Source organism: Melopsittacus undulatus, chromosome 12, assembly GCF_012275295.1.
Source record: "Melopsittacus undulatus isolate bMelUnd1 chromosome 12, bMelUnd1.mat.Z, whole genome shotgun sequence".
NCBI lineage: Eukaryota > Metazoa > Chordata > Aves > Psittaciformes > Psittaculidae > Melopsittacus > Melopsittacus undulatus.
In genome coordinates, this window is record NC_047538.1 from 19,712,848 (window position 1) to 19,959,348 (window position 246,501).

At 49.3% G+C, this 246,501-nt stretch overlaps 10 protein-coding genes across 38 annotated transcripts; 5 read left to right on the forward strand and 5 right to left on the reverse strand.

Moving 5' to 3' along the window:
* The first annotated feature begins 8,588 nt into the window (after positions 1–8,588).
* ATXN2 (ataxin 2) lies at positions 8,589–59,118 on the forward strand. Of its 14 annotated transcripts, none has more exons than XM_034068015.1 (25): positions 8,589–8,730; positions 15,604–15,640; positions 17,233–17,292; positions 18,020–18,091; positions 18,290–18,440; positions 26,360–26,484; positions 27,751–27,842; positions 30,469–30,666; positions 31,137–31,315; positions 32,781–32,990; positions 34,665–34,847; positions 36,341–36,529; positions 37,209–37,316; positions 38,190–38,260; positions 38,947–39,254; positions 39,729–39,792; positions 39,904–40,056; positions 40,558–40,624; positions 42,696–42,880; positions 43,463–43,595; positions 47,894–47,947; positions 53,328–53,473; positions 54,299–54,526; positions 57,901–58,069; positions 58,939–59,118. In XM_034068015.1, exons 1-25 carry the CDS (start codon positions 8,615–8,617, stop codon positions 58,965–58,967), a joined length of 3,327 nt encoding a protein of 1,108 aa, XP_033923906.1. In that variant the 5' UTR covers positions 8,589–8,614; the 3' UTR covers positions 58,968–59,118. The 14 variants fall into 14 exon arrangements, with proteins under 14 accessions (XP_033923906.1, XP_033923908.1, XP_033923905.1 ...); XM_034068017.1 differs by having other exon boundaries at positions 40,558–40,618; XM_034068014.1 differs by having other exon boundaries at positions 57,901–59,118.
* Positions 59,119–62,178: 3,060 nt separating this feature from the next.
* Positions 62,179–90,112, reverse strand: SH2B3 (SH2B adaptor protein 3). 7 transcript variants are annotated; one of them, XR_004550187.1, is made up of 10 exons: positions 88,164–88,284; positions 80,932–81,708; positions 68,682–68,783; positions 68,035–68,126; positions 67,852–67,943; positions 67,474–67,691; positions 66,973–67,144; positions 65,408–66,346; positions 64,856–65,364; positions 62,179–64,686 (listed from the first exon to the last, which is right to left on the reverse strand). XR_004550187.1 is itself a non-coding variant. In XM_034068472.1 (8 exons), the coding sequence occupies exons 2-8, from the start codon at positions 81,679–81,681 to the stop codon at positions 66,072–66,074; spliced, it is 1,701 nt and encodes a 566-aa protein (XP_033924363.1). In that variant the 5' UTR covers positions 81,682–81,708; positions 88,164–88,284; the 3' UTR covers positions 65,388–66,071. The 7 variants fall into 7 exon arrangements, 1 of the variants encoding a protein (XP_033924363.1); XR_004550186.1 differs by having other exon boundaries at positions 64,772–65,364; XR_004550185.1 differs by lacking the exon at positions 88,164–88,284 and adding an exon at positions 89,813–90,112 and having other exon boundaries at positions 62,179–65,364.
* Positions 90,113–93,225: 3,113 nt separating this feature from the next.
* PHETA1 (PH domain containing endocytic trafficking adaptor 1) lies at positions 93,226–95,735 on the forward strand. The gene is made up of 2 exons (XM_031045512.2): positions 93,226–93,466; positions 93,946–95,735. Exon 2 carries the CDS (start codon positions 93,957–93,959, stop codon positions 94,728–94,730), a length of 774 nt encoding a protein of 257 aa, XP_030901372.2. The 5' UTR covers positions 93,226–93,466; positions 93,946–93,956; the 3' UTR covers positions 94,731–95,735.
* A 1,479-nt stretch (positions 95,736–97,214) lies between these two features.
* Positions 97,215–160,819, reverse strand: CUX2 (cut like homeobox 2). Of its 8 annotated transcripts, none has more exons than XM_034068464.1 (20): positions 160,477–160,819; positions 114,830–114,908; positions 110,539–110,676; positions 110,252–110,363; positions 109,423–109,499; positions 109,274–109,340; positions 108,969–109,017; positions 108,133–108,237; positions 106,737–106,928; positions 106,570–106,628; positions 106,378–106,426; positions 106,170–106,269; positions 105,363–105,992; positions 104,385–104,486; positions 102,770–103,545; positions 102,185–102,344; positions 101,384–101,653; positions 100,959–101,147; positions 100,593–100,866; positions 97,215–99,741 (listed from the first exon to the last, which is right to left on the reverse strand). In XM_034068464.1, exons 1-20 carry the CDS (start codon positions 160,561–160,563, stop codon positions 99,093–99,095), a joined length of 4,164 nt encoding a protein of 1,387 aa, XP_033924355.1. In that variant the 5' UTR covers positions 160,564–160,819; the 3' UTR covers positions 97,215–99,092. The 8 variants fall into 8 exon arrangements, with proteins under 8 accessions (XP_033924355.1, XP_033924354.1, XP_033924356.1 ...); XM_034068463.1 differs by having other exon boundaries at positions 106,737–106,931; XM_034068465.1 differs by having other exon boundaries at positions 106,737–106,931; positions 114,557–114,908; positions 160,477–160,533.
* Positions 160,820–169,040: 8,221 nt separating this feature from the next.
* Positions 169,041–173,005, forward strand: MYL2 (myosin light chain 2). Its single transcript, XM_005145158.3, has 7 exons — positions 169,041–169,088; positions 170,010–170,099; positions 170,424–170,499; positions 171,353–171,457; positions 172,510–172,585; positions 172,668–172,716; positions 172,803–173,005. Exons 1-7 carry the CDS (start codon positions 169,086–169,088, stop codon positions 172,899–172,901), a joined length of 498 nt encoding a protein of 165 aa, XP_005145215.1. The 5' UTR covers positions 169,041–169,085; the 3' UTR covers positions 172,902–173,005.
* Positions 173,006–173,605: 600 nt separating this feature from the next.
* Positions 173,606–179,889, reverse strand: CCDC63 (coiled-coil domain containing 63). Its single transcript, XM_005145202.3, has 11 exons — positions 179,793–179,889; positions 179,076–179,239; positions 178,732–178,921; positions 177,357–177,476; positions 176,725–176,906; positions 176,341–176,522; positions 175,657–175,877; positions 175,121–175,195; positions 174,594–174,786; positions 173,912–174,094; positions 173,606–173,715 (listed from the first exon to the last, which is right to left on the reverse strand). Exons 1-11 carry the CDS (start codon positions 179,805–179,807, stop codon positions 173,606–173,608), a joined length of 1,635 nt encoding a protein of 544 aa, XP_005145259.3. The 5' UTR covers positions 179,808–179,889.
* Positions 179,890–198,362: 18,473 nt separating this feature from the next.
* PPP1CC (protein phosphatase 1 catalytic subunit gamma) lies at positions 198,363–213,474 on the forward strand. The gene is made up of 7 exons (XM_005145157.4): positions 198,363–198,661; positions 207,943–208,074; positions 208,749–208,979; positions 209,952–210,056; positions 211,025–211,248; positions 211,731–211,865; positions 212,305–213,474. The coding sequence occupies exons 1-7, from the start codon at positions 198,607–198,609 to the stop codon at positions 212,392–212,394; spliced, it is 972 nt and encodes a 323-aa protein (XP_005145214.1). The 5' UTR covers positions 198,363–198,606; the 3' UTR covers positions 212,395–213,474.
* Positions 213,475–214,742: 1,268 nt separating this feature from the next.
* On the forward strand, positions 214,743–221,501 carry HVCN1 (hydrogen voltage gated channel 1). 2 transcript variants are annotated; one of them, XM_031045508.2, is made up of 6 exons: positions 214,743–214,763; positions 217,199–217,431; positions 217,931–218,035; positions 218,485–218,716; positions 220,722–220,834; positions 221,152–221,501. In XM_031045508.2, the coding sequence occupies exons 2-6, from the start codon at positions 217,234–217,236 to the stop codon at positions 221,215–221,217; spliced, it is 714 nt and encodes a 237-aa protein (XP_030901368.2). In that variant the 5' UTR covers positions 214,743–214,763; positions 217,199–217,233; the 3' UTR covers positions 221,218–221,501. The 2 variants fall into 2 exon arrangements, with proteins under 2 accessions (XP_030901368.2, XP_005145213.2); XM_005145156.4 differs by lacking the exon at positions 214,743–214,763 and adding an exon at positions 215,555–215,670.
* TCTN1 (tectonic family member 1) lies at positions 221,500–235,218 on the reverse strand. 2 transcript variants are annotated; one of them, XM_031045505.2, is made up of 15 exons: positions 235,038–235,218; positions 233,405–233,525; positions 231,289–231,419; positions 230,432–230,598; positions 230,124–230,211; positions 229,133–229,242; positions 226,958–226,978; positions 226,574–226,699; positions 225,856–225,981; positions 225,372–225,454; positions 224,883–225,023; positions 224,435–224,591; positions 223,268–223,393; positions 222,782–222,926; positions 221,500–222,215 (listed from the first exon to the last, which is right to left on the reverse strand). In XM_031045505.2, exons 1-14 carry the CDS (start codon positions 235,192–235,194, stop codon positions 222,783–222,785), a joined length of 1,698 nt encoding a protein of 565 aa, XP_030901365.2. In that variant the 5' UTR covers positions 235,195–235,218; the 3' UTR covers positions 221,500–222,215; position 222,782. The 2 variants fall into 2 exon arrangements, with proteins under 2 accessions (XP_030901365.2, XP_030901366.2); XM_031045506.2 differs by having other exon boundaries at positions 221,500–222,232.
* A 2,115-nt stretch (positions 235,219–237,333) lies between these two features.
* Positions 237,334–242,780, reverse strand: LOC101876047 (ubiquitin carboxyl-terminal hydrolase 36). The gene is made up of 13 exons (XM_034068444.1): positions 242,534–242,780; positions 242,256–242,459; positions 241,659–241,769; positions 241,287–241,389; positions 240,955–241,022; positions 240,484–240,554; positions 240,279–240,361; positions 239,853–239,964; positions 239,475–239,615; positions 239,167–239,267; positions 238,795–238,959; positions 237,749–238,080; positions 237,334–237,629 (listed from the first exon to the last, which is right to left on the reverse strand). Exons 1-13 carry the CDS (start codon positions 242,778–242,780, stop codon positions 237,334–237,336), a joined length of 2,034 nt encoding a protein of 677 aa, XP_033924335.1.
* Between the last annotated feature and the right edge of the window lie 3,721 nt (positions 242,781–246,501).

The window sequence follows — 246,501 nt, forward strand, 5'->3', positions numbered from 1 at the left end:
GAGGGGAGAGCTGGTTCCATGGGGTCGGGTGGGCAGGACAAAGGGATCCCCTGCTTGGAAATGCAGCCCCAAACCCTCTATTGATGGGCTCCATGAGCCCTCTCTGGGCCAGCCCAGCAGAACCCTCCCCATGCAGCCTGGTAGCACAGTTTGGGGTGAGACACCTGGTTGCTGTTGCTCTGCTTCACACAGTTCTGGGGCTCAGTAATCTTCTGGTGGGCTAATTTGCCCTTTGGGGAGAACTTGGCCCTTAACTAATCCCCTCTGTGGTTCTGCTCGTTGAGGTGCTGGGTGAGCTGGTGTCTCTCTGCTTGGTGCCCTAGAACAGCCTTGCACAGTGCCTGTAGCAGAGTGGATGGACAGAGTCACCCCCCAGGCAAACATCCATGGGTATCCATGCATCCATCCGAGCAGCTAGAGCACCACATGGCCACAGTGTTCTCTGTGCCATGGCCCCTCCAAGGCCCACGCTGCCATCCCAGCACCCGTTCTCTGCTCCGTTCACCTTTTCACCAGAGCCCCATTCCCTAAGGCCCAGTGGAAAATTCCTGCCTTGCTCCGCACCAACCGACTTGTCTGTTCTCGTTTGAGCTCTGAGAAAATCACATCAGGTTCTCCAAGGCTTCCCCCCCCTTCCTTTTACATAAACGGGCACTTTGATCTAATAATGGCATTTTAAAGGCAGACCCATCCAGCAGGATGCTCTGCACTGATCACAGGGGAGCTCTGCAGCGCAGGGGGGATGTTTGTGCATCCATTCCCAGCCTGGACTCCTGGGTACATCTCCCAAGGCTCCGAGCACTGGTTCACTTCATCCTCCCAGGGGCAGCAGCAAAGTAGCGGCAGGTTTGCTTGGAGCAGGAAGCAATTGGGGCTGTTTGCTTTCATTCCAAGCCCCAGTTAAACCCCACACCTAACGCTTCCTGCTCGGCACCACCCCTGAGCAAACACTATTTATAGCAGCAAGCAGCATTTATAGCTTTGCCCCTTCTTGACCTGGAAGCAATTGGTTAATGGAAAGAGACAACAAACCCCAAGACACTCGCATGGTTTCCTTCCACCTCCTCGCAGGGAGTCCAACTCCTTCCACCCCAAGCTGGTTAAACCCATCAAACACCCCAGAGGGAGCTGCGCTTCCTTCCCCACCAGGAAATTGGTCCCTATTGAAGCTCCTTCAGGGCCAACAGCTCCTATGAGGCTTCTGCACCTGAGGGGTTGCTGCTTTGCTGGGGCTGGAGCAGGCTCTGGGGTAGGTTTGGCCTTTTCCTGAGCTGTGTTCCTGATGCTGGGGAGCAGGGGAAGCTTTGCTGTTCACTGGTGGGGCTCTGCAATGAGCAGAGGCCTTTTGAGCAGGCTTGGTGATGTGATGATGTGGTTGTAGAGGTTGTCTGGGCTTGAGGGCAGGGGGGGGTGAGCTCTTGTTTTGCTTGCATTAAGTGTGTGCCTTGGTCCTCACCTGAGATCCCAGGGGCTATGCAGGACCCTGCGTGCTCCTCCTTGTCTAAGGTGGCTCTTCAGTGGCTGCAGTGGTTGTGCCCCCCAAGGCCCTCAAGTTGAGCTGTGAAGACCCTATGGTTGTGCTGGGGGGTGTGGGGGTTCCCCTTAATGCTGGTGGAGACAACCAAGCACAAACCCCACTGGGCTGGCCCTGTCTGGGTATTCAGGCTGCCTTCACACATGTAAGGAGGGCTTTGCCTAAGGGTAGACTGCAACTTGTCCGGTTTTCTTGCCATTATCAGTGCTCTGTGTGGTGTTGCCAGCCAGGACAATGTCAGGGTAGGATGCACCTTGGTTTTCTGGATGCAAAGATGGTGTTCTCAACATGCTACATGCCTCTGCCTCCCTCCTGGCTCGTGTCTCTGTATGTGATTTTGGGGTATTTGTTAGTTGATGTGTGATGCTCTCCATTGCAGAAGTGCATCCTGTTGCCATACAAAGCCCACCTCGGTGGGCTCCTTCTCTCTGGGTGATGGGAGGCTCCCATTGCAGGTCTGAATGAGGCTGCAAGGAGCTCTACAATACAACCACAGTAAATCTGTTTAGCACATAAAAGGTGCCTGGATCCCCTAGAACAACTCCTCAGTGTTGCTGGTAGTCTCGGTCCAAGCAGAATTAACGTAGGCTGGAGAAACTCCTTGTGCTGTTGGCCTGAATCCATGGTCTGTGCGGAGTCCCAGTTGGAAAACCTCCTGTGAGGGCTGGAGGAGCTGAGTGGGAGATGCAGCCCAGTGTGATGGGTGAGCTGCAGCTCTCCATAGGAGATGGGGATGCTGTGCTGATGGAGCGGGAGCAGCCGGTCTCTTCCAAGCACAGCCATGCCAAGAGCTTCCCTCTGCAAGTGCAGGAGTTCATGAGGAGCAAAGAGGACTTTTTCCAAGCAATTCTCCTTGGCAGCTTTCAAACGTGCTCTGGTTTCAATGGAGTGAAGGAGAAATCCCAACTGGATCCTGCTTGTCCAGTGAAGGAGCACCAAGAAGTGAGCACAGCCCTGAGGAGCTCGTGGCCTTCACCCCTTGCTGACATCCCCCTGCAGCTTCATCACAAGGAGCCAAACACCTTCTCCTCCTTCCAAGAAGTCAATGGGCAGGAATGGACAGCCAAGGTCTATGGGCAGCCGGGTGGGAATGCAGGCAGTGGGAATGCAGGCAGTGGGAATGCAGGCAGCACGCTGAATCCCCGGCTCTTCCTCTGCAGCCATGAGAGCCAAACTGCAGGAGCACTTAAGAGGACTGGATATTTCTGATCATATTTGCAGCTGTGCTACTGGTATCCAAGAGGAGAAATCCAAATGTTTCATCTTGGGAAGCGATTCTGAGCCTGGAAGGGAGCGCTCCCTCGGGATCAGCATCTGGGAATGTGCTCAGACCTGGCTGCTTTGGAGCTATGAGTTGTTCTATGGCTGAAGCGGTGGCACTTGGCTCCTTGGAAGACCCAGGCTCCTATGGAAAACTCGCCTGGATGCAGCGCTCTGAGCTGCACTAACGCCTCCCATGCTCCCATGCAGGAGGTCTATGTCCCTTCCCTCTGATGCTCAACCCTGTGGAGATGCTGGGGATGCACTGTTACAGTAGGAAGCTCCCCTGCTTTTCCCATGGGCCACCTCTGAGGAGCCCTTAGCCTCATCACAGGCAGGATGGATTGAGAGGGAGTTTGGAATCCATTAGGCTCTTGTTCCACACTAAAAACGTGGTCTTGTAACCAAGGAAGAAGACATCACTCCTCTCACACGTGTGTTTGCTGGAAGCACCTGGCCCTGCTCACAGCCTGGGATTCCCTTGTGGCGTGGTGGCAATCCTGCCTCCAGGGATGGAGCCTCCGATGATGCTCCCGGCTGGAGCAGGCAGGTTCTTCCCAAAGCCGAATTCCCAGCCCCAGCTGTACCATGTCAGAGGAGGGGCAGAGATTAGTGTCTCCCTTCCAATTTAACTGCTGATTTCAGCACTGAGCCTTAGTGAACAAGGGGAAGAGAGCCAGAAGTAACAAATCCAACCCTTTCCAAGCGTGGTCAGGGGGTCGTCATCTGCCAAAAGCACAAACCAAGATCATAATCCTAAATGTGTCCTTTGAACGTACCTGTGCCTGTTCTGCAGGGGTTCCCTTCTAAGCCCTAGGGATTAATACGGGAGTGCATTGAAACATCCGAGGTGAAGGGGCACACTGGAAATTCCTTGTGGGCTGGTAATAATAACCGAAAGCTGCTCTGTGCAGCAGACCTGAGGCTGACTTGGTTTTTAATGGACATCTGTCTGTAGGGGGAAAAGATGCCATGGCAACTGGCTTCCTTGTTGGCATGCCTGCCTCGGCGAAGGGAAGGCGAGAGGATGGGTATTGGTGGGTCTGTGTGGCTGCCTGGGAAGCTGGAGGTACCGCTCCGGGAGGCAAAGGTTGTTTATGCGCTGGGAGCACCAGATCTTGAGGGATTTAAGAGCTAAATCTTGGCATAACGACTGCTTTGTGCAGTGCTGCTGCTGCTGAGGGCCGGGCTCCCCCCTCCCTGCTCTGGAAATGTGTGATCTGAAAGCATAAAGTGCTTGGCTGGATCGCCTGGCAGCTTGCTGGGCAGAGGTGGCGTCTCCTGTTCCAGCTCTGTCCCCAAGCAATTGCTGTGGAGCTGCAGCATCCATGTACTGGCCTTGGAGCTTTGCTGTGTGAGGAAGGAAATGCCCTTGTTTAGTGGCTGAGGCCAATGGGGATTGAGAGCAAGGTTCATGGCTATGGTGGTTATAGGTAAAACAAGCCCTGGCACTTCTGCAGCTCTCCTCTGAGCTCTGTGGATGTTGGCGTTTCCCTTCACCTCCTCCTGGATGCAGGAGAAGCAGTTGGCATGCGCGGCTCAGCAGGCACATCCATCATCCATGCCCAGTCTGAACTGAGCTGGAGGGGGATGCTGGTGGGCTGAGAGGAACTGGGATAGAATAGCTCTAAATGTGCAAATTGTGGATCACAGACTGGATCTGATGGGAGCTGGGGCCTGCTTGGAACTGGGCTGTGAATTCAAGGGGCTGCAGGCAATGAGAAGACACCACACAGAGCATAGGGTGGGAAGGGAAGGCAACATGTGTCCCATCTGGTTGGTTTGGAGCTTGGGCTTTGGTTTTGCTTGTGGTGTGTGTACCTGTTCCTGGTTTGGCCAGTAGTGTGTTCATCAGTTAGAATTGAAGGCAGCTTTGCTGATGAGCTAATATCATCCCTCCCTGGGAAGTGTTTCTTGTGTGTTAGAGTACCCCATTTGTCTTCCTAATGTCTCTCCAAGAGTTTGGAGATCCCTGTGCCCATAGCACTGCTCACAGAGCTTTAGTCTATGGGAAGAGGGTTAAGGACAATGGGACTGAACAACAAAAGTCTTCAGGGAAGAGAAAACACATGCTCAGAGCTTCTGTAACAGCTGATTTGGTTGAAATAGATGCTGCGTGCCTGAGTCAGTTGTCTCTCTGTAGGGACATGCGTGTTTTATCTTGTTGAACGCTGTTGAGGATCACCCTGGGTAGCTCCAGGAAGAGAGCAAGCACCTACCAGCAGGTTAGATCAAGGAAATATTGCATCATGCAGCACTTCCTGGTAAGTAATGGTATTATCAGACTCATCCATCTTCCCATGCAAATAGAGCCTGCACACAGAGTCACAGATCTGAATGAAAAGAGATGTCTTGGGAAAAAGAGCAGCTCTAAGCTGGAACATGGACAGAAAGAGCAAACCAGGATGGGATTTGCTGTTAGGAAGTGTTGCTTTCCTTTCTTCACCATGGAGCAGGCCGCTTGGAATCCTGAATAGCTCTGAATGCTACAGCTAGAGCACTGCATTGGCTGTTCTTTGTCACGACCTAATTTGCAACCAAATCAGTAGATATAATGGTAGGGAATGGCAGAAAAAAAAAGTGAGGAATTGAGAAAGCCAAGCCATAAAATAGTAAATATGGAATATTGGGAATGATGGGCTATCAAAGCAGAGTGTATACAGGTAGAAGCAAAAGGAATTACGTGCTCTAACCGCAGTGTAATCCCATTACATTGGACATGTGGGTAGTCCACTGCAGAAGTGTGCTCAGAACACAAAGGTGAGGAGCAGTGTCTGCTGGTGGGCACAGAGGAATCCATCTGGAAGCCAACCTGCAGGTTCCCCATTGGTCACCAGTGCTGGAGCTACTTCAATGTGGTCACTTCTCCATTTACTTTTCATGTGTTTTTGACAAAGATGCTGGACAAACAGAGCAGGGAGGGTGCGATGGGAGCCAAACAGAGCTTAACAAAACAAAGAATACATTGAAGGAGAAAACAAGTCAAACTGCAACTGCGCTTGAGTCATTACTGCAGACGTGAACACCAGTCTTATTCATCCACTGCTTTCCAAGCATGTAATGTCACCCCAAAACGTAGTTTACTGCGTTCATATCCTGCCTGAGAAGCCATCTCTGCCCGTGGCACTTATTCCTGTGGGGTTTGACAACCCTGACTATGGCGGGCTCTGTCTTTGCCAGCAGGACCCTGCAGCGTGGCTGCTGCTTCAAAATGCTGCAGGCTCTTTCATAGTTCTTAACCTTTAGCCACATAAAGAGTGACTAATGGCTGTGCACCCTGAATGTTCTGAGCTGGAAAAGCATTGAAGTAATGGCCTCTTAAGAAAAACAAACCATGAAGTGAGCTGGATACGTTATACTTGGTCTTTTATCAGTCCTCCTTGTGCTTTTTTGTGGTCACTTGGGGTTAAAATCTCAGTTTTAAAGCATGTTTTGGCTCTTCAAGTTCCTTTCCTGCTGTACTTCTGGTGTGGTAGCACTTGGAGGCCCTCTGCTTGAGGGTTAGCAGACCAACAAAGTAATACAGAAACCTCCTGAACAGTACCCTGAGGAGTTTGGTTAAATGCAGGTTGTTTTTTATGCTAGTGGATTTTACATATATATATATGTGTGTGTGTGTGTTTGTGTACTACCTGTGCGTTTGGTGTTTGTCTATATAAAAAGGGTCCTTTTTTGGCTTTCCTTAGGTATATATTGTCTGTGTATGTATATATAGGTATATCAGGGGTTTGTTTTGGCTTTTCTTAGGTATATATTGTCTGTGTGTATATATATATATCTATAAATGGTCTTTTTGGCTCCTCTTAGGTAACATCACTTATCCCATCATCTGCAATGAAGCAGACTTCTGCTTTTACAGTAAATGATGCTAAAATCGGTGCCGGTGACAGCGTGAGTTGTCCTCAGCTCTGCGGGTGGTTGTGTCTCCTTCAGAATCCCTTGGATAGCAGAAATCCTTGATATCCTCTTCTCTCTGCTCCATAGCTGTGGGAAAGCAAAGTGAATTAACTGAAGTGACTGGGAAAAGGCAGTGTCCTTAAAACCTTTGGCTCTGTTTAGGGCAAACTATAGCTGTCATCTGGCTCGGGATGTGTTAACCCCAGCTTGGGCCCGTGAGGTGAAGCAAAACAGTTTGAATCAAAAGGGTAGGTGCAAAACCTGCTCATTTAAGCAAGCTGTTAAATATTTGTTATCTTTTCACCATTGTGTGTTGCCACCCACAGCAATCCCAACCGCACGGAAAGCTGTTGCTTCACAAGCAAGGTGTATAAATAATGCCGCTCCTTTTTATTCCATTTGAATCCTGTGGGATTTCTAGAGCATTTCTATGAATAGATTAAACTCTGAGCATTTGGAGTAACCATGGCTATAAATCAATTTAGCTCTTGGTTTTCAAGTTACATCTGCTTTTACTAATCCTGTATGTACATAAATGTGGGGTGTTCTAATAGAAGAGACCAGGCTTTATTTTTGTGTATTGAATGAGCTGGTGAAACCCACTTCATGAAGCGGGTGCCACGGACGTGGCAGGGCTGGATAGCTGCTGGAGCTTGGAACACAGTGGGATGGGGAACGGCTGAGGGACCTGGGGGGGTTCAGTCAGGGGGACCAAGGACAAGAGGAAACAGCCTCAAGCTGCACCAGGGCAGGTTAGGATGGAGCTGAGGAACAATTCCTGCCCCACAGGGTGCTCAGGCATTGGAGGCAGGGCTGCAGTCACCGTCCCTGCCAGTGTTCACACACTGTGGAGACGAGGCCTCAGCGCCATGGGGAACGGTTGGACTTCATCTGACAGGGCTTTTCCAACCCGTTCTCTGGTGGCTGGGTCCAACACGGAGCGATGGGAGAGCAAGGCTCAAATATTCAATGTTAATTTTATAACTCCTTTGGGTTGCAGCGGTTTACGAGGGGGGAAATACCCGCAAGGTACCCCCGTGCTACCGGCTGTCAGCAGGGGGACGCGCTACCCCTCGGCCCCATCTTGCCTTCCCTCAGCCGGCCCCGAGCGCCATGGCTTCCACGGCTGGGCCCTGTGGCTGCCGGCAGGAGCCGGCCTGCAGCTTGGCTACCGGCCGCGGGGGGGCCCGGGCCGCTCCACGGCGCCTCTCGCAGCCTGCCGGCGGCTCGGCCATTTTTCCCCCCTCAGCTCGGTGCCTCTCCATGCCGGGCTCGCCCTCACACGGGGACAACCGGCAGCGCCAGGCCCGGCGGCCGCAGCACCGCCGGCTGCGAGGGGCAGCTCCGGGGTGTCCACCGGGGGAGGGGGGGGGGTGACACCGGGCTCGGTGCTGCGGGGCCCGGGGGCTGCTCGGCGGAGGCCTCACGGCCCGGCCCTCGGCGGGGCTGCAGCGGGAGCTGCCGCCGTCCCGCGCCGCCGCCTCACGTGTCCCCCTCCGCTGCGCTCCCCTCCCCGCCTCCCGCCTCCGCCCCTTCACCCGCCGCAGCACCGCCGCGGAGCCCTCCGACTTCCCGTAAAGAGTCCGCGGCCGCCGCTGCTCGCTCCGCCGCAGCCGCCTCCGCCCGGCCCCCCCCGGCCCGCTCCGCCGAGATACCCGAGAGGCGGCGGGGGAGGCCGCTGCCACCCTCGGCCTCGCCGCGGCCCTCCCCCTCCGGCCCGCTCCGGCCTCCCCTCCCCAGCCCCCCCCCTTCCCCTCTTTCCGCGGATCCTTCCGCGCCGCGCTCCGCTCCCTCCGCCCCGCTCGCACTGTTTGGGAGCAACCGGCCGAGCCAGCGGCGCCCCGGCCCCGCCAGCGCAGCGAGGCCCCGCGGACCGGCCCTCGCCCAGCCCCGGCGCGCAGCCCGGCTCTCGTCCCTCTCGTCATGTCCCTCAAGCAAGCGGCGGCGCCGCAGGCCGCCGGCAACAACCGCAAGCCCCCCGGCGGCGGCGGCCCCGGCCTCCCGTCAGCCGCGGGCGGCGGGAGGCAGAACATGGGCAGGTGGGTGCGCGGCGACAGCGGCGGCGGGACCGGCCCCGACCCCGGCCTTGGCCTTGGCCCCGGCCCCGCTGCGGAGCGCCCGGCGCGGGCGCTGCTCCCCCCACCCCCGCCGCCCCCCTCACCCCCCCGCTCCCGCACCGGCCTCCATGGGCGGCGGCGGCGGCGGTGGGGGGGGGGCGGGAGCGGGGCCTGGTGCACGGCGGGGGCCGCGGCCCGGCGCGGGGGGCTCCGCCCGGCGGGGCGGGAGCCGGCATGGCGGCGGGCGGGGCGCACGCAGGCCCGCCGAGCGGCCCGCCGGTTCCGCAGTGCCGCCGGGGCGAGGCCGCGAGGCCAGGCCGAGGCCGGTTGCCCTTCAGGCGGCCGGGAGGCCCCGGCGGGACCTCCATTTTCCGTGACGGGTGAAGCCCCCCGCGGCCTGGCGGGGCCTGCGGCGGGGGGCGCCGCTTCCCCCGGGCCAACGTGACCGGCCTGCTGAGGAGGCGGCGGCGGGGGGGGGGGGGGGGGGGGATGGAGCGGGGGGCGGCGGGGCAGGCGCCGGAGCCGGCGGCCGCACGTGTGCGGGGGGCCGGCGGGAAGGGGCCGGCCGCGATGGCGGAGGCCGCGGGGCGGGGGGCGGCGGGGCCGGCCCCGGGATGGAGGGAGGGGTTGGGGGGGGAGCGAGTCCCGGGTGCGCCGAGCCCCATCCCCGCACTGGGGCCCGTTCTTATTGATCCCGATAGATGTATCAATGTGATCGGTTTACATCGCAATAAAACTCTCTTGGGAAGGAGGCCGCGGCAGCGCCCGCTGGCCTCGCCGGTGGATGGCGGCTCCGAGCACGGCCTCGCTTTATTCCCCACATGTGGGGGGGGTGAGGACTGTGGGGGGGGTTCGCAGCCGGCTCTGCCCCCCCCCGTTCCCCCCGCCTCGCCTCTCGCCCTGCCCGCACAGGCTGCGGAGGCCCCGCTGCCTCACAGCGCATTGGGAAGGGAGCTCCCGCTCCTGCTCCGGGCTCTGCGGATTCACACATTTAAGGGGGAAAAGAGAAGGAAAAGAACAAACTTCCCAGCGTTCGGAGTGTTTCCCATGCTGTGGGGGTCAGAGCAGACAATCGGAGCGGGACGGTAGCGGTTCTGAAGGTCACGGGCACTCCGAGCACTTCCATCCCAAGTTTTATTCATCTTGCTCTTTAACTTGGCTTTAATTCTTCCACTCAGTTTTGTGCCTTGGCAATAAAACAGAATTGATGGTGGCCCCGTTGTTGGACATCATTGGGAATAGGGTTTTATGTTGTTGCCCATCTGTGGAACTGGGAGCAGGAAAGCTTTGGTCGGGTTGCAAAGGACAAAATACATTTAAATAATACCAATAACACCCCAGCAACTCACTGCAGGGATTTACTGATCTTTACCTATTGCTGTTTACATTGAACGTGATCTTGACTGTGCTTTGCTGAACGGTTATCCCTGCCAACACACAGTGGCACTGTAGAGGTTAACCTGAAGGGCAACAAAACCTACAGCTTTCTTTTTAGGTACAGTACAATAGTGAGCCCTGGGCCCTGCACAGGAGAGGATGTGGGCTTCGATTTTGAAGTTTTTAAGGTGGAAGCCACTGGATTCCTCCTCCTGGTGTTGCCTTTCTAGTTTTGTTGTATAAATTCCACTCCAGAGCTCCTTAGGGAGTTCCAGTGGGGCTGCTCTGCAGCTGCCGTGTTCCCTCTGAGGTGTTCACACTCCCCTCTGGTTGGTCATCGATCTTCCCACTTGTTTCTGAATGAAGGGTCTATAAAATCCCAGCCCCTGGGCTGCTGGAGCCCCATGGAGCCCCTTCAGAGATCTGCTCCTGTGGCTGGCCGAAAGGGAAGTCTGGTCTGTTGGGGAGAGCAGGTTCAGGGGTGGTTCATGCTGCAAACGTGTCCATGGCAATGAAGAGCCAAGTGGTTTTTCTGCTTGAAACATCCCGTTGGTTTTTAGCTGGCCTGCCTTTTGGTTTCAAATTGAAGCATTATAGTATTGAACATAAACTTCAACATCTCCAGTTCACGCCAGGCTTGCTTTCTAGCAGTTCATTTCCCTGCAGCACCAATATTCTCTTCTTGAGATGCAGAAAATGTTACTTTTCATGGCTAAGTTGCTTTTTAAAGGCTTCGGTTTGGATAGAAAACACCTTGATAGTGAACTGTCCTGGACCTGGTGTTCTGCTCTGTGTTTGGCACTGTAAGACTGAGGTGGGTGAAGCACCTGGGCCTTATAGGGCTGACAGTGGGAGCAGGGTCAGCTGTGCTCACTGCATCTGCATCCATGGTTTTGTAATGATGGATACACATAGTTCCTATTAGAAAAGATGAAATCTTGTGTCAACAACTGAGATACTGCAGTATTTGTTTTCATGATACTCATTTCTTTTACATAAGGGGACAAATGACCAATGAAGGTCTCTTTAAAAAGTGTTCAAGAAAAACAAGAAGGATTAATACCTCATTTTATAAAGAGGCCCTAAGTGAAATACTGTGTTCAATAGCAAGTGCCTGTGCAATATGGCAGATGGGAAATGAGGCTGTTGGAAGATGCCAATGGCACATAGAGCTGCAATTGGAGAAGTAGGCCTCATACACAAACCTGCTCTGCTGTGCTACTCAGAACATTATCCAGTACCTACTTTTTGGGGTTTAGTTCCATTTTGCCCTTCCAGAAGCACAGGGAGTGGAAGTGCATCTGCCCCATTATTCTTTCAAGCATTGCATCCATTTTTGTTCTTGGTTTTTCCCCGGTGTTATTTTGTCTGCAGGCAGAGCACCTCAGAGCCGGGTTTGGATGGTTACGTGTGTAGTTCACATTGTGGCAGAAGGTCTTTTTCCTTTTTTATTGGGTATTTCTCTTGCCTGACTGGACTTGGAAGTCTGTTAAAGGGTAGTCTCAGTTACTGGCCTTTTAGAAATGGCTCTGGCCATTAGAAAGTTAAAACTGAAACGATCCCATGTTGTGTAGCTGCTTTTGAGCCTCAACACTTCTTGCCTACTCTTAGCTTCCTTTTCCCTTGACATCCTTTTTCGCTAGCCTAACTGAAGGCTTAAGGAAAGGGCAGAAAAGAAGTGTCCATTCTGCTCAGATGGAAGTAATTGGGAATATGGAGTGCTGAGGCACTGTGCTCTCATGGAAGAGACTGTTCTGGAGGTTTGATCTGCACAGTTCATTCAGGTTTCTATTTTTTTCTGACATTGTGTGTGTGTTGGTTTTGATGCAGCAGTGCTAAACTGCTGAGCAAAATGAATGGGTAACCTGCAGGTCTCTTTCTTTATTGTTGTTAATGCACTTTAGTATGATATTATAGATGTGCTTTGGAGTAGGTTTTAATTTAACAACTGGTTCGTGGCAATGTATGTGAAGAAGGTTCTTCAATGACTAAGTCCACCAGCAGGTTACAGATGGGCACTGGGTCAGACTTGAGTCAAGTTACTTACATATTCAGACGCTACAGAAGTTGTCATCTTGTAAGAAGACAGGAGTTGACATTATTAATGTCACTATTGGGGAGAAACTACAGAAAACAACACTGCAGGACTCCTTCATTTGACTGCTTCGATTCATTTGACTTGTACAGACAAGTGCTGTGCTTAAACCCTTCCATTTCTGCTTTCTCCCTTAGAAGAAGGCTTTGCCAGCTCTCTGTATTTGTAAAGTCCTTTCAAGTATCCTGTACATTTCTTTCCAAAGCCACAGTAATGTCCCACCAGTGCTCCAGGAACATGGATTCACTGCTGTTAAATTCAAGTCTTTGTAGCTGCACCTCTGCTCTAGACATTGCAGTGTGCTTGCGTTTGTCTCCTAGTCTCAAAGTGAAGATGCTGCTGGAGAGAGATCCTGAGACTTCCTTTCCCATCCTGGGAAGATTGGTGAACCTTGCATTAGTTTTCACTTAACTGGGAAAATAGAAATGTGTGACCTTGTTTTGCTTATACAAATGCTCCACTTGGCATGTAAACATGAGGGATGCTGAGGAGCAGGATAGTAAATGCTCATAACAATAGAAGAAGGATTGCAAGCTGCTCCTGGGGAAGAATGTTGATGGTGCAGGATTTGGGATTAAGTCCTGACAGGGACTTTCACTCTAAAGGTGTAGCTGTTGGCCTGCAGTGAGTTGGCTGCTAAGTTTAATTGCTTGGTTGTTGCTTTGTTTGGTGCAGCATCTTTCTTACTTGGGGCTTTGCTGCCCCAAAGCAGAGGATTAGCACGTTGAATTTGCCAGGCTGCTCTGCCTTCTCCCACCTCCTTTAACCACATTTCTGCAATACAAAACCTTGGGGTTTTGGTTTTATTTACCCTACTTGGTGTATTCAAGATGTGGTTTTAGGTGGCAGCACCAAATTGCCACTGACCCTTCCAGTTTCTCCCACCATTTCTTAGTGTTAAATTGTGGTCAACTTCTGGCAAAGACCATCTACTTCCCAACTTGTAAAGGTCCCACTTCTTCCCCATATGATACATCAGAGATGCTTTGAACTGGTGTCTTCACCTGTGGCAATATAAACCTCAAGTTGATGGCCCTGATTTTAGCAGAAGAGACACGGGTTTGATTGAATATAGCACTGGCAGAATTGGTGAATGTCTTTTTATTTTCATCTTAGTGAATGCCTTTCCTTTTGTTCTTAATGGTTTGTTCTTAACACTTGTAGCTGGAAAACAAGAGGTCAGGTCTGTAAAGAGACCAGAACAGCGTGTAGAATTTCTTCAAGTGGCTTACCTCTTAGTCTGATGTAGAAGTTAAGACCTTTTGCCAGTGTGGATGAGCACAGTCTGATTGTTTCTTAAAGAAACGTGGGTAGGAACAGTGATTTTGGAGATGTAGGAGATGGAAAATTGGGAATGCTTACGTTGATGCTCCAAAGCTTCTGACCAGTCTGGCAACCCAGTTATTTAAGTTCTAAGAATACTGGTCACTAAAAATGGGAGGGCTTTTTATGTCAAAGACACCAAACTCTTTCATTTTTGGCCATTTCTATAGCTGATGTAGGAGTATCTTCCAAAATCTGTGAGAGCAACAGAGGGAACTGGTGAAATGGCTTGACTTAAAGCCCGTTCTTTCAAAGACCGTGTTGTTGGCACTTCTGCTTGTAAGAAAAGGAGGAATCAGACCTGGACTTCACCTCTCTCTTATTTGGGTGTTTCACATCTGGTGAAGTGGCTCTCAGAAAGAAGCTCATTTGTCTGAAAATGATGTTCCAGGCTCGTGCAGGGCTCACTGCAGCACTGTGCCATAGGCAGCCATTTGAGATATGGCAGCTGTAATAAATGGTGGGACTTGCCTATCTCCAGAGCTGAAGTTGGGAAGTTAAGGCTGATAGGTAATGAAATAAAGGCTATTTGCATTAGGGTTTTTTCTCTTTTGTGAGATGAGTGCTCTGCGAGTATCCTGAAATGTCAGCTAGGCACCCGAAATCTGCAGTTAGTGCCAATCAGCAAATGTCACCCGGGTGCCTGGTGCTCTGTGAGACTACAGTGCTGTTTCAGAAGCTCCTTTTCTTAAGCAAGTCAGGTGATGGTTTAGTGGGGTTTCATTTTTACCTCCTTAAGGCCTTACATGATTCTCTGATGGACTTATTTCTCCACAATTTATTGGGATATCTTTGTTCAATGGGAGAAGATCCTTTGATTTCTCGACTAACTCCTGAGCCCTGTTTATAAGGGCATGTTGTTTTGAGAGCAAGGTTGCATTCAGCCGCTGAATTGTGTTTACAAAAGCCATTGAATGCAGTTGACATTCAGTTGGATTTAGGTTTCAGTGTTGTTTGGGTATTATGAAATGTGAACATGGCTCTTTGGTGACTTTCTTTAATTAAATGGTTCTTAATCTGTAAGATGGGTCTGGTTTTTATAGATGGCTTCATTTTGCTTCACATTATGGTGTGCATTTCTGAAGTCATTGTAATAAGAAATCTAAATCACTATGAGAAATGCTTGAAACTAGAACTTCTTGGTATAAGGAGGTAACTTTGAAATAAGGCACACTGGTGAGGCTGAAGAGTTGTAGCTCTTGTGGACTTGCTTGGCTGCAAGGATGCTGTTGGGACTCAGATGTCTGAGGTGGAGGGGACAATTACATCTGTTTGCAAGGAATTAAGGGAAAATAGGTTAATTTAGAAGCTTTTTGAAGTGTCCCGAGTGCTACACATTGATTTGCATTAAAAGCTGTTAGTGTTTTTGAGGGGATGGACAGACTCCATTAGCTTCCCTTGCTGGGTTGTTAATAGCTGGAAGCAGAGCTCTGTAGGTAGGGCCTTACAGTCAGGGCTCCTCTGTAGTGTGCATCAGGGCTCTGTTGTTTGGGTGGCCTTAATCAGATGGATCTTGACAATGTACTGAGCCTCTGGTCTTAAAGGGAGGACCCTGGGCTGTGTAGGGGTTGTGCTTGGAGGTGGATGTTGGTGCCAGTAAGTTTGGGAATTGGCTTTAGTTATAGGATTCAGCCAGCCAGGTTGGATGGGGCTTGGAGCAACTTGCTCTAGTGGAAGGCGTCCCTGCCTGTGGTAGGGGATTGGAACTGGATGAGATTTAAGGTTGCTTCCAGCACAAACCATTCTATAATTCTCTGATTCTGATTAAGATATGGTATTTTTAGATTTTTATAATGACACAAGGTTAGTATTTTCTTCATTTTGTGCTTTAATTCATTGTAGGTAACCCTCTTGCCTACTAACCAGTGTCACTGGCTTGTAGTAATTTGGAGGGTAGATGCAGTGGGCCCTGTAGTTGTCAAGTTCTGCTCAAGGGGAGCTCTGTTTTTCTCTGATCCCATTCTCCACGTTAAATTGAGGTTTTGAATTCTTAATTGTTAAGAAATTTACTGGTTTCAGCAGTTCTTTTAACCATATCCCATGTATGTATTTAATTTCAGAGGTCGCAGCAGTGGCAAAGGACCGCCTCAGCCTACTGTAAGTATATATATTCCTCATTCTACCACTTCTAGAGATCGTAAGGAATATATACATATATAGACACACATAAGGAAACAATTAATATACAGTGAACCGAAGTATGAGTGTAAGAATAGCAGATACATGGTTATCCTCTCCATTTTTTTCCTTTGGATACCATAATGAGTATTTTGGACTGCATTATGATTTTCTAAGGATGTAGCATCTTGCATTCTTGTAAGCCTCCTGGGAGGGTGAAGGGGGAGAGGGCTCACTTCAACTTTTCATTGCACCAGTATAAATCGTCTGCATTTCCTTGCAGTTGTAGTTGTAGATCCGGATAACATTGAACTGAAGGCACTGCTTTTGAATTAGTTCCTATCTGAAGATTGTAACGTCGGCTTTTTCCTTAAATAGGTGACAGTAAGACAACGTTTAGTCAAAAATAACAATTTTGTTTAGCTTTACTATACAATTGGTAATGAGTAGCCTACTGTGTAGCTGTAGTTACTGTTGAAGCATAGGTGTGCCTTGACTTGTGGAACATAGCTTTATCGAAGCTGAAGATGTGGATCCTTGCACTAATCAGATGTTTGCTAATTTGTTATTGGCCTGGTTTTCAAGGATTACTAATTTTGGGGAATGGGGCAGAAGTAGGAAGGTTTGAGAGGACTATAGTTTACTTACATTAATGTTTATTGAATACATCATAACACCTCTGTAAAAAGAAAGCAGCTTTGAGGAAGGGTGGTGAAAAAAGTCATACGGAGACACTGGTCATCACCTCCCTACTGAGTGCTAAGCATAGGAGTGTCCTTAAACATGTATTTTCAGACCAGGAAGGTGCAGGAGGAGTAAGTGGATTAAGCAGCTGACAGTTTAAAAGATATGTTGTAGGTTAAAAGCCTCAAAATATGGTGGAGTCTTTGCATGTTTCAGCATCTCTTGTTCTACAAGCTGGAATTTGACAAGGACTGATACCAGATGTTGCAACAAAATGCAGACATCCTGACCACTTCATGTATGCCTGTGTGAGTGTGTCATCTGGCAACCTGGGTGATAGTTGGTCAGCTCTCCTGCTGTAGGACCACACATCCTGCTTCTGCAGTGAATTACTTGTGACTAATTTTATGATGGATTTTATAGCTCTTGTTCCACAATTTGATGACTTTAGCTGCTGTTAGTGCATGTGCCAGGTCAGTTAGATGGAAAGATGTACTTCAGCCGGCCTTAAAAGCACCTCTTTTTACTTCCACAGCAGTTGAAGTACCTTATCCTGTTGATGGCTCTTAAACCAGTGAGGGATGTTAGGGTTTTCACTTAGGAGCCTGTGCATATGAGCTACTCAACCAGCAGGAGAATTCCCTTATTTAGTGACACTGGGGAAACTCTGTGCTGTTTATCCCATTTGGAGGAGTGTTAGCTCTTTAATTGATCAGAGAAAGGGGTAAGAGTCGTCTCAGAACCTCATTTGACCTAAGTTCTATGTATATTGACTTCAGTAAGATGTGGGATTAGGACACACTGATGAAAACCTGCATTATTTTGCTTTTTGAGTTGTTACAGGTGTTTCTCCTATATTCATGACTATATCTTTGTCTGTTTTTCAGATTTCTTTTGATGGCATCTATGCAAACATGAGAATGGTTCACATACTGACATCAGTTGTTGTAAGTCTTCCTATTTAGAAGGGGGGTAAACAGTTGCCATAGAGACATAGAATTGTTAACTAGTTCACTAATTGTGATATAATGGAGTGAATATTAAAATCTAACAGTGGGTATCGTTTGCCAGATTGATCTTTAAAGAGGCACAGTAATAGCTATTCTGTATTTGTGGCTTGGAAAGGTTCAAATGCAGTTTGCAGAGTTCCAGCAGATTCCTTAGGTGCACTGGTCATATTTTGAGGTTTTGTGCCTTAATAGAGGTTATAGCTAAATAAAATGAGTCTCTGTGCAAGGAATGGGAGCCCCAGATTTGAAGGGAAGTCCCAGCATGCCAAAATTAACTAAGGCAGACTGTCCTGCATCTGCTTGAGCCCAGGAGAAGCTTTCATCCTGGCTTGTATACACACACACAGGCACAGGTTTTGCTTTTGTACAGAGCCCCATGTTTGTGTGCACTAACTGGTCAAGAGTCTGATGAGCACCAAACGTGCTTCTGTGAGTATCTTTAGATCCTTTCAGAACACATGGTGCTGCACACCCAGCTGTTTGCATCTGCAGAACACAGTGGCATGTTTAGAAATGGGCAAGTGTTGAATAGATGGTTTGACTAAAAACTGAGCTGTATTTTTACACATTGTACTTACATAGAAAATACATCTTTGAGAGAACCACTCAAATGCCATTTGTCAAGCTGGTAGAAAGCCGTGTTTCTATTTTTCTTGCATTCTAGGGATCCAAATGTGAAGTACAGGTGAAAAATGGTGGTATATATGAAGGAGTTTTTAAAACGTACAGCCCTAAGGTAAGTTCATCTTGACTCTTGCCTATTTTAAAAGAGCCTAATGTTTGATTAAAATATTAATATTTATTATTATTTTGCCTATTCATGCCTGGGTTTACAGAAAAACTGTTGTTAGGTGTTTGTTTTTTGCCAGTAGATGAAGTTACAGTGGAGCTTACTGTGCATTAAGTTAGCGTATTCTTTGTCTGTCTCTAACAGTGTGATTTAGTGCTTGATGCTGCTCATCGGAAAACAGCAGAGTCCAGTTTGGGGCCAAAACGTGAAGACATACTCGAGAGTATCTTGTTCAAGTCTTCAGATTTTGTGATGGTGCATTTTAAGGATATGGATACCAATTATGCAAGAAGAGGTATATTTGGGTTTAAAGTTGTCTGTATCTTAAAATGATCAGTCAGGATTTCTTAAAGTAGATGCTTTAGAATCCAAAAACTGAAGTTCACATTTAGACTGAGTGTGAAACATGCAAATATCCTATTAAAGTTGATGGATGCTCTGCACCTCCCGGGATTGGAACTTAGTAAGGATATTTCAAGTGGGTTGCAGAACCTTTGGGAGGGCATTTTGAGAGGCTGGTTTTGGTGTCTGGAAAGCAAAACCCTACTGGTGTTAGAAAACATTTTAGAGATTTGGTGGGAGGTTGGGGTTTTTATTGCTAAATGTCTTTCTAAATGAATCTGGTTTATGTTCTATGAGACTCCATGAATACACATATTCTTTATAAAAATACTGCTGTTCAGACTTGATGTATATAAAGTCTATATTTAGTTAAGTAACTTTTTGTCTCTAAACATGCATTCCTATGAATAATCTAAAAATACTACTGCAAATGGAGCTAAATATTCTTAGAAAACCCACTCTTTGTGGTTTTAATTCCTGCTTTACAACGTGCAGATCTGTAGGTAAAGCTCTACAAACTGCAAAAGAACCCAGTGAGGAAGTGGGCACGTGGTCTTGAGATCTTGAAGATCTGTCTTGAAACAGTCAGAATGAAGCAGTTTTACAGGCAGTCCTCACACTTACTCTTCTAATGCTTGACCTCAACACCCTAATGACTTTGCAGGAACCTAAAAGGCTTATAAGCCTAGATCCTTTACAGATTTTGGGAGAGGGGGGAGCAACAAAGCTCAAGGGGTTTTATGCTTATATTCCCAGTTTGCTGGGCTAAAGACTACCAGCAGATGCTTAGTTTGCTGTGCCATGGGGTGAAATTGCCTGTGTGTGCATTTTTGGGTTGATCAGCAACTGTCCCTGGGAGCTGAGTGGTTATTGTAACACACGTGCTTTATTCCCCTCTAGCAGTGACGTAGGGATGCGTAGGGACTGATGGACATTTAAAGAGCTCTTTCTCTTTTCACCTTGTGTTTGTACATGCACGTGTTTTTGCCTGATTTAAAGCTGAAGAATGAGAGGCTTGTTGTTTCAAGGAGTTTGCTTTTCCCAGAAGAAGATGCATAATGTCAGAGCAAATGTAGCATTGAAATGCAGATAAGTCCCAGGTTCTGGATGGGACTTTGAATTTAAACGACACGAGAGCTGTTTTATAATGGGTCTGCTATGAACATCACTTTAATGTAAATGCAAACTGGGCTCTCCATTACCCAATATTTATAGATTTGGAGCAGATGGAATGAAGAATATACTGCTACTTCCAGGAATAATTACTCAATGCAGGTTTTCTAGAAGAAAATGTTTGCTTCAGATGGAACAGTCGCTCAGTTCCCTTTATTAGGTGGAATGTCTTTGAACCTAAATCTCATAAGTAAGTAGCTGAAGAGGAAAGCTGAAATAAAGCTGTAGAGAATTGGAGCAAGATAAACTGGAAGGCTGCAAGACTCGTAACTTGTAGTGAGTAAATGAATCTGCTTTCCATTTTGTCTCAAAAATGTATTGTCTTGAAATGACACTTGAAAGCGCACGTCAGTCCCTGATCACACCTGCAAATTAGAGCAATGAAAGGCTCTCTGCTTCTTGGGAAATGAAATAAGCAAGGGTTCAATAGAATCCAAGTGCATGAATGTGTACACAAGAACTGTTTGCCTTGTGTTCTTATAAATAAACCCGAATCTTCATGGTAAGCCTGTGTGATCCACAGTAAAAACTGAGGCTGAACTCCTAGTGAGGAAGTGATGCTCCTGACACTGGTGTCCAGAGGAGTTTGACAGTCTTTCACTTATGTGGAACCAAATACTTCTAAATTGCCTGGCCCTCAATGGCTTTGGCTTTCACAGAAGAGTTAGGAGACAATTTGGACATAGAGGGTTGGAAAGGCAGCTTGCTCTCACTTCTTCAAGCGTGTAGCCAAACAAAAGGGCACTTCACAAGCATTCTGTTGCCGTAAGAGAGGCTTATCTAGAGTAGGGCTTGTTGGGATCTCTGTAGGTGGTTTCTTCTACCCGTAGCAGACTACTCAACCTTTGAGAAGGTCCTGAAGTAAACTTGGTATCTGCATAAGTTACTGATTTGGAAGTTTTAGTGCATCCTGGTTTCCTGGTTCAGTACAAGCATTGGGAGTTTTATGGAGTTTTATTCCGGCTTTTGCTTCTCTGTGGAGCTGGAGGAGTGTGGACAAAAGGTGCTTCTGACTGGGTCTTGATCTTCTGACTTGCCCTCCGACTTGAATAGCAGAGATGTTAACTCCGTTTTGAGACCACTTCAGACAGAAGAGACTGGAAGAGTACTGGGAAAGAGCAGGCGGTGGGGAGAAAGGGAAGGGATGGATTCTTCTTCCAGAGTAGAAAACACAGTCGTGTCTGAAAGAACCATCTGAAATAGTCTGCCAGGGACCTTTCATTGCTATCATGCTTGTGCAGCTTTGGAGTGCTGAGCTGATAATTCATCCTGCAGCTACACCAGTGGTGTGAGGGCAGGGGAGGTAACGTCAGTATAGGCGCAGGGTGGGTGAAAACACCCTGTTTGGGAGCAGCAGTCTTAGATTTGCTTGTGCCAAGCATGACATTGCACCTTTAGGCACACCAGTGGAGAAAGTGTGGTGCCTGCCCAGATTGTAGAAACTGGAAGGCTTGGGATAAGAAATAGTAGGTCTGTGTAGATAGGGATGTTCCAAGTGTTTTATGTTTAAATCTGTCCCTATTTCCTGGGCCCTTATTTACAACTCTGCCAGTCTGAACAGACCTTCCTGCTCATGTAGAGTCCTGTTAGGCTTTGGAATGAATGGGAATGAGCCACCTGAGGGTCTCTTGCTGTGGAATTAGGCCTTTCTGCAGTATAGGCAAGCTGATGAATGAAACATGCGTTGGGAAACCCAGGTGAAATTGCATTAGATTCTTCACCCCCCCCTTTCAGACTACTCTGTCTGCATTTAAATAGGGACAGGCTCTGTCTTCTGCATGTGGCAGTGGAAATCGACTGCTAAAAACCCTCTCTGATGTGGAAGCTGTACATTGGCATGTCACATCTTCCTGCTTCACCTTCTAAAGCCAAAGTGAAGCGCCTGCATCTCTTGTAGATTACTTGGGCTGGGTGATTGAAGTAGGAGGTTCTGTTTCTCCTGTGTTCAACAGAACAAGCTCACAGCAGTGTTTCCTCTAGCCCTAACCACTGATCAGTCAGCATTGCTGGTCTGCATATGATTTAGATTTGAGTAAGGCTTCAGAGTTGCCTTCCTGGCTTCTCTTTAAAGACAAGACAATTCAACATCATAACTACTGTTAAAGTAAAAGGCTTCTACAATGTTTTTATTGAGTTTTTGTACTCTGAGAAAAATATTACAAATCCAATGAAAAAAGGCAGAAGATAATTGGCTATTTAAGTTTTTCCTTGAATTAGCATCGAAAGTGGCATCTTTCCAGGGAAAGTGTTGCAAGGGGAATAGCAGTAGGCATATTATGAACAAAGGAGGGAAACGTTGGCTCTGCAGAGCTGGTGGTAACTGGTTTTAATGTTTCAAATCAGTACCGAGCAGTTACAAAACAAATGAGAGTTTACAGTTGAAACATTGGAAGATGAAACCTCAGTTTACTTTGGACGCTAAACTTGATCAGAGCTTGCAGTGTGCAGCACGAGCACCTTTGACACGTGAGGCCCATTGGTTTAACAGCATTTGAACTGCAGAGTTGCACTTAATTACATAGTTGTGCTCTTCACCATTAGTAGCTCAGAATATGTTTGTGCAAACATGCATGTTAGACACTGAAATTGATTAAACCCAGACTCTAAATTGCTCTGTTCCAGCCATTTTTTCTTTAACTCATTCAATACTTGAAGACTTTGCCCAAGCAGAGTTTTTATCTCAGTGTTTCTGTTTAATTTACCTTAATGTGAATTCCTCTTGCACAGAATTGGCCTTGGCATTTTTGTGTCCAGGTCAGCAAGCTTTGAAACAAGAAGTGAGGCCTTTGATACCTAATTCCTTTGCTTAGGAGATGTCACATTAGGCAGGTACAGAGGCAGGGAGGGCTGATTGGGTGTAGGGCTTGAGCTCTTTGGCCAGTTTTCATTTGATCTTTAACTTGGGTTTTACCATGTAGAAAAGGACTGGATTAAAACTCTGCCCATGTCAAGGTGTCATGTGAATCGCTCATTCAACAGCTCAGAGATAGGAGGCACCAGATAAAGGAGAGGCTGAGCCTGTGCAGTCAGTATCTTGTCTGTTATTACTCCACCAGTCAGCACTTGTAGCAGCAACTCGTGGTTTTAGCTCCTACTTTGCCACTGCACTTAAGAGCAGTATTTTTATTGTGGAAACCATTATTTGTGGAATTAATTTTTTCCATATGTTCTGAACTTTGTTGCTCCTGAATTTTGGTAAAGCCTCGTTTGACTTTCAGTGTTTTTCATCTTGGTGTCCCATGTCCCTGCCTGGCTGTTTGTTCCAGGAAAATAGTGATGTGTGCCTTGAGGTACCATTCTGCCTCCCTTAAACTTTGGATGCTCCTGAGACCATATTGTCTGACTAGAAGTCTGCCTTTGTAGCTTGTATTTCTCCTACCTCTCGATTTCCTTTGAGTCGTAGAGGTTAAAGTGCTGTTGCAGTCTGTCTTGTGGCTTTCATTCTGAAGTGAGAGAAATGAAGAGTAGTGGAGCTTCTGTGCCCCATGATACACTTGATTCTACTGGGAAACAGCACTGACTCTACAGGTTTTACTCAGATCAGTAGCATTCACTAGATAGTGGAGTTTTTGTTTTGAGTTGGGTTGTTTTTTTCCCCACAGTATCACTATGATTTTTAACAGCACTCTGCTTAATGTTTATGTGGCTTTTAAAATAAGAAAATTAGTGGGTTGAGTAGATGTGTCTTGTTAAGCTGGTATTTTATTCACAGTATCCATAATGGCACAGTTTTGTGTGGAGTTTGAAGTAATTTAACAGAAGCTAAGGAAACACCCTGCTGGAATACAGATTATCCCCATCAGGTAGCTGTTACCAGTCCTTCTAACTCATATTTATGTCATCTCATTGGAGAAGAGCTCCCTGTGCTCTCACTGAAGTAATGTAGAAGCAAATTTCAGTTTCCTGAGTGACATAAACAGCCTTCAACTTGCATTGGATGTGAAGTGTCCAACCCGAGCAGATCAAACATGAAACCCTGGTGCTGGGCACAGCAGCAGCTTGGCCTGTCTGGGTTGTGGCAGTGTTTAGCTATGGGGTATTGATAAGGTAGATGTAGAGTTTCCAAATACACGTGCCTTATGTTCCTGTTAATTATGCTCTTTAATTACTCCTTAACTGTGGAATGAGGTAGCATTGTGTTACTATGTAGTTTCAGAGGACATTTAAACATGATATAGAGTATTTTAAAAGCTAGTTGTGTGAAGGTAACCAAGAGATGTTTCCTTTTGAGTTGGTCTATCTTGGAATTCTCTAGGCTATTTGGAAGGGGGTGGTTTGTGAAGGAAAGTGGGGCTGTTAATAGATGGGAACATTTTACTATGGAAATGATTTTTGCAGGGTGGGAGATGTATAATTGGTTCTAACATGTCTGTGAGAGGGACTGAAATAGCTGAGCATTGCCTGAATTCAGCAATATAATGTGAAAGAAAAAAACCCATCTGTATTTATATCTGATGTCTTCCAATTTTTTCTCTCTCCATATCTGTTGTAGTTCCTTCAGAAACAGGTAACTTTCTTGGCAGCCACTCTGTGTCTCTGCATTTTGCCTTTCATACTGCTTTTCTTACCATAATACATAACAGAAACTTACTATCTTTGCTCGCACATTTATGGCACTGCAAAACATGCATGTGTAACTTCCCAGAATCATTTAGAGTATCTTGCAGTTGGTGACTTCTCACCCTTGACTTTTTACCTGTTCTGAGCAGCTGAAAACGCCGGGATTGGGATTGTGCATCAGCACAAAGGTAGCAGTACGATGATACAGTGACTGTTTCAGAACAGTTAACAAGTAATCCCAGAATGTGCTTGCTAAAGGCATCATGTTTAGTGATGAGCTAAAATACAATCTCAGTTAGCAGTGTTGGTGCTGTCCCAGATCACGACATCACACAAGGTGATGGATGCAGGTTTATGGAGTTCCATGTGAGCTGTAACAGTATTGTGTTTCCTTGGGTGTCCTTCCTCCATTTGCCTTTTTTCTCTTGTTTTACTGATTCTTTTATATTTGAAACGAATGTTCAGCTAATAGACTCCTTATTTCTCATACATCTTCTATAACATTTTGTTCCATCTGAGCTTATTAACAATGCTTAATCCCTTACCCATAGTTGGTCTTTTTGTTGAGCAAGCATTTCATGAGACAGGGCTGAATGTCATTAGAGAGACTGAGCACAGTTCACGTTTATGACAGATCATACCTATGTATGTGCAGAACCTCATTGTGAAATTGGGTAAAAGAGGAATAAAGAGCTATGTCAGCAGCCTCCTGTGCTGGTTTAAAAACTGGAACATCAGTGGCTGGCTTCATATGTTGTGAATTCTTTTCGTGATGGCTTTAAAGTTCATTTTCCCTGGTAAGATCTTTATATCTTGCCAAAAGTTAATTTAAGCCACATTCTTCTGTATCTGGCACTGCCTGATGATTTGATCTCATCTTTGCTAAAGGTCTGAAATGTTTACTCCTTATTGTAGCAGTCAAATGATAATAGGAAATTGTAGATTGCAGGCTTACTTATTTTAGGCTTATTTAGTTATTTATAAGCTTATAACAAGCCTATTTTGTTTCTTAAAGTTCCTTCTCTTGAAGTGTGGCAGCTCTGAGATCTGGTTGCTTACAAATATAAAGCTTGGCTTCCTTGATGAATGGCTCTGTACGTGTTTTACAGCACTTCAGTATTCTAGTGTTATTCCTTCCTAAGTCTGGTTTGAATGAAACATGAACAAGTGAAAATCAAAGCTCATGAACTTTATTTTTTATATACCTTTTATATCTTTTATAAACAGGAGCAGACCCTTTCTGCCTATTTATTTTCATGTTATTCACAACCACTATGAGGGTGCTGAGGCGCTGGCACAGGGTGCCCAGAGAAGCTGTGGTTGCTCCATCCCTGGCAGTGTTCAAGGCCAGGTTGGATGGGGCTTGGAGCAACCTGCTCTAGTGGAAGGTGTGCGTGCCTGTGGGTTGGAATTGGGTAGGCTTTAAGGTTTCTTCCAACCCAAACAAGTCTGGGATTCTATGAACAAGAAGTAGAGAGTTTCTGAATCGTGCTGTGGGATTTGGGTAAGCTGCTGCTTGGGGAAGCTCTTGCAGGCAGGAAGACATCTCTGTTCACCTCACAGTGAATGGTGCACCAAGCTGATGGATAACTGAGTTACGCTGCAAAGGGAATAGAAGTGTGTGCATGCATGCTGGTGTGCTGAGGAGTTGTAGAAATAGAAGAAACCCAGATGTTTGAAGAGAAACTTGTAATTTACCCATTTAAGGGAAAGGGACTGGGTTGCACTCATGCTTTTTTGACATTTGCATAGTATGTTAGTGTGCAGTTGTTTGGGCTGTTCGGAAAAGTGCTTTCTACAAGGCTTGGGTTTTCTAGAGGAATGGGGATCCTCAGGTCATCCTTTTTTTTCCCCAAAAACCATACATGTAGTTTGTGTACTGCATTTTGAAATAACTGAAAGTAATTACTGCTATTTTTTGATCCATTAGAATTGGGTCTGTACTTCCATAGCTATTCTGAGTATTAAGTGCCTTTCTAACGTAGTCCTGTTGAATACCGCAACTACAAGAGAAGGTGAATGATACTTAATGTGCCTGTGATTCAGCTGTATTTGGTTGTTCCTCAGATAAACTAATGTGTATGTTTCCTGTACATAACCACATTAATTTCACCCCCATCCCTCTCCACTCCATTGTAGATGCTTTTACTGATTCAGCCATTAGTGCTAAAGTCAATGGTGAACACAAGGAAAAGGATCTTGAACCATGGGATGGAGGAGAGAACACCGCTACGGAGGAGCTTGAGGCATTAGAGACAGATGTTGTAAGTAATGCTTTTTTTTATCATGTGTAGCAGTCTGTAGATCAGCTAGTTCTCTGGATATGCCTTGCAACAATTCCTTAATCTTAATCTAGTAATGAACTTTGGGCTGAAATTGCTGCCTCCATTGTATGGGTGGATGTTCAGTCTTTGCTGGCAGATGCCACAGTAGGTTTTTGCCATTTGAATAAGAATAGCTGGATTTCAAATGCCAGTTTTGGCAAATATTGACAAATGGCAGCTGCTGTGGTGAGGAACGTGTTTGACTCATGGTCTGGCTGAAAGAGGAGCTTTGATTAAGGACTCCAAATTCAGCAGTACACTGAAGGGATTTATGTTTAATCGGAGCATTCCTGTCTGACTGTCACTGCATTTGGAAGTTATGGTGAAATTGTGCTTAGCTAACTGTCTCTGAGCTAAGATCAAGGAAATGGATGGAAGCATGACCCATGACTTAATAAGCACAGATACAATCTCAGTAGATTATGAATCGCTAGATGAAGAATATGGTCTCAAATGACATTTCCTTATACACCATAGCAGTCAGCTCTTACTCAACCATTCATTCTTAGTAAGGTGTTCAGACTGCAATATGTTAAAGAAAGAGGATGGTATTTCTGGTTAGAGGAGAATCTACTCATATTACTGTGGCACTTATTAACTTTGGGTAGAACAGTTATCCTGTCAATTTTAGTGTACATATTGTACAGCTGAGATTTATTAGAATACCTCAGACTGTCAGTGCTTTTATAAAACATTCACAACGTTTACCATTGTGCTTTGAGTGCTGTAATAGCAATTTTACTAAAGTGGGGAAGTTGTGCAGATCAACAGGGGTGTTCTGCCTGGGGGGTGTGTGGCTCACATAATTGCATTAGTCGTGCCTTTGAAAAGCTGGAGCGTTTGCCACAGCAAAGGACACTTCTAACGTTCAGAAGCATCAGTTTGCACTTGTGGAAAAGGCATTCATCTATGAATTGCCTGCTAGCCAGTAATCTAGTACCAGAGTGAGCATGGTACTTAAAACCCATCATGAACACAAAACCACACAACAAACAAAAAAACCCCTGGCTTTTGAAGGTAAAATCTGTGCATCTGGTGAGCAAATGTCTCTGAAATAAACTGTGGCTTTAGTAACTTTGCTATCTGGACAGTGAATTTATAGGCCCAAGGAAAAGGGCAAAAGGTTTCATTTCTGCCATCAACCCTTAAGTTTGAGGGAATGTATTTCCAGTGTCATTTTGAAAAACAAACATCATTTTCTTCTAGTCTAATGGATGGGATCCCAATGACATGTTTCGTTACAATGAAGAAAATTATGGTGTAGTATCAACTTATGACAGCAGTTTATCTTCTTATACGTAAGTTCCAAAATATTTTGTTACTAGATTTGTATTTCATGTTCTCCCTGCTTCAACAAACTGTGTATTCTGAAGAGAATTTTGCATCCTCTCTAAAGCTGTGGAATCGAGTAACTGAAAATGCAATGAATGAATAACGCTTAAGAAACCTCGCCAGCCTTTTGTGAATAGTTAGATGTAGTAATCATTATATGTTCCCTTAAATGGGCACAATTCCTTCCCATTGCAACATTTTCTGAAGTTAGGCATGCAATAATACTTGTTTCTCCCAAAACCCTTTATGAATAAGGTGGAAAATACCCAATTGTGAAACTGTCTTTGCATGGATGCTGTATCTATAGTTTGTGTTTAACCTAACAGAGCAGTTTCACTCAATTCTGAATGTACTGAGCCAGTTGATCTGGATGATGTCGGAATGTTGCTGATGACTGAGGTGGGGGGGAGGTTGTGTGCTCTGACTTGTTCAGCAGACTTGTCCAGAGCTAAACTAGTTTTACTTACAGTATAACAACTTGAATATAGAAGTAGTATAAAGCCATCTCTGGCTACTTTGGCAGCATGGACCTGTTCTCAATAGTCTGCAGCTATAACGTTAACTGCAAAACAAATCAATTGCAGATGTTCAGCAGCCATTGTGAAATGTCTTTAATGTTTTCCCACTCTTTTAACCCCCAAAGTGTAAACTTATTTTTGAATGGCAAGGAATTGCAGGGAATATTTAGATTTTTATTAGTCTGCAGGTCTCTGGTTCAACAGTTTTATTTCTATTGTTTTGTTCAAATAGACCTGTGACATGGTGATCATCCAAGTGCTTTAATCGGCTTACATTTGAATCCTGGAGAAGCTGGTCTTTCATATACTTCACTGCTCTAAGTACTTTTTGTACTTTTGAACTTTAGGCTTCCATCTTTCTGCTTTATAGATATTAATGGAAAGAGATTAAAACCACAAAGGTGGCTTTAGATTAATGCCATTGTTTCCTGGTCAAGCAACTTGCATCTGCATCTCAGGCTGCTAAACTGGGAAGCTCTTTTCCTGATTCTACCAAGTATGTGATGAGCAGTATATATGCAACTGAAGGATTGTGAAGGATTTATTGTTTGATTGTTTTCCCTTAGAGCTAAGCAGGTATTAGTTTATCAAACTGCATGAAGGTGCAAGTTTGTGTTCTAGCAAGTGTACTGCATTAGTGTGTTCATCACCTGCTGTACATGCTTCTCTCATCGCTGGGGTTCAGAACAACTTTTCCCTATTAGAAAACATAAATCCATATGTCCCATCAGGAGTTCTTTTGCTTGGTTAGGTTGACATCCCTGCTACTGTACATCCTTTCATTTTTTTCAGTCACTTTAAATAAATGAGGATGTATTGAGTGTTCTTAAGTGTAAGCTTAATACAGGGCAAGCGAGGCCTGTGACTTCAGGTTTGTCTGCTTTATGTTCTTCCATAGCTTATTTGAGCCAAAGCTTTACGCTGAAGGGTAAGGGCCATATCCTTGAAGTTCCCATTGATAATGCCAGCAGATGATGGCCAGAAACGTATGAGGAAAAACGTGTGATGCAGCAGCTGAGTGCAGGCTTGGATTTGGCAAAGCCACTTGTTTTCCTAGTTGTGCCACCAACACTTGAGTAATCTTGCATATGTTAGTACATACTTGGCTTGTGTCTCCACCTACTTTCTTTGTTCTTTTTCTGTATTATTCAAAGTATATGCAGTAGTGATTCTGTTATGCCCAGCGCGGTCCAAGCCTCAGCTGTGTTCTTTATGTAGTTTATTCTAAAATAAGGTTGGATAAAATGAATTCTAGAACACAGCATTAGAACTGGGGACAAAGTGCAAAGTTGCTTTGTAAAACCTGATACTTAAATACAAGTTAGAAGAGGTAAAAGCCAAAACCAGGGGTAGACAGAAGGAGCTGCAGGATACGATGTCCATCCCTAGTCATCTTTCAGTATTTCATTGCTTCCGTGTTTAATACTTGGTGGCTTTCCTAAGGGACATACGTATGCTTTTTGCAACATGCTATTACCTAATACAGATACGTGGAATGGATGGGTTTGAGGTCCTAGGACATGGCAAGTGAGTCATGGGTTTTTGGTCCTGTGCTCTGATGTGTTGCATTCATCTTTTCTGCAGTTCCTCGTAACAGGAAGAGCTGCAGTTCTATGGCTGGAATTATCAAAGGATTAGGAATGTAACTGTTTAATTTCAGTAGGACTGGGGACTCTTGTGTCCATTGGGAATGTGTAAATAGCTAAAGAAATTCAAATTTGGTCTTTCAGAACAGCTTCCTATCTAAACAACAGGCTGAGGCTTTTTATTACTAATGTACTCAACCATGTCAAGATTTGGAGCTTTTGCATAGCTTTAGGGACTGGGGATTTTGCAAGTCGTATGGAAGAGCTCTGCACCCTGACCTCAGCTCTCCAGGCAGGTACATAGCACTGAATTTGCACCAAGTATCAAATCAGTCCAGGAATATCAACATCCTAAAGAAGACAGCAAGTCTGCTGGCTTAAAAGCGATTTGTTTTCCTCTTGACTTGGTTAGAATTAACACAGTGTCATTTTTGTAGCTCCTTTGCGCTTTTGAATGCATTTCAGAGGTTCTTTTCATTGTCTTTTAGGGTGCCATTAGAAAGAGATAATTCAGAAGAGTTTTTAAAACGGGAAGCCAGAGCAACTCAATTAGCAGAGGAAATCGAATCAAGTGCCCAATACAAAGCTCGGGTTGCCTTGGAAAACGATGAAAGAACAGAAGAAGAAAAATACACTGCTGTTCAGAGAAATGCTAACGAACGAGAAGGCCACGGTGTGAACACTAGGTACTTGCATACACTGTCAATAGTAGTTTGAGTTAAGTGATGTACGTGTTTTGGTACAATTGACTCATTGAAACTGCTTTTTCAGCAGGGCTGATGAGGTTAGGAACCTTGTGTAAACAATCCTGTGCTGGTTTTGGCACTCAGGCTAACTTGCGCACCTCTGCCTGGCCCTCTATTATCTCTGTGGTGAATTCAGACCAAATTACAGGAAAAGGCAGTGGTTATGGTATGTCATGGGGAATTTCAGGCATTAGTACTGAAGCGTTCAGTGTCTGTGAGCTCATAGAAAGTGGACTCTGTGGTCAGTGTCAAAAGCCAGTTCAGGAGGTGAATGTTAGGTCAACATCTGATAGTATTTAGAATTTTCCTTTGGCTTGATTTGAGAAGGATAGAAAATGCCAACAGAGCACTTGGTCAGGTACTTTTCATTGCTGTGTCTTAACACTGATAGAAATTTGCTGTTTTTACAGAGAAAATAAATACATTCCACCTGGACAGAGGAATAGAGATGTCCTGTCCTGGGGAAGTGGAAGACAAAACTCACCAAGGATGGGCCAGTCTGGATCAGGCCCACCAATTTCAAGGTCTGGATCCCATACTTCAGAATTCAGCCCTAACTCTGGAGCAGATCAAAGAGTAGTTAACGGAGGCAAGTATCTGAAGTCTAATCAAATGTGCTTTATAAAATTGCAGTCAATTACCTAATTATATTGCAACTGCATCTGATGTGGTCTTAGGATGTGTATTTCATAAGCTACATTAGCACTCATCATTTAACACAGAGGTTGTGATTTTGATTTGGGTTTAATTTGTAATGGAACACGCATTTGGCTGCGCTGTACAAAGCTTTTCAGGGCAGAAATGTCGCTTGTTTTCCCTCTCAATCACCTTTGTCTTAGATGATGGTGCAGTATGAGGTTTTAAAGGTTAAAACCTGCTTTGTGTAGTACTGCTGCTGAGCTCAACGTGGAGGAGTAGCAATGCTGACACCTAGTGAAAGGGAGGTGGCAGCCAACAAGGCATCTTTCTTCCTTTCTGGTGCATGGATCAGTTCTCTTTCCCATGAAATAGGATAAATCAAGAGAAGTGTTAGGGGAAGAGAAATCAAAGCCTTCTCTCCAAATAGCTATTTGAGTATTTGCTGCTATACACATGGGTAATATTTATAAACAGACGTGGCTAGGCACTGTATAGCAGGAATTGGTGTTCCATAAACCAGACACCATATACCCGAGATGGATTTCAGCAGTAGCCTATCCTAGAGGCGTTCTTTTTCTAAGTTAAAACTGCTATTACAAGAGATGGCTGTGAATAAATGATAAATGTAGAATACTCAAGTGCCTCTATCTGGAGAGGAAGTCTGAGAACCATCTAAAGGTAAGTGAGACTTCCTTTTTAAATACAGTCAGCTGTATAAAGGATGAACAACTGAGTCTTGCCCAAACAGTGCGAACCTTGACATTTGTCCATAGTAGTTGTGGTTTCTGTCATGCTATTAGTCTGCTGAATGAACATCATATACCTAAAATATTCAGAATGGCTTGTGAATGAAATCTCTTTGATTTGGAAACAATGAGCCCTATATCCTGGATTAAAATATGACATTAATACTTCAGATAACTGCTAAAAGCATTAATGGCAGGATTCAGACACTGAACACCGCTGCTTTTTGTAAAGATACAGTTCCTAGAATTGATACTGCTCACCATTTGGTTTGAAAGTAGCAGTTTGTAGAGTCAATACTATATGTGAACCGCTGTTTGAGAACCTCTAGTAGCTATTTAAGGACCTTGTCAAGAGTGATGCGTACTGTAGAACATATATATAATAGGCTAACAGATCAAACTTTACTGTCTATTCCTTAGTAGTATTTGTAGATCCTAATTAACCCTTTGGGGAGTTTGTGACATTCAGATGTTAAATTTGACCTGAAGTGGAGGAAATAACCTTGCAGAGACCGATTTTCTTGGTTGCTGAGCTAAACTGAGCTATCCCCAAAGGGTTAAACATGAAAAATCATTTTGTCATATTTTACTTTTTTTTTTCTGTTGACCTTTTTCCCCATAATTTTTCTTTAGTTTTTATACTTTCCTTCATATCATTTGTTCTGTCAGGTGTTCCCTGGCCATCGCCTTGCCCATCTCCTTCCTCTCGCCCACCTTCTCGCTACCAGTCAGGTCCCAACTCTCTTCCACCTCGGGCAGCCACCCCTACACGGCCGCCCTCCAGGCCCCCCTCGCGGCCCTCCAGGCCCCCGTCTCACCCCTCTGCTCATGGTTCTCCAGCTCCTGTCTCTACTATGCCTAAACGCATGTCTTCAGAAGGTACAATACCACGATTTGTTCATGTTTTTGTTTGTCTTTGTTTAACTCCTTTGTGAGTTTAATTACAAAATTGTTTTTCCTCTTCATTACTTAACCTATAATTTGTGTTTAACTTTAGTTTTATCAGACTATTTCTATTAACCTTTTTATTTGAAGAGCTTTACAAAAACAAAATAAAGCTGTGACATTTCCCAAGTTGGTATGAAATCAACTCAGCTTTGTAAACGCTGCTCAGTGTCTTAACTTAACCAACAGCAACATGCAGGACCTGATAACTTGAAGGGCCTTCTTAGGAATATAAATTTATATAACATATCAAATATTTTAATACAGTTGCTCCACAAAAAGCAGTTCCAAATTGAACTAAATCATTAAATTTCCTTTTGTTAAAAACGAGTGTTTGGAGAAGTGCACTGTGGAATGGGATAGGATAAGCTGCTTTATAGGTGAATCTGTAGAAGGCTTTAGATCTGTTTGCATTAGCAGCCAGGAATATGCAGAGAAAGGCTAACCCATGAGTCTCCATAGCTGTATGCAAGAAATATCTGAGCTAAATTTGTCCTCTGAGGGTACAGGAAGGGAGCATATTCTAAAATGTTTATTTAATCTTCTTTAAGTGCACTTAAGAAGTAGCCTGCACAACACGGGCTAGGGCATTGCTGGACAAAGTGTGTCTTCTTTAACAGACTTGCCTGTAGATAAATTGGATTGAAGTGTGCTTTAGAGTCATGGTTAAAATAGAGGCTGTCGTTTAAAGATTTATGTAACCAGAAGAGGTACTTGATATTTTAGAACTTTCACCTAAAACCAGAAAGCCATTATCTGAACTTTTCACTGTTACTGACCTCCATTAAAAGTGAACTGTAATCGGCCACGTTGTCTTCTGTTCATACACCGTTTTTCCTTTTGAAGTATCAACATTTCAGCCTCATCTTGTAAAGAGAAATGGATTTTAGGCTGTAGGAACTGTATTGCTGCTTAGACTTGAGCATAACTGTTCTGTGGCAGTGGTATAAGCTGTTCAGAATTACTGTATTCACTTATGACTTTAGCTTCTGGCATTACAACGTGCATGACTTGAACCTTGGGATAACAATAACTTGTTTGGTTGCAATTGTGCTGACTTGTAAATGAATGCGACGTGCTGCAGGCAGTTCAGCCTCAATGCAGAATGCTGTCCTGAAATTCCCCAAGAGCATTGGTCAGCCAGTGATGACTGCACTGTAAATACGTGGTTGGTATCACTGACCACCTGACAAAAGCAATGGATATTTGTTCTTTTCTGGAAAACCTTTGATAGCCTGGAGCTGTGCTTATCCAGAGAGAACTGGGCCACTCACCTTTTTGGCTTGTCTGCAGTAAGCAATATTGGATGCTTGGATTCAAATCTTTTACATCCAGGACTTGCATACCTGTTCTAATTCTGATGAAGCTTGTAAATGTCAATGAACTTAAGCTGTCAGAGCAAGGCGAGTGTGTTGGTAGTCTGGCTGGACCAATGACTTGGCCTCTTTATTCTCATGGATCCCTGGTTCTAGTTGATGTCAGTGTAAATTGCTTGACTATAATATTGAGAGTTATTAGATTAAATCCAGTTTTAAAAGCAGTATGTTTGGGTACTTGTAGTGATGGGCATTAAGTACTTATTGTGTGGGGTTGTCTTCTTTTCCTCAGGGCCTCCACGGATGTCTCCTAAGGCACAACGGCACCCTCGAGGTCACAGAGTCTCTACTGGTAGGGGTACAATTTCAAGTGGCTTAGAATTTGTATCTCATAATGCACCAGGGGAAGCATCTACTACTGCAGTGGCACGAGGCAGCCCTTCAGGTGGGACGTGGTCATCAGTTGTCAGTGGGGGTAGGTAAAGCTTGGCTTATTGCAGATGGCTTGCCAGGGGCACTCAGAGTGTGAATGCTAAGCAGAATACTGCGTTTCTAGACAATTCAGGCTCTGAATAAACACTGGTCTGTTAACTTAGCTTGTTTAGATGATGTGGGACAAGGATGTTCCCAGGTAGCTTAGTAAACTAGTTGGTGAGTTGGTCCTTCAGGTGCAGTATTGACCTAATGGCAGAGAGGTTAAGTCAGCTGCTGTATGAAAGGAAGGAAAAATGTGGGAATTAGTTGTTGGAAAAAGCAATTTTCAACAGGCAAGTTATTGAAGGAGACAGGAAGAGTTCTATGTGTTCCATTGCATCACTGAATTTGGTTAATGGCAGTGCAACCGAGTTGTGGTTTACAAATGGAGGAGGCTTTTATATAGAGGAAGGCTGGTGTTGGAAGGATGATGAAATGATATTCAAGTTAAGTTGGATATATTTTTCCTTTAGAAACTGGTCGGGTTTTAAGTGGCTATTTTGTGTTTGTCTCAGGGCTGTTGCAGCAGATAATAGTCAGTGTCTCTTCTTTTTTTGTTCCATTAACATGTTTCTTAAATACTTCATGACACAGGCCCTAGTCTCGAGCTTTTGTAGTTGAGGTCGTGTTCTAGTGAATTGTCAGCAACTGGGCACTCTCTTTGCATTGAAGGGCAAGTGAGCAGCAGTTTGAAGTCTGGTACGTGTTAGCAGTGCTAGAGTTCTAGAGGAGGGCAGTGGGAATGCATGTTTCAGCAAGAAGGGAGGAATTAGAACCCCTCAGACCTGTTGCCTTGTGGAAAAGATTTAACCTCTTCTGTTATGGCATTATGTCTGATTCATCTTCCCTCCCCATTTTATATGTTATTAACGTGCAAGTAGGATTGTTAGAACAACTTAACCTCTCTTTCTCCTTGCTCACTTGAAGTTAATATGTGATGTAAAGCACGTAACTAGCCACGGCGGGATGAGCAGGAGGTATAACTTACCATTCAAAGAATATACAGCTTCCCTCGCTGCTTTAACACGGGGGTAAAACCATACATCAAACCATCTTCTTTCAATAGGATATTGTTTTCCTTCCAGCTGGCAAACCTCCAAAAGAGGACGCTGTAAAATGGATGTGGGTTTCTTCAGCCCTTGTAAAAACGTTTTACAGCTGTTTGTGTGGAGACCTGACCACCTTTTCTGTGTTAATGTGAGCTGGTGTAGTTGTACTACGTGGGGGCTGGGGAGAATATTGCAGTTTCAGGGTGGCACTACAGGGCAGTGATATGTATTAGGGGACAGTCTGCAGAATAATTGCACCACTTATCTGCAATGCTGCATTGTAAGGAACTAGGAGATGTACCTGAAAGGTAAACAGGTTTTCAGTTACTATATAATGCTCCACTAAGTATTTTAAAGCATGTCGTTAGTGATTTATAAATAAGCAAACTGCTGAGCAGATGAGGAAACTTAATCCTATAACTGTTTTTTCCCTGTTTGTTTCTAGTTCCAAGATTATCCCCTAAAACACACAGGCCTAGGTCTCCAAGGCAGAGCAGCACTCCCATGGGACCAGCTCTGCCTTCTCCTCAGCCTGGAACTATTCCCACTGAATCTGTTGCCATGCCTGTTCCAGCTGCCTCTCCTACACCTGCCAGCCCTGCATCCAACAGAGCAGTTACCCCTTCCAGTGAAGGTAAGTTACCCTTGCTGCTTGCAAATGCTCCTGTTCCTTAATCCCTGACAAAAAATGGTGCCTCTGCAAGAGCAGAGCTGCTTCCTAAATGATAGGAAAACTTCTGATGCATTTGATTTCACTGTGTAGCGAGTTCTCCTTTTGTCATGATGCTAGCTTTAAACTAAGGTTGGAGAAAAGCTTTTTGGTAAGTGTATGTGCTTGATTTCTTCTGCTCTTTAAGGGGAGTGGGCTTATAGGTGTTTGACTTGAATTGAGGATTATATTTTTTCTTCAGATGAGTTCCTGGCTGTTCAAAGTAACATGGGATGCTGGTTTCAAGGAATATGCTGAGCATAGCAAAAGGAAAGGGAATAATCCAAACACCCAAGAGGCACAGTCAGATGTCTGAGAGCTCTAATCATTGTAGCACTGTCTAATGGACTAGTGAATATAGTCTGCTTTCAGTTTATAGTTCATTTCTCAGCCTAGTTAAGGCTCTGTGTATGATGCGAAGGATGTGTTTGTCAGGGACTTCTTTGGCTTAAAGGCAGTAGAGTGAGAAGGAGGGAGGATAACCCTCCAGACCCTAACATTTTCTTGGATAAGCTAAAATGGTTAAATCTCAGTTCTGTTTCTGTCTTGCTCTCTCTCTTTGGTTAGTTTGAGTTGTGTGAATAACTGGTAATTTCTTTCCTAGCTAAAGATACTAGGCTTCAAGACCAGAGGCAAAATTCAGCAACTGGAAACAAGGAGAATATAAAGCCAAGTGAGACTTCTCCTAGTTTTCCTAAACCTGAAAACAAAGGTTTGTATCAAGCTTTCAACTATACTTGTGTAATATAGGAATTCCACGCACTAAACCTGCTGTACTGACTGCTTTAGTTAGCATTTTGAGGAAGACTTGGAGGCAGTCTGACTGGGGTGTTCTACAGCGAAAACTTGGTCATGCAGGTGTGAAGTGGCAGGCCTGCAATTTTACATGTTGTTCTTCACTCATTTTATCAACACAGAGCATGAGGATGCTCATGTGGATGGTGGGCTTTCTTTTCCCGTGATTGTTCTTTTTCCTGCTTACAAAGCTGGTTTTTAGCTGTCTGGACTAAATGAGTGTTCTGCTTAGAGCTGTACTCTGGAGCATCATGGTCAGCATAGGTTTTGTAGCTGTGCTTCTTCCTATTATGCCTTAAATTTGGCCCTCTCTGCAGCATCGTTTGTTCATTCAGTTCTCCAAAACATCTCTTCATGCTGAAATTAGAATCATAAAATCATTTAGGTTGAAAAAGACTTTTAAGATCAAGTCCAGCTGTAAACCTGACCTTGATCAGCGTTTCACCTTTACTTGCTATGCTCTGAAACACTGGTCTGTTATGTTCTGTGGGTTTTGCTGCATGCTGCTTTGTGTTCAGCTGAGTTCTGCAGTCCCTGCACCTCAGGGCTTCTCTCTTGGTGCGACGCATTAGAACTACAGATATGCCAGTTACGTAATGCTGTGGTTTCAGCAGTGTATTTTTGTGTGCTCATACACGTAGTTCATGGAATTACAGCAAATTACAGATGAATTGATGACCCTATTTCATTTTTAGATGTGAAACATTTTTGCAAACTCAATAATGTGTACGTGTTGTGTATCAGTCTTGTATTAGAAATGCTTGGACAATGTTGATCTTATATTTGGCAGGTGTATCTCCAATTGTTTCAGAACATAGAAAACAGATTGATGATTTAAAGAAATTTAAGAATGACTTTAGGGTAAGTTTCTCTGTATTAACTTAATGGTGTTAACTCATGTGCATCCAGACTATTTTAATGAACTGAATAAACTGCCTGTGTTCACAGGAGAACAGGTCCTCATCACTTGGGCTTCATTTATGAAAATAGAAGAATACATGCTAGATATTATAAAATCAGTGCTGACTCTTGCTAGTAGAATTGCCTAATACACGTGAATGTGCATATTGACTGTACACTGAAAGTAGTACTTGAGGCCTGTTTGATTCTTAGGTACAAATAATTATCACATTTAAACTCCATATGGAAGAGCTGTTTGAAAATTAAGTAAAGGGATTTGCTGAGGCAAATTGAAGGTGGTTATATTGGTTTATTAAATCGGGTTGGCTTTTCAAGTGTTACTGTTAAATCACATGGGGATGAGTCCAGAGGGTTGTCTTAAGCTTTCCTGTCACTTCTTAATCAACATATAGGTCATTTGAGTAGCTGAATAGCTTCTTTCACAGTGTAGGCTTAACACGTCATCCTGGTTCATAGATTTCTTTTCTAGCAGAGATGGAAATGTATGCTTTAAAAGGTCATTTCCAGATGATTGAGGCCTGTGGGACTGTGGTTTACTCTGTGTATGTGATAGCATTAGGTTTGTCTCTCCCTAGTTCTGCATATCAATTTACTGAATATATTCCTTGGGGTTCTTTCTTTTTCAGTTACAGTCGAGTTCCTCTTCAGATGCAGTGGATCAGCTGCTAAACAAAACCCGAGAAGGTGAAAAATCAAGAGATGTAGTTAAAGAAAAGACAGAATCAGCCCCTAAAGAATCTGTCATAGAAACTGGCAGTAATACTAACTCTAATGGTGGCAGTAGCAAACCTAATAGTCCAAGTATTTCTCCTTCAATAAGTAATAGTTCTGAGCAAAAGCGAGGGCCTGAGGTAACTTCACAAGGTGTACAGACATCTGGGCCTGGAAGTAAACAAGATAAAGAGGATAAAGAGGAGAAGAAAGATACTTCTGAGTGAGTAATTATGCCTTTTAGAATAAGCACATCTGTTATTAGCATTTAGCCATTTGTGGATAAAACTGTGATGAATGTGTAATATCTTACTGTTTATGTATGGATACCAGTACTCTCTGTTACACAGAGAGGAGAACAGGTGAAGTGACTACTAAAAGTCATTTGATGAGTCAGTGGCAGAGCTGCATGTAGAACTCTTTTGATGCCTCATTGATATCTCAATGCTTATTTAAATGTTTCCTGGCTCATGTGAGCTGCAGTATCAACAGCAGGAAAGCTTTCCTATGGATAAGTGTAGTAAGAGTACTGTCACCAAGGGTGGCTTTTTGCATGCCATGTGTTGCTTGAGTTCTCAGAAATCTGACTCTCAGATAGAAATGAGGTTTTTAATATGTAAATTTTTAACCACTAGGGAGTTTTACAGATCTGTTTATAAAAGAATAATGCTGAATGTCCTTTTTTTGTTATGTTTAGGCAAGTTAGAAAATCAACACTTAATCCTAATGCAAAAGAGTTCAATCCTCGATCTTTTGCTCAAGTAAGTTACTTGATACTGTTTAACATTGCTTTTGAGTAGATCTAAGTAAAACTTGTCCTTGGAGGATAATCACACTAATCTTGCATATGCCTTGTTGAACTCTGTTTGTAGCCGAAACCTTCTACTACACCAACCTCCCCTCGTCCACAAGCTCAGCCTAGCCCCTCCATGGTGGGTCATCAGCAGCCAACCCCAGTGTACACTCAGCCCGTTTGTTTTGCACCAAATATGATGTACCCGGTTCCAGTGAGTCCAGGCGTGCAGGTAAAATGCAAACTTACACTTCTCAGATGGGTGGCAGCGAGTTGAGGACACTTAGGAGATCTAAGTTAAAACAGGGAGATAGTACAGCTTACAGTACTCTTGTAAATATGGGCACAGTTGCATTGTTGTTAAGTTTGAGCTAGACTTCCTCCCCATCCTCTTAAATTTTAAGCAACTGTTTCTTCCAGCTGCGTCCCACCAGTTTCTGGTCATTGTAGGGATTACTAAAATAACAAATCTAATTGTTATAAAGCTGACTGATTTAGTACCTTGAAGCAGCAGTAGTAGCATGACTTTACTGGTCATTGCAAACCATATAACCTTAGTTGTTTCTACATGCAGATTAATCATGGTGAGCCCAGAAAATACCTTACGTTAGACAGAATTCACTAAACCATGTAACATAACAGAGTAAACCACATCAAAGCTGAGTGCGGCCCCCACCCTGACACACATTCACTTTTTAAAGGAATATCACAGCTTCACCTCCTTCTGTTTCAGCCTTTGTATCCAATTCCCATGACGCCCATGCCAGTGAACCAAGCCAAGACATATAGAGCAGGTAAAGGTGAGAATAATACTGCCTGTTTGGTTCTTAGTCTGCATGCAGCATGAATACATTACAGATGTTTGTGTGTTTTCTAATCTGTGTTAATTTGGTTTCAATTGCTATTCTAAATGCTATTTTTAATAAAGGGAAGTAAGTGGAAATCTAGATAAACTAATTCAGCCAAAACATGCTAAGTTGGAGTAATGGGGAGTTGCTTGGTTTGGAATCTGATCTGTCAAACAGGAAAATGTCTCTCTTACTTGGAATATTAGGGTAAGCGGATCATTTCCTATATTTCATAAACATTATGAGTTTGCTTAAAGGGAACCTTTCTGCACCAGTTTCCTCCACTGGTTTGCAGCAGAGCCCTGAGTAGTGCTTTGGTAGAGGGGGTTGTTGTGGTCACTGTTTCTGCAGAAAGAGTTCATACTTCAGAATATAGAGAGAAAGAGTATAGAGAGAAATTCAGAGTAAGAGAGAAATACTTCAGAAAGAGTATGTGATGCTCCTCTTCTGGAAGGAGCTTACTGCTGGTTCCAGTTTGTTCCTTTGCATTCCTTCTGCAACACTAACTGAACAGCTGGACTAACAATACCATGGTTTTAAGAAGTGCCACCTGTGGCTGTGGAGGGGAGAACATGTGTGGTGAGATGCACTCTCTTCTGAGCAGTGCAGTGAAGGAGCAGAAAAATGCTGGTCTTGTTTTGATAGTCGTGTTTCACATAATGCTCTGATTCTACACAGTGCATGCTTTCTTGCAGTTTTATACAGTGGGTTGTGATGATAGGTTCCAGAGCTGCAGCTCCAGTCACTGGAGGAGGAAATTGTTTAAAAGAGCAGTTCTGCTGTGTAGAAACAAACAAGTAGCCTTTATGAATGGAGGGAAGACAAAAGCCCACAATGTAATTCTGTTTTAAAGCACACTAACTTCACTGTGGTCTGACCCAGGAAATCTTCTGGTTGGTGACACTGATTATTTTAATCAGAGATATGTTGCTGGGTACCCACTTGCTGCATGAGGCTGCTCTCCTGTTCTGAATTCCTTTTTCAAGTTCCATTAGTTTTGGATATCCATTCTGTGTGCAGCACAGTCCTGATGGAGCTGCATGGGTTGAAGGTCAGGGCCTTTATGCTGTTCCAGTTGCATCCTGTGTTTACTCTTCTCTGTTGTTGATTTTCAGTGTAAATACAATCATCACTGAGTGAATTTACTGACATCTTCAGCATTTCCCTCTTTGCCTCTCTCTAAGGGCTCTGTCTACATTGCACACTGCAGTGGAGTTCACAGGTGCTTGGGTTAGCATAGTTATTAGTTGCAGTCTCACTGCAGCAAGCTGGAGCTCACCTTGAACTCTCATGCCCTGTTGCTTAGTAGGCTGAATTAGTTTGTTCTCAGTGCCTGGCTGCTGTGGTTTGATTGATTGTCTTACCAGGATAGCTCAGGTGGTCCCACACTACAGCACTCTGCTTTCTTAATCTTCCTTTCTTCTTATTATTCCTACTCCTTTTCTTCTTATAGGTTGATTTGTCCCCTTCAGTGTTGATTGTGCCTTAAAAGTTGCTTTCTGCTCTCCTGAGGGGTAGCACAGAGCTTGAAAGATGTGAATAGCTCAGATTGTGGCTGTGTGGAGACCTTTATTCTGCTCTTCTCAGCCATCAGCACAAGTAATTTTAACAGACTCAGATTTGCAGTTGATGGAACAGTGGCTGGGTAGTTCCCATAGAGGGTGAATTAAGCCTTTTGAAGGGGTCAGGATCAAATCTGAATAACGTAGGTATGCTGATACAACCTTTCTCTACTTACTCTTGACCGTCTTTCTCTCCCTCAGCCTTTGTTCCTTCCTTCACAAAAAGAGCAGGCCTGGGTTTGTGGCTGTATACACAGCTCAAAGGCAGTGATGAAAATCAAATGTTTGTTGGAGGAATTCCTTTTCATGCTGTTCCTTTTGCATAGAGCTCTAATATATGGGTAAAGCTGATGGGTGAGGATGTTCCACTTGGTCACAGTGACATTGTAATGTGAAGCCTTTCAGGAAGGTGGTCATTCTTTGTCCTGTGTTTCTAATGTGAGGCACTGTTTGCTTTGTAGTACCAAATATGCCACAGCAACGGCAAGACCAACATCATCAGAGCACCATGATGCATCCTGCCTCAGCAGCAGGCCCTCCAATTGTAGCTACGCCACCTGCTTATTCAACACAATATGTTGCATATAGTCCCCAACAGTTTCCTAATCAGCCTCTTGTGCAGCATGTGCCACACTACCAATCTCAGGTAAGAGTCCTTTCACTCTACGTAATAAACCAGAAGTAATTAAATGGCTCGGTCCTAAGTTGTCTTCAGTCATAAGACTGAACAGTTTCTGTGTTCTGATGGTGTCATGGTGTGCTTCAAAGCCTGTAACAGACTATAAGGTCAGTTTAGAAGTTGGCATTTATTATTGATCCTGCCTTTTTAGCTCTTTGAAGAATTCTTTCCAGGTCAAGGCCAGGACAGCTCCTAGTTAGGTGTTCTAAAACCAAACTATTTGGTGTACTGCTCTTACTTCAAAAGCTTTGAAATAGACATGATTGGATAAATACAGAATTACATGCATAAGGTTAATACATAACTCGAGTAGCAAAAATCAGATATGCCAGTGGGTTTTGGTATTTTCTAGCCCACTGCAGAAAATACCCTTTAATTTTTAGGAACAACTGGGATAATGGTGCTAGTATGAAATTCGCAGTTTGCTCTGTATTTTAGTAAGGCTAAGTTATTGCTGTTACTGTTTCTAAGTACATAATTGTTTAGATGACAGTAGTTTCTTTGTAATAGCCTTCCAATTAACTGTTTTCTTCTTTCTCTTGACTGCAGCATCCTCATGTTTATAGCCCTGTAATACAGGGCAACGCTAGAATGATGGCACCACCAACACACGCACAGCCTGGTTTAGTATCTTCTTCTGCAACACAGTATGGTGCGCATGAACAGACGCATGCTATGTATGGTAGGAAACGTTTTGTGTTATATGTAACTTTTTAAGTTCTTAACGTTGTGCAGGGATGTATTTAATCTCAAGCTTCAAACATGGGTATCATTCAGATTACACCAGTAGATGTGGTTTATATTTCATAAGATGATGAGCAGAGAGCATTGAAAACTGAGCCACCGGGTTAAAATGAAAACTCAAGTATGCTGATTTCAGTAGGATGCCAGTGACCAAGATGAAATTTCAACCTGGGAGCTGCTAAAGAATATCTGCCGAAAGAAGTTTGTTCAAGTCCCCTTGATGCTCTTGCCACAACATCCCTTGATTGTTTCTTGATTATAATTAGGACTTGTTTTATTGCAAGGCTATGACCTCAGTTTCAAAACTTGACTTTAGTTCTGACAACTAGTGAAATGCTGTCCTTATACTACTAGCATTATTAACAGTATGAACACTGCTGTTTAAGCAAAATAAAACATGTGTTGCTTACCTTTCTTTTTTTGGTAAGTCAAGAATATATGAAACAGCTCATGTATTGCTCTGACTTTGACAGTTACTCTCCAGCGTTATCAGATGGGCGTATTTCACATACAGTGAAGTGCTGAAAATGTGGGTTACCTTGTTACAGAGTAAAATGTGAAAGAACTTCTAAAGCATTATAAATGTATGATAAATCAATGCCCAATTTGGAGGAAAAAAAAACCTCACTGCAAAACATGCTATTGAAAGAGGTAGAATCAAGGTTGCTAGAAGGCTTGGAAATTGTCATAAAATGTCAAAACAGCAGATGGTCTCTTGAAAACATGGCATTTCAATACTTGTTATAGCATCTGAAGAAGCCTTTTATTGGGTCACGTATATTATTGACTTAGATTCTAATAAAAGATTTTCTGTACCTTTAGACATCTTTGTATGTGTTCCAGTGCTTAGTTTTACACTGCTACCTAATGGAAGTCCATGATGTGTCATGAAAACCTACAAAGGCTGAGAATCTGAAGTTTAGTGTGGAATTAATTCTGATTTTAAAAAGTCTGTGTCTTGCCCATCTGAAAACATCCTGTCAGATCTCGGCAGTGGGATGGTAATAGAGCTGAGAAGCAAAACTAAGAGAGAGAAACCTTTTCTGACACTTGGAGGAAGAACATTTCAGCTCATTTGCGCTGAAGCTGAAATGGAAGTTACTTGGTAGAGATTTAAGTCTTTCACAGGTCCTTGCTAATTGTGTAACTTTGATCTTTTCTACTCTTGTGCTTGAGGTGTCCGTGTAAACAGATCTTCTTTTTCATTAGATTAAATAGAGTGAATGATCAAAGGCTTTCAGACCTTTATTGGTGAAAACTCTCCTCTCAAATCCTAATGAAAATAAAAACCAAACATGAGATAATCTGAGATATGATTCAGAATGGTTGCATGTGACTTCCTAGCAATTTCTCATTGTGCACCATCCTTTTCTTCTGTAACCAGTGGGTTCTACAGCATTGAAGTACAAGCCCATTCCCTTGGTTGGCTTTGATCTGTAGATGTCTGTATAGTTTTATCACTGATACTCCAATTTACAACTGTTAGATCTCATTGCTGTGTTGGTTTTGCAGCTTGTTTGTTGTAGGTATGTGATTACCTACCAGTGCAAACAACTAACTTGGGTCAAACTTGAATTCGTTGGTATTTTCTGCCATGTAATTAAATACTACGTTTCCAAGAGCACCTAATTTAACAGAAGTTGCATGTCCTCCTGTGTTCTTTCAAGTAGCTACTTGGTGACTCTTCTAAATGTTCTCCAACCTTCCCAGTAAATGATAAGTGCTTGAAATTCTTGTTATTGAAACCATTCAACGCAGCTGGATCATGAACTCCATATGAGACACTTTTAAGAGTATGTTCTTGCCATGTGCAGATGTGTTTATTGCCTAGTGAACATGAATTGGCTCAAATGTGCCCTTAACCTACAGGGTTTACAGTTAGCTACACACGAGCTGATTTCTGATGTAGTGCAGCACTGTCTCAGTTCAGCTTTTTGCAAGTCTTCCATGTGCTGAGTACTCAAAGACCTTGCCTAGATGGATTGTGTTTCCTCCAAATGTGTCCATCTGTAACAGATGCACTTCAGCTTCCATTTATCGATATGTGAACTCCTGGGGAAAGCATAGAAATGCCTGAGGTGATAAATATAAGCTGCTTGTGGAGTACACTGCTAAAGAACAACGTGCTGGAATCATTCACATCTGATTGAGTGGCTGTAAGAACGTATCCATAACTTATGTTCTGTATTTTGGGAATCTTAAGTTTACCCACAGTATGTTTGACCTCAGAATACCAATGCACTTTGATTCTGGTCCTCTTCTAAACCTAATCTGAAAGGTCAGAATAACAACTTCCTGCGAAGCAACAACCACTGCTTTTGAGTTCTGGAGCACTTGCTCCAACAAGGTCTCAGATTTCCTTTTGGCTCTTTAAAATTGCTGTTTGATTTTAAAAATATGTGTCTTATTATTTACTTTGAAATTCATTTTTGCCCCCATCGATACCAGGATTCTGTGGGCTATAACTGCCCCTATATCCTTCAAGGTACTAGTGCTTTCTTTGAGAGATGACTCTTGGAATGTTCCCTTTTTTCCTGCATATGTGGTAGAAGAGGTCTGCAAGGACAACATTACTGAGACCTGGGGGTTGGGGGGCACTGCTTATGGAACATTCGTAAAGGTGTGAAATGTTTTCTGGTGAGACCTGAAACTCCATCTCCACTCATGGTTTGGGACAAGTTGCAAGTCTGTGGCAAGCAGTTGCAGCCTGCCAGCGAAGAGAAGTGCTTGTTGATCCATTGAGTGAACTGCCCTCACTGCCAGAGTTTGGGTTTTGTTTTCCTTCGTGTCCTGGCGAGAGATAGCTGAATCCAAAACACATGCTGTGACCTACGCTCAGTGATAAGCGCTCTTCCATTTTAAAGAAAAAGTACTTTTTTTTGTCTAATGCTGTTTAATGGGATATTTCTGCACTTCTGGGATTTCCTTGCCAGTCATTACAGTGTCCTGCTTCTGTTTGACAACCCGCTGTTGACAAGAGCTCAAGAGAAGCAGAGGAGCGTGGTTACCAGTAGACCCACCTAAACCTATGATGGAGGAGTGTATAAACCATGGGGTTTTTCCCCTCAAAACACAATTGGGAAGGACAATATTCAAGCAACTATCTTCCCATCTACCAGCCAGGTGCTAAACACGTCTAATTACACACTTCAGCTTGTAACTTCTGGAGACGTGAGCCACTTAGATGTCCTTACCAAGGAGAGCTTGAAATGCAGGCACTGCTGAAGCAGAGCAGTACACACACATACTCACATACCTGGCCATGGAGTTGTTGTTCTCACCCTACCTAACTGCACGTTGGTTTCAGAATGTATTGTCTGTCTCAGAAGTGTTGGCTCTGTGTGATCTCCCTGATACCAATGTCCTTGGGCTGGAGTCTGCTGGCCATGGTTTGCAGTTTGACTCCTTGGTCTGTGTTGCACAAACACCCAAACTTGTCTTGTGCTGTTTAGGAGAAAATGTGGGTATCTCAGCAGAGGGTGGATATATTCATTCCTGTGACAATGACCTTGTGTTAGTTTTACCGTGTAGCTGAATTGCCTGTGTTTTCAGATAACGAGTCCTCTGAAAAGCTTAACTTTTGTGTTTAAAACCAAACTTGGGTAAAACCAGACCTTGGTTTTATACAGATGCATTTCCTGTTTTTTTGTGCTCTCATTCCTGTCCCCATTCTCCCTTCCCCTTTCCCCTTCTGCATATGTTTTACTGGTCTGGTGTTGTCTCTAACTTTTATCTGGTTTCTGTCTCAGCAGTAGAGTAAATTCTATTACCCTGATAGTACAATGGTGGATATAATATAAACCTCAGAGGATTCTCCAGGGACTAAGAGTGAACCAGTCACCAAAGGTGTCTTGGAACTGTTAAGAATGCCAGTGATCTAGCTGAAAAAGCAGGGGGCCAATTTCTGTTCTAGCGTGATGACATTTTAACCTTCTTATTACAGTGGACTGTAATAGACCATTAATTGACATAAAGTTGATTTTTGTGTGAAATAAGAACTGAAGACCTCAGTGTCCCAGTTAAGGAAGGCTTGCTTGAGACTTGTGTTGTTTCATCTCCACTCCTTTGTAAAACTAAATATCCACCTCTAATAGCACCTAAGTAAATAAAAATATCTGCATGGTTCTACAAGCTTAAAAAAAAGAAAACCTTAAAGCATTGACACTGACCTTTCCAGAAGACGGGAAGTATGCACGTGGCAAGAGGCTAATTTACCTTTCTATTTCCCAAATTCAGCATGTCCCAAAATACCATACAGCAAGGAGACAGGCCCTTCTTTCTACTTTGCCAGTGAGTTGGGTTTTTTGTACTAATTTTGATTGTACAGAAAAAGCACTTTCTAAAGAACAGATGTTAAAGGAATGGGACGTGTTGAGGGAACAAGTTTCCTTGCACCAAACCAGTGTGTGGAAAACTCAGGAAGGTTCCTTTTAATGGACAGGGGTGTGAAGCAGATTGATATAAGCACAGGAGGCTGATTTGTTGGCTTTTAAAATTGGGTTTGCATGTTGAATAATCTCTGACTTTAATACCCACTCTTTTCATCCGCAGCCAGAAGTGAGCACTGCATGTGGATGGCCTTTCCTTAAAACGTGACTGAACTGCCTCACTGCCTTGCTTTCATGGCTCAAATGGGGTTTTAAAACCTTCACAAGTTATTCATCTTCCTAAAAGGAGAAGTATCTTGTGCCTCATCTCTTTAAAATGCTGTGGCTCAAGTTCAGAGCCCCGGGGAGGAAATAACTTGAGTTGCAGCTGAGGTGAAGGAAGCTTTCTGTAGAGTTACTTTGGAACTACTGAAGGAGAGCTGTGAGCAACGTACTTTGTCTTTATTATAACAAGAGTGAGTAGATGAGGGCTCCTTGCATCAGCTGCTTCCTCCTTGGCCGATGAACAGTATCTGTTACCTGGCTCCAGCACTCCTGTGGGGTGTTTCCTACACCAGTGTGAGCACTGGGAGAAGTGCTGATGTTCTCCACACTCATGGTACACAACAGCTAACACGGCCTTCAGTTACATATGTATACTGGGAAGGGCAGATTAACTAAAACCCACTGCCTTGTATGTTGGTGTTCATCATGGCACTTTGAGGAAGCTGGGGTTTGGGGGTGTAGTTGCAGGATGAGCTGTTGCTGTCACCCAAAACATGGGAAAGGAGGACTTGCAGTTTCAGGGTGTTTTCATACTTGCTCCTGTCTTGCAGTGAGACTTGTTGCTGTGTGTGTCTGCAAGTCCATGCAGCCCATGCCAGGCACTCTTCTGGGGTTTTTGAGTTAGCTCATGCAAGAGGGATGTGAGAAATACCACTTGTTCTCCAAAAGTCTCTTCTGGAACAGGCTTCCTGTGGTTCTTGTACAGCCCTGGTTCTGCATGAACTGGTGTTGGAGGATGCTGACCTGTCCTGTTTTCATGCCTCTTGGTTTGGTGCACTGAAATAACTTTACTAAGCTCGTTCCTTTCATGAGTAATCTTTTAAGTGAAGTCCACTCTACCTGTGTAAAATGACTTCTTGAAATGTTTGTGTTATGAAAGAAATATTTGCTATTTCTTTGCTTCCTACCATTCAGGTCTTTTAAATGTAGTTATCCTCACCATCTTACTGGGTCTGGCAATAGTTTTGAAGTTTGTTCACTGGTCAGTTCTTGAAAATAGGCTCTTCAGTGCATCTTTGGACGATGACCAACGATGACCACCATTGGCACCATTGAAATGCCTACCAGGGCAAGCACAAAATTACAGGATACGGGTTTTTTTTGCATCTACCCTCATAGCTGGGAGTTGTGCTTGATTTCTGCTGCTCTGACCTCTTTTGATTTCAGCTCCTTCTGTGGGTTTGATGGTTGACTGCTCCTTGTTTGCCTCTCAGAGAAATGGGTTGCACTTTTGTAGAGTTGAATTCAGTAATTCAATCCATCTGATATTTCTGCTCACTTCATTACCCAATCACTTTTCTTCACTGTCTGTCCCTGCCAGGTTGGTGCAGTTGAATATTGCATGGTAGGAAACAGCTTGATCAAAAAGATGCTGAAGTGAAGCAGATTATTAGCCCAGGGAGTATTTCAGGGGGAGAGGGAGCTTAAGGCAGAAAGGGTGAGAAAAACAGTGTATTTGTGCTGGAGTGAGCTGAGGCTACTTGCAGCAAGGAGATACACAGAGCTGTTTTGTCCTTCTGAGAGCTTTCTCAGCACTTTCTTGGATACTAGATGGCCATTTGGAAAATGTCCAGAGCGCTAAGAATTGGGAGAAAATGTTGGATAATTGGTGATTTATTGTGTTTTTCTTCACCTCCTGTCTTACCTTGTTTGCTCTCTGATCTGTGTAGTGAGCTGTTGTGATGAACAGGCAGAAATCCTTGGCATGAGTCACAGTGAAAGTGCTTTAGTTACAGCTAAGCAGGTGAATTTCTCATGGCTGTTTTGCAGGGCTTCTTTCACAGGCTTGCTGGCCTCATAGAGTTCATTGGCTTGTCACGAGCTATTAATTGCCCTAGCTCAACGTGGAAACCCTTTTACATCCCTGCAGTTGGAAGTTTGAACCCTGCTTCTGAGCTAACAAAGATCCGTGCATGTATTTCAGACTTGCTGCCACTTGCCCTGAACCGTTCTTCATTTGTATGCAGTCTCAGTACAGGATTTAGATAAGTGTCCAAATAACGTTTTTTGAAAGGCACTTTTAATATTACTATTAAAACATGATTTGCAGCAGCATCTGAAGTAGTTTTAACCAAACTTGTAGAGTTTATTGGAATAATTTGTTAAGGAGGAGAAAATGGGGGAGAGGAGAAGCGAAGCAAATAAAAATCCCTTAGTATAAAATATCTGGTATTTCCAGTGCGAAGTTATAGATAAAAGATGTTAAAAGGTTATGGAAGAGCTGCTTTCTGACAAAGCCTTCATTCTCCCCCTGCTTCAGTACCTATTCTTTAGGGTACTATTCCTAGGTTTAAGTGGTTTCTTAAGAGAGAAATTCTTCTTTGTGAAGTTTTATTGTATAATGTCTCTGTTTCAGAGTAACTCAGTTTATTATTCTCTCGGCTATGAAGAGATGAAAGATGAATTGCACGAATGGTTGAAGAGAGCACCACATTAGTTCAGTGGCTCTTAACAAGGAATGTGGCAGGATGTGGGAAGCCTTGAATATCTTACAACTTGGAATTAATTTTCATATACATTTTAAAGCCTCCTGAATGGAGTCGAAGTTAATTCGTAGTTAGATGTGCCAGCGCTGTGGCCAAGGCAGTGGGATGAGAGCTGAGGGAGACTGTTGGTAGCAATGCCCTTTGGCAAGCAAGTCAATCCCTCTCTGCATTTATTTCTATTACTTTGGCAGAGGTAATACTTCTGGCCTTCTGCAGAGTGTGGATAATAACGAGGGTGAGAAATTTGCCTGCTCTGGGAAACTAAAAACTTCATGCTGTAAAAATGATCAGTGTGTCTATAGACGATCTTCACACAGTTGTTGTAAGGAGCAGTGTTTGAAAGTCAGAATGAAGTGTGGTGGGGATGCTGCTGCAAAGTAAGTTTTAGTAGTGATATATATATATATATATAAAGCCTTTTCTTGCATTTGAAAGCTTAACAAAGTGCTGTGGAAGAAAATATTGGTAGTTTTGACAATATGCATAGAAAACACTAAGATGTTTTCAAAACACTTCTCAGAGGTGCTCACGGTGTATGAGTATGTACACTCGTGCTTAAGTACACTTACATGCTCATGCATAAGTAGGTTACCATCACCTCCAGACTGTGGGAGTTTAGGGATGCAAATACCTACGAAGTTCATCTGCATTAATAGCCTGAAACTGCAGTGCACATCACTGTTGGACCATTTGCTCAGTGAAGACTTAATGGAGCTTTCAAGACAGCAGGGCGGGATTAAGAGATATGTGGTAGGCAGTTATTTCCTAAAGGAGAGACTTCCATAATGGCCTGGGAGAGAAATCTCAGTTAGGCAAAAAGATGCTGTCCTGATGTATTCTAGCAAGTCTGATTGTTAGAAGTAGCATTTGTATGCTTAATAGCAAGCCAAACTGGAGGAAAACAAGTATGTGCACAGGGTACTATTGTGTCAGGGCTGGTTAATGGAGCACAGTAGGGTTGCTGTCTTTTTGAGACTTGCTTTTGCTGAACAGTATTGTGCTTTCAGATGCAGCTACATTTTTGTCCATTTTCTCCACCCATTTTGCCTTTCATCCTTTCTGTGCACTCAGGCAGTTGTGTGTATTCATGAACTTGGAGGCCAGCACAGTGACACTCTTGAGGAGCTGCAGCAAACAGTTCCTTGTGAAAGGGAGATAAAGCACACCTCACTAGCTGTGAATGCACCAGGCAGATGGCTGCAGCATAACTCAAGGTTTCTCCCTGTGCCCTGCTTTTCAGGTTGATTTACTAGGGGAAGGAAACACCACTAGAAAACCCATTGCTGCTAAGGGTATGCAACAGACAGGCACTTCATTGGCTATTAAGATCTTATCTAATACACACCCCATTAAATAAGCTGTAACTCAACAGTAAGTAACTAAATTCAGTCACAACTACAAAAAGAAATGAGTAGCAGGAGCAAGGTTGACAGTTTGCTTGGACTGTTTAGTCAGTAAAAACAGCCTCTGTCTTGGCAAGCTGTAACATAGGAGAGGATAGCGTGCATTGTCACATGTAGAAGTGTAGTTACAAACTGGACTGGTTGTTGCAGAAGATCTAAAAGCAGTGAGGGGAATAGGCAAAGCATCTTCATTTCCTTAGGGCCTTGCTTTCTGGTTGCATGTTTTGTGTGTAAAGGAAGGCTTGCTATCAGTATGGCTTTTCATACTTAGATTCCCTCAAGGAAGAAAACCTAAACTACCTAATGTGGCCCCTTTTGAAGCAGAACAGAGCAGGGCTCTTCAAGGAACTTGTTGCTGTTAGTTTGTTATTGGAGACTGGTATGGCTGTAGCAAGAGATGTGGGTTTACTGGTGTGAAAGTTCTGTGGTGTTATCCCTGGTTTAGATTTTTGTGCTTTATTTGCTACTGTTTCAAGGAATTAAGGATTTCATGGAATGTGGAGATCCAGACCAGGCTCTGTAATCGGCCTTGAGGGGAAAGGCAAGATATGTTATGTAGTACAAGATCCTGGCTTCAGCAGAACTTCGATGCTCAAGCAGCCTCAGTTTTCTCAGCTCTTCTTGTATATACTGTGTGTCCCTATAGCTCTTTTACATGCAGTGCATATACTTTACACTGACTGTACTGTGAGCAAGTTCCAGAAGAGTAGCATGGTGAGGTTAGCCAGGTATAAGGCCAAAGAATTTTTTGGATGGTGGAAATAAAAATGGCTTGTAAGACCTTTGAAAAGTCACTTCAGGAAAAACTATAAATTGTATGAAAACGATGAATTTGATATTTTAAACAAAACCAAAATGCTGCTTTGTTCTGTGTAGTATCTGTTACATTGTCAAACTAGGGAAGATGCACTGTCTAATTATGGTTATTTATAGACTTTCCTGCAAAACCAAACTACACAAAAGGTAAGAACTCAGCTATTTGCAAGATAAATACTTTTTATAGAAGGGGGAGGGAATATATTTACAGTATTTATAGTCTGAGCTGTAGTGCAGCCTTCAAGTGCAGATGGTAGCTTGATGAGATGCATGTTGTGTATCTGTTGCTAAATGTTGTTCTCTTTCATCCTAGTTTCCACTGGCTCACTTGCTCAGCAGTATGCCCACCCTAATGCTACCCTGCATCCGCATCCTCCGCATCCTCAGCCTTCTGCCACACCAACTGGCCAGCAGCAAAGCCAACATGCTGGAAGCCACCCTGCTCCTAGCCCCGTGCAGGTAATTGAGGGAGTGAATGTTTTTGCATTGTGTTTAACGTGCTCTGCTGGAAGGTATTGCATCTGATGCTTGCCATTGATATATTGATTTGAGAGGAAAAATGGTAGGAGACAAGCTGCATGTGACAGATCTCATAGGGGACTTGTCTGGATTCCCCTGTTATTTTCTGAAGGGTGGAAGTAGAGCTGTATAATGTAATCTTTCTCTGCTTGCAGTGGCAAGGTGATAGGCTTATAATGTAATTTCTTAGATAAGCTAGCAGGGAAACTCGTGGAAGTCCTTTTTCCTTAGTAAGGACTAATATTGTAGTCCAAGCATCCATTTCTCCCTGTTCACAGGGGCTGAGGTATAGCTTGTTTCTGTGTTAACAATTAAGGAGGGACCAGAGTTCTGTCAGAGCTTTAATATGAGTGGAGTTACAATCAAACAATTCTTAGCACTGATCTGCTGTTTCCAGTTGTATTTTGTCAAAGACAAGCAGCTGAAAACAAAACAGTCCTTGTGATAGTGCTGCATGTCTGAGTTACCTGCTGGTAGTAACTTTGGGCTGCTGAGTGCAAATCTCAAGTACACCCAGCTCCACGGTTTCAGGTTTTCCTTACCTGGCAGTGTAGGTTCTGTTTTCCAGATTTGTGCTTACATGATTCCCTAGTGGAAGGAGAAAGTGAGCCTGGTGGATTTGAGATGAGTTTCCTCATGCCCATGGATGTGACCCTTTTGTCACTTTTGAGAGCAGTTTTGCAGACCTTTCTTACTGTAGTTTACAGAACCGATGTGTCTCACTTCTAGACCAGCAGCTAAACCATCTTCTGTCTTTCTTTGCAGCATCATCAGCACCAGGCTGCTCAGGCACTCCACCTGGCAAACCCACAGCAGCAGTCGGCAATTTACCACGCAGGTCTAGCTCCAACCCCACCTTCCATGACGCCAGGCTCCAATACGCAGTCTCCACAAAATAGTTTTCCTACAGCACAACAAACAGTCTTCACCATTCATCCCTCCCATGTTCAACCTGCATATACCAATCCGCCACACATGGCCCATGTCCCCCAGGTAAACACAGTTTAACAACCTTCAAGACTAAATGTCTTAATGCCACAAAAGTTAGGACAGTCGGGCCTGCTGAAGTGATTTCCATTCTGTCACCTCTCAGCACAGACTACCTGTTGTGTTATTTAGGTTTTCTGTCTGTACATTGCCTTTTATTTAGAATTTTACAAGAGATTTGGACCTCAGCTTCCAACACCCAGTGCATCTACAACTGTAGTTTAATGAAGACATCTTAAGCTGGCACTGCTACTGAAAGGAATTGAGCTCTCTTCCCAGTTCTCGGCTCCCATCCCTGCCCTGCCCCACCATTCTGCTCACAGAACTGTTTGGCCATGCAGCAAACCAGACTGGGGACATGATTCACCTGAAGTGTGCCTCCCCTGCCCCCCTTTTAGGCTATTCCTCAGTCAGATCAGTTCACTGCTCAGGTTCACTGCATGAGCACAGGAAGAGCTGGCATACAGAAAGGTTGGAGGTGAGAGCTTGAGTGGAGGAAGGCTGAATTGCTGCTTTTGGTGGCAGTTTTAGGCTCTGCATTGTAGTCAAAACATATACAAGTACATCCAGTAAAGGATGTAACAAAGGATTTCTAGGGAATAGCAAGGCACTGCAGTGGGAGATAGGTGAGATTCAGTTCAGATGACTGCAAGACAATCCTTGCTGAAAGAGAAAACAGTGTGTGCCTCTGTGTGTGTGTGTGTGTGTATGTCTGTGTGTGGTTCTAAACGACCTGCTTAGGCAGAAGATCCCTGATGTTTGTTGGGCAACCTAGCAACAGTCCTTGCTTCAGGATCAGAAACCCACTTCTCTTAACTGCTCTCTTGTGGTCAACTCACTGAAAAAAACCTGGATTTTGGGAAGGGAAGCACATGATTGATGAATAAAGAGCTCTGCGTAAAGCAGCCTCACAAAGATTTTTCTTTGTATCTAAATCTCATGGATTTAGTGTGCTTTGTCAAGGAATGACAGTTACTTGGGAATTTGCCTGCGCAATTTCTTCTTCACACCAAGCACTTGGTGTGTGGCTTATGCCTTCTCATACAGGTTAAGAATAGTTAGGACTATCGTGACTAACTGTAATTAGGGAGGTTAGTCTAATAGGTGTCCTGTCCCTTGCAGAATTCTGATTCTTTGCTTTGGTCCCTTCATTAAGCCAATGAACTACTAGTTATTTAGGAATTGTTTTACTGATGTTGAGTTGTTAGCTTTTTTATTCTGTTGGGCTTTTAATTTCTCTGCTTCTCTTCTCTGGGAGGATAAGGAGAGGATGTCCACACTTGACTGCTCTTGCCAGGTCCTCCCAGGCTCTGGTTTCTGCCAGGAACAAGATTCTTGCTCTGCTCTGGTGTGATGACACTGGTGTGAATGCCTAGATTGTAGGAGCTTCTCAGGGTGCCCTGCATGCAACCATTGGGAAGGGTCTTTGCAGCAAGCTCCTGGGTTAGTGGCATGTTCAGTGCTGTGCCTTGCAACATGAAACATGTTGGTTTCAAGGTCAGCCTAGAGGTACACATCACGGCCAGGCCCGTGCCTGCGCTACGGATGCGACCATTGCCTTCCTTTCTGTGTGCCAAGCACTTAATAAGCAAACCTTGATGAAGCAAACCAGATGCAACTTTTAGTCTGTTCAGTCAGGTTTTTTAGCAATGCCTGCTAAAAGGAATGCCTGCTTTCCCCTGGATTTTTGACTTACGCAGTCTCTTCTGCTCTAGTTTTTGTAGGATGAAAACTACAATCTTCCATGAGATTGACCCCAAACTAACTGACTTTATCAAACAAAGTGGCTTCCTCAAACATCTCTAGTGAAGGAACAACTACAGTTGTGTTAAGAAATTTTAGATGCATGTAATTATTCCATGGTGGGGAAACTAGTCACTGGATTTAATAGTTCCTTAGCAGCCTCGTTTCCAACTTCTGAACACCATTCTGAACTACCATGTAGTAGGAATTTCAGTTAGGCTAACACAGGGGATCAGTTGAATGTCCCTTTAAGTGAACAGATGAATCTGGAGCTGTTAGATATCTCACTTGAGAAACAGTACTTTAAAATTCATTAGAGTCCTGTCAGCTGCCAATTTACAAAGCGTTTTGAGCCACAGCAGAACATTTTCATCCAATGTGTGTATTGAATGCAGCTGCTATATGAATAGCTGCTTTATAACGATGGCTGCTATAATAGCATGTTTGTCAAAGTAAAAATGGTGCTGATCCTGAAAGGTATTTCTGTTTCACAGCCTTATCTTCTAAGCCTTTTTTAGAGCAAGAGTGAGATTTGAATTGCAGTTCCTGCCTTTAAAGGCTTCTTGAGTGCTACTAGTCCAGTGCAAGTCTGATAAAGAGTTTGAGGAATGTCTGTGATGAGTCAAGTAACCCTTTTTGTCTTGAAGAAATAAAATTGTAGCCACTACCCTGCTATCTGTCTTTACTGGCATGTGAAACTTGGGAGACTGCGATTCCTGCCCCGTGGTGCTCTGTTGATGGGATATGGTAGAAGGACAAAGCAAACCTTAGATAATAAATGCTTCCCTGCCCACCCCCAAGAGAAACCCACTAAGAGCTCTTAGAGTTCCTTAATGTTTTGTGCTTTTAAGAAACTAGTGTTTACTAGCTTTTTAAACCAAAAAATTGATGACCTCTAGAGTCCTAGTCTGAGCTAAAGAAACCAGCTGACAAGTTACTGAGCTTGTTTGCCAGGAGGTGATCAGCCATCCTAAAGAGTAATCTCCTTTTTCCTCTGAGACTTAACTCTGATTGCTTTAGATAACACAAGGACTTAAACTGTGATGAGCTTAACTGGAAACAGAACAAAGCTGCCCTAACAGTATAAAGGGATTAAATCATCTTAGAAGGACTGCTTCGATGAACGATAACGTGGGCACAGGTCACTGGAGAGAGTGGTTTCCAGGGCAGGGAGCCACCAAAGAATGTGGAGTTGTGCAATGAGGAAGGGATGCCAGACTCCCCGCGCGTGTGAAGTTCGTGTCTGTACCCGTCGCATTCTCTGCGTAGGAAGTGCTTTGATCCAGGTCACTAACAGAAATGTTTGGAAGATTTGTTGCTGAGGTTTTGTTTGTTTGGGTGTGTTTTGGTTTTGACCCCACTGTTTAATGCTGGCACTTTTCTCCCAGCGCTCACTGTCCAAATGGCTAAAATTAAGAATGTGACTCGGAGCCAGCAGTAAAGATTTAAGCCCTTTTTTGTTGTTGTTTTGTTATTATTTTTTGTGTTAAGATCTCTGACTTAATCCCTGTCGCTAATCTAGTTAAAATGGAATAAATCTCCAGATTTACTGCTACAGCTGGAGAAAAACTTGACAGTCATGTGGCCAGGAGTGATGCCTCCTTGTGACCATTATACTAAAGAGCTCTTTGTTTCAGGCTCATGTACAGTCAGGAATGGTTCCTTCTCACCCAACTGCCCATGCTCCAATGATGCTAATGACGACACAGCCACCTGGTGGTCCCCAAGCCGCCATCGCTCAAAGTGCACTACAGCCCATTCCAGTCTCGACAACAACACATTTCCCCTATATGACGCACCCTTCAGGTGAGGAGTGTGTGCCCGGGAGACCTGCACCGTAACTGAGCCAGGTCGTAGTAGTGAAAAGAACTGTTAGAAACCAGATGTGGGGAAAAAGGAACAACAAAAAACCAACCTAAAGATGTCCTTGTAGAGTGCTGAAGGCAGACTGCTGCTGCGTTTGCATTTGTACATTGCCAACCCAAATGTGAGCCTAGATAAGCGGTACGAGATGCAGCTAATTGAGCAAAGACTTCTCTACTCCAGCTAGAGAGAAGCTAACTCTGCAGACGCTGTGGGATGAGTTCTTCCAGGTTTTGCCATGGTTTGGCCGTGGGGGATGGACTGTCTGTGTAGCCTGTTTATAATGCTCTGAGCTTTTATTAAATGAAAAGGGATCGGCCGTGAGGATACGAGTGAAAACGTTGCTTGGGGGTAGAGCTGTTAGACTGAATAAAGTGACAGCTTGAAGTCTAACCTTTAATTCAGAGTAACGTTCTGCAGCTTTACTTTTTGGGGGAAGAGGAGGTGCTGAATGACTTCTTTCTGCTTTAAATTTAACCTTACCTTTGGGTTTCTTTCTTAATTCATTTCCAAACAGCCTCTAAACTATTGTAGCAAAGTCGTTACCTTGCTCTTGTTTCTTGGGGGATGTGTGAGCAGAACAAAGCTGCTGTCTGTGGGGTTAGGTAGGGAAACGAAACCATCCAAAGGACATCTTGCTATGCAGGGTTTTGTTTGGTTCTCTAATGTAAGACAAAAAGGAGAGCAAAACCAGAAAGGAAGCGAAGGAAAAGAGACAAAGTTGAGCTCAGTCGTTGTCCTGTGACCACTTAATAGCAAACTGTTGTGTGGCTTGCCAATTTATTATTTACATTTGAACTTTTTTTTTACAGTACAAGCCCACCACCAACAGCAGTTGTAAGGCTCATCTGGAATAACTGAAAGGCTGGATACCTTTTGTAGGCCAAATACCCTCCTTCTACTGCTTCTGCCAACTGGAAGCACAGAAAACCTAGAATTTCATTTTTATTTTGTTTAAAAAACACAAAACAAACCAAACCACCACAAAAAAAACACAAAAAGGAAATTGATTTCTTGTAACATCCACTAGGAATGCTAACAGTTCATCTTGCAGTGGGAGAGATTCGGACTGAGTAGAGGCATTTAGGAACTTGTGGGCTATTCCATAATTCCATGCACTGTATCTTGAGTCCTGCAAGTGCCCCAACTCTGCTTGCTGAAAACTGGAAGTTATTTATTTTTTAATGACCCTTCAAAGTTACGAACTCATCAGCTAGCGAAAGAAGTAACAAGAGTGATTCTTGCTGCTATTCTCACTAAAAATCAAGACTCGGAGATCCCTTTTACTTCTCACTAAACTTGAAAAAAAACAGGTTCAGTAAAAAAAAAAACAACAAAAAAAAGGAAAAAGAGACAAAAAAACAAAACCAACCCACCACCACCAAACCCCAGAATTCTAATCGTCAAACTGATGAGTTATTATTTATAAATCACGTTTGATGAGAGGATCACTATCGTGAGACAGTGATGTAACTTTTAAGTTAAGAAAACTTTTACTTTGTAGATAATATAAAATAAAAACTTAAAAAAAATTAAAAAATAAAAAAAAAAGTTTTAAAAACTGACCTCAGTGTTTGTGTCGTGTGTTAGCACTGCTTTGACTTGATGTCTCCTGCAGCTTTCCAGCCCAAAGGGAGAGAGTGGTTTATGTAGAATCATAGAACAGTTAGGGTTGGAAAGGACCTCAAGATCATCCACTTCCAATCCCCCTGCCATGGGCAGGGACACCTCTCACTAAACCATATCACCCAAGGCTTCATCCAACCTGGTCTTGAACACTGGCAGGGATGGATCATTCACCACCTCCCTGGGCAACCCATTCCAGTGCCTCAGCACCCTCACAGTAAAGAATTTCTTATATCCAATCTAAACTTCTGCTGTTTAAGTTTTAACCCATTACCCCTTGTCCTATCCCTGCAGTCCCTAATGAACAATCCCTCCCCAGCATCCCTGTAGGCCCCCTTCAGATACTGGAAGCTGCTCTGAGGTCTCCATGCAGCCTTCTCCAGGCTGAACAGCCCCAACTTTCTCAGCCTGTCCTCATACAGCAGGTGCTCCAGTCCCTCATGGCTCTCCCCTGGACTTGGGTAGCATCAGGTAAGCTTGGCTGGGTGTTTCTGTTGTGTGTGTCCCCCACCATGGCACCGTATCCCTTGTATCTGACCTGCAGGGTGATGGCAGGGACAAGGGGAGGGTTTTGAGGTTCTGTGCAGGTTTCTTGTACTGGGATGGAGTCCCTAAAGCCTCAGTCCGACACTGAAGATGTTGGAGCTGGGCCTTGAGGCTTAAAATGATAAAAGATACACAGGTCAGTGTTGCTGCTGGAGAAGGGAAGGAAGAAACTGGGGTAAGCATTCCATAGCAAAATGGCTGATAAAGAGAGGGGGGAAAGGGTCGGAGGAAGGAGCTGGTTAGCACCTGCTTCAGTAATGCAGAGTAATTACAGTTGCCTGTAACGCACTGTGATCTTTCTCACTGTTGTGTGCAGTTCCATCCTATGTTGACGAGCCCAAAGATTATGGGATCCCAGCCTTGGTTATGTTGGAAGGGACCTTAAATCCCATCCAGCTCCAACCCCTGCCACAGGCAGGGACCCCTTCCACTGGAGCAGCTGCTCCAAGCCCCTGTGTCCAACCTGGCCTTGAACACTGCCAGGGATGGGGCAGCCACAGCTTCTCTGGGCACCCTGTGCCAGCGCCTCAGCACCCTCACAGGGAACAGCTTCTGCCTCAGAGCTCAGCTCAGTCTCCCCTCGGGCAGGTTCAAGCCATTCCCCTTGGCCTGTCCCTACAGGCCCTTGTCCCAAGCCCCTCTCCAGGTTTCCTGCAGCCCCTTTAGGCACTGGGAGGTGATGCCGGTTAAACGGGATGATGATAGAGCTGTGCTTCGGAGGCAGGAAAAATGAACTGCACAAACTGCCATGCACAGCAGTTAACAGCATGTTGTGGCTTGGTGAAAAACATGCAGGGGAACACTAGACACTGCTGCATCCTTCCTCCTTCCATGTCAGCAGTGCTGTGAGATGGAATGAATCAATGCTCAGGTGGGCAGCAGGGGGCATGAGACCTTCACAGACTTGAATGAGGCTCCAGGGCAGGCTGCCTCTTGCCTTTCATATCTTGTCCTTCAGCATCCAGTAGCTGTTAAAATACAGCACCCAGGCACCTCGAGAGACTCAGGCTAAAAAGTGAGAAACAAAGTTCTAAAAACAGTTTATTAAGAGCAGATTTCTTTATATTACGGTAAAATCGCATTACCCAAGAATAAGTTACTTGTACAGTACATACAGAGACAATAGATAGAAAACCCTGCTATACAAGAAGAACTTTCAAATCAATGCACTTGTCACCCAACCAACTGTTAGCTTCAATCATCCTGCTAAAGGCTGTGATGGAGAACGTGCAGTGGCCTCCCCACCTCTGGTAGCTGCTGATGGAGGTTGGGTCAGATTGAACAAGCTCCAAGATTTGGAGTAGTTAGTCAAGATCTTAAGGTTTTTCTATGCTTGTTAGAGTAAAACTGCATCGGTTGGATGGCAGCAGTGATGTGGGGTCCGGAGGGTGAGAAATGAGAAGCTTTGGCCTCACCCTGGACCTCTTCTTAGAGGCTTTGCCCCAGAATGGTTTGAATGTAAAGGTGATTGGCGAGGCAATGGTGGTGCCAGTGCTGGGGAACCTGCTCCTGTGCTGCTCCTTGGGGATGGGATGAGGGAGGGATGGAGAGATCAAATAATGCTTTATCTCATGACCTTCTTTAGAACCTGTCACTCATGAGGACTCACAAAAGCCACTGGTTGGGATGTGGCTAGTACACCGATCTGTTGGCAAAGTGCTTCTGGAGTTCAGATGGAGAGGAAGGGGTGCTCTGGCTGCACCCAAGTCTTGTGCTATGTGCTAAGCCAGGTCCCTGCTGTCACAGAGCGAAGGCACTGCCTGGTTCACATCTTTATCACCAAACACAACTGTCCTGAGTGCTGGCTGCAGCAGGGGGATCCCATCCTCACACCCTTGGGGATGCTGCCTGAGTGGCCATGGGGTGAGGGCTCTAAAGGCACCTGGGGGTCGCTGCCGGCTGGGTCATGGCTTTGTTATGCTGGATCCACACTTGTGTTGTATGTGCCCATTGCAGGGCCAAGGCACAGGCTGGTGGTCACATCCAGCTTTAATCCAGCTCTAGGAAATGTTCCTTGTCCTCCATGGGAGATCAGGAAGCGGCCGTACCTGCAGCACACTCGTGCAGGGGCTTCCCCTCTTAAATTCAATGCTGATACTTCCTAAGTGCCAATAAAGCCCCTGTGGGCCAGGGAACTAAACCTGCCAAGCCCATGGCTTTTCCCAAGTTCCTAAAAAGACATAAAAATTCCTTCAAGTTGCTTACATTCCATAGAACACAATGGGTTAATGCTTAGCCCACTGCTCATGAAGAGGATGCTGGCAGGAGCAGAAGTGGGGCTGCACAGCAGGCTCCAACCTGGCTCACAGGCCAGATGCTTTCTAGGAGAAATGGGATTTCAAACTCCTCCAGGAGCTGGGGAACCAGCCCCCAAATCCCCTTGGATCCCGGTGCCGCTGGGATCTGACTGCAGGAGGTCTGAACTGTGCCAGAGCAGAGGTCTATGGTGGCTGGAGGGCCAATAGCTACCTCATTGGGGAGGTTTGGGATGGAAACAACTCTATTAAATCACCAGAGCACCTTTCCCATTGCTTGCTGGTGTGGAGAACAGGCACACACATCCACTGGAGTTGGTCCGCACTGGGGATGTGGCTGATGGGGTGATAACGAACCCAATGTGTATTCTGCTCATTAAGAACAGCAGTTTCCATTGGAACTACAGAGAACCCCCTTGCAATTACACTGCAGGTTACAAATACCTCATGCAAGTGCATGTTTCGTTGTTGGCACCGGAACAATAAGCCCCAGCATGCCAAAACAACCCATCCCAGCAGCAGCAGCATCTGATTTCTCTTGGCAAGGGCTGTGCCGGCTGTGAATAGCATTCCCTTTTCCCAGCCCGTTCTTCCTTGCAGATGCTCTGAGCAGAGGGGGATCGGGGTGAGAGCACCTCATCTCTTGGGGAAAGACCCCCTTTGACTGCAGCTGCCTGAAGGGCAGCTCTTGGGCTGCAGCAATCTGCGAGTGTTATCCCAGTGTGCGCTCCGGGAGCCATGCACCGAGCATGGGAAGGAGCTGACATCTTCCTCTCCATCCCTGGAAATGCAGGACCACTGCGGGTTCTTTATGTGCATTGCAGGGCGCTGACTTCCCTGGCACAAACCAGCCCTGGCTCTGTGCTCCTGCAGCCTTTGTGCCGGTGCGGGGAGGGGAACGGGATGCGGATGCGGCTGAGGAGCTCCAGCTGAGGACAGGGCCGGCTTTGTTCCTCGGGCAGCAATCCGGGTTTGGCAGTGCTGGAGGTGCCATTGGCTCTTCACGCTCCGGTTTCAGCTGACAGCACCAGAACGCAGCAGCCTTCATTGCCTTGCCCCCATTTTCGAGTTGTTTTGAACACAGAAAAGGCTTCACCTGCTCCAAATGCATGAAGACAACTGGGAAAGCGCAGGGGCAGGGGATGGGGAAGCACAAAGTTGAGGGTATCCTGTTCCTCCCAGCCCTCAGCCTCTGATTACTGCTGATAGACCCGGATTTACTCTGCCCCATCCCTCCTCCTGCCTGCACCAGCTCTGCCCTTCCCAGCCCAGAACTTGCCTTCAGCTCCCAGCCTTGGGCAGAGCTCGGCTCCTTGGGCTTTGCTTCCCAACCAGGCTTCCTAGAGGCTGGGTCTCTGCAGAGCTCCCTAAACTCAGCCCCAAGAAGCTTTTCCTTCTTGTTTCCTTGCTCTCCAATGAATCCCAATCTGGGAATGCTCCTGTGGGATCCTGCGTCCGTGGCGAAGTCAAGGAAGGTAAAAATAAAGAGGCTTTCCTGTGAGGCAATTTGAAGGCGATTTTTGCATCCGAAATCCCAGGGAGCCCTGAGAAATCTGGAAGTGGAAGCATCCCCTCCCGCATGTCGCAACAGCTCCAGCCCTTCCTCATTCTTAATATAACAGCAGCTTCCAAGCAGAGGTTCCTCTCCCGGCACGGCACCGGCAGGTAGAGCCTGGAAGAGCCATGGAGGCTGGGATGTGGCCGTGCTCCCAGCTCTGGTGATGCTCTCCTGTGCTGGTGCCTTCATCTGGGATAGGGCACATGGAGCCTTGGGGATTAACTCATGGTCATTCCAATTGGAGTCACGGCAGCGCCTATGCCTTGCTTGGTGTGCAACCTGTGCAAGCAAACAGAGCTCTTCTGCTATCAGGGGCTGCCTGGGAGATGCTCTTCCTCCAGGCAGGGAAGAGGGAACCATAGGGACCCCTCCTCACCTGCAGGAGGCCATTCCATAGCTTTAAATACCACCAAATCTCGGTTGTGCAGTGATTTGAGGGGGAAATAAAAGGCAAATGAGAGCAGGGTGAGTGATGGAGAGGTACAGAATGTTTCTGGGGAAAAACTCACTTTAGATTTGTGCCTAAAATGGTTCCATCATGGGGATAAAATGCCTCCAACACTGGGATAAAACACCTCCATCACCGGGATAGAGACCTCTATCACAGGATAAAACACCTCCATCACTGGGATAGAGACCTCTATCACCAGGATAAAACACCTCCATCACTGGGATAGAGACCTCTATCACAGGATAAAACACCTCCATCACCAGGATAGAGACCTCTATCACAGGATAAAACACCTCCATCACCGGGATAGAGACCTCTATCACAGGATAAAACACCTCCATCACCGGGATAGAGACCTCTACCACCAGGATAAAACACCTCCATCACTGGGATAGAGACCTCTATCACCAGGATAAAACACCTCCATCACCAGGATAGAGACCTCTATCACCAGGATAAAACACCTCCATCACCGGGATAGAGACCTCTATCACCAGGATAAAACACCTCCATCACCAGGATAGAGACCTCTATCACAGGATAAAACACCTCCATCACCAGGATAGAGACCTCTATCACAGGATAAAACACCTCCATCACCGGGATAGAGACCTCTATCACCAGGATAAAACACCTCCATCACCAGGATAGAGACCTCTATCACAGGATAAAACACCTCCATCACCGGGATAGAGACCTCTATCACAGGATAAAACACCTCCATCACCAGGATAGAGACCTCTATCACAGGATAAAACACCTCCATCACTGGGATAGAGACCTCTATCACAGGATAAAACACCTCCATCACCAGGATATAGACCTCTATCACTAGGATAAAACACCTCCATCACCGGCAGGAGGGGTTTGCCTTCAGTCTCTGCGTTAGTTCCCCCTAGGGGTAATATTAACGATGGAGCAGTTAGTGTTCACGTCTCAATTAGCAAGGCCATGGTGTAAGAGTTCCTGTGGCTGGTGCAGGGAGTCACTGCAGCTGCTCTGGGTTAGAAGGGTGAGAAAAGCCAGGGATTTGCCTTATCTAAACCCAAAGCCCTAACTCTGATGGTGACCAGCATCTTCACCCGGTGCAGGAGCTCAGCTCCGAGGCTGGGCATGTGCTGGGGCAGCAGGATGGGGCTCGTCTTCGCCGGAGCAGCAGCTGGTGATGAATTACAAACCCCTCCTCTTATTTCCCTCTTTGCCTTAAACCAATTCAATGGGTGCAACTCAAGGCCCCGGGCGGGATGCTGAGCCCGACGGTGCGATGCCCGGCGCGCAGGCACGAGAGGCGTGTGTAAACAGTGACAAGGAAAGCTTTGATTATAACAACCAGAAAATAGAACTAAGGGGCCCTTTAACAGGCCGAAGAGAGGGAGCACACCCGGACTGGAGTGAAAATAACCCCCTTTCCTTGCAGAAATACAATACTCATCCCTATCCAGAAGGAAGAAACGGAGCACGTCCTGTCCCTGCATGGGATACCCGGGAGGTCTCTGGGATTCTCCTCCGTCAGAGCGGTGTGTACTGGTTGTCAATGGCACGGACGTGGCCCCGACCCGGTGCCTCCACCTCGTAGTCCGAATCGCGGTGCCGGGGGCCGGGGGCTGCCCTGTTGGGGCGCAGGCTCTGTGCCAGCTCCGACGGCGGTGGCACCACGTGGAAGATCTGCTCCGATGGGGGGGGCTCGTCGGGGCCGTGAGGACAGGAGGTGGGGGTGAGGCTGAAGTCAGGGCTCCAGCTGGGAATGGGCAGCGGGAGAGGGATCGTGGTGCTGGAGCCAGGAGCTGTGGGTGAAGGGCAGAGATGTGCGGTCAATGGGATGCTCCTGCCCTGGTGCTCCCGGGTATGGGGTGTGGTGCTGGATGCATCCTGTGCCTCCCCCCCCCCCCAACATCTGCAGTGGTTTGGGGCAGCTTCTCCTTTCTCAAAAGAGGAAGGTGGGAGCTCGGGAGTCACCTTTTGTGCTGCTTCCAAGATGCTTCCGCTTCCCCTCATCCCATGTGCGGCTGCCCAGCCCCAGGGCACCAGCATCCACCCCAAGGACCCTCCTGCTGGGCCTTTCCTGCACTCCATAGAACCATAGAATGGTCTGGGGGGAAAGGACCTTAAAGCTCACCCAGTTCCAACCCCTGCCATGGGCAGGGACACCTTCCACTGGAGCAGCTGCTCCAAGCCCCTGTGTCCAACCTGGCCTTGAGCACTGCCAGGGATGGGACATTTACCACCTCTTTGGATAACGTGTTCCTGCACCTCAGCACCCTCACAGTAAAGAACTTATTCCTTACATCCAGCCTGAACTTCTCTTGTTTCAGTTTGAACCCATCACCCTTTGTCCTATTGCTACAGTCCCTGATGAAGAGCCCCTCTCCAGCACCCCATGGAACATCCCTATCCCTCCATCCCCATGTACCTTGTGGCTGGGGCAGGACGACGACGTAGCTGGACAGCCGGACATCGCAGGCTGTGCCGCACTCCAGTGGGATGGGGTAGCGATGGAAGTGCTGCAGCATCTCCACGATGGAGGAGAAGCGAAGGTGCTGGACGCGGCACTGGCCCCGCTCTGTCAGTGCCAGCCGCAGGTGCTGTGGGGAGAAACATGGACCTGTTACCCTTCCACCAGCTCCATTGCAGGAGGAGATGATGGGGGACACGGGGGTATTTTTGGTGGAGGGGGACAAACAGCCTTAACATGATGTGCTGTATCCCCAGTGCCTGTATCACTGCATGGATTTTCCCCCCAGGGATGGGTATGGGCTCACCAGCCTGCTGCAAGCACCAGTGCAGGAACCACACAGGAAGAGCATCTCCATGGGGTGGGATGATGGGACATGGACCATGCTGCAGGGGGGATGCTCCCCACAGGGCTCCTGCGACATTCCCACCCCCATCCCATCCCCTCTCCCGCCCGTACCTTTGCTCTGCCCTGGAAGTTGAAGGTGAGCACGTACTCGCCGCGGCGCGTCTCGCTCTGCCGCACCAGGAAGACGCCGTGTCCCTCCAGCCCCCCCACCTGCACCAGGTGAGCTGCCTTCACGCGGGAGATGGGCCCATGGAACCAGGGGCAGGAGGAGAGGAACTGCTCCATCTTCGGCCCCGCTGCCTCCCCCGGGGCCCCTGGCATCGCCCCTGCTAGGGCATAGGGATGAGTGCCCCTGGGAAGCGGGGACCCCCTGCCCATCACCCCCATCCACCTCCCCTCTGCACATGGGGATGCTCCATCAGCCCAGTGGGATGCAGAGACCCCTCCCGGCAAGGGATGCCCCATCCCCAGGGTGTCCCCGTTGCTCACCTTGGCCCTGGGTGTCCGTGCTGGTGGTGGGGCTGGCGGCTGCAGGATTGGGGTGCCAGCACGCCAGCAGCTCGGGGTCACCCGTGTCAGACCTGCCAGGATGGGAGAAGCCAGGCTGAGTGCTGGGGGGCGTGGAAGGGTCATCCCTATGCCCAGGCTTGGGGGCATCCATCAGGACCTTACCCCCTGTGTGCACATTCCCGGATCTCGGCCGTCCAGGAGCTGAGCTGCTGCTCATCCCCTGCCTCAAACAGGATGTCGGTGGCATTGGTGACCTGGGGGACATCAGAGAGGAACATGAGAGGGGGCTTCAGAAAGGGAGATACATGAGAGGATGCTGGAGAGGGGCTCACATCAGGGACTGCAGCGAGAGGACAATGGTGAGGGGGTTAAAGTTAGACAGGGGAGGTTCTGGTTGGATCTAAGTAGGAAGCTCTTCCCTGTGAGGGTGCTGAGGTGCTGGCACAGGGTGCCCAGAGAAGCTGTGGCTGCCCCATCCCTGGCAGTGCTCAAGGCCAGGTTGGACACAGGGGCTTGGAGCAGCTGCTCCAGTGGAAGGGGTCCCTGCCCATGGCAGAGGTTGGAGCTGGAGGAGCTTTAAGGTCCCTTCAACCCAAACCATTCCATGATCCTATATTCAAATCCCTCCCACCCATGCAGGGCACCAGCCCTGACCCCAGTGGGTGCAGAGCAACCCCCACACACTCTGCCCCAGTCCAAGGCTGGGAAGAGGAACTGAAATCTGGCACAGGAGCTTCCGGCAGCCACACGAGCTCCGGAGGGTGGGAAAAGCCTTGGGATCAAGTCCGCACCCCTCACCTGGTCCTTACCTTGAGGACGAAGGTGTGCAGGTTATCGGGCATCTCGAGGCGTGTGCACCTCCTCACCTCCTGCACGGCGGAGCAGGCAGCGTGCAGCTTCGGCTTGGAGCCCTGCAGAGGGAAACACGATGGATGAGCTGAGCCTCAGCACCCTGAACCACCCCAGACATCACACTGCAATGGTGGGACAGGGCTGAACCTGCCAGGAGCCACCCAAGGCACAGCAGACAGCAAGGAAATACCCGGCTCTGCTGGGAAATACCCCACCAGCAAGGAAATCTCCCTTGAGGCATGGAAATACCCTACATGGCACTGCTGGGGCACCCTGCACAGAGTGGGATCCATCCTGGTGCCAGCAGCAAAGGGATGGGTGGAGGAGAGGAGGGAGAAGAGGGTTCCAGCATGGCTGGAACTGGAACTGAAGGGTTCCAGTGTGGTTCAGGGAGACTGAACGCACCCACGATGGGGACACAGGGATGCAGGCAGGGAGCCCCTACAGATGGGTGCAGGGATCAGCGGCTGCTGACACAAGCACATGACAAAGTGCTGAGCAAAGACTTCCACAGAGGTTAATAATACCCATCCCGGCAGCTTTCGGTTCCCCTCCTGCCCAGCACACTCCATGTGCCAGCAAGTGAGGCTGTGGCACGTGGCACCAACCGGCCACCACTGGGATCAGCGTGTATCCAGAGTGCCAGGGACCATCCGGAGTGCCAAAGGCCCTGGGGGTCCCCTGCATCCCAGCCCCTCCATGCTCATCCCTGGGGCCAGACCCAAGCCACATTCAAAGGGTCTGGGAATGGACAAAAGGATGGGGTACCATGCTTATCCAGCCCGGAGAAGGATCCTGAAGGGGAGACCAGAGAGCAGCTTAAGTGCCTAAAGGGGCTGCAGGAAACCTGGAGAAGGGCTTGGGACAAGGGCCTGTAGGGACAGGCCAAGGGGAATGGCTTTAACCTGCCCAAGGGGGGACTGAGATGAGCTCTTAGGCAGAAGCTGTTCCCTGGGAGGGTGCTGAGGCACTGGCACAGGGTGCCCAGAGAAGCTGTGGCTGCCCCATCCCTGGCAGTGTTCAAGGCCAGGTTGGACACAGGGGCTTGGAGCAGCTGCTCCAGTGGAAGGGGTTCCTGGATGACCTGGATGTGCTTTAAGGTCCCTTCCAACCCACACCAGTCAGGGATGCTATGAGGATTCCAGGCTGCCCGGCAACATTTACCAACTGCAGTGCCCGAATCCTGCTCCAAGCTTGTGATGCTCACAGCAAACCCAGCCCATCCCATCCACAACCAAGGGGGTCCCCAGCAGGGACTCAGCACTCCAACTCCCAACCAAACCCTATTGAGTTGCTGTCTTTTCCTCCATCCCCCATCCCTGCCTCCCTCCATGCTCTCAGCTGAGGACTCAGTGTACTTTGGGGCCGGAAACGCAGCACGAGAAGGATCAGCCCTTATCAGCACTGAAAAGAAAGTTCTTAGAAGTCGCTCATGCACCGGGGTTGGTGCTACCGCGGCAGCTCACGGCATCCTCAGCCCCATTGGTGACAGTGATTGCAGCGGAGCTGCAATCACTGTCACCAATGGGGCTGAGGATGCCGTGAGCTGCCGCGGTAGCACCAATACTTAACCCCAAAGGACTTCCATTTTCCTGCATCCTTGGATAATAACCATGCCCTCTGCAAACTCCAAAGGGTTTAATACCCATACCCATCCTGCCTGCTTTCCCCACCCTGGGGCTTGTGACACCCAGCACGTCCCCAGGCTCTCAGTGTTTCATTGGCACGTATCCCAACCACGGCACTGGGATCGGCTTCCTGCTTTCCTCGGAAGCAGGGAATTTCCAGGAACAGGGAGTTCGGCGAAGCCCCCACGTCCCTCCCAGGGTATGGTGCAGATGGGGAGAAGGAAATGATGCAGCAGAGAGATACGACAGCAGAAAAAGCAGTCTGGCTTCGGAGAAGTGCCTACCACAGGCATGGTGTGCCCACCCCCCCCCCCCTGCACCACAAGATGCCCAGCTCTGGTACCCAGAAAGGGATTTCTTGGTAAGCAAAACTGCACACTCAACACACCGTGTGCTCACCCAGCACCCACAGGCTGCTGCTCAGCAAGAAAGGTGCCACAGCAGCACATGGGGCTGGGTGACCCTTGCTGCCAGCTTGGGATGCTCAGGAAAGGATGCTCATGATGTTGCCCCAGCTCAGGCCCCATCCCTATGAGCATCATAGAATGGGTTGGATTGGGTTAAGATCACCCATTCCCAAATCGCTGCCATGGGCAGGGGCACCTTACACTAAACAGGGTTGCTCTGAGCCCCATCCAGCCTGGCCTTCAACACTGCATTTGAGACTTCCTTGAGCAGCCTGTTCCAGCCCCTCACCACCCTCACGTTAAGGAATTCCTCCTTTGTATCTAACCTAAATCTCCCCTGGTTAAATTTAAACCCATTCCTCCCTATCCCTACAAAAAACCCCAGCACAAGTTTGAGCACCCCTAAAATCACCCAGGGCCGGGATACCCCATGAAGCAGCATCCCAGAACACAGCCACACTGTACCAACACTGCACAGTCCTGGTCCTGACTCCTGCGCTATCCTGGGAAGTGACACCGGTGATCCCCAGCTCACAGGGCATCAGATCCTGCTGCCCCCTCTTCCCCAGGAGCCAGGCACTGCTGGGGACACTGAGGCACTGATGGGGACAATGATCACATCAGCTGGGGATGGAGGAGCTCCTGGCACCTCCTTACCCACAGTGTTGAGAGCGGGTCTGCTGCCCCCAGCATCTGCATCTTTGGTCTTAGCAGGGAACACTAACAGAGTTTAAAACCAGGAAGCCCCATCCAGGCCAGCGCCATTCCCAGTGCCGGGGGACATGGGGAAAACTGGAAGATGGCTGAAAACACCCCCAGGATGAACCCCCCTCCTGCTCCCTACCCGAGCATCCTACTGGGGAAGGGCACCCCCTGGACACCAGCACAGCATGGGGGGAGCGGCGCAGGCCAGGGAATGCCAGCACAGCCCATGCACCGGGCATGGTGCCCGGGTTGAAGAGGGACTGCCGGTACCGATGACTGTAGGAAGGATCCTGTGCCGGGAGCGTGTGCTGAAGGTCAGGCCAAGGTCACAGCTGCACTGGGGCGTTGCAGGCGCAGAGGAGCTGCTGCTTCCGCTCGAGCAGCTCTCACCGCAGCTCCTGCCCCACTGCTCCCTGGTACCTGCACTGGCACCAGAGCCATGGGCACCGAGCTCCTTCCGTCATCCTCCCTCTGCAGCCTTTCCTGCTCCCCCGTGTGGGATCCCTGCTGAGCATCACTGGTCCCTCGCACCTCTCCAAGGATACGTTGGATTGATGCTTTTTCAGGGAAGCAAAACTCCTTCCAGCCCATTCACATGTGCTGGGAAAGCTCCTGCTGTGATGCTCTGAGGAGCATGGGCTGGATGCTGCCCCGGAGACACGGCAGATGCAGGACAGTGTTCTTCCCTCGGTGCAGAGGAAGGCAGGCAGCTTTCCAAGAATGAGAGTGAAATCACACTGACACAGTGCCCACATCCGGCAGGGCCACAGCCCAGGTCTGACCGGCACAGCAAGGTGCTGGCACCACCACTCACCAACCACTGCCGGGTCCCCAAAACGCTGCCACCACCCATAATGCACAGGAGGGAGCTGGAGCCATCTGCCCCTTCCAGGGGATTTGGGGAGTGCCCAGTCCCCTGCTGGCAAAGGCAGTGGTGGCACAGGGATGAGAGTGGTGGCACAGCAATGACAGCGGTGGCAGGGGTTGATGGTGGTGGTGCAGCGGTGATGGTGCTGGCATGATGATGGATGATGGGAACAACACATGGCAATGACTGTGGTGGCACAGTGATGATGACAGTGGTGGTAATGGGAATGGTGTGGTGGTGATGGTGGCAGCACTGCAATGATGGTAGTGGCATGGTGATGAATGACAACAGCAGTGGCACAGCAATGACGGCAGTGGCATGGCAATGACAGCAGCAACACGGCCCTGTGCAGAGCAGAGAGCAAATCCTTCGACAGCGGTGGGTGCTGGCACTGGCCCCTCCACATGTGGGGGTTTCCCTGTGCTGCTCTTTCACTTCCACTCTGAGTCACACCATGGGATGTGCCACAAGCCCTTGGGCAAGGACCCTGATGGATACAGACGAGCTCCATCGCTCCTTGCAAATCCCAGAGCCCACCAAGCACCCTGTACATAAGGGATAAACCTCATCCATGGATGGATGGATGGATGGATGGATGGATGTATGGATGGATGGATGGATGGCCACTGAGATCCACAGCACTGGGAGCACTGGATTGTGCTGGTGTCAGATCACATCCTGCACCCACAGGCCCCAGGGAATTTTGTGAAGCTTCCCAGGACACAGCCTTGTCCCAGGGGAATGCCAGGTGAACAGGAGGGGAAACACATCCATTGCTCCAGTGCAGGGCAGCAGCAGGGTCCTGCTGGGGGCACCAGGGGCTGTACTGGAGGGTACAAGGTGTTTGCTGCATCGGTGCTCATCCTTGTGGGGTTCCACTGTGGTCATCCCAGTGCTCATCCTCAGGAATTTTACAGGGTACATAATCCTGGTGTTTGGGCCTGGGGGTTTCTCCATGGTTAAACCCAACTCTTATCCTTGAGGACTTTGCACCACAGATAATCCCAGCATGTGTCCTTTGATGCGGTGTTTGCACCATGGCTAATCCCAGTGTTCATCCTCAACGATTTCCACCACTGCTCATCTCCGTGTTCAGCCTCGCAGCATTTATCCTCCAGTAATCCCAGTACTCCATGGGGTCCTCCATTCTAGTGCTGGGGACTGGGCTTGGGATCCCATTGATTCAGGCCATTTCCCTGCACAGCCCCAGCCTCTCATGTGCCTCCTGCACCCCAAATCCACCACAGGCCCCCCCCAGAGCTCAGCTCAGCCCCTTAAAGCTCCTGGGGAGGAGCCCAGGTTGGCACATTCCCACCCCACCGCCTGCATGAACCTGTTCACTCTGAAGCCTCCTGACAGCAGCAGTGAGCACCATCAGTGGCTGTGTTCTGGGCTGTGGAACTGCAGGTGGGAGGTTTTCTGCCTCTGTCAAGCAGAGAAACACAAGAGGTGATCCCAGACCTCAGCCATTACCCCCCAAACCCTCCCCTCTGTACACCCAAAACCCCAGCGCATCCCAACCCACCAGCACCAGAGGCACAAAACAGTTTCCAAGACACCGCATCCCAGAGCATCCCCACAGCAGGGACAGAGCCATCCCCGAGGGGACCAGGCTCGGTGGTGACAAGAGGCACTGTTGTGCCAGCCTGAAGCGCTGGCTCGGGGGTCGCTGGGGCACAAAGCGCCTTCTGTTCCCATCCTGAGCGGCTGCCGAGCAGGAAAACACAGCCCAGATCCCATCAATCCTGATGGAAATAAACCTGGGACACTTCAAACCACACCCCAAGAGCCACTGGGTTAAATCCATATCCATGGGGAGGGATTCAGGGGTTCCATATGGAAACCCCCACCCCATCCTGGGGGCTGACGGCCCTGCTTTGTGCACTGATAAACATCCACTGAGAGACACAGACACCCATGTGAATGAGTCAACATTCCCTCTCCAAAACTTACAAACCACCCCAAAACCAGAGAGCCCAGGGGCTCACATTCACAGCAGGGTTTGGGAAGGCGAGGGCTATAAACAGGATCTGTAAACAGGCAGCATTTGCCAGCCCCTTTCATTTGTGTCTTATTTTAAGCCAAACTCGCTTCCAGCGTGGGCTGCTTTAATAATTTCCTGGAATAAACAACAAGCATGGAAAATCAACAAGGTGCCTGCATACGAGCAGAGCCGGCTGCAGCCGGGGACTGAGTCACCCCAAACCCCAGCCCCAGAGGGCTGTGGAATGGGGGCATCCAGCATGGACCCCACAGCATCCCCAGGATGTGCCAGGACTTTGCATCACCCCAAGGTTTTACATTAGTATCACCCAGAGGGACACTTCCCTGCACACCCTCAGCATCTCATGGGGCTCCTGCATCCCAAATCCACTGCAAGCTCAGCTCAGCCTCTTGAAGCTCATTGGGGAGGACCCCAGGGTGGCACATCCCCACCTTAATGCCTGCATGAACCTGTTCACTCTGAAACCTACTGAGAGCAGCAGCGAGCACCATCCCGGGACGACCCCTTGCTCTGCCCAAATGAAGGAAGATCTTGCCCAAAATGCTTCATTTTTAACATCATCTCAAGGCAAGATTGAACACCACGATATCCATCAGGCATCGGCTGGAGCCGGGACCAGCGGGGAGGAGTGGGGAACCCATCCAGACCCTGCGCAGCCTCTCACTGGTATTTACCTTTGACAGAAGCAGCGCTCAGCCTCCAAACACCCAGCAACAACCACATCCTGGGCCGTGAAAAGAACGAGAAAAAAGGTAAAAAGAGACAACCACCCAAAAAAACACCGCCGGGCACCTCACACTGGGTGCCAGGGCTGAGCGGGACCCAGCACCCACCAGCACCCTGCATCCCCAACTGCGGGAGGCTTGGATACAGACCCTGAGCACCTTCTCTTACTATCCCCCATGTTTTGATCCCGTAGGACAAGGGATAATGGGTTCAAAGGAAAAGAAGGTAGATTTAGACTAGATACAAGGCAGGAATGTTTTACAATGAGGGTGATGAGGCACTGCAATAGGTTGCCCAGAGGGGTGGTGGATGTCCCATCCCCTGTAAACACTCAAGGTCAGGTTATACAGGGCCTGATCTAATTGAAGGTGTCCCTGCTCATGGTAGGGGTTGGAGCTGGATGAGCTTTAAGGTCCCAAACCGTTCTATGATTCAATGCTCCTCAGCTTGCCCATGGTGCTCTCCTACCTGAGCAGCTCTGCAGCATCCCTGTGAGACAGCCCTGACCATGAGCATCCACGTGCTGGCAGGCAGCAATGCATCACTGCCATAAGCATGGAGGTCACAGCAGTGGGATGAGCACCCCATCAGAAACAGAAGGGTGGACTTTAAGGGATGGGGTTAAAGTGAAAGGAAACCCCCTGGGCCCCTCTCCTGCAAGCCCCAACACCCCCAGCACTGGGGGATGCAGCAGGTTGGGGCTGCTCCATCCTGCACCCATCCCCTCACAAGCCACCCAAGCCCCATCCCAGCAACATGGTTTCCAAAATAAGAAACTCTGCTCTTCAGCAATTAGCACCAGGGCTGTGGTTAAGCTGCTAGAAGTGTTTTTTCCGTGCATGACCAAGGATGGAAAAAGTTGTGGTTAATAAATGACAAATAACCTTTTGTCTCATCGGCTCCCACCCTGTGATACCCAAAATGACAAAAATAGGGGGGGAATATAGAGAAAGTCACGACCAAAATCTCACCAAAGCAGCTGAAAGGATGCCCCAGCCCTTAGCCTTCGAAGAACAGTGAGCAGCACCGCACCGAAAGCGAAGCAGGGGATGTGCTGCTCACCCTGCTCTGCAGTGAAAGTCTGCGGTGGGTTTCGGTGTTGCTCTAGGCACCTTTGGGTGATGTTTTGCCTTTCCCAAGGGAATCACAGTATAACCAAATCCCTCCAGCTCTTACCCCATGGCAGGTTTCCTGGTTTCAGCCCTGGGGATGCCAGGAGAAGGATTCAGTTCCTTGGGGATGCAACCCAAGGGAATGCCATGAGAGGGATGCAGCTCTCTGGCCACCCAGTATCCAGCCATCAAGGGATGATGCAACAGGGCTGCTCTTGGAGAGAGGAACAAGGCAGCAAATCCCAGCCTTGGATCAACATTTTCATGACAACAAAGAGAGAAAATAAGATGCATGCAGCCGGCTTGGCCCTGGGCAAACCATGGGGACAAGGACAGGAGCACATATGGCTCAGTCTGCTCCGGCTCACGGGATGGAGGACACCAAATGGGATCCAGATTGACACAAACATGCTCTTCCTTGGGCCAGGGTAAGGATGGGATGCTGAGATGCTTCCCATCACTACAAACCCTTTCTCATGGGGCACCCATCGCCTGCGGGCAGTGAGTGCCCTGCTCATGGTGGCCTTGGGAAGAAAAGGCCATTTTGCATTGGTTGTTTTTACAGGAATAGAGGAATGAAGGAGCTGACGGTGCTGCAGCAGCAACCAGGGCATTTGTGCACCAAACTGGGCACATCCAGTTTTTAAGCACAGTTGTAGGTCACTAGTAAGAGGAAACATGTTTTGGATTTGAAGCAAAGAGTTGTGCTGCAAAAGACAGGGATTGCTCAAAGCCCTGCCTGGGATAGGGATGCAAACACAGCTGCTGCTGGGGTCCAGGCTTCCCATAATGTGGCCTTTCCATCCCTGAAGGCATCTCCACTTCCACCATTGCCTCTCCATACATCCTCACTGACTCACTGTGAATCAACTCCAATTGTTCCTGGAGGTACAAAGCAGCTTGGGGAGGAGCTGGAATGGTGATGGGGACCTCAGCACCAGGATGTCCCTCACCCTATGCCTGGTCCCAGGCACCGCGACTGGGAGCCGAGCGGTGCAGGACCTGCTTGCTCAGGAGGTGTCAGTTCTCAGAAACCAGCTTCAGGTGAAAGGAAGAGGAAAAAGAGAGAAATGAAGAGACAGAAAAGGAAGTCAGAGCAGTCTCACGCTGAGCAGAGATAAAAATACAGCTCCTGCGGCCGCGGCTGCAGACGAGCCATGACACAGGCTCCGTGGGTTCTCTCCGGAAGGAGTCTTCCCGGCCTGTCTCAGCGTGCCATCGATTTACGGGATGGGCTGGATTGCATTAAAATGCTATAAAGAAACCAGCACAAATGCAAATCCCATTTCCCTTCCCCTTTCCTGTAAAAACATCTGGTCAACAGAAACGGCTTGGGATGCTTCTGCTGTAAACCACGGTTTTCGTGGAGCTCAGGGCTTGGCCATGTAAAAGGCACTTGGGGCTGGGGCTCAGCTGATGAACAGGGCAGCCCTGAAACCCTGCAGAGGCTGTTTTGCCAGTTTTGGCTTAAATTTGTGGTGGTGGAGATGTCTCAGAGCTACCCAAACCTACAAGTGATAAAGGAATAAATAGTATGGTTGAGGAGAAAGTCCTTAATGCTTCCAAGGAAAGCAGGGGAGCGTTGCCCTCCTACAGACATCAGAGAATCCACCTGGGCTGCACACACAGGACCATACCCAGGGTTTCACTGGTTTTCCTGTGCACATCTATATGTACACCCATATGTACAAGCACTACAGATACCCGGTGTCCAGGTGCCCTGAGCCCAGTGGTGCCCTGCAGCCAGGCTGAGATGTGCTCCCAGGAGAGCTCCACATCCCAGCATCTCCAAACCCCTTCTTTGCAGCATCATTTTTCCAGCGCTCGAGGGAGGAAGGAACAATGCCAAAACCAACCCAGGAGCGGCTGCAAGCACGGGAATGTGAGCGGCTCCCTCTGCCCAAAACCCCATCTCATCCAGCTGAAGCTCCAGTGACATGACAGGGAATGGGATGCCTGCATGGGTGACACCGGCACAGCTCACTGACACTCACCCCTTCACCCAGCACAGCGCTGACCACCCAAGCAGTAAATGGGATTAGGGCGCTTCAAAGCACCCTGCTCCCTTTGATGCTGAGCACGTTGCAGGATTAGGGCTCAGAGGCCCCATTGAAGTGCACCAGGGAGAAAGTAGAGGAGGGGAATAAGATAAAAGCTGCCAAAAGCAGAATGAGGGAGCAGAGGCCAAGCCATGGCCACTTCCCGCAGGCACCCTGCCCTTCCCAGGTCATTGCAAGGTGCTAAGTATATGGGGGCTTGGCTTGAAGCTGTAAAGCCATGAGGTTGAGCTGAATCTCCATTTACATTGTATTATTTAGAGGGTCTGGAGATCTGTGGATGGACAGTGGAAGGTGTCCAGGGGGGTGGAACTGGATGAGCTTTAAGGTCCCTTCCAACCCAAACCAGTCTGATTCTATGATCAGCAGCATCATCAGCTCAGGAACAGATCCACAACATGAGCAGTGGCAAAGCCCTGTGAGCATCGTGGGGCAGAGCATGGAGGTTTCCTGCATCTTTCCCTAGTATTTATTTGCAAGGAAAAAGAAAGCAAAAGTAAATCACCACCGAGCTGCTCTGCTCCTGCCCCTCTCTTTGCCTCTTGCTGGGTTTGGGAAGTGGGGACCCGCTGGCACTGTGGGGGCTTTCCAGCACCCCCAGGGTTCAACTACACTTAGTGGGAAAGGGGCTGGATTGAGTGTGCTGTAAAGGAGAGAGGATCTGGCCCTGGCCCAATTAATTAGAGAGGAAGGACCCACCCTGAGAGTATTTGCACAGGAAGCAATTTACTGCAGAGACTCGTGAAATCCAGCGAGGAACATCCCCCCTTCCGCAGCCCTGGCTGGGAAACAGGGTCCCTGGGCTCACGGGGATGGGATATCACCAGGAAATCTCTGTGGGATGGAGGTTTGGAGCACACTGCAAGGAATAACAGAGCGCTGGGTGAACTTGCAAATGGCTTGTTTCTAAATGCCTCCTGCCCGTGGGTCAAAGCAGCCAGGAGGAAGAATGTGCTGTGTGCTGGGCTTGCTTCCCAAGGGAAGTGGATGGGGGGAAGTAGAGAAAAAAGGGGGGGGGGGAAGGGGAAAAGAAAGGTAAAAAGCAGTGTTTGTAAGCACCAGGTTCTGTGGGCAGGCAGTACACAGTGGGATGCTTGTCCTCTGGGTGGTGGGGGGCATAAGTGGGTGCCCAGGAAGGCCCTGACTGCTGAGCACCCTGTGCAGGGGAACATGCCCTTGCTTGGCTTTAGTTTTGGCTCTTGCAAAGACCCAAGGGCGGGTCTGGGCAAAGCCACTGAGGATGTGGAGGAGCAAAGCTGGCAGCAGTGCATGAAATAACATCAGGTACCTCCTCCCCACTGGCCAGGCTGTTCCCTGTGGCATGGTCCAACATGCCCAGTGCCATCCTGGTGAGCCAGGGTATTGGACCACGCCAGCATCCAGTGATGCTGCCCAGGAACACCTTCAAAGCACCCCAAAGTGATGCTGTTCAGAGCCAGACCTCCCCATGTCCGGGGATGGGGACACACACTCCTATGGGAACAAACAACTGCAACCTAACAACACGACGGAGCAAAACCAGCTCTTACTTTCAGACTGTGCATTTTTGGTGTTTTTATCTTATTTTGTTCTTTGTAATATTTAATAGTGGAGTCATTTGACAGAAACAGCAGGAATTCAACCGGCTGTTCCCTGGCCCCACTGCCACAGTGAGCAGCAACCACAGCCCAGAGGCAGGGACAAGACTCCAGCCGTAGCAGAGGTTTCCTCCTTCCGAAGCACAAGTTTAGTCATCAAAGTTAAACAAGCACACAAAAAAAAAGGGGGAAAGAGGGAAAACGCAGCCCATGACACTGTGTGGGACCTGCCATGGTGGGGAGGAACTGCCTTTTTAAACTCCCCAGCTCCCCCCGCATCGCTCCCTGTTTGCTCACATCCTGCATCATCTCCGCTCCAGCCAGCCTCTAAGCACCACGGGAGCTCCCTGGCGTAGCCAAGAGCTGAGTTTTGAGCTACAGAAGTACTTACAAACCTAAAATTAACTTCCCTTACAGGTCCCATGGGGAGCAGAGGAAGACTTTTCCCCTTCCTTTCCCAGCTTGCCCAGGCGAGCCAATGCCCTGGCTGCTGAAGCCACAGCAATCCAGAGGCAGGGTGAATTTGGGGTGTGCCAAGCCCTTGTTGGGATGGGTCCATAGGGCTGGGGATGAGTGGAATGGAGGCCATCAGCCTCTATCCTCATCTCACAAGGCAGATGCTCTGCTTCTAGCTGGAAAACGCAGGTTTGGGGTCCCGGCAGGGAGAAACACGATTGCATCTTAACTGACTGTGATAATCAGTGCACAAATTGCCCTCAGCACATGGTCACAGCAACGTCCATCCCCCAAACACAGGTTCTCCTTCTCAGAGGTCTTAAATAAAGTGAGTCCAGCCTCGTGTGGCTGCAGCAGAGGAACAGCAACAGCAGCAGAGCAAACCCATCTGTGTCCCGGGCTTGTGCCCAGACAGTGCTCATGGTGACAAACCCTTGTGATCAGGGATGCAGCATGGCCCTGCTCCTCTCACAGGACATGCTGGTATCCTGGCATCATCCCCAGCCTGCAGCATCATCCCCAACCCACAGCATCATCCCCAGCCCTCAGCATCATCCCCAACCTGCAGCATCATCCCCAGCCCTCAGCATCATCCCCAACCCTCAGCATCATCCCCAACCCGCAGCATCACTCAGCTGATAGGGGCAGGAACCAGCAGGTCCTTACCTTGGGTGGGTCGAAGAGCTCCAGCACATACTCCTCGCCATCAGAGGTCCCCGCTCGCCGCAGCACCAGGCGGCAGCGCTGCCAGCGCGTCCCACTGTCCAAGGAGCTCTCATCCAGCAGCCCGTACTTGAGGATCCCCTCCTTGCGCACCTCGGGGGGCTGCTCCCGCGACAGCCCCCACGGCAGGATGCGCTTCCCCAATCCCGGCTTCAGCGCTGCCTCCGCCGCCTCCCCATCCCCATCCGCAGGGAGAGCATCCGAGGACCGGCGTCGGAAGAGGCTGCGCCAGCTCCTGCGCAGCTGGCTGAGCGAGAACGGCCTCCGTGCCGGCCCCAGCAGCTCCTCCGAACTCCAGGACTTGCGGAGCCCTGACGGGGCGGCTTCGGGAGCTCGGCCGGGCTGCTCAGAGCCTGGATCCGCCTCGGCTTTGGTGGCCACCGTGCCCAAGGAGGCATCCGTGTGGCGCCGGTGCGTCTCCCGGTAATCCCGCGCGGGGCCGGCGGGGAGGATGCGGAGCTGGTTCATGGCGAATCCCTCCTTCACCTCATGGCAGAAGTACTGCTGGAAGAGGTCGGTGAACTGCACCGAGAAGTTCTCTGCGGCCAGGAGGTCATGGTGCGGGTGCTCGGTGGCGAAGCGCAGGTAGTGCCGCGCCAGCTCCTTGGCCGTGCTGATGGCATGCAGCTCGCAGAACTCATGCCAGCCCCGGGGATGCGCTGGCGTGCCGGCCGGCAGAGCGTGCCCATTCATTGCCGTGGCTCCAGCGAGGCGGATGCACTGCAAGACAGAGCACATCAGGGGGGTCAGGGGAGCCCCGATGCCCTGGTGCCTCCCTCCTGTCCCAGCAACCCCTGGCCAGTGTGGCCATACACCAGTCCAAACACGTACCACAGGGCAAACAGTGTGGGGAGCACCATGGTTGGCTTGGTCCCCATCAAAGCCACTTCATTCACCAGGGTAGAGGATGGGATATGCTGCAGCCAGTCTGGGGACAACCAGCTTCCCAGTGAGTGGCACAGTGGAACCACTATGGCTCAGCACCCAGCCATGCCAGACAGGACTTGGAGCACCCAGCCCTGTCACAGCACCTTGCATAGAATCATAAATCATAGGTTTGGGTTGGAAAGGACCTTATGATTATCTAGTCCTAACCCCCTGCCATGAGCAGGGACACCTTCCACTAGACCGTGTTCCTCTGTCCAGCCTGGCCTTGAACACTGCCAGGGATGGAGCTTTCACCACTTCTCTGGGCACCCTGTGCCAGCGCCTCAGCACCCTCACAGTAAAGAACTTCTTCCTTATATCCAGCCTGAACCTCCCCTGTTTCAGTTTGAACCCATCACCCCTTGTCCTATTGCTACAGTCCCTGTTGAAGAGCCCCTCTCCAGCATCCCCATCCCCACCTGGCAGGGCTGTGCCTCAGTTTGCCCACCTGCGAGGTGGGGTGCAGGCAGGTCCCGGAGCAGGGTGTCTATGGGGCTTCCTGCCAGCACAGCTGCCTGCAGCGGGGACGCCCGCCCGGGCCACATCCGCTCTGCTCCTGCCAAGGCTTCGCAGCGCTGATGGGTTTCCCTCCAGGGACCTATTTCAACGCAGCTGATAAAACCGGAGTGGGGGCGGGAGGGGAGGAAACGGCAGGAAAAGCTGCAGGAATCCAGGGACAGAGCTGCCAGATCCCTGCGCTGGGGGGGGAGATGGATACAGCCATGATATCAGTGCTGCCAGCCATAAGCATGTATCCCTGGGGGGATGCTCTGCTGCCCGTGGGACCATCAGGCTCCGGCAAACCACGTCATATCTGTGCCCGGAGCAGATTTTGGTGTGAGGCCAATCTGAAGGCACCCATGGTCACCCTGGTGTGCGTGGCTGAGCCCGGCAGCGGTGCTCCCCATGGGTTGCTTGCCGCTGAACCTCGTGCTCGCCGCCGCACTTATCGGGGCCATGCACTCCGCTCAGGCAGGAAACATCGGCCAACCCGGCCGGATCCTGCTACGGCAGCACGGGCACCACCACCACCTCCCTGAAGCTGCAGCCACCCGGCAGCACCGGGCTGCTGGGAGGGGGGGAAAACTGATTGCATTGGTCATGGGGAGGGAGAACGGAGCAGGAAACCCAAGGGCTGGGTGGAAGCGAGCGTGGTGATGGGGAGCGTGCGGCAGTGGTGGAGCTTGTTTGCAGGCAGGGAGGTGATAATGCCGGGAAGCCAACCTCTATCTCTGCCCACCCGCCGCCCTTCCTAGTACCTACCGTGAGGTTTCGCAGCGAGGGGAGATGTTATCTGCCCCCCCCCCCCCCCCCCCCACCAGCCCTGGCTTCCCAGAAGAGCCGCCCGAGGCTCCGGGCCGGCGCTGGGCATGCGCCCGGTCGTGGCCTGGCCGAACACCCCAGCAGGGCCCCATCTATCAGCACCACCAGCCTGCCCTGACTCAGCACCCTCCTGCTTCCTCCCGGCACCCGGGATCGCCGGCACGCTCCCTGGGATGCTCCTCAAAGCGCTGAAGGAAGCAGGGCACCCGCATGGATGGCTCCTCAGACATGGGGGGAGATTCCCAAAGCAGGGAATTCGCATTTCCAAGGCTTGGGGCTTGCACCACACCGGTTTTGGGAATGGTTTCCAGCATGGGAATAGCTGAGCTTCGCCTGAGCCACGAGGTGGAAGCAGCCAAAGGCCATCTCCGGTAGCAACGTGCTTTTCCAATTGGATCGACAATGGGAAATACATCCCCAGCGCTTCCTCCTGCCAGCACAGACTGCAACGCTGTCCTCCCTGCTCCTACCCGGTGCACTTCCCACGTGGAAACAGCTCTCCTGGATGAATCCATGCTTGAGCTACTGCAGCAGCATCCCACTCCTCCACCTGGCTCCATGAGACATGCCACAGGGAAGTGAGTGCCTGTTGATGGGTGGGTTTCTCCCTGCTCCAGCCCACAATGCCTGAATTCTGCATCCAGTGGCTTTAAAGCAGAATACCCACATCCCTTATACCTGATATACTCATACAAGAAGCTCCCAGCCATCCTGCAGGCCAGCTCCGAGCCAAGGGACTTGTCACAACACCGATGGCTTTAATTTGCCCTGAATGGGGAATCCAGCCCATCCTCGATGCATTAGGGGATGGTTGGATGGAAGCCTGACATCCTTCCCAAGCACTGTAGGAGCCGTTCATCACCCAGCCCACCCCATCTCGGGGCTGTTTTGGGGTGCTGGGCCCGGAGCTCCAGGAAGAGCGGGACAGGACAGACCGGCCATGGGCTGACTTTGATGCGGGTTGGGATGGCGAGCCCCAGCTTGTGCAGGATCCAGCCCGGCAGCACAGCCGCCCCTGGAGATTCCATTAAACTCTTGCTCAACCCTGTGAGTGTTGCTGCAGCAGGGTCGGATCTGGCAATGGGTTATTTGTGCCTTTGAGATGCTGGGAGCCAGCACCTGCTGCTGGAAGGCCGAGCGGTTCAGAGCCAGCAATGCCATGGAGGAGCTGCAGGATCTATCCCACCGCCTTCCCAGCACAGCACAGCCATGCAGGGGCCGTGGGTGAATGGGAAGAGCATCCTGCAGCACCCAGCAGTGCAAACCCAGCCTCAAAGGGAGATGTTATGGAGCAGAGTCCACGTCTCTGAGCAAACTCAGCTCCTGCTTGTGCACAGGCAGCCCCGGAGCATGTGCAGCCACGATCCGAAAATGAAAGCAGCTCCAGCCCTAGAGCTGTGGGTCTCCACACCAGCAGCACCAGTAGGAGATGTGACAGATGTGCCGGCTCTCCCAGAAACCACTGTTCCCAATCCGGAGCAGAAGTGGCCGGTGGTGTTTTCAGACCCTTTTTAGAAGCATGAGGCTATTCAGGACTCACCCCCAGGACTATTTTGGGGAGGGAGCAAAGCGAGGGGCTGGGAGACGCCCTCGCCAGCCCCATAGCTCCCTGCTGCCGAGTGGCAGAAATACAGAGTTCCCACAATCCCAAGAGCAGGAACATTGTTCCTTCCCAGGATGTCCTCCATGAAAAGAGCTATTCTGAGCCGGCAGCAGCCTTTCTTGGCACAGCCCTCACCCTGCTCGCGAGGCAGCTATAAAAGGCTGAGTTACAATGAACAGCACTTTTCAATGGGAGAGCATCCGGTGCGGGGGACTCAGGGGGATGCAGGTCCCTGGGGGGGGGGGTTCAGAGGGATGCAGGACCCAGGGGATCCAGCCTGACAGGGATGGGCTCACAAGGGCTGGGTGGTGCAGAGCATCCCCCCAGGAGGGTGCTGGTGGAGCCCTTCCCTGCATCCCAATCCCCTGCGGACCAGGGTGGCAGATGCTGGAGTATTGGCTGGATGTAACACTGGGATGAGGGTGCACAAAGGGTCCATTTGGGGGTGGAGATGCGGCCCCTCAGCAAGGCAGGAGGGGCTGGTGCAGGGGGAGAGGTGGGAAAGGGTCTGGCTGGAGCCTCCTGATGTGGGATAAGGGTGGGGACAGAGGGGATCATCCCAATTTCACCCTCCTCCAAGCTGGATCCCAACATGACGCAGAGCAGCACGGCCATGGAAAGCCCCATGAAGTTTTATTGCTGCCCTTTAGTCAAGCTTCTTCTTCCTTCCAGCAGCCCATGCACCCAGGGCATGGGGACCCCAAAGGAGGCAAGGAGGGTGACAGGGCCCTCCAAAACAGCACCTCCATATTTACAGCATCCCTATAAAGCAGCCAAGGCCATCTGTGCATCAGGACAGCAGAATCCACAGCAGGAACTGCCCAGCACTCTCCTGCTCTACTCCCTAAGAGCAGCTCCCCATGGTGGTGTGGATTCTCTGGGGTCTTATAGAGGGTGATGGTGCAGCACCATCACTCTCTGCAACACAGTGGCTGTTCCCACACAAGCTGGAGGACCCCAGAGTGTCTCAGGACCCTTCCTCCCTTCTCTTCTATGGCTGAAGCAAACCTACAAGTTACAGAGCAGCAGAGGAGCAGGTTAGAGAGGATCCCCCATCACATACCCACAGAGGCTGTGTTTTCTGAGGAGATCAGGTTAAAAGCCAGGAGGAGGTTGGGGGGCCTTGATTTGCTCTCCTACCCCCCCCCCCCCCTTTCTTGCAGGACATGTACACCCCTCTCATTTGACACAACTTGCTCTGTTGAAGGCCAAGGCTGGCCTTAATTTACACCTCGGTGGGCTGAGCAGCACCACAGACCTCTGGGGACACAGATGGTTTAGATCCAGAGGAATTCGACCCATTTGGCTTCCCCTGATCACTCCACTGGACACAGTCCATCCCAAACCCATCCTGGGTCAAATGCAAGCTCCATGCTTGCTTGACCTACAGGAGCTCACCAGGATGAGCCACTGTGGTCAGCCCTGATCCTTAGAAAGCCTCTGCCTGCCCCTGCCCACCTGAGCACCCATCACTGTGACATCTGGCACCTGGCAGCCTGGTTTATACCATCACCCTCCCCTACACCTGCTGCCTGCGAGGTAAAGTCCAGCCATGGGGTGACCTCTTTGTACAGGGTTTGTTTTGCTGCATTAAATGAATCTCTACAGAGCAGGTGTGGGAGCACCCGGGTGCAGGGAGTGCTCCCATAGGAGCGGCTGAAGGGGGGAGCAGCTCAGCCCCCCACCAACCCGGCTCTCCCTCCCCACTGCAGCAGCATCCCCATGGCTGGATTGAGCCCTTCCTCCCTGCCAAGCCGCCACAGGACCACAAACCCCACCAGTGCTGAGCTCTTGCACTTTCGCTTTGTCTCACCCACTGGGATTTATCCTCATGCCTTTGTGGTGCCCATCAGCCCCCAGCAACCCCAGGAGTGTGCGGCTGGGGGGGGTTGCTCTGGGTGAATAGAATGCACAACCCCTCAAAAGCCACCAGCACTTGCACCCCAATCTCTCCAGTGCAATACATGGTGCTGGCAGACCCGCTGCCCTGCGGGCTCTGGCAAAACCAAACCAGATCTTTCCAGAGGCAATAAATACATAAAGGCAAAGGAGAAAATAAAAGCAGTGTTGGCGGTGGGCAGAACGCTCCAGGACAAGGCTCTCCTGCACCAAAAGCAAGTTAAAAAGAAATCCAAGGCATTGATCTAGTCCCAAACAAGTCAAAGTGAAACCTGCCAGCAATGTCACTGGTCTTTAAACTCCAATCCCTGCCAGCAAACAAGGACACGCAAGAGGCAGCAGTGCCAGGTTCCTGGCTGGCCAGCTCTTCCTCCAGCTGCTTTTCCTACCTAAGCACAACCCGAAGAGTCCCTGGGCCACCAGCCCACAACTCCAGCACATCTGGAATCAATTTGCAACAACAATATCGAACTCATCCTGGTTTCCTTGACAGTAAATCCCAGCTCAGGCAGCAATGACCCTGTTGTTGCTGCTGCGGGAGCCGGAGGGTCCAGGCTCTCTGCGGGTGACCCAGCCAGGGCTTGGCATGAACAGGACCGGGCACGCTGGCAAGTGCAAGGGAGGCCGTGGGGATGTTGTCCTCCAGTGCATCGGCCTCATGCTCCGAGCCCCCATGCCTGCCAAGCCAGGCAGTGCCTGTGAGCCAACAAAGTCTGCAGGGAGCAGAAAGCCAGAGGAGCCACTTGGCAGGCTCCGGTTGGCACCTCCGCTTGGTGCTGGCAGCAGGCACGGGGGCAAAGGAGAAAGGGGCAGTGGGGTGAGCAGGCAGGGCATGGCCCTCACGGGCAGGGCAGCTGCCTGCATGGGTGGCTGGGGCTGGTCGGCATCGCCCCCCAGGGTTCTGTGTCCTGCAAGAGGGACCAGCTCCATGGTGGGGGCTGATGGAGGAGAGGGACAAGGCTGGATCAGGGGTCCCCAGAATAAAGGTGCTGAAAATGAGGGACCTGGGGAGGAGAGTGATCCCAGAAGATGGGGTATTGTGGGGTAAAGGGGTGCTAAGAAGATGGGGATCCCCAGAACTGGGAGCACTCTCAGGGGAGCAGGGCCCCTGGGATCGGAAGTGCCTATGAGGGAAAAGGGTACGCGGAGGACAGGGGTACCCAAGGGTAGAAGGAGGGGACCGGAGGAAGGGGACCCCAAAGGAACGGGGAGCGGCGGGGCTGAAAGGGGCAGACCCGAGGGGTCGGGGCTGGCAGAGAACAGGGAGATCCGCACCGGGCGCAGCTCCCCCCTCCCGGCCGGTCCCCGCCGCCACCACTTTCACTTTGCAGCGGCCGCTGCCCGGGGCCGCCCGTCCCGTCCCGTCCCGTCCCGTCCCGGTACAGCCCAGCCCGGCCCGGCCCCGCTGCGCGCCCGCGGTTACCTGCAGGAGAAGGCGTCCGGCTGCCGCTCGCCCATGGTGGAGCGCGGCGGGGCCGGGCCGGGACCGGGCGGACGGGACGGGACGGACGGGACGGCTCAGGCAGGAAACCGGCGCAGGCGGCTCCACATTTCCGCCGAGCGGAGCCGCGGGGAGCGGACCCCGGCCCCGGACGCGTTATGTAAAGCGGAGCGGCGCGGCCGAGGGCGGGGGCTGTGCGGGGCGGAGCGGAGGGGCCGCGCTGTCCGTCCGGGTCCCGGCGGCAGCTCCGCGGGTGCGCACCGCTCCGCTCCGCCCCTCCAAGCCGGTGCCTTTAACTTATCGCATCCGCGCCCGCGGAGGCAGTGGTATAAACAGCTCGGCTGCGCTCGTGGAGGTTGCTTTGGGTTTAGTTAGTTGGATTTTGGGGCTTTTCTAAGTTTTTATTACTTTTTTTGTCCCTGCGGATCTGGGGGTGGCCGGTTATCACAGTCCCGTCCGCCCGGCCCCAGCCTGATCCCGGGGGTCGTTTGGGAGCCTGGGAGGGATGTGCAGGAAAACACCCCCTTTCCTGTTCCTGCCCGGCAGTGTTCTCCCACGGCTCCACAGGCTGGGTCCTAGGGGACCTCTGCGGTGGCAGCAGTGGGCGAGACGCTGCCTCAAACCCCATTTCTCATCGTTTTCCTCTGCCTTTCAGCTGAGGAAATCGTCTTGCTGTGAAAGGCACCGCGGGGCTCTGCCCACAGCCCGTGGGAGCGGGTCGGGCCACAGCGCCTGTGGCTGTCCTGCACTGTGGGTGAGGGACAGAGCAGTCTCAGTGTCCTCCCGGCCCCAAGTAGGGCTGGGGACTTGGGGGGGCACATTGTGTGTACACAAACCAGGCCTGGCCATCCTGCTGCTGTCATCCCATCCCACGGGAGCAGAGCTGCAGCCACTCATCCTGTGAGCCATGGGAAATGAGAGGATAATAAACTTGCACTGCACCTTTCCCCAGGACAGGGCTGGTTTCTGCTCTCTGCCATTATATCTGGGCCACTGACATCTCCCACCCGTGTTACCGGTTGTCCTGAGAGCTCCTCCGGGTCCCCATCCCCACCAGCACAGGGGATGGAGTTCTCTCCTTGCCTTTAGACCCCATGGAAAGTACCCTGAGCAGCCCTGCCCAGGGCTGGCACTCACCCAGCACACACCAAACTGGAAAAACCCAGGGAAGTGGCAGCTGGGATTTTACAGCCACCACAGATTGTGGGTGTTGGGAGGGTGGAAGCTGCAGGATTTTGCCCTTGGAGAGCGGGCTGAGGCACGCTGAGCTGTGTGTGAATGGGTACCTGTGTGCCACCAACAGTGGGCTTTGATGCTTTAAAATACACTCCAGTCGCTCATCCTATCCATTCCCAGTCCATCTCCTTCCAATGAGGAGAAGACTGAAAGAGGACCTGGTGCTGTTCCCTGGGATTGGACATGCCCAGACCATGGCCCTGGGCTGCTGCTGGGGTGGACACAACCCCACTGCCCTCCTCCAGCTACACAAACCCCTTAGACCAGATTTGAGTACCCCTGCAGGGCTATAACCTCACACTCTCCTTGGGCATCCAGGCTACTCTGCATCCAACCAGCCCTCCCCAAAGCACACAGGGAAGTAGCTGAGAGTGGCTGACATGATAAAATCTTACCTTAAAAACTGGTTTTGAATTCCTCCTGCTGTCCCTTTATGCATAATTGCACCTTCTGGCTCTTTTCCTGAGCACGGAGGAGCGGTCGGCGGAGCCCGGTGCCTGCCCTCCTTCCCATGGGCGGCCGTCCCAGCCCGCAGCTATTGCACACTCGATGAGCTTCATCTATTTCAAAAGCGCCCTCTCAGCGTCCTCAGTCCCCGTGGCCTGAGATTTCTCTTCTGTTTTGCTTCCTGTATGGATTTTCTACAGTCCCCAACTGCTAATTCACTGCCACCGACTTCTGCTTTTGCTGTTTGTTTATGCAGAGCTGCACAGATGCCTTTGTACACACACACACACACACGCTGCTGCTTCCCTTCCGCTCGGCACCGGGCTCAGCTTTTAACCACTGCTGTTTGCTTCTCCTCTAAAAGCTTCAACCAGCTTCCAAATGTCCTTCCCACTTCCTCCTTCAGCTCCAGCCCTCAGGCCTGCTTCGGTCTCAGGGTGTATGGAGTGGTTTGGAAGAGGCACATCTGCATTTCTCAGGGTGGGATGTGCTTGGATGCAGGTGACATCTGCCATCCCGCAGTGAGATGTCCCCCCACCATGTCTGGGAGTCACATTTGGAGGTGCTTGGCTATGGGAATCTGTGCTGAGCTGTTTGTGAATGGGCATCTGTGTGACACCGCCAATGGGCTCTATCTTCCCTGCTGATTTAAAATACATCCCATTCATTTCTCCCATCCATTCCCAATCCATCACTTTCCGACGAGGAAAAGACTGAAACAGGACCCACCACACACACACTGGTCCTGTACTCCTGGATTGGCCATGCCCAGAACAATGCCCCCGAAATCTCAGCCTGGTTTTCCTGCACCCATTCAGAGCGCTGGGTGTTTGTAGGTTGGGTGCTGATGTGTCGGGTGGTGCTAGCTGGGTCCTGATGAGCAGGGTGCTGATGGACGGCGTGCTCCCTGGGCTGGCTGCCCCCCGCAGCCCCGTCGAGCCCTGAGCTGCGGCCGCCGCTGGGCTCCATCTGCCCTCTGCCGGGCACCGGCCGCACTGCAGCCGCCCCGGTGGTGTTGAGGGGGGTCCCCGGCCCCCGGGCTGCCAGGCTGGAGATCACCGTGGGTGACTCCCTTTGGGCTCCCTGAGGACCATTCATTGGTGGTCATGACGGAGACCGCATCTCTTCTCCATCCCCGGCTGGGGACCGGGCATGGAGCAGCCCCTGGGTACCCCACAGCACCCCCAGATTCCCAGGAAGCCACTGCTGAGCCAGCACCCGCTGTGACTCAGAGCTCCCACTCACCTCATCCAGCACCCACTGCTGCATAACCGCACCAAGTCACAGTCATGGGACAATAGGAACCAGAGGCCAAGGGCAGCCCACATCCAAAGTGACAGCCCCTCACCTCCTTTCAGACCCTTTTCTTCTTTTATCCCCATTGTTGGTCAAGCTCAGCCTTGGAATTCATTTCCCCATCTTTCCCATCAAGACTTGGAGTGGGAAACTGAGGCACAGGCTTTGGGCTCCTTGTTGGGGGGGACACTGGAGGAACAAAAAAGGGAAAATACAGAGCCGCTCAGAAAGGGAAGTGCTGGAGCCTGTGCAGTGGCACGAGACCATCCAAAAAGGAGACCCAAAGGGAAGCAAAAACTCACAGAGGAATTTTGCTGGTGGTTCTAAGGAATGGGGGTGACTTTTCAAAGGGCTTCCTGGGAAGTGGCTGCAGTGGAGGAGCAACCTCTGCTAACATGGCCAATGGGGCTGCAGGAAGCAGCCGGGGTTTCAGAGTCCCAGAACTGGGAGTGTGGATCCCTTTAACCAGTTACCCCAGCAGGTCTAATAGAGATACTGCTTCTCCCATGGTCCTTCCACCTCCTAATCTTGCCATGTAAAAAGGCCCCTCTCCACAGGGCAGGGGGATAAGTGCTACAGAGAGACATGAGACTTCCCACCAGTGGCCTTGAACAGAGCTGCTCCACTCAGGAAGGAAGATAAAGCCCAGATGCTTTAAATCTTCTTTATAGTATGAAACAGAAAAGTGGGGAAAGACCTCAGTGATCTGAAAACCACTGCCATGAGCAGAAGATTGCAAAGCCCTGAGCAGCTGTGTAGGGCAATGGGGGCATCTATGAGGAGGTAAGGCGAGGACCACAGTGGCACTGCTGAGGTGGTCCTCAGGCTGGTGATGCTTTCAGCAAGAAAGGACAATCAAGAGCAGAAGTCAGCCTGAAGGCTACTCTCAGCCACAAGTTTTATGATTGCCCTGGGATGTGGGTACCAGTCTCCATGGTCAGCATCATCCAGTCATTGTCAGAGAGGCCAAGCGCTGGCCACCGGGCCAAAAGCCCATCAGCATCTCTAGTGCCATGTTGCACCATCCATGGTCAGGAAGGAGCAAGCGGGATGTGATCTCTGCTCATGTGGCTGCACAATGCTTGACAGCTCCAGCGCCAGCTAATGGCTTGTCACTGGGTGCTTCCTAGCTCCCTGGGCCAGTTGTCACCTTCCCCCGATGCCCATCCAGCTCCTTTCCCTTTGCACTAAGGCAGGGATCCCCTCCCTGTCTGCTTTGGCCCAGCCTCTCCCAAGGACATGGCTGAAAGCTCAGGTGAGCAGCCGGTCGCTTGCAGCATCTCCCACCTGTGCAGAACCAGCCTCTGCCCTGTTGCCTTCATCTCCAGCCCTCTTATCCATCAGGCTCTTCCGTTTCCCTGCCAGATGCTTCAGGGCACCACTTCTGGGACTCTGCCCTAAAAACCTGACCCAAAAATTCAGTGTTTTGCAGACACTTTCAGCGCTAAGCTTCCAGGTTTCCCACCCATGAGTACATCCACGTGTACATCCATGCGTACTCTAAGCCTACATCCATGTGTGCACTCACGTGTACATCCATGCCTACATCCATTCATAGAGCCATATCTGTATTCATGTCTACATCCACACATACACCCATGGACGTGCATACCCCCTGCATCCCCACATCCGTGCTCCCATCTCCCCCCGGCTCTGCCCAGAGCTGCGGCACGGGGCCAGAACCCCCCAGCACCGGGGCCGAGCTCCGAAGCGGTTTCTCCTCCGGGAGAAGAGCCCCCCCTCCCTGGCTCCCGCGGGGCCGCCCCGAGCCGCGGTGAGGGGCGGGGGCGGGAGGAAGCAGCGCTCCGCCCGCGGGGCCGGGCCGAGCCGAGCCGAGCCGGCGGGGAACCGAGGACAAAGGTGGCCGTGCGGGACCGGGAGCGGGGCCGGGAGCAGGGCCGGGAGCCGGGGGAGCACCGCAGAGGAGCGGGGCTGAGCGGGCGGCAGCCGGGGGGGGGGGGGGGGTCTGGTCCTCCGCTCCCAAACATCCTCAAGACTTTGGGGCCCCCAAAAGATCCCCAAGATACCGGGGAGAAAGGGTCCCCACTCCCCGAGAGCTCCCCTCTCATCTCCTTGATCCCTGCTACGTGGCTTAATAGGAAACCGATCATCCTGGTGCCCATCTGCCTTGTGCAGGCTCTGGGACGGTAAAACCCGCCGGAGCCATCAGCCGGAGCGAGAGCACCAGGGTACTGGACCCCACAGTCTCCTTACACCATCCGATCCCGGATCCAGCGCTCCCACGGCCGCCCTCACATCAGCGATGCTGGCGGATGCCGGAGACCGGAGCTAGAGGCTGAGTCCAGGTAGGCAAACAGCCTGGCACAGCGAGGCCGTGGCTGAGGAGGGGACGAGGGGAGGGTGGCCTTGCACGGGTGACCGGGTTCATGGCCACGGCTCTCTGGAGCCGCAGCCGGATCTCCGGCTCAGGCCATAATTCCTCCCTGTGTGCTGTGGGGAGGAGCGAAGCAGCACGGGGCAAACACGGAGCCGGCGGTCAGGTCACCTGCACCGGGTGACGTGGGGCACTGAGGTGAGCCCTGCCTGCGGCTCCTCCATGGGAAACACTCAGCTGGGGATAAATCCGCTCACCATGGAGCCCTGAGCCACCCACCGGACACAGCACCTCAGCTGGAAGCAGAGTTATCCCAGCTATCACGGGGCTGTTTATTCACCAGCTCCATTTCCTGGGCACGGAGGCTGCTGCTGCCAAGAACAAGCGGATGGGTTATTACAGTGCAATTAAAGCACACTCATCTTCAGCATCCATCCTCTATCCCTGCAGGACATAGAGCCATGAAGCTGAACGAGCGGAGCTTGGCTTTTTATGCCACCTGTGACTCCCCGGCTGACAACGCCGGCTTCCTCTACAAGCGTGGTGAGCGGCACACCGCGTACCACCGCCGCTGGTTCGTGCTGAAGGGCAATATGCTCTTCTACTTTGAGGAGCGGGAGAGCCGGGAGCCGGTGGGTGTCATTGTGCTGGAGGGCTGCACCGTGGAGCTCTGTGATTCGGCTGAGGAATTCACCTTCGCCATCCGCTTTGGTGGCACCAAGTCCCGCACCTACGTGCTGGCGGCCGAGAGCCAGGCTGCCATGGAGTCGTGGGTGAAGTCCCTCTCACGAGCCAGCTTTGACTACATGCGCCTGGTAGTGCGGGAGCTGGAGAAGCAGCTGGAGGAGATGCGCTATGGGATGGCCCATGGGTGTGCTGGGGGATGCCGGGGGTCTCCCAGCTCCTGGAAGACGAAGCCTTCGGAGCTGGAGCGGTCAATGGAGCGGCTGCCGGCTCTGCCCGCTGTCTTGCCGAAGGAGAATGGCTGTGCTGTGTGGAACAACGCATCGGGAGTGAACCGGCCACCCGAAGTTTCAGGCTGTGGTGAGGATGCTGGTGATGGGAACCCGCGGCCACCACCGCTGCCACCACGCAGGAGGGCATCAAGCACCGAGGTGGGCAGTGCAGTGGTGGAGAGCCCGTCCTCCTTCTGCCGGCTCCATGAGTGGTACGGCCGGGAGGTGGCCCAGCTGCGGCAGGATTGGTTGGAGAGGCAGCGTGGTCCCCGGCCCTGAGTGATGGCCAAGGCCTGGGGACCCACCAGGACCTGTAACAAGGAGATGATCATTGTCAGTGCTGCATTGGTCCCATCGTCACCCTGGGATGTGCAGCCCTGTCTATGGTGGTGATGGACACTGCTGATGGTGCCACCAAGGGCTCAGCACTGAGGGACACTGGTGCTGCTCTGTGATGGTGAAACACCAGCCCAGCGCTGATGGCAACTGGGCTCAGTGTGCTGCCAGTCAGGCATGAAGCCCCTGGGCTTTGGGGGCTGCCAGGCTTTTAGGCATCTTGTGCCAAGGCAGCAGATGCTCCCTGCATGGATGCACCCCTCCAGCCTTGCCCAGCAAGCAAACAAGCTACAAACCACTTCCTGGCTGATGCTTGCTGGGATTCCAGCACCACACTGAATTTGGTGGGACCTCCTGGTGCTGTCGCAGTGGTATCATGCACTGACAATGCTTTTGGAGAAGGATTTGGATGGGATCTCGCTGGCCTGAGCCCCTTTGTGGGTATTCCACAGCCGGAGACCCTGCTACCACCTTCCCCTCCCTGCGCTGAGCTCTGCCGGATCCCTCTGCTCCAGCAGGATGTGGTCTCAAACCAAAAATATCAGTGAGCACAGCTCTTCCTTAATGGCAGCAGCTTCCCAGGGAGCTGGTGACACCCAGCCCGGGGTGCTCCACATGGGGCAATCGCTGCTTGCAGCCTTGGGTGAACCCCTGATGGGGGCAGACCCAAGGGAACGCTGCAGCTGCAGGCACTCCCGTGCTGGATGGGTATTTCAGAGCAGGGCATCACCCCTGCGCTGGCTTCCTAAGGGGAAACATCACTCATGGTGGTAATGGGAACATGTGTGTCAGCACAGAGCGTGTCGAATGATTCATGTGCCAACCCGGAGTGAAGCTAGTGTCTTGTGCTAGTGTTGCTCTTTTCTGCTCCCAGTGGTTTGGACTGACACTAAGGCTGCTGGCCTGGAGGTGACCTGGGTTTGAGCTGGGTGGCTCTGGCTCCCTTTGCCCCACTGGGATAAGCACAAGATTTTGCTACAATAAAAGTTGTTTCAATAATCCCTGCCTGTCCCACATTCTTGTTTGTGCCTTTAATCCCCTTCCTTCCATGGCGCCGGGCAGGCGCAGTGTCACCCAAGTGGGACACAGCCAATGCCAGGGTCTTGCAGTGCCCTGGAGCCTGACATGCCTGCAGGGGTGGAATGGATGGGATGAGATGGATGGGCTAGGATGGTGCCACCCTGGGGATATCAGGATACCCAGTGCCAGGGTGGTCCCATGGCAGGGACAGCATGGTTCTGCTTCTCTGTGATGGCTTGAACAGCCAGGCACAGGTGACCAGCATGGGGGTTTGGGCATTGGGAAATGACTGGGAGCACAATGCTCCTATAGTTTCACCCATGGAAGTGGTATTGGGTGCCCCAGTATGAGTTACTGATGTATTACAGGTTCAATGGGGTGTTACAACCATCCCATCAAACCCAAGGTTACATGCAACACTGATGCCACTCAGGTTTGAGTGCTCCTGTTCAGGCTGCCCTGTGCACTTGGTGGGACATCCCAAGCCATCTGCCAAGGGGTCTTGGCCAGGGACAAAATACCTGTCCCCTTGCTGATGAGAGTGTTGGGGCCAAGTGGAAGTGGCCAACACAACCCCATGTCCCTGCCCACAGCACCCACCTGCATGAACATCTCCAGCTTCTTGCCAACATCATTGAGGTCCATGTCTCTTGGAGAAACTGAGGCACGAAGCCAGGCAGATCACTCTTTTGCTGAGAGCACTGAAGAACACTGAGCCCTGCTCCTGGCCACCCCACTTGGTGTTTTGGCATTTGGAGTGGTGCTGCTGAGGGCAGTGGGGCACAGCCGTACCCGCAGCATCCAGATGGTTAATGTGGCCCCATCCGTTGGCTGTGGAGGAAGGAACTGGTTTCCATGGCAGCCGGCCCAGCTTCTCCAGACGTTCAGATATTCATTACAAATAAATCCGTCCCAACACGTTAGCTGACAAACAAGCTTGAACAGATATGCAACATATGGATTTATTAATCCATCAAACGCAAACACCCCTGCCTCGTGTCGGGAGCTGCAACTGTGCCTGGTGATGGGCGGTTGTGAAGAAGAGCTGTGCCAGGGTGCCATAGCATTGTGCCAAACCTCATGCCAAAGGATGCTAAGGTACCCAAGGGGCAGGAGCAAACCTGCACTAGGGATGAACGCAGGACTTTCACAGGGCAGGATCCCTGCTCATTGCAGGGGGTTGAACTAGGTGACCTTTGAATATTCAACCCATACTATTCCATGACCTCACCTTGAGCTGGACTAGCTCCATTTCACACCCTCTTTTCTTCCCTCAATCACCAGGAGATGTTTATGGTAGTGAGAGCTCTTGCCACAAACCCAAAGCAAGGCTGTGATTTCCAAAACCAATCCAGGCACCAAGCTCCCAATCCATCTGCCTCCAGACAAAACACTCCAAGGCCAGGGTCGTATCCAACTTCTGTATTTAGTGGCTCTTTACAGAACTTGTTCCTTCCAAAATTGTTAAACAAAGTTCATCGATCTCATAGAAACTTTTGAAGTACAGTACATAAGCCTAACAAAAACGTGACCGGTATGTCCCGCCAGCTTTAATACAACAGGATTGCCGTGTCCGAGACCATCCTAAGTGCTTCCTTGAATCCCATTCCACTAAAGCTCCTGCTAGCACACGACGGAGAAGAGCAATGATCGTACCTTGACCTTCTGCAGAGTGGTGGCAGGGAAAAGAGTGGCCATGGGCAAGCAGGGGCTCGCTGGGGCAGGGTAGGTGGGCAAGGAGAGCTGTGCCTCCATGGAGCCACTTTTAGCATCGTTCACCGACCACCACCGTGTATAAAAATACCTTCTCTTCTGATAAAAACATATAAATCAGTCAATGTGTAGCCTCAGAGCCCGCAGGGAGCCCTCCCGATGGTGGTGGCCACGCTGGGTGATGGCTGATGCCATGTGGGCAGGGGACAGCATGGGCCACCCCATGGTGTTTAAAGGCATTCTGATAGCAGAGCCCAGCTGGTGGTGGTAGGGTTGGGAGGTGGCACCGGATCAGCCCTGGAAAGCCAAAGCTCAGTGGTGCTTTGCCTAATTCAGGTCTGAGCTTGCCCAATTCAGGCAGGAGCCTGGTGTGACAATCCGGGCCTCATCCTGGCTTCATGGCAGCCACTGCCTGGGAATGCCACTGCATTGAGGGGATGCTCCTCCTGCTCGGGTGCTCTCCCAAAGTAAAAGTGCTTCAGCCACCAAAGCGGGCTGTGATGCTGGGAGCAGCCCCGAGCAGGATTCAACCCCCTGTGAGCAGGCAGCTCATTTTTGGGTGCTCATCCCCAGCACTGGTGCCCCAAGGGCAAAGCTCAAAGGCTCCATCTCTTCTTTCCCACATGGATGATGGCAGAGCATGGGGAAGTGGGAACCAATGGATGCCCATTCCCAGGGAGCTGGAGCCATCCCTGAGCATCACACCCAGGTACCTCTTCCCATCTCGCTCCCAAAATCACAAGCACAGGTTGCTCTCATTGCTTTTGGATTGGGTTTCCTCTTCCTTTGGGAGCCAGCAGAGCTGCACCGTGCTGTATCGGGGATGCCACTGGTTACAGGCTGGAGGAAGCACGAGGGACAGCATTGGGACCATGCTACATCTTGTTCCAGAAGGCTAGTGCAGACATCTCTACAACATATACAACCGCACGGGACATTCTGTGTTACAAAGGTTTCCAAGAACATAAACCACCAGAACTAAATACATACTCGATGGCATCAGGGGGGTCGCTTTAGAGTCTTCAGGGACTATGTCGCAGTCTCTGGCTGGGGCAGAAGCGATGCGGTGTCTTACAGACAGAGGTGGAAACTGCTCAGCAAACGTTTAGTCCATTTGGTCAGTCTCATAGTGCTTCTTGATGGCTTTGCTCAGTCTTTTCCTGTGGGATTTTCCTTTGTTTATAATCTCATCCAGTGGCAAACTACAAGACTTCAGTGTACATTTAATGACACAACTGCTACATCATCTTCATTTTATAGCTATCTTTAATATCAAAGCAGCTTAAGCTGTTAATAAATTCCAAAGTATCCTTTTATTAAAATATCTAAAAGAGGTCTATAAATATTTTTTGTTTTCCTTTTTTTTTTCTTTTTGCTTTTCTAAAATCGTTCCCAGTTTTTCACATTTAAAACAAAGCTGGGGGAGAGGTGGCTTCATCATGGGGGCCACCCCCTCTTCCATGGCTGCTCCATGGCGCCGGCTGCCTGTTGCCTCTTGGTGCGTGCTGCATTTAACAAAATATATGTATATATATGTGGGTGTCTCTATATATATCCAGGGTGTTGGAGGGCTCAGAACTCCCACTCGAGGGCCTCCTCGCGGTTGGCAGCCCGCTCCAGGCGGTGGATGATGTTGTTGAGGTTGGCCATCTTCTCATGGCGCCGCTGGACGCTGGTGCTGAGCCGGGGGCCGGGTGCTGGCGGTAGTGCCGGTGACACCGGTCCAGCGGAGGATGGCCCCGGTGAGGCTGAGCCGGCGAGGCCGGGCGAGGATGCTGCCGAGGGCGATGTTGGGGAGACCTCCAAGCTGCAACGGGATGATCCCGATGAGGACTGGGAGCTGTCGGGATGCGGCGGGGGGGGGCCCACGGTGGCGGCACCGGCACGGCCCCCCCGCCGCGGGAGGCTGCCGGCACTGGGGGCAGTGGCGTGGGGGGCTGCCCCCCGATCCTCCTGCGGGGGTCCGGTGCCCTCGGCTGCCCCGGCCGGGCTGTGTGAGTCCCGCCGGCGGCCCCAGCCGCCTGCCTCCCCCTGCTCCTCCTTCACCTTCACAGTGGCACAGGGGGGCTCGCCCCCCACAAGCACAGGTTTACGGTCCTCCGTGTCCGAATCGGGGCTGTGGGGGGCCCGGCGCACGGGGATGGGTGTCCCACTGCTCTGCTCCGCATCCGTGTCGTTGTCCGGTGTGCCCTCCACCAGCATCTCCCGCCGCATTCGTGACCTGCGGGATACAGCCATGGAGGGTCGGTGAGCACCATCCATCATCCCATGTCACAGACACCACGTGTCTTGGAAAAGCATCTCCAGCCATAAAAATGCAGTGACACCCCTTGGGATGGAAAACCCGACCTTGCTGGCCTTCAAAACACTTATTTTGGGGGAAAAACACTCTGCTTGAACACAGGGAATGGGTTTTGCAACACTTTGGGGCCGTTTCCAGACAAACTGAGACAGTTTTTCTTGTTCAATACTTATCATTTTTTAAAGGTTTCTTTAGAGCAGTTGTGTTCCAGGCATTTCTGGAATCATGTGAGTGGAAAGGCCGTAGGCTTGCAAACACCATTAGTCAATGTATATTTTTTATACTGGTTTCTATAGGGGAAGGAGCACAACCCATCATCTGGGCTGTTGACTCAGAGCTGGCAGCACTTGGAGTGTGCCTGGAGAGGACCCAAAAGCAGTGTATGCACCTATAACACTGCCTAAGGATGAACCCTGTGCTATTCCCACACTGTGGGGATGAATCCTGTGCTCCAGGAGCCTCCATAAGGCTTTTCTCCACCCACCTTAGAGCTCCTGCTCAGTGGCAAGTGGTGTCCCACACCAATGAGAAAGTGGATGTGAGCATGGTAATTGCTTTAGATGCTCAACTTGACTTGGTCAAGCTGGTCAACACCTCTTGCCTACCCATCAACCAGGGTGCATGCAGCATTTCAGCTGCAATCCAGCACCACGCATGGGTCTGCACTTTCCCATCGGCACAAGAGGGACTGGGAGGACTGGAAGAGCAACAACAACATCCCCTTTGTGGCTCAGCACCATCAGATAACCACAGCCCAGTAGCGCCCATACCTGTAGTTGTGGAACCAGTTGATGACGGTGTTGGTCTTGAGGTTGAGCTGGAAGGAGAGCAGCTCGATGGTCTGCTGCGAGGGGTAGGGCTCCAGCTGATAGGCTTTCTTCAAGGCTTCCTTCTCCTCCGGGGCCAGCACCACTCGTGGCTTCTTGATCTGGAGGAGGCTGAGGTCCTGCGGCTGCAGGCTGGGGCTGGCACACTCGGAGCGGGCGCTGGGGGACTCGCTGTCTGAGCCGGCGCTCATCAGCCCATACCGACGCTTCAGGTAGGCTGCAGGAGAGGAGACCCAGCTGCGTGCCTGGGGAACCCCCTGCTTGCCCAGCACCCCAGTCCCATTGGGGCTGCAGCACCCTGACCCTCACCTTTCTTCTCCAGCTTCTTCATGTCGCGCAGCTTCTCCACGTTGAGGGGGTCGTTGAGCCAGAGCTGCATGCGGACGAAGGGCTCCCTCCCCTTCAGGCTCAGCTTGTGCCATGGCTTGGGCCTGGAGAGGAGATCGGACACCGAGCCCTGCGTCAGGCCCAGGATGCTCTCCCCAAACAGCCGCTGGCCTGGCAGAGGAGAAGCAGAGGTGGTTAGAGCAGGGCAGAGCAGTGTGGTGGGTGCTACAGTCCCCGATGGAGCGGGAGCACCCCGCTTCCCGGCCAGCATCCTCCCCAGCATGCCAGGATCCCACTGAGCACCCACAGAGGACAAGGAAGGGTCTGTGGCTACGGGAATTGGGGTGATGCATCCATGCAGCCTCACCAGCAGCTCCCGAAAACCCGGGCGGAGAGAGGATCCGCACCTAAATTGTTGTCCGTCAAGACCTCCTTGACCTTCTTGGTGATGGAGTAGGTGTCCAGCTCCGGGGACATGGCGACGATCTCCTGGATGCCCACAGGTCCCTGGCTGTTGGGGTACGTCTTCCCACCCAGCGCAGGCGTGGACCGGCTCTCGGGCTGCTGGTTTTCTTTGCTGCTCTCCAAGGCCAGGGTGAGGGGCTCCTGACAGCCCTTTTCGTGCTCAGCAGGGCTGGGGGGCGGCGAGGGGGACGGCTGGGGCTCCACCGGGCTGGCTGTGTGACACCGGGGCAGAGGGGTCAGCGGGGATGGTGGGATGGGAGAGGGCAGGGACCCTGCGGGAGCAGGAAGGATGCTCTGGGGATGCTGGCAGTCTCACCAGCAGCTACGGCAAAGCACAAGGTGCCAGTGGAATAATTAAGGAGAGAAAACACCACTGATGTATAAAATAAAACCCCGGTTTTATTTCATATATATATATATATCTGTGCCAGGCACAAAGCCAAAGATTTCAGTTGTGATTTTCCTTTTTTATTATTAACCTAGATTATTTCAACCCCCCCTTCTGACCAAATAACTTTTGAGGATCTGTATAACAGCCCATAATTGTCTAAGTATTCAGGGTATTTAAAATGAGAGGAGAGGGGGATGAAAGGGGATTGCCAGGACTGGGGTGTAGGTGCTGAGGAAGCTCTTCCCAGTGCTGGGATGGGAGCAGGATAAACTAGCCCTGCGCTGGGATGCAGGGGATGGATGCAGAAGCATTGGAAGCACTGATGGCACTTGGGGACCGCAGTGGCACTTACCCTGGGAAGGTGTTGGCTGCTGGCTGATGCCTTGGCCCAGCTGGTCCGTCAGCCAGAGCTGCATGCGGATGAAGGGCTCCCGACCCTTCTGCGTCAGCTTGCTCCATGGCTTGGGCCGTGACAGCATGTCGCTCACGCTGCCCTGGGACAGCCCCAGCACCTAGGCACCATGCATGTGTCACCCACCAGCACTGGGCTGCTGCCTGCCCTCGGTCCCCATGCTGAGGGAGGCTGCCACCCACTGCTGTGCTCATGGCCCCATGGCACGTCCAAACCCCTTGGCCTCAGCCATAGGTCCTGGGACCACGGTGGGCCCTCCTAGGATACCCCGTGGGAAGGGGGGAAGGTCCCTGCAGGGCTCTGAACAGGGGACAAGGTGTTTCTGGTAGGAAGCACCATCAACCAGTTGGTGGTGACCACTGGGAGACCATTTGGGTCAGACTGTGAGGACTTGGCATCCTCCAAGAGGAAACCCACTGGGGAGAGTGGGAACCCTCAGAGGAGCTGGCAGAGGCCACTAATGAGCCCAGGGCTTCTGGTCATGGAGCAAGGGGGACAGCAGAGCCCCTTTCTCCAGGCTGGTACCTTCTCTCCGAAGATCCTTTGGCAGATGCCGTTCTTGGCCAACTTCTCCTTGACCTGCCGGGTCAGCTCCAGCGTGTCCACCTCCCTGTACATGTACATCTCGTACTGCTCCGGCGTCAGTGGTGGCACCGTGGGCTTCAGGGTCCGTGGTACATAGGTGGGGTAGTAAGAGAGGCGACCACCAGCAGCCGGCTCCGTGCTGGCTCCCTCTGCCTTCACCTCTGTGAGCCGATGTGGCTCATCATCTGCCGGTGGCAGCTCGTCCTCATTGGTGCCTCCTTCACCAGGCTCACCCCGCTGCCAACCCCGGCCATTGGCCATGCTGGAGTAGCTTGAGGAGGAGGAGGACAGCGAAGGCGAGACGGAGGTGTAGGGTCGGCTGAGCAGGCTCCGCTCCGATGCCCAGTGCTGGTCAAAGTAGGAGCCGGCATCTCCAATCTCCGACTTCACCTTCCGGATGATGCTCTGGACAAAGGCAGCAGGGGAGAGGACAGCCAGGGGTGTCTGCGGGGGGCCAGGGCTGGCCCCATTCCCCTCCTCTTGCTTGACATAGGTGGGGACAATGTTCTGGCTGACAGTGGCCAGCGTGGAGCGCTCGGTGGGTGCTGTGTCCCCGGGGCGCCCGCTGCCCCCCGATTCCATCTCCAGCAGTGCCTGCTGCTGTGCCTGCATCTCCCGGCGCGCCTGCTCCAGGATGCTCTTGATGGCATCTTCCGAGCTGCTGCCGCCTGCCCCGTTGGCCACTGCTTGTGATGCCGATGGTGTTTTGGGCTCCCCTGGAAAGAAAAGGGGTGAGCGGAGCCCTGAGGAGCAGCAAACATTGTTTTACCATGTGGCCATAATACAACGCAGGAGAAAAGGGATTTGGGGTGGTCTCTATGGCATGGGTGCAGATCAGAAGGACCAGCAGCACCCACAAAGCAGAAGCTGTGACACAAAACTCAAAGCTTCCTTTTTGACGACTGCAAAATAAATCCCATTACCAAAGATTGCAATAGACAAACATGTTTGTTTTCCCTGTCTGTTTTTCCACCATTCCTGTCTAATTCAATTCTCTGGGATTCTGCTTTCTCAGCAGACTACCTGTTCTAATGTATTTCGTTTCTTGTAATTGACTGTGAGTGCAGCTGCTTTAATGATTCCTTGTGCCAGATGGATCTTGCATCCTCATTTAATCATCTGGTTTGGGGCACAGGGGAGGAAAAGGGTAGATCCAAAGTTTCCAAAAGCCCAGATGCAAGCGCTGCTGCATGGGGAGTAAACTTCCACCCTTGTTCCACCAGCATTTCTTCCCACCATACCCCAGATTTCCTCTATGAATGTCAGTGGGAAAGATGCCCCCCAAAAGCCCATTTTGGCCATGCCAATGCTGCTCCATGCTGGGTGCCCAGAGCCACCCTGGTCAGGAATACCATGAGTGCCAGGCTTGGCATGATCTGGCTAAAGTTTCCTGGGGATGCAGAGACTCCTGTGCTGAACACTATTGGTTTTGTGGGTGTTTGATGGGTTCCCCCATGGGATCTGCAGCCACAAGTACCCCTCTGGGTGCTGCTCCTATGGGTGCAAAGTGGGGGCTTGGCCACCCCAAGGGCCACCCAACACACTGGCTACCTACCTCCCTTCTGCGACTCGATCTCCTTCTTTGCCTGCTCCAGGATGCTTTTGATGGCATCGTCAGAGCCGGTCTCCGGCGTCCTGATCCGCGGCGTGATGCTACCTGATCAAAGAGGCAGGATAACAGCTTTGTCACCAGCGCTGGTTTACAAGCTCCACTTGTATGTCAAGAAGTATTTACTGCTCCTCATGTTCAGTTATTTTTAGGGATGCTGGTTTCAAGACAAATGTCATTCCCAATTAGTCACTTGCTGGAGTACAGAAGATCTGGTAGCCCCAGCTCCCAGCCACCTTGATCTCTCCATCCAAGGGCACACAGGGTGCTGAGCAGAGATATGGGCACAGGGATCTTTCCCACATCCCTGGCACTGCTTGTGCTGGTGAAGGGTTAATGCTTGATTGGATCCAGGGATAAATCAGAACCCTCTGGATTGAAACACCAGCATGGACATGGACCTGCAGTGCTCAGTGCCACTGAGGAGACACGAGTGACCAGCAGCCACTGCTGCCACTGTCCCTGGAGCCAGATGTCACCATTTCATGGCAGTGCAGGCACTGCACCAAGGTCCCTCAGCATTAACACTTCATTATTCTAACAAAATATTCCCAAACACATTGATTCATGCCCATGGAACAGCCCAATGAATAATTTAATGGCACTTGTCAGAATAAATGAGTAAAGCCTGCTTCCATAAGGATGGGTTGTTGTTAATTGCTACTGTTTGCCAGGGCTCCATCCCTCTGGCAGCTGCTTCCATCCCACCCAAAGCAAATGGGAGACCACTGGGACAATCCCCGAGTGCCATTGGTGACCCTCAGTGTGTCATATGACCCTGTCTTGTCATGCCAGGCTGCTGGGCATCCCTGCATGGCATGGTGCTGCTGGGGTGAACCGGGATGCATCAGGATGGGATCCCATGGTACCACATGCAGCATCCCAGTGCAGGACCCGCTGGCCAGGGCCACCCCAACCACTCACCTCTCTGGCGCACCTGGATAGTCCTCAGGGCCAGCACGTTCTGCTCGTCGGAGAGGAACTGCTTCATCTTGATGAATGGCTCCTTGCCCTTCACTGTCAGCTTGTGCCAGGGCTTGGGCCGGGCCAGGATCTCACTGACGGAGCCCTGGGATAACCCCAGCACGTAATGCCCGAACACCCGCTGCCCAATGTTGTGCTTCAGCAGCTGCTCCTTCACCTGGAAGGCGATTTCGGCCGTGTCCAACTGCTCCTCCTCAGCATTGCTGCTGGTGCTGCTCTCGGTTGGCTCTCCAGGTGGGCTGGTGGCCGGTGCGGTGCCACCGGGGTGTGCGGTGCTGCTTTTGGCACTGAAGATGCCAGAGGGGAAAGGCGGCCCCACGCCAGTGCTCTCGCTCTTATAGGAAGGTGGTGGGAGCTGGGGAGCCTTGGGGTCCCCTGGAAGCCGCTCTCCCCCTGGGAAGGGGGACAAGGAGAATGTCCGTGGTCCATCAGGGGCCAAGCCAGGGCCGGGCAGAGGTGGGATGGGAGTGGGGGATGCGGCTTCTTCCACCGGGGCGTGCTGCGGGGATGGGTACGGCTGCTCCATGCCCAGCGAGTCCTTCCCCGACTCATCCTCGGAGTGATCCTCTTCTAGAGATGAATGAGAGAGAGGGAAGCAACCCTGCAGGGGAGCATCTCCTGCCTCAGTTTCCCCAGGTGGCATCCAAACCCTCCCCTGCTGTTGGCTCCACAGCCAGAGCAGGATCCTGCCTTTCCACCCTCATTCCCAAAGATGCTCCCGGCTGCTGCAGGATGCAGGGACCCTACCAGTGCTGGCCATCAGACTGGGCTTCTCTAGCAGGTACTTCTGGGAGGGGTAGAACGCCTCCTTCCCCAGCAGCAGGGCCTCCTCTGCCTTCGATATGCTCTGCAAGGAGCCAAGCCGAGATGGGAAAGGGCGGCGGAGGCACCGGCGGCAGGGCTGGCACGGGCGCCATAGCCCGGTGAGCGTGCCGGCGCGCGCCGCGGCACTTGCCTGGGGAAGGCTGCAGCTGGCGGAGGCCACCTTCATCGCCTTAAGGATGCTGGGAGGGAGACAAGGGGGTGACTCAGCAGGAATGGCTTCTTGCTGCTGTCAAGCTGCTAGGGATGCTTGAAGGGCACCATGGATGCCCACAGCACCCGGCCAGGCAGGGGACAAGCAGGCAGGGAGCTGGTCAAGCCATACCTCAGCTCTGTTTTGATCTCCTCGTAGTCCGCCTGTGCCTGCAGCTTCTCCTCCAGCTTCTGCAGAGCAGAGGGGGGGGATTCCTCGCACCGGCTCCCCGCACACACCCGGCATGGCCAGACCCACGTTCCCCCTCCTTGTGAAGCCCCAAGGCCCCGAGGACGCACCTCAATGGCTTCATTCTTGGCAGCCAGCTGCCCCTCCAGCTCCGCAATCTGGTTGGCAGAGGACTCCTCCAGCTCCTGCAGTGAGCTCTGGAGGTGCTGCACATCCTTCAGGAGCCGCAGGATCTCCCGGTCCTTGGCAGCCAGCGCTGCCTCCAGCCTCGACCCTGAGCACATGGAATAGTTCGCTTTGTCCTGCTGGGAGAGGGGACACTGTCAGCTCCCGGTCACCCAGCATAGGGACAAGGGCTGCCCTCCCCATTAGACACATCCCCAAGGGCAGTGGGTGAGCACAGCACTCAGTGCTGTGGGTGATGCAGCCCTGGGGAGGGACAGACCCTTCCTAATCCATTAAAGGTCTCCCAGGTGCATCTGCTCAGTGCCATGGGGTGCTTGTCCCCCCTTTCCCACAGGAGGCTGGGACTGCAGATAGGACATGGCCAATGCTACACCCCACAGTGGAGAAATGCCTTGGTCACAGGCACTTTGGGCTTCCCCCAGAATACAGTGGGTGCTCCTGAACACGAAAGGGTGCTCCTGAGTGCAATAGGGTGCTCCTCAGCGCAGTGGGATGCTCCTGAATGTACTAGGGTGCTCCTAGCGATGACAGGGTGCTCCCAGGTGTGATGGGATGCTACTGGCTATGCCAGATGCTCCCAGACATGATGGGTGCTGCCAGCTGTGGTGCTGAGGTGCTGCTGGCCCCGAGGGATGCTGACAGCTCTGCTGGGTGCTGCTGTGCCCGAGGGGTGCTCCCGGCCGGTCTGGGGGTGCTGCTGTGCCCGAGGGGTGCTCCCGGCCTGTTTGGGGGTGCTGCTGTGCCCGAGGGGAGCTCCCGGCCGGTCTGGGGGTGCTGCTGTGCCCGAGGGGTGCTCCCGGCCAGTTTGGGGGTGCTGCTGTGCCCGAGGGGTGCTCCTGGACGGTTTGGGGGTGCTGCTGTGCCCAAGGGGTGCTCCCAGCCGGTCTGGGGGTGCTGCTGTGCCCGAGGGGTGCTCCCGGCTGGTTTGGGGGTGCTGCTGTGCCCGAGGGGTGCTCCCGGCCGGTTTTGGGGTGCTGCTGTGCCCGAGGGGTGCTCCCAGCTGGTTTGGGGGTGCTGCTGTGCCCGAGGGGTGCTCCCGGCCGGTTTGGGGGTGCTGCTGTGCCCGAGGGGTGCTCCCGGCCGGTCTGGGGGTGCTGCTGTGCCCGAGGGGTGCTCCCGGCCGGTTTTGGGGTGCTGCTGTGCCCGAGGGGTGCTCCCGGCCGGTTTGGGGGTGCTGCTGTGCCCGAGGGGTGCTCCCAGCTGGTTTGGGGGTGCTGCTGTGCCCGGGGGGTGCTCCCAGCCGGTTTGGGGGTGCTGCTGTGCCCGAGGGGAGCTCCCGGCCGGTTTGGGGGTGCTGCTGTGCCCCAGGGGTGCCCTCACCCCAGCAGTGCCCGGTGGGGAGCAGCAGGCCAGGCGCAGGGAGCTGTTCACAGCCGCCAGCTGCTCCCGCAAGCTCTCCACTTCCCTCTGCGCTGCCTCCGCTCGCTGCAAGAGAGCAGAAGGAGCCTCAGGACAAGCACCCCCAGCTCATCCCATCCCACCCAGGGCACAGGGGGGCTCCAGGACACACATCCCTCCCCAGCATCCTGCTCCCACCACCGGCACCATAAGATCCCCAAGTATTTCCTCTCCCCGCATCCCGATCCCAATCCCTGGACACTGGCCACAGACCATGTCCAGGACACTTTTTCCACCCCAGAAGGCCTTATTTACATGCAAATTGCTCTTTAAGCCTCTTCTATTACCCATGCCCATTTATTTGGACCTACAGTTTCAGAATGAAGTAAAACTAATGAATAGGAATGGGTAGGACTGGAGGTAATTGTACCAGACACCAGCACCAGGGTGGTGTGGGTGTGCTCTAAACAGCCCAGGAGAGGCTGGAGGTGACAAATATCAGCCCCAGCAGCCAAACTGGGGCCTGGCAGAAGCCCAGACACACCAGTGACCCTCAGCATGGGGCAGGGGGTCCCACTGGGCTGGGCTGGAGGAGCCACCAGGCAAAGGAAACCAGAGCCACCATCCTTTGTAGGGCTTCCCAGTCCCAGAGACTGGGAATCCCTTCTGTTTCCCAGGACAGACAGCAAGGCCACATGGATGCCTGGGGTGCTATGGTGGGTGCATGCTCTGCGGCGCAAAGCCCATCAGCCCCAATGTGATGGAAAGGGAGCAGGGTACGTGCTCTGTGTTGCCTGGAAAGTCAGCTCCTGGCTCACCTGGTTGGCTTTCTCCAGGTTTGTCATGATCATGGCTACTTCATCTGCCCTGTGATGAGAAAGCAAGAGGAGTCAGCCAGCAGGGAGGCACAATCATAGCCCCCCATGGCCAGCGAGGGCTCCTGCAGGTGCCACAGCATCTTAGATACAGGGAGACCCCGTGACTTGGGATGCTTAAAGTATCTCAGCTCCTCAAGTCACTTGGCAGCACAATGGGGCTGTCCTGGTGCTGCTGCAGGCAGCTCGGATCAGCCTTTGGCACACCAACAGCCTTCCCACACAACCAGATACTGCCAGTGACTCACTTGGATGCAGCTTCCTCATCGTATTTACACCGCAGCTCCAGCAGTTCCGTCTGGGTGGCCTTCAGCGCTGGGAAGAGGAAGAGGAGGGTGAGCCATGGGGTTGGGGCTTGGCCCCCCATGGCCAGCAGCCCCTGCCCCGGCCCCCCTACCTGCATGGAGCACTTTGATCTTCTCCTCTGCCTCCCCGAGCCGAGCGGCCAAAGTGACCTGTGCTTCCTGCAGCCCCCTATGAGACACGGGCATCTGCACCCCCAGGGCACAGAGACCCCCTCGCTGCATCCCCATCTCTACCCCATGACACCAAGGAAATACCCACCAGAGGATGCCAGGACGTGTTCAAGCCATGTTACCCCCTGATGTTAAGAGTTGCATTGCCCCGGATGTAAAGGAATTCACTTTGGGCTGAAAATGGTCCCTGCTCCCCATGGCTGAACCCCTTCCGATGGCAGCCCACCCCGCCTGGAATTAATTGGAGGAGGGGGAAGCAATCAGGGAAAAGTTGTTCTGCATTATTTATAGCCCACACTTGCCAGGAACTTATTCGCAGAGCTCTGCAATTTAGGGTTTAAAGATTCCTCATTTGTTTCCCGGTGCAGCGTGTTAAGGAATAACAATGAAGGCCCTGAGAAAACCGGGAGCCTCCAAATTAAAAGGCCATTTAATGAGGTTCATCCGACGACCTGGACTTAACCCATTTGTCCGAGCAAAGCCACGTGCCAGGGAGATGGTGTAAAGGGCTGGCTGCAGGGATCTGCCCTGGCTCTGCCCATGCCTGCCACTGCCCCGAAACCACATGGGATGGACGGACAGATGGATGTTCAGAGTGCTCAAGAACATGTACCAGGTTTGTGGACAGGATGTGTCCGCAAAGGAGGTGCAAAGGGAAGGAGCAGAAGGAAGGACAGACGGACATCCCCATGCAGGACCCATGTATCCCCGCAGCACCCCAAGATGACCCCATCCCCGGTACTCACGTACTTTTGCTGTTCTGCCTCATTGCTCTGCAGCAGGGTCTCTGTGCACGGCGCTTTGCCGTCAATGCCAGGCTGTAGGGGCTCAGCCACTGCCGGTGACGTCCCCTCCCTGTGCTCTGCGGGGGGACACGTTTCATACAGCTGCATAGGGGACAGCAGCAGTGGCCACCAGGGACCGTGGGACAGGTCCTGGCCCCGAGAGCCAACCCAAGGATGCTCAGAGGCACATGGGGGAACCCATTTGGGACTGCTACCATCCTCATCTGAAGGAACAGCCACGAAAGGGGGTACCTTTGGTGCTGATGAGCTCCGGGTGCTTCTTCCAAGGGCGGTTGAGATCCTTCAGGTGAGAAGGTTCAGGCTCGAGGCGCTGAAGCTGCTGCAGCCGGTCCTCCAGGCTCCGTGCGGCCTCCAGCACAGGAGCAGGATCTGCGGGACATGGGATGCAGTGGTGAGCAGAAGGGATGCCCACCACAAGCCCTCTCCCACCTCCCTGTGGACCCAATGCCCACCCTCCTCACCACCCACATTACACTCATAACCAAAGCGGGTGCCCTCCTTGCCCTGATGAACCCCTCGGGGTACCGAGTGCCACGGGATCACCCCTCAGCCCTGCGCTTTCCATCGCCATCCCCAATGGATGGGCAAGGCTACGAGGGAGCATCACCTCCATGAGCGAGCCGGTGGTACCCACAGCACCAGTGGCCCCAGTGCCACCAGTGCCGGCCCGTTTGGGTGCAGACAATGGCGGTTTGTGCCGAGGTAAGCAGGTGCATTCAGAGCCGTCCGTCTTCCCTCTGTCAGCATTACACCATCATTAGCTAGTGTCTGCTCAGCAGGGTGTGCCATTATGTCTCCCAGGGCTGATGTAATTATACATTGACATAATTAACCCAGCAAGCCCATTAAGCAGGCCAGCTAAAAATTCATCTATAATTATTTGTTGTGTGCATGCTAATGAGTCCATCTGCACTGCCATTGTACAACATGAACAAATTAATTTACAAGTCTGGATTTCTTAATAAGTTCAAGAAAATGCCTCCTATTGAGCCAGGTTCATATAGGTTTGGGGGGGTGGGTTTTCTCCTTCTTAGAAGAGGAAAGACAATAGATGTGAATTCTCCAGGGTCAACAAGTTAGACAAACAGGGAAGTGGGATGGAGCTGGGTGAGCTACTGTACATCAGGGATGCGTGGCAGGCATCCAAGGGTGAAAAATAATAATGGTGATGGAAAAGAAATCAAACCACTGCTCGGAATGGGACACAGAACAGCTCTTCTACTGCCCTCCCATCCCACAGCATCATGACCACGGGGTGCAGGGTCCTACTGCAGGACCAGTGAGTACCAGACTCCATGTGTTAATGCTAAAAGCCCCTGGAGCATTCTTCTCCACAGGGAATGTTCTCCATTCTTTCTGCTGCATGTCACAGAGACTGCTCCATGGATGGGCTGGGATAAAAGGTTTGCGCCCAGATCCTGGCCACAGGGGTGCATCCAGAGTGTGTACTGAGGCAGGACACCCCTGGCTTTGGTACTGAAACAAGGACTCAGGTCCAGCTGGGACCTTCCAGGCTGCTCCTGGCATCCTTTGGCTCAGTATCCTGGAGGTTGGTTCCCTCTCCTAGGATGCAGGAGTGAACCATCAGAGGGTCGTGGTGATGCAGCACAGCCCTGAACCAGACCAGATGCTCTCACAGCCATTAATAACCTCCAAAGTACATGAGATGAGATAACGACATGGTCAATCAAACCCAGCATTCCAGGGCCCCAGCTCACAGGCTGCAGGGGTCGGGGGGGTCCCTGCACTCCCCCAGCCCTGGGGCATTGACAGGATGCTCCGTGCCAGCCTCTGAGCCATCTCCAGAGGGATAAACACCAGCGCAGGCCCTGTCCCATCCACACACTGGCAGCTCCTCTCACCTTCATGATGAGAAAGGAGATGGGAGAAACTGGCCAAAGTGATAAAGCCTCCAGGGATTTTCCTTGGGTCAGCATTTTCCCTCCCATGAGCCACAGCCCCACTGCTGAAATACAACCAGGGCAATTCCCTAGTGCACTGCTTCCCTTTTGGAGCCAAAATCCCAGGATGAAGTGGTAGGAAGTGGAACTTTTAGAAGGGAAAATAGCAAGCAGCACTTCAGCTCCACTTCCTATATCAGCTGGGGCAGTGCTGATGCAAAACACCCATCTGGATTAATTCCATCATGCTAATACCACGCTGTCCATCCCTTGGGAAAGTCCTATCCTCGTCTATGGAGCCACCACTAAGGAGCTACTGGAACCAGGCACCAAGTTCATGCCATGCCTGCACCCTGCTCATGCTGCTGGTGAACAAACCAGCCCTCCAACCTTCCTATTGCAGGGCTGGAGAGAGAATATACCCCAAAGCAAGCACATCATCTACACCGAGGTACATGGATGCTGTCACTCTCTGAGCCACCAGGAGGGCTCAGGACACTGCCCATGACACAGGGAACGGTCCCTTCCTCCATGAGTCATGGCCCCGAGTTGTGATGGGTGATATGAGAGAGGCTTATGCCAAAACAGGACCTTGGAGCTCCTCAGGCTCCAGCTTCGCATCCACCCGCAGCAGCTCCCACACATTCAGGAGCAGCATCATTGCTCACCCAACAGCACAGCCAGCAAAGCAGGATCTGCTTATCTATCACTCGCCCACTGTATATATACATATCTATGTATTTATACACATGTAACTATATATATAGTGTTTCTATAGATGTTATAAGTGCTGCCACTAGCTGGCGTTATTGGCTGTCCTTTAGTGGCACCACTACTGCTGCAGCAAGGACAGGGCGGTGGGCAGGGGCCCTTCCTGGTATCTCCAGCCCTGGCACCAGGGCCAGGGTCTTTGCCCATGCTGGAGGGGGTCTGAGCCACCAGCAGACCCCCCCTGGACATCCCCACCGCAGCACCTGCAGCCACTGGAGCTGCTCAAGGCACTGGGTGATGGTGGGATGGGGCAGGGGGTGCCCTGGGTGCTCATCACCTCCTGAGCACGCACAGCTCCAGGGAGCACCCGTGTTCCTGGGGTCCAGCAGCTCATCCCTGTGCCAGGGCCTGGCTGCTTGATCCAGCTTTCAGTGGAGGTCTCTGTGCTGTGGGGCTGAGGGGTGACATTTGGTCCATGCTGCTGCCCAGCTCCAAGAGGAGCACAGTGCACCCCCGGTACAGCACATCCATGGTACCTCCACAGCACAACCCCAGTGCCATCACCTCTCCCCCTGGGGCAACACCTCCTCCACCGCCCCATCCCAACCTGCTCCAACACATCCACCGGTGCCTTACGCATCCCTCCACGAGGCAAAGCCAGCCTTAAATCAAATCATCCCCAACAACAATGACATTAATTATGCTTTTAACACATTTTACTGCTTCCCCCCTTCCCTTCACACCACATCTGTGTGAACAATATCCAAAAGATTTACGGTTTTCTCCCGTAATTACAGACACACAGCCAGCTCACTTATCAAAATACTTGCTGAGCAATCAGGCTCCGTTACAGTCTCTGCCAGAGATTTGTGTTGACAGCAGCCATTCAAAGCAAAAAATGTTGAATCAGGACTTATGTGGCGCTTGTAAAGTATTCCACAAAGAGTTCGCCTGTCGAGAGACACACGGACATGTAACAGACGGGGACAGAACGACAGGCGAGAGGGTTTGGGGAGCAGAAGATGGATGGAGAGAAGGGAGGGAAAGGGAGGCAGAGACCAGAAGGGAGCAGTTCTGAGGTGTGAATGTGCGTGAATGTGTGTGCATCCATGTGCGTGAGTGTGCAAGCAGGAGGAGCATGGCGGGTGAGCGCGGGGAGGTGGGGAGAGAAGATAACTGGGTTCTGGAAACCGAGCTGACATTTGGTTCTTGTAGCACAGGAGAAAATTTAATGAGGACAAAAATATGTCTCCCTAATTCCCCAAAGAAATCATTAAAACATTTTGTTATTCCTAAATGTCTGGAAAATGAATTAGTGGCCCTGCAGGAGCCCTTTTGAGCATCTTCAGCCATTCGCAGCTCTCCATCCTCACCATGCTGAGGGATGCTCCATACCCTGAGCAGCCAAACTCTGGCTCAGAGCACAGCAGAGCCCACAGCAAGGAGTGGGGAGCAATGGGAAGGGGGTCCCATCCCCTCACATTATGCCAACACAAGCCTCAGGGCTGCCCTGTGCCTCAGTTTCCCCCTCCCAAGGCTTTGAGCACGGTGGTGATATGGGGGAAGCCATCCCCAAGGCACAGCCGGTGCCGGGAGCTGTGCTGCGAGCCGGCGCTCGGCCGTTTCGGTTAACTTACCATCAAAAAGACAACTGGGGATAGCCGCAGTGTTATTACAAGGGCTGAGCAAATGTATTCCTTTCCTAATGTCAAGATGCATTTGGCTCAGGGGCTGAAACACAGCGATGGCAAAAGCTGTTTCCACTCCTCTCTTCGGCTGGTATGTCCAGAGCACCATGCGCGAGCCGAGGTCGGTGACACCAGCCGCAGCGGGACGGGGACGGCCGGTCCTCGCTGGCTCCTCTCGGCACGCAATGCGTTAGGCAGCCAGGTCACCACTGTGTTGCTTACCTGGAGCTCCGATTAACTGCTTGTAAACACTCAGGAAAGCCGTCTCAGCCTCCTTGCTTCTCTTACTAAGTGCAATCACCTGCAGGGAGATGGGAAACGGGGGTCAGAGATGGGCTCGGAGGAGGGAACTGGCTCTGATGCACTGGTGCTACCCATGATGGGTGCATGGGTCCGGCCAAGCATCCACCCCATGCCCTGCATGGCCGCTCACTGCCTTTGGCTGAACTCCTTGCACCGCGGCCACGTCACATTGCCCTAAATCATTGATGTGCTCTGAGTAAATGACAATTATAATTTAATGTCAGTGTTTAAATAAGAAATAAAGACGCTCGCCTGCTGTTGGGTTCACCACACACCCTCCCCAGCCACACCTCCAATACAATGCTGGGCCAGAAGTGATGCTCGCACCAGGACTGGGACATCTCCTCTATCTCATGTCCCTGTTCCCTTTGGCTGCGGGTGATGCTTGCGCCAGGTGGGTGGTGGGGAGCCGGTGTTCTGCATCACTAATAACTGAACAACATCCCAATCTGCCGCACGCTCCATCCAACATTTATGAGCATGAATCATTTACACACCTTAATTTTTCAAGGCATGACAACACCTCGGGGTGGGAGCTGCTGCCCACTGGGCTCCGGCACACTCTGCTGTGGAATGGGGCAGCGGTGGGACACACAGACCTCTATGTCCCTGCTGCCTGCGGTGCAGGAGCTGGGGATGGAGGTGATCCATTCCCAGCTGGAAATGCAGGATAAGACAATGGCAGGTTGAGGAAACTGAGGATATTCAGCCTGGAGAAAGAGGGCTGTGTGGAGACCTCAGAGCAGCTCCCAGGGTCTGAAGGACAGCTACAGGGATGTTGTAGAGGGACTCTTCATCAGGGATTGTAGTGATAGGACAAGGGGTGATGGGTTAAACTAAAACAGGGGAGATTTAGGATAGATACGAGGAAGAAATTATTTACTGTGAGGGTGCTGAGGCGCTGGCACAGGCTGCCCAAGGAAGCTGTGAATGCTCCATCCCTGGCAGTGTTCAAGGCCAGGTTGGATGGGGCTTGGAGCAAGCTGCTCCAGTGGAAGTATGACATGGCAGCCCCATGACAGGGGCTGTAACTGGGTGAGCTTTAAGGTCCCTTCCAACACAAACCAGTCTATGACTCCATGCCCAGTTTGATCCAAACTGGGCACCCACACCATCCAGTGATGGAGGGCAAGATTCCCACCAGCATTCGGTCCTGGCAGATGCACTATGGATGAGTCAACCAAAATACATTTAAGCCACCAATGGGCTAATCATCAAACAAAGCCCAAACTTCACACCTCCCACACTGGAGCATCTTTCCCCTCCAGCCCCAGCTCACCATTGCTTGTCATTCAAACCCAAAGTAAACCACTCATTTGTAATCCAGCAGCCACCTGAGCAAACCGCCTTCTCCTTCCAAGCTCGCAGGCACTGGAGCACAAAGATCATTTTTCTATTGTTAAAATTGTATAAGCTGGGCTTTTTATAGCATCTTGTACACAAACCTACTTTCTCAGCACCACATTTCCAGCACAGGAGGAATTTGGGGGCTTTTTTTTAGTCTTCTGGAAAAAAAACCCTTGGCTTCAGGGTGCTTTAAAATGATAATAATGAAGTGGGGAATAAAGGGGTGCAGAAAGCAGCCGGTGAGCAGCACTGCCTGTGCATGGCAAACGCACCGGCAGCACATGGTGTTGGGGTGGCACAGGGAGATTTGCCAGGATGCAGAGACACAGCGGTGCTATGGTGCTCCATGGCGTCAGCACTGTGTGATCATCCTCACTTCCCGCATCCTCTGGATGTTGAATGGGAGAGGAGGGAGACCACAGGGGATGGATCTAGGTTTAATCCTGGTACTTGAGAGGGGTTGACCAGCCACTCAACCCATCTTTCCCCCCATTGACTATACCATCGACATCCTAACCGGAGCCAAAGGACCCATAGTTTGCTGGTGGGGAGGCTTTTGGGGCCGTTGCATCAGGCAAGGCATCTGGGGCCCAATAAACTTCAAGGTAATGTTTTAAATATAGATATAAATAAATAGATATTTAGATTTTTCAGCAACCTTTTCCAGATGGGGATAATTCACCAAAATGCCAGGAAGATTCCAAGTCTTGCACAGGGACACCTCACCCTGAACCCACTGTTGTTTCTCACACAGAGCTGAACAACCAACCAGAAAAAGCCCACATCAGCCCTAAAATCAAGGTTTTGTAATAAACCCCCTCAAATCCTTCCTTCCTTGGGGACCAAACCCCATCCAAGAGGGCAACATCACCAGCATCCTGCTGAAAAGAGCAGAAAATGGCTAAAACCAGGACAGCTGAACATCGCCACAAGCACGGTGGGGTCAGGACGGCATCATCCCTACTCCCATCATCACCACGATGCCCATCAGCGATGGCAAACCCACTGCAACCACTCTCCCTCTGCCTGCAGAGCCCCCAGCGAGCTCTGCCTCTGCATTATGTATCCATGTGCTATTAATTCCTATTTCCCCCCCCTTCCACCTCCCTCAGCAGCATTCCAAGGCTCAAGGTGAGGCACGGCAGCGGCGCGGGATCGCCGCCGTGTGATAAATTACATTTACGCACTGGGTCCTTTTCATGGCTGGTGACTTTCCAGCAAAGCAATTATCACTGTGGAATGCGTAATAGCCTAATTAATTACTATTGTCAGCCTGGCCTCTGTGCCATGATTATACCTTCCGAAGCCAACTTCTTAAACATTTGGAAGCAGCAATATTCCTATAATTGAGTGACAAAGTGGTAAAACTCCCCCGGCGCAGGCGGTTCTCCTCCCGGCACGGTGGTGAGCACCCACCGTCTGAGCAGCTCCTCTCCAAAGGCGCGGGATTTGCATTGCACCGGCGGTGAGTTTATTCTTATATCCATGAGATCAAGTGCAGGATAAGTAGTGGGTTATTTCCATCTAAATACTGGTGGCAGTAAACCACAAATGAGCTCTTCTTTCAGTGGAGAGGAACAGCTGTCGGGGGAGAAAGCGGCAGCAGAGACCCCAAATGCTGAAGAAAACTGATGAAAAAATTCATTCAAGGCTTTTTTTGCTATTTTTCTTTGCTTTTTCTTTTTTTTTTTGCTGATGTGTAAAGAAGTTGGGGAGAGCGGGAGGGATGTGGAGGGGAGAGGGGGGGGAGCCGAGAGGGAAAGAGCTGTCCCAGAGGAAAGATCTGGATTCTCTGCTTCCCACCTCATCCTTTGCTGCTCTCCTGGTATCCTGCATCTGACTGACCCTTAAACCCATCACATGTGCACATCACCCATAGAGACCCATTGCATGTGGACAAGCCAGTTTCAGCCATGCACAGATCCATTGCACACCCACAAACCCCTTGCAGGTACCCACAAACCCATCGTGCACATGTGAACCTACCACGCAAACCCATCACACACACATCATACACCCTCACATGCCCATTGCACACGTGTACACACCCACTGCACATGAACACGGACTGATCACACACACAAGGACCCATCACGCGCCCACAAACCCATTACATGCCCATCACGCACCCATATTGACCCATCACATATCCACACATACCTGCATCGCACACCCAGAGACCTCTTGCACACCCACCCAAACCCATTGCACACCCACCAAATCATTGTGCCCCCAAGAACTCATTGCACTCCCATAAAACCTATCACACATCCAAGCCCATCACACACACACAGACTCATCACATGTATACATAGACACGTTGCACACCCATAGACCCATTGCACACCTACACAGACCTGTTGCATGCCCATAGAACCTTTGCACATCTCCATAGACCCATTGCATATCCATAGACCCACTGCACACACATAGACCCACTGCACACACATAGACCCATTGCACACAGCAGACCTATCACACCTCCCTCTCACACCTCCCCTGCCTCCTGCTGCACCCCCATGCCCATCCCTCTAAAGGCAGAAGCAGCTCACAATGTTCTCACAAGGCCAAAAAGCAATTCGTGTCAAAAAAGATCAATAATATAAAAATAAAGCCTGAGAATTCCAGTTAAAGGGAACATCACAGAAATATGTTGTTCACGTTCATGATTCGCAGATTGAAAAAAAAGGGGGAAAAAGAATCAATAGAAGTTCTTCAGATGATGTTATTTCTAATGAGAAATATACTGAGACTGCTGCAAATAACTGCTTAACGGAGGAAAAAAATGCATTAATAATTTACTTTATAAAGCAAAGGATCCCAAATGCAAGAAAATCACTGCTGGTTCTTAATTTTGTTGTAATACTCCCTGACAAGTCCAATGATGCTTTGGCAAAGTTCTTGAGGCAGATGATGCTCAGCTCATTAGGTTAGTTTTCCCCACCTTTTCCTGCAGCATCCCTGTCCAGCCAGCTCCAGGAGGAGGAACTGGAGCTCTCCCATTCCCATGCACTGCAGGATTCCTTGGGCTGAGCCCCCAGCTCAGAGCTGGTCCTGCGAGTCTGCTGTCAGGAACCCAACACCATCCCCAGGTGAGCTGCAGCCTCCCTCCAGTCACACAGCAAGAAAGGAAAACGTTTCAAGCTTATTTTACCATTCCCATCATCATCATTTAATACCTTTTGTCATTGCTTTAGTTGAGGGGTTTTCTTCTTCTTTTTCCCCTTTATTTTTCCTTAATTTATTTTTTTCCATGCATTTGCTGACAGTTGACAACTCCAAACCATCTGCTACCGACGCACACACCGAAACGAAAGGCTTCAGCATCGAACCCATCGCGGCTCAAAGGAACAGGCTCATTTCGGACCATCAGCATGAGAAGGTGCCACCCAAATGGGCTAATTCCCAGATTTCCTGCAAGCCTTTTCCTGCAAGAATGTGCATTATCCCCTATGTGGCTGGTGGCAGCAATCCAGGAGATGGGCAGGGATGAGCGGGGCTCAGCATCGCTGGCACAGACGAAGCAGGGTGATGATGGGACCCCAACTGGTCCCTGGGCTCAGGATGGAGCCGGGATGCGGGCGCACCCGGAGCATGGCAAAGTTTCACCTCCCATTTAGCAGAACAAAACTTTTAATTTAGATGTTTTCATCTATCTATCAGAGTAAAAGGAAAAAAAAAGTTTAAAATAATGACTGTAATAAATGAAGGTAATTAATTGTAGTTTGTTCCTTTACTGTCTAGTCAGCTTAATTTTACCTTTTCATCTAATAATGAGAAAATAATTTTTGTGCTCTGAGGGTTAATGATATGTAACTGCAAGAGCTGCTAATTGCATGTTGCAAACTATTCATCAAAATCCCCATCTGCGCTACTTGATTATGTTTGCTAAATTATTGCTTTGAATTATCTTTCATAAAGCAACTTTTGTAATTAGCAGGGCTTTCGCTTTGCTCTTTTCTCCGTCGCAAGGAGATTCAAACTTTGTCCGTCTCAAGCTGTTGCCATTAAACTGCCGTCACTTTCGGGGAGAGAAAGGAACTGCCCTTTAGCTAATCAGAGTGGGGAATAAAAGCTGGGTTTATTCTCTGCAGTCACAATTTATCCTCCTGGCCCTGCTTCTCCTTCCTTGAGGAGAAATATATATATGGGAAGGATGCAGGAGCCTTAATGTATATGAGATACATTTGGGAATGGCAGAGAGAAACGGCCTGAACAACCCATATGCCCCCACCTGGGTTAATATTTCAAGATGGTATTTTTCCCCTTCCCATTTACAAGCAGGAGCGGAGGGGGAGCGCTCGCCATCCGTCACCACGCTTCCATGGGCTCCTTCCCGTGATGCGGGTGATGTAGAGCTCTGCTCTCCCTGTTAATATTCATGGGGAGCGGTGGGAAGTGAGGTTTGTGGGGAAAAATGTACTGGAGTGTGTTAAAAATGTGAGAAAGGGGGAGGAAGAGGGGAAAGAGGGAAAAAATGGGGTAAAAAGGGGGGAAGAGAGGGAAAAGAGAGGGAAAGGGAGGGAAGGAGGGAGAGGAAGGGAAAGAGGGGGAAAAAGAGGGAAAAGAGAGGGAAAAAGAAGGGAAAAGGAGGGGGGGAAGAGGAGGAAAAGGGGAGAAAAGGAAGGGGAAAGGAGGGAAAGGAAGGGAAAAATATTTTCAAAGAGAAAAAGAGAAGGGAAAAAAGAAGGAAAAAATAAACAAAATAAAAAAGAGACAAAAAAAGGGTAAAAATAGAGAAGGGGAAAAATGGGGAAAGAAAGGTGGAAAAAAAGGCCCAGGCCCCAGCAAGCCTCATCCCAGGAGAAGCAGCATCACTCTGGTGTCCATTCCACACTGAAGCAGCCCAGAAACCCAACCTCAGGGGTGCAGAATCCGCCTTTTGGGATAAAATCCCCTCAAACCTCCCATGGAAAAGATACCCCAGGGCAGGGGGAAGGTGGCAGAGCCCAGGAAGCGGCTGCTGTCAGATGGGAATTGCATCCTGCTCTCCTTTACACCCCCATAAATCCAGAGCCACTTGGGTGGAGGGGCTGGGGCTTCCCAAAGGACATAGCTCAATCCTCGCAGCGGATCTAATGAGGACTATTGGAAAAAATGCAGTATTTAAAAGACTGGAAATGTATTCCTATTGTTATCACTCTCTTTTATGTGTTTATGCATGGTGCATCGGAATGAATCAATACTGGATTGCCCTATAAATAAATGAGCATATCAGTAAACCCAGTAATAAAATGAAGTGATGAAAAATATGGAAATCAGTCGCATTTGTGTAAATCCACTTATTGTTTACTTTAATATTTTCTTATGCAGTTCCGTGGCTCCAAAGAGACAGATTTAAACCCAGGTAATGTTCAGCAGATGACAGATCCTAATGTGTCGCTGCTGGCAAGCTCCGAGTACCGGCAGCTCTCCAGGGGTTTCCATTGAAGCACATTAGAGGAGCAAAGAAAGCAGCCCCCAAAGAGAGAGCATTAAAAAGACAGGGAGAAGAAGAGGTATCCTGAAGTGCAATGCATCTCACCAGCATCGGGGACCGAAGAAAGCCAAGGTACCTGCAGAGCTGCTGTGGATGTGATAGGGGTACAGGGCTGATCAGGATGGAGGATGGAGGAATAGGTGCCTCCTGCAGCAAGGTGGTTGTCTCACCAATGTTGTCTCACCCCAATTCTCGGCTGCTCCTCAGATCACCCATTGCAACCTCATGTGGTGCATCCTGACCATGCTGTGGTACCTCCTGGTCACATCATGGCATTTCCTGGCCACACTGCAGCACCTCCCACTCACACCACAGCACCTTCAGGTCACGTTGTAGCATCTCCTGGACACACCATGGCACCTCCTGATCCCATCACAGCATCTCCCAGCCACACCACAGTGTCTCCTGGCCACATCATGGCACTTCCCAGTCACCTCCTGGCAGTGATGTCTCCATCCCCTGCCTGGAACCTCTCAAGGCAGCACCTCCATCCCTTCAAGGGGGATCAAGGAGATCAGCAGCAGCAGGACCCTGCCAATAACCATGCCAATAACCATGCCCATGCATGGCACAAGGACCACCCGTTACCAGCCAGGGACACAAAGCAGACAGATTTTATGGGCTGCAGAAACCCCTCAAGGGTTGGGGACAGTGACCCTGTGCCCTGGCCGCATCAATCCAAGTCCAGTCTGGCCCTCCCAGCACTCTCTCCTTCCCATTTCAACCCCCCAAGAACCAACAGGGTAGGAATAGGCTGGGATCATGGGTGGGATGATGGGGACAGAGGGCAGGTCCTGCCTACCGCTCCTTTGAGCATCCCCTCTAAGGCTGCCAGTTTTCCTCCCACCCAGGCAGGCAGAAACCACCCCTCCCCACACAGCCTCCGAGGAGCTATTTTAGAGTTGCTCTTTTTATTTTTCTCATCTTTTTTTTCCCTATTTCTTCAAAAACAACACATCTCCCCCCATCTGGGCTGCGAGCTGGGTGCCAGCATCGCGGCGCCGAGTGCTCAACACTTGCTTTTTATAAACGCCTTCAAAGCCAACGTTTCCCCCTGCATTGCCCCGATGCATTCAGGAGGATGCTGCATGCAGGTGCATGCTGCATCCCCCCATCCCATTCAAAGGAGCTACAAGACAAATCTCCCTACCCCAAATGTAGGGGCTGAGATTTGTCTTTGTGGCTGATCAGCTTCCATTCTTGTTAGTCTCTTACATCTACGGCTCCCAAAAACCTAGTTGCCAGGGAGGGAAATCACCACCCTGCTGAGTTAATTCACCAACAGCAAACCTCCTGTACCTCAGGTACATTCCTCTTAAATTCCTGGCTGACTTCAATTAAACGTTTATGAGACTGTGTGCTTTCCCCCACCACGCTGCCAGCACCAAAGCAATAGAATCAAGCTCCTTCTGGAACAAAACCAAACCAAAAGAATGGGGGAAAAAAGAGGAGAAATGGTAAAACAAAGATGGTTTGGGTTTAAGACTGAAGAGTCTAATTCCCCAGGTCTGATTTTGCTCTGTGTTGTGCAGCCACAGCGCGTTGGCCCTATCGACGAGGGGGTTTATATGAATAATGGAAGGAATTCTGTATTCCCTGCAAAAGAAAAGGCAAGCCGAGAGGGTTGTTGAGATTATCAGGAGCCTGCTAATCAATATTCCCAGCCCCAGCCTCCTCCTCGCTCCTCCAAAAGGAGCAGTGCCATAAGCTCATCAGTAACTGTAAAAAAAACATCGCACTCCGAGTGTCAAAATAGTCAAGCACAGCATATTGTATTGCCAGATTTCCCTCCCGGTCCACCCCGGTGCCAGATTACATCCATCAGCGGCGAGGGAAGCCGTCCAACGCTGACTTACTTACACTTAAGTGTTCATAAATAAGGATTTTAAGATAGAGATGGCTTTTTAATTCTGGTGGAATGTGATAGGAAAAATAAAGAATTGATAAAAATGATGGTGTTGATGTGATGGGACATGACCTCTCCAGTGCTTCCCGGGAAATCCTGCAGCCTGGATGCGCTGGGGGATGCCCCAGTTCCTATCTGGCTTGTATCACGGTGAAAACAGCCGGAAAGAATTGATGCTGGCACCATAAACCATGGCAAAGCCTTTGTCTGATGGGGAGATACAGCACAAGAACATGTCCCCGCCAGGAAAACCTCATTAGACAGACTCTAATTACTGCCTGGGAAGTGGGAAGAGACAGAAACCATCAGACCTGAGCTGGGGGGAGGCTATTAATTGCTTTTGGATAAATTGGGAATGAGGTGCTGGCAGCAGAGGTCAGGAAGTGTCTGTGTGGGGCTCAAGATACAGCCACTGGCGATGCACATCCCACCACCCCCAACTTGCTGCCCCACTCATCCCTGCCCAGTTCCCAAAGTGGGCAGCTTTGGGGCAAACTGGGTTTGCAATGGAGGAAGCCACCACCAACAGGAGCAGCAGCGGATGCGGGACTTGGAGTTTGCTCCATGTTCATGTCCCACCAAAACCTCAAGACCATGACCCCTCTCTCAGTATGGAGCCAGCCTTGCACCCCCGATTTAAGCCAAGACTGCCTGAATCACAGAGGACCAGCTCCTTCTTCCCTGGCATCACCACCACCCCCCTCCCGTAGGACATGGGGCACTGTGTAGGGCAGCCACTGTGATGCTAGATGGACTGTGGGGCCCCAGTGCCTTATGCAGATCCATAATGCTAAGGATGTATGGAGCCAATTACCAGGGGTCAGGGCTGGTGTAAAATTCCAAGGAGGAAGCTCCTGGTCTCAGATGAATTTGCCTGAGATTGCAAGTTTACTGCCTTTTATTGGACAATATAAATATTTCACTGTTATATAAAAAACTATTGGCGAGAAAGCAGCTAAACCCTGGTCCTGTGTGTATACAGAGAAGCAGGGAGTGAAAAACGACCATCAGCATCTTTTTAATGGCCTCTGGTGCAGTACAGGAGCACGGGTGAAAGGGGTTTGATGTCTGCGGTGGCACAGTGAGACTGGGGGACCACAGAAACCCATATCCCGGCCACAATGGGGCTATGCTGGGAATGGGAGTGATGCCAGTGGTGCAGTCAGTGGTCGGGTCCAAGGGGTTGTGTCCTGATCCCCTCACGATGGAGAGCAACATGTGGGACACAGAAGTAACCTTGGAGGCTAAGCACCATTCCCAAGAAGCCCCAAGCCCAGCACTGAACCTGTGCCCACCACAGAAGATGCCCAGGAATGGCCTCACCATACAGATCATTCCCAAATGCATTTTCCTAGCAGTTTCCCCCAATTTGTCCTTCTGGGATCATATCTCTCCTCATCTGCAGACCCCTGTGCCAGCACAGGACATCCTTATTTCACACTCACCAATACATCAACCCTTTCCCTGTGACAATAAAGCAGGAGAAAAGCAAAAATAAAAGCCTATAGGAATCGATTCCTCTTTCTCGCTCTCTCTACCTATATTTTATTAAAAACTTTAGCATCAATATTAATGTTTAAATCCTCACCAAGCTGAGTTTAATTACCTATAAACTGCATCCACAGCTACATGGACTTTACTCCTCACTGCAGTAAATACAGCTGAGGAGGAGCAGTGCCAACAGCCCCAAGCATCACCTTCCCATCCCTGCAAGAGCAACTGTATCCAGCCCCCCCATCCCTCAGCAGCATTGCCAGCCACATGGGGAGAGGATGCTGGGTGATGGAGCTACAGCCACAACCCAGTGTGGGATAGAGCTGAAGGAGGTGAGAGAAGGGAAAAATCGGGATCTTGGGAAGAAAATGATGCGTAAATATAAAGTATTGGGGCTTTTGAGGCCAAAAGGAATCTGCTTTCAACCACTATGTGAATCATAACATTTGGGATGGGGGAAGGATGGACAAGTATTTGAATGGAGTCTATTAGAGGCTGAGGACCATGAATAACTCGTGGGCAGCAGGAACTGCTCCTGAGGAGCCAACAGAGAAACCAAACAGGGCTGGGACCAGATCCCGTTTAAACCCACCCAGCAGCAGCCTCCTCCCTTTGCCAGAAAGGGAGAAATACAAGTCTGTTGTGTTTACCTGCTTGCACAAGTGTGGCCTCATCCTCCAACCAGCAGCACAGGTAGATACACAGCAAGCAAAAGGAAGCAGGGATCAGCCTCACTGCTGCCACCCCAGGGCCCATCCCTGGTCCACAGGCCTGCAGCACAGATGCTGAGCCACCAGGTCTCAGCATCTAAAATGGAATCAGGGTTTACAGCCCGTTATCAACAGAGCCGTAATGGGATCTCGCAGAGGGCAGAGATTTGAGACATGCATCAGATTTCCATTCCCTGGGAGACAGGAAAATGCTGGTTCTCAGAAATCCCATATATCAAGGGATGCTATCTCATGTGCCGGATTGGTGGCTGCTCCACCACCCTGCTGTCTTGCCATCCTGCTCCTTACTAGAACTCAAAGAGGGGCTGATGAAGGGGACCAGCCTGTTCCTGCCCTCCTGGACCGTGTATCCCTGCATCCCACAGCCTCTGCTCCTCCCAGCTGGCTTCTTTAAGGTCCCTTCCTCAGTACAGCGGCTTCCCAAGGCCAGGGCTGGGACGGCGACGGGAGCGTTCGAGGGCTCCACTTCCAGAATAATATTCATTACCATATCCATTCAGTGTTTATCTCACAGATGTACAGATCCGTTACAATGGAGGAAAAAGAGAACTCGGAATTCGCTCTCAAAAGATATTCAAATTAGTTAATCAAGAGCCCTTTTATCACGTGCCTCGTGTACCAGCAGCGACTATCCATCGAGATAAATGATCAGCTGCTAATAACTGATTACATTGCAGCAAGTGTTTTCTTATCCCTATTACCACCATGTTTAAAGACATTTTATAAATTTCTAATTATTGCAAATTGTTTCTCCTTTTGAAAACATCTTCCCATAGTCATCAGCTGTCAATTTCCCCCCAAAATCTCTCTCTCACACGAGCTCATAGCACAATGCTTGGGAAGAAGAGAAGAAAACCCTTCCAGGCTCCTAGCCCGTGGGATGCAGCCTGGCCACCTCCATGCTGGGGCAGTGGGGGACCAGGATGCTCCTCCAGCCCTTTACAAGCAGAGCAGACTTGAAAGGAAAAGAAAAGCAACCATAAATTGGATCAATCCTGGATGATGCTGCCTCTACCTGCTGCAGGATGCCAATGTACCACATGGTGGAAAGGGCCATTGCTCCGGGTGGATTCACTCTCCAGCGAACCACAAAGAAATAAATAAGCCAGCAGTATATAACACAGCTCCTGACAAGTGCAAGGCACCGGCTCCTACAGGCACTGGCATCCGAGGGCAGATCTAGGCTTGGGAGAGCCCTAAATAAGATCCCGCTTGCTTCCTGTGTATTTTACAGATGAAAGCTGGAATGGTTGAGAGGGACTGAAGGCAGCCAGGCCTTTAAATCCAGCAGCCAGCCTCGAGCCACCGCTCCAGCTGATTTCTGGACTCCATTCATTATGGCAATCAATCAGCTCAAAAAAACCCAACCGCAAAAACAACAATAAACCACCCCCTAAACTCCCTCAGACACTTTAATGGAAAGCGTATCTCCTTCCATCTTCCACGGGGCTGGAGCCACAGTCCATGTGCCCCGGGCCAGGCTGCAGCCAGGACAGTCTGTACCATGCTGGGGACCACAATGGCATGGGCAGAGCATCCATGTGTTCCTGGAAGGGATCCAGAACGCAATAAGCCCTCCGGCATGATGCCAGTTTGGCATCACTGGTGCCAGCACTTGGGTGATGGTGGCTCTGCTGGTGCCCAGGGATGGGGATGACTGGGACAGGAGCACATCACAGCTGTGTCCCATGGCACAGCCAGACCCTGGAGATATGTACCAGGGTTTGGCCAAGTACTTCTATGAAGCCAATGAAGCCAAAGCTGCCAATGGCAGCACAAGATGGGAGGAGGAGGAGGAGGGAGGAGGAAGGCTGCCTGGGATAATGGCCATGCAGAGGACCAGGGTGTCCGGCCAAGCACGTTCACAGGGCAGAGCAGAGCCCGTGGCTGCCAGGAAAGGGAGGAGAAGCCGGCAGGACGTGGAGCTTGGCACGGAGCAGCCAAGGTCCTTCCCGGCTCCAGGGGGGCTCAGACCAGGGAAGGAGACGCCGCAGGCACCAGCCATGCCATTATACGCTTTATTGATGCTGTTCTGAAGAAAGCTAATCAATATATTAGATTTCCCAAAGAAAGAAAACACCAGCTGCCAGCAGCACATAACTCCTCCAACGCCGTGCATTTTTCCATCAAGCCCCCGAGCCACACGTGTCTGCGCAAGATGAGGTCTCGTTCAAGACAAGACCTCCTTCTCCCCCGGCAGCCAGGTCAGGGCCAGGGCCATGGCCACTGATTTGCCACACGGCAAAGCCCACGTCCCCCTCCATGGGGTGAAATACAGATGGGAAATTCCCCTAATGTGGGGGGCTTGTACCAGCATCACTATGGGGTGTGGGGAGACAGCCCCCAGCAGGGCAAACCCAGCAAGGTCCAATGGGCAGCCCTAGAGATGGCCCTAATCCCAGTGTCTCTGCATTGCCGCATGGACCCACAGTCCTAGGTGCTCATTTGGGCTTCGCAGAGGGTACCTAAAAAGCTTTTATCATCAGGAATATCCATCTCAGAAACTGCCTTTTTCCAGCCGCATTTCCCTGGCAGAGCTATTCCCACAGTACCAACCAGCCCAAACACATCTGCTCAGCCATGCACCAGCGAGAAACTGGAAAGCATCAAACCAATGGATGCACTTGGCAACAACAGCATCCCAGCATGCAGAATCCCAGCACACCAAGCCATGGTGCACCGTGCATCATGCTTTCCACTGCCCACACCACATCACCTTTCCATAGTATCCATTCCTTAAACCATTAAAGCTGATGCTGTGGCAGCTCCAAAAGCCATTTAAAAAGGACAGAATAAATCCACACTGGACCCAACACTCAGCACCAGCAGGAAAGCGGGCTGACGTCACGGGGAATTGATTAGTGTTTTAATAGAATTAGATCACTGGGAGGGTTGCAGACCTGTTTCAGAAACCCAAATGTTAGGCAGATTTGTATTCGAAACCCTAAACCAGGGCGCATTTAACCAAGGCAGAGTAAATGTCCCACATTTCCTCTGGATTATCTAAACCATATCAGATATAATCCAATGATCTGTAAAGTGATTATACCCAACTGAATATAAGAGGTCTCTTCTGGTAACGCAATATTTCATCCAGCTGCAGACATTAGGAGCCGGCAAACAAAGGAGGAGATTTAATAAGTGGAAATAAAACTATAGGCAGAGATAGTTTTAATTTCTCTTTTTTTTTGTATCGCATCTAATTGCAATCAACAACAGACATCTGACACAGTGACAGCATCAGCAAAATTGCTGCTGAGAGCACAGAATCTTTGTCTAAAAATAATCAGACATTCAGCGCACCACTGTTTGTTATAATGGTAATCGATGCTGGAGGCTTTGAATTCCATCAATTTATAGATCTGCTCTGTTCTGCCTGGTGATTGTGTTCTGCACACATCCACTCCCGCTCGGCACAGGCAGCGCCGGGGCACTGTGTGATTAAGATAAGCTCAGATTCCTTTCATACATTCCTTATCAGCTCTAATTCTCCACCAGGCAGAGATGTTCACAGCAGTTAAAGATTAGTTCAGCTTCTCAGACGCCAAATTTGAGGGTATTGATCAATAAATCAAATCACGGCAATCAATCGCCCGATCCGAAGAGTCTAGCCGATGCATTATTGCTGGCGCCTTCCAAGCTGAGGCTTTTTCATGGGTTTCATCAAAACGCAGCTTCCCTGGCTCCCCGCCAGCTCCCGGGCTGCCTAATAGACTCCGCAGCAGAGGAGCACCAGCCCAGCAGAAGAGCAATAAATCTCTCATCAAACAGCCGATAGAGAAACAAGATGAACATCTGTTTTGCTGCAATGAAACTCCTGTGTTCTTCAGAAGCTGCAAACCAGGTCTGACAGACCACCCCAAAGGCAGCTTTGCCTTCAACAAAGCAGCAAAGCAGAATATTTGCCCGTTATTTCAATCAGGTAATTTAAGAAGACTTTGCATTCTCCTCTCTGCAGCTGCCGGAGCTTTACAGACAGAATTCCTGCTCAGTCGATAATAAAAGCCATCCTGGGACCCTGTACTATGAAGGCAATTTTATGATACCCATTATGTGGCAATGTAACTTCATTAAAAGCTGTTTATTCCCTCTAAGCATTTTAAGCACTTTCCCTCACCCATAAAGAAGAGCCTCTCGGTGCACTGGAAAGGTTATTTGTGCCTAGAGTTGCTTTTGGGCATTTCTTGCCGGGAATGAGGGTCGTGTCGACAGCGGGATCCCTGGCAAAGGGGCTTCTCCATTCGGCTGGCAGTGAAACAGGAGCTGCTGAGAGGCAGCTGTATGTTACTTTTATTATCCACTCAAGATGAGCTCTGTTTAGGTGACATTTATTATGCCAGCTCCTTTTAGAAATGAATATGGACAAGTGCCCCCAAAATCCTCCTCCACTGTGAAGATGAGCTGACTGCCCTGCATGCCCATTTGCTCTTCCATTTGGGACAATTTTGGGTGTCTCAGCCCTGTGAGCTTAATGTTCCAACCCAACAATATAATTCAGCACCCAGAGACAGAGCCACAATCACAGCAAAGCGGGAGGCAGACCCCATCCGGCAGCCAACTGCATCCCTGTGCCATGGAAGTGTCGCCTTGCTCCAAAAGAGATACAAACTGAAATCCTTCAAATCAACCAAGCAACCCCTAAATCTCAAATGTAGTGCTCCTTATTCCTTCTGGTAACATTAGCAACAAAAACCCACCCCAAAACCCAATAGTTTGATCCCATCCTGGTGCCCAATCAAGCATTAACAAGTTCATAAGTATGGCCATTGGACAAGGATGGGCTGGGACATTTCTCCCAAATGCTGCCAAAACAAATCCCACACGGTGGCTAAAGAGTTAACCCATGGCTGGGATGGTGTTTGTCTCCAGATGGGATTAGTAGCCCCTTCATCTCTCCAGGCTGATAGATCAGGAAGGTCTTTGAGACATCAAGCTGGCCCTCAGTAAATGGCTGTTTGTGCTCTGCTGATACTGAGGAATCCATGAAACCACCCAGCAGCCACCTCCCTATCTAATGATGCATCCTCAAATAGCCACTGGCCTGGGAGAAATTAGCCATAAAGCAGGGCAAGCCGGCCCACATTTGTAAATTCTACCCAAAATAAAGTGAATTAAATAAGAGAAAACATAGGGAATGAGAGTGAGAAGCAGAGTCTCATGGAAAGCATGCGAATCCCAAGGTTTTTGCTCTTGGCAGATTTTCTCCTCCAGCCAGCAAGGTTTTTCTCATTGCACAGAGGCCGTGATGTCTTCGGGGAATGGACTGAAAGGTCCATTTACCTCTGGACCACCACACATTGCTCTCACATCCTCCTGAGTTAATATTCCCCAAACATCTCCCAAAACATGCTAAAAGGATGCAGATTCTTTAGGAATTAATAACCAGGACAATTATTGGCATCAAGGAAAAGCATTTCCCCTCTTACTACCTTCCAAATAACTGCTCCTTTCTCCAAATAAACGGGCAGAGACCAGTGTGGCTTGCAGGAAGAGACTGGGGCAGGGCATGCTCCTGTGCTCCTCGCCAGGCACCAAACTCCACAGCAACAGCTCAATACTCTCCCATCAAACATACACAGAATGCTGCTAATGGTATTTCTTTAAACAGAGTCGCCAAGGAAAAATGGAATTACTAGAATACATTTTAATTGATTTACAACAGCACTTAGTAACAGTGATAAAAGAAAAACTTGTTTTATTGGACCTCCTGCTAATTAGCTTGACTGACTCTAGGTTAGAAAAGAGCATCCCTTGCAACCTGGCACAACCCCGACCAGCACCTGACACCAAACAGCTTTTATGCACAGAAAAGCCTCTCTAATAATCAGAGAAAACCCACTACCATGTGGTTATTGGCAAGAGGCACTGGGGGAAAGAGGACTGCTCTGAGGATGGAGCCACCAAATGGGATAAACCAGCCCCTCCGGCGGATTTGAGCATCCCCTTCCCATCCATAAACATGCCTTTATTGCAACTTTGATATATCCTTCCCTTAACGACCTTTAAGGGCAGCTGATAAAGTCAAAAGAAGCTCACAAGCAACCAGCAAATGTTTAATATTCAATAAATGTGTCAATTTTACATACGGAGGTAAATGGGGCTTTATTGAAGAATTGGTAAACTTCCTTGGAGGAAAGTAAGTGCGTTTTAGCCTTCAAGGGGTCCCTGATGAATAGAAATGGAATGTGATTTGTGATAAAACTCAGCTGCTCTATAAAAGACGTTAAATAAATGTTGCTGTTTCACTAGGGATATACAGAATTGATTGCATTATAGACTGATTTGGAGATGCACGCTCCCCGCGAGCTATCCGCTTGTTCCTGCGTGCCATGCAGCCTGTTCCCATTGCCTCTGTGTGGCCCTCTTAATACCTGTGTGGAATTTTCTGGAAACAACTTAAAATCACCCTTCCCCATGGGTTTGCCCACTATGGCATCCCAAGCATTATCTGCAGCAGCGCAGGGCTGGATCCATCCCATCCTCAAGGAAACAGTGGACCCTCCAGTACAGGGCAAGTGCCACCATGGATCCGATCGGGGCATCTTGATTCTTCCCAAAACTCAATATTCCCTTATTAGCTGCATTACTGTCTCTGTATCTGGAGACATTCAAAACCTGCCTGGACACGTTCCTATGTAACCTGCTCTAGGTGGCCCTTGCCTTGGCAGGGGGTTTGGACTAGGTGATCTCCAAAGGTCCCTTCCAGCACCAATCATTCTGTGATAGGCACAATTTGGAATTACCATTTAATGGCAAAATAACAGGCGAAAAGCACCAATTAAACTCATTTTCAACACCACAACACCAAGCCAAGCCCCCACCTGCCCCGGAGCATCCTCCACTGGTGCCATGGGATCCGACCCATCGGAGCAACGCGTGACACCCGGGAATGGCAATGCAAACAATCCAATCTCCGCCAGACAAATGAGAGGCCAACGGTACCACCGCGGCGAGCGCAAACTGTGATATAATTGTGCTGCTGCTACATCATCTTTAATCAATAACATGATTGCGTGCACAGCCCAAGCCCCAGCCTCCGCCAAGAAACAGCATGTTGTTAAAAAGCCCAATAGCTTTTTCCCCGCTAATAGGTGGCTCATTCCCTCAACCCTGCTGAGTTTTTAAATAAACCTAAATTCCAATAATTGTTTAATGCTTATTTTTGTTTAGCTCTGGTTCACCTACCCTGCCTCTCCATGTCAGACATTGATATTCTGCTCCGGTGGCTGGGGAAAATCAACCTAAAATTAGGGAACCATTGGTTACGTCTTCTCATCGAGTGTGCCATAACCACAGCTTCGGGCGGATTCTAGTCCTTCTAAACTCGTATTTGCTCCCGTTTTCCAGGGATCACCTTGCCCCAGGACCTTCTGAAAGGGCTTCCAGCACTTTCCCATAAGCATGGGATTTATGTTTTTTTCCCCTGTCCACCGAAAGCCTGGATTTAAGCCCAAAAGAGATGCTCTTGCTTTCTGGGTAGGTTCATCTCTCTAAAACCCATCAGTGCTGCTGCCTTCCCATCTCCCCCCCCGAGCAGGGTTGAAGGTGGTTCTGGAAAAGTACAGGAAAGCTACAACCAATTCCTTTAGGAGATCCATCACGTCAGATTAGCAACTTAGTTTCTTATTAGCTATTTTCCATCCTATCATATTAATATTTGTTTTCACTATACAATGCAGGAGTCTTATCATATTAGCAACTTTCACATCACATTAGTGAAAACAAATACTAATACAATACAATACTAATATGACATGATCTGATGGGAAATTGCTAATACAATAAGACTCTTCTACCATATTAGTACAGAAACATTGTGTGTCCCAGTTACAGCTCTCTTTGAACTGGGTAAATACCCAGCCTTTCCAAACCCAACCAGGTTCTTTGAGTCCCAAGGTGCACACGTGGGATAGGGGGACCCCTTTTTGGTCCCATAGAGCAGATGCATTAAATTAGAATGAAAATTCCTTATTCCAAAGTACATCAGTGAAATTTAGGACCTCTCTACCACACAACCAGATCACTGGGGCCATATCCCTAGTCATGGTGATGGATGAAGAGCAAAGCCAGACACCACAACCCAGGGATGGTCACCATGGTAGCTGCCTCTCACCAAGCCCCTGATGTTCAAGTCCCCAGCACAAACCTGAGGCTCTGGGAACTATCCCAAGGAGCAGGAGATTCCACAGCCTGTTTGCGGCAGCATCATCTGAGATGCTAATGGGGGACATCCCCACATACAAATGCCATGAGGAGGAAATCCAGAGTTTATGCTAGGAAGAAAAGCTGGACCATGGGAATCATTCACCAGTCAGTATCACAGGCCCCAAGACAGGGATGTTGCCCTGGATCTCAGAGAGTTGAAGCTTAGCACCAGCCCAGGGATGAGATATGATGCTTTGAAAAAGCAAGCATCTTAATATATTGGCTCCATCAGGCAGCCTCCTCTGGCTGGGGCAGACAGCTCACCCTCTATGCCAGCTTTACTTCCTCTCACCTCCAGCACCTGGACCCATTTTCCAGCTCTTCTGATTCAGCTCTCCCACAAGTCCCTCTTAACATCTCCCGATCCCCAGCCACAAACTGTGTCTCAATAGCAAAGAGGGGTTTTCCCTCCCCAGCTCCTTGGCAAAGCCATCTCCAAGAGCCACTTCCCAGCTTGGCATCAGCAGGCACACAGGGATGCTCCGTGCTGTCCCAGCTCACTGTGGCACCAACCAGCAGAGCACAGCTCCAGCATGGGGAAAGGCAGGCAGCGTATCTCCTGCGAGCAATGCCCAGCTTCGGCACGCTCAGCACTTTTCTATTCTCTCAGCAATTTTCTGTTCTACTGAATTAGTAGTTTGTATTGAATTAGTATTCATTTTCCCTAATATGATATATAAGCAAAATCATGTTAGTGACTTTGATATCGCATTAGGCTCTACCGCCGGCATGCATCCCGGCCCCAGCAATGCTGGGTGGGGAGCACCAGGGCCAAGGAGGAGCCTGCAGTGGGAATACTGCTGGATCCTGCTCTCACCAAGCTTCTCCAGAGCTCCCCCAGCCCCACAGTGCTGAGGTCCCCAACGAGGACAGGACTTCCCATCTGAGGATGGTGAAATGCAAACCAAACTAAAGGGTGCTGCATCCTGAACAAGCAACTCATTCATCTAATAATAATGATTCCCAAAGGCAGCCACCCAATGAGGAAGCCTCCCTGGCAGCACTGGGTGCTCCTCTCCTTGCAAAACTGTGGCAATCTGGGAATTAAGAGCCAAGGAAACAACAGGATGCAGCTGGGTAAATCAGGGTTACAGCGGAGATGGGGGATGCTCACTCTGCTGCAGCTGAGAGCTGGCACAATCCCATAGGAAAACCCCAGCCAGCACTGAGCCTGCCTCAGTTTCTCCATCAGGATGAGAAAGGGCTCTGCAAGGCCTGGTTTTTAACTGGCTGATGAAGGTGAAACACGCACAAGCAGGGAGAGGAAAATGGGAAGGAACAAGGAAAGTCCCTGTGCCACAGAGCACAGAGGGATCAGGGAGAGAGGGGGGGGCACAGGGCCAGCACAGGGCCACTGGCAGGCACAAACTGATGGCTCCAGAGCCAATTCCACTGCAGGGGGACAGGAATGGGCTTATGTGAGGATGAGCAGCTCTGGAGCTGCATCACCAGCACACATCTCCCCACCACTGGTACAGAGCAACCGGGTTTGCAATCTGCCGCATCCCTAATTAGCTCTTTTATGGACTCAAATAAATCGTCCTCACGTTAACATGGAACTGTGTTTCTTTTAATCCACTGCCCGTGAGGCTCTGACAGCAGCATGCCTGTGCCTCCAACTGAGATTCCATCGGCCACTGGGGCCGGGAAGGACCAAACCATCACCAGTGCCAGAGCAGAGCTGCCCATCGAGCACCAGTCAAGAGCAGAGTAGTCAGTGTGTGAGATCAGGACATCTTATATAGATATTTTAATGCTTATTTAAATAGATATAGTTAATATATATTTAATACATTTTATATGGTTTATATATGTATTTCTCATACATATGTCTGATAAAAAATCCCCTACATGCCCATGTGGACATCCCAAGGATGCAACACCCAGCACTGAGCTCCCAACCCGGAGCCCAAAGGTTACCCAAGAAGAGATCTCCTGGCCATGCACGGATGCATACGCACACGTGCAAACACAGACACACATCCTAAAACCCCAAGAAAATCCTGAGTCCTCCCTGTCAGCGCTGTATATCACTTTGAGATATATACCATATTAGCAAAAAGAACTGAATTATATTGCATTCATGATGCAATTAAACACTTCACTAGGAATCAATGTAAAACTGATGAGGCCTGAAAGTAGTGCATATGGCTTAGAACATTATAAAACATTACCTTCACTCAAATCCTTTTCAGTAGCAATTTAAATCTTCTTACAGTTACTGCTGCCAATGGTAAACCATCCACTGATTCATAACAGGGCATGGGGAGGAATGGGTTTTTGTAAAAATTTATTCAACTACTAAATTACCCATGAAACCGGAATAGCTGACAGAAGTCATCTGAATTATTATTAGCTCTGCAAGTATTCTGCATTAGCCAATTTAAAACCACGGCTCACAGGAAGAAACCCGTTAGTACAGGCAGGGTGTTAAATGACTGCCATAGTTCTTCATTTTACTGCTGCTTACGTTTAAAGGTCAAGAGATAAAAATTACACATGACTGCAAACACAGAAAGGGTGTTTATCTTTTTTTTGCTAGCCCTACGAATTGGGTCCACCAGAAACTTTAGGAACAGTTGGAGATGGGGTTGTGCAAACCATGATGCCTCTGAAGTACCCCAGGACTGAGGAAGGGGGTGCGGAAGCTGCATTGGTGGGGGCTGTTCTTATCATCATCATCCCGGTAGCTATTTGCACCAGAAAAATGGGAGAAGGAAGGATGAAGTGGTCCTCTCCTCCAAAACATGGGCATGGTGGCATGATCTGACGCCCAGCTGATCCATGGCTGCAGGGATGATGCACAGGGATCACCACAGAGTCACGGAAGGTCCCATCACTGGGGACCGGTGGCAGCTCTCCAACCCTTCTCCATCACTTCCACCCCAGAGCCAGCACTGGGACCTGCTTGCAGCAGGATGAGCGATTCAGCCCTGCTGAAATCAGCACTGGGCTCCTCATCCATGGGCTGATTCCTCAGAAAGCAAAACTACCTGGAATCTGGGCACCAACTGCTCTGGCAGCATCAGTCAACAGGGCAGAGGGACCCTGGTGTTCCCAAAACAAGGGCAGGGAGCACCCACGGACAGTACCTGCCCCCATTTATAAAGCAGCATCAAGGTGAGAGCAGCCCCCTGAAATGCCAAACGTGCTGCATCCCTTGTTTACCTCCTGTATGGCAATTAAAGCCTGTGCAAAGCAGGGGGAGGAATGGGCTCATTCCCTGGCATGGGCACCCCTGGGGTCCCTGGCTCCCCATTTAGAGGGCAAAGAAGATGTCTGTCCCCCCCAGACAAAGCCAGTGATTTGCAAAGCGATGCTGAGAGTCGCCCTGGCTATACCTGTATCCCACAAGGATTTAGCTGGCTGCTTTGCCCATTTTCCATGGATGAAGAGGGCAGGACAGGGCAGGTTTCCAGGCAGAAGCCCCCAGTGCTGGCAGGGAGTGGAGGCAGTGTCTCTTTAACTGACCATAACACTGCATCATCCTTTCTCTTCCTATTTTCAGTTTTATTAGCAAAGCAGCACAATGTTTATACTAGTGGGTATTACATTTGCCAGAACAATTACGGTATGACAAATGGCACATCAATGTAATCCATCAAGTCGGCCCAGACAGGAATCCTTTATCCTGGGCTGCCATTAATTCCCAGCCAGGTCTCTGGGGTCCCATGCGTCAGTAACCATGACAACCTGGGGGACGCCGGGCGGCGATGGCATCTCATGGGGAAGAGATGGGCACCCTGCTGGGGATCTGGGATTTCACCTTTGGTGCCGGAATGTCAGCCTTGGGATTGAACATGGGGTGTGAGACCCCCCTGTGCAGCATATGGATCATGCAGGAGCCCAAAGTCAGCATGGGGACACTGGGAGAAGCCGTAGAGCATGGTGGCACAGCCTAGACTATGGCAGACAGTATTCTCCAGTGTCTAATATGATGACTGTGCTTGTGCCCCTTTTTTCCATACAAGACAATTGTTTAAGGTGGATTTCCCTGGCCCATTTTCATGACAGGTTTTGGAGTATCTCTTAAAGAGCTTACATTGGGTCGACTGAAGGAATACAACATTACTGAGAGGAATGGATACCCAAGGCCAAGCCTCAGCCCTGCAGGAAGCCAGGCACCGCGGGACAGGGCTCCCTGCCCAATGGCACATTAAATGTGCCAGTGGGATGAATACAATGGAGCTCTGTTGATACCAGAAGAGATACAGCTGTACCAACCCTTAGCCAAACCCACCAGCCCCCTCAGTGATGCCTGGGTAGGCAGAGCCCGATGCCAGGCTCCCCAAACCCCACAATGGAGCACCCAGATGCTCCCTTCCCACACATGGACTCACAGCTTTGCTGCTTCCTTACCAAAAAAACAAGGACAAATTCCACCAGGCAGGAATTCCCAGGCACATCACCCAGATAATGAAAGGAGCCAACTGCTGCTACTCAGAAGCCAAAACCAAGAGGGAAAAACCAAACCCTTCCCATGGCCACACTCTCCAAAAGCACTGAGGGGTTTCTCCTCCTCTGCCAAATCAATCTGGCCTCGACCCAAAGATCATGCAGACAGCCTCAACTACCTCCCCTGTTTTATTAAGCCATTACCAGAATCATCTTATCCCCATTTATAATGTTCGATACATGGTCTGAAGATTTCTCTAATCCAGTAATTAGATGCGATGCTCAGATGGATGAAATCGAGACGGTATCTTACACAATTACACTGTATTTTCCAAGGATCTGCCTGTATTTCACACACACATCCCCTCTCCCCCCCTCAAGTGGTTGTCTGTTGCCTGCATCCCACACCTAGCAAGGGCTTGGCTTGCTTTTTGGAAAGCAGATGGGTTTGTGGGGTGATGCCACCATCCCAAACCCACTTCACCTCCATTGAGGTCCCCCATATCCCAGCACAGACATAAGCACAGTACAAATACCCAGGAGCATCCACATTCAGCACAGACCCATCTCTCTTCCCATCCATCCCCTGCCAGCACTGATCCAGGAGGAAAATTAAGGTTTTCCCAATCTTTCTGTGGGTAACAGCACCAACCATCGCAGCTGTCACAATAAAACCCTTTTCCCTCCAGCCTCTCCCACGTGCGAGGCCGAAGGGATGTCTTCATCCCCTTGGATCCTGTAAATCATCTCAAAGCCATCCTCACGATTTATAGGTAGGGCATTAAATATTATAGCCACTGACGGCATCAAATTACACTTGAAAAATTGAGTTCTGCTGGAAAATGAATTTAAAAACCAAATTAAATTAAAACCTAACTAAATTAAAATTAGGTTTCTAAACTAAAACGACTTTTTAATATTTTCAGGAGGAAGGGGGAAAAAATCCCCTTCTGTCAACTAATAACATTTGCCAGTGTCTTACAGCTGACAAGTCCTGTCTGAGAGCAATGCTGGTTATGCTGCTTAATAAATAACTGGAATAGAAAAGGTGGTGGAGGATGGGACCATCAGCTGCACAATCTCAGCTCCTTCAAAGGGAGGTGGGAAAGGACAGAAGGACCCCCAAAGCAATTAAAAACTCATCATAATTAACACAACCTTTAGCAAACAGCTGGATGTGGCAAATCCAGCTGCAAGCTCTCTGCTGTAGTGATGCTGATGCAACCCCAGTGTGCCGGTGGGGTGGTTGTGGACCATCATAGCCTATAGATCATGCATCATCCCACAGGGATGCTCAGCCAGGGGTGCTGTAGGAAGGTTTGCTGATGCAGAATCCAAGGAACTAGGGAAAAGCTACATCTCAATGCCCTCATTCCTAGCATTTCTAGACCTTTACCCCAGGTTTGCTCCCTGCCAGATCCACAGGGACTCAATCACACCCTACAAATGTTGCTTGATCTCCTGCAGATGGGGACCATGGACCACAGCCTCCCAGATGTGAGCCATAACATCAGCACTGAAGCATCACAAGATACCACCTGCTCGGTTTGCCTCATGCTCAAGGCTCCAAGCCACCAGCTGAAGCTTCCTCAAGTCTCTCCCCAGTCATTAATGGTGGTAATTAATTCATCCCACTTTTTAAATGGCGCTCGATGTATGAGCCTGCCTGATCGCATCTTGATCTCGTGTTGTCAGGGCCGTGATAGAAGAGATACATAAACAGCCTGGGTGACCATACGTCTATTGATTATTAGCGCAGGGAGATTTAACACAAGCACCGTAATAGGACATATCCAAACGAGCTTTAGGAGAGGAGAGAGATCAAGCAGGCAGGTCTGCACAGCCTCGTCTGATAATTCCCAGTATCCAGAAGTCTGGAGGTATTTGGCCCTGCAAAAGCATCTGGAGGAGTTACGCTGTGTGGATGCTCTATCCTAGTGTTTAAGGCCAGACTGGATGGAGCTTGGAGCAACCTGGTCTAACGGAAGGTGTCCATGCCTGTGGTAGGGGGCTGGAACTAAACAACTTCCAACACAAACCATTCTGATTCTGTGCTGCCAGATCCCAAACCAGCACTGTCCTCACAGCTTGAGCCAGGGAGCAGCGGCTCAACCAGCAACAGCAGCACCACAGCCCTTTTCAAACGCTCTTTTTTATCTCTCAATGATATTTATTGCTCTGTTACATTGGCAGTTCCCTCTTTGGGGAATACTTCTCCTCCTCCCTATGACTTCAGGTGACACGGACTCCTCTGGTGAGCTGAAGAGAAGACCCTTTATTGAGATACAGCCCGAGCTTTATAGCCCCTGCCCCAGCCCTGCAAAGTGCCACACTGCAATTTTCAGTTCCCTTATTTCTGTATAGAGTATTAATCACAAGATTATGACATTATTCCTATTTCTTCGCACAGGCTTATCTCATGTTAGTCTTATGATCACATTATTGCAAACACAGCACCTTATAATCATAGTATTGCTAACACAGTGTCTACACGTTCCATTTGTGCTCAGAGCCAGTTCCTTGTCCTTACTCCTGGTTCCTTTTCTCTCCTTTATTTTTATCTCCCGCAAGGCCCGCATCCAGCCATCTGTATGAAGCCCCAGCCGCTGCTCCTGCTGGAGACTAAAGCTGCATCCATCCTCCACACCCCCCCCTTCCCACTTCCCGACTCACTGCTGCTTCACAAGATGCCAGACTCGGGGGCTAGCCTGCTAGACGCCAACCCAACGGCCCTCTTTCAACAACATTAATTATCTCGAGCTTTCCATAACAGAAAATAAGCTTGATCCCACCGGCTGCCAATAGTGGAGAAGCTAGCGGAGGAAAAGGCTTTTATCTTCCCATCTCCGAGAAGAGCCTCGTGTTTGATCAGCTGGGTGTTTTTCCCCCCCCCCTTCCCTCTTTGTACATTGTGAACTTTATAGACTGATTAATTCCTCCGATCGCGGTAAACTGCTGCGTACGCTCGAGTGTTGGCTTGATTTTCTTCCCATTAAGAAAACAGCTCTCTCCATATGAAATTAAAAGAGCTTTGCACATCTTTGCTCCGTGAGCAAGCTGGGAAGAGCCTCAAATGTGGAAGAGTGGGGACGGAGGAGGGGAAAGAGGCGAGTTGAAAAGATGTCTTTATTTTAAATTAAAGTTCAGGATTAAAGGCATCAGGCTTGCAGGAGTTATTGTGAAAGCCTTTCTCAAAGTCCCAAGTGCATAGTCCATAATCTTCTTTTAAATGGCTAAATTTAGACCAAGAAACCCTGCAGCCCTCCCAGCTCCAGCCCTCCACGTCTGGCACTCAGCACCAGGAGATGGGGGGGTTTAATACCATCGCTCTTTCACAAATACCAAACGAGATTTACACTGGTTTTGTAAGCCCTGGGTCCACAAAGCCTGGCTTTCCTGGGCTCACTATCAATAGGATAACAAACAAGTGCCTGTCCCTGCTGCCCATCAACACGAAGGATGAAAGTCAGGAGAAACAGATTGGAGCCATTGGGTTCAGAAGTTAATTTCTCTGGCTAGGGAGAGGAGGCAGAGGCAGGCACCATCCCCAGTATCGACAGGGCCAGATCAAAGATCCCATTCATTGTAATTTATTCCCCACTTTTTCATTCCATCAAATCATCTTAACCCTTACCTCTTATCACAGATCAATGCTCTGCCTGGCAGAAACTCTGAGCCAGCCACACAAAATACACTTTGTGTTTTACTCTCTACCTCACAGCTTAAACTCCATAATTGTGCCTAACAAATAAAGGATTTGACTGAGTTCGCAGCTATTTCAGATAATAAAGACTTCCAGATTTATGGTAGTTATTCATGCAAGGGCTACACTACATGTAAATCAATACCATAAAGAACAATTTGCTAAAAATATAAATACCATGTTTAGGCTTTAAGGACATTAGCAAAGAGGGATGCTTGGTGGCTGTGTATAAAATAACTGCACCTGTTTGGGTGCCCAGGCTGGGATCAGAATAGCTGCTCCATGCTGGTCTGCCCTAAAATAAGAAATACCAGCAATGCCTGCTCTTCCAAACCAGCTCCTGAAGGCCCAAGGATCTGGGGGGACTCTGCTTTGCATCCACATGGATGCTTGGCCACAGGAATCACAAATCATTGCTAATAAATACAAGCAATTTGCATTAAATACAAAATCATTTGCAAATAAGTGTAAAAGCTGCTGCAAAAACACCTGCAAGGAGACACCAGCCTTCTGGAGAGACCTGGCCATCCATCTCCCATTGGACACACCATTGCCATAAGGTGGGCGCTGGTGGCTTTTCCACATTGAGACATACACCCACAACCATGTAATATGGCCACCATTGGTGGTTGCTTCATTGGCTGATTACAGGGGAAGGAGCAGACACCTGGGGTTTATTTTTGTGGTGGTTTTAGGTATTCCCACTCCAGGCAGTTCTGGGCATCCCCATCCCATGGCCGGCAGCAATGGGGGATGTGCCACACACAGCCAGGATGGGCATAGGGAGAAGGACCCGTTCCCATTGGACTGAGGGCTGCTGAAGAGAGACGTCTATTCCCTGTAACTACATAACTCAGAATAAAAAGCCAAGAGCTCGAACACAGCACAATTAATGCAGGAAGCATCGATTTCTGCACGGCACCAAGCTGGCTCATTAATTCCAGGTGCTCCTACAACCAATTCCAGCACCGGCCTCCCTGCAACAGGAGACAGACGGGAGAATATCAAAGGCTGAAATTCCTTCACGCGCTGACCTTTTACCACCACAGAGCTTCCAAACCCAAGCACCCTCAGCTGCTCCCCCTCTCCAAACCCCACGTTTTGGTTACCAGTGTTGCAAAGCCACACGAGCCACCATCCTGGGCCCTGATTTCAAGGGCAAAGCTGCCTGCAGCCTCCTGCCTGTCTCTGCCAGGACTGGGGTGATGCTCAGATGCAAGGGATGACTTTTTGGATGTGAAGGACAAGTCATCTCCATGCGCCTCAGCTCACCCCCTGCCACCGCATCGTCACAAAACCCCCTTAACCCTTCAGCCCATCCAGTATCACCCTCTTGCATGGTTGCAGGCAGTGGGATATGGGAGATGCCTTGAGCTTTTTGGGAAGTCACTTAACCTCCTGCAAGCCATCAGAGACCAACATCGCTGCCCCAGTGCTACCGATCCAGGAGAGCATCTCCCCACACTGGGAAGCTCAAATAGCAGAGATGCTTGTGGATGCAGGAACATGGGTCAGGCAGCCAAAAAGCAACCCTGAGGGTTATATACAGCCCCAGGATCCATGCAATTGGAGGAGCAGATGAGGTTGGAACCCATCTGGGAGTTGCACATATAGTGACAGGGGACCAGCCAGCCTGGACCCTGCAGCACCCAAAGCATCCTCCTCTTGCAATGTACAGGACCACATCCCTACGCACGGGTCGGATGCAGCAGACAGCAGGGAAAGCAGCAGATCCTCCCTGCTGTAACAAATGCCAAATCTGGTTTGCACTTGATAGAGCCTGACAAGAGCAACAATCACAGATTAGTAAGAAAACTTCTTGCTTTTCAACAAAGGTTAATAAATAGTGACAGCATTAAGTCTCTTCTGATTAACTATGCTGAAAGATATTATTGCCATTTGTAACATGGAATCATTATTGGATTAAGCACAGTGTATAAAAATGAAATGTGAGGTTTAATCTCAAATGCAGGCTCTCTGTGCTCCGATGCAGAGCAGGAAACTCACAGAAGCCTCCTTCTATTAAATTCCATAACTCCAGCTGCAGAGAGATAGCATCTGAACCACGCTGCCTTTCTAGGGTTTTTGGGATTCTTTTCTTTCCTAGACTGTAACAAACCCACCATGACTCGACTTGAGAAGCATCTAAAAATGAGCCACATGTTCTGGCTAAAATTAAGCCCCAAATCCCCTGTCATTTCCCAATACAGCATCTCCCAGGGTGGATTTTGCTGCGCTCCAAGACTCTGGCATGAAGCAGGCAGGGGTGAGGGCAAGGAGCAGGAATTGTTGCTCTAACTAAGGAGGCACTAAATTAAGTGCTTCTGCCCATGTGTGACCACCTTCTTGCTTGCTCACCCCATGGCTCTGGGCAGAGGCACCTTTGGGGACAATGCTCAAGGGCAGAACAGGGGACAAAGCTAGTGCTGGGTCACCAGCAGTGGGCATCACAGCCCATGGAGGGACCCCCACAGTGACACTGAATGGTGACAGGATGCATCCTAGCTGGTGATGGGGTGGGACAGGCAGGGAGGGGACTGTTCCCAGTGCCAGAACCCCAGGATGAGCTGCCTGGGATGTACAGTCACTCTTTGGGAGAGGGAACACAGATCCATGGTGTTGTACTTCCAAAGGGACATCCTGCTGCCAGTTCCAGGCTGTGATTGCTGAACCAGTGCTCAGAAGGGAAAGATGGAATGTGGCATGAGATATGGCACAGGACCTGTGATGGATCAGTTGAGGGACCTACAATGATTATCTAATCCATGATCTACAATGATTATCTAATCTATGATATTCAAAGGGAAAAGACTAAGAAAACAGTTAAAAGCAAGCAGACTGAACCCAGTGCCCAGGCCGGCACCGCTCATCTCCATAGAGCAGAGAGGGAAGAGGAAACCTTCATGTAAACCCCAGGATCTGCTGTAACCGAATGATTTCCATACGTCATTTAGATTCTCTTCAGCTGCTCCTGGAGTATGTGTGCTCAGCTCACTGCTCCAAATAGAAGGAAGGTGCTGCTGTGTTTAATTAGCCACACTTGAGCCAAAGCCAGACATAGTGCAGCCTAATGCCAACAGAATTATGCCAGGGAGGAATTTTACCTATTACTCCTCAAAATTGTCTTGGAAAGGCTCATGACTGAGCAGAATTTTGTCCTCCTGGGGTTATCTTTGGGATCCCTCCCACCAGGACCCAAAATACCTCCAGGCTTGGCAGGGAGAAAAATGGGGGCAGAGAAGGCAAAGCTGCATCCCTTCCCCATGCAAAGGATGGGATGGAGAAGTGAGGGCCACTGCCATTGTCCTGCAGATTCCACCACTGCCCCAGCATCTCCTGGAGCTATCCTAGATGCAGCTACAGGGCAGAACCTGGGGTGCAGATGACAGCACCAAACCAGAGTGCCCAAAAGACCTGCCTGCCCTCCCTCTCCATTAAGAAAGGGCAACAGTAGGAGTGTTTTCACAGAAAACATCACCTTTATGAAAAACAAGACTCATTTTTCTCCAGAAAAGGCATTTCTGAAGAAGTTCTTGCTTGAAATATTGGGAGAAACAAATCCAAACATCTCCCAGAAGGGAAGATTCCTGGTTTGTTTTAGGAGGATTCTGTCATGTTTATCATTCATCCTGCTGGCTTTCCCATATTCTGCTGCCCAGCACTGGGGCCTGTTTCTAACATGACATAACAGCTTAACTATTCTAGTCTTCTAGTTTTCCTTACTTTTAGTTTTAAACCCATTAAGAGCAGCTACTACTTAGCACCAATTGAAACCCCTTATCTCCTTCTCTGGATGAAAGGGGGGGGGATCTGCTTGTTGTAATGAAACCAGTTTGCACCTAGATCAAAGCCTCCGCTGTCTGCATCATCGGGGAAGTGTTTGACACTCGTGTCAAAGTGTCAAACTATTTCATTACCACGCGAAGCGAAGACACTTTGACTAGAGGAGATAAGATGTTTCCATCAATCAGCATCCAGAAACAGCCTCCCCACCATGATTAGAAAAAATCAAATCATAAGGTGGTTTCAGCCGCAGCATTCGAACCGTGGCTGTGTAATGAAGCAGTGTACTAATAAATGATGGCACAAGGCAAAGCCCAACAGCAACGCAGGAGCGCCCCATGATGCTCCTTCTGGGCTCACTGGCCAAAGGGGAACTCCACCTGATGAATGGGAAACAAAGAGGGGAGAGGGGGTACTGCTGCTGGCTCATCCCACCACCAGCCTCTGTGCCCTGAGGCTGCAATATGGGCCTTGTAGGTGGGAAAAGATGAGTCAAGACTGACAAACACCAGAGAGCCCCAGAACAATCTTGATGCTCATGGAAAAGCAAATACATAGGTGGGAAAGCTCACACGTTTGCTGCCTTGCAGCCCATGTGTAATGCAGAAGGGACAGATGAGCCAGAGGAACGTTACAACACCCTCAAATAAATCACCAGCCCAATGAACTGGGTGCCTAAGGGGCACTTGGGCTTGGAGCCAGGAAGCAGCACAATGTCTCGGCACAGCATCATCCCACCATTGCCACCACAGCATCAGCACCACCAAGCTATGCTGAAACCAGTAAACATCCCACAAACGGGCTATGGGATCTTCTTGACAGTGCAACGAATATGTTTGTTAGAGGGAAAATAGAGCTGGAAGCAGCAGCCAGCAGTGGTAGAGATTAGAGGAAAGCCTGCTTAGACCTGGCTGCGCCGGAGGAGCCGTACGGGAACACTTCATCCCTATGTAAATACTGTCACTGGAATGCCGACAGAGCCGGAGCTCCGAGAGCAGCAGGAAGGTATCAGCTGAGCAAATTCTGCTTGTTTCATTCTACGTTGCCTTCAGGCACGTTCACCTCTCTGATTGTCCCCAAACACTCTCTCTGGAGGAAGAAGAGCCATTCCTCGGGCTCATCCTCCCACAGGATCCACATGGATTTACAGAAGCAGGAGAAGAGCAGCCGTAGGCTGCACTGAGGATGCTTCCCAGGTTAATTCAGGTCGGAGTTGAGCTCCTGGCTGGAGCGAGCTCTGTGGGGCACGGCTGCAGACCCTCTCCACTAACCCCTTTGCAAACTCCTCTTGCAAAATTGGTTTTTAGCAAAGCCACTTATCACCTTAACCATCTATCGATTCCCTGACTCCTGGCCAGAGCTCCCAGGATCCAACACAGCACAGGCAGGGAAAGCAGAAAAACACGACTGCAAATGAGGGCACTGAAGCACGCAGCTGAGATCACCCCGGAGAAAGCAAAGACCCCTGTCTGCAAGCAAAGGTGATGGTTGGATGCTCACCAGGGACTTCAGTGCTCTCACCTTGGGGCAAATGCTACCAGCCAGAAAACTGCTGTATTTTTGCCACCTCCAGCATTGGGAAGATGCAGGTGAGCCAGCTCCATCCCACCAGACCCAAACCCCACTCTCTGATGTAGCTCCATCACCACACTGGGACTTGCGCATCCCTCCAGTGCGATGCTGGGACTCCCATCTCCCGCATGGCAATTGCAAAAAGACTGCATAAATCACCACCCTCCCCATGTATCTCCTGCCAGGGAAACCTCCATGTTATGGATGAGCCACCTAAATCCAAGCTCCACAGTCAGGACATGGGCTGTGAGCAGGAGCTTGCCGGTTGCAAGCAGGAGCTCACAGCCCCGTGTGCTTCCCAGCAGTATCGATCTCACAGCAGTAACAGCCAGTATAATTTTGCTTAGCTTCAAGTAGCTGGTGATCATGAATTCTTTGGCCACAAGGTTATAAAGCATTCTCTAAAACATGAGGAAAAGATTAGGCCTGCTTATAGTTAATATACTGTACACTGTCTATCAAGCTGGCTGTTTGCTATTGAGAGCCTACTATTAGACACTTATTTAAAAGGCCTTTCAAAGCTTCCCAAGAAAGTGCAGTTATGCATTTCTTTTTCTGGCAAGAACTACTATAGATAAACATCAATTCACTCCTGCAGATCACAGTCGCAGTAAATAAATTTTTCAGGAAGCTAAGTTCCATACAAAGCCTCCTCAAAGCTCCCATTTCACACAACATCAATGTTTGGCCTCTGAGAAATAAAAAGCTCTGAGGTTGCTTTATCCAGAGCTAAATTATCAATTGGAGCTGCTTGAGACAAAAACAAAAATAGGGCATTTCAACAAGAAGCCAGTGTGGGAGGTAAACAGCACAGTTGCTAGATGGTGATGCTGGTTAGAACAGAATGGGAAAGACAAGAATTCGGCTGATGATTGATTTGATGGCATCTGCAGCCCCAACGCATCACGATGGTGAGGAGGGAGCGACCAGCTTTGGGCAAGCTCAGCAGCAAGTGCCTGTGCTTGTTTGTTTTATAGCTGTTTCAAGCAGCAGCCTGGGCTTATCCATTACAATGTGTGCCACCAAAACCATCTCACGTTGGTTATAACCATCAAAGCTGCAGCTCCTCCGGTCGCTGCTCACAGAGGCAGGATGCAGGGAGAGATGCCCAGCACTGGGTTGAGCCCATGGCACCCAGAATGTGCTGGATTTTGCCGACTCAGACAGCAGGAAGGAATGAGGACCCATCGGGCCCAGAAGTGCTTTTCAAGCAGCTTACTAGGATTCAGCCATGGCATAGGAAGGAAAGGCAGAGAAATCATCTCGGCTCACCTCTACCTGATGATGTCCTTCTAATTCTGAGCAGCATCCATGGGGGTGCTGCCTGCTGCCTGCCCAATAACACAGTCCTCAGGGGGCACATCCAAACCCTGAGCTCCAGGACTCATTGGCGCTGTCAGAGCCAGGACCATGCTAATATACAGGATGCTCCATCTGCTCTTTAAATAAAGAGATGCTGGGCTCTGTTATTGTTTAATTATTAGCCTCAAAAAAGACAGAAACACAGAAACCCTTCCAGGCTCAGGTTATGCATGGTAGGAAGGAGGGGTTCTTCAGTAAGAGCAAGGGATGGGTAAGGAGAAAAGGACTGCTGCCAAAAGGTAACCTGCAAGTCCCGCATAGGTAGACCTGATGGACACAAATACCCTGTGGTGTCCAAAATTGCTGGAGCTTCATATCCAGCTGAATGGCTTAAACATCAAGGAGGAAAAAGGACAGGATTATGTGCCAGTCTCACTAACTCCAAATCAGCTCAGCTTTCAAGCTACACACAGGGTTGTACCCACCAGCCTTTGGACTGTCACAAGGACAAACCTCATGGACCCAAACAGAACTCTGAGCTGCAAAGGAGCAACTGCCATGCAGACCTTTAAATCACAAATGAAGTGGCAAAGCAGCATTTCCAACACCACCACTGCAGTTTGCTCACTCTGCACCCATCTCCCACTGCAGTTTTGGGTCAATCCTGTCTGGAGCAATGACACTAAAACCCAGGGGCCCATCAGTAACTCATTTACTCAGATGCTAAACACAAGGGCAGTTTGGAGAGGTAATGAGTTACCAGAGGAGCTGGTGCCTCTCTCAAACACAAGAACTGGGCAGCGCCCTAATACCCAATGGACACTATAGACCCATAGACCATTGATGCTTCCTTATTATTAAACAAAACACAGGTCAGCTGCCTCTCTCCTCTGCAAAAGTGTTTTTCTTTCACCTCTCCTCAGAACATAACCAGCAGATGCTTAACAGAGAAGCACATTTTCCATCACCAAAATAAACTTCATTTTGAAGTCACGAACTTGTGACACCCATTGCTCTCCTGAAATAAACCTGCCAGGGATGATATAATATTCATATTTAACCTTCTGATGTTGCTAATGTTTTTAGCAGAAACTGATATATCGCCCATGCCCACTGACAGGCATGGGAGCCCATAAGCTATTGCTGTGGCTATTAGCAAACACTCATTACCTGCAGTGTTATTTCCAGGCTATAGAAAATGAGCCCTTGGGCTTATGGCACTGTAATAACACCAGGCACTACAAAGCCCCAAAGGAGACCTTGGAGCATGGCTGGTTGTGGCCAGAGGTCAGCAAACACAGGGGATGTGAGTGCCCACATGGGGCTGGAATAGGCTACAGCACCCAGCAGGACCGGGGAGCACATCCCCATGTTCACATCCCATCACCAGCATTCCCAAAGGATTCAGCCCGCTTTTCCTGCTGCTCAGATGACTCCCTCACCAAATCAACACGAAGCTATATATATAAATTCATAAATACATCCAGTTTTAAATAAAAGCCAACTCTTCCAAGGAACAGAAACGGAGAAGGAAACCTGCCTGGAGCAAGCCCCCGCTCAGCCACGAGCTTAACTGATCTGTGGCAAGGGGGAAAATGTTTATTTAGGTTAAGGAGACTGCCAGAAGGCACAAGTTTGAGAAGTAAAATCCCAAAGCACCCAGGGCAAAACCATGCAAATTACCAGCACCACAGAGTCCTTATTTATATCTATATCTGCCAGCAACAGACCGTCCCCAGCCACCGACCGCAGAGCCATGCATGCTCCAGTGGTACTCTCCCCAAAGTTACATTCACAAGACTTTTACCTTTCCTGCTGTTAAAAACTAGAGCTTCATTTTCAGGGAGTCCTCCCATAGTGGTTGTTAATATTTGCTTCAAGACAGTGGATTCCATTTAGGGAAAAATAAATGGGCTTTATGCATGTCTTTACAAAGCAGAAACGCGCGTGGTTATCAAGGTGCAATGCAATGTGTCAAGTTTGGGATGCTTGTTGTAATCGTATAATGTATAGAAAAATAATAATATAATAAATAAATAAGCATCTGCCCAGGTCCCCACACAGTATTTAACTTTAAATGGGAATCCAGCTCTGTTAGTATTACTAAAGTACTACATTAATATTCTATGAAATCAAAGTTATTCCCTCTGAAACCTTACTCACACATAGGAATTCGGCCAGGAACTCTCTGCCTCCCATTGGGGTTTGCCCCCACCTCTCCCAGCACCCACAAGCTTATCCTAAAGGGACTTTTGGTAGCCCCTGGGGAGGCAAACTCCCAAAGAGATGCTTGGGAAGGGGTGAGCCAAACACCCCCAAGATGCTTCTATACCTAAGATTCAGTGATCGATGAGTAAACGTTTTTCCATCGATAACAGCAAATCGCTAAATCAAAGCTTCCGTGTGCCCTCAGAGCTCTCCAGCAGCATCATGGATTTCCTACTGCATCCCTGGATGAATCCAATACATGGTGACAATGCCAGCGATTTAGTTTGGGGGAACCAGGGCAAAGGGAGGCTGGGGCCGGACTCCAGCCCCGGTGAGGATTTGCGTATTAGTAAAAACAAACAACGCTGTAAATAACGAGCCCCTCGTCCTGTCTCCACCAACGCTGCTCTTATTGAGTGAGTCAGATGTTCTGCTGATTAAAAATTGATCCATTTCAAAATCTAATCAACAGAATAGGATTCTTTCATATGTTATCAAGGCAGCTGCTGACAACAAAAACCAAACCTGTTATTAACCCATGAACCCCGATGACCTGAACCTGGCTGGGCTCCGCAACTGTAAATTATTCAGTAGTCCAAGAGCAATACCCGTAAGCCTGATGAATTTACACCCCGACCGGAGCCGGTGGGGGTTAAAGCCAATATCACAGACCCAGGGTCCCTGAGGACACGGTTCACGACACGCTGCCACTCTGTGTCATGCCTGGGAATACATTACCAGCATCTGCTCGCCTTCGCCTTGCAAATGTCTAGGCTTTTTTAGGTGTTTTTTGTGTTTTAAATGACTTTATGGATTCAGCACAGCACAGCAGGGAGCAGCCCCATGCCAGTGGTGCAGCAGAGCCCAGGCAGCCCCGTGTCACTGCCATTGAGCAATACACATAGAGCAAATGGCTTGCAACCCTGCTTTAACCATAGCCGTAGCCCAGCATTGACCATTCCTGCCTACCACTGTTGAACAGTTTCCATCTGAGCTGCCTGGTCACTGGCAGCACCAGCCTGGTTGAGCCACTGCTGCTTGATCCATCCAGCTTAAGAGGCTGGAACCAGAATGGGGGGAAATTGGCATCACAGAAACCAAGCTGGAAGGCAACGACGGCTCTTCTCTTACATTGTAATGTATTTATGGGTTTAATGACTCTCTGACCTCTCCTTAAAGCCCAAATAACCCCTGGGGAGGCCCCTCAGACTGGCTGCAATCGATCCTGGCTGGACTGCCGTCTCCCAGCTACCAGCACCTGCCAGGGATGCTCCATGCATTGGGGGGGAAGTAAAACCTCTCCTGCTTCCCTCAAACCCACTGGGTATCAGCACCATGCAGGGGCTCTTCAGTTGTTTGATAGCAAGCCCATCACCATCCTTCACCCACAGTGATACCTCAAATGGCACCACACGGCTAAAAACAGCTGATATTGGGGGAGTTTCCCTACATTAAGTCAAAAAGCACTTCAAAAGCAACCCAGTCACAGCAGGTTGATCACCCACTTAACTCCTGGACTGGGGCTCTATAAGCACCCCTCCTATGGGGTACCTGGATTAAACCCCCAGCAGGCTGCAGCCCTGCATCCTTCCTCATGCATGGTTCCACCCACCCAGCTCAAGATACCATGGGTTCCCCACATCAAGACCTCCCACACACTTCAGCATCCTTACGGGATGCTGCACAGTGGGTTACCAGAATGATTCAGACCTGGAGAACCCAGAAGAGTTTTGTCTCTTGGTAAATCAGATCTGTTGTGTAATTTCATTATATTACAAGGTAGATATTAGGAAACAAGTCTTAGAAGTAAAATTGAGCACAGGATCCAGCCCCATCCTGATCCAGCCCTGTGACCTACAGGGATGCACACAAGGACCACTGGTTTGTCTCACCATCACCATTGCTCTAGGGGCAAGAGCAGCTCCCTCAGCACTACCAAGACAGGCCAGGCTCACCCATCACCAACCATCGACCCCTCCACTCCCTCCTCACTATCTAATAATCACACTTGTGCAAAGCTGTTGCCGTACAGAAGGAAAAGAGAAAACATCCTTGGAGAGCCTAACAATCAGACAATTTTTAAGATCATGGAGCATTAAACCATTCCCAATAGGGTTTACTAATCAAACAGCCAAATCCTTCATAACCAACCAATCCCTACAGAGCAATTAAATCCTTCCCCTTTAAAACACTTGGCACGGCGTCTGGGGAGAAAAAGGAAAATTTGCAAAATTCATTTGATAAATTAACCAGGGAACAGGAAGAAGTGAATCAAGCTTTGTTCTTTTCATTTTTTTTAATTATGGAATTCACAATGCCTGAATAATGTTTAATAAGAACGATGGAAATTCCTAACAGTATTACAACACAACACAAAAGAATTAACCTGGTTACCGTGAAAAATTGCATATTTAATTAAGAACAGAGAGTTCAAAACTATCCAGAGATTTCAAAAGTACTGTTGCCTAAGGGGCTGAATTACACGCTCGCAGTGCTGCTAACAGGGCTGGAGCGCGCAATCATTACCCAAGTGTCCCCATTAAGTGACAATGGGCAGATGACATCAAATTCATTTCAAAAGCAACAGGAATTGAAGCATTCGCTTGGGTAGTGGAAGGGAAAGCGACTATCCTGCTGGTATAAACCAGACCCCTTGTTGATAAAGGCAATAATTAAAGAATAATGTTAATTAGCTGCTTTTATTTGAAGGAAAAGTGCAGTAGCAGGAGACCTCTGCAGCGTGCGCCAAGCGGAGGATGGAGCAGGCAAAGCTGATGGCACTGGATGGCTGCCATCCTGGATGCTGGCTCCCACCAGCTCCGGGTACCTGCCCAAACTCTGCCAGGGCTGGGGTTGGGGAAGTTAGAGGTGCTGGAAGAGTGGGAACTGGCACAGCATCATCAGGGCATCCTGCTCTGGCTCCAGTACAATGAATGTGGCATCAGCAAATGCTCACGGCATGAGACACACCACAGAGGAACCTTCACCAGCAACTTGGGCACTGAATTCAGGCCCCAAGGGTGCTGCTCAGGGGATCCAGCACAATGCTCTCACCAGGGAGAGTGGTGAGCCTGTCTCCAGGGTTCAGAGCCTTCCTCTTGGAAAGCACCATCCTCCCCATCACTCCATCCCAGCCACCATGCACTGCATGCGGACATCACAGCAGGCTTTTAGCCACACCGCTCCCCAAACTGTGCCCCTTCAGAGCAGAGCCCACTGCTCCCTCAGCCAAGGGGCCAGGGGCACAGGAGGGGTAATGATTACCCAGGGATGAAGCAATGTTTGCAGAGCGCTCTGAGCACCGCAGCCAAAGGCAGCTCTCCCCATGCCCTTTATTAATCAGCGTGATTAATAAAGAATAAATATCCTCTGCAGCCAGGCTAAGCAATAACACACCAGCCCTGGCGCCAATGAGCTGCTGTGCTTACACCACACATTACAAGACCCGCTGCACCAGGTAATACTTTATTATGTTATCCCGACGGAAGAAAACAAAGGATGCCTGAGGTCCTGACTCCGGTGTAAAACCACGGGAGCGTTACCAAAGGCAACGGCAGTGGCTCCGAGCGGCTGACGCACGGCACAGCTCCCACCAGAGGCATATTTACCTGGGGTTCAAATTGGTTATTTACTTCTTTAGAAGCCCATGTTGCAGAAGAAACCAACCAGCACGCACCCACCAAGCAATTAATATCAGAGCGGCCCCACGATCGCAGAGAGTGGCTTAAACTGCGGCTAAATCAACCCTCTGGGGTCCTGTTGCAGGCTTTGGGGAAATCATTAAGTGCTACTTCTAAGTAGTCAAAAACATAATTACACAGCAAGGCCTTACTAAGAGAATGGGGGGGAAGCAGCACTGAAACCATTTTGGAAGGAGGTGTTCAGCTGCGTGAAATTGGGAAGCTTCAACTTAAAAGGGAAGCCGTCAGTTGTGGGAATACAGCAAAGCTCGTCAGCAGGCACGGCCACAATAAATCATGTTAAATACACAGACGGAGTTGAAGGAGCCCATCATCCAATGGGGTTCCTGCCTGCAAGCCCAGGGTGAGCAGTTATTGCCCACCTCAAACCTGGATCTGAGCTGGGAAGAGGTGGATGCTGCTGTGCCCATGTTCATTAACAAGCACTGCGGTAAATAAGGAGCACTTGAGCTTTCCAGGCTATCTAAAGCCTTCTGGTTGGATCCTGCTGATGACCCCCTGCGGCTCCTGGCTTGCTGGCTTCAAGAGCTATTCTTCATTGTGCTGATACAGCCTGGACCTCTTTGCAGAGGTGCCCCCTGAGATCCTCTGCATGGGCAGCCAAAATGGCACATGCAACTCTTCCAAGGGCCCTTTGCTGCAGGAGATGATGGACAACACTCAGCCATGCACCCAGGCAACAGGCACGAACACCATGAGCTGCCAGACCCCTTTTTGGAGGTGATTTGCCCCAAGACGCTCCCTCCTTTGTACCCCAGCAGCAGGGAAACTGAGGCACAAAGCCATTGCCCAAGGCAGCAAGCAGGTGCTGGGACAGAGCCCAGACCAACAGAGCATCATGGTTGTTTCACTGCATCCTGAATCCCAGAGGCTTCTCAGCCTGCAGTGGGGAAGGGGACACAATCCCATTACTCTACAGTGGGTTGGGAATACGGATCCTAAGATTTAACCCTCTCACAGCAACTGTGCTCAGTCCCATCCTCCCTGAGATGATGGGATGAGGCACCCACACACCCCACTCCCCCTGATTAGGGGGATCCCCATCAGATGGCAACCCCCCTATCAGAGACCCCATCACCAAAGCCAAGCCAAGGCAGTGATCACAAGCAAGCCAGACCCAGCACCGGGCTGAATCCTGCTTCCCAAGTCTTGCTGCCTTGGCAAGGGACACCAAAAGCTGCATGAAAAGGTAATTAAAGAGAACTCGGTCTCATAGATGCTAACACAACACACACGAGGAAGTGTTACGAAAGGGGAAAACTTTTTAATAAAGTCTGCAAGTACATATTCCTCCTTTATCAACCTCAAGATTTATTGACCCAAGAAACCATATTGACTGAATAAATCTTGATAATGACCCCAGCAGAAGTCAATACCTGCTTATTATCTCCCAAGTTGGGGAATTACATCTTTCGGTAATAGGAGCAGGATGGTATGAAATGTTCTGAGAAACTTCACACTGGCTCTTTTTTTTGGAGGGATGGATGCCTCTAATGTGCCTTTTCCAATCCGAGAGGGAATGTGCTAGCCGTTAATACAGCAAGTGAGATGCTGTGTGGTTTCTATCTCAAGGTCTGGCAAGGGGGGGCACACACCATCACTGCTGTACCCTAACTTCAGCTCAAGGCAGGCTGTTGAGGATGTTGCAGCTCAACAGCAGCCTCCCACCCTGCAAACAAGGGTCCTGCATTTGCCATTTGACACGTTGAGTCAGCAGCTCTTGGGATAATTCCCTGGAATTTAAGACGTAGGAATTCCCATGGCCAGGATATACAGCACCATGATGATACCAGCACCCAAGGGAGGAGGGGAGCAGCACCACTGCATCCCATGGGAGCCACAGCCACCTCTGGGAGCCCAAACACTGCTTTTCTCCAACCAGCAAAAACAAGAGGGGACAACTGAGGAGCAGGAGGGTCACTCCAGCCCCCAAATCCATATCCTGCATCTAAAGTTAGTGCTGCCCTTGCCAACAGCTAACTTGCCATTCAGCAGAGAAGACAGCAGCCATGGGACCAGCGCACACAACATTCTTGCCTGCATTTTGAGTTGAAGTCTCTGCAGACAGCAAGAAAAATTAACTGAAAGGAGCAGCTCCTGTGCCAACATATGGAGGGAGATGAATAGCGCGTTCTGCACGCTCCGCTGAGGTTATCTAGTTAAGCAAGTGCCTCCTAAAGGACTGGGGCTGGGAGTGTGCTGCTTGCTTAATCTGGTCATAAATAATAATTCAGATCACCAAGTGTTTTAGCATTCAGCTCCACCTGCAGCACAAAGGCTCTGCTGAGCCTGGCCAAACTCATGGCCACAAGCAGCAGGAAGTGATGGGGAACCCAGGGACCGCAGTGAAACAGCTCCCTCATTGCCACCAAGCCATGCAGGGCATTGATGCAAGAGGCTGCGTTGGGCTGGCCTGAGTTAGGGGCAGCACGCAGCTGCCTTCACCCCATGAACCCCATTCCCACTCCCCTATTTCATGGGGCACAGCAACCGCAAGCACTCTGCTCACTGTCCCTTTTCCACCGCCAAGCTGATACCCACCAGGGCTGATACCCTTCCCTCCAGTCCCATAACATCAAATCACATCCCCATCCCTGTCCCCTATTTGCCTCTTGATCCCAATCCCTTTTTCTTCCCTCCCTCTCCTCCAAGGCCACAGAGACAACCCACTAAACTGGATCAGGAGGCCAGCATGTACATCTCTAATGGGCTGCAGCACGCACACAATTAATTAATGGATTTATTAATTAGGGAAGAAGTCACTCTTCGGGCTGGAATTGGGGTCACCGGTTTCTAAAGCGAGAGCTGCAGAGCTAAAGATAAACTCTCATTTTCTGCAGCTCTCGTCTTGTCTGGCAGCGTCTCAATTATTCCGACACAGGAAAAAATAATAGGGGGAAAACTGTACATTTGACCTCAGAAACTTCATGGAATGACTTCTGGAGGGTGCACAACCCGAAGCCAGTGGCAGGCGGGAGCAGGAACAGGGCCCATCCGTTCACTCTTGATATTAGACATATCAAGGAACTGCTTCCAATGAAGGGTTTGGGGAAGAACAGTGGGATGTGGGATGGATGCTGCACCACAAGCAGGCTCAAGTAGGGAGCTGCAGTGGAAGTGTGGAGGAAGGGGACACCACAATGTAGTCAATGATGGTGACATCCAGAGACACGAGTTCCCCAGTGGCCAAGGTTTTAACAAGCCATGCTGGAGCATCAACTGCGCTTTGGTGGTCAGCTCAGGTGAAGCTCCTTGGTGGTATATGGAAAGGAGAAGCGTCTGTAGCTGCCATAGCCCTAGATCTGTAAAGAAACGGGGCTCCTGAGTGAAGAAATGTCACCAGTGTCCCTGCCAAGAGACAGGCTACATAGCACAGCCGCAATAGAAGACAGCAGAGAATCCACATAAACAGCATCATCAGGTCATTGGTACCTCTCAAGAGGAGCACAAAACCATCAGACAACAGACATCTGCAGAGAACAGGGTGTCATGAGTGCCACTGCTCCTAAATCCATGTTGTGTAAGCGGGACAATTCCACAGCTCCTGCCCAATGCACAAGGAGTGGCCAGAGCCTCTGGGAAGCACAAACTGTTCATAACCCCACAACACTCCTCAGCCAGCCCTGGGCATGGGCTGTAATGGCACAAACCCTGAGCTTTCCTCTTGGAAAGATGAAATTCCCAAGATGGGGGCACTGAGAGCCCCCTCTGGTACCCCTCTCCTCCTTCTGGGCACAGTGACCATGAGCATCACCTCTCCCTCTGCTTCCCAGAGGTGGGAATGAACAGTCTTGGGTGCTGGAGGAAACTGGAAGGTGCCACCAGTCTCTCCATACGATCCCTAAAAACCACAGAACCCAGGAGGAATTTGCAGAGGTGAAGCTCCCCCCATGTATAGCCCCCAAAGCACCCTTGCCTCCCCCTGAGGTTATCCTGCCCACCACAAGCAAGCAGTTCAGCCTGTTAGTCCAAGCTCTAGGAATTAAGCTTCAGCCAAGAGGACTGATAGCTTATTTACTGCTGTCATCTATATAAAGAAGAATTTTGACACATTGTTAAATGATGCACATTTAGATAAGTCAAGCTGTCATATCATTTAATGGATGTCTAAACTCCCTCTGTAGCTGATATGTAAAATTTATGCACTTCAGAATATCATAAGGTTATAATATTTTAATCACATCCACAGTTGTGGGGTTGCTTGGGTGGGTTTCAACCCCCACCCCATTCCCTAAACTCTGAACAGCAAAAACCACTCCATCAACCACACCGTGTTCCAAGGCTCCTGACCAAGTTTCTGCCCAACTCCGCTCCAGAATACCGAGAGCATTTGCATTACAGGAAATCAAACCGAGAGCGTTTTATTTGACGAACCAAACACTGGAGCCATATAGCCAGAGCTCATCTGCATAATGAGATGTGAAGACATTGATAAAAGATGGCTATAATCAGTCCCTCTCCCCTCGCTCGCTCTTGTATTTATTATCCCAAATCAGCAGCTCGCAACTCTTCCCATTTTTTGCCGGTTTGGGTTAGATTAAAGCGGCATCCGGAGCGTGTAATCCATACAGTGCCAACCGGAACGTAATAAACCAAGAGCAAATTAAAACACAAAAAACCCATAAAGGACCGAATCCTGCTATGACTATTATACACAAGAAAGCTGTAAAAAATACTGCATTAGTAATGTACACAATAAAACAATCTCATAACCCAATGAAATATGTCTGGCATTATCTTTGATGGAATTTTATCTCTTCTCATTTCCAAGACTATTTGCTGTAAAAAGCCTTGACGCCGTTTCGATCAAAGTGCTGCCGAGTAGCACATTATCTACATGTTTTACATATGCCCACCATTCATCAGGGTTGCTCAAAACTCTGCCATTCCCAAGCAGCCCCAGGCCAGCAGAGCTGCTCAGGCACATGCATTAAGGAGGAAAAGGGAGGATAAAAAACCACGGGAAAAGCTCTTGGAAAGATAAAGAATGGATTGCTTCCCTTCCTTTTATTCTTGTTTTCCTTTCTAATAGAGGGCATTAGGCCAAGCTGGCACAAGGTCACCTTTCCCACCATGATCCTGGCTGGACAGAAGTCGATCCCTATGGCTCCATCTCCAGCACCCAACTATGGCCATCCAGGCAAGCAGAGCACCCACCGCCCTGCCCACCTCTCCCTCCAGCAAAGTTCCCCCCACAGTGGACCCACGGAAAAGTAGCTGCCAATATTTGCCTTTAAATAAAGGTCTGCACACCCAGGAAAAGTCACCAGCGTGATTTAGCTGGGAATGCTTTTGTATCCGAAGCACTTAGACCCGTCATCCCTTCCCGACCACAATGAGCACTCGTGGCAAGCCAACCGGCCGTGGTACCTGCAGTACTTTTAGGGTTGCGTATCACAGACATAGCACAAAATCTGCTTAACAGCCAAAATGCATTAAATGCTGGAACTGTTGATATAGTACCAGAGCCCCATAAATCGCATTTCAATCTGTTTACTGCCCTACGAAGCACACTACATCTTAAACTCTGTAATATCCGACAGGGAGAAACCCATTTAATATCCATGTAAAAGAGCGTTTCGGCTTTTGTAGTGGATCCAGGTTGGGTTTCATCCCATTATGTTGGGAGAGCTATTGTGTTAATTATCCGCCTCCCCGCTACATCGGTGCCTATTTCAGATCACAAACTGGCAGCATCCCCCGGCAAACCTTCCCTCGCACACCTTAACAAAGGACTTACCGGCAATTTCACACACCGAGGGCACCACGGCGGGATACGGCAGCCGTCACCTGCCCGGAGCCACAAAGGATCCCTCTCCCACCACATCCATCGCCAGTCCCGGCCACCGCAGGACCGGACAACAGCCGCCTCGTCCCGATCGCCTTGCGCTGACGTTCAGGGCTGCCCGAGCCCCGGCACAGCGGACCCGGGGCCCTGAACAATGGGAGCGCGGCGGGGCTCCGGGCAGCCCCGCTCCGCCATCCCCCGGCTACCGCGCATCCATCCTCTCAGCGGGGAGCCCCTGCCCCGCCGCGCCCGCTGCACACCCGCTCCCGGGGGGAGGCCGGACAGCCCCGGGGACACTCGGCAGCCCGCGGGCACCTGCGGCTCCGCTCCGCGGGCACCGCAACAAAGTTGGCGGAGCGGCGCGGGGGGCCGCGCTCCCCGCAACTTCATCCCGCGCAACTTCCTCCTCTCCCTCCCTCCCTCCCTCCCGCCGGGGCGGAGCGGCGGCCGCGCTGTCACCTCGGGGGCGGCGGGGCGGGGGCCGGGGCGGCGCGGCTCCATCGCCGCTAGCGCTGCTCCATGCTCCCGGGCGGCGCCGAACAAAGAGCGGCGGCGGCGGGGATCAATTTCTGATACCTATCGATGGGGAAGGGCGGGCGGAGGGAGGGCGGGAGCGATGGGGGGGGGGGGGAATGAGGGGAGGGATGGGGGCGGCCGCCCGGATCCCCCCCTCCCGCCCCGCTCCATCCATCCTCCGCCCGCCGCCACCAACCTGGAGCCGGCGGACATCAAACCGCGTCCGGTATCGAAACATCGATCCCACGTCGGCGGCCATCTTGGGGGAGACCGGCGGCGCGGACGGGCGCGGAGAGGAGCGGAGCGCACCGCACCGGACCGCACCGCACCGCGCCGCCCGCCTCCACCGCCGGGGGCGGCCCCGCCGCCGCCTCGCCCCGCCCGCGGCCCCCCTCGGGTCCGTGGGACCCCCCCCCATGGCTGGGAAGGGCGCGATAGATGGCTTGGGTTTTGCCGGTGTTGGAGGAGCATCCCGCACCGCGGGGAGGTGGGAAGCAGCATCCAGAAGCCGCCCGTTAAAGTTTGGTTGGGTTTCGTTTCTAACCTGACACATCCACAGCACCTTCGGCCCTGGTGGGAACTGCAGCAGCAAACACGAACGCAGCCGAGGCCGGCTGTGAAATTCCAAAACTCAAAGTGGTTTAGAAGTATATATTTAAATCACTGAATGCAGTTGAGCTCTGAAGAGCTCAGACAACTTCAACAGAGCAATGGTGTTCAGACACCAGCATTTGGGCACTAACAAAACCTGTCCAAGAAACACCCCCTTTCCTTGCCTACCAAAAAGCCCCCAAGCTTGATGGTTTCTGCCCCAAGTTTCCCCATATCCTGTTGTGCCAACCACACCAACACCCAACGAAAGGGCTTTGAGCATTAAACCCAGGCAGAGCCGTGCTGTGATTGCCAGGAGTCCCTGTTGGGTGCAGGAGGGCTGAGCTGCCCCTTTGGGTACGTTTTGCAGGTGGGTGTTTTGCAGGCCAAGCAAACGCAGCAGTTCAATGCTCCTGCTAAGGAGCAGGGCACACCTCAAGCTGTTGTACAGATACGTGCAAGTCCCTGTGCCTGGAAGGGCCTGGGGCTGCTGCCAGGCTGTGACACAAACCTACATCCCAGCTCCCCTACCCGAGATGCAGTGTGGAGGAGCTGAGCTCCCAACCACCCCACAGTGGGGGATGAAGCATTGCCCTGGGCTCATAAACCTGGGTGCTGCTTTGCCTCTGAAACTGCAGAGAGGAGGAGGGCATCCTGCAGCACCCCATCCTGCACCATCACACTGCTCCCCCTTGTCTTACCTGTCACCATTTGATGCTTGGAGATCCTGGTGCTCAGAGGGAGGTGGTCAGGACCCCAACAGCCTCTACTCCTTGCGTGCATGGACACCAGCAAACCCAGGGGAAGTGCTCCTGCAGCTCTCACTCAGTCCTTCACCACCCCAGCCACAAAGCTTTGCTCTCAGCTTTGCTCCTTGCAGTAGATCTTGCACTGGAGATGCAGGGATGAAGCAGCCCCTGTGCCTTGGCCTCACTTCCAGCCCAGGCATCATCCTGCTGCCGTTATCTGCATAGTGCAGAACTCCTCCGATTCCACCAAACAGCACAATTTGTGTCCAGAAGGTGCCAAAGGAACATCCTCCAAACTGCACCCTGCTCTGCAGGTGCATCCGGCCACCGCAGGGACTGCTCTGCTCCTTCCCTTCTTGCTGCCTGAAGTTCTCCTGGGCCAGGACAACAGTCCAAAAGGATAAGGCAGGCACTCAAAGTGACCTTGGCACCACGCTATAGCATGAACAGCCAGGGAATGATCTCCTCCTTCTCATCTCTTCCATTCAGGGAACTTGGAGCTGTTTGGGATCCCACAATTGCAAATTGCCTCAGGCAGGAGAACAAGTGAACAGAAAATCAAAGTTCAAAGGAAAGCTTTGCAAGAGCCAAGGCAGTTTGTGTTAGAGCTGGGGTGCTCCTGCGAGCCCTGGGCCAGCTCCTTCCACACTTCCAGAGCTGGCTGGAAAAGGGGGCTCCCATAGAAGATCCCCCTCATGGTGCTGCAATGAAAGCATCCACCTGGAACTGGTGCAGATTGCAAATGCCAAGCTGAAACCTCAACCTTGTTACCATCAGCAGCGAGCCCCATGGATGCTCACAGACCTCCAACCATCACATGCCTCTGCACTACCCCTACTTGGATGCACCCATGTCCAGGGCTCAACTTTGCTCTGGGAGCCCGAGCCCTATAAATAGATTCTCTCTTAACCCAAAGAATCAAAGAGCCCAAAGCAGTGGGAGGTGCTGAGGTTTGTAATGAGATTGGGGCTTCAGGTGGTGCCAGGAAAGTGCTTCCCATTTGGCTTACTGAGGCTGTAATTAGGCAGAGGTGAGAGCTGGTCTTGTAAAGGGAGGATTCCTCCATGGGAATTGGCTTCCATCCCTCTAAGGGCCATGCACAGGGGGAGGTTTGATTGTAGATGGGCCAATAAACTCAGGTGGTATGGATGGTGTTTGCTGGGGTGAGAGCTGCTGTTTGCTGTTGGGGGCCAGTGTTCTCTCTAAGCCAGTGACAGGGATTGAGATGTTCATGACAAGATGCTCCAGGCATCTGCTGTTGGACACCATCAGAGACAGGTCCCAGGCCATACCCCTGGACCCACAAAGCTGATCTCACCCCCATAAATCACTGTCCCTCTGTGGAACAGAAGAGCCTGCTCATAAATCAGAAATGAAACTAACTGGGCATGTTGGTGAGCAAATGAAATTGTGGCTTTGGAGGAATGTTTCTGTTTGGCCAAGTCATTAACAAATCAATGGGAGCCATAGGGAAGAGGAGAGGAGCTGCACCCTGTGCCGTGCAGAGGGATGCAGAGCTGCAGGGTGGCATGCTCCATCCCTGCTCCCCCTGTGTGCCCCTGTTCCTGTACCCCTTTAGGCACCACCCCACTGTGTGTGCCCCCCCTCCCGGCTTCCCTGCCTCAGGGAATGCTGCGAGGTGCAGGTTAATAAATCAGTTTGTCTCCAGAAGGGTTTGCTTTGTGTGCCTGACAATAGCCCGTTGTAAACGGCAGCCCCTTGCCTCCCCTTCTGAAAGGCTTTTAATTAAAATATGGAAGGGGCTCTTCTGTGTGCTTAAAAAAGGAAATATTAGTTAGATTTCAGCACGTTCCCATTCAATTTATTCGCATCTTCCCGATGGTTTTGATCCACAGAAGCCCTTTGTGCAGTGATCCGACACCATTATGCAGTCGAGGGGTGATGCTGGCAGCAAGAACCATAAGCCAATGGTGATGGTGGGCTTGCTTGGCCTTGTCCCCAGGACAGGCACGAGGACAGCAGAAGCCCCACCAAGGGATGAGTGGGGACAAGTCAGGCCCTGGGGCTCATCCCAGAGCAGGAAGACCCTCCTGAAGACCCAAACAACTGCTTCAGAGCTCTGTCCCCATCCCATGCAGGGGAACACAGCACAGCCCCTGTCAGTTGTCACAAGGGGCTGCCTGCCCAATGCCCTCTGCAGGGTCTCTGCCTCTTCCAGTGGGAGAGATCAGGGCTATCCCAGCGCTCTGCCAGCCTGGGGAAGCAGGAGCCAGCCCCGCAGGTGGATATGGGGCCGCTCAGTCCCTTTCCCATCTTCTTACCCATGGTTTAAGGTGTTTGATGGCGCAGAAGCCGGTTACCGCAGGCGATGCAGCTTCGTGGCATCTCCCCCGTCCCGGTACCCAGCCCCGCTCCCTCCGGCCCCTCTCCCCTCCTGCTCCTCTCCCCCTGCCGACCAGCTCCGGGCAGCGCCCTCACAGCGCCCGCTACAATGGCGCCACCTGGTGGCCTTCGCGGCAGCTGCAGCGCGTCCCACCGGGCCGGGGAGGGGGCACCCGAAGGGCTGGGGACACACACACACAGCCGCCCTACGGGGCACACTGAGGGACATGGAGGGCATCATGGGGTTAGCAGTGCAGGCTGAGACACCACGGGGGACTCTCCCGTCTCCCCTTGGTGCCCATCGCTCCCGCGGGATATGAGCCCAGCCTCAGCCCTCGGGTATCCCCCACGTACCCCAGGCTGTGCTGAAAGGATGCTCGGGCCCCTCCACCAGCCGCCTTTCTGCCACGGCCACTTCTATCCAGGCATATTCCCTTTACAATTAGCACATCCTCTTTAATTAATTTTCCTCTTTTATTGCTTTGCCCAAATTATCTCAACTATGGCACCATTCGGTGCTCACAGTGGATAATGCTGCTATTTATGGCTTTTCCCTTGTCAGTGCCTCAGCTCCAGAGGCCAGGGTGGCCACCTCCTCCTGGGGCCACATCCTGTGCACAGCACAAGGCACATCCCAGACAGACCGGTTTGGGGATGGGATATTGTTCATTCTCATCCCCATCCTCAGGCCAGCCGGTCCCCAGCTCTCTTTAGAGGGTGGCAGCTCTTTCCCAGGCTCCTGAGCTGAGCAGACCCTCCTGCCCATTACTGCAGTGATAAATCCTTCCAAGGGAAAATGGAGCTGAATCAGGAAAAGCTGCTAAATTAAGTCTGTCTGGAATAAGCTGTTAAACATGGAAACCTTCTGAACTCCAATGAAGGTGGATAAAACCCTCCTGAAGACACTGCCAGCAGAAAGGGGCTATGGGGGGAGTGTGATGAGCCCAAGGAAAGGATCCCCCCCATGCCCCAATGTGCTGGGAGATGAGATGCGGGGATGTGGCCAAGGACACGGAGGCCATCAGTGGCAGAGGACAGGCCTCAGCACTGCGACACCATGGCTACCCCAATGGCCACCTTCAGTGTGAGCACCAGGGATAGGGTAACCACCACCAGCTTCAAACTGCAGCTGCACAGGAATCCATCCTTTAACCTTTAATAATCTTTCTCCCTTTAAAAATAATCATTACCAATAAACAAATGCAGCAGGCAGTGTATAGAAGCATCAAATTAAGTAGCTACATGCATTTGTTATATTTGATATTGCCTTGTTAATGGGAAATTCCTAGGTTGGGAATATGTATTGATTTCAGCAAACATATATTATTTCACGGTAAGTACCAACAGCCGCTGTAGTTAATATACAACAGTTTAATTTAAAATGCATTAGTTTAATAAAAATGCATAAAATAGAAGAGAATTGCATTAGCCTCAATAAAAAATTCAATTTCATAAATATTATCCCGTGTTAAAATGCATCGATTTCCCGGGAAAATGTATTGGTCAAAGGTAATTTACATTGGTTTGAACAGGAATGTACTGGTGTGTATACATATGTATTAGTTTAGTCAAATGTGTCTGATCACAGGGAAGAATGTCAGTTGGAGCAGAAGATATTCATAAGGAAAATGCAATGGCACGGATTGAGGTGCGGCTCTGGAGCATCCTGACCCACTGATGTGGCCCTGGGGGCCTTGACCCCCCCATATCAGCTCCATCAATGGGGCTACCCCTTGGCATGGGGCTCCGTGGGATGATGGAGCCGGTTATCGGGCATGGGCAGGCCTTGGCTGGGCGCAGGCAGGCTCCTGGCTCGGGCAGAGCATGTGCTGTGAGCAGAGCAGGGGTTAATCAAATCCTTTTGACTCCATTTTTCTCGCCTCAAGAGGGGCTGTCCTGTTAATTAGAAAGGCTTTTCCATGTAAAACACAGGCCTTTTTTTCCCGTTGCAGATAAGAAGGACAAGGCTTCATTTTGCCAGGGCGCAGATACGTGTGCTATTCCCTGACATCCATTCACAAGCCGCAGCCACTTCCCAATGGCTCTTTTGTTCACTCCGGAGCTCTATAGGCATATATACATACGTATTTAAAGCACTCGCTTTTTCCTGGGTGCCAGTAAATCCCCCTATATCCACAGCGGGAGAAGGAAAGGATGTGACTGAAGCCACCTCCATCCCCAGGCTGGACCAGGATCCTCACTGTGGGGTCAGGATCTGGCCTGTGCAGCACAGAGGATTAGGTCTGACAGTGAGAAGTGAGCAGTGGAGCAGATGCACCGTCTTACAGATCACAGCAGAAGCACAGGCAGCCATCTGCACCCCATTCCCAGCCAGCATTCCTCTGCCACACACGGCACATCCAGCCCCTCGAAGCCCCCAGGCACCATTGTATCCCCAACCACAACATGGGCAACACAAGGGAGAGACCAAAGTCTGACCTGTTCCAATCTGGGCAAGCAGAAATGGGGCTTCTGCCCAAAGAAACCCCAATCTGGGATGTCTCCATGGCTCCAGGGCTGCCTCCTGCACCACCAGCCATGTCCGGCCATGGCCATGGAGCCATGGATGGTGATGGGCAGCATTCAGGCAGTGCCAGCAGCTCCACAGCCAACCAGTCCCATTAAACTGCTACACATCACTTCCCTGATGCTTATGGATTTTTCCTTAATGCCACAAATTAAGGTAATTGGGCTCGGCTGGGCGATGAATCCAGCTGAACTTGGCAGGAGGAGGGAGCATCCGCATCCAAATTGATCCCCCTCATCCCTGGCTATGCCCAAAGCTGGTCCTCTCTCCATCCCTGCCCCTTGGCTCTCTTGTCTGCCCTTTTGTTCAGAGAGAGCCCAAACCCCATCCTGAAGTCCCTTCCCTCAGCTGCAGCTCCATCCAGATGAGGCAGTCATTCCCGAATCAGGACTTTTCCCCTCTCTGGGCACTTTTCCCCACTCATTTCCCTGCTGGCTTCTTAAACCCTCCCTTTAATACCATCCTTGCTGGCTCGGTCGTGTCAGCCCAGTTTTGAAGTGCATCTGAATGGTGAGTGCCAGGGATTAAGCAGGATATTTGTGTCCTCTGGGGGAACAAGGGCAGTGTCTGGGCAGAGCCTGAAGCTCCAGGGATCTGATTTCATGGTCCCTTTTGTTCCCAGCCCTGTTCCAGCCCTCCAGCCTCCTTGGCATGTGGAGGGGATGATTTCAGGCAGCGAGTCCAGCAGCACCCATGCCTCAGCCATCAGGTCAAGGCCATAGAGTCATAGAGTCCTAGGATCCCAGACTGGCTTGGGTTGGAAGGGACCTTAAAGCCCATCCAGTTCCAACCCCTGCCACGGGCAGGGACCCCTTCCACTGGAGCAGCTGCTCCAAGCCCCTGTGTCCAACCTGGCCTTGAGCACTGCCAGGGATGGGGCAGCCACAGCTTCTCTGGGCACCCTGTGCCTCAGCACCCTCACAGGGAAGAGCTTCTGCCTGAGATCTAATCCTAACTCCCCCTGTTTCAGTTTAAACCCATCACCCTTTGTCCTGCCGTGATGGCTGCTCCCGGGTGCTGCAGGATGCAGTTCTACTCCCAGGATGGGGAGAGTTAATCCCATGCATGTCGCTGGGACCAGGACGAGCAAGTGGTTGGCTTAAGTGTGTGACAGGTGCCTCGGTGGGGGGTGACACATGAGAGGAGCCCTGTGTGCCTGTCCTGCTTTGTGGCACTCAGCATCACATCCAGCCTTGTCCCAGTGATCTCAAATGGGGTGCTGCATGCAGCAGGATGGTCACCGTTCCACCAGAGATGGGCTGGTCAGGCCCTTGGAGAGACACCGTGATGGGACCCAGATGCAGGGAGAACAGGGGGGCTTCACCCACAGCACCTTGCTCTGCCACACTGTGATAGGGATAAAGGCTCCCAAAGCTGCCTGGTAGGACAGAGACAAAACATCCTTATCCTTGGGTGACTGTAACTGGGGGTCCCCAACAGCCCAAACCCTCCCTGCGTGTCCCAGCAGAGGGAAAATCCTGGCCCCATCCCGAGTGACAAACGCAGGTGGGATGGCTCCTATGCAGTCCCCACCATGGGTCAGCATCTGCAGTGTGGGAGCTGCGGGGCCACTTGGTTAACCTTGAAACCCTCTCTGGCTCTCACATGTCACGTCAGCCGCTGACAAGAAGCTGCTATTCCAGATTAGAGAGAGGGGAACAGAGAGAGATGGAGACACGAGGGCTGGGGGTGGCTGATTTACCTACCACAGCCAAAAGTGGGCATGAGGCTATTTTTAACATGGGGTGGGATGTATTTATTGTTTCAGCCGAAGGGGAAGGAGGGATTTGCCTCCGAGACAACTCTCACAGCAGCATCAGTGCCTGCGTGAAGCCATGGTGAGTACTGAGAGCCCCGAATTTCAACGGGAAGAGGCAAAATCTGTCAGCTTTTTCACCAGGGTAACTTTAACACACAGGGAATGATGGAGGCAACAGGGATCTGGTGGCCAAAGATGCTGGGAAGGGGGTGAGCAATCTGGCTGCATCGGCAGCATCCCGTGGGGAACAGAGAGGTGTATCCCACACTAGCAGAGCTTTCTAACAGGGGCAGAGGGTTTGGGGATCCAAATACCATCCTGCTGCTTTCCCTTGCTCCATACAGCAAGACGAAGGGCTATTGTATTCCCTAAAATCCCTTCTCTGGCTGACCCCCCTGGACAGAAGGAAAGGCTGGGAAGAGGGATGATGGGCAGGGTGGGATGGCGAGCGGCTCTGTCCTCTGCTCCTTATAAAAGACACGTTGGGCTGTTTCTGGTTGTTTCAAGCCTCACTGCAGGAAGAGGCAGATTCTTTTATTGAGCAGTTTAATAAGAGCTGAGCTCTCAGTGAGGCACAGCAGGGTAAGGAAGCACCCAATGACTACAGCCCTTGGGTGCAACCTCAGCAGCCCACTCCCAAACCTGAATATCCACCCAGGGAGATCTCAATCTCACCCCAGTGCCGACCTTTATACCTGACATAGCCTTTTGTGGAGAATTGATTTCCCAGCTCATCTTTCCTGGCATCTATTTGGCTAAATTCATCAAGGAAGCAAAGGTAGAGCTGTAATTTAAGCAGGAATCTTAACACCCATCGACATTGGAGGGTTGCATGTGTCCAGAGCTGAGCAATGCACCAAGCACCCAGGCAAGACAGCAGAGCAGCAGCACCAACCCAGAGCTACCATGAAGGACTCACCTAAAAAGAGGGTAGTTTCATGCTTTTGTTCCACACCATCAAAAGCCAGTGAATTAGTGATCCATACCTGAACCCCTGCAGGCACCCAAGAAGGCCAAGAAGAGGATTGAAGGTGCTAATTCCAACGTCTTCTCCATGTTTGAGCAGGCCCAGATCCAGGAATTCAAAGAGGTAGGTGTGTTTGGATGACCGAGCGTCCATGATGCGTTGTGACCTTCAGCTCTTCATGATGTTCCCCCTGCATGGCTGGCACATGGTGCTGCTCTACAGCATTAGGGTTTGCCATAGGAAGCCATCGCCCCACAAACACCCAAGGCTGCAGGGTTTAGGATTGCTGCTGGATTTGGGTGATGGTTGTTGCTCCATCCTGTGAGGGCTCAAGGTGCCCTTGTCCCATCCAAGTCCAAGAGAGGAGGAGGAGGAAGCTCAAGCCTTTGCAAAGGCCAACAACTCTCCCTCTCCCTGTGCTCCCTTGTCCTCCTCTTGTGCTTCCAGGCATTCACCATCATGGATCAGAACCGGGATGGCTTCATTGACAAGGCAGATCTCAGAGACACCTTCGCTGCACTTGGTGAGCCCCCCTTTAGGATCCTCCCTAACAGCTTAGGCAATATCAGACCTAGTATGTGAGAAACCAGCTGTGAGCCCCTGGTTTAACCAAGCCCCAGCAGGAACTGGATCTGCTGCTTCACTGAAAACCTCCTGATCCAAACCCACTTCTGGTAGCTCTGTGTGGGAGCAGATCCCACAGCAGCAGGTGTTTTATCCCAGAGATCCATTGGCCGGATTATACATGGCCAAGTTTTCCCTGCCTTCTCCTAGCTAAGGAGGACCTTGTTAGGCCCATCCCACAGCATCCATCCCACAGCATCCATCCCACAGCATCCCTGGGTGTGTGGGCATTAGGGGCATTTATGGGCTTTGAGGGAAGCTGTGAAGTTGTGAGCTTGACTCTCTGAGCACAGAGGCCAGCATGAACCAGTGATGGGGAGTCCCAAAGACACCCAACCTCATGTAAAAGGATGTGGGCATTCAGTCCTGTTCACTTCTGACATAGGGAAGAGCAGCACTGTTGGTTTCAAGCCAAAACATCTCCCAGGGAGGGCTGAAGCAGGCTGCTCCATGGGGCAGTGAGGGAAGGAAGCAGCACAGCTCAGCCCTTTGAAGCCTTCTTGTATGATCTTGAGGCTGGAGAAACCAGAGGTGGAGATGATGGAAATCAGCACAAGATTCTCCCATCCTCACTTCTTCATTGCCCTTCCCTGTCAGAGGTGCTTCCCTAGGGCTGTGCTGCTTCAGATGGGGGAAAAGCCTCTGGGAGAGGCTCCCATGGTGTGTCTTTTAGCCTCCAGCAATAGAGCAGAGCCTGGAGGGCTGCACATACCTGCAGCTGGACATGGACACCCATTGCTACTCTCCCCTAGGGCGCATGAATGTGAAGAATGAGGAGATCGATGAGATGATAAAGGAGGCGCCCGGTCCCATCAACTTCACCGTGTTCCTCACCATGTTTGGGGAGAAACTCAAGGGTGAGAGGGCAGCTGGGGGGGTCGGTGGGCACCGATACCATCACCACTATCCTGCCCCACCTGGGGAGGCCACGCAGCTCCCAGGCTCTCCATCACCCTTCCAGGGAGATCCCTCAAATGGTCCTTGGAGCCTTCAGATGGGAGCTGCTAAAGGAAAGCAAGTGGCACTGGCTGCTGTACTGTGGCATGCAGAGCATGGCAAGTGGGATGCTGCCATATCATAGCCAAGAGGTCAAACCTAGGGACAACCATGGGATATTTGTGAAATGATCTCCCTCTCCCATTCCTCACATCCCCTAGGGACACCTTCTCCCAATGGCAGCACCATTTGGGACCCCCCAAAGATAGAGGCTATGGTGGGATCTTCACCAGCAACAACCCCTCTTCCCAAGAATTACAGTTCTCATCCTGGACTTGTGTGCTCTCCCTGCTTCCCTGTCCTGAGACACCACAGACAGGACAGGACCAAGAGCATCATGTACCCTCAGCAAGTGTCCCCAGCCAACATTTACACTGATTTGCAATACAGTTCAAACAGGGCTGGTGCTGCCCATCTGGAGACCTGGATCTCATTCCATGCCCCTCCAACCTGTTGTGGGGTGTGAGCAGGTCTCCGTGCCTCAGTTTCCCCAACCTTTGAAAACCACAACAGGCTGGGATGCTGCTGCCCCCATAAGAGGGGACAAAGAGATCCCACTGAGCCTCTGAGCCTGCTGACACACAGCCCAAGGCATGCAGCCTCGCTGCAGCTCTCCAGGAGGAACTGCAGCCCCAAAAGCCTGGAGCTCTATAAATACACCCAAAGATAAGATGAGAGATGCTGGCTGCCGGGTGGTGGTGACAGCCTCCTCTGCGGCCACACCACAGCCCTGCCTCTGCTCCTCAGCAGCCACCACCTCCACTTGCAGGAGGCCCCAGCTGCAGGGTCCACATTCCTGTGGGAATGACGCTTCCCAACCTTCCCTTTCTACCCCAAAGGCTGCGGGAAGCAGGAGGCTGGAGTTGGTTTCCTCCTCCCCTGCCTCCAATGGCTGTGCCCATGTCACCCGCAGGAGCAGACCCGGAGGAGACCATCCTCAATGCATTCAAGGTGTTCGATCCAGAGGGAAAAGGACTGAAATCTGCTTAGTGAGTGCAGGGCTTGCCCAAGGGGAGGGTGGGTGTCCTCACTGAGGCCTCCCTGGTGCTCACCACACTCTCTTGATTGCAGCATCAAGGAAATGCTGATGACACAGGGCGAGAGGTTTTCCCAGGAAGAGGTACGAGCTCCTTCCCTCCATCCCGACAGAGCCCCAGACACAAACCCCTTCTCTGCCACTTTTCCAACCTGTCTCCTCCCCAACAGGTCGAGCAGATGTTCGCAGCCTTCCCTCCGGATATGTCTGGCAACCTGGATTACAAAAACCTCGTCCATGTCATTACACACGGCGAAGAGAAGGACTAACTGGGCACCACGAGATCGCCTCTTGCTGCCTCCCACATGTTCCATGGGGAACACGGGAATGGCATCCACATTACATTGCCTTTTGGAAACAAGAAATTCAGCCACTGGTGTGAACACTGCTTGGGCTTGTGTGCTGTGCCTGTGTGCTGTGCCTGTGTGGTGTGTCTGTGCCTTTGGATCCCTCCCAGACCCGCACCCCCCTGTTGCAGCCCCACTGCACATCACCCCCATGTACCCTCAGTCCCTCTGCCCCAACATGCCCAGCCTGGCCCAGCTCCCAGCCACAAACAGCCTCTTTGGGCTGTGGCAAGCAGCCATCTGGTCCCACCAGCCCAGGACCAGCACTGAGCTCAGCTTTACTTTAGGCAGCAGAGAGCTGCCTGCTCCTTCCAGCTTATCAAGGAACACCCAGCAAGCACACTGCTTGGGCAGGCATAGGGCAGGACTGGGACTGTGGTCCCCATCTCCTCCCTGCTAGCTACAGAATGCCTGGCTGCAGGAAGGGTGCTAGGCTGTGCCATGGGGACAGCATCCCACTGGACAGCAGTGGGCCCTTTACACAGCAGCTCTCAGCAGTGGCTGAAGCCATGCCAAAGTAGCACCTTTGGAAGCCTGCAGAAGGCATTGAGCTCCTTCCAGAGGAGAAGGGAGATGCAATGACGTCCAAGATGCAGAAGCAGAGGGGAACTCAAGAGTAAAACTATTTATTCCACGCCGGGTGCATTCTCATCCATGCCAGCAGTGTTGTCCAAGTCCTTCTCGCGGCTCTGGAGAACCATCTGACGGAGCTGGCCGTGGTCCAGAGGCACCTCCACTGCACAAGAAAACATTCACCCCATCACACACACCTTATATACCTGTGTGCAGCTATATATTCCCACTTACATACCTGCTAGGGTGGGACAGGCTGGGTGGGATTAGCTGGGGAGGACGGGTGACAGTGGGACATAGGAATCATGGATTGTCTGGCTGCATGAACACAGCCCTTCCCTCCTGCCTCCAGCACTTACAGGCATTGACGGCATCCTTGTTGTTGCCATCCAGAGTGGGAGGTGGTGGGCACATCTGGGACCAGTTGATCTGCTGGAGCTCAGGGCTGGTGAAGGGCAGGTCCGGAGAAGTGCCTTCAGTCAATCTGTAGCGCAGCATGGACTCCAGCAGCAGGAGCTCGTTGGTCTTCTCCTCCACGAGACCTGGGGGGGAGAAAACACCATCCTACAGGGCTTCTGTGGGCCCAAACCCACCCCCAGATGGTTGCTGAGATGGGGATGCATGGATTTCCCCACGCAAGTGCTGTCAGGCAGCTTGTCTGCCCAGGGACAAGAGTCCAAAGCTGGGTCCCACACCCAGAGCCAAGATGAGGGCTTGGGGCTCCACTGGGATTATAGAATCATAGAATCAACTAGGTTGGAAAAGACCTTTAGGATCAAGTCCAACCTTTACCCCAGCACTGACATGTCCACCACTAAACCATATCACTAAGGGCCTCATCTACATGGTTTGTGAGCACTTCCAGGGATGGCCAGGTTAGCTCCGGAATTTGCTGGGAATTTGGCATCACAAAATCACATTAGGGGCACCCATCCATGATGGGGCAGGGGAAACCAGCTCAATTAAAACACAGTGCAAGCAGGTAGTGGACATACAAGATCCAGACCACATGGCATGAGAAGATGGGCAGCCCTGACTCACCAAAATACTGCATCAGGTTCAGATCCGTGATCTCCCCTTTTTCTCCAAGCTGCTTCATTATGGCTGTAGTGTCACAGTTCATTTCTTCGAGCAGGATTCCCATGGTGGATTTCACCTGGCCCAGGAGTTTGCTTCTCTCTTTGCACAGCTCTTCGTAGAGGTTGGCTTCCTCAGTGGTTTGCCTTAGATTTTTCTATCAGCAAAGGGTTTGCAAGGTGTCACATCAGTTCCCTGCTCTCCCCACAACCCCAGTCCCATCCACTGCCAGTCTGGACACCAGAGGCATCCCTGCAGGTCAAAGGCTCTGTGAAGGGGATCCTAAGCTCCCCGTGCCAAGGACAAGGCTCAAGGAGGAGCAGGCTTGCCAGGAGCCCTCCAATCACCCTCTCACCAGGCACTGGCAGACAGGGCTGCCAAAGCCTATGCAGGGCCCTTTTCTGACATGAGCAGGACCAGATTCCCACAGGGACATGCCAAGACAGACAGGGATCTGCTGCCCTTGCAGAGGGAAATCCTGGCCGCCATACCTCCAGTTCCTTCACAAGATGAAACTTCTTGGTCTCTACTTGCTTCTGACCCTCCATCAGGGATGCAGTTTCAATCTGTGTCAACACAAGCACACAGAGGGGATGCTGCCTGAATGCCCTCCAGATGTGCCTAACAGAGGCTGGGGACCATCCCTCCACCCTGGCAGCAGGGACATCCCACTTGACCCCTCTGGGGATCACTATTCCCAGGCCAGGAGCACAAGTCATGTCCTCTCCTCTCACTCCAGCTATGCAGTGAGGAGGCAAAGGCAGCTCTTGGCTTTCCTGGATGCTGCAGGATTTTTGCTGGGTACACGGTGGCAGCATTGAGACACTTTTAGCTCCACAGAGCTCCGTTTCCTGGGGTTGTATTTTGGAGCTCTCTCTCTTTGCATTCCCCTCATCCCACCCGTGTGGCAGGCTGAAAGCAGGGCTCTGGTGCGGGCACTGATGCTGGACACATGGCAGAAGGAAACACCAACTCCAGCCCAAACCCCACCAGCTGAGAGGGGAGACATGAAGAGCCTGGCACAGACCTCGAGTTCCTTGATCTTCCTCTCCATCTTCTGAATCTCATCATTGAGCTCAGAGGCATAGAGGAAGCAGGCGAAGTTCTTGTGCTCCTTCTCAATGAAGCTGCTCAGCAGCTGATCGACATCCCCATCCTCTGCCAGCTCCAGCAGGCGTCTGTAAGCCACTTCCCGGGTCTCAGAGCACTCCCCTCGGATCTTCTTGGCCCTCTGGGCTGCTTTCAAGGCTGAGGGAGAGACAGAGAGCCCAGGCTGTGGGTGTCCCTGCCAGGTGCCCTTTACAGAGCCTTCTCTTGCAGGTGCTGAGGGGTTCAGTGTGGTGCTCAGGCCAGGCTGGAGCAGTGCCCCAGGGGCAGGTGTCCTGATTTCACACTGAAACTAAGCAGGGAAGTCACTGTCCTCATGGCAATGGGCCAAACACAGTGGGATCCCTCCCCAGGAGGATCAAAGGAGACATGGTTGCACATAGGGGCAGCCTCCTCATCCCTCCCTCTGCCCCAAGGGCACACACAGTGTTGGGTGGTTATCACTCTTCATCATTTTCGCTTGTAGGGTAAAGGAGCCTTTGGAAAGGGGAGAGGTCCTGCCTTTGGGGTTCAGGGATAGAAATCACTATGAACAGTCCCCTTGCCAGCTCTGCAGGCCCCTGCTTGGCAGTCCCAGCTGCACATATTCTCTCTCCTCTCATACCTCTTTTCTTTTTGGCCTGCTCCTCCAGTTCAGAGCGATCAGCAAATTTGGCAAGCACAAAGGCTTTCAGTTTGGCCTCGTGTGCAAGGATACGCTCCTGCTCCTGCATCTCGATGTGGTAATGCTCAGTGTCTGTCCTGTGCCTTTCGACCATGGCTGCAATCCTTGTCTGGGCCTTGGACCTGCACACAGAGAGCAGCAGCAGGTTACATTGTGTGTACTAGGCTCCCTGCACTGACCAGACACCTAATCTTAGCACCCAGCTCTAGGCAGGAGTGCTGAATCCTCTCCCTGAAGTTGGAATCTCTTTTTTACATCAGCACTCATCATTGGCATTGCCTCCTGGTGCTGAGTTTGCTACACAGGGTTCTCGAGGCCACGTACAGCTGCTCGTAGGCTTGTGTGGTTTCTTCAAAAGCAGCGTTCATCCTTTTCTTCTGCTCATCCAGCTTTGTATGGAGCTTGAAGTAGAACTTGTCCAAAACAGCTCTCTGGATTTGCAGGCTTTCAATCTCTTCTCGAAGCTTCTTATTTTTGGCCAGGATGGTATTGAAATGGACACTGGTCTGGGAAGAGAGATGCAAAAAAGCTTGAAGCTGGTATAGGACTCAGGTCTCTGTTGAAAGACCTTGACCACACTTAGGACAAGCAGTCTAAGAGATCTTAAGTGGGCCCTGCACTCTCCTCCCCAAGGCAGGGGAGGCAACAGTAAGTCAGGCCAATCACAACAGAGATCTGGAGCTGGCCTTGTCCAAAGCAGGGTGGCTTCAGGCAGCTTGGTTTTATCGCTACACAGGTGCAGACCTTCAGGCTTCTTGGCATGGCACAAGCGCTGCATTTGGGTCACAAAGTTTGAAGGAGCCTTTGAGATATTCTGGGAGCAATCAGGCCAGGGGAACAGCCACGTCCTTGATGCAGCTCAGGCCGACCAAATGCATTTGCACCGTTACCCTTTGTCCTAACTAAAAAGTGGGTTTCACACGTGGTCTCCAAAGGTCTGCAACAGCTTTGCTTACATTGCACAGACGCCTCTCCAGTGTGTCAATCTGCTTTGGCAGATGTTTGCTACTGTTCACTTGCTTCACCTTCCTTTGTCTCAGGGTTTGCTTCACAAGCTCTTTTTCCAGCTCTTCTACCTACAACACAGATTAAAAATAATCATGATCATAAGAAAAGGAAAGCTTAATCTCCACCCCTGTGTTCTGGACTCTTGTCAGGACACTTAGCCAAAGAAAATACCCTCTGTTGACTTGAACTACAGCAACCATGTCATTAATGAGCTCACAGTTATAGAAACAGCTTTCATCCCAGAGGATCCCATCCTGCACATGCAGAAACATAAACTGTAACTAGGAATGGGTTTACTTTGATGTCATGAAGGAAATGGAGCTGCCTCTGGAGGGAAATTCAGCAGGTGTTGGGCAAGGCACAGCAGCACTCTGTGTCAAGTGGAAGAGGCAATGAGGATGGGCTTTTGGTGGTCGCACTGTGCTGGCCAGACAGGGATCTGTGCAGTCCTCCCTGGGACTGAGAGAGAGGAGAAAAACATCTTCCAGAAGTGGGAGCTGCCAGAGGAAACAAATCCAGGAGAAGAATAAAGCAGCTGGAGAACAACGAAGCAGGGAGCAGGTGGGAGAGGTGTGACTCAGCCAAGAGATCCCTGATTGAAAGCTAACCCTGGTGCGGACAGCTCTGCAGCACCTCTAGCGACTAGAAACCATCTGAGCATGTTCCCTGATTTCTGTCGTGGGCAACTTGTTCAGAGCGGAAAGCAGCAAGGACCTGTCACTTCTGTAGCACTAGGTTTGCCTTGGCCTCAGATCAAATCCAACCAAGCTGTCCAGAGGAGAAGTAATGGTACATCCCACAGACGCTGCTGCTCCTCTATTTGCCATATCTCAGGCAACACAACTCGTGTTCCATTTTTGCCTCCTTTTCAGGAGGAAAAGTCAAGGGGAAAGCAAAGGAACGTTGCTTGACCGCAGACAGGTGTGTGCCATCAAAGAGGAGCTGGACAGACTAGGACAGCAAGGATGAGGGTCAGACCTTACTTTTCCAGCCAGCACGGCTGACTTGGCAACGCCTCTATCCATTTGTCATTGCCAGGTGTCTTTTGCCAGCAGGCAGCATTATATTCCAAGACCTGAATTAAATGCATTTTACGTCGAGGCATTTCAGCTCCAGGGCTCACTCTGTGACTCTGCTCTGCTGTACCATGCTCAGCAGAAAACGGTCCAGATCATACAATCATACAATCATAGAATCACAGAGCAGTTAGGGTTGGAAAGGACCTTAAGATCATCTAGTTCCATGGGCAGGGACACCTCACACTAAACCGTATCACCCAAGGCTTCATCCAACCTGGCCTTGAACACTGCCAGATGTTCTTACCTCCTTGTCCAGGACAGATAACACTGCTTTTCTTTCTCTGATCATACAATCACACTGATATCTGAGCTGCAAAAGGTATTTGGCCTCTTTGCGGTTTCTGTCATCCAGCATCCTGTTTTTCGGGGACAGGATCTGGCCTATTGTTGCTGACACCTCTCTGCGTTCTCGAGTCAGAGATTCTATTTCTTTGCTGTAAAAACAGAACCACAAATTACATTTAGCACATCCCATCTACAACACCACAGCAGGTCCTACACCTGCCCTCCATCTCAGCACCAGGGTCACTACATCTCAGCACAGAGGAGCTTTCCAAGCACAATGAAGCTGAGTGAAGCTGAACTTACTCCTGGGCCAGTATTTTCAGTTTCAGGTTGGTACAGTCAGACTTCTTCTTCTCCACTGCTATGCGAAACTGCTTCTGCAGTCTGTTGATCTCACACACAGCCATCCTTTCTGACACCTTCACAGGCTCATCTGAAAGGTCCTGCCTCGAGGGCTGTCCTTGCCTCTGTCAAAGAGAGGGACTTTGGTCACTCGAGCAAATGCAACCAGCATTTGCTGCTAGACAGTGGAGCTGGACACAGGGGAGTGGGTTAATGGCATCACCTCCAGCTCTGTGTCAACACCAAAACCAGAGCCACATAAACCAACCCCATAAGTGGGTCTGACCCACTTCAGAGCAAACCTCCCTGTGCTGGGGATGTGAAAACCCAGCTTTGCCCAGGAGTGGAGCAGGAGTGCTCACATCCCCAGCTCTGGGAAGATGACTTCTAGCTGAGAAACTGCCCAACAGGTAAGCACTGAAGCTGTGGCATCTAGATCCACCGCTGCCTGTGTCCTCAGGTATTATCTCCCAACCCTGCCTTCCCCAACACCCACCTATCAGCCCATGCACTCAGCAGAATCAGACCCAGCACAACCCAACACCTTGCCAGCAAAAGAAAGCCTGTCCCCCTCCCCACTGGCCATCCAGCTCAGTGCACCACAGCATTTCTTGCTCCAGGGAAGGAAGATCCCCAAGGCAGATCCAATTTAGCTTTGGTTTGTGCTTCAGTCTTTACCTTTGACTTCCTCATTTCTTCCAGCTAATTCTGCAGTAGTCACTCTGCAGGCGCCTTGGGAAGGGGAAGATAGAGCCTCCGCGGGGACAGCCCTGCTTTCCAAGGGGAGAAACAAAACCTGGGTAAGGGCTTGCTTGTAGGATTGTGTCCTTCAGGTGCTTTTGCACATGAGGAAACCAGCACAGATGGCTGCACAATGAATAAAAGGAGAACACGTGTAGGGATGTCATCGCGAAGCACACTCCTCTTATCCAGTTTATAAGTAGGGGAAGAGCAGATGGTTTGAGCTATTCCATCCCATTCGGTACCTGGGTTTCCATAGAAATCCCAGTGAGGCCAGACCCCCTGTGCCAGCAGGCAGAGTCCTCTGGGAGCATGAGCAGGAGCCTCAATGCAGTCCCCATCCCTCTGCAGCACTGGGGCCAACCCCTCCGCGCTCACCCCCAAAGCTGCTCCCCCCCCAGCCCCACTGCAGCCATCCAGGCTCCCCTGTCTTGCCTTCCAGAGGCCTGACGACCCTGGGTCAGGAACAGCGCCACAGCCCCCCCTTTGGGCCGCTCGCTCCAAACGCTCGCAGGCACCAATGTGCTGGACGGCAAATGGCGTTTAGGGAGTGAGAACACGGCCTGATAGAACCTAGGGCGTCTATGATGTCATTTCCCTCTCATCACCTGAACTCTATTGGCTACCTGGAGAGGGGTCTTATCTTCCCGTACAGCACGATATCTTCCGGCCGCCAGGCCCTATCTGCCTACAGCCCTGTACCCTGCAATGCTGCTCACCCTGCTGCACGATGCTGCAGTTCCTCTCCAGTCAGGGCACAGGAACACAACCACACTCAGTTATTCCCCAAGAACAGCCCCTCTTTCCAGTGGGAAGCACAGGAGCAGGACGGACCTGTCAGAGGGTGGGCACCAGTCCCACCCCGGTTGCCATGACAGCAACATCACACCAGAATGTGGACGCATTCTTCATGGGGACCATCACCAAAGAGGGTGCCTGGGGGAGTGCTGGGTTAGAGCCCCCATGACATGGACCAAAGGGGTTTCTATGCCCCAAAACCAGCCCTGAAACATGTGCTCTGATGTCTCCCTGGCTGCGTGTCCCCAGCAAGCACAAACCCTCATTTTACTGGGTTTTGTTCCCCTTTGAATGTTTGAATCATCCCATAACCTGGGACTTTGAAGCCTTTTGCTCTAACTGGAAAGCAGAACCCAGGGTTTCACTGTCAAGAGCCACAGAGCTGCCATTCCCTTCCCTTCCCTTCCTTGCAACCAGCTCCCTGGACTTCATCTCTAGTTTCTATCTCTTTTGCTCATGGAGAAGCAGCAATCAGCACATCACTGCCACTGCCTCAGCACCCGGACACCCTGGACATGCCTGCCATTGGGAGAACAGGCACTGCAAACCTGGGGACAGAGCCAGAGCCAACAGAGTGAACAAACTAAAGATTCATACCCACTTCTCTCCTTTCCATGCACACGGGAGCTGTGGGCTGAAGCACAAGAGCTATGATAATCCCTTCCTCATAAGCTGGAGCGCGTGTCCAGCTTCTTCCCAGGGACTCAGCAAACCCTGCAATCCCTGGAGGGCAGAAGCATGAGATAGAGCTGGAGGCTGCAGCAGGGCTGTGCTTTGTAGTCCTGGTGCTGCTTACTCAGCTGCGGGATGAAGGAGAATAGACAAGTGCTGAAGGTGAGCAAAGGGCATCCGTGTCCCACTTTGCAGGGCTGCAGGGAGTTCAAGGCAATGAGCAAAATCCCCAGCCAGCACATCACTCCTGAGGCTGCCCATCCCTGTTAGCCTGGAGACTCTGATGAGCTAACAAGCCAGCCATCAAGTTCCAGGCTAATTCACAGCCAGAGAGGCTCTGAGGATGCATTTAACTGGAAATGGTTTTCATGGCAAAAAGCAGAATGTGACGTTAGATAAGAAAGATCTCAACCAAGGGCAGAGCAAGGCTGGGAAGGCACCAGAGCCTGAGGGTCCCACAGGGAGCCAGGGAAGCTGTTCCTGCAAGACTGACAGCTCCGTGGGACAATAACAGCAACCTTCATCCATAGGGATGAAGTTGTCTCGGTGGCCCTGGCTGTGTCATCCTGCACATCCCTTCTCTCCGGTTTGCTTCTCTTCACCCTCAGCAGAAATAAGGCCAAACCTCCAGTCCAGAATAAAGGTAGAGCTGCAGGGGTGGTCATTATTGTCCTAGAAACAATGCTGCTGAATGCAGGCTCAAAAGCTGTTTTCCCTTGGCTTGGACTAGTCCAACCTCAAAATACAGCCTGTATTCTCTGTCCTTTTTGTGTTCCTTCTCCATGGGCCAATTCTCAATTGTTTAGCAATGAACAAGTCAGTAAATTAAACTATTGAGGAGCCTTCTGATTTGGTTGAGTCTGTGTCTGTCACACTCATTTGTTTTACTACAGGAGATTGTTTTCACCCAAACAATGCTCAGCTCTCAGACTTGCTCTGAGTGAGGGTGACTTCATTGTCTGGATGGACCTTTAAGCTGTGGCTGAGCAGAACAGTAGTCAGAGCAGGATGAGATAGTCTGTAACATCTGAATCCAGCAAATCTTTGTCATCTGGGAAAAAAACAGAAGAAAAGTGACTTTCTATGCAATTCTCAACCCATCTTCCCTGATTTAATAGGTACATTTAGCACTGATTGACATGGAGAAATTACTCCTTCAGCTGAAGATCTGGGGTCCAATTAAAACTATTTGTACTATTTGAAGGGCAAAATTCTGATCTCTGCAAGCAGCACAAATCCTCCCTGTTTTCAGCAATGATTTCCCCATTTCACTGGGTCCAGTTAAATGGCAGCGGCAGGGGACAGTCAGAACTGGGCTGACTCCGATGTAGGCTCATCTTTGGAGCATCCCATTGACGTCCAAGAAGATCTCTGGGGTAAGCGAGAGAATAAGGCCCATATTTTCATGCAAATTTAATACATTCATGTTACCTAATGCCTATTTATAACAAATCCAGAACTTAATTCTACTTAACCCGTCTTTGGTGTTTGACACATGAAATCTGTGAGTCAGAGAACTATATATGGAACTGTCAAAACTTTCTTTTTTTCCTCCTCTAAAAGCCTGGATTAAATCTTAATCAAACTCCCAGCAGCTCCAGCAGTAGTGCTGGGAGGTGCAGTAAGATGCTCACAACTGCTAAGGATGGGGAAAGGTCTTCTCAGACAGCAATCCAACAGCAAAACCTTATAGAAGAGGTCCCAAATTCAGACACACACCTTTGCTGAAATGTTATCTCATGGACCTGGAGTGATCCCTTGGCGTCACGGTGTCACCTTATCAAGACTTGGCTTGCGAATGGCCTCCCATGAGCACATCTTCTACCCAGGTTTTAGTTCTTTCCTCTGAAGAATGGCTATTTCATATGTGCATGAACCATACAGACTTTCATGCAGTTTTGGTCCTAAAAGCATTGCAAATGCATTGAGAGTTGTACACCTGCAGCCTTTTGCAACTGGCCTGAGTTTTGCTCTGTTTGTTACAGAAAAGGTTTATTAAAATACACACCAGTTAATCCTCAACTGCTGAGCCATTCTCGCCCTGCATGATATCACTTCTCTTTGCCTGCCTGTCCTCAGCACACACCCTTCGGGGAGAAAAGGCTCTCATGCCCAGCATCTGCAACAACACTGCAAACATCTGATGCAATTTTCCTGATTTAACACTTAAAATCTCAACAAAAACCAAAGCCAAATGCGCCAGAGACTCTACAAGCACGCAGCAGGACACCATTCTCACACTGGAAGTCTACAGTGTAAAAATAACAAGTGCATATCCACCGTATCTATCGTTAGAGATGACAAAATAGCACAAAAGTCGCTGGTTTTCACCTCTAGATATGTTTTTCCTGACAGACTGTGAGTGCAGCAGCAATGGCCTTTAGGTAGCAGGATGGGGTAGAGAAGTTTCTACATATGGCTTTAAGTTTTAAGAGGAATTTGTACTAAGCAAGGAGAGGGGAGGCTGTTCACTGCCTCCTCGATTACAGCTCTAATTCCTCTTCACTCAAAGAGGAAATTGTCATCATAATTTCCTGCAGATGGGTCTCTTCTGAATTGCTGACACCAAGCAAAATGTGATTTCCAGCAGGGAACTGACTCCATGGCGTTAACTTGGCAGTTTTTAACAGGTCATTTTAGGAGCAAGCTCCCCAGGGCTTGACTTTGGGAAAGTAAAACTCTTTTCCACTGCAGGCTCAGCCCCTCCAGCAGAGCCTAATGGCATGGATTTCCTTCATCTCTCTATGCTAACTTTGCCTGCAGCAGGTACATTGTGCTAAATTACTGCTCAAAGGCTGCAGCCGCAGGGGGGGAAACAAAGAAGTGAAATAGCTGAGGACATGCTGCCATCTGAAAGCAAGAAAAGACCTCTGAATATTTCACTGGCCTGAGGTCAAACCTGGTATGTAGCAAACACTCATCTGCTGCAGGAGGGACTACTTTACCTAGAGTAAGAGAACAGAGGACTCAAGGACAGAGCCATTGCAGAAGCTGCTGTCACACAGGGTCTTGCCTCACTGGGACGGGGTTCTCTGTGTAGATAATATGGGGTTTTGCTTGTGATTTAGGCAAAGCCTCACAATGTAACACTCTGAGCAGGGCTGCTCATCCCTCAGCAGGTTTGGAGGGACGTGGCCATTTTACAGCATAAAACCCAAGTAGGAGGCTGGGGTTTTGCTTAGGGGTGGGATGTGCAATGCAATAGCTCTGGAAGTGTAGCAGGGCACTTCACTATGCCAAGTATAAGCTGAGCTAATAAAGTCCCACTGTGACCTCCCAGATCCCATTCTTTCCCAGGAATGTCTGTTGGCAAATCTAGATGCTGTGCTGGAAATGGTCTGTGCCAGATGTAAATTGAGAGCACTGGGAGGAGAGGTGAGAGGGTGGTTTGTGGCTAGGAAAGCAGGACATCATGGGGGGAATCGGGAAGGAAAGCCCCTTCCCCACAAAACCTAAACAGCTCTGTGTCAGCTCTGGGCAGAGCTGGGCTGCACAGGAGAGCACAGAAGGTACAGCCTGGTTTAGAAGAGCTATTTCTAATTAATCAGTCCTGATTACCATCCTGTGCAATGCTCTTGATCAGGACTAAGAATACCTTACTAGTTGAGGGCACTCTGCAAGTGGCTTAAGGCAACTGAGGATTTGCCTATATGAGATCACTCAGGGAAACTATTTTGAATTAACATTTACAGCAATTAATTAAACTGCTGCACGGGTGTTCTGCACCATCTGCATCCAGGTTATCTTTACTTTTCCAAACCAAATGAAGGCCACTTGATCGCTGGGCTGGGCACAGAAGGAAAGATTCCTGGGGAAGCCCACAAGCCCCAAGGAAAGCAAGAAAACTGAAACAAATATGCCTGGAGGAATTGCAACCAAGGTGCAGCCCAGTGTGCTGTTGATATGGGCAGCCCCAGGCCTTTCTGTCTCCAGTTTTGGCTTTAAGGGAGAAGCTTGGGCACACTGAGGTGTCCTCTTCCTACAGCAATAGTAGCAGTGGGCAAGAAACTGGGTGCACCAACTGCTCTCCTTCTGGGTTAGTGATGTTAATGCCTGATTAAGAAGGTGATGGTATGAGACAGTAAAGGGCATGGCCAAACACAGCCAAACAAGGTGGATAAGCAGGGTTTCCCTGCCCAAGCATCAGCCAGAGCAGAAAGCCATAGACACAGCAGCGAGCAGGGCCATGGGACAAGGCAGAGCAAGGCTCCTTCAGCACAAGCCTCCCTGGAGAAGAGTCAGCTCATCAAAGCCACTTGCAGACTGCTTTGATTTAGGACGTGTCTCCTTGTAATGAGCCTGTCTTGGCCCTGCCATTTTTCTGAAGCAGAGTTTCAGACCAGCTCACACCGAGAATAGCCCCGTTCCCAGCCTGCTGCCAGCACCGCAGCCCTTCTCTGGAGAAGGAACAGATTGTTCTGAACAGCCTGGTCCATTTGCCATTTCGAGGAGCTGGCTGGATTTGCTGTTTATTGCCACTCACTCAGCAACTATCTTTTGCAAGATTGCAGCTATCAGTTGCCTCCCTCCCATCAAGCGTTGCCTCATGCCCCTTGCTGTGGGTCCAAGGCTTTATGAGGGACATCAGCTAATTTTTGTTGTTACTCAAGAGTTGAATTAAATTAAAGCTTTAGAAAAGAAAATCCCAAGGGTTTGGGCTGCATATTTCTCTTAGTGTAAATCTGAAGCAATTCCCAAGGAAATGCAGAGGTGACACTAATGAAACTCGGGTTATAATGAGTCCTCCTGGGTGTTTTGTTCCATGTGTTAACACACATTTCTAGGACTAGTTCAAAAGGAAGCTGCTCAGCTCAGAAATGGGTTAGAAGAGAAAGCCTCTCTAACTCTGCTGCTGACAGTGATTTGCCATGGGTTGGGTGTGCAGGAATGGTCATGCCCACTGGCTAGAAGCATCCTTCTCCCACTAGCCATGCACAGTCCCTGCCTTTCCCAGTCCCTGCTTTTCCCAGTCCCTGTTGGTACCTCTCCTGGGGTATCAGGGCTGGGCTGGCCAGGCAGAGGGTTGCAGGGATGCAGCCATCCCCTGCCTGCTCATTGCTCAGAGGGAGGAAAGGAGCTGCGCCAGTTGCTTGGCAACTCCCCTGAATATCTCCATCCTGTCAGAAAACATTTTTTCCAGCCATTCAATGCGTTTCTCAGGAGCAGGATCAGGCCTGGCTGATCAGGTGGTGTTAAGAGACCACACATCATACCTGGAGGGGCTGCACACCCTCTTTGGTCAGGTCCTGTCCAAAAGCATGGGCTGTAAAACAGCTCCAAGTGGGCACTGCACAGCAGGGAGGGCTGTAAGGAGGATGACAAGTCTTCCTGGGGCTCCTACATCCCCATTTTAGCCTCTGCTCAGGGACCATGATGCTCTGTATCATCCTTGTGCTAGCAAGAGAGGGGATGGAGCAGTCTCCCCTTCTCCCATCTGCAGGCAACCCATGGACAGGATATGGAGTTTGGACAGGGAATGAGTGGCTGATGTGAGCCCAGGCAAGCTGCTCCCTGCACCCTTCATTAGCTGCCCCTTGTTCTCTCTAGACTGAGAGAAGCTGAACTAGGCTGATCCTACCTTAGTCTTTGTGTCTCTCCATCATTATGGAGCAAGACTGGCAGCACAATTCTCTGTTCATCCCAGCCAGGCTTTCCTCTGACATCTCATACTTCAGTTGTCCTTGAGTCTGTACCTGGCTTTTTTAAGCCCCAAATTGAGTAGTCAAACCTGACCTCAAAACCCATCTAGCTCTTCTATGACTGCAGCCTTCAATATGTGTGCAGAGAGAAAGGAGAAGGAAGACAAGCCAGGTTGAATCCTTTGAGCAAAGCTGGGGCCATGCTGAGCTTGGTGGTGAAAATACAGCTGAAGAGGAAAAGGGCAGGAGTTAAGGAAACACAAAACAGCCCCAGATCACTGCCAAGCAGGCTGGTTCCCAACACATACAGCATCCCTCTGCATTTCTACTTTGCTCTGCTCCTGTTTGCATTTCACACGGGAGATGCTCCTGGCTTTATCACCTGCCCAGTTTGTGTAGGAGCTGGTCCTTCTGCTCAGAGCTAATGAAGGGAGGAATTTCCTCAAGGAAAACAGAATAGCCTCAGTCTGAAAAGGCTATTTTCCTATGGATTTTTTGGTTAGGAACAGAGGCTGGAATTTTCCTCTCGGCTATGCTGACACAACCCCTTCTCCTCCGGCGTGGGAGGAGAATTTGGCCTGCTGGTATCTTATGCCAAGTTTAGATCGGGATAATGATATACTGTTCAGATTTCTATAGATTCTCAGGTCACTTTGCAAACACGAATTAATCTTGACAATGCAGCTGCAAGGAAATGGAGGTTTTATTGTTTCTCATTTGAAGCAAGGGAAGCTGAGACATGGGCAGTACATGCTTTTTGCAAGGTTGGAGAGAAAACAAGTGCTGGGAGCAAACCCAGGGTCCCAAAATCCCTTCCGCTTCTTGCGGCGCTGCAGAGCACTCCTTCCCACACAAACCTGTTCTGGAGCATGGTTTTACACCAGCCCAAAACGTAACTCTCATTTATATTTAGCTCCCAGGTTCTGTAAAGGCACATTATATAACAGACCTCAAGCATGGCATTTTATAATTCACCATCTCAACTTGTGCTGCTTCTGTAATCCCACCGGTGCAGTGTATTCCCTGGCCCAGCGCAGAGCCCGCTCCCATCTTCCTTCTGAGCTGGCAAAATATCCCACTGGGCACTCATTTGCAGGTTTAAAACCCTGTCATATGCTATCCCCCTGTCCCCAGGCTTCCATGCCATCTCTCTCAAGCAATTAGTGCTGTTGTCAGCTTCCATTTTCATTGTCAAGTTTGTTGCTCCTCCAAGAGGAGGACAGGAGGTAGCTGGATGTGCTGCTCTCAGAGGGCCAGTGGGAAATCCTCTTTTGGGTTGCAAAATGATCCCACAGGCTCTGAAGTCCCCGGGGAGAGGTGGGGGCACACAGAGCTCTGCAGAGATTCCCACTCATCCCTCCGGCAAAAATTGGTGTTCCCAAAGCTGGGGTGAGTGATGGAACAGGCAGTCAGCACCATGTGGGGATAGCTCTGCTGCCATGTGGTCCCTGTATCCCTGCTACTCCCATCCTCAGGCAGTGGACTCATGGGTCAGAAATGGGAGCTTTATGCCCTGGGATGCATCCCCAGGGGGAAGAAACCCAACCCTGAAGCTCCAGTAGCCACTCAGTGTCTTTGATGCTCAGTGCTCCCAACAGCCTGTCTGGTTCTCCCCAACACAAGAGCCTGACACTTTGGGAAGGTCCTGCATTACCACACACACTTGTCCCCGCACGTGTCCTCTTCCTCTCACTGAATGCTGAGTTAAGCACAGACCCACTGGAGCGGGAAGAACACATTGCCTAATGGTGAGAGCTCAGCTTGCTCCTGCCTGCAGCAAACTGGTGCTGCTGAGCTTGGGACAGAGATTTCCCAGCAGCTCCTCTGCTCCAACAGTGAGCATTCTTCCACACAGTGGGTCCTGTCAGGGGACACAGGTCTGCTCCAGCACAAAGCAGAGCAGGGAAACACCAAACCACAGCCACATTTCTCCCTTCTAGCACTGCAGCACAAGCCAAGTGTGCCAATAGCCTGCTGGGGAAGCTGTGGAGATGCACTACAGGTTAAACACCCTTGCAGGGTTGACACCTCCAAGGTGAGCTGAAGCTGGCAGGACGAACACAATTGACAACATTTCTGGCTTAAATCCTTGCCTGCAGGCAGAAGCAAGAAGCCACATGAGGAATATTTGCTGAAGAGCAGTAAAGGAGGGCACTCTGGCTCACCATGAGTGCTGTAGCCCCTGGCCCCTCTGGTGCCAATAGCCAACAGAGCCTTCAGAGACAGACAGATAGACAGCCCTGCTCTGCTCATCTTCAGACCAGGAAAACAGGGCTGATCTTTCACCTCTTTCAGATGAGCCAAGCAATAATATGGAATGGCCTTAAATCCTGCTATGTGCCTTTTCAATACATTATTTCTATCATAATATACATAAACTGGAGCTACCTGGAAGTTTTGCCATAAGCTTATGTGCCTGGTGCCAATGAGATACCTCATCCTGCTGCTCTCTTCCTTTTGCCTCCAAAAGCCGAGCACTCAACTTCCAGATTATTGTAACCCTCAACATCTGCAATTAAACAGAAAAAACTTGGTGTGTAACTGAGAAAGGGACAAGGAAATGACCAGAAACTTCAAATCCTGAGCTGAAAATACTGTTTTACTAAAAATACATGTCCAGCCCATTTCAGTGCATGAGACTGTCTCTGCCCTGGGAGGTGAGTTTCAGTCACATCACTGAACATTGTCATCAAACAAGTGAAACAGAAGAGCATTAATTAATCAAGCAGGTGATGTTCCAGCATTTAAAGGCTGTGCTTGGGAGAACCTGGGAGCAGTGAGCAGAGGATTTAAAGCATATTTTAGCACTCCCAGTGGGAGCCAGGGACATCCCAGATCCAGAGCAGGGTCAGTAAAAGCACAAGGATGTGTTGTCATCCTGCCTGGGCTTATATGACAATTTCCATATTAATTGCAGCACAATAAAAAACACCAAACAAAAATGAGCTTGTCCACATGGCCAAGCTCTCAGCATATGAGGACTGGTCACCTATCCTGATCACCTGCACTCCTGGAATTCCCAATCCCTCCTTGCTCCCTGATGTTCAGGCCTGTGGAATTCAGCAGCAATACCACAGTTTCATCAAGTGACTTACATCTCTTTGGACTTTATTTCCACCCCATCTCTCACTTTCTCATGCAAATGCTACACTGGGTCAAGATGCTGCAGCTCCTGGAGCATTTCTGGCATCGCCTGCTGGAAGGAGCAAGTCTGGATGAGATGGGACAGGTTGCTTCACTAACTGGGGCTGGGAAGAGACTGCAGGCTTGATAATAAGTAAATGCACTGTAAAAATAAGTGCAATCTTGATAAAAATAATTAAAGTAATTAATTAAAATATGCCTGCAGTCAAGCAATGTAACACTGCAGCAAAGAACTGATGCCTTGTACCACCTCCTCCTCCACAGATGGCTGCAGGGACTGAAGCACAGCATCATGGTATAAGGGGCACCAGGAAGCATGGCTCATGAGGGAGAACACCCAGGTCTGGAAAACATCATCTGAGCAATCAAAATTTAAGAGGATGCAGGAAAAAAGAAAACAGAGGCAATGGTGGCTGCTTGCCTTGTTTTAACCTGTTGCTCATGCTTACACTGTTGTTACAATAGAGAGAAAGCTGCTGTTAACCTGGGTTGAAAGAGCAGTGAAGACCAAGCATGACCCAAGGTCATGGTTGTGAAGGCATCTCATCGGCTGGGTAGGCTCTGCAGCAGTCTTTTGGGGGTCTCTGAGCCACCCCAGTGCTCCTACACAGACCCAAACATCAGGCAGGTCTCAGGGGTCAGCCCACAGCTGGTGTTCCCCCTGGGCATGTCCTCAGCAGCTGCCCCAGCACCTGCAGTGGCTTTATTTCCTCATCTGGGGAAGGGCAGTGACCTTGCACCGTTTATGTCTCATGTGTGCCAAATCACAGCTATAAAAGGAAAAAAAGTTCAGCTGAAAAATACAGCTCACCTTTTTATAGAAGAATATGGGATCTGTTACATTCCAGCTGAAACCCTTCCAAAAGGCCAGGTGGGACTTTTTCTATATATATCTAAATAAAACCATTTATTTCAACAAAAAAGAGCTCTGGCAACTATCCCATGCCAAGACATTTAATTGAAGCCACACAAAAGGCAGTTGGTCTCACCAGCAACTGCACTTCTATCGCCTCCAGAAAGCCTGACGCACAGATTCACAACCAAGGGTGGATGTCAGCTGTCAGGTCCCTAAGGCTCTGCAGTGACCTACATGCTACCAAGAGGGAAAGATACCCAGTGCTTGTTTGAGGTTGAACTGGGAGAAGTAGCAAAGGTAGCACAGCTCAGCAGAGGGGGGTCACTGAGCCAGGAGATAGGGTGAAGCATCTCCCATACACTGCCCAGAGAGAACCTCCTCTCCTGGGGAGCTTGTGGTGTAAACCCATTGGTGCATGGAATTACCCAGGAGCAGTCATCTCTTCCTCATCCCATGTTAGAAAAGTTAGATGAGAGTGTTGGGAGGTGGCAGGAGAAGGTTTGGTCTGATCCACACCACCAGAGCCTTGTGTGGGGTGTCCACTCCAACTTCAATGTGACTCCTGTCACTGAGTGCATCTTTGCTGGTGCCAGCTTGGTGGTAATGGGATGAGGTGGGATTTCTCACAGTGGCTGGCCATGAGTCCTGCCTGATGGGAGTCTGGATGGCAACATGAGGCCAATCCCTCTGCTGCAGCTGGATCTGACATGACAATGCTCAGTGCTTGAGCTGAAAGGACCAGCACAGTCCTCTCTGCTTCATAACACGTGTTCCCTTTTCATATGTGCCATGTTGTCCAAGGCAACACACACTCAAGCTTCACTCTCTGCCCATAGTTTGTTTGCACTCCTCTCCCTTTACCACAAAGCACACTAATTTCTGCAACCCCCTCTATAATAAACCCAAACCCACCAAACTCAGTGGCGTACATCACCTGGAAGGGAATGGAAGGGCAGGATGGGAATTCAGCAACATGATGCAATGATACATTTGAACCCTAAATGCAGCCTTGAATAATTAAAGCTGTTCTGGCTGTGGGGTGAATGCTTCTTCTAATAGTTTCTTTTCTTTTTACATGTAAGAAACAGACTGCCCATGCCCACATTCTCTTTGAGGCAGAAGTTTAACATCAGCCCCCCTATCCAGCTGGCTGACCCAGAGCTAATGCAATGCTGAAGTCTCACCCAATCCCAGTCTTGCACTTGGCTGAATCTCACCTGCTGTTCAAACATGTGCAGGGTGTTTGTCCTTACTGCAAACACAGCTTCTGTTTTTAAAGGGCAGAAAAAATCATGTGAAGTAAAACACAGAGGGAAAGAAGGAGAAAACCAAGTTCCCAAAGAAAGCAGAGGCTGGAACAAAAGCGGCAGGTTTCCAAGGCTCCCTGTTCTCCATAGATTAATGTTTCCAACTCTCCTGCCTCACCTGCCTCCTGACAGCGTACGTGCATATGGTAGCATTTACGTAAAAGCCCAATTTATTGCCTAAAAACTGCTATGATCTATGTTATCATCCGCAGCTCTCAGATTTATCACCACACTGAAACCAAAACACTTGTGATTTATCCCCAAAGACACCTGGCTGGAGACCAGCGTGGGAGAGTGCCTTGCTTCACCACTTTGGCTCCATGTGCTGTGACCCAGAGATGGGATTGCAGATACCAAGGTCACATTTGCTTTAAAGCAGCTCACAGCAGCACCCAAGGCACTGTGGGTCTGTGGTGAGCCTTGTCCACACCATCTCTCCAAGGGTGTCAGAGGCTTTGCACAGACGAAACTGCCCATGACATGGAGGAGAAACTATCCCAGAAGAAGGATATTTCAAGGAAAGCATTCCCTGGATGCAGGTGCAGGTCTGTTGAGCTGAGAGCTCAGCTCAGTGCGACTCAGGCTGAAGATTTCAGATGAGTTAAATCCACTTCATACCCACTCCCTCAACTGGATAATTACCATTAATTATACAGGGTTGAACTCTGGCCATACTCTCTCAGGGACCTGGGAGATGCTGCTCTTGTAAGAAGCTGCTTGCCCAGGGGAGCCAGCACAGGACCACACCTGCTGCGACCAGACTTCATCCTCCACATTGAACCTGGCCCCAAGGGATGCTGATGGCAGAGGATGTCCCAGAGCATCACAATGTCATACCCAAACTGTGCAGACAAATCAGAAGGGAATCCAGGGATCAAAGGTGATTCCAGCCACAGATTCCTCCAAATCCTTTTCTATGGATTTTGACGCAACGTTATGTAAGAGCAGCCCAGCTCCTGAAAATGTGCCAGGCTCATGAGCAGCAAGGAGGAGGTGAGAATAGAAACAGATAAATAAGCACATGTGGCAGCTACCTCCACAGTGGACCATGCTTTCAAATGCTGCCTGTGAGCAGAAACTCCCAGTGTCCAAGAACCAGCAATGGGATTGTTCTCAGTTTTTAGGAGTGTAAATGAAAAACAAAACCTGAACCAGCAAAGCTACTGCCCTCTGAACACTTGTTGCATGTCCCAGACTTTGGGAAGCCCGCAGGCACTTGCAGTTGGGATTTCTCATGTATTTAATCTGCATTTCAAAATCCCCACCAGAATTACAGATCCCCAGGCTGTGTGGAAGATCTCTTTCTTGCTCCTGCATCTTGTGTTAAGTGATGTGTCTCCCACTGGGTCCTGCAAAACACAGCAGCCGTTTGACCAACAGTGAATCAACAGACTTTCATCTTATTTCCACATTCCCACTCCCCTAACAGCTCTCCTGGTTCTCCTTCTTCATTTGTTTTAATTAGAGAAACAGCTCATCCTGAAGCAGAGTTATGCTAGGGCAAAATCAGAGGAAGCAAGTGCAGCTGTGTTCCAGGATGCTAATGTGCATTTCTGTCCAATGCAATGAGGAACATCCACACAGTGCTTTCTCCAAGCCATGTGAAGCTGAAGCTACACTAAAAGTCCCAGTTAATCTTTCTGAGAAACAGTTGTCTCTTCTTGACAGGTGTGCTCCACACCATGGAACAATCCACATCCCTCTGTAACCACATCCAGGCAGACAAAGGTGAGAGCCACCCTGCTCCCCAGCGCCTCTCCCCTCGCACAGCCTCACCCCACCATAAACCAGCTGAGGAAGGGCTCAAAATGCAGTTTTTCCCTTTCCCTACCCACGAACGGCTCAGATGAACTTTGGTGGAGTGGATTGATTCTTGACCAAAGATGGGAAGACAGGAACTCTGCTCCTTCCTGAAGCAGCATCAACTGCTTTGATGATTCACCATGGCTGTTCTCCACCTAAAGTAGGACAAAGCTTCCTTTAGCATTGTTTCTCCTCTCTTTCTAAGTGACAAGGGATGCTCCTGTGTAGACAGGACACATCAAAATGTTTCATGTACCTGGTTTAGCTTTAAAAGTTGGATTAGTATAAGAAATCCACCAAGGGGGTGGAATGTGCTCTGTTTTCTTAATCCAAATAACTATAGCAGGAAAAATCCTACTGTGGCCACTTCCATATTTGAAAAAAAATGTGACTTATGACTTTTATTGGTAGCATTTTTGCTGGTATGAACCTTCCAAAACTCACCAATAGACCATGTTTTCATTCAAAACCACCTTTCATCAGAAACCCATGAGGTACATCTTTAGCAAAAAACCCAATGGAAGTAGTAGAAAGGGAGGAATAGCAAATCACATTTCTCACAAAGCACATCAAAATAGCCTGTCTAGAAATTTTCTGAGCAAAATCTTTTCACATCTTTTATCAAAAATGTGATTTGAACAAACTTGAGATTGACTCGTCAGCACTGTTGACAGCTCCTGTTGGTGAGAGATGGCAGACACAAGCTGCTGAGACTGCAAAATGGTTTGGGTGGAAATCAAGGTGTGCAGATACACCAGTGAGAAGAGAGAGCGTCTCCAACAGCAATCCTGCTGCTGGCTATCTGGGAGGAGGATTCATTTGGCTTCTGTACATGGTTTGAGGTGAAGCCAGAGGCTTGGGAGCAGCAGCCAGCCCCAAGCTCCTCACCACATCCCACACGGAGCAGCCGCCTGCCTGCAATTTGCAGGGTTTGATGCTGGAGGGAGATCACTGCTCTGCATGTTTTGTAAATAAAATATGACACTAAGAAAACACCTGCCTGTGCGTCATCAGCTCCCTTCCAAGCAGGACATGGACCCCTCCATCTCCACATCAGCCTCATGGCACGTTCCAGCTGCTCTTCTTTTGTCTGACAAATCAGCACCGTCTACCCCAAATCTGTGGGTACCTTTGATCAGCACCTGTGATTTGAGGGTCAGCAAAACATTTTAGACATCAGATGCAAGAAGGATGGAAAAAAACCCTTATCTTGATTGTAACACAAGGAAAATCTGGATGCAAACAGTAGGAGTTATGAAAACACTGAAATCGTGGCTGTGTATTGAGCTAGGAAAAATAACATTTGACCCACAAGTCACCCGCTCTTGTTTTCGCTGTGTTTGAACAGGCTGTGTAGATCTTTGTTTGAAATGTACACAAACACATTGAATTATGGAATCATGGACTTAGCAAATATGTAATCTAAGAGAAAGAGAAGTGTGGGTGACTTGCATTTCTTAGGATCCACCTACACACAGGGATAAAATAAGGGGGTTTATTATTATCTGCATATATACAAATATGTGTATATAGTGTACATACTTATTATTTTATACACATGGTTTATGTATGTGTGAGTATATATTACATATATATATGTACAAAAATGCATGTAGGTGGGTATTATATATATGATATATGTATCTCTAAACATAGATTATGAACAGCCATACAATAAACCAAGTGGCTTGTGCGTGACATAGGGAGGACAAATCAGTGGGGAAAGATATTTTACATGGAGGTTTCCAAGGAACGTTACCAAAGCAGTGATTTATTTGTGGAATCTCAGGGAGGGGAAGGAGGAAAAGACACAAAGGCCTCAGAGCTGCAAGTGAGATAAACCATACATCACCCTGTATGTAACAAAGTGGAATGCAAATTGTAGACAAATAGAAAGAAGGGGGGGAATACACAAACCACAGCTTCAAAATTAGAGAATGCTTTAAGCTGTGTGCGGGGTTTAAGGACAAAGGGATCTCCCTGATTGTTCCCCCTCTAGAAATAACTCATTATTGTGAGCAACACCGGAGAACAAAATAGTCTTGCACATTGGCCTGGGAACTCACATTAAAACATAATGGATTCAATCCATATTGTTATGTTTTACCAAATCAGCCTAAGATTGTGGTTTCAGTTACTTGTTTGGGGCTTTTATTATAAATTACATGAGGAATAAAATTATCCACAGTGAAAACAATCAGCCATTGGAATAATCACACCAGGGAAGTGATGGAGTCCCCAATGTTGAACACTTTAAATAGTCAGCTGTACAGGGTACTGGAACATTGTGTCAAATGGGCTTTTGCCAAGAAAGGTTGGACCAGATGAATCTTGAGGTCCTTTCCAACCCGGTATTATGAGTCTATATTTATAACACCTTGGCTGGGTCCCCTTTCTAATCAGAGAAGCTGGTGTGAGGCGAGGTTTGTTATTTCCAGCAGAGAAAATACATGTTATTAAAAGATAATTTTGTGGTGGCATTTTCATATTTCTGGCTCATCACAGAGGTTGCTGCTGTCGAGTCCTTATTTTCTATATCCACACAGCAAAAACCCACATGTGACAGACTGTGCATAAAACCACAGCCCCCTCCAAGCAGGACACCAAGTACTGGCTGTCACTGTGGAGACACGGTGGTGATGGAGGTGATGATGGGGCCTTGACAGATTTGCCTTTATCTGTCACTTCTCCCCTTCCCTCGTGGCTGTGCCTCCCTTAACAAGAATTGACGGTGCTTTGGACCTTGATACGGTGCAGCGAGTGAGATAGATTCTTTGCCCTCAATGGTGGTGTTGGAAGAGCCAGACCCTTCTCTTTCTAGAAGTAGGGATGTACTTCCCAAGTCCAAGAGGTACTTGGGAATTCACTGGAAACTGAATTCCCATTTTGCACCCTGGAAGATGCTAAGCCCTCCCTTCCACCCTGTTTCCCAGAGCATTAACGAGAGTGAAAGGGACTCAGCACCCTACTAAAACATGTCCCTGGAGAAGGGATAACAGCTGAAGGATAAGATGGAGCTCTTTCCAGAAAGGCCAGGGTGGCTCTTTTGGAAACACAGGACACATTTCCCTTTCTAAATAATGCAGCTAAGCCCAAGAGAACAACTTGCCCTGCAGAATTAGAAAGGATTTGAAGGAGAAAGCAAGCATTTGGTGCAGAAGAGCCCGGGAGGGGCGGAGGGCACTCCCCAGGAAGGTGCAGCACAGAAACAGACGTAGATCTGCAAAGGCTGTCACGCTGAAGTAAATCTGAAGTAACTCTATTGTCTTCAACGGGGTTACTTTAGGCTTACACCAGCATGACTGAGATTAGCAGGCTGGCTTGGGCCTGCTCATAATGATAAGTGTGAGGGAAGGCAAGTGTTGAAGTTGGGTTTCAGGTAAAATCAGGGTCCTCTTATGGCCTTCCTCCCATGCTGAGACCGCGAGGCCTTCGCTTTATCCCCCTCCTGAACTCAATCTCTGCTCCGGCCCCACCATGGCAATAACTGCTATGGATATTGCATACCTGTCGGCAGCTGGAATCCACACAGGGAAGGGAGGAGGCTGACCCAGCCAACCCTTAGCAAATTAAAGGAGGAGGAAAGCAAGCAATGAAACAATATTCAACCAGAGGCAAACAGAACAGTGGGGAAGGCCCACACAGCCCATCTCCCTTGGAAATGCAAGCCCATTTATGAGCAGAACCTTGTTGCAATTGCTTGTCCCTAAGCTGTAGCGACACATGGAATAAAAGAGCAAATTGGGAAGTAAAATTGCAAGATGCTCTTGAAAGAGCGGGCTACTTTCTCCATCCATAGGGATTCCAGTGCCCTGTATATTTGTTACTTCACATACTTAGAGAGGAAAAGTCACATATCTGAACTTGCTCTAGCCATGGAAACTCCCAGGAGGGGCATAGCAGTTGCAAGCATGATTTCGGTGCTGTTTATCCCGGTTTAGGGCTAAGGAAGTGGTTGCTCCTCTGAAGGGAGTGCATCCCTCACACCAACCCACTGCCTCATGAGTTGAGGCAACATTACCTTGGAGCAGACACCATGGGGAGACAGCGCTGACAGAAGCTCAGCCGCCACTGGCTGGCACCAAAGGGCCTCCCCACTCACTTCATAGCCGGGTTTCAAGGCACCAAACCCCACAGCAGCCCCAACACCTGCCGACGGCAGCGCTGCACTATTTCACCTCCCGTGAGCGGATGGATCCCGCGAGGGAGGGACGCGTCACGGTTCGTGACTCCGCCCCGCTCTTCCGGCCCGGCCTATAAAGGGTTTCCGGGCAGCCGCGTCGCGCGCGTAGTATCCGTGCGCCGGCCGAGCTCACTGAGGAGGCGGCCGCCATTTTGTTTAGAACTGGGTTTCTGCTGAGACCGGCGGTCGTGGGGGGGGGCGGGGGGGAAACGAGATTGAGAGGGAATAAGGAGAGCGGGGAGGAGAAGGGGAGAAACGAGACAGAACGAAGAGAGAAGTCGGGCCGGCCAAGCAGCGAGTGGAGGGAGGGCGAGCCGCGGGGAGGGGTCCGCCCGGCCACTGAGAGGCGATGGCGGATATAGACAAGCTTAACATCGACAGCATCATCCAACGGCTGCTGGAGGGTGAGGGTCCGGGAAGGCATGGGGCGGGTGGCAATGGGGTGGGTGGCCGCAGGGCCGGTCTCCAGGACCCCGCCCGTGAGGTGCCTCCGTGGTCCCTCCTCAGCCGCCGCTGATGCATCGTGTCCTGCCCGCCCGGTGGGGTTGGGGGACCAAAATGGAGGGGCTTGACGAGTCGCTTTGTCTTACCGGGGCTCGTCTCCGCCTCCCCCCCCGGGCGGCTCTGCCCTTCAGCCCCAAGTTTTCCCTCAGCCCGCGTGTTTCCGAGCTGTTCCCTGCTCTCCGATCCCTTCTGCGCTCTGTGGTGCAGTGTTGGGACCAGCCGGCTGCCGCTCCTTCTCCTCCCCTGCAGCTCTTAAGGAGATGCTTAATTTGGTATAATTTTCGTAGGAAAGTGTTTAAAAACCCTTGGCTTTTTCCCTTGCCTTCCACGCATGCACATGGGGTCTGTGCTTCGGCTGGGTAGCTGTGGGACTCTGGAAATAAGACATAAAAGAGTCTGTAGAGGCAGCTTTTGAAAGAGTCTTGAGATTTGCATGGGTTTCAGGCTGTCGTGGGTTTAGCTTTGATGAGCTGCTTGCGTTAATGCTACCACTGGGCTTTGGCTCTTAATTTATAACATATGGTGGCTTTTTAGGTGTGCAGAGAGGGTTGGGTTTTTGGTGTTTCAGACAGTCTGTGGAAGGGCTTATTGTCTTGTATTGTTAGGGCTTTGGTTTGGCAATACTTGCTTGGGAGTTTCTTAAAGGAAAAACTCAAGTTGCAGGGGATGTCTTCAGCAACATTCCTTTGGTTGCGGGGGTCAGCACCGAGCTAGAACTGTCGGCTGATTGTAAGGCAAAAGGCTGAGAAGTAGCCGGTGGCAAATTTTCTTCTAGACATCAAGGAAATTCATCATCATTCAGGGAAGGAAGCTAGCTTGAGACAGCCTCGTTTCACATATGGCAGGGCAAAGCATCTCATCTGGACTCAGGCTTGAAGAGCTGGGTCAGGGATTTAACTTCTTTCATTTGGCATGAACTCATAGGATCAACTGGGTTGGAATCTGAGATGCTGCTGAGACAAATGGTGAAGAAATGTCTTTTGGCTGTATTACACCCTTTCCTTGTAAGATGTTGCTTGTGTAATGGCTTCGATAGCAAAAGGGCAGGCAGAGGAGCAATAGTGCTACTCTAGAAATTACTTGGAATTAAAAATCCTATAGATGCATTATGGGATTATTGAGCTTGAATAAGTAAAAGTAAATAGGGGTTTTCCTCTCATCTGTGGAGGTTTTTGCCTGTTACCAGTTTAAGCTTCCCTGGTTTAAATTATTTACAGGCTTCCTTTCATAAATTTAGACCAGGATTTTCCTAAAACTCTACTAATGTGATTTGTAGATCCCAGGTCCTGTATGTCATATGCTTGATGACATATTAATACATGCTCAGCTGCAGGTATTAATTACAATTATTACTTCATATCTGCTAGTGTAACTAGTGCAATTTTCTGAAAAATGTAAGTTATTAATATCAAAAACATGGAACAAGATAAGCCTGGGAAAAGATTGAATTGTTTTGCATTATTTCTCTAGTTTAAAGTTTCAAAAGTAGTGTGATGTACAATGCCAGTGTTTTCTGTTCTTACTCAGCTTGTTTCAGTGTTACACGTTTGGAGATGAGTGTTCATAAATCAGGCTTCCAAATGTTTCCTGACAAGATCTTCTGAGAGATGGTTCACGAAAGGTGTTACCTGAGGTTGCATCAGCTGCCAGAACTCTGAAAGTCATGTTTTTCCTCTATTGACATTTCAGCTGGGATTTTTGATTCCTTGAGGCAATGATTGTCTTTTGATATTTAAAATAATTACCAATGTTAGTAACCTGTGCTAGTGCTTTTTTGTTGCTTAATAAATGTCTGTTACAGACATCTTTGCCAGACAGAGTAATGGTTGACCTTTGTGGCAGTCTGTCATTTTTATACTTCCTTTTCCAAAAAGGGCAAAATGATAATGCGTTTTAGCAACCACTGCAATTTTGAGTGCTAAATTGTGTAAGTTACTGTGCAAACATGATTCTCCTCGGTTGTTCAAAATGTACTTGACATATTCTTTCCCTGAAATCACTAAGGTCTGGCTGGGGTAAGTGACCTGAACCTCCAAAGTGGGGATTTGCATTGTACTAAATAGAGGGGTGGGGGAAAGTAATCTAAAGTATGTGTAAGGTTTCTCACCCTATATACATTTGGAGCAAACAAGAAAGACTTTTTCAGTGCAGTTCTGGTAGAACAACTGCATAATGTTAGTTACACAAACTGTTGTGCCTATACCACAACTCTGTTAAAGAGTTTTGACCTTCTTTTGCATGTAAATTAAAACCATACTCAAGCATGAAAACACTGCAAAATCTGCTTTAATAATCAGCTTACTCACAAAGTTGTCCAAATCCTTATGCAAGCCTTAATTTTTAGAGCAGTATAGTCTTTCATTGGACCTGTCGTTAAACTGTCTGGTTATTTCTTATAACAGTTAACTTTAGGTGATTTTGCTAATAAAATAACAAACTCAAGTGTTAGGAGGTACTTAATGAAATACTTCAAATCAGTGAGAAACTACAGTCAAATAGGTATTTGTGGTTTATAATATGCCTTAGCATTTTGCTGTTGGAAGAGATCAAGAGAGCTTCGCTGGTAGTGGGTCTGGTCTGATGGTCAAAATGAAGTGAGGAGCGATTAATGAATTACTCTCACTTTTGTTCTTAATATAGAGTATTAATTAATAATGTATTTGTGAGGGAGGTTTACTTGTTTTGTGTCATGACTTCTCTGATGAAGTGATACTATCCTTACTTTTCCCCTAGATAGTTGATACTCTCCCACCCACATTAGGCTAGTTAGCTGAAATTATTAGTTTGTTCTTTAAAAGCCCTGGAAGTACATTTTTAGCTTCTCACTCAAAGGTAAATATTTTAAGAGCCTTTCTTGCTCTAAATGTTAAGAGTACAGAGTCATTTGGCTTTGAAATGTCACAAGAAAACATTGCTCTCAACCTTGGAAAGCCATTCAGTGAAAACATTGAACATTCTGATCTTTTTTGCTGTAATTGAATTTATATAGGATGTTTTACCTTCTTTACTAATGAGGGTTGTGTTCTGCTAGGAACATTCTGGAGTACAGGTTGTATAATCATGTCTCTTTTGGTAACCATACTAACAAGAATTTTCACAAGAATAAGGCTTTTAAAGTATAGTAAATGACAGTATCTTTTACTGAATATTGAAATGTTTCTGAACATTGAGTGAATATCCACTCAATAGTGGATAAAGGCTCGAATACTTACAGAGCTAACTCACTTCACTGAAATAAGAAGAGACAAACAAGAGCAAATTACTCTCCTAGGATGAGTATTGTAGGACAGCAGCTTGATGGTTCTGAGTTTGCAGCTGTGCATGGCTGCCAAGTCGGAACTGCCCCTAGACAAGAAAATGTTGGAAAAGCCCCCTGTAAGATGAAAAATCAGTGGCATCTTGTATGGTCATAGAAAGGGTTCCAGGAAATGGCAGAATTCCTGCTCAGCTCCAGGTAAAGAATGAGTGACAAATCCTGAGATTCCGAGTATAAGCATGGCTTCCTTTCCGCGTCATGTCAGATGGTGTTCCTGACTTGAGCCCCTTATCAGTTTCCTTCATCGGGCGTGTTGGCAGCTTTTCACAGATAAGTAGGGTCTGGTTTGGAAAAGGAGCTGATAGTAGTGTAGCTAGAAAACAAGATTGAAATGCATTAGTCTTACCATGGTAACGATAAATGACAGGGTAAAATAACACCATTTCAATGTACCTAACTGGAACCAGAGTTGAAATATGCTTCTGAAAATATTTTCTGTGCTTCAGCCCCTGCTAATGCTATTAAGGGAAAACTAAATGATGAATGGAGGCTACTTTGGATAAAGCCATGTGAGGCTGAAGTCGTGGTAGCCATTCTGAAAGCTGAAATCCTGGTTAGTGCACTAAAATCAGCAAAAAGACTCTAAATCCTCAAACTTTTCTGTTTATACACCCACAGATTTCTATTCCCGGTAAAGCCTGTTATATAGCTGTCAAGGAGATACTCTCTCTAATTTGCTTTTAATGGGGAAAGAGGATCATCCAGTTATTAAAAATAGTTGAACCAAAGAGTTTGGGTAAACTTTTGCTGACAACAGAGAGGGCTGTTTTTTAGAAATGCAGTTTTTCTCTGATTTTTTTTATTATGTTTCCACTAAATATGGCATTGACTGGGCTAAAGGGTCGCTTACTATTCAGCTTCGTATACTGCAGTAAGTGTCAGTGATTCTCACGGATGTTAATATGAAATGTGGTCGAATTTTACTTGAGATGGGTAGGGATGTTCTGATAAAATTTCTAATAGACAATTAGCACTTCTTGACCTCAAACCATATAATTTTCTGTAGTTTGTAGAGCTTCGTGTTAACCATTTCCTGCTGTGTTGCAGCAGTTTATAATAATGGGAAATAGGAGCCCTACATTTGGAAGACAAGGACTAGGTTCCTATCGGTGCCATGGATTCAGTCATGTTCTGCATTTGTAGCCCAGTCATTAAAGTGGAAGAATTTGTTATCTTTGAGTATTTGTGATGGGTGTGAGTATGTGTTTGCTGCATAGCTCTCTCCAGTGTGGAAGTAGACTACAAGATGAAAACTTGGCAGTGATGCAGAATCTTCTGTTTGATAATGCTGCTGTGAACTTTCATCATATTAAAAAGTAGACTACAAATACATCTTTTTAGAGGCTTGGGCACTGAGGAGTTGCTTTTCAGTTTCACTTTTCAGTCTGAAATAATCTGATCAAAGTTGGTAGTGCCTGCAAGAAAGGAAAAACTTTTCTACATCCACCACTTTCAAGTTACTTTCTTCTGTGCCAGTGGGGCAAAACTGTCATAAGGAACTGCTAAAAGGAAGGTGAAAAACAACCTGCAGTATTTTTGAGATGTCTCTAGGATTGCAAACATCTTCATGTAAAATGTGGTAAAATTGAGATACCTGCTTAGTAGCCAGAAATGAACTGACCTCCTGATAGACTATTTTCTTTAAAACATTTTCTGTACAAGTATTTAATTTTGTATTTCAGTTGACAACATTTCAGCTGCTGCTTTTAATGCAATACAGGAAAATGAGATATATCAGTGAAATTTCCACTATTTTTGAATACATTCCTAAGCATACGTTCCTTTCATGTTAACCTTGAATGAGGTGATATACTCAGTTTTATAATATCATTTGCCTTTGCTAAAGGGTTGTGTGGCACCAAGCAGAATATTGGGAAATGCTTGTGATGGGATGTGGTGTAGAAGTCCGTTGTATTCTATGTGTGTGTGGTCTTCCTACTGTTGTACTCTCTAGATCCTATAGTTCTTGACCTATTTATCTTTCACAAACAAATGTAAAAGTTATCCTGGGTGTCAGGCAGTGTTCTAACTCCTGGCAGCTGCAGCTGTGTTTTGTACTAGCTCCATTTGCTTGCACCAAGATGTCAGGAGTGCTGTTAAATTCTTGCTGCTCTTTTATTTTTCCCAGTCTGCTGGGGTGGCTGTAGCACTGCGCTCACCATTGTGTAATACACTCATTTTAGAGCTGGTGTTGGTTGTTGCTTTCCTGCAGTTTTCCTCCTTATCTTGGAAAGCAATGTTAATTTTAACAGTTGGAACCCATGTTCAAGTCAGTACCTCTGCAGAGATCATACAGGTTCCAGGAGTGATCTTTTCTGGAGTATTTTCTATCCTGAGGAGAGCTTGTTCTTCCAAAACTTCTCATACTTGTACAGTGGAAAAGGTTTGTTAGAAGACTGCCCAGACTGGACACTGAAATTAAAGCTCTCGAAAAATCATTGTTAAGAGCAGGAGCGTCTCTGAAAGAGGATGGGAATAAATTACTCTTTGGAAATAGTGCATCAGTATGTGGAGACCAGGCACAAATAATATATTACTTGAAATGGGCTGACTTTTTTTCTCAGCTGATTAATCATTAACTTGTTCCACTTCAGTTCCAGTCGGTTGTTTGAGAGAGGTTATTGTTAATGCATTGAAAGAACAAATGTGCAAGTACAGCCTTGTTGACCTGCTCTTTTGAATTTATGACCAAGCTGCCAATGGGTATTGTACTTGTCTGATGTCTGTGAGCTGCTTTGGTTTGGTCCAAAGCAGAGAGGAAAAACTGTAAACACAACATATTTTTCAGAGTGTATTATTTTTGCCTTTCTTAGTGGGATTAAGTAATGTGAAGGCTCAGAGAAATGTTTCCAAGTCCTAGAGACTCAACTGCATTTCTTTGCCAGCTCTTTCATTGCAGATGAGAAAATCCTTGCACTAAAAATTAGATTTCTCAAACCAACATGCGCTTCTGCATATTTGATGCTTCTGAAGCCAAAAACATTTTTTTTCTGAGCTTCTCAGGATATATAGGTCAATGTGAGAAGAAATTGAACATGCTTATTTCTTCTGTGCTGATTCCATGTTGGGCAAAAGTGGTCTAAATGTCATTGGCAGGCAGTGTGCTACAGAGCTGAATCAGATTGTCCTGTTCTTCTTTCATCTTCCTGGTATCTCTGCTAGTGAGCTTGTGGACTGCAGCATTTCATCTTGTCAAGGTTTTCTGCGAGTAGATGACTAAAACTGCAGGAATATTATACTGGTTCAGTGAAAATATATTAGAGAAGCATGGAAACTTGTATGTGAAAGAGTTTTCAGATTTTCATTTAGTCTTCAGCAGAAATTAATGCATATGCTTTATTCATGAGCTTCAGTGACTCAGTGCATGACATAGTCCATATATTATTTTATACTTTATGGATGTGCAATACAGAGTTTGGTTTTAGCAGTTTCTAACAAGACCAAGAAGTAGAAAGTTAGTTTCTTGGCTTTTTTTTGTTCTTTAGAAAGCTAAATACAAGTGTGTTGTATTATCTCAAAACCAAAGGTGAATTGTAAAATTGAAAAGCGGGGGAAATGTTAACATAATTCAGGCAGCTGCCCACTTGATTCTATTAATTTTGTTCCTTATTGCTTCTGGATAGTTGGCATTTTGAATAACTTGCTCATTGCTTGGGAGTGTTTGGAAAATTACTGTATGAATGAAAAAATGACCGTGTGGATGAAAAGCCTCATGTGTGATAAGCTGCTGTGACAAAGATTTAACTTCATGTCTTCTATTAAAACATCCAAAGTAATGGAGCACATAAATGAAAGTTCAGTGGTAATTCCAGTATTGTCATGTAGTGTCAGAGCTGAGTGATAATACACAGGCAGTGAGTAGTGAAGGAGCATGTATTGCTTGAAAAATAACATTAGGCATTTGACCTACAATTAAGTTAATGTGACTTTTGGGATACATTGTAATTTGGACTAAAGTTTAATTTGAAGCTTGTTTGAGGAAAAGTCTTGTGGTTTAGGGCGTTGTCCATGACTCTGTAGGGCAGCCTGTGCCACCATGACCGGTACTCCTGGGAGTCAGTATGCAGGCTGGAATTGTGGTAGGAATGCTGTTAGTGCTGGTAGAGATTGCATCCAATGACACTTGATTTTATGGATGGATATTACGCAAACATTATTTTATTCTTGGTCTAGATAAGATGTATGCTGAGTCAGCAATGTTTCTACTTTTAATCAGAGGCTTGCATAAAAGTAGAAAGCTTCTGTGCTAATGTGAAATTGTAATGCCTTTGGAACACAGCAGCTTTTGTTCTTCCTAAAACATGCCCCTTGCTTCCCCACTTTTCCTCCTGCAGTTCTCTCTTCTTCATTCCATATAGTGCAAGGCCCAAAGTGACAGTACAGAGATTTGAGTCTGTAGCTTTCAGATTTCTCACTCTGAGGCTAAACAGTATCAAGGGAATTAGACTCTAATGGTATCTGGAAGGTTATTTAGGAATTCAGGAAGGTAATATTGCATAGGTTCTTGTATTTGAAAGGGGTCAGGGGTTGTTGCTTGCTTTTTTTGCAACTGAAAACCAAACTTTTTTGTATAAGAGAATAAAATCGTCCGTTTCAATGCTGTATGAGCTGTGCACAGTAAGACCCTTAACTAGGCAACATTTCCAGCAATGCTTCTGTTTCTGGAGATGGTGTCAGAGTGTTTCAGGCATCTGAGGCTGAAGTTCCGAGGTCATTTGGCTTTGATGCAGCTCAACCAATGAGTTACGTGGTAGAAGATGACTTTGCTTATTCCATAATCTTACTGGAGTTTGCAGCAGGTTTTTATTGCTTCAGCCTTATCGGTACTCCATGTTGTTACTGATTTGACACCAAATAAAAATATGATAAACTGCAACAGTAATGGCATAATCACCATTTTTATTTAGTCTTACTCTAACCCTGATAAATGCTGCTGCATGGAACTTGGCCATAGGTGGAGTATTGCTGCCATAGAAATGTCCTTTGTATTTCTGGGCAACAGAAACGGGGCACAGGATGATAGGTAAATGAAGGATAAGCGGTGCTGGTGGCTGTAGAAACATGTCCACGTCAGGTCAAGCTGGTGTCCTTGTTGTCCAGACTAGGACAGAAAGCTTTGATAGATACTAAAGAGAACCAACTATTTTGAATTGTTTTAGTGGGGGAGATTGGAACATTAATGGAGGAGGTGAAGGATTGGGGGAAAAAGTGGTCTGAGGCTGAGAGTTATATGTCCTGCTGTCTTCTCTTTTACTGTGCTCAAAGGCAATGATAAGGGGAGCTGTTTTGTTGTTGTCATAAAAGAATATTTCCTTATGTATAGTTCTGACCTTCCAGTCATACCCTTGTTGTTCTTTCATGGCGGCTAACTGCATTCTAGAATGGGGCAGTACAGTATTTATTGGTAGTGTGGCCTTGTTTAGATACTGTCTTGGGCAATTGTACAAGCTTCCCTAAACTGTCATGTATTTCAGCTACCAGGTTGATGATTAAATGGGAGATTTCCTTTTCCCATCTTCAGATAGCTTTCCAGAGAACAAGTGTATAACTGCTTCAGTAAAAAAAAATGTCTATATAGTCACATTATCCAAGATATGTTTTATAACTACAAGGACTAAACTGATGCTGTTTAAAATGTGGCATTTAACGGGGGAAGTGTCAAGCCTTGAGTTCTGTTAAAGTAACATACAACTGAAACAGAAAATGCTGCCCTTTCTCTGGTGACAAGACAGTGCAGTTTCACCTCAGCAGACTGATATTACCCTGTTATCTCATTCTGCATTACAGTGGCATTTAGTCAGGCTCTTAAAATAACAGCAGGGTTGTTGTTGATTTTGATAACTGAGTTCTGACTCCTTCCAACAGTGCGAGGATCAAAACCAGGCAAAAACGTCCAGCTTCAAGAGAATGAAATCAGAGGATTGTGCTTGAAATCCAGAGAAATATTTCTGAGTCAGCCTATTCTACTAGAACTTGAAGCTCCACTGAAAATATGTGGTGAGTGCTGTGATCGTGATTTGATACCTGGGTGGGGGGTGTCAGGTAAACACAGCTCTTAAGCAGAGAACAAATGCCAAATGTTACTTTCACTTATTAACAGTGAAACTGATAAAGGATTGTAGCAAAAGGAAAAATAAAACCCTGCTGGATGCTTAGTGGTTTGGTTTCACTGCACTTGTACACAGTGGTGCTTGTTTTGCACCACTTTCATGTCCAGTTATGCCAAAAGAATGAAGAACGTCAAAATGAAAACCTCAATAAATGCACTTTTAAAAGCTTCCAGTGTTTTATCTTACTCCAACACTGAGGGATTTACTTCAAATTGAAGTAGATTGTTCAGTATTAGACATTGGTCGTCTAAAATTGAGCTTTAGTTTCAGTTAGATGCAACTGAACATGCAGTTGGTTTCTCAGAATGTTGATTTTTGTTTTACAAGTAAATTTCTAAGTAGCTACATACATCTTAGTACAGTTAAGTGTTGCATTGCACAGATGCCAGACTTCAGAATGTGGTCATTTTATATCCAGTAAGATAAACTGATTTTTAAGTATGCTGTATGTCACTGCAAGCTTTTTCTTTTCTGAAGCATCATTTCTTTGTTCTTTCTCTAGATCAGACAAAAAATGTAGCAATGGGTCCCTTACATGTAATTTCCAAATAATCTTTGCAGGTGATATCCATGGACAGTACTATGACTTGCTTCGACTCTTTGAATATGGAGGTTTTCCACCAGAAAGCAACTACCTGTTCCTTGGTGATTATGTTGACAGAGGAAAACAATCTTTAGAAACCATTTGTCTTCTATTGGCCTACAAAATTAAATATCCAGAGAATTTTTTCCTCCTCAGAGGAAACCATGAATGTGCCAGCATCAATAGAATTTATGGATTTTACGATGAATGTAAGTAATAGATGTGTGCATCATCATCTGGGGATGATGATGCTGTATACTTGGATTAAATTAACCTGGAGAATGGGCTGATGTTTACAGTGGTTATGTTACAGTGATTGTAGGTACTTCATATTAAGACCTGTAATGTTGAAAACAAGCATGGCATTGCTACACAGTTAATGCACCAGCACTGTCACTGCAGGGTACATTGGTAGATCTTACCCTAATGTAAGAAGCAGTTTTATAGTGAAGTTGAAGTGTATGATCCATGTTTCAAAGGATGTAACTTAATCCAGATAATGTAGAGGAGATAAAACTGATAAATGTGCGGTGAAGCATTCTCACAACTTGCATTATGGGACAGACTTGGCTTGTAGGCTACAGGATGTACTCTCCATGTCTCATTCTCCTTCAGTGAGGAAACAAAGATGTGTGGTATTTCAGAGTTGACTCCTTGGAGATTAATCACGGGCTTAGTCATAGATCACAAATACGTTCAGGGTTCATGTCTGTTGGGAGAGTTGCCTTGAAAGTAAAACTGTAGTAGTTTCAATTTTCAGTCCTGTTTCTTTGCCTGGGGAGATTATGTGGTACAGTGGAAGAAAATCTGCTTTCCAGGAATTGCTGGTTTCCCCTAAAGAAAACAGCAAATGGCAGGATTTTCCAAAATGGATCAAATTCTCCAAGGGTAATTTTCCAAAGCAGAGCTGGGACTGGAGAGTCTGGCTGCCACCAATGGGATGCTATTCTGTGGTCAGACCAGTGCTGTCCTCAGAGCTGCTTCAGGGCACTGTGCCACACTGAAAGAACCTCTGCAGCTTTCTTCTGAGCAGTGAAGTGTGTCAGTGGGTATCAGGAGATAAATTGTGTATAGGCTTTAATGCTAACTTTTGCAAGCCTTAATAAACATAAGGCTGTTAGGTTAATTGTAGTTGTGATGGAAAAGCATATTGACTGTTTTTATTCCAAAATGTCTTCCAGGTAAGAGAAGATACAATATTAAGCTGTGGAAAACCTTCACAGATTGTTTTAACTGTTTACCAATTGCAGCTATTGTGGATGAGAAAATATTCTGCTGTCATGGGGGTGAGTTGCTTAGTCAATACATAAGAAACTAACACTATAGTGTCAGTCATGGCAGTTTTCTTTTTATGTTGGTGAAGCTTCAGAATCCGAGGAATTTTTTCTCTGCCTTAGTGCATGCTTGAGGAAGGGTTGAGCTGGATTAATGTCAGTTTGGTGAATCATTGAGCTGGTAATTTTGTCACTTCAGACACAATTATCTGCTTCTCCTTTTGTACCAAAAGGCACGCTGAATAGCCTCTCCTTTTGAGTAAAGAATCCTTGTCGGGTTTTTTTAGACTGGGAGTTTTATTTACATTGTGAAAACGTGTTTTTTTGTAGAATCATAGAATGGTTTGAGTTGGAAGGCACCTTTAAAGATTGCTTAGTAGAATTGCCCCCTGCCAAGGCAGGGACATTTTTCACTAGACCAGGTTGCTCAAAGCCCTGTTTAACCTGAGGGGTTTGGAAGCCCATTTGTAGAAATGGGCTCTGTTATGCCATGTGATATCTGATTCATGCTGCTTTTCAAAGTAATGAAATACATATTGCACTTAAATGTTTTATCACTTGGATGTACCAAGAGATCTGTATCAGCGAGAAATGGTATGAGGTCTGATTGACACTGTATTTCATCTTGCCAGGCCTGGTGGTTAAAATGAACATACCAACTGATTTCTAGTATTAATGCCTCTTATTTCACAGCTCTTTTATCAGACACTTGCAAAATGCTACAGTGAGATTATTGTAATCCTGTAAGGTGTGGAAATGACTTTGCTTATCTTGATTCCAGTAAATAATCTAATAAATGAACATACCCACAAAGCGACTTGTCTTCTGTTACAAAAGCTTTAAAATAAATGAAAAGCAGTTAATGTTGGAAGTGAGCTATGTAAAATCAGTTTGAATACAGATCAGGTTTGTTTTAAAATATTAGCTCAGTCTTGAGAGCAAAGTTGTATTAAGCCCTGAGCTCTGTGTGTGTCTTACAGGCCTGTCACCAGACCTTCAGTCAATGGAACAGATCAGACGAATCATGCGCCCCACTGATGTACCAGATCAAGGTCTACTGTGTGATCTCCTGTGGTCTGACCCTGACAAGGATGTCTTGGGATGGGGTGAAAATGACAGAGGAGTGTCTTTCACATTTGGTGCTGAAGTGGTTGCTAAATTTCTCCATAAACATGACTTGGATCTCATATGTAGAGCTCATCAGGTATTGTAGTTTTGTACATTAAACTGCAGAGTAATTTGGGTCCAGAGGGACCTGAGGTGCTTACCTGGTCCAAACCTACCCTCACATACTAAGTGCCAAACAAACCAGTGTGAGCCTGAGTTGCTGAGGATCTTATATCTGCAAGAATATCTTACATCTTCAAGCATCAAGATTCCACTGTCTCCGAGCAATTTGTCCCAATGTTTAACAGTCCTTGTAATGATTATTTTTTTTCTTAATACATATAAACTGTTGCTGGATTCTTAAAACAGGCTGTCTTGAGCCCAGCAGAATCCTGGTTTTCTCATTCTTAACAAACTCTGAACCAGGTCTTGTTGTGGGTTTCCTGTTCCAGTGTGAAAGTCTGAAACTCATGCTCCTTAGATGTAGCCAGTCTGTCAGCAACTGGCTCAATTGAGCCCACTTTGCACCTCAGCAGGAAGAAGTTGTTCAGTCTTAATACTTCTGCTTTCTCTCTAAAGGTTGTTGAAGATGGATATGAGTTTTTTGCAAAAAGACAATTGGTAACTCTCTTCTCTGCCCCAAATTACTGTGGAGAATTTGATAATGCGGGTGCCATGATGAGTGTGGACGAAACTCTAATGTGCTCTTTTCAGGTATGGTATCTGAAGGTTTCACCTACTGGTTAGTGCAGTTACACTTCAAATTTGTTCTGGTTAGAATCACTGCTTCACTGTTACAAACCTGTGCTGCTTGCTTCAAATGGATCTTTACCAACGCATAGACAGGACTGTGCTTGCACTTATGTCTTCAACAATGTGATAAGCCCATGCTGATGTGAGTAGGTGAGCTGCTTTACACTGGGATTAAATCGTCCAAGCAGAGCTCTCAGCTGTCTGCCTGCTTCCATTGGCACCAGCTCTTGGATCAGCTGCTCTCAAGCCCTTGTCCGAGCTCTGAGCAGGAAACACATTTAATTCCTGGTGTGCTGATGAGTTGCTCAGATGAGCTGTACAGTGCCTTTACTTGTGAGTTAATTGCTTGCTGGTAAGAGAGTTAAAGCTTTGTGCTAAACACCTGAACTATCTTTTTCAGATTTTGAAACCTGCAGAGAAAAAGAAGCCCAATTCCAACCGACCTGTAACGCCTCCAAGGGGCATGATCACAAAACAGGCAAAGAAATAGGCACTTTGGCTCTGCCCTGCTGGGACTTGTATCATAATCTATAACCTCCATTTTTAACACTGTCATGTGTACTGTTCAGCTTGCTCAAAATAGATAATGTGTTTGTGGTTTTCCTTTTGATTTGATGAATTGCATTTGCTGGTCCTACCAGCGAATGAAAGACTTTCTTTTTCTCCCTCCCAGGAAGAGAGTTTTAAACTGTCCTTTTGCTGGTGTTACAGCTGTGCTTCACAGTGTCCCACTTTTGGGGTAATCCTACAGCCGACTTCCTGACCTGTACAATGAGTAGTGTAAATGCTTGTTTTCTTCTTTAGGATCTAAAGAGGGCACTGGTGTGCTGTGAGATTAGAGCTTTGTTACTGTCAGAAATTACATACTGTTTATACAGACCACTGTGAACTTTTTTTTTTTACATTAAGTTTTGTTTTAAAGGGATTTTCTTTCAATGTTGTGTCACGTACACATTTGTTTTATCGCTGTCAACATTAGAAATAACCTTCAGCCTCACCAGCCTTGCTGGGATGATGTATATTTAATTCAGACACTCACCCCTCTCCGTACACTTCCAATGAGAATTAAAGCCATCATTTTAAGTGTTTGTGTCTCTTTCCTGAAGCCAAAGTTCGCTTTGCCTGTGACCCACCTCGCCGAGCTGGCAGGGCTCTCCTTTCATCCCGCCTTCCTCTTGGAGACAGAAGGAAGTGCCGACTCAAAATAGCAAGTAGAAATGCTGTGCTGTTGGTCCTGCTGTGCTCACAGTGAACACGTTTTTGTACAGTTCCCGTGTGGTCGATCGAGTGGAGCATTTTCCAGCGGTGGCCGTGTCGGACGGATGGGAGCTACAGAGGTGGCTCTGGATCTGCTGGAATGGGGTTTGTGCATTTTAGCCTAAAGACTTTGTTCTACAAACGTAGACAATGGCTTGGGAAGCCAACCAGGGGCGTCGATCTTGATCTCCAGTTTCTATGAATCTCTCACAGAATCTTGTTTTTTAAATACTGTTAATCTTTTTTGGACGGATAACAGTGTACAATACCATGTAGTGGAAATCACTTATTAAATGAAGAAGTTGTTAAATCTTCTCAGTGTCAGTTTATCACAACATAAACACTCCTGCTCCCAGAGGATGTGACTTAGAGAAATAAATTGTTCTGGAAACCCCCACATTCTTGGTTTGGATTTGTGTGAGCTACCAGCACTAGGGATGTGCGCCGGGCACGCTTGGCTGTGTTCAGCTTTTTGTGGTTTGAGTGGGGTTGTTCGCTCAAGTACTGCTTTGAGAAGGTTGTAGCTGAGGATGAGACCCATTTCCTCTGGCTCTTAAACAGTGAAGGAGGAAACACTGCCAGCTGTTTGTGGCCAGGCTTGGTGTGTCCCAGACAGTGTGGGTCATGTTGGGGTGAAGGGTGAGGTGTGATGTGGACTCTGGGCATCTCCTCCATTTGCCACTTTGTGTGCCTGTGGAAGGCACTTTGCAAGTCCAGTGAGGTAGCGTGCCTGTTGCTGCAGGGGGAGACTGGGATGTGCCACCAGTGCTGTTCTAGTGGCCAGTTTCCCCTTGCTTCTGGGAAGAGCTGAGCTTTCCTGACAAGAAAAGCAGCCCCCAGCCATTGTTTTTACTTCTTTAATGTAGTTCTCTACCAAATCCAAGAACATTTTTCTTCCTCCAAGCACCTTTTCCCCTCTACAGCCAATAACCCAGTTCTTGGTAACTTCTGATGAGCTTGCTATATCAGGTTTTGGTGATTGCCTGTCAGAGGCTTCCTTACCGACTTTCACCCTAAAGGGATTTAAAAGTCACTTCTGTGGTTTTCTTTACAGCTCTGATTTTAATCCCTCCTAGTACAATAGTCACCTGCATCTCTTTATAGATCTAGTGATAATGGAGCACAAGTGGAAATGGTTTTAGGTGATTTGTGCCAAGGCATGTGTTAACCTGTCTGCAGCTGTCCCCCCACTGACTGCTGTGCCTGTTGCTGTGTCACATCTTCCTCTGCGACTTGTTTCCTTCTTCTCTCCTCAGATGCGGTTTCAGTGACACGCGCCTGGTCTGGGCCGCGTTCCCTGGCGCTGCTGCCGGATCAGAGCTGCTCAGGGTGAAGGAAGTCCCATGGCAGTGGAAGGTTCCTGTCCCACCCCAGAGGAGGAAGGGAAGGTGACTTGCTGCAGGCGCTGTGGGTTGCGATCAGAAGCTCAGAGGCAGGTTTTGTTCCCATTTCTTGGGGATTTTTGATCAGTGGAGGGAGAGAGGGAGCAGCAGGCACAGATTTCCTATTGTTTTTCCATTATGATACTTGCAGGAACATCCAGTTCAGGAACAGCAGGTGCTGTGTGTTGCTGCAAATCTCCACCATAGCAGGACAGTTGTGGTAAGCCCAAGTTATCTTCAGCCCTGGCCTTGTGCTGTACACTCAAGTCTACCCTGAATGTGCTGCTCTGGCAAAGAGTGATGAAATCTGAGGTGGAGCTCTGCATTCCCTGTGCCTGTTCTCCCCCTGGGAGGAGCACAAGGATGGGCCTGTGCACTTTGGGATGAGGTGCTAGAAAACACTGAGGTTCCAGAAGATTTAGGCACTCCCTAGGAGAAACTTTCCAAGAAACGAGTCTCTTTAGGTGTTAGAAGTGCAAAAGGGGGAAATGCTTCTTCATTTCTTCAGAAATACCTCAGGTTTGGCCCAGCAGAGATGGGTCCTGATCCTTTTTGCAGTTGAGTTTGCTTAAGGCACTTCCCAAATGAGCTCATGTTCGTAGATTGAAGGGAACCCTAAATAAGAAGAAGCCTTCAGATACAACATGAGCCTGTAAGTCGAGGCAGGTTAATCCCAGCCTCATTTCTAAGTCTTAAACTTTTGTAACCGTTGAGATCCCTGGACCTCCACCTACTCCGTGGGACTGATCTGTGTCCTTACTCGGCAGCCGAGCGCTGATCCCAGCAGAGACTCGATTTGATTTGAGCTATGCTGGATCTCGGGCTGGTTAAAACTTAAAGAGAACAAAAGTGTGAACCTCGGCCCGGCGGCTCCTGTTCCGGCAGCTCCGGGACGCACCGGGAGGAGAGGGGGAATGTCGGATCGGGGACCGGGAATGTCGGATCGGGAACCGGGACTCGGGACCCGTACGGAGTCTTCCGGGCGGGGCCGGTCCTGGCTGGGGGGCGGAGCCGGGCCAGGCGAGGCCGCGCAGCAGTGGGGAGCGCGGGGCGGCGGGCGCAGCTGGGCACGCACGGTACCGGGAACCGGGGGCAGAGCGGCCGGGACGCTCGCGGGGCTTGGCTCGGTGAGTGCCGGCCTGGGGATGGGATGGGATGGGGTGGGATGGGATGCGAGTTGCAGCGGGGCCCCACCCCGGACCGCCACGTCCTTCGTGGCTGGGGTCCCGCCGCGGCTCGGGGTTCTGCCCAGTCCCAGGAGCTGACCGGTTGCTCCGGTCTCGGAGAGATCGGGGAGCCCCGTCGGCAGCCCCGGTCCTGCTTGCTCCATCCGCCGGTGACGGCTCCAGGCCCCGCGGGCCGAGCGAGCCCAGAAGCCGTCCCGCAAACGACTGGGGTGGAGGGGGTCGATGGTGGCGGGGCAGCTTCCTGCGGGGCTCCGGTGGGCTCCACTCAGCTCCTGGTGGTCTGGAATGCAGGTGCTGCCTCTGCGAGGCACCCCTACAGCGGGTGAGGAGGTGCCTTCTAAGGCCACCCCTGCTGTGAGTGGAGCCCAGGGTGGCCCTCCAGCACCTCCAGCTGCAGGGAGTAAGGAGAAGCAGAGCAACCCGGGGCCCCGGTGGGCACAAGTGGCTTGTGCTGAGCTCCCCAGATGGTTTTGGCAGTGACGGATGCATGGAGAGCCCCACTGAGGATAGGGCTATGGTTTTTGGCAGGATTTGTGGGCCAGGCAGCCCAAAGAGGAAGGATGAGCTGTGACCAGGGAACAGGACAGTGGGCGCAGAGGGAACGTTTTCTGTGGTTGTTCCCAGTGGCGAGCTGCAGCTGGGATCATCTGTGGATTTGAGGTTGGTCCTGGCCCCAATTGGGTGTCCACAGCTCAGGCTGAAGTCAGGATGCCTGAGGGTGATGGACGGTGCATCTGGAAGATGCAGGGAGAAGAGATGGGTTTGTACAGCATCGCCCATCATCCAGGCTGAAATGTGGGTATCACCTGCTTATTTTGTCCGTAAAGGGTAAAACAATTTGGGACCCTGATGTTAAAGAAGGGAAGTTATAGCTGTTTTTCAGGTCAGTGGTGTGGCTGGTGGGTAAGGATGGAGGGTTAGCCCCGGGCAGCTGGGCTGCAACTGCAGCCACTGGAAGGGCAGTCTCAGACCCGATGCTACAAGCAGCCTGTCCTGGTGTGTAAGGGATGAGAAAGTGAATGAAGGGGAGGAAATCACTTGTTTCCAGCTTCTGACCAAAACCAGGGACTACTAGAAACAATTGCTCTTTCCAGTGGGAAGCTGGCAGCTGCCTCTTCTGGCATCACGAGATGTGAGATAAGAGTGGGTGTTTTTTCCTCCTGTAATCAAAGCTTTGTTTGGAGATGTTTGGAAATACCTCACAAGCAAGTTCCTCGTTGTAGAGCAGCAGACGGGTGCGCACAGCACCGGGGAGGGCAGCAAGGGCTCCATGTCCTGCTGTGGGAGGTGATGCAAAATGTGTGGCTCCACCATTGAGCAACTTCCTGTCAGCATGGCACGTCCACACCACCCGCCTGGCTGTGCCTGAGCACTGTCACACTCCTGTCACTTGCTGTGGTAAAAGGAAGGGGATTTGGCATCCTTGGTCAGCCCCTTGCAGGGAGGTGACGCTCTGTTCTTGTCTCAGGCGTTGGCAGGGTGATGCCAGCTTGATCCAGAGCCATGTCCAGGTACCTGAAGCACTTCACGGTGGTGGGTGATGACCCAGTGCAGTGGAGTAATGACTATCAGAAATGGGAGGAAGAGGAGGATGATCCTGGGGAGAAGCAGCCAGATTCAGAGATCAAACTGGAGCCCACCAGGAGACATGTCTCCTTCCAGGACATGATGAAAAAGCTCTTCAGCTCCCGCAGGTTTCAGGTGAGGCAAAACAAACCTGGGCTTGAGGGAGATGAGGGTGAGATCTGGCTAAAGGCACCTGTGACAAAACTGATGTGGGATGGAGCTCGTGAGCAGTCACATTGCTGCAAGAGTGGCTGCTGCCTCTGAGCTGAGCTGTCCCATGAGAGCACAGTGCTCTGCAGCCGGCGCAGGTGTTTCCTGAGCAGTGACAAGCCTCAGTTCATGCTCCTCACAGCCTGAGCTCCCCAAGACACCCCCTGTATCAAGCACTGGGCAATGGCTGGGTTTGATTATGCAGAAATAAACCCACTGACCTGGGGCTGCAGGAGTAGAAGTGCTGGGTGGGAGCAGTTGAAAGCTCCATCAGGTACAACCAGCTGAACTGGGGACCCAGGGCATTGAGGCATGTTTAGCTGAATATATAGCTCTGTGTGCCTTCTAGTCAAGCTGTATTGGCTCCTCTTGCTGATGTGTCTGTGCTGGGTGGGGGCTTATATTGGTTCTTCTCCTCCAACAGATCTTGATTGTCTGTTTGGTCATCCTGGATGCCTTGTTGGTTCTTGGGGAATTGCTTATGGACTTGCAAATCATCCATCCGGACAAATATAATATAACCCCAAAGGTAAAATACAGGGTGATTTCACTCTTTTTAGTGGTTCAAAGCCCACTAGATCAGATGACTGGGCAAAGCAGGACCTAGACCTTCAGCTCTGCTGAGGCACCACTTGCAGGCACACAGATGGAGGCCTCACCAAAACTTGTGTGACAGACCTGCAGTATGTGGGACCAATCTGGCTCAGTGCATGCCATCCATGCAGCAGCCTGTGTTTCCTTGGTCTGCAGCAGGGCTGAACCATTCTCACCACCCTTCTCCCAGTCATCTTCACACCTTCTGGTCCAGTCCACTGACTGCCACATGCTCTGGTTGTCCTTTAGAGCAGGAGGTCCCAGCCTTTCCCCTTGTACAGCCAAACCAAACATGCCCTCACATGTAAGAGGTTTTCCAGCCTGCCCTGCTCATGAGCCCACGGGAGGATTTCCTGGCCCTAAACTTGCACTGTCTTTTCCCAGGTTTTCCACTACCTCTCCCTTTCCATTTTAACTATCTTCCTGGTTGAGGTGGGGTTTAAAGTGTTTGTGTACCGCCAAGAGTTCTTTCACCACAAGTTTGAAGTGCTGGACGGGATCGTGGTCATCGTGTCCTTCATCCTCGATGTCATCCTCATCTTCCGGGAGCATGAGTTCGAAGCTGTTGGGCTCCTGATCCTGCTGCGGCTGTGGCGGGTGGCCAGGATTATCAATGGTAGGTGTGAGCTTCCCCTGCTGTATAGGCTGCATTTGCTGACCTTTCCTGCATTACCTGGGCTCCGGTCTTTGTTTCCTTTTCAAAGTTATCTCCCAGAGCCCAGGATCTTGCTCTCCCAGTGGCATTTCTTTGGAGCAACAATAATCTGCTGCTTGTGTTGGTGTGATGCTTCAGTGAGGGCCAGCTCTAGCATGTCAGCATTAGGCACATTCCCCTTAAAACAGCCTATAATCTGCTCTTGCATCCTGGAGGAGATGGCTCATGTCTTAGGTTTGCAAGGTAGGATCCTTTTGGTGATGTTTCAACAAGGGAACAGAGTAAAACCCTGCCTTCCTGAGGTGACTTCTATGGCAGAGTAGGTCTTGCTGCTCTGCTGTTCTGCTGTGACTCTGTCATCCCCTGCAGGGATGCTGCAGGGAACATCCTGATCCATCTCTGGATCTTTCTTACTTGGATTCAAAAGGCTTATCATAAAAAGAGGAATATAAATATCTCCAAATCAGACTTTACTGAGTCTGCTGTTGAAACTGTAACTTGCAAATAGATGTGAATTCAGACACTTCTGAAGCAAGTGTAGCTGGAAACATCTCTCTTCCTGGGGAAGGAATTTTGGGAGTGAAAAAAACCATGGTGATGAGAATATCCCTAAATCCTGCATGAAACCTCAGCCTAAGTGCTGTCCTGTGCTTGTGAGTCCATTCTTGGTGAGTACTCTACACTTGATGCAGCTCCAGGTCTTGTTAGTTTGAATGAAAGGCAGGGATGGCTGGGGTTGTGTCCTTTGCCTGCAGCCCCCAGCTTCTGTTTTGATGGGGAGAACATACCTGATCAGCAGAAGTGTCCATGAAGGGGGTAGATGTGAAAGCAGCTTTTGTGGTTCTTTTTAAGTTCTAGTGAAAGTCAGAGAGAAACTGAATTTGTGTGCAGCTGCCTGAGCCCCAGGAACCTTGGCTTCTCTTAACATGCCATTTTAGGGCAGAAAACCAGTACTGCATGTACAAGTAAATCCCTTCATCCTAGGGTGCTCCTGGTTTCCTCCCAAAGCTTTTCACCATGCCCACTTGGATCAGAGGGGACAAAGAAAATCTGCCCCAAGCTTTGATGTTGTGTGTCTGAGCCCAGCACAGTTCATGGTTCGCTGCCCATAGGGACTGGGTTACTGGCAGGTGGGGACTGTTTGATGTTATCAATGCAAATAAGTAGCATCACTGCTTTGTCTTGAGGAAGGAACCTCGAAGCCCAGCCTGTACCACTGGAAACACAGGCACGCTTCAGTGCCTGCCTCTGCGCAGTTGTTCTGTCAGCAGCCGGAGGACAGCTCTGCTCAGTAGGAAGAACGTGATGTTCTTGATGCACTTACCAGGCTATTTTGTTTTTTTCCCCTCAGAAAAGGGTGGGAAGAAAATGTCTTTACTGTGGGGGCTGAGTTCACATGTAAGAACATCACAGTATTTCAGTAGAGAAGTGACACCTCCACTGGAATGAGCATACCCTTAGTGCAGCTGTGCAAGGTGAAGCCAAAACACCTTGAGGATGATGTGCTGTGTCCATGTCCTGTTCCACAGGGCCAGAGTGGTCAGCCCCAAAGGTGGACAAGCCTTGTGCTCAGGCTCTGCTTGAGGACAAGGCTCCCTACTACATGAAACCAGCTAGAACACAGCCCCTTTTGCTTGTTGTCAGTAAAGCTGCCCCCAGTTACATCCCCCCAGGCTCTGCCAAGGGAGCGAATTCAAATTGAGGATGTGAATGGCAGTCTGATTAATTCAGCTCAGTGGCCAGACTGCCTCTTTCCAGCAGAGTATTGGTATCTGAATCCCTGGGGTGGCTAATTTCAAACCCTTCTCATTAAGAAAAGCAGTTGGGAAGGGTGGTTTGGAGATGATAGAACCTGAGCTCGAGAGGAACATGTTTAACTCCTTGTGTACAGACCCAGTGTACTGTTAACCTCCTGCTCTGGGCTGTTTTACATTGTAAAACAAATCCACTGTGAACTGTTTCACAGGAATCATTTTATCCGTGAAAACCCGCTCAGAACAACAGCTGTCCAAGCTCAAGCAAATAAACCTGAAACTTGCCACAAAGGTTGAACAACTGGAACACAGCTGTGTCGAGAAGGTAAGAAAACACTTAATTTAAATGAGGTTTACCTGCCGGCTGCTCCCCAGGCTGAGCTGCTGGGAACCTTTTGGAAGGTTGCTGCTCTCAGCTTAGTTTCCTCATCAGAAAGTTGTGGGGCTGAAAAGCCACAGCCCTCCCTGTACTTCCCATAGCAGCTCCTCTTGCAAAGGGATGACGGCTTCCTCTGCCCTATTCTAGCGAGGTCATCCTGTTTTACAGCAGCTCAAGATACCTTACAGCAGTGGGAAGATCTGTGGGATCCTGGGAAACTATTTTAAGGTAAGAGCTCTATGAATGATTTTTGTCTCCTACAGGAACAAGAAATTGAAAGGCTTAACAAGATACTAAAACAGCATGGACTCATCAGCGACGAAAAGTAGGCGGCTGGTTTTCTGAGATGGGAAATCTGCCCTGAAAAGTGCAGTGTTGAAACCTACCAGACTGACCTGCAAGGTTTTTGTGTGTCTTTGCTTTCTCTTGTTAAGTGTTTTCTATAAACATTTTCTATTTGACCAGGCTTTGATTAGACCTTGGGATTGCAAAAACAGCTTTGTGGAAATTAATCCCGTGTCCTCCCACAACAGTGATTTCGTAAGACCTTCCCTGCACCGTTGTACAGCCCAGGCTGCAAAATAATTTAATAAAGACACATCTTTACAAGCTACAAACCCATGAAAGTACCACTTATTTGAAATAAGTTCATTTTTTCCAGTGATAATGTTCTTTGTTTGTAACATCTTGTACACACTGGCAGTACCACTGATAAGAACCCAGGCTGAAAGGTCATTGCTTCCCGACAAGCTGACCATTCACCACTGGTACATCTCTCCTGTGCCAACCATTCTTTTTGTGGTGTTGGTAGTTTCCTCATTTCTGTTGCTGCTTGTGCCACTTTGATATTTATATAAGGCTTGTTTCAAAAATACCAACACACCACTCCCTTAGTTGATCAAATCAGCACCAAAATAGAGGCCGGCGTGTGCCATCTTACGTCAAACAGTGCCTTGTTCTCAGCAGCAGATCTGAGTTCTGATACTGCATTCTCTCATCCCTGCTTCCATTTTAAGTGTCAGTTTGCAGCCCGCTGGGCTATGAAGTTCTTTGTTTCCACAGCTCATAAATCAATGCATTAAAAGAACTGGAATACGTGAGAACAGATGCAGGTGAGTGCACTGCTGGAACTGTGAAGACTCCAGAAAAGCTGTTTAGAAAGTGTGTTCTGAAGGACCAGGCTGGTGTTTGAACACTTTTCAGGTACTAGGAGCTCTCTATGGGAGACTGTTTTACAGTTGAAGATTCAGCAAGTGGGAATTCTGAAAGGTGTTGACTGTAGCAGGCATCTCCAGTTGATTTCAGCTTGAATGGCCATTGAACTTTCCTGAAAGCATCATTTAACTGGTCAGATTTGTAAAGAAAGGTATAATTAATCAGTGGTTGGGGGAAAATAGCTAGAAATATGTGGCTTATTCATCTACAAAAATAGTTAGAGCCTTATCTAATAGCACATGATTACTTTAATTAACAATTTAGTTTTGCTATTCACAGAATAATGAAGCCTACTTTCCTTTGGAGCTGTCCTCTTCCCCTCTGTTTCCACACTGCTCAGCAGAGCAGCCAATGTGCTGGGAGGCTGGTGGCTCTGCATGTGCTGACTGAGCAGCTAGAGCCACCAGCAAGTTCAGACTCAAGTTTTTTTCCTCCTGGCACAGGTATAATTGGGAACTTTGCACTTAATGTGGGTTTTTTCTGCCCTAAAGCTTCTGAGAGCCCTCACAAGGATTCACCCTTTCTCTCCTGGGCCATTTTAACTCACTATGTTGACAATTCAGAAGCATCTGATGGCTCATCACAGTGACTGGATAAACCTCACTTCTTTAGGAAATGAACTGCAACTCAGAAAAAGTAGAAATGTGGTTTGTTTGGGGGGGTTTTATGCATACTTACCTTAGACAAATGGGAAGAAAAAATCAAAGGGTAACTTGGCATTAATGGTGGGCCAGGCTTTATAACCTGGCTCTGCAGGTAAAGAAACATCGGTGAAAACAACAGAACTTGTTATAGGAATAGTCCTTTCCCTTCCTGAGGGAAGCTGCAATGAAAATACAAGTGGTCATTAGCTTCAACCTTCTCTTTGTACGACTGCTTTGTTTGTGCTGGGTTATATTCTCAGCTGTTACTTGTAAAAAGTTTGTTTTTTTATATACAGCTCCATGTGTTTTCATGAATGACGTATAGTTTCTTACTGAAGTGTGTTTTGGCCAGTAGCCCACAGTTGTGTTTGAGTTGGAATAGAAACTGTTGGGTATAATAGAGTCTAATATGAAGTGCTACTTTTAGATAAAGAGATTAACTGGGTCACTGTTGCAGAGCTGATACCTAAGCAAAACAAGCCATTGTTTTTCTCTTAGGTCTTGTAATTGAATTACATACCTGCTTCAGTGTGGTGGTAGTGATCGTTGCTGTAACATTCACTATTCTGGCTTGTGGATTGACTAGGGATCCATATTTAGTCCACTTCACTTCTATTTCAAGTGATACTGGTATTTGGCATGAGCTCTGAAAAGTGTTATAAATCCTCTCATTGCCTGACTCATACAGAAACAGACACATTAATTCATGTTATTAAACTGGCAGAATGCCCCCACTAAGCTGGCTCCAGAAGCTTCCCAGTACTCCTATACACCATGCCTGTGCCCTGGATGGCTGCCTCTGCAGGCAGCACAGGCATTGCAGCCTTGGCTCAGGGGTGTCCCAGCAGTTTCTCCATAGGTGACAAATTGACCCTGTAACTGCACTTCAAGCACAGCTGTTCTACCTGAGGCAGGATTGACTCTCAGTGATAGTGCTGAGCTGGCTCTTTTTAGTAGGAAGACTTATTTCAGCAGAAAATCCTTAGCTCTGTCAGGGCAGAATTTTGAAGCCTACAATCTTAGGTATTTTTAGGTATTTCTTTGTGAACTCTCAAGTTTCTGGTTACAGAAATGATTCACTGTTTAGTTGCAAAAGCCTGTTAGAAATCTATATGCAAGCTGTTGCTGCGGGCGTGCTGCCATTCAGCACGTGCCAAGCAGCACTGGCTTACACCAACAGCAGGATCTGTGCTGTTGAGAGCAGAAAGACTAGTACAGAGGAGGTTAGGAATTAATGTAGTGTCTGGGTCACTCAAATATACTGTTTCTGTGCTTTAAAGGATTCTTGCTCTTACTCTAACCTGATATAAGCACCAAGGACAAGCACTGATTCTGTTACTTTGCTCTTTCAACCATACCTATTGTGCTTCATCCCCATCTGAAGAGCAAGACTCTAAACTGGATAGAACTCATTCTGTACCTAACACCTTGTCCTGATTCATAACTGAGAAGCCTGGATAGCAGGTTGATTAAAGGTAAACCCTGTCTTCTAGAGCAAAAGCTAAACTCATCACTTATGACTATCTCAGGAAGTCTTTCCTCCAGTTTGTCTCTGCATTTGTTTCCCTGTAGGTCCATATTTTTCCCTGAGAAGCCCAGGCTGGTGCTGCAGTACATGTACAGGTAGAGGTCTCAGGAGGGAGGACAGCAAGAGTAAAGGGGACAGTGGTAGTGGTGTAACTTTCACCTGTCCTGAAATGTAGAGGTGAGTTATCGGCACCCAGTCAAGCACATCCTGGGCTTGAGAATTCCCAAATGAGGCCACGTATTCAGGAAAGCTTTGTCCCTTCAGTAGATCCAGGAGGGCCTGAGTCAAAGGCTGGCATTTCATAGCTGCTGTAATTCTTCCAGGGAGAAAAAAAGAGACACATTAAAGCAAAATCCATCAGTTTGGCACACTAATAATTTCTCCTTGCTCTCATGTGCTGTTCAAGCCTTCTGGCTACAGCTGCTAATGTACACAATCTTTTCAAGAGAAAGACCCTTGTTAATTAAATGACATTTTTTATAATTAAATACTCCATTCCCAATACTCCTCCAGCTGTATAAATGTCCCAGGACCTGAAACAGATCCTAATGGAAAGGGTTGTCAGCAAGTTTAAAAGCGCTAAATAAGAAAAGAAATGGCCTCTTACCGTAACTTACAGCCTGATATCATGTTATAACCAAATAACACTGGGGCTCTGGCTCCCTGTGCCACCAGACAGTCCTGGACGGATGTACTTTGCAGGATGGTAAGTTGACTATATTTGTTAGTATTTTGAATGATGCCAGATGTAACACACAGTTAAAGGGAAATTCAATACTTGATATATATCATGAAGAAAGAATCTTTAGTCATATCCTTAAAATATAGCTGAAAATGCTACAATAGCTCAAGACTCCTCTTACACTGTGAAGAAGCACTGGAATGTACAATGAAGGTCTAAATCTATCTCACTAAACAGTCTCAGGAGATTGCAGTCAGGACTGAGTCATAAGCTACTTCGAAAATACAGCCCAAAAGCACACTTTTACATTGGGTAAAGAACAGATAATTTATTATAGATGCCTGTGCTAGAACGTGTTTGTGAGGCTGGACCAGCAGAAGTGCTGCAGACATAATTTTAACAGGGAAAGGATATCCTTGTGGCCGGAAGCCTGCTCTTACAGGCAGTCCAACAACATAACCAGGATTACCACTGAGAGGAACTGGTGTTGTATTTACCTGCAATGCAAACATATGGTATTAGTTCTTATACTGTACTGAAATGGCTGGAAAACATAGAAATATTTCAGTTATTTTAGGATTATTAACGATTGTTCAAGGATTGCCTTGAACAATGATAGTGGTAAGATGGTAACAGTAAGCTTGTAACATTTTTCTTAATATTGGTGCAGGCTTCTCCTTCACTGGATACAGTTATAGAGATTCATAAGATGCATCTTCCAAATGTGAAAACAAGGCTTTGGAGGCCATTATTGCCCAGTTCTGCAGTACTGCCTCATTTGTGTACCCAGAGCAGGTTATATTTTACCTTGCTGCTAACAACTGTTCCAATTCAAGTTTAATAAGTTTTGTAATTAAATGTCTTTCACCAAGTCACCCGTAACATCTCCAGCAGTTACCTGAGTAAAGCTGATTTCAAAGCTCTGCTCTATTGAAAGTGCTTCTTTGTTAATTGCCCCCAAGACAAAAGCACCAGCAGCTTCTATTATTTCTCCTGCATCTGTGTATGTAATGTGATAGCTCACCTGAAAATTCAACATTTTAGATATTAATTAGAATAAATATGTAAGAGGATGAAACTAGAGAAAAGGAATCCAGAAGTATGCAAGTGTTTTTTCTTTCTTCCTTGCTTAATGAACACTCAAGAACATGGTAAAGATACACTATAGCCTCTAAAGGCTAGAGCCTCTTCAAAACTGTCTTCTTGGGAAACCTTTTCTAAGCAAGCATAAGACCAATGTTCATTTAAGGTTAAAAGCTGAGATGATGTGCACTGTATGTTCCTCTGTCACCACTGTGCCTGAAGTCAACATCTCCCAAGCATAATGAAGAGTCTAAGCTCATTTTATTGCTTGTTATGTCATATACACACAGTCATAATAGAAAAGGATTTCATCCTGTCTCCATGTTATGTTGCATATAGTTATTATTTTGTTGCAAAACACTCCCTTTTATCCCAAAGTCAGTGTTTCTCCTGTCACATTTGCTTGGGAGATGTCAAATATATGGAAACCGTGCAAGGCCCTTCTCAAATCTTTGCAGTTTGTGACTCAGAAGTGATGTGATGCATACATGCTTTCCATCAAATATGAGGAGAAAAAGAACTGTTGTACCTACCCCAAGAACTACATTTATGCACAGTTCATCCAAAAACATGGGGAGCCTGAGGACATCACTATCATTAAGTAAAGTCCGCATTCCATTTAGAGACTGGACAACTATGGACTGGACAGAAATATTCACCTGAAAAACAAGTTCATGTAGTTTCTGAGTATTGCGTAGAATTATTTTTGGCTTTTTTTTGTATTGTATTTGTGACCCTTCTGGGTTCTGTCAACAGTCCTCTGAACAACTACTGTATTACATTCTGGTACCATATTTTTACTGTAAAGATTAAGGACAAAGTCCCTGTTCTGATGAAGTCAGTGAAAAACTCCCACTGACTATAAAAGAGTAAGAATCTTTCCCCTAGCTCTTCCCACTAAGGTAAAGGATACTCACCATCTGACTTGACTTGGGCACCTAGGGAAGAATAAAAGAGCACATTTGAATGACAGCAAACATGACTTAATACAAGGAGCAGCTAAGTAAAGCAGTTAAGGCTTAACTGATTTACCAATTTAACTCTTTATCATTACAGTAACTTTTATATCATGGAAGTTATTGGATATACACTACAGTAGTGTGAAAACAATGGCTGCTCTTCGTAGCTATTAGGAAAAATCTTATAGTCCAATCCTCTTCTTCTGACAATAACTGGAAAATGTCTTAGTTTTGTCCATCAGTTTTCCCTCAGGCCTAGCTAGACTACATCCCCAAAAAACATACAGTGCATTCGCCAAGTAGTAGATGAATCCAGTGTTTCCCTTGGACACTCTATTTGCAACTCTGAACCCAAGAAACACTGAAAAAGTTTACCTGCATCAGAAAGGTGATGACTGTTATTGTGCCTCATAGCGTTTGACCCATTGAGGGCGTCAGAGAACATAGTTCCTACTGCAGCTCTGTGCAACACCACTTGTAACTAACCAGAGACTGCCAGTTCAGGAAGTCTGCCAGGCTGTTTTTTCCCAAAGGAATAAAGAGGTTTTGATGTGCCATTCTGATACTAATACGTCCATAGCTTCACAGTACAATGAAATGAGAAGCAAGTATCCCTCTTGTAATACAGCACATGGACATGCACAGTTGCCCCACTGGAAAATTTCCACTGAATTTTCACGGAAGCACAGAAATGTCAGCCCAAGGTCATCAGTCATATTTATATCTACACCTTGAGGTACAGCTCAGCCATCAGAAAGCCCCTGGATCTGCTGGACGGGCCAGGGGAGAGAGCAGAGATTAAGTGCCACAATTACCAACAGTTTCATATCCCTCAAGCTGCCCAGCCTGAAAGTGAGTATGGGCTCATCATGATGGGGTTTCTGAAGGAACTGCTGTACCAGTCCTCCCACCAGGGTCTCCAAGCAAGTTTCGCTGGGTTCATGGCTTCTGCCATATCTTTTGCCAGCAGCTCCACCTGCTGGCACTGGAAGGGCTCCCTGCTCTGCCCTGTCCCCAGTACCAAGTCACTTTCCTGTTGTCACACCCATCTTCAGCTCCCTTTGGTAAGGGGAGCTTCCTACAGACCATTTCCAGCATCTACTCAGAGCCCTCCAGTTCTTGCATCTGATCCTTCCAATGTACTCTGGACAGAATTCTGGCCTCTCCTGAGCTGAGCTGCTGTCACTGGCAAGCAGCACATGAGTTCTAGTGAGAAAGGGGAATTCACCTTTGAATTCAAAAACATTCATCTGCTTGGAGCTTGTCCTGAGGCAAGCTTGTTATTCCTGGTTCTACAGCCACCAAGAACATCAATTCTGGGTACACACAGAAACACCCAAGGCCCTTCTGCGGCAGTTTTCTTTATCTGTTCCCTAGCAGGATGACCAAAAGCTTGTATCTGTGTGCAACAAATGTGCTGATTTTAATGAGGTTCTCAACAAGCAGGAGAATGATCCCACCTGTGAGAACATGAACTATCTAAGGGGCTTTCCTGTTGAAAGGGGATTTATTTCTACATAAGACATCATCCTTCACTTCAAAAAGGAATGAAAAAGTAAGCTTATCTTTGAAAAATAACCACAGGCTGTATTTGGGAGTAGGCGAGATACAAACAAATTTGCTCTCAGCAGGGTAAAAGGTCATGTTGTTGGAGGACTATAAAAGGAAGGCTCAGTAGGCATGTACAATACCCCACTATTAAAAACTGAGGTGTGTAAGAAAGGTGTATCTATGCAGAGGATTAAACCTTACAAGTTCTTGAAGTACAAAAGTTTCTCAACTCGTTAAAGCTCAGACTTCTGCACTCTGGAAACAGGCTTCTTGGAAGAGCTTAAACAAGCACAAAAGCCTAAAGCTGCTGCCACTGCAGTAAGCACAAGCTCAGCAACAGGCTTGTCTCTTCAAGACCATTATTTTTGTTGGCCAAGCAGAGCACAGTAAATGCTTCTGTTACCAAAGCTTGAAGTAAAAACATTTCCCAAGGCTTTCTGTAGAAAAGTCCATTGCACAGGGAGGTGGTTTTTCCCAACCCAGTAAAGCACCATATTCTTTAGCAAACAGAATTGCCTTAAATCTGTAGATACAAATTATATATCTATGGTCAGCTGTATGACTGCTACAAATCATACTCACTGCTAAAATGCTGGAGTTGATGTAGAACAGCATATTAATTGCTTGAATGTCGTTGCATTTTTCCACACTTACTGATCTAATGCATTTTGTAGCCTGGCTTACTAAAAAACCTGGAAAAAAAGTCACAAAGTATGACTGAGGGAAGTTAAAGAGTAATTATAAAAAACAGAAATGAAAATCTAAGAACCTCAAGTATAAGTAAATGTAATTCCTATTGCAGGTAAGGGTTTGTGTAAGCTATAAAGACTGATACTTTCTTAGATTCTGCAAAAGTGCCAAGACAAAACACTACTTTTTAACAAGCTTCATAAAAAGAAGCTTAATAAAGAAGCTTAATAAAAGCCAGCTGAAAATTTATTACTTCAGTTTTCAGATCTTATGAGATTTCTTCATTTTGCAAGAGACTTCAGTTTTCTTATGGTCAGCATGATTGTTATGATACCATATTTAATAACTACAGTAGGGTTTGGAAACTGTGTGTGTGTTTGGTTGTGGCTTTTTCCTTTTCCCTCCCCCTCTGCAGAGGGGAAAAAACTGTGTGAAAGATTAAAATGTAGAGCTCAAGCCTGCAAGTCTGCCTTGACTTGCATTCAGGCTGTGAAAGGAACCTCACTGTTGTAAGAGGCACCTTACAAAGGTTGCCCAGTTAGGTCTTGCTTTGTGTAATACCCTCTTCCCTCAGGGTGTCACCCTTGTGCTACTCTATTAAACCAATTATGCCAAAGAGGATGTTTTATTGTTGGATAAACACCCCATTAACAAGATTCTCAAGGATTTACATATCTAACTTTTAATGTTTAACATAGATGCAACACAACTTCCAATCTATGCCTAAAAATAAACCCAGAGGAGTGGAAACACGAACAGTTTGTTCATGAATCCTTATCTGAATTTACATCTGTGTGTGTGCCAATTTACTGACTGATTAAGATCAAGTCAGAGCAGAACACTCTAAAGCAAATGAAACTTGAATTGAAATGCGGTTTCTAACCTGCAGGATTTTCATCAGAGCACCAAGAGGAGACCACAGGACTAGGCAGTCTCAAGAATGCATCCACTGTCTGTATAGGAACACCATACTGCCAAATAAAAGAATATATTCCAGTGTACAGGTATGCTTCAGTTCTAGTTCACTTTTTGAGTAAGTTAACACAAAATGCTACACTTCTTACTTTTACATTTCAATACTTAAAGGCCAAGATAAAGTTTGTCTCTTCCAGAAGAATTGCATGTTTTTAAAAGCAGATGCAAACAATGCTCACTTCAATCTAATACTAATTGCATCAGATCCTTATTTACCTGGTATCTGTAAACTTCATTTGCATCAGACAGATTCTGATCATCAGTGTTCATGTCCCAGCTCTCAGGCTCAGCACTAAAAGTAGCACTTCCAAACTGCTTAAGCAATTGATCAAAATTCTCAGAAGTAGGAATTTCAGGGGAGCTGAAGGTGAGTGCTTGTTCATCTGTCAAAACATTTTAAAGAATAGGAGAACTTTGGGGATAAAAGATACAGAAACAGCATTTAGTAACAATTTTTCCTTCTGGAATTGCTAAAAGCTCAGGGATAGAAAAATACCAACACAGCTTTTCTCTAAGAAAAGCTTTCTATTTTGTTTAAAAGAAAACCTAAGCAGTATGTTAACCCATTATTTCCCCCAGTTCCATGAAAGCACAAACTTAAGGAAAAAGGTTTAGTGTCTACAGATCCCATGTGAAGTATTCAGATAATTTAATTCTGACTGTATGTTAGTTAAGAGAACACAGCACTGATAACTTCTTCCCTGCGAGTCACTTCAAAGGTGGACATAAAGGATTTGTACCACTGGTGACCATTACATAGTTACAGTAACTGATCAGGAAGGAGTCAGTTTCCCATAAGACAACTTTAAATATTATGATTATAAATTATTTAAAAACAAATAAACCCCCCAAAATAGTGTATTTTTTTCCCCCAACAGAGAAACTAAGAATTAGAGATGTTTTATCTCCACAGTTTCACAAGTGAAAGGATTACAACATAAGGACAGTGAACCTGCAGAACAACCAGTTTTCTGACAGGTTTAGTTAGTTCCAATTTTAGTCTGTTTCTGGTATCTAAAGAGCTTACAAAAATAATACCACAATGCTTAATATTAGCAACAGTTCTTACTTACAGTTTGTAGCATGAATGCAGAAAATACTGGGATTGACTTGGTCGATTAATTTAAATACTCTTTCTGGTGGATTTGCTTCAACGTCAAGTGAATAGATGGCAGCTTTCTGACTACACAGCCGGCTGTCACCTCTGTGAGCAATAATAATAAAATCAGTGACCTACTTCAAGTGAGTATTGACCATATCTTCACGTTCTTTTCATGTATTTAGGCAGCATCAAAAAAAGCATGAGATCACTGTTTTAACATAATGTACTGCAATTGTGTGTCTTTTGAAGGCTTATATTGGTTTATACTGTGTGCCTAGTAATAAATAATAGAGAATTCTCCAACAGCTTTTATCTAGCAGAGGAAACATGAAGAAAGGTAGCAGACAGGGGGAAGGGGAGAACCTGACAGTAATAATATTAGAGCTAAAACAAGAAGTTGGATGGGATCCATGTGGTGTGAGACACCACGAATGCAGAGTGCCCCACACGGTATACACAGCTCAGAAGCACTTCTATTTATACAACACAAGAAGGAATTATGACTTTTAGGGTGATGTGATGGCATGTAGACCAAAAAAAAAGTCAGTTTTGTCAATACTGGAATAATATTCACTTGGGGCAGGGAGTCCTACTTGAGGTACACATTAAAAGAAACGGCAGAGACAGGAGGGTGAAATATCTCACCCCTGTGTAACAAAGTATTTGTATATGTGCCATGGGCTCATCCATAGCAGCCCAGAACTGTAGCAGTGAATGTGCCAGTTCATACACTGAAGAGCACTGGTGTGTCCTACATGCCAGAAATAAAAGATGAAATGATGAAATGATGAAACTGGTGCTGGGGCAGGGTTAAGACAGTCAAGGACAGATACTGAAGAAGTGAAATGCCTTTTTAAGTATGGAGTTAAACTCTTCCATGAGGTAAAGCATTGTTAGTAGCATTCACAACCTAAATCAAATGCCCTTTCTCTGCTGTTTCAGAGGCCACATCGCCTCTTACTTGGGATCAGTCAAACCCTTTCAGTAACTAACACAATTACACTGATGTTTATAAATCTAGATGTAAATAATAAGATCCACAGTCCTTGCAGTCATTGAAAATCCCATGGATTTTCCTGTAAAAGAAACATTTTACACAAAAGACTTTGGGGAACGAAACACAACTTCGTTTTATGCATTTCTAGTTGACAAAGACAGAACAGTCACCCGAGATAATGAGACTGTCACTCAGGAAGGCACTGATTAGACCTTTCTGATATCTATAAATGGGAATCAGTAGTCATTGTGTTCAAGAACAATAAGAACCCATGGTCTGGGATGACTGCTAATTCAAATTTCAAAGCACCAAGAATAAACCCCAGTGTTCACGTTGGCATGACTTATGCAGAAGGTGGGTTGAAGAGCTGTACTTTTTGTTCTGAAAAGTCACAGAGAGACTTTTTCACATTACAAATTTGAAGTGAGCTTTCTTAACTCCATTTTGAGGAGATGAAATTGGGTGAAAGGGGTTTCACAGAGACTGTAAATAGCAAAGAAATAATTATTGGCATTAATTTATTGATACAATGTTACATTTCACTGCTTCTAATGTGGCAGACTGGCAGTGAGGCAGCAGGCTGGGATGCTGACTTGTAAAATAAGGACCAGAACAATGCTCAAACTTGTTCATTAAGCCCTGAGTTGATCAAGTTACTATCCAATATCATAAACCATAATGAAAGAGGTTACTGATAAATTGCTGATGACTGAAGGAGATGACCAGATGGTCCCATGGTATCAGCTTTAACTCCCAGACACTGCATTGTATTGATTTAAGTTTAAAGATGCATTATTCTTGGCCCAACAGAAGGCATCACCACTTAAGTGCCCATAAACAAAGAAAGAGGGGAAAAGCAAGGAGCATGAGTTCAGAAATGAGGGAATAAGTCAAAGAGAAATGGGTGGGAGGACAATTTGTTATTCTACCTGATTGGGGACAAAAGTGCAGGAAGGACTGGTCAAAAGGTAAGCAGGAGTTAGAATGGAGGGGGAGAGGGGGTAGGATTTGTTAAGAGAGAATAGAGCTCTTACAAATGCATGCAGCAAATAAACAAGATTTTACTTCATACAGCTGCTTACGCACTTACGTGACCACAGGAACTGAACAGGTAGTGAAGAGGCTGAAATCTGCTGCACTGCAGTCAGGGTCACAGCAGCAATTCACATCACACTGTGCCACCAGCAGGTCGCAAACACACAGCTTGGCAACTGGGGGGGGGAAGAGAGACTGAAATTAGAACTGGAACTTTACAGCATGTTCCCCAACACTTCCATTCTTCAGCTCGCCTCCAAATGGTCCAAAGTCTATATCCAAATTCATGTGTCCTTTTTATAAAGTCATTTTCTAAAGCCATCTTATCTGCTACTTAGCAAATCTATGTGGGACACAATAACAAACCCAAGTGCATACTAAAACCTGGTGCTGTGCTCCCTATGAAATAAAAACCCCAATGTTATAGGAGTTTCAAAGGTATGAAAATATACCCAGCCCCGCAGAGGGAGGGGGGGGTAAGAGATACAAACAAGGTTCACTTCTTGCTTGTTCAGCTTATTGGGAAAACAAACAAAATAAGGAAACGTTTTGATACAGCAGTGAGATGTTTACAAGTATTGAGCATGTCCCCAAGGTCCAATAATATGTGCCAACATAACCATAGTTGACTTTGTTTTTTCTCCTCTCTCTTTAGATACTGTGAAATGTTGTAATAATACCAAGTGCTACCAACACTGTAAACTGTATTGATAAAATACACTTGGCAACTTCTTAAACATTCTTGGGTTTTCAAGTTTATAAATCCAAAGAACAGCTATTACTCTGCTGAAGTGGGTTTGAGAGCTGGTATTCTGTAATAAATTCTGAAAACAGAGTGAAGAAAATGAAGCCCAGTGTTCTGCAGGTAAGACATTCAAACAACATTCATTTTCATAACTAATGCTGCTTTTATCTTGACTCTTGCCTATTTCTCTATGGCCTCTCGGATGTTCTCTGACCATCTGAACAGTATCCAGGTATTTCCTGGAATCTCTGATGTTCTGACTGTTCCGTTCGCTGAGTTTAGCACTGTAGTCCTTAGCTCACCTTGTAAACAAGGTAAGTTTAAACACTGATTATTAGCTTGGGAGGTTGTATCTCTGAGATCAGAGATTTAAGTCTCTTTTTCCCTAAGGAGGGGTACACACCAGGACATGTTTAATTTGGTAAGTAACCAAGGCAAGTGAACACTTGGCAACAACACTGGGAAACATAAAGTTAAAGTATACCTGCCAATTAGGAGACAACAGGAAACAAAAGAACGATCTGTGATCTATCTTGCCATAGCATCAATATAAATGCACAGAGATGGGGCTGAGTTCTGAGTCTCGGAGCAAACTGTGTGTGCAACCAGCTCGGTTTGGAGATCTCCAGCACACACACACAGACTGAGCCTGGGTCCCCTCTGCCAGGCCAGGCCGTGCCCCATGGGCTCAAAGCAGGATGCTGGATGGGCAGGGGGGCCTGTATCCTGGCCGTGCGAGCCAGGATCAGCGTACCCCGCTGCTATGTACGGGTACTGGGTACTGCAGGGTTGTAAACCTGCCTGAGGAAGCCCTGAGCCCCGGCTGGCCTGGGATGCTCGGAGCAGAGCTGCAGCACAGCTCCCGTAAATCCCCACGGAGAAGCAGGTTTCCCTTGCCCGGCAATAGCCGCCGGTGCCGCGCAGAAACCCTAAAGGCACCCACCGTCCGTGACCGGAGCGGGCCCTCTGCGGGTCCGCGCCGCGACGGCCGCGCTGGTCTCCGGCGGCTCTACGGGCTCCGCGCTCGGCTGTGCTGCCCGGAGCGGCGGCGGAAAGAGAAGGAGGAGGAGAAAGACCCTGAACCCCAGCGCCGCCGCCATGACAGGCGCTGCCGGCCGCCCCTAGCAACGGCGCGGTTGCCAGGGAGCGCGGGGCATCACGGGAAGCGCGAGTTGCCGCCCTCCCGGTGCATGACGGGAAGGAGGGATGAGGTCTGAGGTAGTGAGGCTCGACGGGGATTGGGTTGTGTGCGGCGGTGTCATGGTGGGCGCTGGGTCATGTTTGGCTGTTGCTTCCTGCCGCCCTCAGCCTCACTCAGCGCAGGGAGACCTGGGGTGAGGCCACATGCTGGGCCTCTGCCTGTTTATGGCTTCCTGTGAGGCAGCTCTGCTCACCTCACCTCACCTCAGGGCCGCCATCCTGGCTGCCTCAGGCACACACTCGTGCCACACAGCCCCGTCAGAAGCCACCCAGTGCGGGTATAACTTGGGTGTCGGTGGCCCTCGGTGCTAAGCCAAGAGCAAGAGGAAAAGGTTTAAGTTGTAGCAATGGAAGCATTATCCATCCATGTATGTGGTTTGGGCAAAAGTTCTACTGGAAAGCCATACGCAAAGGTGGGGAATGGCCCCTTGTGAGCTGTAAAATCTTACATTTAGTGTATTTTTGCAACTCTTTAGTAATCTCTAGCCAATTTTTAAAGTCCATTTAATTTCTCCTTTAGAAAATGCCATTTCTCCTTTTGAAAAAACTTACGTTCAGCACATCTGTTTGTTCATCAGTCTTACCAATAATCTTGCAGTATATACAGGTGGTTTTATGCTAATTTGTATAAAATGAGGTAGAGAGCGACTGAATGATCACAGTTCCTTACAGCTATCCTACAAATGTCAAAATCCAGGCTTCAGTTCCAACCAAGAGGTGACTTTTTAACCTTTGAAGTCTTCTGTTCTCCATTTCCTGCTCAAAAGTGCTTTTACAAGGTTTGTTCCTGCATCAGACTAACAAGTGCATTGTTACAGTATGCTTTCTTTTTCTGATCAGGGTCGTTCCTGTCGTCTTGAAGGGAAGCGCTGAGAGCTTTAAGGCCACAAGAGGGCATGTTCTCTTTCACGTTGATTCACTTGACTGCTGCCCATGGAACTTCACGTTGACAGTCCGTATTTAGTACATTGATGTTCCAGGTTCTTCTGCTGAGAATGGTCACTAATGCTCACATAGATGATGCCACCTTCCTTGTGTCTGAGTGGTGAGCAGGGATTGAGGAGCATCAGCTGGTGTGGGAGCCCTTACTGAAACATGGGGCTGTGCTCTACCGAATGTGTCTGACAGCCTTGTGCTCACACTGAGTTTCCCAACCCATGGCTGATTGGCAAAGCAGTAGAGAGAGTGTGCCATCCAGCTCCAGGAAACACACCATGCTTCCAACCAAACCAGACTCGTGTCGGCCACGGGGGGCCCCAACCACAGCCCATGAGGTCACCAGGTCCCCGCAGGCTCCATGAGCTCTACTGGCCTCATCGCAGAGCTTCTGCTCACACATTACTCCCTGCTCTCCAGCATGGCTATGGGAGGGGAGGGGAGCACAGTGAAGTAATTCTTAGGAGCTCAGGCCCTGGCAGGGCTCAAGGCAGGGGAGCTGCGCTGCTGCTCACCCACCCAGGCAAGGAGGCACCATGTCCAGGGCCTGAGTGCTGAGAAAACAATCATCAGGAATCCCATTTCACCAGATAAAGAAGGATAAGTTCACAAGATTTCTGTCCTCCCTCTTGTCACAGCTTTTTGTTGGACTTGTTTGTTCTGGAGACACGCATCTGAGAGTGCAGCTCATTGCTGCAAACCTGCCCTTCTGACACAGAACCACTCTTCAGCAATACAGAAACATTTGCATATTTCCTATGCCCAAAGCTCATCCTCAGACTTCATTCCCTCCTGAGGAATTACTGACAGAAAAATCATACATGCATTCTAACTTCATTTGTTGGTTGGACTGAACACTACACAGATAGCAGTTGCAAGTGAAAGCTGTCCTCTTGTGCATCACTATGCTTCTGAGTGCTTATGAACTGGATACAAGGAGAAAGGTGTATCAGCCAAAGTTCATATTTGCACAAAAATGGTGAGTCATATAAACTGGGATTTCCTCTTCCAGGCACTTGCAGCATGTCAACTGAGTCAAATGGAATTCGATGCAATAACTTTCATCTGATACTGCAAAATGTTCAGCTCAGGTAAGGCAGGCTTTATTTTGGGCGCCTCCCCGTCACGGCTGGGACCTGCTTCCTCGGGACCCTTCCGGGACTCTGTGGCCCCTGCAGCAAGGGAAGTCTCTGCTTCTTCTTGGGTGGGACAGAGATCTCCTCTTCGACCGCTGGAGCACTGAGGCTGCTGCCTGCCTCGTGCCGCCTCTTCTTAGCGAAGGAGCCAGTGGTGGGCTCCAGCTGCGTTGTTGGTGCTGTGCCAGTCCCACGGTCACGTGCAGGCCTTTGGGCAGCAGGGCACTGACTGTGCCCCGCTCCAGCCTGGCTGTCTGCTCCCGCTGCGGAAACAGGCAAGGTGAGCATGAGGCAGAGGCTCATCCTCCAAGGCAGATCTCGTGCCCCAAAAGACACTGTCAGGACTAACAATGTCATGAGGGCACAGGGGACTTGAGCTTACAGGTGCCTGTCCTGAGCAGGGAGGAGCTGGAGGTAAAACTTTGCCCCCTCCACCTGTCTGCAGAGCAGCCAATCCTCTTTCTGGATAGGATGGATGGCAGGTGCCAGCTCTTCAGGGCCTGCAAGTCCAGCGCCTCCCCATCACGGCTGGGACCTGCTGCCTCCAGCCCCACCACGGACGCTGAGGCCTCCTCAGTGAAAAGTCCCTTCTTCTTCTTCTTGAATGGGACAGAGACCTCCTCCTCGAGCGCTGGAGCACCGAGGCTGCTGCCTGCCTCGTGCTGCCTCTTCTTTGCGAAGGAGCCAGTGGTGACCGGACTGGGCTCCTCCCTGCTGCAGAGAGAAAGGTGGTGTGAGGGGTGGTGATGGACCAGCACCGTCCAGGGGGGAGGCTGGGTGGCGAGGGGCTGGGCTGGGGCTGCTGCAGTCCAGAGCAGGGGAGCCAGCTGCCGAAATCACCCTCGAGCCAGAGTCGCCTCGAGGAGCCCCCCCAGGCCGCAGGTGGCCTGGCTGCGGCGCAGGAGCCGGGCAGCGATGGGCACTGCTCACCTGCATGTCCCCAAAGGCAGCAGAGCCAATCTGGGGCAGCTGCTGTTCGGTGGGAAGCTGCTGCCAGTGACTTGTGCGTGAGGCTGCATGTGGTAGGCACTCCTGTGCAGCTTCCTGCCCTGCGGGGACCGACACAAGTAAAGACTTGGTGAGCTGAAGAAAAGAGGTTTCCGTCAGCCAAGAGGGGAAAATCCAAAGGAGAGTCCAGGCAAAGGGGACACCACAGGGGGAGGGAAGCGGGGTGGTGGAAGAGGAATCAGACGTGCTTTTAGGTAGGAACACAAAGGAGAAAAGGAAGCAAGGAAGTTTCAAGAGCAGAAGCCCCGGTGCTGAGCCCCGGCTGCACCACTGTGCCCAGAGGGCAGCTCTGAGCCCTCCTGCTCCTGCTCGCCCCAGGGAGGGCTGGTGAGGCTGCCCTGTGTCCTCAGCAAGGCAGGAGCTGTCTCTCCTGCATCATTCATGTGAACAGCAGCAGCTCTGCCCTCCCTCGGGGCTTACTTGAGCACTGCCCAAGAGCAGCCTCCAGGACTCACCAGTGATGGGAACAGGGGCCTGTGGCTCACAATTCTCTTTGCCTCTTTGGAGACAGTGTCCTCGGAGCCAGTCAGCTTGGAGACAGCTGTGGCAATGGGACTGTCCAAGCTCTTCCCTGGGCCAGTGAGTCTGGAAGAGAAGAGCTTGGGTTAACTGCGAGTGTCTGACCAAATGGAATGCTCTCCATCAGAGCTGCACATGAGAAACAGGAGTCAGCAGCTCTGAGGAGGGAGATGCTCTACATCTACAGCAAAACCATGGCAAGGGGCTGGACCTCTCCTGCACATGGTGCCAGCCCTGCCCCACAGTGGGCCTGGGGGCCACAGGTGCTCCCACCTCACATAGAAGAGTAGGTAGGCCTGCTGGTTCAGCACTACTTTGATGTTACTGCAGCTGACCATGTCGTCATCCATCTTGTACCACTGCCCATTGCTGGCCTGCGGAAGGAGGAAAGAGAATGGGGTTGGGCTGTGTCCAAGACCTCTCCTTCCCTGAAGACCAGCAGGAACAGCACCCGCCAGCAGAGCTCCTCTGGCCAAAGCCCACAGCAGCCCAGGGCAGGCAAGAGGACTCTGCAAGAGTGCTTCCAGCAGCAAAGCACAACCTGACCCAGCAGCTGCCAGCCCAGAGTGCCCCGGGCTCACCTTCACATAGCAGTAGTAGTGCCCCTCTTGGCAACTGGACCCAGAGTGTACCAGCACTGCATAGAGCCCATACATTACAGGATCCCCCTTGTTCTCTGACATGTACGGGCGGATGTTGAGGAACTCGGGGTACGGCACTGCCTGCAGAAGAACAGAGGATGCCTCAGGAGCCTGCACAGCAGACGGGTTTCTTGCTAGAGCAGGAGCAGCTCAGCTGTCCTGTGTGTCCATCTCCTGAGGGAGCAGGAGCTGCCCTCCCCGGGCACAGGTCACCATGACGAGCTCCGAGCGCACGGCTGGCCAAGAGCGGCAGGACCACCTCCCACCCTGCTGCGCGGGCCACGAGACAGCCCCAGCTCTGCCTTGCCGAGCACTCACCTTTGTGATTTTCTCCTCCTCATAGAAGGAGAACCGCTTCAGTGAGATTGTGAGAACATTGGAGGCTTGGTCGATGCTGAAGCGTTTTGTTGCTGACACTCTGTTGTTGCATCTGCACAGGAAGAGCTGTGTCATTCAAGCTGTTCCACTATCCAGATGGTTGTCAGCTCTGGCCAAGTGGCAAAACCCATGGAAAACAACCCTGCAGGCACCAAGCACCTGCTCACGACCACATCTGCTGGCCCAGGTTCTCCTCACAAGAGGATGAAGCTGAGGAGCAGCAGCTTTCACCACGCGAGGCTTCCACAGCCTCACACTTTAGCGTGGAACAGGTCGAGAAGCCCTCCCGTGTTGTGGCTTTCTGCCTGCTTCCCACCGGCGCAGCCGCAGCCGCAGCCCCATTCCTGCCCGCAGCCCCACACGCACCCTGTGCACAGGTAGGAGTTCTCCCCACCCAGCAGGTCGGGCTTAACAAACAGCTGCAGCACATCCCGTAGGTCTCGGGCTTCCTGCAAGGACGGAGGAGGAGAGGTCAGCTCACGGGCGGCCCGGCCAGGCGACAGCCCCGCTCCCTGCCGAGACCCCTGCCCCAGGAGAGCAGGAGCACCGGGTCCCCAGCCCGCTGCAGTACCCAGATCTCCAGTGCCAGGTCCAGGAAAGGCTCGTACGTGTCCGAGATGCGACTGCACGCAGCACACTCCACTGCAAAGGAAAGAGCAATGAGCACACCCTGCCTGGCACACCAACCTGCACCCGTTGCCACCCAGCACATCACAGGAACAGCCCCCCCACCCCCCTCCGGGTTTGAGCTCTGGGACGGGAGCACCAGGATGCGCAGCCTGGCACAGAGGAAGGCTGCGAATTCCACTTAGTGCTAGCACAGGAAGTGTTGCCGGGGGTTCATTTCCTGGTGATGATGAACTGGGGATCCATAGCCGACAGCTCTTGCCATTGCCACAGCCGGGATCCTGATCCACAGGTCCCACGGGACTGACCAACTTCAGCTCTGGATCATGTCCATGTGCTCAGTGATTTTCCCAAAGTATTCTAACTACTGGGAGCCAAATGACTGCAAGCCCAGGGCCTGGCACCGAGCACTCACCACGGGATCGCAGGGAGCCACCAAAGATCCGGTGGACCAATGTCGTTGCCTGGGTCTCACAATCCAACCTAGAGACAGCAGCACCGGGTCTCAAACCGTCCCTGCCCCACGGCAGCCCCACGGCCACCACGGTGTCCTCAGCACAGACTCCTGGCTGGGGCTCAGAGCTGGGCACTGCAGGGGCAACGCAGCTTCCCGGGGCAAGGGCCCAGGAACACAAGTGCTACCTGGGGAACACGCTGACCCCACAGTCCCCTCCAGCAAGGCAGGGGCCCAGCGAGAGGACAGCGGAGAAGAGCAGGGACAGCCCATCAGAGAGAGGCCCCATGTACCTGGCGCAGCCACTCAGGCAGGACTCCTGCATAGCGGCAATGGTGTAACGCAGGAATTCATGCGCGTCCTCCTGCTGACCAAAGCACATGTGCCCAGCGATCTCTGCAGGAGAGGGAGGAATCAGCCCCAGCACGTGCTGCGAGACACAGACCCCACCTCCCTCGGTGGCCCCAGGGGTTGAGCCCTCTCAAACCAAAGCGGACGCCAGACTCGTGTCGGCCACGGGGGGATCCCAACCACAGCCCGTGAGGTCACCAGGTCCCCGCAGGCTCCATGAGCTCTACTGGCCTCATCTCAGAGCTTCTGCTCACACATTACTCCCTGCTCTCCAGCATGGCTATGGGAGGGGAGCACAGTGGAGTCATTCTTACTTTTGAGGTTTTGGACAAAGTCCATTGGCTCTATCACGCTCCCACTGTTGGCAAAAGCCTGAGCCACGTGGTTCTGCATGATACGTATCATGCAGAAGCTGCCTTGGTCACCTGTGGCAGAGGAGAAGATGACAGGAGGTTGGGGACAAATGCAGTAGAGGTCAAAGCAGTACAGGAGACGAGGCAGTACAGTACATGTCAGAGCAATGCCCATCACATTCCTTTGCAAAGCCACACATCAAGAGCATCTGCTGCCTGTACACAGCCTTCTGCCCTCACGCAGGCTGGGGCTCTTTGGGATGTCCCGCTCAGTCCCCACAAAGCCAGCAGATCCCGCTGGAGCCATCTTAGCCCTGGCTACAGCCACCATGGACACAAGTGTCCCCAAATACAGGGATGCAAAGCTCAGAGATGCTGCTATGGCTGGGAAAAAGGAAACAGCATCTCTGTGGAGAAGCAGCAGGAGGGGGCAGACGAGGCTCATCCTGACACCCACACGGCCCTTGCCAGAGCCATACGTGCTGAGATACTGAGTCCAGCCCAGGGAGCAGTGACCTGCCAGCACAGCTGCCTGCCGAGCCAGGCCCCACTACTCACAGGTGCAGCAGTGCTCCTTGGAAAGCAGGTAGTTAGTGAGCGGTGGGGTGTACGTGAGGCACTGCACGGTGGAGTTAAGGAAACATGTGTTCCCGAGGTTCTCCAGTCCCGCGCCGATTGGGAGCACCCACTGCCACTCCATGGACAGGCGCTCCTGGGGCACAGGGATCTCGTCCCGTGGGCCTGCTGGGGCATCGCTGCTCTCTGTGGGATGAGGAATGGTGGGTGAGCTGTGCAGTGAGGGCTGCGGTTGTGCCCACTGAGCCCCCGGTACTGACCCTGCTGGACCTGCTGCTCCTCCTCGGGGCCGCACTGGGGTCTGGCAGCCTTGCCTCCGGAGCTCAGCCCCAGGTACTTGCTGCACATCATCTGCAGCTGCTTGGAGAAGCTCCAGAAGGTGAGTTCACTGTTCTCCGGGAGCACCTTCTTGGCAACCCGAACCAGCAGATCGGCCACCTTCCCTGTCCGGCTTAACTCCTTCCGGGCCTGCTTCATCTTCTTCCGCAGCTTCTCCATGACCGGCATGGTGAGGCCTAGCGGTCTCTACTGCAGGGAGAGGTGGGCAGTTGAGAGGGGGGGCACCTGTTCCCACTGCAGGACTGCGTGTTGCCAGGACAACAGAACATGGCCTGGGCCGGCCCTGCCACCGCCGCGGGCACCGGCTCGACACCATCATGGCACCGAACTGCGTTCCCGGCCTCGCATCCCCCACTCCCCCCTCCTCTCCGCACATCCTGCACCACAGCCTGGGCTCCCGCCCCCAAGGAACGGCGTCCAACCGCCGGGGTCCGCCCAGCGCCGGGCACCCAACCCTCGGGCTCTGCCCCGTCAACTGCCGCCACTCCTCCAAGTCCTCACCTCCGCGTTCGGCCAATCAGCCGCGTTCAACCGGCGACTCCGCCTGATCAACCTCGTGCTGAGGCCGTGGGGAGAAGCTCCGCTCCGCCTCTACGGCCTGCCCAGCTCCGGACGGGAGACCTGAACTGAGCTGAGCTCAGCTGGTGTCTGCACCGCGTTTACAGTGCCGGGGGACAGCGCTCTGGGAAACGGCCTTTGTGACGTGCCTATAGCGGCCCCGGTGGGGACACCGCCCGCACCCCCTGGCCCCCGAGATGCGGGGGCGGGGCCCGGGAGGGCCACGAGCATCGGAATGAGGTCACAATGAGAGCAGAGGGAGCACAGAACCTGCGGCAGAACAAGTGGCAATGTTAAACTCGGACAGACTACCAGCAGCAATGGCACGTGTGATACAACCATACAGTGCGCGGGCAGGACGAGGGGCCCTGGACGTGGGGGTTTCCTTTTCTTTTTGATGTTTCTCTTTAGTATGTTGAAATTGCCCAGGCTGGGCCCAGCAATCTCTGCAGGAGAGGGAGGAATCAGCCCCAGCATGTGCTGCGAGAGACAGACCCAGCTCCCTTGGTGGCCCCAGTGTAGGCAGGTAGGGCCTGGTGGCCGGATGATATCATGCTGTATGGAAAGATAAGACCCCTCTCCAGGTAGCCAATAGAGTTTAGGTGATGATACTTGTTTTACGATGCAAGTAGATGGAAATGACATTGTAAACCTAGGCTATATAATGCCATGTTCTCTCTCAATAAACGCCATTTGTTGTCCACCACATTGGTGTCTGTGACCATTTGGACTGAGCGGCCCAAGGGGGGACCGTCGCGCTTTTCCTGAACCAGGTCATCACACCTCTCGAAGGCAACAAGTTGTGCCGAAACCCGGGAAGCTGGAAGGCAGGTACCCGGTGGACACTTGGGAGGCTCGATAGCAGGGAACCCAAGTGAACCCGGGAAGCCTGATAGTCAGGAACCCAAGGGGTCGGGAATCGCCTGGACGGGTGAACGGTGGCCAGAGCGGCTGGACCAGCCTGGCAGAGGGAGGATGCTCCCGGACCAGCAAGGAGGATGGAAGCTCTTGTGAAGGTCGTATCAGAATTACATAAGCAGTGGGATATTGATTGTAAACCTAAAGATTTTACTCTCGTTGTTGAAAGACTTGTGAAAATTGGGGCTATTGCCCAACCGGTGGATATTCTTGTGAAATACAAATCCACTTCTCTAAACAAGATAACAAGGTTTTATTAAGGGACAAAGTCAATAAAGCAAAAGCAAACAGCGCTGGGCGCATGACCGTAGCCAGAGGCGCAAGTGATTAGTATTTGTTACAGGTTTATATACTTTCACAATTCCATTAGTCACATACATATTCATAATCCCTGCATATAGGCAGAGAACATTATAATTAAGTCCAGTAATTTATTGTCATAAGTCTCCTCCTCTTGTCATCTGCACACTGCTCTTCAATAATTGTGGGCGGGGGTCTTGAGGATGAAGTAAGCAGTCTTCCTCATGTGAGTAGGGGTCTTCAAGATGAAGTAAGCAGTCTTCCTCGCAGTGAGCTTTTCACCTTTGGCCCAGTTGGACGTCCCAGTAATCACACAACTCACTAAAACCAGCTATATCTGTAATTATTGTGATAACTAACAAAGATTTGAAACAGTGTGACCTTCCTGCAATACTTATAGCAGGACAGGAGTATCCCAAGCTAGCAGATGGTTGGGAGGCTCTGTCTTTGAACTAACTGATAAGTAGAAGGATGGTGTGAAATAACTCCTTCATGCTTAGTGGGGTCACTAAATCTTGTTATCTCACCACAGACTTACAACACAAACATTGTTCTTTAAAACTAAAGATATTTTAGAGGACCAGTGTGAAACAGTTAACTCACATTTCGTGGGGCCACTAAATTCCACAGGCTAACAACATAAACATTGTTCTCTATAACCTAAGTTAAGCTAAAAAGTACTTTAACTCTGTATTTTACAGGCACTAGCTTTACTTCTATCAAGCACGCACACCCCCCCCCTTTCTTCTTTTTAACTTTACAGATGCTTCTACTATATGACTCCGGTTTGCTCATCTTATGTCTTTATTGAGCTTTGGTTTAGTTACCATAAACTTGTATAGTTATGTCCTCATAATCCTATGTCCTATGATTTGCGAAAGCCAATACATTTATGTGTTTATCACATTCTCCACCCAGAATCATGGGATAAATGTACTCATGCATTAGCTGAGGAGATGATGTCCTCAGGTAGTGGGAAACATCTGAAGTCATGGGGGAGACTCTTCCAGGCTCTGCGGAAGGCCCTGCAAGAGCAGGAAACCTGGAAGGCAGCAAGGGAGTGTTTGATGGACCCCGAAGTGAGGAGTCGGGGCAGCCACACAGACTTTGCCCCCCCCAGACCATGGCGACTCCATTAGCCCTAAGGTCGGCAAGAGGGCGATATGACCCCTCCATCCTCGGGCACTGACAGCTCCGGAGGGACAGAACCAGGCTGGATCCCTGTGGGGAGCGCTGGCCGAGGGAGCCGGGGGGGGAGAGAGCAGAGCCCGCGGAGGTCAGGGCCAGACCGCGGCCCTGTGCGCCCCAAGATGGCGCCGAGCAGGAAGGAGAAGGGCGGGGCGAGGATGCTCCTGGCGGGAAGAGAGAGGAGCACAAGGGGAAGAGGAGGTGGGCGCAGGGCGGACACCATCCGAGGGCATCGGGATCAGTGCCCATGATGGACACACACCCCCGAGCACAGGGAGGGCCGAGCCCAGAGGGAGGGAACGGCCAACCCACAAACGGGGCGGGGCCGGAGCCCCACAAACGGACACCGCAAACCGGCAGTAGCCGCCGGTCGAGTTCCGGTTCTGAACCAGACTCGGGTGGGACGAGCGGTTCGGAGCCGGTTCGAGGTTAGAGGAGGAGCAAACAGAGATAAAATCAGGAGCCAAAGGATTCCCACCCGAACTCCAGAGGGAGCACGAGGGGAAGAAATCCTCTGACAGACTGGGAGACAATACCAACTGCGTGCGCGGAGCGGAGCTCAGCAGCCACATGAACGTTCGGGCCGGGTGGCACCTGGGGACAGAGGCACTATTCGCCAATACACCCCGAGGACATACAAGCGGTTGTTAAGGCAATTGCAGATAAAGGGCTTAACTCTGCCATGAGTTTCTATCCACAGGACTGGATTATCGGACGTCCCTTTAACCCGTATACCCCGGGGACAAGAGAGGACGATAAGCCAACAAGCATCCAGCCTGCACCTGAGAGTTCTGCACCGATTAGATCCAAACGACAGCCAACACAGTGCCTTTGTATACTGAATAAACTCATGTCGTTCGTAAAGAGCCGGCTAGAGAGAGTTAACATCATGTTAGTAGAACACTGGCAACTGCCTTAAAAACGC

Coding starts and splice junctions, on each gene's coding strand:
- ATXN2 (XM_034068014.1), top strand. CDS start 8,615: ATGTCCCTCAAGCAAGCGGCGGCGCCGCAGGCCGCCGGCAACAACCGC. Junction 17,293..18,019: donor ACATACTGACATCAGTTGTT/GTAAGTCTTCCT, acceptor CTTGCATTCTAG/GGATCCAAATGTGAAGTACA. Junction 31,316..32,780: donor TCAAAGAGTAGTTAACGGAG/GCAAGTATCTGA, acceptor TTGTTCTGTCAG/GTGTTCCCTGGCCATCGCCT.
- SH2B3 (XM_034068472.1), bottom strand. CDS start 81,681: ATGAATGGGCACGCTCTGCCGGCCGGCACGCCAGCGCATCCCCGGGGC. Junction 68,784..80,931: donor AGCTCTTCGACCCACCCAAG/GTAAGGACCTGC, acceptor TTCCCTCTGCAG/GGCTCCAAGCCGAAGCTGCA. Junction 68,127..68,681: donor TGCACACCTTCGTCCTCAAG/GTAAGGACCAGG, acceptor GATGTCCCCCAG/GTCACCAATGCCACCGACAT.
- PHETA1 (XM_031045512.2), top strand. CDS start 93,957: ATGAAGCTGAACGAGCGGAGCTTGGCTTTTTATGCCACCTGTGACTCC.
- CUX2 (XM_034068459.1), bottom strand. CDS start 160,563: ATGTGGTGGGAGAGGGATCCTTTGTGGCTCCGGGCAGGTGACGGCTGC. Junction 104,487..105,362: donor TATCCAGGTGCGCCAGAGAG/GTGAGTGGTTGG, acceptor CTCTTTGATCAG/GTAGCATCACGCCGCGGATC. Junction 101,148..101,383: donor CTTGACGGACAACAATTTAG/GTGCGGATCCTC, acceptor CTCCTCTGCCAG/GCCAGCGGCTGTTTGGGGAG.
- MYL2 (XM_005145158.3), top strand. Junction 171,458..172,509: donor GTTTGGGGAGAAACTCAAGG/GTGAGAGGGCAG, acceptor TGTCACCCGCAG/GAGCAGACCCGGAGGAGACC. Junction 172,717..172,802: donor AGAGGTTTTCCCAGGAAGAG/GTACGAGCTCCT, acceptor CCTCCCCAACAG/GTCGAGCAGATGTTCGCAGC.
- CCDC63 (XM_005145202.3), bottom strand. Junction 178,922..179,075: donor CTGAAAATACTGGCCCAGGA/GTAAGTTCAGCT, acceptor CTGTTTTTACAG/CAAAGAAATAGAATCTCTGA. Junction 175,196..175,656: donor GGAAGATCAAGGAACTCGAG/GTCTGTGCCAGG, acceptor GTGTTGACACAG/ATTGAAACTGCATCCCTGAT.
- PPP1CC (XM_005145157.4), top strand. CDS start 198,607: ATGGCGGATATAGACAAGCTTAACATCGACAGCATCATCCAACGGCTG. Junction 208,980..209,951: donor TTATGGATTTTACGATGAAT/GTAAGTAATAGA, acceptor AATGTCTTCCAG/GTAAGAGAAGATACAATATT. Junction 210,057..211,024: donor AATATTCTGCTGTCATGGGG/GTGAGTTGCTTA, acceptor TGTGTCTTACAG/GCCTGTCACCAGACCTTCAG.
- HVCN1 (XM_031045508.2), top strand. CDS start 217,234: ATGTCCAGGTACCTGAAGCACTTCACGGTGGTGGGTGATGACCCAGTG. Junction 217,432..217,930: donor TCAGCTCCCGCAGGTTTCAG/GTGAGGCAAAAC, acceptor CTCCTCCAACAG/ATCTTGATTGTCTGTTTGGT. Junction 218,717..220,721: donor GGTGGCCAGGATTATCAATG/GTAGGTGTGAGC, acceptor ACTGTTTCACAG/GAATCATTTTATCCGTGAAA.
- TCTN1 (XM_031045505.2), bottom strand. CDS start 235,194: ATGGCGGCGGCGCTGGGGTTCAGGGTCTTTCTCCTCCTCCTTCTCTTT. Junction 233,526..235,037: donor GCCCGCTCCGGTCACGGACG/GTGGGTGCCTTT, acceptor TCCCCCCCCCAG/TTGCCAAGCTGTGTGTTTGC. Junction 231,420..233,404: donor TGTTCAGTTCCTGTGGTCAC/GTAAGTGCGTAA, acceptor TATTGCTCACAG/AGGTGACAGCCGGCTGTGTA.
- LOC101876047 (XM_034068444.1), bottom strand. CDS start 242,780: ATGCCGGTCATGGAGAAGCTGCGGAAGAAGATGAAGCAGGCCCGGAAG. Junction 242,460..242,533: donor GGAGCAGCAGGTCCAGCAGG/GTCAGTACCGGG, acceptor CTCATCCCACAG/AGAGCAGCGATGCCCCAGCA. Junction 240,555..240,954: donor TGGCTCCCTGCGATCCCGTG/GTGAGTGCTCGG, acceptor TTTCCTTTGCAG/TGGAGTGTGCTGCGTGCAGT.